Genomic DNA, 288358 nt, shown 5'->3' with positions numbered 1-288358 from the left:
AATAGCATCGTCTGTACATTGCAGCAAGCAACGGCGGTAAGTATTGAAAAGTATGCTACAATACAAAAATGTGTGTAAAATCCTTGAGTAATGAAGTTTTACAGAACACAGAATGGCTCAGATACCTCAATATGTGCATAATTTTGTCAAAAAAAAAAAATAAACTCACATTCTTGCTGACTTTCTTCCCTGAAAAACACATTCTGTGATATGGCATTGAAATCAATAAGTGGATCACATTAAGCTGTTGTGAGTTCGTTTGCAAGGAGTTTTTATGATTGCATTTATCGCTTCACCACTTCTTAATGAAACTTGAAATTACCTTGTAATCTTTGCAGGATTTCAGTCACAGGCACCAGAAGAACCTCAATAAACTCACTCTCATCTGTAGACAAGATATGAATGCAAAGTGAAATACTTTATTTCCAGCCCTAATTATCATGACTCAATGAAGTTGGGATTTCATTGACTGAAGCAAGGCTGGTATAGAATCATGCAAAATCCGTCATAGGAACCCAGTTTATAAGGGATAGCATTTATATTTCACACTGCTACTCGTACAATTAAATATCACAAGTGATACGAGGTGAAAATGTCCAGACAAGTGTAACAGGTCAAGCAGTGAAAGTGCAAGTTCATAATGGTGAAATTGCTTTGGAGGTAAAATGCCGAACAAAAAAGAGACCCAAGGGTTTTACACTGACCTGAGTTCTATCACAAGTTCACCTTCCACACATTCTTGCAGACTATTACCCAACAAAAACATATAGCAAACTTGGGGAACTTCTCAGGGGACAGGTCCTTCAGGAGGGCATGGTGTTGTTACAACCAAAATCACACTGAGAATGATCGCACAAAGAACCAATTCACAAATGTTCAGGTGGGTATTAACAGTGATATTTTGGGTACAGACAGTGATCAATAAACAATCTGCATGCAGCCCCAAAGTCCTCTTCAAGCCACATGCGCATGCACATTTCTAAAACATCTGTCATTTGAAACTATATTAATCTACATGCATATGCAGCCAAATGCTGTAACGAATTCTGCTGCATCCCCATGCCGCTGACTCTGCACTCAGTTTGTTCCACTCATACTTTCTTCTTTTAATCTTTTTCTTGCTGTTATTTTTCCTCTAAATTGCGTGACTCTTCACATAAAAAAATGCAAGAAATTATACAAATGCGATGCAAACATATGTTTTAGTTAAGTGATAAATATGAACAATCATGTCATAAAAAAAAAGAAGATAATTTTGGACACTTAAGTCACTTCACAGAGATGTTAAATTAAACAAAATGTAGCATTGATAGAGCATGGATGCTGCTTCGTTACGATAATTGCACTATTATTTTCTTCTACTTCACTTTGCACAGGGGTCAACTGGTGTGTATGGGAGTGTGTGGGTTACACCCAGACAATGGTCCTGAACAATGGCCAGGGATTGAATGCTCTATTACATATTCATGAGAAATTCCACTATCACACGTAGTCGTCATTCATCCTGAAATGTAGTGTTGATATGCAATCACATGAAAACATGTGCTTACTTTTTTCGTGTGCATGCATTTTACCCTTTACCATGAATTCAGACTAGCAGTGCCCAAGGTAATCCATCATGAATTATTAACAAAGCATTCATGTACCTTGGAGCAAGAGACCTGGGGGGTGTTTCATCAACGTTTGCCAGCGCTGACAACTTGAATCACCATAGTAACAGTCAGTGACCAGAGCATCTCAGCAAATCAAAACCAAGGATTTTGCTGAAATTGTCAGCGCCGACAGTTGTCAGCGCTGACAAACGTTAATGAAACACCTCCCAGAAGCCTAGTCAGAGCTCTGAAAAGGTGGTATTCGTGGTATTCATGTCTATTGTTCATGGTCATTGTAAGCACACACTCACATACACATCATTGGTTCCTGCGTAAAGCTCAATTTAACAGTCTTATCAGATGGATAGTTTTTGACCTATTAAGGATCAAAAATGGGAAATATTTTTTGTAACACCTATATAGTAGTTGCATCAATTTTTTCTTCCTTTTCTTTTTTCTTCAAAACCTTTTTCTTTGCTTATTTTTTTCTTCTAAATAGTGTGAGGCTTGAAATAAAAAAGAAACACAAGACTTTATACGTCACATTTTCAGCGACGCAAAGTACATGTAAATGCAGCTTTGATAGCGGGATGACGCTTCGTTACAGTTGCACCAATGTTTATTTCCTTTTTCTTTTATTCTTCAAATCAGTGCAATCCTTAAAATCAACTAGAAATGTTGCTGTGGTGACTGGTGTAGCAGCGCTGTACTGCGTTACCATGGTGACCACAGTGCACTGCTCTGTCCTGAAAGTGAAAAATGTGCAAAACCTTCTTGCATCTTGTATTTACATTGATTTAGGAAAAGAGAAGGAAAGTCTGTTTAAAACTAGGACGGGTGCCTGACAGTTTCTTATTATGATATAGGCAGTAGAAGTGGGCACTGCAAAATGTCACACTGCAGCACAGCACCACAGCTGACAGTTGACCGCTCTGCCTGACCTTTTGATAAAGTACCCCTTGGCCCAAAGCCTCATTATCACTGACCATAACAAATCACCACCTCTTAGGGAAGAAAACCGCCACTGACCCCTCACTCTTTAGTGTTTCCGGGGTCGTTTTTCTTCCAAGTTCAGGGCAAATAGATCTCATTGTGTGCATGAATAAGATGACAGGGAAATATACCAGTTGCTGTCTGATTGACGCGTCCTAATGCCAGGCAGCTAAAAACAAAATCTGACCTCAGACTGGACGGAGACTTGTGTGCATCTTTGACCCCTGAATGAGGAAGTGAGTTTGACCACGACCCCCACTTCGCTGTCATGATCGAGCCATATAAAAACCCTGAAAACTCGGAATTAGCAAGGACTTTGAAATTGCCATTGACTGCTGATTATGCTGCCCGAGATCAGCTCGTCTAGCTGATTTTTCTCCTCAACTTCATGACTTTTGGCTGAAAACTGTGAGAGGACTTCGTTTCGTCAGGCAGTCCTTGTTTCTCCACAAATATTTGGCTGGAGATTTTGAGAGGACTTTGCTACGCCTGGCAGCCCTTGCTTTTCAGCCTATGCCTCGACAGCCTGGAAATAAGCATCTTTCCCCGGGAGGAGAACAGCACCGCAGCCCACAGTCAGTCTATTACAACCGGCAATTAGAAACTGTTGACTTTGTATACACGTGTATAAGAGGATAATGTCCGCTCAATCTCTGCCGATGACTGTCACAATGCGGCATCTACATCATTTCAGGCAAATCTGACTCTTTGCTCATTGCCTCATTCATGCCGAGCATCCAGTCAACCGTCATCCCGTTCCCGTTTCATCTCGCTCTGGACCCGTCGTGTTCGAGTTTTTTGCCCCGATTTCGTCCTTCACGCTCATCTTCGACGACGCCGTCCTCGCGAAGTGACGCACGCCATTCAATGGATTTTCGCGGAACATTCCGGACTTAACATAAACTGGAGATTTCGCGCCCTGATACACCGTGATAGAGTATTGGTGGTGAATGTTTGTATCAATATTTGGAATTTCCTAATTCGGATAATATCTGTGGATCCACATTATTGAGCTTGATTTTGAACAAGTCAAGAGGGGTAATGTACATCTGTTCAATTTATACTTAGTTGTAGGCATTATTCTGAACGCCAGAATAATATAAAATTTTTGTCTGTCACTACCACGCTATATTAAAATGACAGCGTGTCGATACAGGTATGATCCTGATCGATTGTAAATAAAGTCCGTTCAATTGAGAAGGCCATTGCAAATGTAAACTGAACTGTCTCACATGTGTTTGCTTTAACCTCGTTGTCTCGTAAACAATAAAAAAAATAGGGGAATTGGTTATTGACCCTTGCGCTTGCAATTTAAGCAAAACAATAACAAGCACTCACACAATTACAACAATACCAGTTCTTCCTAAACTGGTATGCCTCTGCCATAATGCATGGTTCACCTAATAGGTGTACATGTACAGTATGTCCCCCAAAAAAATACAATCAGATTTTTGCATTGATAACACCCAATATAATTAAACTGTCTAAATGCTACTTCAGGGTCTTAAAATATAACATCTTAGCTCTACTTTGCAAAAAAAAACCCCATTCTATTTGGTTAAGCAGTCACAGAGAAATGTGGATTGTTGTAAAGCATGTCATGAGTCTGATTCTTCCAAATTAAGCACTTTGATGCTCTTATGTGTGAATACAATAGACAGAACTTGGAGGGAAGAGATTCCTGACATCCTCTTTAAAATTCCTCATTTCTTTTTCACCACTGAAGCAAATCGAATGGGGTTTTCTTTAAGATGTGGGCAATGAGTTATAGTTTCATACCCTGAATTTGTATTCAGATTGTGCAGAGGGTCCCTTTGTAATTTTTTTTTTTTTTTTGCCATATAGTACAATATTTTCACAATGTGTGATAACAGTTTCACCAAGGAGGTTCAAGAGAATGGAGTCACAACTGTCTTATTTCCTTTGAACCCATGTTCGAAGCCACTGCTCAAAAATATTTGAAGCATGTGCCAAACAGGATCTGCCACGCAGATACGAAGACAATTGACTCGTGTCTCATTGCATAATCACCAGCAACTTTCAAAGGAAGATATGTCTTTGTGATGGTAATTACTTTTCACTATCCCTTCTTATAAAAGGTAGGTGGTACAGACACGAGGATGCACGAATAGAAATTGAGCAAAAATGCTGAAATAAAGACGACAATTACTTGACTGGGCATACCTGGGCACTATTCTGATATATCTATCAATAAAGAATTATACATGAAGATTATTCCATATTAGTTTCATTTGTGGAAATTTAGCGGAAGAGTGATAAAACCAGCTTTCCAGGATGGTACAGTTTTACACATTTTCACATGATACAGCTCTAATTTACACTTTTGCACAAATTTCTGGACAAGATTGACTTTTGTTTTACATGCTTTATCATTAAGTGAAATTACATTTCATTTAATAATCAAATAAGCAAAATATGGCCAACATTATGATAACATTCAAAATGAATCTTCAGATTGCTCAGCAAGACGGCGTCGTCAAACATCGTAAGAGCGCGGCGTCTACACGGACAAACACGGCATCTACACAGATCAACACGGCAGCTACACGGCAGCCACACGGACCACCCCGGATTGCTCTGCCAACACGGCATGACCTTGTGGCAGGGAATTTCTATTAGGTAATACATGTATTTATCAAATTTCAAGAAAAATCCTGCAAGCATTGTATATATATATATATATATATATATATGAGGGAAATAGTGATAATTTTGAGGGGTTGACCTTGACTTTTGACCCCTGACCTTTGACCCATGACCCCTAAATTCCCTAGATAAACCATGCCAGTCATTACATGCATATGTACCAATTTCCATGAAGATACCTTAAACAATTTGCGAGATTTCACATTCTATCCTTGCAGGGTCGAAGGGTGTGGACGTGCCGTGGTGCTCCTGCTGGTCTACTTGGACTATTAACCGCATTTTGTATCTATTTTCTGCCTTTCAGCTTTGATTAACCACTGCATGTTCTTCCTGCTCATATATGTGTGAGCTTGTTTTTCATTTATTTGATCATTGTGTGAAACATTTCTGCTGAATCTGTTTTGAATTTTGACTGCGGATCTGAACCCAAAGGACAACGCATATCATCGTAAGTTGTTTGACTCGTGGCAGTCAAGCACTGCTTGCAGTCTGTCGTAGTGCGTGCACGTCCGCTGCTCTTTAGATTCCGTCCTATACAGGTGCGTGATTTATACATTTTGCCACTTACTTTTCTATCTCGTTGTGTTGATGTTATATACCTAGTAAGAATCTTTATCTCTCATTGCAGCAAATAGTATATTGTTTCGTTATTTTTTTTTTGTCTTGATGTGTTGGCCTATTGTACTTGTTTTTCCTTTACCTATCCTTTATTAGTATTATCTATATATCTTAGATTGCTTACCTGTAGTTTAATTGTGAAGTATAAGTATTATCCGTTTATTACAGTGTTATTATATATACACTGTGTATTTACGTCTAGATATCAGAATTACATCTGATTCTGGTATACTTATGTAAGGCTGCTAGTTCATTTGCTGCACGTTGCCATAGTTATAAGTGTGCCCTATGTGTAGCTGTCATTTTGTTTCTCACCTCCTCTATACACACGTTCTCTTTTGTTATTCCCTTTGTCCTGAGTTATCCGATTTTTTCACTATATAACTGAGAGGCCTCAGTCTTTCTTTAGAGTTCCTAATCGCTTGGCCTCTACTGTAATTGCCGGTTTTTGTTTCTCTTTCTTCGTATTCGGTCCAGTGCGCCTTCAGTCCTCTTTCTCTTTTTTATTCATTTCGCTTCGCCCTGCCCCACTTCATTGTTTATCTCCCACTCCATCACCTCCCTACATGGCCGTCACAATGGCGGCCATGTCTGGAATTCAGGACGTCCCTCCCCTCACTGTTCTTAATGACCCCAAAGAAAACCCCGACCTCTCAGAGATAGAACCTGACCCCATTCCGATTCCTAACCGCGACACTGGTTTTACAGAAGTTTCACGAAGGAGACGACGGCTAAATTCCCAACCCTACTCCGATGACGAATCTGAACTGTTTCACACACCCTCCCGTCCTCCTTTCAACCCGTATGTAACTATTATTGGAACCATCAAAAACATTACTCTCATCAACCCCATCCAGGTCGCACGTGAAATCAATAAGTCAGTAGGAAAAGTGTCTCAAGTCCAACGTAAACAAAAATCCTTCACTATCAAATGTTTCAATCCTAAACAGGTTTGTACTCCAATGGAACTGAACGAATTCTGCAAAACCCCAATTCGTGTCACTAATGACAAGTCATTCTCTCCTGTTCTAAAAGGAGTCATCAAACACGTCTCGCCCGAAATGACGGAACAAGACATCAAGGAGGCGCTGGCGGGCCAGGGTGTGACCGAAGTTAAGCGCATCTCAAAACAATCAAACGATGGTCCTACCCCAACCAATGTACTCGTTCTCTCTTTCGACTGCCCCTCACTACCAGAATCGGTGCGCATTGGCTATGAAACTTTCCCAGTAAGTGTATATGTTCCTCCTGTTTCTCGCTGTTTTCACTGCCAACGGTTTGGTCACACAAAGGATACATGTAGATCCAAGTAGCATTGTGTAAGATGTGGAGAAAACCATGATCTCCTCCTGCCCGTCCAAATCCAATCCAAAATGTCTGTGATGCGGGGGCCCCCATAGCGCGGCCTACACAGGTTGCCCAAAGTTCAAACTTGCACGTAAAGTACAAAATTACTCCACTTTGAATCATGTTTCCTATGCGGAAGCTGCCAAAAAACTACAGGTTACCCAATCCAACACCCAAGCTATGAAATCTAACCCAGATCAATCTGACCTGCGACATCTCCCAGGTCCTCATGTGCCCGATTCTCCTCCTCAATCCACCATACCTGCTCCCATTCATAATCCCGAGTCCAACTCTACCACCTCCTCCATCACCACTTCTCGCTCCCATCCTTCCACTGTGAGTGTGACCCATGCACCTGCTCAACCCAAACAGGCTACTGACAGGGCACAGGGTCACAGAATCCTCCCTGTCCCTATAGATACAACTACGGCCTCCACACAAACAAACAAATGGCAACTCCCTCCTGCAACATCCATTCTCCTAGTGGAAAAACTAGTCTCTTTCGTGAGCACAGTTATAAACAATCTTGATGCCGCTGATTCTGATCACAAGAGAATCATGCTGGTTGTTCAATCTGCAAACACTTGCTTTGATGTGGTCATTTCCCAGGAAAAGATATACGAACTCCTACATCAGAATCAATAATGGATCTGAACCTCATTATTTGGCAGTGGAACGCCAGATGACTCCCCTCTAATGGTGCGGAGCTGATTCAGCACATCTACTCTCCCCTTCACTCCCACATGCTATCCTCGTGCAAGAGACCTGGTGTCACGATGACACAAATATTTCCATTCCTATGTATACTGCTCTGTGGCGCAATCGCGTCTCCTCATGTGGAGGTGGCTGTGCAATTTTTATTCACCAAGACGTAAATTTCAGCAATTTTCATTATCTCCCGCACCTAGAGGGATTGAAAGTCAATATTTTGTATAGAAATGTTTCTGTTACTGTGGTAAATTTTTACAATCCCATAAAAAGATTGTCCACACAAGATTTACTTTCTCTTACAGTCGACTGCCTACCATACTATGTCATTGGAGGAGATTTTAACGCCCACCATCCTGCATGGGGAGGAACCACCGTGGACCTCAATGGAAAAGTAATCTTTGAGTTTTGCAACGATCATGATACTGTTATACTTAACGATTCCTCAGCAACACGCTTTGACATTGCCAGAGGATCTTCCACGTCAATTGACCTCACTCTTGTTCCTCCGTCACTAGCCCCCCACTGTAACTGGTCAGTATCCCCTTTTTCCCTCGGGAGTGATCACTACCTTATATCCTGTAATGTTCATTTTACTTTGCCGTCAAGCGGCTTTCCATACCTAACGCTTCCTCTCAAAATAATGACAATCTCCCACCCCGTTGGGCTTTTCGAAGAGCCAATTGGGAATTATTTCAGCGTGAATTAGAATTGTCACATCATTCACACAGCTCCCGTCCAGCTAATATCTATGATTTGTATGATCTTTTTCTACAATGTATTACTCAAGCTGCTAATGCCTCTATTCCCCTAACGCCCACCTCTTCCCTGGTGGTCGGCAGCTTGTTCAAGAGCTGTCCCTGACCGTCATCGTGCCAAACGTAAGCTTGATAAGTCATATCATTACGATGACTTAATCACTTATCTACAATTTAATGCTATAGCCAGGTGCACCATTAAATCAGCCAAACGTTCTCATTTCACTACTTTTTGCAACTCTTTGAACCATTTCTCCCCACTCTCAGATGTACATGGTGCAAAGTAAAGCTATTGTCTAACAATCACACCAGGAGTACCTTCCCACCCATACTTATGAATAACACTTATACTCATGACGCCCACTGTATCGCCAATGCTATGGCAGTTGCTTTCTCTCAAAAGCCTTCTTTAACTCCCACTCTCCCTCTCCCTACTTCCCAACACCCATCATATATACATGACAATGATTCTCCTCTCAAAGCTCCTTTCACTCCCAAAGAGCTCGAAATGGCGATCAAGGCTTCTAAGAACTCAGCCCCTGGGGTCGATGGAATCAACAAACAGTTGTTAAGCCATTTAACTGACAATATGTTTTGCTCTCTGTTAGAGATTATTAACATGAGTTGGGAAACGTCTGTAATCCCACCCCAATGGAAACACTCCATTATCAAGCCCATACTAAAGCCTGGCAAGGACAAACACTCCATCAGCTCCTACTGCCCAATATCTCTCATACCTATTGTATATAAACTCATGGAATGTATGATTGTCCGTAGACTCTCGTAGAATATTGATAAATATGATTTAATTTCTTCCCATCAGTCTGCTTTCCTCCGACATCGTAGAATTCTCAATAATCTCTTGTGCTTAGAATCCGAAGTAAGGAAATCCCTATTCAGTAAAGGATATGCGGTCGCTATCTTTCTTGACATTTGTCAAGCCTTCGACTCTATTAATCATCAGGCACTGCTTTCCAGACTTTACTCAGTGGGACTTCGAGGCCGATTTCTAAGCTGGGTACAAATTTAAGTTTTCTGGACTCGCAAACTTTTCAGGTACAGATAAACTCCACACTTTCAGACATTCGTACATGCCAAGCTGGCCTCCCACAAGGTAGCGTCATTAGTCCTCTATTATTCAATCTGTTTATTGATGAAATCATACATTATTGTGCATCAAACGTGTCTATGTATGCTGACAACATCGCTATATGGCATTCTTCCACCAGTCTTCGTCACATCAATACAAAACTCCAATCCGATGTGAATAGCATCTCTGATTGGATGACAGAGTATGGACTCTCTCTGTCTACTAACAAGTTTAAAGTGGTTATTTTTCACTCTCGACCAGTCTCTCCCACAGGTTTCTGCATTCGTCTCCAGAACACTCCGCTTGAAGTCGTCCCTTCTCATAAATACCTAGGGGTTACCCTTGATTACTCCTCGTCATGGTCCCCTCATGTTCAATACATCTTAATGAAATGCAACAAACAGCTAAACCTCCTTCGTTCGCTAACCGGCTCAAACTGGGGCGCCGATACACAAACCCTTCTCTTACTCTACCGGTCTCTAGTCCGCCCTCATCTCGACTGCGCCTGTGAAATCTATGGTTCTTTATCCCCGCTCCTTTCAAACAAACTAGACACCGTACAGGGCCATGCCCTTCGAATATGCACCGGCGCATTACCATCCACTGCCCTGCATGCACTTCAGGTAGAATGTAACGAACCACCACTCCATATATGCCGCGAAAGGGCCACCTTTAATTACTGCGCCTATATATACACACTGTCCCCACTTCACCCCGTCCGAAAAGCAATTGCTAACTGCTGGCAATTCTCTACGAATAAATGGCCACAAAACAAACTTCCTTTTGCTCTCCGAATCACGCCGCTTACGGACACTTTTCTAAAGCTGCAACCGATGCATGTTTATCCCAGTCCCCCTTGGTCCATTGAACATCCCAGTATTGACCTCTCCCTTCACAGCTCATGTCCCAAGACCGCCCTCCCTTCAGTGCAACATCAAACTGCTCTTCAAGCCATAAATACCAAATATTCAAATCACCTGACAATTTACACTGACGGTTCCCATGATCCCTCCACTAACTGTTCTGGCATTGGAATTTACGTACCTCACTATCGTCATGACATAAGTGGAAGGGTTTCACCCATCTCAATTTGTCGTACAGAACTGGTAGCGATTCTTCTTGCCCTATCATGGCTGGAATCTTTCCCAATGAAGTCCTTCTTAAATGCTCAAATCTTATAATGAATGGGTGTGACATCACTTTAGCATGGGTACCAGCTCACTGTGGTCTAGCGGGCAACGAAAAAGCCGATTATCTTGCCAAACAAAGTTTACATAAGAATATTACAATCAGTGTTCCTCTAAATGTTGATGATATACGACATGTACATGTGTAATTAAACATAGGTGTCTTGACGCTTGGAACGCGTTATGGCGCTCGTCTAATAAAGGACGCCATCTTTTCAACATCCAACCCTGTGCCTCAAACACCTTCACCTTTGAAAGTCTGAATAGACGTGATGAAATAATAACTCACCGACTCCGCATGGGCAGAGCCAGATTAGCAACTTTTTATCATATTATCCGTAAGCATCCCACTGGTCTTTGCTCAATATGCAATGCATTGGAAACCCTGGAACATTATTTATTACACTGTAAACAACACACAAATCAACGTACGAATCTCATACGTGCTATCAATAAGCAATCACCAAACATCTCTGATTTACTCGAAAACCAAAAAGCTCCGGACGCAGTTATTACCTATGTCAAGGAAACCAACAAATATCTGTATTCAAGACTGCATAACTTTGCTGTAGCATGGACTTTGCGAAGTCTTGCAGAATGTATGTACTATCATTTTGCAAACGTAGATTTCACAATATTTTATGAGTCATCGGTATTATATGTTATTATGCATTATTATTATTATACATCAATTGTTTATTAATGTCTACCACGTTGCAGTGGCATGCATTTGGGGAAGCTTGTATAATGTATGCATTATCAATTGCAGTGGGGGATTTTGAAGATGTATGTATCATCATCTGCAAACGTAGATTTTCAAAATAATTGCGAGTTGCCTATACACGTCATGTTGGCATATATTTGCTTATCAATAATATGTTTGTTTGTTGTTTTTTTTTTTCATTTATGCTTGATTGTGATTAATCTCACTTATGTTTTATTTAGTCTCGTTTTCCCCTTCCCAGTACACAGGGGAAGGACTTTCACTCTCTCCTATCCTCAGCGTAATAGACCTTCGCGACATTCGCAGCGGACATCGCTCTCTGGTTCCCTCCGTCATCAAGCCGACCTTGGTCAGCCGTCACGTCGAGGCCCCCACCGTCAGCTCGCCCAGGTGCCGGAATCTGCAGCAAGCGGGTTTTGGGAGTCACTCGCTGCTGCAGATCCCGACATCTCCCTCAATGGGTCTCTATTATATAAAACATATACATGTATATATATATATATATATATATATATATATATATATATATATATATATATATAATATATTGTCTTACGTTCCTTGTGTGCGTTTCCTTAGCAAGAACAGGGGATCTCTTCGTCCATATACGTAATTATAGTTATTTATAAATGATACACTTTTCATCCTTTTTGTAGTGAGAACAACTCAAATTTTTTGTAAATCCCCTCTGGCATGAGTCGCCTGCAACTATTTAATACTTATAAATTTGTGGTTTAAATTTACTTTGAAGATTATTATGACTCCCACTTTCTGGCACTAAATTTTACTTTCTTTTTTTGGCTTGATGCCCGCAGGTATACTCATACGTCATTCAAACCACGATTATATTTAAACAAGGAAAAGTAGAAATTACGCGGTGCGTAAAATATGTCCCCGCCGGAAGTAGCATTTAGTAGCAAAATGTACAATATAGGTAAAAAGATCAAGGTCAAAGGTGAAAGAAGTCAAGGGTCAAAATTCTATGTAGAAGTTTTGAAGCCCTCACCTAGTGCCATCACATAAAGCAAACGGAATCGAAATCGGGTTAGAAATGACGAAGGAGTAGCATTTTGTAGCCAATGTACAATATAGGTAAAAAAAATCAAGGTCAAAGGTCAAAGAAGTCAAAGGTCAAAATTCTGTGTAGAAGTTTTGAAGCCCTCACCTAGTGCCATCACATAAAGCAAACGGAATCGAAATCGGGTTAGAAATGGCGAAGGAGTAGCATTTGGTAGCAAAATGTACAATACAGGTCAAAAATCAAGGTCAAAGGTCAAAGAAGTCAAAGGTCAAAATTCTGTGTAGAAGTTTTGAAGCCCTCACCTAGTGCCATCACTTAAAGCAAACGGAATCGAAATCGGGTTACAAATGGCAAAGGGGTAGCATTTGGTAGCAAAAAAGTACAATATAGGTAAAAAATCAAGGTCAAAGGTCAAAGAAGTCAAAGGTCAAAATTCCGTGTAGAAGTTTTGAAGCCCTCACCTAGTGCCATCACATGAAGCAAACGGAATTGAAATCGGGTTACAAATGGCGAAGGAGTAGCATTTTGTAGCAAAAAAGTACAATATAGGTCAAAAATCAAGGTCAAAGGTCAAAGAAGTCAAAGGTCAAAATTCTGTGTAGAAGTTTTGAAGTCCTCACCTAGTGCCATCATATAAAGCAAACGGAATCGAAATCGGGTTACAAATGGCGAAGGAGTAGCATTTTGAAGCAAAATGTACAATATAGGTCAAAGGTCAAGGTCAAAGGTCACAACTGAAATTCTGTATAGAAGTTTCAAAGCTCCTATGTAGTGCTATCATATAAAGCAAACAGAATCAAAATCGGGTTAGAAATGGCGAAGGAGTAGCATTTTGAACATTTTGATCACACACGGACGCACGGACACACGGACGCACGGACGGACACACGGACGGACACACGGACACACACACGTACGGAGCCCGTTTCATAGTCCCCTGCTCGAACTCGTTCGGCGGGGACAATAACATTTCTCCATTGTTTTTCATGCTGCAAAAATATTTTCCTGTATCAATGCCTCTAAATTTTTTTCCTGAATCATTGCTGTGACGCTCCGAGCTCCTTGATATAAACACTGTATTTTTTTTTCTTCTTTCTCTCGAAATAATGATACAGCTATAGTAATCTTATCTATTTTGTAAAACATATCATTGTGTGTCTGCTTTATTTAAATACTGTATATTACTTTGGGTTGAACCATGATATTGGTATGTGTGTGCGCAGTTGGAGGTGTATGTATATGTGTTTGAGTGTGTGCACATGGATGAGTTAGTGTGCGGTACACGCACGTGTGTATTGTGTAGTTATTGAGTTTGTTTGAAGAATATGAGGTATTCATCAATATCATATGAGCTCCCTCGTGGAGACGTAATGAGCTCCTTTATGGAGACAATATGAGCTCCTTTGTGGAGACAATATGAGCTCCCTCGTGGAGACTTGGTATATATTCAATATTCTTGTTTATATCTCTCTAAGATTTATAATGTTTGTTTATGTTAAGTGCTGTCTGGGGCAAATTATTTGTATAGGGCCCCATTTTTCTCTCTCTCTTCTTTCATTCTTTAAAGATAATAAATGAAGCTCTGGTACCTCAAAAGTTTCCCTGAATTTGCTTGTCTTAGTTTGTGTTTCAGGTTAAAGTACCTTTCATATAACTAACACTGTGAGACTTACTCGCCCCAAAGTGCTCTCTTGTCTTTCAGTAATCATGCAATTAACTGCGACCAGCAGCCCCATACGCATAGCATAATCGGGCTTCACATTGTAGCATTCAGGATCATGACAGATTTAGTATCGCGGGTACATGTCAAGTTAAAATCCCAAAATTTCTTCAATTTGAAGACTTACCAATTAAGTTGAAGTATTGAAAACAGGCTTAGGGCAACGTTTGGTTCTGCCAATAGTCCCTTTCTGTTCGAATTGATGACTGAATGTGACTCGGTCGAGAGGACCTTGGGAGAACTACGTACACTGAATACTACAGCCAGTGCATGAGAACACATCACATGCATGCACACAGATTTCAAATCCATGAACGGATAAGATGTTTGTGTGCGCATGTGCTGGCCGTAGTATTCAGTGTATGTCGCTCTCCCAAGGTCCTCTCGACCAAGTCACATTCAGTCATCAATTCGAACAGAAAGGGACTATTGGCAGAACCAAACGTTGTCCGAAGCCTGTTTTCAATACTTCAACTTAGTTGGTAAGTCTTCAAATTGAAGAAATTTTTGGATTTTAAACTGACTGTTACCCGCGATACTAATTCTTTCATGATCCTGAGCCGAACCTTGTCAGCTTGGCAGGTTCGTCAAAAGCCGAACCTTGCCAGCTCGGCAGGTTCGTCAAAAGCCGAACCTTGCCAGCTCGGCAGGTTCGTCAAAAGCCGAACCTTGCCAGCTCGGCAGGTTCGTCAAAAGCCGAACCTTGCCAGCTCGGCAGGTTCGTCAAAAGCCGAAACCTGGGCAGCTCGACAGGTTCGTCAAAAGCCGAACCTGGGCAGCTTGGCAGGTTCGTCTAGAGCCGAACCTTGCCAGCTCGGCAGGTTCGTCAAAAGCCGAACCTTGACAGCTCAGCAGGTTTGGCAGAAGACCAACATTGACATATCTAGCTATGATTGATGCAATTCTGAAAGAAATGAAGGATAGATTTGTTAATTCCATTTTATTTATGCCGAACCTTGCACCACAATTTCAGATTAAGATTTAAAATTTCGATCATTTGTAGACTGATTTTCCCATTTTTTGAGCACCTATTTTTAGCAAAATCAGTCTTAATTATAGACTAATGTAGAAAGTCTATTTCTTAAATAGAACGGGTTAATGCGAAGCCCCATTACGCTGTGCGTATGGGGCTGCTGGTCGCTGTTAGCTATGCGTATGGGGCTGCACGGTGCTGGTCGCAGTCAGTGGTTTCGTACAATACACATACATTGTACTATAATTTTCACCGCAGTACCACGACGGCTCTGGTACGAAAACATTATTGCATGATTACTAAGACATGAGAGCTCTTTGGGGCGAGTAATTCTCACAGACAACGTACTTTAACCTGAAACACACACCAAGACAAGGAAATTCAGGGAAACTTTTGAGGTACCAAAACTTTTTATTATCTTTAAAGCAACATCATATGGAAAAAAAAAGTAACATTTTAACATTTTCACCTGACCCTTGACCTATGACCTCATGACTCTCTGGTGAATCTTTATTCAGAAGTACATGTCTAAATTAAGTTTCAAGAAATACCTTCAGGCATTGCATAGATATGGGGGAAATAGCATTTTTTTTTTGCATTTGACCTTGACCTTGACCTTTGACTTCTTGCTGATTTCACTCAAAAACTACTTACTTAATTGCCCTATCATACATCATCCTTGGTACAAGTTTGGTGAAATTTGCTTGATCCAGTCTTCAGTTATCGCGTAAACATAAATTTTAGGATTTGACCTTGATCTTTGACCTTTGGCTGATTTCACTCAAAAACTAATTAAGTAATTGCCCAATCATACCTCATCCTCCGACAAAGTTTGGTGAAATTTGCTTGATCCAGTCTTCAGTTATCGCGTAAACATAAATTTTAGGATTTGACCTTGATCTTTGACCTTTGGCTGATTTCACTCAAAAACTAATTAAGTAATTGCCCCATCATACCTCATCCTCCGACAAAGTTTGGTGAAATTTGCTTGATCCAGTCTTGATTTATCGCGTAAATATAAATATTAGGATTTGACCTTGATCTTTGACCTTTGGCTGATTTCACTCAAAAACTTATCAAGTAATTGCCCCATCATACCTCATCCTCGGACAAAGTTTGGTGAAATTTGCTTGATCCAGTCTTGAGTTATCGCGTAAAAGGATACAATTTCATGATTTGACCTTGACCTTTGGTCAATTACACCCAAAATCTATTCAAGTAATTGCCCCATGATGCCCCACTCGATATTACTCAGGTTATCGCGTACACGAATGGGGACAGACAGACAGACAGACGGACAACCTGAAAACATAATGCCTCTGGCACCACTTTGAGGCAGAGGCATAAAAAGAAATGCAAAAGAAAGTGTGAAAAGTGATGCAAACTAACACTTTATTAAGCAGGGCTCAACACTAAAGGCGCATTTACACCGGATCCGTCACGGCAGCACGGCACAGCATTCCGATACGTCACACTGCGCGGCACGCCGTTTTCCCGTTTCCACTGCATACGGCACGGCAAAAAATAACATGTAAATTCCCTTAGACAATCAGCGCTCGGTCACCGCTTGATTTTTAGCAGCTAGCTCTCGAGAAGTCTTGTAGAGTGACGTAATATCTCTGGACTCTGATTGGCCAAAGTGATAAATGCCGTGTGCCGTGCTCCAAAAATGGCTCTCAGATCGATTCACCAATCCGGCAAAAAATGCCATATCCGACAAATGGAACGGTACCGTTGCAGTGTAAACGGCTTCATAGGATTTACTGGGGAGCGATTTTTTGGGTTGCCGTGGCCCAGGGCCACCAAAAACGCACGTCGGGCCACCAAAATTTAAGAAATGAAGATTTTGGTGACCCGATCGGGCCACCAAAAAAAAAAGTCAGATGTTTGCCTTTACTTTTGGAAATGAACAGCAGAAACAATCGGCTCTAAAAAAAAAAAATGTCAGATGTTTGCTTTTAATTTTGGAAATGAATAACGGTAATATTCGACTCTGTATGATACTAAAATAAACGTCAAATGTTTGCTTATACTTTTGGAAATGAATAATGGTAAGATTCAGCTGTGTACGGTGCTAAAATTAATGTCAGATTTTTGCTTTGACGTCCGGAAATGGATAATAATAATATTCAACTCTGTACAATGATAAAATAAATGCCGGATGTTTGCTTTTACGTTCAAAAGTAAATAGCAATAACATTAATCTCCAGAAGAAGCTATTCCCGCTGGTGCCCAGCGGGAATGCAATGATTTCATGAATCATTTCGGCTGTAATTTTATACAATGTATGATTGTTGCCCCCGAAGGGATTAAAAATGTGTTGTTTATTTTCTTCCGGAAATCTCTTCGCATTTTGTACATCCGGTTCTTGAAAAATATGCGACAGGATTGAATTTAGAAGGTTGTGATCCTTTTTACGCAAATATGTACCTCGTAGACCATTCTGAAAGAAAGAAAAATCTTCATTGTGAAATGCGTTGTTAAAATTGTGATAATGAACAAACCCAAATCTATTCAAATTGTTATCCCATGCGTTTGCTTCAACTATTTTTACGTTACTGTCACCCGGCGAGATCGCGATAATTTCAAAGTAACATACATGCGTCGTTTACTGTAAACTGCGAGGTATTTTTACGCTGTTGGTGCCCAGCGAGAATGCAATGATTTCATGAATCATCTCGGCTGTAACTTTATACAATGAATTATCGTTGCGCCCGAAGGGATTAAGATGCATTCTTTATTATCTTCCGAAAATCTCTTCGCGTTTTGTACATCAGTTCATAAAATATAAGCAACAGTATTGTGTTTTTCAACTATTTTACGCTACTGTCACCCAGCGAGATCGCGATTTCATTTCGGCTTTAACCATACATTCATATTTGCTAACCAGCAAAAGAACTGGAAATCGAGAATACAAACGGAAAGGATATAATGATGAGTTGCACACGCATTCCAATTTCCTTCTTTTTTTTTTTGCCACGAGTGTCGCTACATAAAAAGTTTTTGAGTGCGTTATCTTTTTTTCCCTCGTTGCGCTGTGGTTTGACCTATAACATCACGCACGCGAATCGAATGATTATGTTTAATAATTTAATAGGAACATCGGAAAGTATTAATGTGTCTTATCGTGTGGATTGGAAGAAAACATGGAAGGAACCGTTCTCTGTAAAATGGGAAAAGACATGATGGATAGCGTGAATTCGGTTTTCAATGTTTCGTTTGTCGCGTGTTTGAAAGCGGCAAGTCAAGAAATGGAACCTCGTTATATCCGATCAAATTTCTTACGTTTTTCTTTATCATAATGCACCGAAATTGTCCTCGTTATAACCGAACTCGTTATAACCAATTCGTTCTGCCATAGGCTTACAACGCAAAGGAAAACGGGACCGATTCGATCACCTCGTTATAACTGAACTCATTATAACGGGGTTTCACTGTATTTGCTTTCACGTTCGGAAATGAATAAGGATAACATTCAGCTCCGTAAGATGCTAAAATGAATGTCGGTTGTTTGCTTTTACATTTGAAAATGATTAACGGTAACATTCGGCTCTGTAAGGTGTTAAAATACTAGTAAATGTTGGACGAGTGCTTTTACAATCAGAAATGAATAAGTGTCACTTTCAGCTCTTTACAATGGTGAAACAAATGTTGGATGTTTACAAATGTCTGCAAATGTTCCCACTTTTTCATTTCAAACGTATAAGTTTTGACCACCTAAATAGGCATCAACTTTTATAATAATCTATAAGCCTATTTGCTAAATCTTAGAACTCAGAATAATGGTAAGATGATTGAATTTTCTATTCATTTATTTTACACATGGGTACCTGTATCACTTCAGTAATACTTAATATTTATTTTTCTATGTTTAGTAGGACCGATTTAGTATTTCTTATGTTTTTCTTGATTTTTTTCTTTGGGCCACCAAAAATAAAAGTTAGTGTGGTGATAGGTATCCACTACATTGTCATAAAAGAAAGATAATTTCACAGACTATATGTGACCCTGCATCACAAAATAAACAAAAAGTCGCCAGATATGGGTTTTTAGTTGAGGGCAGATTATTAAAGAGCAGACTCTAAGCTTTAAAATGATGTATAACTCAATTCAAATGGACTTCCCTAACCTATCTAAATACTAGGAAGAAATCAAACACTCTGAAAAAGTGTGAACTGAGAAAAGAGGCTCTTAAGTACAGGGTCTATTCAAGTGTTACTTTTTTTTTTCTTTTTTTTTTTGGTATTCAAGTGTTACTTATATAGTAATCTTTACCAAGCCATGCAAGCTGTGCAATGAAAGGGACAAAACACAGGAAGTAAACCACTGGAGCAACAACAATGAAGGGATTATCGGATTAAGCTGATACAGTGCTCAACGCTTAATCGTAAGGGGTCCAGAGACAAGTTTTTCTCCCGTTTAAGCGGTTCTCCCACTTAAGCGATGGCTGGTATTGGCCCGTGCAAACCACACAACATGAAGCCAAGTATGTGGTCATTACATTAAACCATGCACATTTGTCAAACCCTACGATAACCACAGCATCAAATAACCTCACGCTATGACACGCAGACCCAAAACGGCGATAACAAAGGAAACGGCACGGTACTCCCACAATTTTGTTAAATGGATTATCAGAACAAACCTCCATTCATTTGATCCACAAAATAACCCTCTTGTAGAGTTGAAAATACATACTGTTAAGTTCCGTGTTTAGATGCACCCATGTATAAGACGTACGCAACCGGACTTTGGGACTTAAAAGAAAAAAAAAAATGATCAGCAATCATGACAATTTGATGGTATGGTGCAAGAGACAACTTGGCCTGAGCAGACTTCCTCTTTTGATATCCCTTGCCCTGGCCCGATCCCATGAATGACAGAGACCCCGTTTACAGTGCAGGGCTGGGCCGAGCCGCGGCCAAGCCGCGGCCGAGCCCAGCCTCAATTGCGAGGCCGAGCCCCGCAATTTTGTCCGTTTACACTGTGGCTCGGCCGCGCTTTTAATTCAAACCTTTCAATATTTTGTCGTAGTGGCGCTCTGCTTGTAAACAAACGCAATTTGGTATAGTCTGGTTTTCAGACCCTTTGCCAACTGAATTCTGTGGCGACGAAGTCGCCGTTCGGGCAAAGGCCTTTGCCCGAAGGAAAAATCCTTTGCAGGACAAAACCACCTTAAACTATACTAGTTTTTGACATTGAGGGGGTAATATCGTAAACAGCAAAATAGTACGGGCAGAGGGTTTGGAAGCCAGACTAAAATTGGCCGCGCATTTGGCCCAGTTTGCTTTTACACTGAGAAAAAGCGGGGCTCGGCCGACCTCCAGAGCAAGGCCAAATGCGAGGCCAATTTTGGCCCCGCATTTGGCCTTTTGCACGTTTACACTGAAGCGGGGCCGCGACCAAGCCTCGCACTGTAAACGGGGTCAGAGAAAAAGAGAAGCACTGTACTGATTAAAGGTACATGGTCCCGGTGTTTTAGTCAAATGCGTACCCGGGCGCAAGGCGCAAGTTTCCTATAGAGACTCCTCTTTAGCGCTCACGCTTTGGCCCACTTCCCCGAGTCCGAAGAAGTCCGATTCACTGTACCTAGGTAGTCAGTGGTCGGATCACAGTTCGGCTCATGATTCGGCTGAGGGGGATGACAGCTTTAGCAAGCTTTTTTTGTGATGTCATAATAACAAGCACATATGCACACACCCTGGCATTACTACAGACTGCGCAATGCGCAGAGAAGACAACAAAGGCAACGTTACTTAGCAACACCTACGCACTTTACTCTTGATGACAGCTCAATTTTGGTAATCTTCATATCAATGCTAACGGTGATCGGCAGTATCATCAACAGCACCCTCTACACTACCGGGACTATGCCCCTTTAAACAACAAACCACGTGCTAGCAGCCATGTAGGTGTCTCATGTAAGGTAAAGAATAAGAAAAAACAAAAAACAAAATGATGGTAGATACACCCAACAAATATGCCAGCCACCTGGTCAGGCTGGTGCAGTGGTAGAAAGGAATTTGCGTACACATGCTTGTAGATTGCAAGAATGGGATCTGGGAAAGGGGCGATTAGAAGGAGACCTGGGGGGGTGTTTCATCAACTTAGCGCCGACAAGTTGTCAGTCTCTGACAATAACCATAGTAACAGTCAGTGACAAGAGCATCTCAGCCAATCAAAACCAAGGATTTTACTGAAATTGTCAGAGACTGACAACTTGTCAGCATGGACTAAGTTGATGAACCCCCCCCCCCCCATACAGTGGACGCCTGTGTGTGTAATCTCAAACCTGAAATTTCACACAGTGCACTGCATGTGTTGGCACGCACACACAGTGTGTGTGTTTGTGGCATGTGTTGGTGTGGCACACACACAATCACACATGAGTTGGTGAGAGCATGATATGCAGCATGCAGGAGGGCTAAGCACGGAGAGAGCTCAGTCTCTCTGCTATGTGTGTAGCTGGCTGGCTGGTGAGATCAGTGGACTCGATTTCAGTGTAAGTGCACGAGTAGAAGCCGACGACGCACCGTAAGACGACGCTCAATATGACCGCCTCTACTGTGCAGTCGGCATAATCTATCGGGAACTAGTAAGACAATAATCCTTCTGATAAGGGAATTAAATCCCTGCAATTTTTCCTAAGGATTTACTTATTATTTTTAGACATTAATACACTGACAATGGAAGTGTTTCCGCCAGATTTGTCCCAATAAAGCGGTTCATGGTTACGATAAAGCTGTGGAAATAACACATGAAAATTTTGTTGCATCAAGATTTGCTGCACATAAGCAGGGTTCCCGCTAAAGCGGTTCCCTATTAACGGGTGAGCACTGTATTGAGCATGTTCCATTAACACATTCTGTCCATGATGCATGCTTACTTTCAAAGCAGCAGAGTTATCCATTCAAATGTTATTAAACTTGAAAGTGAAGAGTGTGTAAAGGATTTCAAGAAATGAAAAGGGGACTCTTAGGCATACCTGATCGTTCTATTCTCCCCCCAAAATGGGTTGCAGAAAAACTGCTGAAAATACACTTTCCCATTCATGTTGTGATCCCAAACTTAAGAATAATGTAGAAGGATGTAGCTCTTTCAGAAAATATGAAAAACTCAAGATTGACTTGGCTGACCCATTTCACCCTTTTTGAGTCCTCACATATAAAATCAAGGTGTGTGACTTTTTGTTCCGTTTTGTGATGCACGGTACATATATATAGTCAAGGCGCTAATTCCTGTAAGAGGCTTAATTAAGGAGTTCGTTCAACCCACCCCGCAGAAAAGGTTTGACCAGACAAGGTGGTAGATGGGACCTCTATGAACATCCCCAGGTAGTATGTGGTTCCATATTGTGGTGTCAGTAGAATTTTACCGGCCACTTTTCATCATGATTTGTTGGAACAAACGTAAAAGAGTCTGCGCACGCCAAGACTATTACAAGCACCACTAGCACCGCTACAGGCGCCAGTGCCAATGCTGCGTGTAGTAGTCTTAGCGTGCATATACTTTTTCTTCGATAAACAAGGGTTTTGCCTGCAAACTAACTTTTCACGCCAAGCTGGGTTCGGTGTAGTGTAGTTTCTAGCCGTTTTTATTTCGTCTTTATTTCAAGAGTTGAAGCACGCCGAATGAGAGCGCATACCCGGTGATTGTGACGACCGAATCACAATCACTGGGTGTGTGCTTTCACTCCACTTAGCGCAGTATATACAGCGGGCTTCTGCATAATACACAAGCTGCAACTCAGAGAAATAAAGACGAAAAAATGGCTAGAAATTAAGACTAGGGTCGGTAAACGCTTGTCGCTATTTGGGGCACTGAAAACGACAAACTCACACAGTTTTTGCATTTTATTTCATGAAGAATTCATCAAAACTGCATAAAACTATGTATGTATATGTTGCTAGAGATGTCATCCATACAGTGGGATTCATTGTAAGTTATAATATTGTGTATGGTTACCATGGTAACCGGATGCCTAAAGGTGACTGGTAACCCCCAAAATGCCTCCTGCTGCTGCAAACATTGTTTTTTTTTTTTATCTTATAGATGCAATAAAAAAACACACACACAATTTTTTATTGATTTTCGTTAAAAAAGTTTTCCCTGTTGCCATGGCAACCAGTATTATCCAATCAGAATTTAGTTGTCAATAACTCGAAAACTAAAGCCCATAATTTCAAAAAGCTCAATAAGCATGTCCTTCATTCTGCATAAAGTGTACGACATCAGGTATATGTGAAGAATATTTTGAAGCATTCTCAAGTTACAGCAAAATTTGTAAGCAAAAGAAAGATATCATTTTCGAATAGTAAAATGCATGAAAAAGTTGCATCCGTCGTACTTCCAACACAAACTTGACTTCAAAGCATAGGCAAATGTACATAGTTTTCAATAATGTATGGACACAAATTTCCCTTAAAAATAAGATGAATACAGAAAGCAAAGCCAATATTCTATAGCAGCTCTTTCGAGTATTTACAGAGCGATGGTTATTCAAAACAATCCTGGAAAAGAACAGAGGGAAGCAATTGATTGTTTATGTTCTTAAAGGAAGTTTATTCAAGAATACCGGTAAATTCCTTTCTAAAGAAGGAATATACACGTGCGCTGGATTATCCATCAAAGAATTAAGCGTACTTTTGTGTTCGTTAACTATTGTATTAAAATATATATATATATATATATATATAGAATAAAATGAAATATCATGATAATTTTATGTAAATTTTATTCAAAACGTGCAGTAATGAATTAATGCTGAGGAGAGAATGAGGGAAAAATCTTGGGTGTCTTTTCCCTTTTTATCCAGACTAATTTTACAGTGTAGAGCTCATCTACAATGGGTGATGTGCACGAAAGGCAAAAGAAACAAACCTGTCTAAATTCCAGATATTTTTGGGAGTTACCAATCACCTGTAGGCATCCGGTTACCATGGTAACCATGCACAATATTATACCTTACAATGTATCCCATTGTATTGCTGACATCTCTAGCAACATGCACATATATAATTTTAAGGCGTTTCGATGAATCCTTCGTGAAATAAATGCAAAAACTGTGATAATTTTGTCATTTTCAGTGCCCCAATAGCGACAAGCGTTACCGACCCTAGTCTTAATTTCTAGCTGTTTTTATTTCGCCTTTATTTCTTTGAGTTACAGCTTGTGTATTGTGCAGAAGCCCGCTGTATTGCGCTAAGCCGAGTGAGGGTGCATGCGCAATGATTGCCACAAAAAACGGTTCGGGCGTCACAATCGCTGGGTATGCACTCTCACTTGGCTTGCTTCAACTCGGAGAAATAAAGACGAAATAAAAACGTCTGGAAACTACACTACACCGACCCCAGCTTAGCGTGAAAAGTTAGTTTGCAGGCAAAAACCGATGTTTGTCGCGGAAAAAGTCTTTGTACGCTAAGACTAAAACACGCACCACTGGCATTGGCGCCTGTAGCAGTGCTAGTGGTACGTGTAGTAGTCTTAGTGTGCGCAGACGCTTCCTCGAAGAATATGGTCATGTCGCAACTAAAATGGCCTGTAAAATTTCATTGGTACCACAATTTGATATCACATACTACCTAGGGGTGTTCCAGAGGGTCCAACAGACCACCCCATGCAGTCAAACCTTTTCTGCGGGGTGGGTTGAACGAAGTCATTTTTTCTGGGTCGCTGCGCCTGAACTAATAAGTCACATTTGCAGAAATGCAAACCAAGCTAAACGCAGCTTTGTAGTGCAATGCCACTTTGCTATTTGTACCAATTATTCTTTTTTTCTTTGCTTATTTTTTCTAAATAATGTGATCCTTAAAATAAAAAAGAAACACAAAAAAGTATAAAAAGTAATGCAGCCCATCGCTTTATTAAAAGTATTCACTATACCGTTACAAAAGAAAATATAATTTTGGAGACTTCAAGTCACACTTTCAGCGCCGCTAAGTTAAGTTAAACGCAGCGTTGATAGTGCGATGTCGCTCTCATTAGTTCCACTGGTATATTTTCTTTTATTTTAAAATCTTTTTCTTGCTGTTTTCTCTTGTAAATTGCGTGATTCTTGAAATTAAAACAAACGTAATAAATATCGAAAATCATGTCATAAAAAGAAAAGATAATTCCTGACACCTTAAGTCATTTCAGAAAAACAGCGTTGACAGTGCAATGCTGCTTTGCGAGTTTCATTATTTTTCTTCCTCTTCTTCAATTTCTTCCTGTTATGTCATCAAAATGGCGTGATTTGGAAACAAAAAAAGAAGAAATAAATGAAAGGATAAAATGCGATACAACCATACAGCACTTTAGTTACGTGATAAGTATCAACAATGGCTGCATATGACGTAATGAACGGAGGAATGATTTCGGACACTGTTAGTAACATTTTTTTAGCTACGAAGGTGTAATGCTATAACGCAGCGTTGACAGCGATGTGGCACCAATTTTGTCCATATCTCCTTTTTTGCACGCTTCTTGCGCATGGGCATGTCGGTGTGTGAGCGCCGTTTCTTTCCCCGACGACCCGACCATGCATTCAATTTGAGCCGCCATGCGTAAATACTTCAAGCTACCTGGCGGCACTTTTCACATTTCCAGATTTCGATTTATTCAACACTTTCAGTAAAAACAGAGGGAAAAGACAGAAAATTGACAGCACCATAGTATAACAAAGAAAAGAATGATCACAATAAGCATCAGTATAACATTACGAATACACAATACATTTGAAAGTGTTCGGAGACAGGCAGAAAGGCTATGCCTTATATAAAAGTCCTGTCCCCATACTATTTCATTCATAAAATATCAAGATATTGATTGAAAACATTTCTTCAAGAATTAATAAACACATATACATGCACACACACACACTCACACCGACACATTTCATAAGAGAACAATTTATTACACAATTTCAGCATACTGATTTAAAACATGCAATCTTAATTTTCTTTAAAACACATTCAGCGATGAACTCTGTCTTATTTCAACTGGAATAACATTCCAAATTTTGGGTCCATTAAAAATATATAATTATATGATGGCATGGTTTTGGCATAAGACAGTGTAAATTTATCTTTGATTCTCATATCATATCTTCTGTTATCACTCATTTGAAAATAGTTAATCAAACATTTTGGAAGCATCTTCCTAAAACAGAAGTACATAAAAATTGCACTTTGAAAATAAAACATATCATTAGCTTTTAAAATCTTCAGATTAAAAAATACAGGCGATGTATGGGCAAGCCACACATACTTTCTTTGGCGAGGACGCTGACTGATAGTCACATGTGCCATATATTTCAAGTACTCATAAAGTGAGTAAGATAAATAAACTGGCAATTTCCACGATTTTCATTAAAAAAATGCTATTACCATGGCAACACAATGTTTGACATTAAAAAAGTTTGCACAACTTTATATCATAGCTGTCACATGTGCCAAATTTCAAGCTAAATGCTTAAAAGCTGAGGAAGTTGGCTGAATTCACATTACAGAATGATTTTCATTCAAAATATGCTGTTACTATGGCAACACATTTTTCAACAATGACAAAAGATAAATTTTGCACATCTAGGTAATATAGTGGTAACATGTGCCAAAATTGAAGACAAATGTTCAAACACTGAGTTAGGTGAATCCAAATTTTTGTATGATTTTCATTCAAAATATACTGTTACCATGACAACACATTGTTCAACAATGACAAAAGATGAAGTTTGCACATTTTTGTAGTGTAGCGGTCACATATGCCAAATTTCCAACCAACTGCTCAAAGACTGAGGGAGCTACAATGTGTAGCTGAATCCACTGTATATTTGTATGATTTTCATTCAAAATGTAGTTACCATGGCAACACATTGTTTAACAATGATGAATGAGTAAATTTGCACATGTATGTACTATGGCAGTCACATGTGCCAAATTTCAAGCCAAATGCTCATAGACTGAGGGAATTAGCTGAATCCACAGTATTTTTGAATGATTTTTCATTCAAAATGTGTTACCGTGGCAATGCATTGTTCAACAATGGCAAAAGATTACGTTTTCACACCTTTGTACCATAGCGGTAACATGTGCCAAATTTCAAGCTAAATGCTCAAAGACTGAGGGAGTAAGCTGAATCCACAATATTTTTGTATGCTGTTTAGTGAAAAACATGCTGTTACCATGGCAACGCATTGTTCAATAATGACAAAAGATGAAGTTTGCACACCTACGAACTATAGCAGTCACATGAGCCAAATTTCAAAATAAATGTTCAAAGACTGAGGGAGTTAGCTGAATCAATAATAATTTCGTATGTTTTTCAGTGAAAAATGCTGTTACCATGACAACACATTGTTCAACATCGAAAGAAGATGTGTTCTGCACATTACATACTGTAGTAGTCACATGTGCCAAATTCAAGTCAAATGCTAAAAAAAAAATCAGGGAGTTTGGTCAGTCTCCATATTTTTGTATGATTGGATAAAAACTGCTGCTGCCATGGCAACAGATTTATTCTCACAAAAAAAAAAAGTGTCTTGCACAACTACACATTACATTGATCATATATGCTAAATTTCAACTGAATTGCTATAAAACTTAAGAGTAGTTTGATCCACAACATTTTGTAAGATTTTTATGAAAATTTGTTGTTGCCATGGCAATGCATTATGCTGCAATACTTATGAAAAAGGTGTCTTGATAGCAGTAACATGTCGAATTTGGGGTTAATCGCTCAAAAAATTGATAGTTCAATCCACAAACTTTTATGAAAATTTGCCGTTGACCATGGCAACACATTATGTGATATACAGTAGACCTCGCCTAAGTCGACATCGCATAAGTCGACAACTCGCTTATAAGTCGACACGATGAAAAAGTCCCGATTTTTGCCTTTGTTATTCCTTGAAAATTTCCTCGTCTTAGTCGACATTTATAAGTCGACAACTCGCGTAAGTCGACCTGATTTTTCAGTGCCAACTGAGCTGAAATACGTGTTAATTCCCTCGTCTAAGTCGACATAATTTTTCGCTCAAAATCTTATCACCATTCTCTGAAAAAGAATTGTTTTCCCACTCCGATTCGCTGCGTTTCTACTCGGTAATTCGCTAGTGTACCGCGCGGTAACGTTCGCGCCACATGCGTCCATTGTCTTGTATGCCAGAATATAGAAAGGACATACACTCATTTACACTGGAGCATTACATGTAGTACCCAAGACAGTTCACTTTACCCCTTTTCTCCCTCTCGTTTTTCTCAAAACGAACAAATTTTGTACACTTATATGTCCCAGTAGGTATTCATTATCCGAACATAAAATAAGTGTTTTTGTAAATCCGAATATTCTAACGTTGATTATTCCGAAGCTGTATTAAAACCAGGGCCCTTTCTAAAAAGATTTATTACAATGCAACTAATAATGCAACTCAAAAAATCAAATGCAGGTGTATCAAATCACACGCAACTTTTGCATTTAAACGCAAGTGCATTGCTGAAAAGACTTGCGTTTGATAATCATATGAAACTAGAAAATAATTGTTACGAACCTGAAACTCAATTGCATTTAAACGCAACTCTAAAAATCAAATGCAAGTCCATCAAATCACACGCAACGATGTATTTAAACGCAAGAGCGTTGCAGAGAAGACTTGCGGTTTTAGTACGAAACTAGAAACTGTGTTTAAATAAATCTCTATACATCTACGGAAGTGCATTATTGTTGAAAAGACTTGCATTACTTTTTTCATTTCGTAAGCAAAATTAAAAATTAAACGCAACTCTGAAAATCAAATGCAAGTCCATCAAATCACATGGCACGCTGAAAAGACTTGCGTTTGATAATCACACGAAACTAGAAAATTGTAGGAAACTTAAACTCAATTGCGCTTAAACGCAACATTAAAAATCAAATGCAAGTCCATCAAATCGCACGGAACGCTGAAAGACTTGCCTTTCATAATCATACGAAACTAGAAAATTGTAGGAAACTTTTTTTTAACTCAATTGCATTTAAACGCAACTCTAAAAATCAAATGCAAGTCCATCATATCACACGTAACGCTGTATTTAAATGCAAGTGCGTTGCAGAGAAGACTTGCGGTTTTTGTACGAAACTATAAGAAACTGTGTTTAAACGCATCTCTAAACATCTACGGAAGTGTTTTATTGTTTAAAAGACTTATCGTAAGCAAAATTAAAAATTGAACGCAATTCTGAAAATCAAGTACAAGTCCATCAAAGCACACGGAACGCTGAAAAGACTTGCGTTTGATAATAACACAAAACTAGAAAATTGTATGAAATTTAAACTCAACTGCGTTTAAACGCAACTCTAAAAATCAAATGCAAGTCCGTCAAATCACAAGCAACGCTGTTTTTAAAACGCAAGAGCGTTGCAGAAAAGACTTGCGGTTCTTGTCCGAAACTAGAAACTGCGTTTAAATGCATAAAAATGTATGGAAGTGCATGATTGTTGAAAAGACTCGTATTATTTTTTATTTCGTAACGGAACTTTCGCCGTGACCGAACTTAGTCTGCACTTGCAGGGGAAAGACATCGCAACATTTACACGTTTCAAACTACCGAAACGCATGCTGCTTCACAAAATGTCAATGAAAAAAATGATAACGAATTATTGTTAAAGTTCGCTATGCCGAAGTTTTAAATCTCAGTCCAAAGTGAAATTAGTCCGACAATGGTAAGAGGTTTGTTTTTACGAAGGTTATAGTAGTCCGAAAGATGTCGTTTTCGGATGAACAAACTTTTCTTCTTCTTTTTATTTCAGACAGGCCCGCGCCGTACAGAGCGGTAATGTTGCGAATCGGAGCGCGAGAACAATTCATTTTCAGAGTATGGCTACACAAATTTAAGCAGAACAAATATGGCGACTTAGGGAAGGAAAATCACACATATTTCAACTCAGTCGGCACTGAAAAATAATCTCGACAGAATCATGCGAAATCACACGCATATCTTCCTAGCAACGCACTTGAATTTAAATCGCAAAGTTTAATGCAATTTTTTGGGAATCTGCCTTTGATATTTCAAATCAAGTTTAAAACGTTAAGTGTCTAGAAACGGGCCTAGGTTTCCGATCCCGCTCTCTCAAAATCTCTCTAGAGATTTGGGAATTGTGCGTTGTCGTTATTAACCCGCGCAAGATTTATGCATGAACTAAAACATTATTGTTGCTCGTGCATCGTGATCCAAATCTTACTCTGTACAGGGGAAATTAATTTTCATTTATAAGTCGACAAAATGTCGACAAAATGTCGACTTACACGTAAGTCGACATTCGCGTAAGTCGACGTGTTTTGCTCAGTCCCGATTATGTCAACTTACGCGAGGTTGACTGTACTTAACATCGTGTACATCACACATGCTAAATTTGGGATCAATCGCTCAAAAAATGAGAGAGTAGTTAGATCCACAAGATTTTGCCACAGACCGACAGCCCGACTGCCCAACCGATTGATTAACCGACCACCCGACCTCACTATATGCCTATATACACCCATACACACTATGTGTGGGTGGGGGTATAATAAAGTGAACGCTTGCTGGGACTTAGTCCCCTCATCCCCGTGAAGCAAGTTGGGTCTGGGGACAAGATTTGGAGGGGAGAGTGACCTTGAGGCATATTGATATAGCGTCCAGCTTTGCTCATCAAATGTGCGCATGCTCGATGTCTGGTTACAATTGGCAGAGCTCGCCCCAAGCCCCAATTGCCCCCGCATTATGAAGATAGTCAAAATAGCAGTGTGGACGGTCAGTGGAAAAAAAAAATGTTGGGTCTAATGTGAATGTGGGGACTGACTGAGCTGTTCATCTTTGTCTTTGACCTTTTTTCATAGCTGTCATGTGTTCCAAATTCATCCTCACTGGTCTTCCCATCAGTGCTCTGTATGTTGGTGTTTCCGTAGCTGGATGGTGTGTTGCTCTATATCCCATGAGCATATCTTGCATTGCCCTTGTAGATCTTGTTTTTTGCAGATGTGCAAATCTCTTCAGTAGCCGCATTTACACCTACTAACAGCGCGATTTTTAAAATCACGATATTTTGGTTCCACCGTCTACACTTGCGCAAAAGCATGCTAAGTTTGAGCTTCACGAAATATCGTGATTTTTTGGCTGGTAGTGCACATGTGTAATTTACCTCTCTTCAACACGGTAGACGAGTGGAGGCGCGGGCTATTCGTATTCACTGCAGTGCAGTCTATTTTTGCTCACAGCTAGCTAGCTGCTTGGAACGTTGAGCCAGGGCTTTTTATCAGTCCAACGCACACATAAATTTGTGTTTCTCTCGAGTGTAAACTTACAGTAAAACTATATACAACTGTAGCTTGCTATAGATCACATACGTAGCAGGTGTGTAAATCTTCAGCTTAGTATGGGAAAGTTGATGAAAGTACAAAGTAGCATTCAGGAGGATCATGAAATTTCGCCGATATGACGAAAGTGAGAAGTAGTCTCGTTTTTTAGGACTGGTATTTCATCAGACAACAGCAAGAACTCACCATTGTTTACCGACACTTGTTATACGTACGGTACTCCTGTATTCCACAAAGTCAACGTATACAGTATGGGCACTCCAAAATCAACACATTTCTGGGATAACATTATTTTGTTAAGGCATTATGGGGTGATGATACGTGGTTGGAGAACTTCAGGTTTGTTACTAGTTTTCATATACAATATAGTTTCATCAGGAAGGTGAGAGACCACAAGCCAAGGATCGGCCGTTTACCTGTACAGCATGTACCCTGTACTCTGGCCAGCGGCCGAGGTACTCTCTACATGTTCCAAAGAGGGATCAGGAGCGCACGTAAACTCCCGGTGCAATCCGATACCGAAAGTCACATGATGAAATATCGCGACATTTCTGCAGCTTGGGTTAACACTCGCTAAACTTCGCCTCAAACATCGCGATGTTTCAAAAAAAACACTCTCTGGCTGGCGATTTTTCTGGCGATGTTTCGAGGGCGTTTGGGTGTAGTTGTCGCGATTTTAGAATAATTGCGATTTTAGAATAATCGTGATTTTTTTCCAAGCAAGTGCAAATGGGCCTAGTGTTGTTGAAGACTTTAATGAAATTGCCTGCTTCACAATTGGCTCTTGGGTGGTCTGGTGTGACCTTGTGTGAGATGAATCCTCCTCTCTTGCAACATTTTCAAACTTGGAGTTGAATTGTGGTCTGTTGTCACTTTCGACTCTGTATGGTGTTTTTTGTGACTTGACACTCACAGCACTGACCAATCAATTCCACCATCATCCTGTTCATCTCTGGGCACCAATACTTCTCTCAAAGTACTGGGTATTACGATGCATTCCAGTCTGAAGATGATATCCTCTGCAATTAACAGCTGCTGTTGTATGGGAAAGACCAATATGACATCATTGTCTTTCCTAAATTCTTCCCAGTCATTTTTCATGATTCTGTGTTTCACTTCATTAAGCTGTGGGTCTCGTTTTTTCTTGATCCTCCCAGATCTTGTCAATGATGACTGCATGTTAATTTTCTATGATCTGCTTGATCCTTACTTCAGTTTCCTATGATTCTGTCTCAGGGAGTGGATGTCTAGAAAGGAAGTCAAATGGGTCAACTTCATCTTTTCCCTGGTTCACAGACTCACTCGTAGTCAACATTCTGCATGTCCATAACCCACTTCTCGAACTGTGGTGAAAGTTTTGCTGTAGGTTTGTTAAACATTGGCATGAGAGGCTTGTTGGCTGTGATGATCTTAAATCATGGTGCTCCTAAGAGGTGCATTCTGATTCTGTTCTTGGCACATTGGATTGCTAGAACATCCTTCTCCATCTGACTGTAGCTTTACCCGGCCTTTGTCATTGAGTGGCTGATGAAGTGCACAGGTTGTGTTTCTCTTTCTCTGCACTGGAATAGGCCCGCTCGGAGTCCCTCTTGTGGATGACATTTTGCCTTAGTTTGTGGGACAATCTCCTTAGATGGGTTGAAGTATCTACCACATCCTTGACTGTGATGCTTTTCCATAACTTATTGAGGGCGTTTCATTCTTCTGTTCCCCATCTGGATTTGGCATCCTGTGTCAGTGCTCTCAGTGGTGCTGTGATGCTTGCATACCCAGGTATAAATTTGGATAAGTATTTGTGACCCACCACATCAAAGGGATCTGGAAGTTGCTGACAACTGAGGCAAGAAAATTGAGTTTGAAGTCAGATCATCAAAATAGATCAGAACCATCGATTTTCTGTTTTTGACATAATTTTGTAGTCTAATGTTTCGTTTATCATTTGCCGAAAATTTAGAACTACCGGTATTCAAAGGAAAGGAATTTAGTGTTTTTCTGGGCCATGATTTCTCCGAGTTTAAACGGAGCAGAAACATGTCTGAAGATCTGGATTTAGCGCTGCAGACAGACTCCACTCCTAGCAACGAGTTAGCGATCTTATTGGTGAGTGTGTGGCATCCTAGTTACTGATTGGTCATGCGTAGACCGCAGGCACTCAGCTTAAATGAACACCGCGGAGGTTAATAGGGGCATACCTTCTATCATCAACAGGAAAACTTTGAAGGCAGTTTTCTCGAAATGCTGATTTCCTAGATCACTCGACATGCTCTCTTAAAATCAACGACACCTCCACAACCGAGTACTTTTATGAGTTGTGTTACATATTGAACAAGGAAAAGTAGAAATTACGTGCGTAATATGTCCCCGCCAGAAGTAGCATTTAGTAGCAAAATGTACAATATAGGTAAAAACTCAAGGTCAAAGGTCAAAGAAGTCAAAGGTCAAAATTCTGTGTAGAAGTTTTGAAGCCCTCACCTAGTGCCATCACTTAAAGCAAACGGAATCGAAATCGGGTTAGAAATGGCAAAGGAGTAGATTTTGAAGCAAAATGTACAATATAGGTCAAAGGTCAAGGTCAAAGGTCACAACTGAAATTCTGTGTAGAAGTTTCAAAGCTCCCATGTAGTGCTATCATATAAAGCAAACAGAATCAAAATTGGCTAATAAATGACAGAGAAGTAGCAAATTGAACATTTTGATCACACACGGACGCACACACAGACAGACAGACGGATGCACACACGGACACACACACTCATTCGGCGGGGACAATTAAAGTGGAGGAGTATGGGAATAATGTCATGATATTTACAGAATGTTGACCTCCCCCGACTTTGAATCCTTTTGTGCAGCGGGTCACACATTATGATCATCCCCAGAAAGCTTCTACTTCCTCTTTGGATTTGGGTGGCTTGCTTTCATCGATTACTTTGACGTTTTCTTCTGCCGGTCCCAATCCGCCCTTTGTGTAGAGAGAGCCAGAGAATTCCATCTCTTCAACAGCAAATTGCCACTTGTCTTCATTGAATGATATGTTGAAGTATGCTGCCCTCTTGTGAACTTTACAGAGCATATTGTTGTGGTCTTCCAGTGTCTTTTTCTCCTATGAGGATGTCATCTCTTTGGTGGAGGGAGTGTGGGGTAACACCAACAATCCTAGATGGTCTCATTGAACAAGTGTTATGACCATTTCACACTGAATGCCAGTTTTTGGGGATGTGTGTTTCCTCAGGGCCTGCTGAATGTGGCTACATTTCTTGATTCTTGATGCAAGAATTGCTGATTGTAGAATTGCTTCACGTCCAACTTGGAGAACAGGTTGCAATCATGGAAGTTGTATGTGAAATCTTCCACCAACAGGCTTTGTGCGATTCCTTGAGAGGCTTCTGTAGGCAGTCTGATAGTGGTCTCAGTTACTGAGCAACTGGTGCTGCATCTGGTCTCATGTGGAATCTGGCATGGACTTTTCTGCCATTTCTTTTGTCATGACTATTTCCAATCCCCTTGCATAATTCTTTGTGTTCTTGAAGTACTTCCTGCACAGTCATTGGCTTTGTGGGGGCTGTTTGTACTATGTCTGCTTTCAATTCATTTTCAGCTTTGAGGGTACCATCTAAGTTCAGTTACATCATGCCCAGTGCGATGGATGTTTTCCGACTGAGAAGTGGTGCAGAGTACATATGTGACCCGCTACAACAAAAGGATCCAAAAGTCGGGGAGGACAATTTTCTGAAAATGGCATGACATAATTCCCTTACCCATCTACTTTAATGTCATATATAACACAACTCATAAAAGTACTTGGTTGCGGAGATATCGATGATTTTATTAACGCATGTCAAGTGGCTGAGGAAATCAGAGTTTAGAGAAAAACACCTTCCAAGTTTTCCTTCCGACACTATCATGATCAAGGGGAGTCCAGACAGTTTTCACATGACAATAGAAGGTATGCTCCTAGCGACCTCCGCGATGTTCATTCAAGCTTAGCGCTAGCGATTAGATTGATGTGGTTAGATTGCTGTCCTCGGGGTCGTCTATACGATCTTCCACCCCGCTCTCTGCCCTCAGGCCTGCCAGAGTCGGATGATGGTTTGTAAGACTGACTGTACGGATGTCTGCGATAGGGGGAACCTTGAGATGATCATCCCTCACGGAAGAACCCTGATTGAGGGGGCATATGGTCCCTAGAGGATCGAAAGGAGCGGTTGGGTTTGCTCAGTTTGTAGGCGGTCTTGTCTGCAGTGCTAGACGCTGCGATGGTGTCCTCCAGTACCTGCTGAAACTTTCCCGCAAACAGGTCTGGGCCCGTAAGGGGCAATTTTGCAAGTATGGAGTCAGCCTCTTTCTCGAGTTTGAGCTGTTCCATCACCTGAGATCTGCGAAACTTTGAACACAGTAACGCTGTTCGGGCAGCCTGTTCGAACTGGAGATCTGAAATTCGCAAGAGCAAATCAGAGATCTTTTTCAGGTCCTCCCCGTCTATGGCCAAACGGCTTGCTTCTCGTTGCGCCGTAATTAGATAGCTTTGATAAGCTGCGAGCCTCATCGAGCTACGGGCTGTCTTCTCAATGTGAGCAATCTGCGAATCTATTCTACGGAAAGATCGAGATCTCATGCCGTTGAAGTTGGATTTGCGAGCGCGCGCATCGCCCACACGGAACGCTGCCTCTGGGACTGCAGGTGTATTGAACACCGCGTTGAAATCATTACTACCAAACTGAAAACCGGACACAGTGTCATAACGGCTAGCTCGGGATTTCAGGGACGAATGGGCTAGTTTAGTATAACACGTAGCAAAGGGAGTATCAAGTTTCACCGCACTGGGTCCTTGGCTACGAGCAGACAATTCAGATTCCAAGCAAAATATGGGCTTGGCCTCTTCTTTTTCCTCAGTAGCAGTTGATTCTGCCTTTAACTGGGGACAGTATTTTATCAGTAGTTCGGCAGCTATCTGGCCATCCCTTCTACTTGTCTGATTCGTTGATTCTTTATCAGAAGGGGGAAGCTCGTCAGTAAATATGCTATCCCGACCATCTGAGCTGATAGAGTGTGCTGAGTGAGACGATGGGAAACTAACACCAGTATCATCGTCTGCCCAGTTTCTCGCACGAGATGCTATTTTGGGAGGGCGATATCCAAACTCATCATCGGAATAGCCACCCAAACTGATCGTCGGAACGCGAGAGCGGAAGCGAGACCCGATATCTTCCCCCTCTCTCCGGCGGGGGGAAGCCCTATCACGGGTTCGGCAACGGGATTGTCGAAGTACTGGGGCCAAGTCGGAACGGGCCGCGTTATCACGTGTAGGCAGGCCGACAGACCCGGGGAGGACGGAGCTCGCGATACGGTCGCTGGGGCGAGATTCTGGGGGCCTGTCGCATCGCCCGCTCATGCGGGAAGGGACTCCGGGAGATAACTGACAGATTGCGTAGGGATCGGAAAAACTGAGGGACCTGTCGGATCACCCGCCCGTGCGGGAAGGGTTCCCTGGTTATGTGAAATAAGAACCGATTGTAGGGCCTGCATGAAGAAATTGCAGGCTGCTGTTGTATCAAACGAGCTGCTGTTATCAACGCTAGCAGGCTGGTTGACGTTCAGTACGCTGGAGTCTACCGACTTGGTTGGCGGAGCCAGGTTAGTCTCGTTGACATTGGTTCTAACGGCAGGAGAAACCGCTACATTGGAGCCTGGTTTCTCGGCCGGACCGGGAAGAGAATGCTTTTTCCGGGCACTCTTCTTTCCCTTCTTAGATGGAGGAGAAGAAGTAGGGAGCACAGGATTACTACATGGTCTCTTTTTTGTGCTCTGCTCTGTTTTTGCAGTGTTGGATCCCGCCTTCGTTGGAACGTTCGGTACAGCCTCCGCCGTAGGGTTCGAGCGGGGCGGCGAAGAGCGAGACGAATTAGGCATCTTAAATGCCCCAAGTCGTCACTAGAAACAAGAAACAATAACTAGGCTAAACAGCCGAGAGAACAAGGAATGTAACTCAAATAAATACGAATCAAACACGATAAGGTAACAAAGGGAACGATCTTATCTGTTTAGCGTAAGCTAAACCGTGGAGGAACTCGTCGTGAGTAGCGGCGGCAGAAGAAAGAGGATGAGATCGCCCGCACTCGGGCTTATATAGGGGAGTGTGTGAGGAGTTTCCCTTCCGTTGCCGGGGCAACGAGGGGGTTCAAAGATATTTTTAGCTACCGGGGGCAATTCTCATCGGCATTAGAATGGCAATTGTTATATTGATAGGTAAGTAAAGCGAAATGAAGTAGATCTGAACTCACACTCGGGTTGCCCTTCCTTGCAATCTAGCAGCATATGCTACAGTGACTAATCTGCATTAATATGTGTGCATATGAATAACTCTATGGCATGTTGCTTATTTCCCTTTGGAGTGAAGTAATTGTTTAGTTTTGCTTTTAGCTTCTGATAGCTGTTTTCAAGCATGTCTCTCTTGCCCTGACTGCATCTGGTAGTGTTTTGGTTGGGTGAGCAATCTCTTTGCCTCCATAGATTATTAATGGATCAGTTTTGTCTTGGGAGTCTCTTACCTTTAAATAGCAAAATTCTTGTTCTAGACCCTCTAGCCAATTCTCCCATGCCTTTCCAGTACTAATCTGGTCGTCTCATGGAGCAAATAGACCTGTTTGTAGGTTCCTCAATTTCATGACATTGCTGGATGCCACCACATTGACAGGTAAAATCTTATCCTCAACTGCCACTCACAGCATAGTGGGTCTTGGGTACTCCCGGACAGTGCTGTCTGGCCTAGCTACATGTGTTCAGTATGGTTTGCATATGACATGCACGAAAATTCACTCAAATGTGATGATGGGTACAACTTTGTAACTTCGAAGTTTTATATCATTGGAATACTCTTGATTTGGGGTGTTTGGGCTACATGGGGAGGTACTGTACATGTATAGGCCTATGTAGCAATATGATTCACAAGTATAACACTAACTTGTGAATTACGACTTGTTAAGACAATATCACGAGTGGCTGAATTTGTGACAAAGGACTACATTAATGGACTGAGAAAGAAGCATTTTGCACTTGTATTATCTTTTCAAGAGAAAAGATAGCACTTTGTTACCTTGGAAAAAAATACAACACAATTGTGTTACGGGAGGCAAATATTTTCAGGAGTAATTAGTTTTACAATATAGTCAGCATATTTGTATGTTAGTTCATCTGGAACTAAAGACCTGGTATCATGGGGATACCATGGAGTTTGGAAGGCTGGTCCTGCTTGGATATTTCAAGATTCCTGGAATGAATTGTGTTATAGCTTTATCAATAGTTTGAAGTACACAAACAGCCGAAGAATCATGACCGGAGTCAACTGTTATTGATGAGCATATGCCTAGATGCACTTATTTGTGACTGGTGCTATTTGACTTTTATTAGTGTTTTTTTATTGTACCCCGGTGGCCAAGAAATGAATCAGGTTACCCATAAATCCCTATGTTACCAAATATTCAAAAGTCAGTGTAATATTATAACCATGTTCAGACGTATTTCTAGTCGGCGTAAAGTTTTATGGCGCAGCAATTAGAATTCAAATTTATGCTTATCTTACCATTACCCTGTGTCCACACGCTGGTCATGGGAAGAAACTCCAACCAATTTACCACGGTCTTCATGGGGATAACCTTGGAGGGTCGGTGTAACTTTTGGAAGTGGTAGCGCCGCGCACGTCGACCATACCATTGTTTTTTACCAGTGCCATTTATCTTCTCCATTCTTGTTGATGAGAATTTCTGAGCGCTAGTTTCTCTGTCGCGATCGACTAGCATGAGGTTAGAATTGTACTGCACGCGCACGTGTACTCGCATTTGACTCCGGAACCGGAAGTTTTACCTAGGTCGTATGGATTGTGAGGTCATAGATACTCCGAGGGCTTGTCCGCACGGGCAATTTCCTCCGACCGGCTAGTCGTGGTATCAAGATACTCCTGAAAAAACTCGGGAGTATCTAGGTTGGAGGAAGAGGTTGTGGTAAGTTCCCCCGACCGGAGGAAGTTACCATGACAGGCAGACGGGCACTACTCCAACATTTCCTCCGACCTTCCTCTGACCCTTCCTCCAAAGATACTCCGACCAAAACTGCCTCAGTCTGAACACAGCTATCGTCACTGATACAGATTATGTTAAATGGCCAGATAATGTAATTTCAGAGTATCAATGCTTTTCAAAGAGAAGGCATTATTTTTGTCTGCCACTTTTCCTAGCATCTTTTCCTCAAAGTTGCTGGAAAATTTTATATTGTTGCTGTGAGAGGACAATGTTGTCAACAACTTCTCATCCCTCACCCAGTCAATTTGTTTTACTGGGTAATCTTGATTATTGATTAAGCATGTACATGTGTATCTATTTCTATGTTGAATTCACACATTGCACAAATTACTGTGTTTTTCTGCAGAGTTGTATACTGTACCTTAAACCACAGCAAACTTATATACACTGTAATATACTGGGACACAGGCAGGAAGCAATAAAAGAGTCAAGGCAGGTAGGGGAACAATAAACCCCCATCACACAGGATTGACTTGTGTATCTATGGCATTAGGCCTGGACCTTCATTGGTGAAACAAAGAGCATGTTTCTACTGAGTGATAAAAATTTGAGGTGATGCGAGGTGATTCGCGGTGATGCCCAGTGACACCTCAGTAGAAACACATTGGGTAGTGGCCGATGCATGGCGATGCAAGGTGCTCTGTTGTCCACCTTTCGAGGTGGTCGATGCGAGGGACGATTTTCAGTAGAAACACAGCGGGTTATGAAATTCATGGTGTACCGGAAGTTTCAAATTATTGGGAGATTTCGCCCAACATTATTCAAATGGTCACACACATGCTTTGCATTCATAGCACTGGTGCATCTTCCATGTTGTAGTATCCTATACAATACATGCACTAAACAGTCTACACTTGTATTGCTTACTTCTCGTCTCACGGCTCACATGTTGTTGGGGTGTAATATTTCCTGAACAGATATACAAGTACACTTTTTTTTGTTTGAATAAATCATATTGGAGAATATCAACTGGACACTGGATCTGCAAATGTTTGATTTTCAATTAGCGACAGATCACAGAAGTAGTGAAGGGTATTTCATTTTTGGACAGCAAAATAATGCAGAATGCCAGTGGAATGCCGTTATGTGACTACATGGTTCTTCTAATTTGAGTCGTTGCATCTCCCGAAACATTTGGCCACTTTCTCCTTCCCAACGCTCAGTGACATGTATGCAATGGTGCTATGCTGGTTTTCTTTGTCTGATGTTCATTTGTTGGTGGAATCATTGTGAACATTTGAATAAACAAGTCCACCCTTTTCCCTATAAATTGAAATGAAACTCATTGCTTTGTTTCTTCCTTTACACCTTCTCTTCAAGTCTTTGAGCCAGTTATAAGGCAAATCTTATGCATGTTTGGAATTATACCGGTAAGCTATTGAGTGGACACATTTTTGGTCTGTCATATTGCATTCAAGGTATTGCTTACCATTGAGAGCAGTGATGTAGAAAATGCTGAAGTTATCACATTTAATGCAAATGTGTAGGTCAGTTGTATCACAAAACATCCCATATTAGATTTTGCCGCAAAGCCTAAAGATATAAGGAGATAACACAATATTTCTCATTGAACCATAACTGTAAATGGTTTGTTCTAGCCACAATTTCATTATAACTATTGTCCACATTTTGTACATTTGACAATACCTAACACTGATTACAGGCCTCCTGATTAACATTTTTACAATGGCTATTTATATCCCTAACTCACATTTTAGAACTATTTTGAAGCACTAAAGCTAGAATTTTGTTTCATCTGCAAATGGTAAATAATGCCTTTGATAAATCTTTGTTCATCATCAACATCTGATTCACAATGAGCCCTCAAAATTAAATCATAGAACATTTTTAGGAATCCTTTTAAGATCCTCAAAGTTGCATGCAAATGATAAGAGTTATGTTGTACGAGCCCCTATTAAAATCCAATATCTGATGGATCCACATGTTTGTGTTGATTCTTAAAGTTTTATATACTTATGACTTGTTTCCCAGGTCAAGTAGAAAAAAACATATTTTCACATGACTGTAAAGATATCAATATCATATACTTACCCATGTTGCTCTGAGGGTTTAAATTAGCTGGATCATTCCCATCAATCTACAAAGGAGGTGCCAGAAAATACATTTGGTCAAGGATTCACAAGAAGCATGTACAAGACGTTATGATGTTAATATAATATATGCTTCTTTTTTCAGTCACATATTCTGAAACTTCAGTAACATAAGTCTATCATTGTACCACAGAAAACATGAATGGGAACCACTAGAAAGCTACAAAGAAGACTTTGTATGCAGGTAATGCCTTAACACTGAACCCATCCAGCTGCGCAGACTGACACTATATCTTCATACTCCTTTTTTCTTTTCTTTCTTTCTTTTTTTTTTTTTTTTGTTGTTGTGTGTACCAACAGCAATAAACATGGACAAAGCATGCATGCTCAGTTTATCATACAATCATTCAAACATCATTCAAACTTGTAACTCAGGTGCCCAGTTGGGTGACAAAGAACTACATGCAGTATGACTGCTGTTTTGCAAATGTATTCACTTTGTTGAATTGGAAATATAATGCTTCTAAATGCACTGATTTCCCAAAGCAAAGTAAATTCTACTTATTTGATGTACCACTCACTTGTATGTAAACAAAGTTGACAGTAGATGCTGATATGCCAGAATCTAATGCTGTGGCTAAAAATATCAATGGAAAAATAAAACCAATAAATATGACAATAACATCTAGAACATAAAAGTTATAGCCACAAGATATGATAAGACCAAGAAATGTCGCTATGGAGACTGGTATGCCCCCACCATAATGCATGGTTCTCCTAATAGGCCTATATAGTCTAGACAATGTGTGATGACAGTTTTACATAACTGGCAAAATATTAAAATGACAGGTTTGTCACAAATGTGTTGAATGTTCACTTTTCCTTAAACTAGGTTTAATTAGATGAATGGTTATATTGACTAAGATAGCAGGTATTTGGAGATTTAAGGATTTTTACTTGACTTTTGACCCTTTTATAAGTCTATGCATTGAGGAATTTTCAAGGTATGGGGAAAAGTGTAATTTTAGTATTAAATAGTAAAATTTTAGCATTTTAACCTGGCCTTTGACCATGGAGCTTTGATCCTATGACCCTAAAATTCCCAAGAGAATCACTGTAAGATAGAACATGCATAAGTTTTTCAATGATACCTCGAGTCACTTTCGAGGTATGGAGGAAGAAGTGAAATTTAGCACTTTCACTTGACCTTGGACCTTTTGACTTTTGACCTTTGGCAAGAAATTTTCCAGAATCTCTTTTGGGCAATACATGTACATGTATTTAAGAAAAATCCTGCAGGTATTGCATAAATATGAGGGAAATTGTGAAATTTCGAGGAGTTGACCTTGACCTTTGCCCCATGACACCCACATTCCTACATAATCACTACCAATCAGTACATGAATATGAATTAAGTTCCATAAAGATACCTTGAACCATTTCCAAGATATGGAGAAAAAAGAGATATTTTAACAATTTCACTTGACCTTTGACCTCATGCCCCAAAACTCTCTCTGAGGAATCTTTATTTGGTAGTACATGTATACATCAAGTTTCAAGAAAAAGCCTTCAGGCATTGCATAGATATGGGGTAAGTAGTGAAATTTTGAGCATTTGACCTTGACCTTTTGACCTTTGGACTTGAGCATGTGCACCCAAAAGTTGATAGGCACAACTTCGCCCACTCATACGTATATACATGCCAAGTTCCATTAGGATACCTCAAATGTGTTTTTTTTTTTAGTTACGCTGTCCACAAAATTGATTGCGAACGGAAAGATGGAAGGATGGCAGAGGCATAAAAATAATACAACAAATGGATGAAATAAACTACAGGTGTTATAGTGTCATTTCACATGGCAGTAATTATAATAAGGCAGTAATTCTGGAGTTGTTTCACTTTTTATACCTCCGCCACAAAGCTTGTAACAACTGATTGACTGCACATCGCTGGTGTAGACATTGTGACATCCACGATTGAGCAGTTATGCTTTCTCTGTAATGTCCCATTGGATAACACGCCGTACTGTTATGCTTTTTCATTGCATACTTTTTTGCACAGCCGTGCATATCAGTAAGAAAATTGAGAGCGCACATGTGACTCATTTCAGCACTTCTAATTGGCTAAATTCTTGAACCCATTTTATAAATCAAAATGTAAGCCTAATAAGCTCTCTATCTCCTCTCATACACTTAACAGTTTGTTGTTGTTTATTTCAAAATTTATATTCACACTCATTTGTCCGCTTGTGTGAAGACTACTGTACTATCATATAAAAAAGGAAGCAGGCATTATGCAGGACTTGCTCATGTTATCACAAAAGCAGTCACTATGGCAAAAAACAAACTAGGCTGTGCAAATGCCGGTATTTTAACCAAGCAGCTACACTCAAGTGTAAATATTGTGACTCTATTAAAACACAAACACACAACTCCAAGTTTAACTTACTAGGTGAGACTGCTAGGACAGATCCTACATAGCCAGTCTCCTCCTTGAGTTCCCGCAGAGCTGCCTCTTCAATGTTGTCCGTGGGATCTATCAAACCTGATACATTACAAAGAACACACACATACAGTATGCTAGAATGATCTAAGGTAACTCCATGCAATACAAGATGTAACAATCACATACACACACATAAAATCTGCAATTTCATCTTCATTCCCCATCAAATACCCTGTACTATACAGAAGGCAATAAAAAGCACCTCCTTCCATTCCCTGTATTTAGTCATATTTTATACTTTAAAGGGGCATTCCAGATGATTTTCATAATTTCACATCATATAGGACATAAATCGACAGCTCCATGTATAGATTTGTGGAATTTATTGTGGTCCGTGAGACCAGGCATCCACTAGGGCAGGGACAAGATGCAGAAAGCAAATTTAATAATTCCGCACTCATTCAGCAACCTCTCCGCACGTACTTGAAAGAGTCCGTTCACTGTCCTAAACATGTCCGGGCGTGTCCACACCTTCGGGGGAGAGAAAAATTTCTGCGTCCAAATTTTGATCGAGACCAAGATTTGGATGTGGACATGAATCTTCTGACACCTTCTGTAACTCTCGTGAGGATATCATCAGGGCATCCTGTCTTTCTGTAACACTTCCGCCCCTTCCATAAATGCTCCTAAAAGGACCCTGCAGTGCTGGCAGCTTCGCAAATGAAAACGGAAGACACCCGGCATGTTTTAGAACAGTGCAGTGCTGATGCGGATTGAGTGCTTTATTGACCTGGTTTTTGTTTCAAAGTTGTACCATTGTGAAGAACTAATCTCAGAGATTCTACAGGATGATATCTGCATTTAGTGGAAGAGAACTCTGAAGAGACTTTATTTGTGGACTGCCTCGGTTTCTTTGAGTTTGTGCCGGAGCCATGTTTAGCTGCAGAAACTGCAACAGCTACCAGGTCATGCATTGTTTGGACCTACAACCCCCCAGCACCTGTGGAATAAAAGCATTAGTCTAGTCTTTGTGACAATGAGTCCTCTTCATCCTGTTGTTGTTGCTGCCCTTGACATTTTAGCCTGCCTGAATGTGGGAGGGGAATATGCTAATCTCCCATCCTTACATCACATTGTGCAGCAGCCATTCATAAGGAAACAGTTTCTTCAAAGAAAAATTGCCTACTGTGCGAATGGGTCCGCAACTGCGCAATGTCAGCTGCTGAGAGATGGTGATGTACACCCTAACCCAGGTCCTGATGAGCATGAATTCAACGGGAAATCAACATTCAAATCATTATGTCAATCAAAATATACTTCGCAAGATTTACTGGAGCTGCAGCATGGAAGTAATTACCTCCTGCCCAAACATGTGTATGCTATCTTCCAGCAGTAGCACTAACATTAGTTACGTTCAGATGGCAGGCCCTAACCTCGAGGTTAGGAAACCTCGAGGTTTAGCTCTTGCTCTCTAACTACGACATGTGTCGACACGACGAATCTTAACCTCGAGGTTACGAAACCTCGAGGTTAAGCTTCTGCTCCCCGTAACTACGAGTGGGTCCCACTCGATGTTAAACCCACAAAACCGGAAGTTTCAGCCCACACTGCTAACAAGGCATCTATTTCTTCTTTAGTCCAACTCTGTCGGACTCGCTTACCGGTACTCTTTTTCCCACCAGCGGCACCAGCTTCCTCTGTCATGGTATGCAGAGATAGCACTGCACTGATGACTTCATGCTTTATGAAGATATTCGTCGAAAACAATGTTTTAGCGTCGGAGAAGAATATAGAATACAGTAGCGAGTTCAACGTGTTCAGTTTCAGAGATCAAGCGCACGAGAAGAAAAGATGATGTTGTGATGTGCGTCATACCGGTTTTTCACCTCGGGCGCACGTGTAGTGTATTTGTGCTGTATGTGTGGGAGGTTGACCCGGGGGCTGGAGTTCACGGCGAGGTCACTCTTAACTTCGAGTTTGTTGTTTTTTGTGTCCACACGGTGCTTATCCCTAAAAAGACTGGGGGGGGGACCTAAAAGGCCCCCCCCCTCGACATTTCGCGCGATTACTCAGCAACACGCAATGCTCTCACCGCGATTCTCTGTGACTTTTTTCTTTCGAGTTTCCCGCACATTTTGACACCAAATTTGTGACGCCCGGGGGTACGGTGCTGAAGTTACATAACTTTTTGTACATGCACGTGAGACCGAAAATGGCTCAAAAATGCAATTTTGTGTACAAAGTCAATACAAATTGAGTTTTATCACATGGTTCATATAAATATGCTTATTTTTACTCTCAATGGCTAAAATCAATTTGTTTCAGTAGTATTATGCTTCAAAAAGGGTCTGCCACAAATTTTGCTGAAAAAACAACAAAAACAAAAGGTTGAAAAAACAAAGAAATACATAAGAAATTCATAAAACAATAAAATAAATAAGAAATTGATTTTGATACCGAATTTTTTTTCAAGTACATTTGCTAAGAATGCTACAAAGAATATCTAGACCAAAAATGAGCACTTTTGGAGCTTTATTTACTGATTTAGATAAAAAAGTCTGATTTCTCGCATAAATTAGCATAATTAATCAAAATAAAATAAAAGAAGACTATTTTGGAAAATTTAAATATACGATCTTGTAGATTACATCGCACACTACCATTGTGCAAATTTCCGCGGCGATCACGCGATCCACGGCCGAGATCTTAAGGGGGGGCCCTTTAGGCCCCCCCCCCCCCCAGTCTTTCGAGCTACCAAAATAGCCCAGTCTTTTTAGGGTTAACTACAAGTGGGGACCCCCCGCGGCTCATGGTTAGAGCAGTAACCATAAGATTTCTCGTGGCTCCAAACATCGAGCAAGCCTCGAGGTTTGCTAACTACGAGTGCGTCTTCACGGTCCCTAACTACAAGCTCTAACCTCGAAGTTTCCTAACCTCGAGGTTAAGGGCTCCCGTCTGAACGTAACTATTGCATATCCTGCTGCTCAACATATGTGGGATCCTCCAAAAGATACTCCAATCTCTGTTATCACTTCACCGAGGCGTTGTGTAAAACATCATAGAAGAAATAGGCAGTTCAGCAATCTCAATTATCCCTCAGTCTTCTCCTGCAAATTTTTTCAAGCTATGTTTTCTCAATGTGCTTTCACAGAAACTTGGCTCACTGATAAAGGTGATTTCAATGTACATGTTGATGTGATCAATAATTTGGATGCAATAGCTCTCCGAGAATTGCTTGAGTCTCTTGTCGTACGCAGCATGTAGATGTCAGAACTCATACTCATGGTAATCCAAGAGCATTACGGTCGTGATTTGGCAAAAAGGTGTATGTCTGCCGTTTTACAGCGACTACAAAGCTGAGAAAATCGACTTTAAAGTTTTGGCAGTTTCCTTGACCGTAGAAGCCACCTAAACTGTGCAACGCTCAGGGATTCAATTCCATGATTTAGTATACACTTCAAATTTCATTTCCTGATAATGTTCTTGCATCTAACTTTAAAGAATACTTCAGAATTAGCACTTTTAGCATGTTTAGAGACATACACCTTTTTGCCAAATCACGTTTACAGGGACTGCGACCCACGCTATTTTGGCAAAAAGGTGTATCTTCACATACACCGTAAGAAATCATGCATTTAACTTGGCAAAAAGGTGTATGTATAGAGATACACCTTTTTGCCAAATCACGTTTACAGGGACTGCGACCCACGCTATTTTGGCAAAAAGGTGTATCTTCACATACACCGTAAGAAATCATGCATTTAACTTGGCAAAAAGGTGTATGTATAGAGATACACCTTTTTGCCAAATCACGTTTACAGGGACTGCAACCCACGCTATTTTGGCAAAAAGGTGTATCTTATCATGCACCGTGATAAATCGTGCATTTAAGTTGGCAAAAAGGTGTATTTATAGAGATACACCTTTTTTGCCAAATTAAACGATAACAAAATATACCAGAGATTTTGTAGGGAGAAGGGTGTATGTGAGACCATTTCTAATCAAATGTTAACTCTTGACAATCTTTACTTCATTTTTACAAAAAGATTTAAAAAATAACAATAAAGAAAAATATCAGGATGCACAACTTGTTCATCAAACATAGAAAAATGTGCGCAAATTACAACTCACCCTAGAGTCTAAATATTAACAAAACATGGTCTCATGGATATGCATGGTTAAGGATTACAGCTGAAGAATTTTTCTTCTTCCTTCTCCTTCCTTTTTTCCAAAAACTTCTACTTCCAATGAGATGATTCATCATATTTTTAGCTTTGTGCCCCTTTTTTTTTCGACAAAAGGTTCGTTTGTTTTCTCTACTGAATGCTTTAGCAAACAAAGAGGCAGTTGTTTGCACATCATGTATCTGTTCTTAAAAACGCAGTTATCATGCTGCTCCCAATTTTCGCAATAAATTCAATAAATGTGAAAATTCAGGTAGGATCATTTAACTGTTTGCATCCACTGAGCACTTTGAGCAGTACATCCAAGTATCATTTCCAAAGACAGGGACACATCTTTCTCTAGACCTTTGTGTGTAACTGCCACTAAATGTCTGTTAGGTAACAGCTCCATACGCATAGCGTAATAGGTAGCCGATCTTACAGTCACACAGCACACCATTACACTATGTACTAACTATACACAGCCCAGTCGCTGTACATGGTACGTCGCGACAGGGCTGTACGCGCGCGACCACCAACCACTAGGAGAGCGACGGATTCGTATTACGATAGCTTTGAATTTTGATACTTAACATCATTTTTGTCACCTCAAACTCAACGAGTATACTTTTCAATATTTACTCTACATCTGATGCTATCAGTATTCAAATGTACGCAATGAAACTTACCGAAATTGATCATCATATCCAGCATGTCCACACGGTACACAATCTTTCACGCCAGGCCTAACTATACACAGCCCAGTCGCTGTATGGTACGTCGCGACGTACATTACCATGTACAGCGACTGGGCTGTGTATAGTCAGGCCTGGCGTGAAAGATTGTGTACGGTGTGGACATGCTGGATATGATGATCAATTCCGGTAAGTTTCATTGCGTACATTTGAATACTGATAGCATCAGATGTAGAGTAAATATTGAAAAGTATACTCGTTGAGTTTGAGGTGACAAAAATGATGTTAAGTATCAAAATTCAAAGCTATCGTAATACGATTACGTCGCTCTCCTAGTGGTTGGTGGTCGCGCGCGTACAGCCCTGTCGCGACGTACCATGTACAGCGACTGGGCTGTGTATAGTTAACTATGTACAGGCTTCTACATGAAGTGCACAGCACGGACAGTGCAGGGATCACTGTCATTTTGAAGCGTAGAGAACTCTCATCCCACAGCCACACTTGCCGGAAAAGCTGTCATTTCAACAGAAATGCTAGATTTTACGAATCTGCGCATCTAATGGCATAGAAGTGGCCATAGAAGTCTAGGACAAACGTTAGATCTGAACTTCTAGATATTAGGTTCTATCTACTCACCGACTAGCAACAAGGAGAAACTTCTGCAGTGCAACGGGCTGCCAGTTTTAAGTCAGGAGCATGGCCCGCCACCGCACCGACCGGTGAAACGGTACACATACATGCCAGCAGCACGTATAAACAACAGAGTATATATACACAGAGTATAAAAGATACACCTTTCTGCCTTATCATACTTCGCAACTATAATTCATGATTCATTCGGCAGATGGATGTATCTAAAGATACACCTATCTGCCAAATCTTTAAGCGCTCCCCAGCGTGCACGGTTAGAGGTGTATCTAGAGATACACCCTTTTGCCAAATCATGTAGTTCTCTATCCTGGTACGTCATTGTACGTCAAGGGTGTATGTAAAGATACACCCTTTTGCCTAATCAAAAGCAGGAAAATTGATAAAATAATACAGAGATAGCCCCAAGTATCTCGGAAACAAATGATCGATGACTTACGAAAGTTGGTCACATGAAAATTTCGGCATCGAAAACCCCCCAAATGGCAAAAACCAAAAACATGATATTTTTCAGACATACACCTTTTTGCCAAATCACGACCGATTAGCTCAAAATAGGCTTAAACCTGGCTCAAAATAGGCTTAAACCTGGACATTTTTGGTAACAAGCTGATTTTTTCAGGATAGTTCCAGAAATATGTCTAGAATAACATACTAAAAGTCCTCATAAATCCTCGAGTGTTTTCCGCAATCCAAGATGGTGTCCAAAATGGCCGCCATTTCCAGAAATTCTTATAACTTTTCAACCAAAGAACCCAAATACAAAAAGTAAATGTCTAAATATATGTTTTGAAGCATGAAGAACTCAATAAAATACATAGTAAGAGATGTTGACGCACACAAGTCCTGTAATCCAAGACGGCATCCAAAATGGCCACCATTTTCTGAAATTCTTAATGATGTGTCAACCAGGTAAAAGTAACCCAAATACGAAAAGTAAACACCTAAATATATGTTTTTTAAGGATGAAGAACTCAATAAAATACATAAGAGATGTTGACGCAGGTAAGAACCGTAATCCAAGCTGCCGTCCAAAATGGCTGCCATTTCCTGAAATTTTTTATAACCTTTTAACTAGGCTACCCAATACAAAATTTAAGTGTCTATGTTTCGAAACATGAAGAACTTGATGGAATACATATTAAGAGATGATTACACACTCAAGTACCGATTAAACCGCTCGAGCTCTTCCTAAAATGCAAAATGGCGAGCAAAATGGCCGGCAGTAACAATTTTATCTCACAATTATATAAATAAAGGTCGGTATAGTTTATAAGAAACCTTTTATTGAAAAAATAGTTCTTATGTGTAAAGTAAACAAATAAAAACATTTGGATGTTAAAATCAAAGAGTGTGTCCTTGTTACGAGAGAGACATTTCACCATCACATTTGTTGCTAACCAGAGAGTCTACTAGAAGGCTATATATATATATATATATATATATATATATTTCTTTTTTTTTAAACCACATGGTCTCTTTTTGTCACCTCAAGCACATGAGATGAAAATTTAGTGCTAGCCTTTTTTTTTTATCACCCGTTACCAACGCATTTGATGTCTACCACGAGGACACCACTAGTGAGTTCCATTTGAAACTGTCAGTTATCACTTAGGAAGGAAAAACAATTCCCTTTGGTGTCGGTGCTACATACATGCTCAAACTTAGTGTCTAGATGTGCTACAAAATAATGTGCAATTTATCACGTGGCAGTGAATTTCTTTGGTGCAGTATATTCTTCCACCTAAAAAAACAATGTCTAAATTATCTTATTCATTTCATGTAGATAAGGTATATAATAGATAGAAATCAGAGAATATGACACTTATAGCTATTGGTACATGGAGGAGGCATACTTCCCTCCCACACGAGGGATTTTTTTTTTTAATTAAAGTGAAATATATAGTGCAAACGTTTGGTAAGATTTTGAATTGCTTCCATCAAACAGTACGAAAAATACAAAGTAGTACTCAGGGAAACGGGCAATGGGAGGATGTGAAAGGAGGATCCCCCCCCCCCCCCCAACTTGAGGGAGAGACTTGATAGTCAGACATCTGATGCACCCTTTATTGGTGAAATATTACATGTTTGTTTTCATCAAAAAAGAAACAAAAAATATATAATCATGGAAGTGTGTGGTCATAGGGTTGCCCGCTCCCACACGAGGGAAAATTTTCAGACTTGAAATTCACAAATCTGTTGCACACATTTGGTAAAATATCCAATATTTGATTTCTATTCAACAACGTTTGGAAAAATATATATTCAGGAAAGTGTCGGGGAGGGGAGTGTGGGTAGAGAATACTTCTTCCAAAATGATGGAGATTTTGGCATTTTCCAATTCGAAATTCAGAGATTTAGTGCACTCTTTTGGTGAAATATTAGATATTTGTTTTGGTCATAGAAATAAGAAAATATATATTTATTGAAATATGCGGGGGACGTGAATGAAGTGATGCACCCTCCCACAAAATAGAGATTTTTTTTTTTTTTTTTTCAGGTTACGGATTTTATGGTGCGCACCTCAAAGAGTAGATAATTCATAGTTTCAGTTTCCCCAACCCCTCCAACATGAGGGGCTTTTACACTTGAATTGAAATGAAAATAACTATATCATTTTAATACTCATATAATTTTATGATGGAATATTTGGGAATGGTTAATCAATTGTTATTTAATATAAAGCGAGGAAGTGCGCGGTGGAAGGGTTGGGAAGGGCAAATCACCCTCCAATATGAGGGAACTAACTTTGCATTTTGTAAGTGAAAGATCTAGTGCACACTTTTTAATGACATATTCAGAAATTTGTAAATCTCAAAAGTGTACAAAGTCCATGGAAAGGGGCCGAGAGAGGGACGTTTAGCATTTTTATGATTGCAATTCAATGACAAAGTGCATATACTTCAGAATGAATATTTGGAAAATGATGCACCCCCCCCCCCCTTCCCAAGGGGTGGGGGGGGGGGGGGGAATGCATCCAACCAACCTATACCCATGTTGTGCACATTCCAGCGAAATATTCCTCTGGACCTTCTTAGTTATAGAACATTATGTTGAACTTCTTTGTCTCTTAAAACAGGCTAAAAACAGCAATGTTTTGATAAACAAAATGGCATCCATGAATTGGGGCAACATTTGGTTTTTGCGAAGGCTTTATTGGTACTTGTACTTACGTGCTTCACAATCTCTGAATAAGTATTTCATCGGGTTCCTTATGCCTCAAAATATATATTTAGACATTTAAGTACGTATCACGGTTACCTAGTTGCAGGGTTATGAGAAAAACAGGAAATGGCAGCCATTTTGGACACTATTTTGGATTTCTGAAAGTGCTTAAGTGCCATATGTGTGTTTCAAAATCTCTTAAGTATTTTATTTGGTTCCTTTTGACACAAAACATATATTTCAACATTCAAAGTGTGTACAGGTGAATTCTACTTGCAAAATTGTGAGAAAAAAAATCAGGAAATGGCAGCCATTTTGGACACCATCTTGGATTACCGTACTTGCATGCTTCAACAACTCTTAAAATGTATCTAATCGAGTTTTTCATGCGTCAAAACATATATTTAGACATTTAAATTTTGTATTTGTGCTACCTGCTTGAAAAGTTGTAAGAATTTCAGAAAATGGCGGCCATTTTGGACGCCAACTTGGATTACGGTACTTGCGTGCGTCAACATCTCTTAATATGTATTTTATTGAGTTCTTCATGCTTGAAAATATATATTTAGACATTTAGATTTTGTATTTGGGATACCTGGTTGAAAAGTTATAAGAATTTCAGGAAATGGCGACCATTTTGGACACCATCTTGGATTGCCGAAATGCTCAAAGAGGATTTATGAGGACTTTTAGTATGTTATTCTAGATATATTTCTGGACCTATCCTGAAAAAATCAGCTTGTTACCAAAAATGGCCAGGTTAAAGCTAATACTCTTGGACTATGGTCATACTATATCTTATCATCAGTAGAAGTTCAGATGACATGGTTGTTGGAGAGCCTTGGGCTGATTCATTGGTTGCCTATCGTATGTCAATAATGTATTATTTGAGAACACAAAAACCACCAGTAGAAGTAAAGAAAGTGGTGTGTCGTAAAATTGCATCACTTGATTATGATACTTTTCAGAATGATTTGAGAGCAAGCGATCTCAGTACAGTATTCATCGCATAATCGGGCATCTGATAATCAGGAACCTCGCTTAAATGACATACGCTTCCCAGAAACATTTCTAATGCATGTTATTTTCACTGGATAATCGGGCGGGGACCTCTGATAAACGGGACAATTTTTCTTCAAGCCATCTTTGATTTTGTTGATATTTTACACAAAAAATCTACCAAAATACCACAACAATATTTCAAAGATTCCCTATCAGTTGTCGTTTACATCAAACTTTACAAAGCAAGCTTCGGTCTGGTTTGTTTTGACCTCCGTCCATCCAGTACACATACATTTCAGCTCGCTGCCCGCCTTCGCTTTTCTGTACATGTGTATATATGGCGAGCTAGATCGCTACATATTGACAACACATGTACAGTGCAGTGATCGCGGCAAGTAAACAATCAAGCCGTGATGATTGAATGATTGAAGGACTTTTCATTGACGTTCCCACATCAGTTTTGGGTAATCATTTCCCATGGTTGTGGATATGAATTTATACGGAACGCCCTACATGTCCAAGAATTCTACGAATGTTTAAGAAAGTGCTAGCTTTTAATCCACATATTTTGTGTTCGAAGAGAGGTGACAGAAGAAGAACCTGGTTGCGATTACTCTACATCATTGCGAGAATGGGAGAGCTAGAGGGTCGCGCCGAGGGGTAGCGTGGTTGTGTATTCATGTACATGTACAGTACGTCAGTATGCATGTGTGCGTGTGTGTGTGTGTGTGTGTGTGTGTGCACTACATGTACATGTCGTATGCCGTTAGTGTATGGTAAGTGCTCATCGCGAAATCGGGCACCCGCTTAAAGGGGCCGTGTTTGCTACTCCCAACCTGTCCCGATTATGCGATGAATACTGTACTTACATATGCGATGACTTAGAGGAATTGGTCACATTATATGAAAACTCTTTGTCATCTGTTCTTGACAAACATGCACCACTTGTAACATAATATGTGAGTGCGAGGCCCAAAACACCTTGGTATAAGGAAGACATTGGGCAAATGAAACAAAAGAGATGGAAAGCAGAAAGGAAGTGGATGAAGAGCCACAACAACAAATGTGATAGTGATGATTATAGGAGTATACGGAATAAGACTTTGGCCGTGTTTATGCTTCCCCTTTTCGGGACAGAATCAGCGCTTTCATACATGTTAAGTTCAAAACGCAGTTGCGTCCTTGCTCATTTTGATATAAACGCCGTTTCAAAACATCGTTTCAAAACGCACAAAAAAAGTGTGCTTACGATCCGTGTTTCTGACTAATCACGTTTGACGGGGAACCATAAACGCAACTCACATCACATATATGCATTTAAATGACGTCATCTCCATCGCCTTTCCGGTTCACATAAAATTGCGCACGCCAGGCCAGCCAACCTTTCGGTTACTGTACGAGCTGAAATTTTCACGATTTTCGCGAATCACCTTTAAACCGCGAAAATAACAACACGCAAAAATAACAACACGCGAATAACAAGTTCAGTTAGACCCTCGCAGCCGCGAAATTAACAACACGCGAAAATGTCCTCCAAGTAGCAATTCGCAAAAATATCTGTACGCGAAAATTTCAGCTCGTACAGTACTGTGCTGCGAAACGCAATTTGCAGGTGCTGATCCCTCGAGCTCCCTCTTGGTACATTACTGTACATGGTGACAGCCATATTAGTGCATGAAGAGCTCATTACATATCATACATTCCGATTTTGTCAACAATTTGTCGATGAAATAAATACTTGTATTTCCTATCATTGTCTTCAGTTCATGTACGTGTGCATTAGTAAAGCAAACGAAATTACATCAGACATGCTACGGAACATGAACAATACACACACTCAGGCCAAAACTTCCACAAAAGTGTGCGCCCCAATTTGACCTGCCTCTGCTGAGGTCAGTGAAGTAGTCGCAAACGCTCTTTTCAAGGTCGAAGAAAGCGAGCATAAAAAGTGCTCCCGTGAACAGCGTTTTGAATCAGCATTTCAAAACGCTGATTCTGCCTTCGCAAATTGAGTATAAACACACCCTTTGTCTGTAATGAATCACGCCCAACAAGATTATTATAATGAATGTATAACTGAGAATGCTGTTGATCAGAAAAAAGTTGTTTCATATAGCAAAATCTTTGTTAAATATGAAGAAGTCTATATTTGATTTACCACCACACATCAATACTGAAAACTTTGTAAGAGTTGTGTATTTTGAGCAGAAAGTAGTGAAAATGTGCGACGACATTCACTTGAAAAGAGCAGCTGGTATCCCAAACCAATCTTCTCATACAGAAGTTCAAAATAAGTTGTCACAGAGTTCCCCGTTACGTGCATATGATGTGCAAAAGTTGGTCAGGAAGTTAAACAAGAAGACACGTACATTGGATCCAATACCCACAAAGCTGGTTGTAAGGACCACTGACATTCTATTGCCAGTTTTTGCGATAATTGTCAATATGTCTCTGACAAGTGGACACTTTCAGAGGAATTGGAAGTTGGCTATAGTTAGACCATTATTGAAAAAGCCCAGAGCCGATTTACAGTTTACAAATTGTAGACCCGTTAGTAATTTGCAACATGTGTCCAAATTGGTTAAAGCAGCAGTAGCAGGTCAAATTCAGCAACATCTTGGAAATAATGATTTACTACCATCAGTGCAGTCAGCACATAGCCAAAACCACAGCACAGAAACAACCCTGTTAAAGGTGAAAAATTATTTGCTGTTTGCCATGAATAAGCAACAGGTGGTATTTTTGGTTCTACGTAATGGACATGAGTGCAGCTTTCGATTTAATAAGACACGACATCCTTGTGAACATTCTCCAAACACATTTTGGAATAACTGACAAGGCACTGTTGCGGCTTAAGTCTTATTTGAATGATAGGAGACAGAGGGTTCAGGTCGATTCCAGTATGTCCAAGGAGTTTGATGTACCCTGGGGTGTACTCCAAGGCTCCCCTCTGGGTCCCCTTCTCTTTACTTTGTATGCTGGTAGGTTGTTCCATGAAATCCAACACAATTTCCCAGAAGTAATGTGTCATACCTATGTGGATGATACACAGCTGTACATATCCTTTTCACCTAATTCAAAATGTGAGATTAAAATCACAAAATCAAACATTGAGAATGGACTGTATATTTCAATATCAGTTGCTTCTGAGCCCACCAAAATCATACATCATCCGAAGCTAAATTTATCTAGCTTTTCAAAAATACCACTATTTTTTAACCATCCCTTGTAGAAGGGTCAGGATCCAGCAAAATAGCATTCATGTTCACATAAAAAATGTGCCAAAACTTGGTGAAGTCGCAGATGACCTTAATGAGCCAATCACAACCCCGCGCTGTGACGTCATTGGCATGGCGATTCTGCTGAATGAACGAGGGCAACTCAAGGCACTCCAAAAATGCTAGAATCGCTTCAACTTCTGTTCATTGTTACTTTTTTGTGTAACAATTATCATAATGATATTTTCTCTGTCTTTTTTTTTTTTCTATATTACTGTCGTCAATAATCGAGAAAATGACTCACGTCCACAAAAACTTACATCAGCCCTACACACTGAAAATTGTGTTGTTCAGTTGCACTACTAGGAGGACATAGCTATAGCTCAGCCTTGGTCGTGTGATCGTGTCCATCATGACTTGTAGACAAGACACAGTTGTTGTGCTACCATGTAATTGTTCTAGTATGTTTAATTAAAATAAGCAAATGATTCTACACAAAACTTAACAGTGGGCAAGATAAAACCTGCCAAGTTATAAACCCTGTCAGACTATACTTGTGTGAATGAATCGTTTGGTACGAGTTGTATGCAGTAAAAAACGCAAACATCAGAGTCGATGGGGGGATGGTACGTGTCTTCAGGGAATTTATCGACACATCTGCACAGGAAACATACAACATATATCATATTTCAGTAGAAACATGCACATCACACACACACACACACACACGCACACACAAACACACACAAGTGTAACTTGTCCTCCTGTAATTGAGTCTGTGACGACTAGTTGAGAAAATACAGTTGCAGTATGGCTGTGCTATTCAATGTTTTGATTAGACAAATTTTCTTCAAATTACATAATTATGTATACAGGAACTGCATTCTGGTTATCATTATTTGTTTGTCTTGAATTTTGACAAGCTTTTGTTTTTTGATAGTTCTGTGATTCTTTGTTATACTGTATTGTTATTTATCAATAGGCTCCTAAATTTCAACAGCTGATTAAAAAAAAAAAAAATCCTTTCAGATTATTCTATTAAGATTATAAGAATTAAAAAGAATATGTGATTGTATGCACAGTTTTAAAATGGGCAAAATAGAATCACATCCACGTCAGACTTTATACATTTGTGAACAGTAACATTTGATGGTATGCAGGGATAAGCCTATAGTGCTGGCGGTGGAGGCAGTCACAGTTTTCAGGGAATTTATCATCAAACAAACTCATATCCGCACTCTGCATTGGAAACAGGCGACACACTTTTTTCCCCAAAAGAAACATGCTCACATACAAACACTAGAAGCAAATCCTTCCAATCATCACAAAATAACATGGAGACAGCACACATGAATTCCAACATAACTTTTATATTTAATATGTGAAAACAAAAGCACATGCATTGTGCCAAAAACTACTTCTCTTTCAGAAAAAAAAAAAATTCAAATGCAAATACAATGTACCAAAAATACATGTACTTATCACTTTGCGTAATTATGCAACACTAACAAGACTAACAGTTTTTAAATATCTGTAAACTTTTGTAATGAAAGCTTGATAATGTTTTGCATTTGCAGGAAGCTCAATGTACATTGTACATGTATATTTAACTTTATAGAAACAAACTTCAGGCTAATATTTTGTACATTATACAGGTATACCTGTATAGAATTTTCTAGAACATGTCAAATAATTGACAGCAAGAATTTTTATTTTTACAATGACTTTAACAGGAAAGGTATAACAAACACATATTTTCTTTCACTGTCTGTTCCGTTCCTGTGTCAGCATCCATCTTTGCTTCTTCCCTTCCTCACACACTGTATCCTCCTTGTCACATACATAATGTACATTGAGGTTCTTAGTATAAAGGTGTCCCAACAATTTGGCTGCCTTTGCTGCAGGTTGTCCTTCCAGATGAAATATACAGTTGTACTCCTACAGGATGTAAACCCCTTGAAGGGGTTGGGTGGCTGTAAGTTGAAAATCTGGAGGCTTTGGAAGAGGGGCCATCCTTCTTGGGGTGACAACTTCACTGATCACTCTTATGTTTTTTCCATTTTTGTTTGTTTGTGTGTGTTTTTTTTTTTGGGGGGGGTTTGTTTGTTTCTTCTTTTACACTTCCTAAAGGCTGCCTTTTCATGAACAGCCTTTGTATTTGTCGTTACGAACAAAGTAATTACACAAGTTGATGCAAGAGCAGTTGAACAATTTGGTTGCAACAATGTAAAGATGAATATCATAATTGTGCAAACAATCACAGCCCAACCTGGCAAGAATTCCACTTATAAGGATTTTTGCTGTTGGGTATTTTTCACATGCTGAGTTATATAACTTCTGAGAAGAATGTCTATCAATGTTCCGCACATTTGACGAAAGGTTGTTTGTACCTACATGTACATATACATGTATGTGTAAAAGTACTGCATCACCTTCACTAGTGACAATGTCACACAGTTCAGTCTTTTCCCTGGAGCAAAAAGATTTTTGCTCCAGGGTAACAAATACTTGTGCATCACTCCTGTCCAGTTCCAGATTCTGTACCATCGAAACACCATAGAAGTGAACCTTCATTCATCTATAAAAGAAAAGCAGAAAAGGAAAGAAAATAAAACATCATGACTGCACTGTTTCAAAGAAACTTATGAAAGATATTTTTTTAAAAAAATGAATCTATAAGTGCTATACAAGCAAAGATCAGGAACAAATTTTATATTTTTGGAAAAGACTTTAAAGGGGGAGTCTTTTAATTCGAACATTAGGACCATATATAAGGTATTTTAGCTCACTAACAAGATTCTGGTGTTTTTATCAACCAAAAATTGCCCAGTATCAAGAAATCGCTCAAAATGTTCACTGATTTGGGAACGCCCCCAAAAACTGGCAGCTGATTGGCTGATGCGATTTGACGTATCAACAGGAAGACCCCGCGAAGCCACAGAGTTTGACTAATGCATTGGCAATGTAAAATGAATGAAACTTTATCTATTTTGAAGTCAAGATTTAACCATACTTTGCGTCCCAAAAGTGATTTGAATATGTTGTTTAGACATTTCAGTAGAGGCCCAGTGACGCCACTGACATTTTTTGAACACTCTACCCATGATAATTTTTTTTTTTTGATCCGGTTTACGTTCGGAAAAAACTAAATATTTTCTGCGAGAGAAAAAGACAAGTAGACGTGCAGACAGCCGCTTTACTGCAGACCATACATTGCGACTCTGTGTGTGTGCGTGGATGATAACAACAAATTGCAACTGGAGACTGGATGGCACTCTAATTTTACGATAACAGCGTACTTTGTAACTAGCTCCGCTATCGCGTTAGCTTTATATACAGTAACAAGCTGGTAGCAATACCGAACGTACCGAGCAGTAACAAAGGTCCTATAGACGTCTATCTATTGTGGTAGCAATCCATACACGCTCACTATGCTAGCGATCGAGTAGCGATCATCGGTACTAGAGCGCCAAAAAGCAAATTTGTGTAGCTATTGTGGTCAGCAAGTGTTCTCAATATGGATTCAGACCTGGATTCGCCTGTCTGGCTGCGACCCCCACCGAGATGATGAAGGCGAAGGTAAAGCAGCCCTTCGTCAGCTCCAGCTCTAGCCCCACGCAGCCCTAATCTGAATTGGGTTCACTCCCGTAGCCATACCTACTGGAGCATATGAACCCGACTCTTCACCTCCCGCCCCCGGAGCAGTGGCCCGTGAGGATGCTGAGGGACAGGGTGATGGCGACGAGCCCGCGACGAGGTTGGGAAATAACAACTGGTAATTATCAAGTACACTGACAGTCCAGATAGTTCACTCTAATGTTAATTTTTACAGAATGCAGGTTGATCGGGGTCAGACAAACTAAAACAGAATTTTGTTAACAATACAACATAAACGTGAAACTAGAGTGGAAGTGGGACATCCTTATACAAAGCTCTCATATTTCTCGATCTCAATCATAATGTCACAAGGACAAACTGATTTTTCAGATCCCGATTTTTTTTTTTTTTTTTGTATTTGCAGCATGAGTCCTGATATATAAGTTTTGATGTAATTCATAGTACCTGGTATCTGTATACTATGTACAGGGAGGTGTTACAGCGAGTGGCAACTCTTCGTAATTCATGCAAACACATGTTTGGGTTCAAGGCGTTACAATGGAATGTCTAGCATTCCACTACGCTTTTAAGTCATGCTCGGCACCGCTCTAGTTGCAAGACAAAGTTCGGAGACGAAGAACGCATTTCACCTTTCGTTGAATTACAAGCTTTATTTCACCGTAAAATTTTAACCCTATTTTAACTGGGCTATTTGAGACCAAGTTTTACTGGGGGGGGGGGTCAATTTGACCCCCCCATCAGATCTTGGCTGCCGATCGCGCGATTGCCGCAAAATTTTGCCTGAACATAGAGCGTGTTTCTACTGAGAGCACTTCACATCCCTGGCATCGCCACGAATTTTGTCCAACGCAGCACCTCGTATTTTACGACCACTCGAGCTGTTTCTACTGAGCGATAAAATACGAGGTGATGCAAAGGTGACGTGCAAATGCGGCGATTCCGGAAGTCAGGTATTTTTAAGTCACAGATTGGGTCACGCGCGCTACGATCCGAACCCTGCCTGCTTTGCTACTGCGTCGGCTATTTTTTGATAAGCCATTTCTCTTCGTCTCCCCATCCAATATACCCCGATCTAACATACTGGTATCCTGCCACTGACTGATGAGAAATCTTTGGAGATCGAGGGTCCAGTTGAGATTTTCTCAAGGCTGCGACATACTAATGTGGTACTCTCGCGATTCGAGACAATATAAAATGAAATTACGCGGACTGGTGTAAAATCAAAGTAAGTGATGAGGGCTTAGTAATGCAATAAGTTAGGCTGTTAATCACGCGAACAATAGACGATGAATGCCACAATTCACATGTAACGTAACGTATAGGGCCTATAACACGTACACAAGCGAGTTGGTACAAGCAAAGCATGATGCGAACACGGTCGCTGTGTGTACACACGTATTTTGTACACGTGTCGAAGGAGTGTGTGCGATGAACCGATTGAAAAGCGCGGGGAGAAATTCTAGATGTCCGATACACCACGAATTTCGCTACCCGGTGTGTTTCTACTGAGAATCGTCCTTCGCGTCACCACGCATCGACCACCTCAATAGGTGGACGACGGAGCACCTCGCATCACCCGGCATCGGCCACTACCCGATCTGTTTCTACTGAGGAAAAATTTGAGGTGTCACCACGCATCGGCCGGCATTGGCCGGTATCACCACACATCGGCTGGCATCACCTCGAATTTTCGTCGCTCAGTAGAAACACGCTCATAGAGCCGGATGTCAACTAAAAGATTACATGGTCATACAATAGAAAAATGTTGATTTTATATTTTTTTATAAATTAATTATGCAAATTTATGCATGAAATCATATTTTCACCTATAACTCCTTCAAAAAGAATTAAGGATTGCTAAATCTTAGTGTCGAGTTCCTCAAGACACATCAAACAATTTTCTTGTAAAAAAAAAAGCGCAATCAAAATCAGTTTCTTCTGTTTTTTATTGCTTTGTTAATTTCTTATGTATTTTATTGTTTTTTCGACCTTTTGTTTTCTATCGGGTTTTTTTTTTTTTGCCAAAATTTGTTGCAGGCACTTTTTCAAGCTTATCAACATTAGAATTGATTACTTTCAATGTTCAGAAGTTGAAATAATCTAATTTATATCAATTAAATAAAAAAACACAATTTGCATTGGATTTGCACATGAAATCATAACTTCAGAATGGTGTACCCGGACGTCGCAAATTAAAATAGGGTTAAATAAAATACTCAATTGATTTAGAATAGTTTAGGAAAGAATTCAATATTATAAACCTATATTTCTACTTTCTTCATAATGTGCAAATCGAAATGAAATGAAAATTAGGCCTGTTGTGTCCTTAAGCTAAATACGTGACATTTACACCACAGAATGACTCGGTGGACGTAGTGTAATCTTTCATAGTTGCTCCTCACTCTTTATTAACACAGGTGGCGCTATACCACATCTCCTCTCCTTCCTCACAAAAATGTTGTTGTTGTTGTTATTGGTTTTTTTTTTCTTTTTCTTTTTTTTTTTTTTACAATGAATACACTGATCATTTACATTATATTATTCCAAACGTCATACAAACTTATAACAACTGTGTTATCCTAATGTGCTTTAACAAGACCTATGTTTGGTTATACTGCAAACAATTCTAAACAAAAATGCTGACATGTCTATATAACACTATCAATCATTCAGTTGAAAAACACTGAATATATGACAACTTAACAGATGACACAATAAGACATGTTAACCTGTACAAATAACTGGTTAACTTTAAATAATGTCTTTAGTATCTCATCAAATCCCTAACAAATGTCTTTGACCTATAAGGTCTGTATACACATGTGATGAATTTGCATAAACGTACACTGTCTTTGTCCTATGCTCATTACATAAAACATTTTGCAAAGTTATGATGGTTTTGATACGGTATAGTCACAATATGAAGCCAGAAATAAACAACCACCAAATAGGAATGTGTTCCTGTAGACTTTTACATATACATATCATCCTATCTAACAATTCCAATACCACTGTCAGCTGAAAACAACATATATAACATGAAATAAAAGAAATATCAAAACATCATCAGTCTTATGTATGTGTTTGTTTCCATAAAATCTTTAGTCCTGCTTACAGAAACATACATAATTTGTAATTTTTTCCAACAATGTGACATGCCTGTTTATCACAATAAACAAGGAAAAGTAGAAATTACGCGGTGCGTAACATATGTCCCCGCCGGAAGTAGCATTTTGTAACAAAATGTGCAATATAGGTCAAAAAATCAAGGTCAAAGGTCAAAGAAGTCAAAGGTCAAAATTCTGTGTAGAAGTTTTGAAGCCCTCACCTAGTGCCATCACATAAAGCAAACGGAATCGAAATCGGGTTAGAAATGGCGAAGGAGTAGCATTTTGTAGCCAATGTACAATATGGGTCAAAAATCAAGGTCAAAGGTCAAAGAAGACAAAGGTCAAAATTCTGTGTAGAAGTTTTGAAGCCCTCACCTAGTGCTATCACATAAAGCAAACGGAATCGAAATCGGGTTAGAAATGGCGAAGGAGTAGCATTCTGTAGCAAAATGCACAATATAGGTCAAAAATCAAGGTCAAAGGTCATAGAAGTCAAAGGTCAAAATTCTGTGTAGAAGTTTTGAAGCCCTCAACTAGTGCCATCATATAAAGCAAACAGAATTGAAATCGGGTTAAAAATGGCGAAGGAGTAGCATTTCGTAGCAAAATGTGCAATATAGGTCAAAAATCAAGGTCAAAGGTCAAAGAAGTCAAAGGTCAAAATTCTGTGTAGAAGTTTTGAAGCCCTCACCTAGTGCCATCACATAAAGCAAACGGAATCGAAATCGGGTTAGAAATGGCGAAGGAGTAGCATTTTGTAGCAAAAATGTACAATATAGGTAAAAAAATCAAGGTCAAAGGTCAAAGAAGTCAAAGGTCAAAATTCTGCGTAGAAGTTTTGAAGCCCTCACCTAGTGCCATCACATAAAGCAAACGGAATCGAAATCGGGTTAGAAATGGCGAAGGAGTAGCATTTTGTAGCAAAATGTACAATATAGGTCAAAGGTCAAGGTCAAAGGTCACGACTGAAATTCTGTGTAGAAGTTTCAAAGCTCCCATGTAGTGCTATCATATAAAGCAAACAGAATCAAAATTGGCTCATAAATGACAGAGAAGTAGCAAATTGAAGATTTTGATCACACACGGACGCACACACGGACACACACGGACGGACGGACGGACACACGGACGGACGGACGGACGGACGGACGGACGGACGGACACACGGACACACACACGTACGGAGCCCGTTTCATAGTCCCCTGCTCGAACTCGTTCGGCGGGGACAATTATCCTTCTTTATCATCATAAACTCATACTTGGGTTAACACACATTTGTTAATATGTGTGACAACAAATGGGTTTGGCATGCAAATATACTCTTGTCTTATTCTCATTTCTAAATAGAAAATGTTGACATGTAGCAACAGTTATAAGCATACCAACATCTTGTTTCTACATACATGCATATTTGTTATTGATTCATTTACAAACTTAACCTGTCTGGTTTTTTGATATGTCGTTTTGACCTACGGAGTGCAGGTTGAACTGGTTTGTTTTCTGAGGTGTTTGTGGAGTGTTGCTCGGAATTTTTTTCTGTCTCTGGTGACTGAGATGTAGGTATATCTGGATTGGTATTTGTAGTGATTGTGAGGTGTTCAGGTATCTGTCTGGTGAGCACATTTTGTTCCAGTAACGTGTTTGGACTTGTTTGCTTTGGTGCCTCTTCATTAACATCTTCGAACTGCGACATAGCCCGGATCTGATCTACATGCAGGAGTTTCCTGAGTCACCACATGAGGAGTTGTCCGATAGCTCAAAAGGAACTTGGCCAACTTGTGATGTATATCACCCACTTCTGACTTAGCCTTCTTCATGGCCTTTTTGAAGGTCTGAAGCTGGGTGTTTGACTGCTGATTTGATGTGCCTGATGCCATTCTTTTTCAGGAATTCAGCAAACTCCTCTGCCACAAATTGCGGTCCGTTGTCCGATACCACTTCATGGGGTAGACCATACTTGGAGAAAAGACTGCGCAACACTCGTATGGTGTTTGATGCTGTGGTTGTCTTCATCGGGATGACCTCTGGCCATTTACTGTGGGCATCAACAACCAGCAGGAACATCTGATCATGAAACGGTCCGGCAAAATCGACATGAATGCGATACCAAGGTTGAGATGGCCATGCCCACGGATTCACTGGGGCTTGGGTTGGCAGTGGCTGAACAACCTGGCATGATGAACACTCCTGAACTACCTGCTCAATGTGTTGGTCTAGACCTGGCCAGTATACATGAATCCTAGCCAGACTTTTCATTCTGACAATCCCTGGGTGTCCACAATGAAGCTCGTCCAGGATTCTCTGTTGCAGTTTCTCTGGGATGACTACACGGATACCCCATAACAGACAACCACTCTCCACTGTCAACTCATCCTTTCGCTTTACCCATGGACGGAACTCGCTGGAGACCTCATGGTTTCCTGGCCACCCATTCTGTACCCAGAACCGGACTTTGGACAATACTTTGTCCTTGTCTGTTGCCTGTTTTACCATCATTGCATCAACTGGGAGAGAGTTCAGCTGTACATGATTCAACTCTGTAGCCTCACTGGTCCACATTACTACAAACTCATCCTGACTGTCCTCCACTGTATCCGAACCTGGCAGACGTGACAAAAAGTCAGCATTTGCATTCTGTTTGGAGGTACGGTACTGAATGTCGTACACATAGCCAGAAAGTAGAATGGCCCAGCGTTGAAGTCTGGATGCTGCTAGGACTGGAATCCCTCTCTTTGGTCCTAAGAGGTAGGTCAAAGGCTTGTGGTCCGTAAGAAGTGTGAACTTCTTTCCACATAGGTACTGATGGAATATGCGTACCCCATACACAATAGCAAGTGCCTCTTTTTCTAGCTGGGAGTAGTTGCTCTCTGTCTTGGTCAATTTCCGTGATGCATAAGCAATGGGTTTGTCTCCTTCAGGTGTGACGTGGGATATGACTGCACCAATGCCATATGGTGAAGCATCTACGGCTAGCGTAATGTCCTTTTGGGGGTCAAAATACACCGACACTGCACCTGAACTGAGAATTGTTTTGACCTCTTGGAATGCCCTTTGGCATTGTGGTGTCCACGTGAAGTCATCTGTCTTCTTGAGTGCATCAATGGGTTCCAAGATGGTAGCCAGGTTAGGAATGAACTTCCTGTAATAGTTGATTAGCCCTATGAAGGACTGAACCTCAGATGCATCCTGGGGGGCACGTGCTGACGCGATAGCTTCTACCCTCGATGGGGATGGGTGTAATCCCTCTGCATCTACTTTGTACCCCAAGTACTCAACTGAACTCTGCATGAACACACATTTGGACTTCTTCAAGCGGAGTCCAAACTGGCTCAACCTAGTCAACACTCGTTCAAGGTTAGCAAGATGCTCATCGTCACTAGATCCCGTCACAATGATATCGTCGAGATAGCATCCCACACCATCTAAGCCATGGAGAATCTCATCCATACACTCCTGAAAGATAGCCGGGGCAGAGCTAACTCCGAAGGGTAATCTGGTATATGTGTAGAGACCTAGGTGGGTATTAATTGTGACATATTTCCGAGAGTTCTCATCGAGCTCTACCTGCTGGTAGGCATTTCTCAAGTCTAGTTTTGTGAACTTTTTTCCTCCTTGCAAACTGGCAAAGAGCTCTTCTGGTCTAGGTAGTGGATACTCCTTAACCTCCAGCTGGGGGTTCACTGTGACTTTATAATCCCCACATAATCTGATTGAGCCATCAGGCTTTCGTACGGGGACTACTGGAGCAGCCCAGTCTGAATATTCAACAGGCTCAAGAACCCCTTCCTTTACTAACCTGTTTATCTCCTCACCAACTTTGTCTTTCATAGCAAAGGGTATTGCCCTAGGCTTGAAGAACTTTGGTTGTGCATCACCTTTTACTTTCAACTGTGCCTGCACTCCTTTCACTTTACCTGCACTGGTTTCAAACACTTCACTGTCTGCTATCAACTTCTCAAGCCTATCTGTCAGCATTTCACATGATGCAACCTGTTTGACTTTGATCTCTTCCCATCTCAGGGGAATTTTCATCAACCAATCTCTGCCAAACAGAGCCGGCCCCTATTTTTCACAATGATCAAAGGTAACCTCTCTGTTTTACCTTGGTATGTCACATTCACCTGACATTTCCCTACGACTGGTATTACCTCTCCTGTAAATGTCTTGAGTCTAATTTCAGTTCTTTCTGCCTTTACCTTGCTCTTTAACTCCCTGTCAAAGAATGATTTGCTTACAATTGAGACTCCACAACCAGTATCTACTTCCATCTGAAGTGATGTATCTTCTATCTCTACATCAGCCATGATAGGTTTCACCCCTTTACCTACTCTATGTACACCAATATAGTACATTTGTTCATCCGTCTCAGACCCCGAGTCTGACTCTGAACTATCTGCACAACTTGAATGAGATTCACCCTCAACATGACTCACACCTACCCTAGACTTTCTTCTACTCTTGTGTCTTTGTTCCTGACCTCTACTACTTTTCTTGTGACTTCTACCTTTTTCTGTTCTGTGTTTACTACTCGCAAAACTACTATGGCTACTTTGCCTCTCATTGTTTCTACACACCTGTTTCAAGTGTCCCTTACGATGACATAGGTCACAACTATAGTCTTTATAGCGACATTGTCTTTTGGAATGGCCTTTTTTGCCACAGCAGAAGCATTCGATTGTCCCAGAGGCATAGTGAATGTTTGTGCTTGTACTGTGTCTCTGGGTGCTTGTTTTCAGTGTTTCTGCATTTTGGCTGGCAGCTTCCATGCTTAGGGCTAACCTGATCGCTTTGTCAATCGTCAGGCTGTCCTCCGACAGAAGACGCTTCTGGATATTCTTGTCCAGGAGTCCGCAAACTAGGCGATCCCGCAGGGCCTCACTCCTGAATGTGTCGAAATCACACGACTCCGCCATTTTCTTCAGTTCAGCAAAATATGTTGAAATTGTCTCATCTGATCGCTGATTTCATTGATAGAACTTGAACCTTTCCAGCATCACTGGGGGCTTTGGGTTGTAGTGCTGTTTTAACACTTCATCAATTTCGGAAAGTTTCAGTTCCGACACCTTTTTTGGAGCTACCAGGCTTTTCAACAATCCATACTCCCTTGCGCCCATCACTGATAAAATCACTGCAACTTTCTTTCTATCATCAGTTATGTCATTTGCAATGAAATATTGATCCATTCGTTCTCTGTATGACTCATATTGTTCCATTCGTTCTCTGTATGACTCATATTGTTCCACTTCCGGATCAAAGTGTCCGCTTTACCTGTTGTTGACGCCATTTTCACTTTTCTACAGCCCGTTTACAGTCACTGATACTGACGACATGAAGATCACTACATGGGACCACACTTTATAACACTGTCACTGTCCACGTATTTGACTGCCGATTTTAACCGTTATCTGCAGTCTGGGAGCACTTTCACAAATATTCACTTCACTACTCACATTTTCGGTATGTAGTGCACGGATATCCCATTTCTCGTCGGCACTTGTTGTGTCCTTAAGCTAAATACGTGACATTTACACCACAGAATGACTCGGTGGACGTAGTGTAATCTTTCATAGTTGCTCCTCACTCTTTATTAACACAGGTGGCGCTATACCACAAGGCCCTCTTAAAAACCCAATATTTTTCTATAATGCTCTCTCTTTTGTCAAAGCACATGGGTAACACCTGTAGCTGAACGCATAACTTCTCGGCGGTACCGCGCATGATTTCAAAGGAGAGCAGTAGTTGTCTCTCCTTCTCTAGCACCTCCCTGCTATGTATAAGGAGGTCATTTCTCTGGCCCCAAGGACCTTCCTATAATGAGGTATTCGACTGGTAAATTCCAACCAAGTTTGTTTGTTTCCACTAGGCCCTCTACTACAGTTCCACATGTAAATTGCAGAGACAAATTATGAATGGTGAAGTGGAAAACTGCTGTTTGCAATGTAAAGGTACAAGTGTTTGCCATACAGTAACTGCAATTTCAATTATGTGGCTGGGCTCAGCTGTGGTTTGAAGAGTCTGGTATTAGTGGTAACCTCTCTGGCAGTATAGGCCTAGTCATGAACGATATTTTGTTCACACTTGGCTAGAACTCACACAATGATTTCACTAACATAGTCTCAATCTCATTGTGTGACAGTGCAGTACTACAGTGAAACCCCGTTATAACGAGATCCGTGGGACCGGCGATATTACCTCGTTATTACCGGTACCTCGTTATAACCATACGCATCAAAAACAAAGAAAAATTTAAGCACGACGTCATATACCCATCAATGAAACTTGAGAACATCCTTTGCGTTGTTATTACACAATTATGGATCATTATTATCGAGAGAATAAAGGGAAATTATTTGTGAATTAGAGACCATACCTTCGTAGACCATTCTGAAAGAAAGACAAATCTTCATTGTGAAATGCAGTGTTAAAATTGTGATAATGAACAAACCCAGATCTATTCAAGCTGTTAAGTGCGTTTGTTTCTTTTTCGGAACACCGTTTAAAGTAGGTTAACATGCATTATTTAACTATTTTTACGCTACTGTCACCGGCGAGATCGCGATGATTTCATTAATCATTTTGAATAAATCATACACACTCATATTTACCATAAGTATCCACAAACCCAGTACTATTCAAACTGTTAAATGCGTTTTTTTCTGAACACCGACTCAATTAAGTAGATTAACATGCGTTATTCAACTATTTTTACGCTACTGTCACCCGGCGGGATCGCGAAGATTTCATTAATTATTTCGGCTTTAATCATACACCCTCATATTTGCTAACCAGCAAAAGAACTGGAAGTCGGAACTAAAAATGGAAAGGATATAATGATGAGTTGCACGCGCATTCTGGCCACGAGTGTAGATAGGCCTACATGAAAAGTTTTTGAATGTGTTATCTTTTTTTTTTTTTCTCGTTGCGCTGTGGTCTGACCTAATATCACGTACGCGTATCTCGCGAAAAAGAAAATCGAATGATTATGTTCAATAATATAGTAGGAACATCAGAAGGTATTCCCGTGTCTTATCGCGTGGTTTAGAAGAAAACTTGGAAGGAACGGTTCTCTGCAAAATGGGAAAAAAGACATGGATAGCGTGAATTCGGTTTTCAATGTTTCGTTTGTCGCGTGTTTGAAAGCGGCAAGTCAAGAAATGGAACCTTGTTATATCCGATCAAATTGCTTATGTTTTTCTTTATCATGATGCATCGAAATTGTCGTTATAACCGGAATCTCGTTATAACCAAACTCTTTGTAACCAATTCGTTCTGCCATAGGTTAACACGCAAAGGAAAACGGGACCGACGCGATCACCTCGTTATAAGCGGTTCCTCATTATAACCGAACTCGTTATAACGGGGTTTCACTGTACTTCAAAACAACATCTAATAAACACAAAGAAGGAAATCTGAACATGTACATTATGGTTTTTTTTTCAGGTGCCTATGTCGCAGCTGTGTTCCCACATGACCACTGCCAGGGAATCCATATGCTGCAAAGAGACAGAGTACATAATGGACAAGATTGAGAATTACGGTACAACAAAAGACATTTTGATGCTCCAATACGCTGTATTACAGCACATCCAGGTTTCTCAACTGTGTGCCTTGATGAATGGGTGAAAGAAAGTGGAAACTACCAGTACACCCAACAGTATGAAGAAGGTGCCTGAATAAATGCTGCAGATAATGAGTGAGTTTGTTAGGCACATTTAATTCCCTATTTTATTTTCCAAATGTTGCCATGAAAATTAGCCTTTTTTCATATCCCTGACAATTTCCTAATGAATTTTATGGTGTCATTATACGATTCTACCTAAAGTAATGATTACCTGGTACCACACCCAATGGGTCCATTCACATTGTGTAATTTTATTCCTGTTCTCACAATTTCTAAATTAACACTTATGTAATATATTATTGAATTTCAGTCCCTTTGCATTCCATTTCATTTCACTTTTGTTTCAATTTCAGGCAATCAAGACATGTTTCTATAAATGTATTTTATGCTGCCATTATACAGTTGTACCCAAAATAATGACTACCATGGGTCTCATTCAAATTGTCTAATTTAAATCCTATTCTCAAGATAAATTTCCAGATGAACACATGATGTCATATAACAGGATTATAAAATTTTACTCCTTTTGCATTCCATTTCGTTTCACCTTTGTTTCAATATCAGGCGATCTAGACATGTTGCATACCGGCAACTGGTGAGATGATGCTGGAAATTTCTGGGCCAAAATGTGAGAGTCCTACTGCCATCTTCTGCTGTGAGGAAAATCTGATAAACTTATCCATCAGAAATAGTGACAGGTTTTCATTTTGCATAGGCTGTAATAAGACTGTATATGCAGCAGCAATGATATTGGGTGTAGAATGTGACAACTTGTCACATTGCGATCTGCTTAACGGGAACGTGGTTGTAGAAATGCATCAGATAAGTTTGTAAATTGCGAAATGTCACATGTATACTTTGTCAGACACCTTGTCCATTATGTTGGGCATACTGATGATACGCAGCGTCCAACACTCACTCATCAAGGCACACAGCTGAGAAACATGCTGCTGGACTTCAGCCTCTCTGTACAAATGATCATGTATTATTTTGTTGCAATTTATTGATGCATGTTCAGTGGAACCTCAATATAAGCACTGATGTAACAAGATCTTGGTATATAGGGGTGATATCTCTGGTCCCATGGACCTCATTAGAACAAGGTTCGACTGTATGTCAAATGCACTCTTGTCTCAATTCTTACTCTTGCTATGCTCTCCCTCTCTCTTTTGTAATGTAGGCCTACTGCATGTTTTAGCAATTGGAAAATGACACTTTCACAACCATACAACTGAAGGTAATTTTGATTGTGTAGAATTGACACGTTGAACAGCTATGTTGTCAATCATGGTCAGAAAAAATAAATAATGATCTAATACAATGCTGTGGCCTTTCTGGCAATAGCTTCACAGTCTCTTTTTAGAGAACAGGATCAAGTCTAGTTACGAATTCATTGAACTCAAATTTAACTGGCTCATATAGTACAGTGCCGTATAGAAAGAGAGTCTGGCCAACTCATGAATTGGATGCCATGTCATTACCCAGCATACAGTGCGCTCAAGGTTTTAGCGTGTGCGCTTGGGGGTAAGCGTACTAGTACGCACAGGCGTCCCAAAGGCGCAAGGCACTGTGTTACTTGACTTTTTTTTTCATAGAGAGAGAGGGAGAGACGGAGAGAGAGAGAGGGTGTAGGTTGGGGGAGGGACCGACCGCCCGCCCGACCGACCGACCGACCGCCTGACCGACCGCCCGACCGCCCGACCGTCCGCTGATTCCTATATACCCCCTTCAAACTTCGTTTGGCGGGGGTATAATTAGTCACAGGGAGTGAAGAAAAGATGGGGGAGGGGTAGTGTAATTACAGGAATGAGATTGTAAAACCCTACCAGTGTGTTATCTCCACATCCTATTGGTGGAACAAAATGGGATTTACTCCACTGGAACAATGGCAGCTGGTCAGTCAAGCATGCATGAGTGACATCCACATTTGACATCAAATCAGTCCAGAAGAGTTATCTTTTCCACATACATACTGTATATTTCAAATCATTATTATGAGACATTCTCATGTGACATTAAATCAAAAGCTTTGTGATTTCTTCTTCACTATACAGAAATCTATCAGTGAAATTACAGAACTCAAATTTAGGATAACATAATACAAGTATTACAAGTGTACATATACAAAACAATACAGGTGAGTGATGTTATTCAATCTTTCACACAACATTTAAAAATGTGTACAAATGTGTGAATGTATGTGAGCGTATGTGCATGTATGTGTTTGCTTGTGTGCACGTTTTCAGAAGTACCTCTGCATGCAGATGTGATATGAATAATTATAGATGTCTGAGTCCCGGTCATAGCCAGATCAACTCATACCAAATTTTCTTAAACTGAGTGACCTAGCAACTGTTTTTTCATAAGAGACCTGACACTATATTCATAAAAACAATGCTTAACTTTTAATGCTTGACTTCAATGATTATGTATGGAGAACCATTATAGAAATCAACAGAATAATTCCCCAACTAGACTTAGCATTGCATTATGAATTTGGATCCTCCCTGTGGAGGCATTCCAGGTCTCAGAACTTGAGTAACTGGGCCTCAGTCTGCTTCACACAGATGAAGATTATATAAAATGCTAATGCTTAGACACACACCTTGTTCTCCTTTTTCATAAATCTGTGAATCATATACTAAGAGTAAATTGTTGCATTCCTTCCAAAAACTATATACATTTTTTTTCTCAATCTCTTTTGAGTGTGTTGTGTTTTATAATGCATGCACATTTTATTCTAAATTACCTTGTCAAAAATATTAATATTTGATCCTAAGAGTGAGCTCTAATCTTAACAACAAACATTCAATGATAAAATCATAGTAAGGGACAGCATTCATGTAGAAATCTTTTAAACATTACAACACTGAATATCTCTGCAGAATAGTGTAAGCATGCAAGCTCATCTGTCCATAAACATGGCCATGTATGCTTCAAACATCAACAAAATTTTTCCTTTTGTATCCACATGACTGCTGTATTGTATAGGAATTATGATTTTGCTATTAAAATGGAAGATTAAACGAGAACTTACCGTTTGAAGTTTAATATTAATTTTATGAGTAATTGGAGGGTGAGATTACGTCATATATGAGATCCCGCTAGTGCGCGCGCCACTCAATATTAGAAGCAAGAATGTGACCACTGATGTAGGAAGATAACAAGAGATTAAGTTACCGTTTGAAATTGAGGGAGGGTGAGGTGGGACGTAATCTCACCCTCCAATTACTCATAAAATTAATATTAAACTTCAAACGGTAAGTTCTCGTTTAATCTTCCATTTTATATCGTAATTTCGTGAGAGATTACGTCATATATGAGATTTCGAAGCCAGTGGTTACATTCTCGAGGCAACCCCCCCCCCCCCCGAAAAGGGGTAGGGAGCATACCTTAGATAGAGGTTCCATTGCCATTCTCATTCAGGCTGAATGCTGCATAGATATTGTGTCTCCAAGAGTTCACAAGTTCAGGCAGTTCAAGACATGTCTGCTCAAATCTTAGGGCTTCACAGTCTATTTTTTGATAATTGTTTCTACAAAATTTTTCTCAGCAGGACAGGGCTTGTTGTAGTATTTGCGAAAGGTTCTTTCGTTGGCCCAACCGGCTTGCGCAAGTATCTTAGATACTGGGAAATTTCCTTTATTGGCTGCGGAGGTAGACGCTGCCCGAGTAGAATGCGCCTTGTAGATCCCTGTATCAATACCCGCAGCCTCCAAAACCTTCTTAATCCAGCGAGCGATTGTTTGAGAGGATACCCTGTGATACGGTTTCTTGTAGCTAACAAAAAGGTACCGCTCACTAGCTCTGATCCTGTGGGTCCTTCTGATGTATTCCTGCAAATACCTGACCACACAAAGTCTCCTGTCTGGTGGGTATGCCTGGAGCTTGACACTGTGTGAGTAATTTCCAGGCTTGCTCTGTTTTAGGAGATCATGAAGGTGAAAGGTGGCTGCATTCTCTCTTAACACCATATCATCCAAGCTTAGGTAGTGTAATGATTGAATCCTTTGTGCTGAGATTAATGCAATAATCACACACAATTTAAGCGTCAATTTTTTCAGGTCCAATACGTGCGCTGGGGACCAAGAACGAAGAAAATTGAAAACAAGGTTAACGTCCCACGTTTCCATGTATCTAGGCTTGGGTGGGCGTAGCTGAAAAACTCCCTTCATAAACCTCTGGATAAAGGGATGGTTTCCAACTGTAAACATAGTATCTCGAAGTATCACAAATGAAGATAGAGCACTCCGTGCTAAGTTTATGACACTGTAACCTGCCCCTTTTTCGAAGAAAATGTCACTCAGGAATTCCAGGACAGCTTGAACATCTGAATACAAGTAGTTGCTGCATTTCTTGTCACAAAATGCTTTCCATTTGTTTATGTACACTGCATACTGTTTTTTGGTCCCTTTTCTCCAAGAAGAGGCCATTACAGCAATTATCCGTGCATTCAATCCCGCATCTCTGAAGGGGTTGCACAGAACCTGCAAGCAAGAAGATCAATCTGAATGTGAAGTGGGTGAGGAGTGTTAGAAACTGGCAATGTTAGTAAGGATTCACTCCTATGAATAACAAGTGGTTCCTCATTCATCATCCTGTTTAGGAGAGGAAACCATGGCTGGCTTGGCCATTTTGGGACTACTAGTATCCCAGCTGCATTATCAGATTTGATTTTTTGAATGCACTTAGCAACTAAGCAGAAAGGAGGAAATGCATAAAAGTACCACTTTCCCCAATCGAGAGTAAAGGCATCAACAGCCTTGGCATGTGGGTCGGGCAGCCATGTGACATAGTTCTCTACCTGCTTGTTAAGTCTGGAGGCAAATAGGTCTATTTCTGGTGTCCCAAAACGTGAGGTTATTTCTTGGAAAACTGTGCGGTCAAGCATCCATTCTGTGCGGTCATTGAATTTTCTAGACATGCGGTCTGCCTCCACATTCAGCTTTCCTGGCAAGTGTGCTGCTGTGACCCAAATTTTATGAGTTTCGCACCACTGCCAAATCTCTCGGGCTGCCCGATCACAGTCAAGGGATTTAATGCCTCCCATGTTATTAATGTACGCAACAGCAGTACTGTTATCTAGCCGTAACAAGACATGAATGTTTTGTGAATTAGAACAGAAGGACTTGAGTCCCATGCCAGCAGCCAGGGTCTCCAGATAATTAATCTTATTCTCCCTGGCTTTTTGCAGCTCGTCTTCATTCCATCTACCCCCTGTATGGGTGGTATGATCAGATGCCGCCCAGCCTTTGCCACTGGCATCCGTGCACAATTCGAGCATAGGTTTAGGGTGTCGTAAGGGTGAGAAAGCAGACTGCACATTGTCTATCCACCATTGCAGCTCTTCTTTTGCTTCCAAAGATAGGCTCATTTTTCTGTCAAAATGCCCCTTATTCATTTTGAGTGCTTTGATTTTGTCCCTTTCTAAAGCCCTGTAATAGAGCTGTCCATACTGGACTGCGGGAAATGATGCTACCATTTTCCCGATAATTCTAGCCACCTGCCTGACACTGGGGTTTGCTATTTGCATAAGTTCAGTGCACAAGGACTGTATTTCCTCTGATTTGTTATCAGGCAGTCGAATTGTCATGGTCTGAGTGTTGAGAATGAAACCAAGAAATTGTATTTCTTGAGTGGGGCATAGTACTGATTTATCTGGGTGCACCAAGAACCCAAGTTGTGCAAGGATGCTAGTGGTTTCCAAAACCGTTTGCAAAGTTTGATTCTCACTTTCTCCAATAATGAGGATATCGTCAAGGTATCCAATTACTACATGCCCTTGCTCTCTCAGTAATGTGAATGCAGGTTTCAGTAGTTTAGTGAACAACCTTGGCGCCGTGCTCAGGCCATTAGGCAGTACTTTGAATTGCCAAAGTTGATTTTTCCAGGAGAACTTTAAGAACTTCCTGTGTGCTGGGTGCACAGGTACTGTATAGTACGCGTCCCGAAGGTCGACTGAAGCTAAGAAACTATTTTCTGAAATGAGTTCAATAGCAGTATGGATATTTTCCATCTTAAAATGCTGGTACTGGAGATATTTGTTGAGATCAGACAGGTCTAGGATAACGCGTGTACCCCCATCTTTTTTAGGCCGTGTAAAAATATTAGACACGTATTCTCCAGTTTCCCTCTGGCACTGTTCAATTACTCCCTTGTCACGGAGTTTAGAAATTTCAAGATCAATATCAGCCTCTTCGGCTTTATCACATCGAAAAATGTAAGGGGGTTTAGTTCTAGATGGTGCACCCATCTCTTTACTGAATTCAAGCCTGTAACCACTTACAGCATTTAGCACATGTGGGTCTGAAGTAATTTTGCGCCACTTTGGGAAGAATTGCTTCAGTCGACCTCCTACCACAGGTTCTACATTATCATGATGACATAGCTTTGCATGATCACTAGAAAAGGATGTTATATTTACCTCGTCAGTTGAACTGGAGGTTATCGTGCTCTCTTCATCCCTGAGCCTTGCTTGCTGCCGCAGTGCGGTTGGTGCTGGCTGGGATGTGTGAAGGTGTGGGGAGCTGGCGGCTTCCCCCTCCCCTTGGGGCGCTGGCCCAAAAAAGCATGGCTGGTAGCTCCAGTCCACGGTCCTTTTGCACCTGTAGGCCTAGTCACATCACTTGTGCTTGCACGAGATGTAGTCCAGCCCGCGTCGCGGTACTGTTGGGGCAAATTCGAGCTTCCTGATGTAATCTTGCTCCTGCCCTTGCCATATGCACTCCTGCCATAGTCATATGGGCTGAAACGCTGCTTTTTGTACTGTCTGCTATGCTCACTCCTGAGGACACCCTCAGTTGCTTTTTGTTCATCTCTAATGTCTTTCATTTGCTTTCCCAGGTCGTCACCGAAAAGGAATTTGGAGACCGGTGTAGGGGGCTTGCAGAGATGTTGGAATTGATAACCAATGTCTGGTTTCATGAATTCCTTACGTAAGGAATTTAGCTCAAAGTTCGCACTGCACAGAAGTGCTAGTGCATCTTGCTGCTGTTCAGTAATATTCTGTGCCGACACTGTATGTATGTAGGCATTGATGCCTCTCGTGAGATTCTTTTGGAGTCTCTGAAATTTGAGGTCTCGTGTCTTTGAAAAGGCAGGGAGCCCATTCCAGATTCTTTGGTTGACTTTCGGCACATCCACCAGCTCACAGTTGCTGGGAATGGGGTATTTAGTGATCGTATCATCTACCACTTTGAGCTCAAGCTGGTGGGTCAGAAGGTAGGCTGTAGACTTAGCAATTTCTGGGTCAATGGGGGGACCAACTTCCTCAGCCACAGCAAATTTGGCTGCAATGTTTGGAACTTTTTCCACTACAGGAGGGGGAACTTCGCCTTCTTCAATATCAAATTTGTCATCCTGACAACGATCCCCTTGACCTGGTTGGATAATCACTGAGTTTTCATCCATATCTCGGCCCAAAAATGGTGCCGCATATTCATCATCATAATGGCAGTTAGTATCTGCCGAGTCTGAAGGGGAGTATTCAGAACGAGTCCTGATACTCTTTCCATTGCCACCGCCTTCACGGGCTGGTGTCTGCTTTGCCGACTGTGCCTCCACAAATTGAACAACCACAGCTAACTGGCCTTCAAGCTTGCCGAGTCTATCTTCCAAAGTTGAAACTTTAGAAGCCAGTTTGGCAGGTGGTTTCACTGTTTTGTTTGCACCGGTACTACCACTAGGGTTAGCACTGCTTGTAGTTGCAGTTAGTACTATTACTAGTACCTACCTTGCCGGCTCTAGTAGGCGTTTTACCTTTGGCTGTCGCAGTTTTCTGCTTGCACTCTTGTGCGTGTTGGTCTCCGCGACCCCCGCCGGTGGCTGCCGGGGACGCAACTGCTGTCAGCAGCGGTGGTGCGGCTGCGCCGCCCACGTTTGGAACGTTGGTTGAAGACATAAATACCGTTGTTGTTCGGCTGAAGAATGATCGTTAAAACCATAAAAAACCTGGCAAAACCTCCCGTTGAGGTAACTTTAGCTATTATGTCAATCCAACTCGAACGAAACTTGAATTTTCAAGTGCAATTCCGGCGAATTTTCCGATGCACAGAAATTCGCGTGTAAGCAAGATGGCGGCGACTAACGAATTGAGTGGCGCGCGCACTAGCGGGATCTCATATATGACGTAATCTCTCACGAAATTACGATATAAAAGGACAACATTCACTTGGCAAATAAATGATCTTTGAAACACTATATCAAGTTGGCACCATATTGTTTGTGATGAAATGCTACATACATGTTATACAGACAGAATATAACAGTAACCATGGTGATCTTATCTTGTCTTTAAATGATCACTCGTGAATAGAAGGTATAAGAATGCAGGGTATGTATAACAAAATTTTGAGTGTTTGTATCCAACTCTGACAGAAGAACATATGAAAATAGTCTTCTGAAACATCATTCTGCAACAATTAAACACAATTCGCAAAGTATCATGATGTACATGTACCGGTATTGAATATGAACGTCAATCTCGATTGCAAGGATTCCTGACCCATCAGATCATTTGTCAGGTGCAAATTGTCTCCTGTGATGTTCAATAACTTCCTCCCTTGGATGATACTCAAAGGTACTCACAAGGGGAGGCGTCGAAGGCTGGCAGGGTGCAAGAGTTTTGTCATTGTACTCCACAACAGCAGAAAGGACATCATCAACATGTGCTGTATAAAATTCAACAGAAAGAAACAAAGGGACACACAAAATAGATAGAATTAAGATGTTTGCATTGGTTTTTAGCAACAAAGTCCTTGAGACACGTGTCATGAACTGACACCACCACTTTGATAATGACATCAAAAATCTTTGCAAATTCATATCAAAATTGGGATTTGCCCTCCTCAATGCAAAGACTTGACTTGAGAATGCCAAAATAGCCATTGGTCCATGGAATGTGGAGTGTTGGTCTTCGAGAGACTGATAATGCAGTTCCTTTACCCATCAGTGTCCCATCTTCTTGACAAACTTCAGTTTGCATATCAACCTAAAAAGTCTGTGAATGACGCTGTTCTCACACTCGTACACGAGCTCACTCAGCACACCGATAAACCATGACGCTATGCACATGCTTTATTTGTAGACTTTTCCTCGGCGTTCAATACTATGCAGACGCACATTCTTCTTCAGAAGCTGCACCACATGAATGTACCATCGTATCTGATCTTGTGGATAAAAGATTTCTTATGTAATCGGTCTCAAACTGTGCAGATCCAAAATTGCTTTTCAGACCCTGTTGTTTTGAACACAGGTGCTCCACAAGGTTGTGTTTTGTCGGCGTTACTGTTCATTCTGTAAAACTCTCTATGCACATGCTTTATTTGTAGACTTTTCCTCGGCGTTCAATGCTATGCAGACGCACATTCTTCTTCAGAAGCTGCACCACATGAATGTACCATCGTATCTGATCTTATGGATAAAAGATTTTTTATGTAATCGGTCTCAAACTGTGAAGATCCAAAATTGCTTTTCAGACCCTGTTGTTTTGAACACAGGTGCTCCACAAGGTTGTGTTTTGTCGGCGTTACTGTTCATTCTGTACACGAACGATTGTAAATCAGCAAGGGAAAATGTATTCATTTTGAAATATGCAGATGACACTGTCATTTTAGGACTTATTGATGAGGATGAATCTAGTTACCAGGCCGAGGTTGAACGTTTTACCTCTTGGTGTGACAAGAATTGTCTGCAGTTAAATCTCACCAAAACTAAGGAGATTGTGTTTGATTTTCGGAAAATGCCCCCACAGCCAAAATTCATAAATATTGGTGGTACAGATATTGAGATAGTCAAGAGTTACAAATACCTAGGGACAACAGTGGACAGTAAACTTTCTTGGACCAAAGAGTGCAGGGCCCCGTTTTATCAAGATAGAGTTAGCGTTGATTGTGAAATCAACGCTAACTTTATCCAACTTGAAGTCCACTAACTTTAAATCAACTGTAAGTTTCCGTTTTACAAAGAGACTTAATAGTCGATTATAGTTATAGCTCATCACCATGACTTAATTATTGATTTAGTCAAAACTAGAAATGTCGCTTTGGCGACTGGTATGCCTCCGCCATAATGCATGATTTTCCAAATAGGTCTAGATAGTACATGTGGACAATGTGTAATTACATTTTCACAAAATTGGCAAAATATTGAAATAACAAATTTGTCACAAATGTGTTGAATGTTCACCTTCCTTGACCTAGGTTTAATTGGATGAATAGGAGAGCATGTATCTAGGGATTTAAGGACTTTAACTTGACTTTGACCCATTCATACATTTAGGCATTGAGTAATTTTCAAGGTACAGGTGTGGAGAATTGGTGTGAATTTCTGAATTGAATAGTAAATTGTTACCATTTTCATCTGGCCCTTGACCCTAAAATTCATAAGATAATCACTTTCAGGTAGAACATGCATAATATGTACTAAGTTTCAAGATAACTTGAGCCACTCCCGAGATATGGAGGAAAAAGTTAGTTCAGCACTTTCACTTGATCTTTGACCCTTTGACCTTTGAGGCAAAAAAGAAAAAAAAAACTTTCCAGAGAATTTCTATTAGGTTACACATGCATACACCAAGTGTAAAAAAAAATAACCCTGCTGGCATTGCATAAATATGAGGGAAATAGTAAAATTTTGAAGTGTTGCACTTGACCTTTGACCCCTGACCTTTGACCCCATGAACTCTACATTCTCTAGATAATCAAATCCAGTCAGTACATTGTATGTATGTTCCATGAAGATACCTTGAACAATTTTCCAAGGTACGGAGAAAAAAAAGAAGTTTTAATATTTTTACTTGACCTTTGACCTTTGACCTTTGACCCCATGACCCAAACTTTCACCAGAGAATCTTAATTGGGTAATACATGTATACACTAAGTTTCAAGAAAATATCTTCAGGCATTCAATAGATATGGTGGAAATAGTGAAATTTTATGTATTTGACCCTGACCTTTTGACCTTTGACCTTTGACCACATGACCCAAACTTTCACCAGAGAATCTTAATTGGTTAATACATGTATACACTAAGTTTCAAGAAAATATCTTCAGGCATTCAATAGATATGGTGGAAATAGTGAAATTTTATGTATTTGACCCTGACCTTTTGACCTTTGACCTTTAACCTCATGACCCAAACTTTCACCAGAGAATCTTAATTGGGTAATACATGTATACACTAAGTTTCAAGAAAATATCTTCAGGCATTCAATAGATATGGTGGAAATAGTGACATTTTATGTATTTGACCTTGACCTTTTGACCTTTGACCTAGAGCATGTGCACCCAAAAGTTGATAGGCACAACTTCACCCCCTAATACACATACATGCCAAGTTTCATTAGGATACCTCAACAGGTTTTGATAGTTACCTTGTCCACAAAATTCATTACGGACAGACGGAAGGACGGACGGACGGACGGACGGACGGAAGGACGCTACGACGGACGGACGGACGGACGGACGGAAGGACGGACGGACGGACAACCCGAAAACATAATGCCTCCGGCACCACTTCGTGGCGGAGGCATAACAAAAAACACAGGACGAGGCTGGTTCCTGTTACTGTCTGCTTAAAGACAATACAATACATAAAGCAAACCAAACAACAAAAACACGATGTACATGATTGTTTGCCACGGCCACGGAAGGGTAGTCTGCTAGTGTGCCGCAGTATGATTAGCGCTACAGCCGCTGAAATATGCAGTTGTTTTGCGTTGTATTGACGAAAGTAGGTCGACAGATGTAGCACATCTCGAGTCAACGAAAATCTGCGTTCACGCGTACCGTAAAGATCCCGCACACTGCACTACGTAGGATCTCAGTATTAAAATCTAACATTATAACAGTATTCATTGACATGGATATAGAAACAGTACAGTAACCAACTGAAGGTGAAGGTCGTATACATGAATTGTTTCAAGTCTTGTGTAATTACGTGTAGGATTATGGAAACTTGTGAGAGTGTGGTGACTACAGTGGCTTGTTTTTACCTCTACGGCGCAGATCGATCGGCGTTATAAATAGATCGCGGGTCTACATGTCGAAATTCTAGACCTAGTAGACGCCGCTAGTCATGCAGTGTTACGGTAAGTACAAACGACTCGCTGTAACGTTACTTAGGCCTAACATTGCGTTAGGCCTATTCACTGGTTAGATCTCATTATAGAATGGGTAGCGAGAATCCTGCGATCTGATTGGTCGAGAGCTATGTGTTGATTTTTACTGGCCACACGCTACGTACGCCGAGTCACAGTGGTAAACATGTTATCGCGCACTTGTAGCAAGAGTACGCGTACTTGTAACAAAGGTTTGCGCACTAAGCAAGCGTTCGCGCACTCAGGTTGGCCATGCGTCCAGTAAATACTGATGCATGGCTGGCCGTGCGTCCAGTAAAAACTGATGCATGCTCGTTTACGGCAAGCCAAAAGGAAATGCATCCAGTAATTTTGTCATCGGGTAACACCATAGAAAAATGGGTTTTTGACAAGAAAATTACCCATTCTATAAATCAGATGACGCACATGTCTTTTCGTGCGTCATTCGGAATATAGTGTGCATGCGGTAACTATGGAATTTAGCCTAAACCCACTCGGCTTCGCCTCGTGGGTTAAGCATTCCATAGTTACCTTATGCACACAATTCCGACTGACGCACTCAGACCCGTGCGTCATTTGTATACTGTCGTATTCGGTGCTATAGAATTAAACTCTTTATTTTCTGTATAGGCCTACTAAACTCTTAATTAGTATATATTGACGAACTTGCTCTAAGTAGGCCTACGCACGTCAGAAATCACTGGTTTCCTCGCATATGGGTTCTTTGGCAAGATATGCATTGCACATAGACGCGGTTCCAGTTACTCGGTTACTTGCCCTTGCTGGCGATGGCTTGATTGACGGGCGGGCGGGCCGAGGTGCTGGGCGCGCAGGCTGGGATTGAGATTGCTGTCTAGGGGGTTTGCGTGCAGCAGTCGCGAAAGCAATGCGTGCCGATCATGAATTTCATGCAAGGAGAAGACCATAATCACATGAAAGAAACACAACTAAATGCTAGAAAAAGTGAGCAGTTAACAGACGAACATTTGTGGCAAGACCCCAGCTAGACTAGGAAAGTGTGACAGTCATCTTTCTTCTGTAAATTGCCTTACAATGGAGTCTACCTAGACTGTCTCTACTTAGAGTTAATATTTTATCAACTGTACAGTTATCATGGATTTGGAGAGGTTGAGAAAACTTTTATGTTGATTTTGGAGGAAGTTGGAGTTGATCTCAACTCTGGGTCTCTTGATAAAACAGACTTGAAGTTTATTTGGAAGTTAATCATAGATTAAGTGCACTTAGAGTTGATTTGAGAGGTTAATCATAGATTATCTTGACTTAACGTTAAATTTATCTTTTGATAAAACGGGGTCCAGATCTGTTATCTCAAAAGCCCAGACTCGTATGCACTTTCTGAGAAAACTGAGATCACTACACATTGATAAAACTATTCTCAATCTTTTCTACAAATCAGTTGTTGAAAGTATTGTATTGTTTAACTGTGTCATCTGGTTTAAGGTCTGCAGGAAACAAGACTTTAAGAGAATGGAAGCTATAGTGAGACAGGCTAGCAAAATGACTGGGGAAAGTTACGACCTTATAAAGGAATGTACAGATCGGATCGCCAATATGGCAGATGGTTTTATGTAAAACGAGAATCACCCTCTACATGATTATTTCGAATTCCTACGATCAGGCAGAAGACTACGGTCTCTGAAATGTTGTACAAATCATTATGCAGACTCTTTTGTTCCATACGCAATCAGGATGTGCAATAACAACCGCTGATTTTTGCATAAAGTGAAGGGAGAGCTGTAGCTGGTTTTGTGTATGAAGGCAGGTGGGTGGGGGGGTACTTTTGTGCATTATTATAAAAAAAAAAAACGAGAATTTTATGGTTTGTGACTTTTTGAATGAAATAATTTCTAAGTGAAATAAGATTATGAAATTTGTTTTGGGGGGAAATATTTTTTGTTTGTTTTTTAAGTTTTTGTTTTGTACATAGTTTTGTTATGAAATTACCCAATGAGTTCATCTTGTGCCTCTGTGTTTAAGTTCAAAAACAAACTAGAAATGTCACTATGGCGACTGGTATGCCTCCGCCATAATGCATGATTCTCCTAATAGGTCTAGATAGTACATGTGGACAATGTGTGATTACATTTTCACAAAATTGGCAAAATATTAAAATGACAAGTTTGTTCACAAATGTGTTGAATGTTCACCTTCCTTGACCTAGGTTTAATTGGATGAATAGGAGAGCATGTACTTGGGATTTAAGGACTTTAACTTGACTTTGACCCATTCATACGTTTATGCACTGAGTAATTTACAAGGTATGGAGAAAAAGTGCAATTTCTGTATTGAATAGTAAATTGTTACCATTTTCATCTGGCCTTTGACCTTAAAATCTTAAGATAATCACTGTCAGGCAGAACATGCATAAATATGCATGTAGTACGTTTCAAGATAACTTGAGCCACTTCCGAGATATGGAAGAAAAAATTAGTTCAGCACTTTCACTTGATCTTTGACCTTTTGACCTTTGAGGCAAAAACAAAAGAAAAAAAAACCTTTCCAGAGAATCTCTATTAGGTTATACATGCATAAACCAAGTGTTAAAAAAAAATAATCCTGCTGGCATTGCATAAACATGAGGGAAATAATAAAATTTTTAAGTGATGCCCTTGACCTTTGACCCCTGACCTTTGACCCCATGAACCCTAAATTCTCTAGATGATCACTGCCAGTCAGTACATGTATATATACTATGTTTCATGAAGATACCTTGAACAATTTCCAAGGTACAGAGAAAAAAGGTGAAGTTTTAATATTTTTATTTGACCTTTTGACCTTTGACCTTTGACCTCATGACTAAAACTTTCACCAGAGAATCTTAATTGGGTAATACATGTATACACTAAGTTTCAAGAAAATATCTTCAGGCATTGCATAGATATAGTAGAAATAGTGAAATTCTATGTATTTGACCTTGAGCATGTGCACCCAAAAGTTGATAGGCACAACTTCACCCCCTAATACACATACATGCCAAGTTTCATTAGGATACCTCAAAAGGTTTTGATAGTTACCCTGTCCACAAAATTCATTACGGACGGACGGAAGGACGGACGGACGGACGGACGGACGGACAGATGGACAACCCGAAAACATAATGCCTCCGGCACCACTTCGTGGCAGAGGCATAAAAATGGTTTTTATGGTATCTGAAATGAAGTATTAACAGAATTTTTTTTTTTTTTTTTTTTTTTTTTTTGTATTGGAAATATCCCGTGATCCCTCACAGTATATTGGAAAAGACACATTTGATTCATAATGATGTAAATGTATGTAAGGATTTTTTTTTTTTTTTTTTTTTGGATATTAATGTGCAATAGTTGTTTGATTGTGCACATTCGCAGGTGTGTCAGGGCATCAGTGAAAGGAAGCAGATTTTAGCTGTGTGTATGGGGGGTGTAAGGAATATGTGCAATATGTGTTATAATCTATGGATTATGATGTTGGGGTTGTCTGTAAAAAGTAAGGTGTTTCACAATTTGTGGTTATATATACCTTTTGCAGCAACTGACGCTTTCATTTATTTTTCCCCTCTTTGCACGTTCAACACATGATGTTATTGTGTGTTGTGATGTATGTTTAGTTCCCTGTATTTTGGGGGTATTCATTTGATGCTTCATATGTAATGTAATTTGATATTTTTCTGTTGTCAATTATGTGTTTATGAATGTGTGACAAAATCAAATTTCCATGCCATGTTTTTATACATAATTTGGACAATAAAGAAATGAAATGAAATGAAATGAAATGGTCTTCGGAATGGACAACTGACTGTCTCCCTTCTATGACTTCTGATTAGTGGAACAGGCATAATACCTGCCCCTCCCCCACCCCCCCCCCCCCCAAAAAAAAGAAAATGTATATCTAGACCTTTTAAAATTGATCATTTTATGTGTATTCAGTGGTCAAGAAAGCCATGCTTCTACAAAGACAAACAAATAATAAAATGTGTAGTTGACAAATTGTGACATTCTAATATTTCATTGGTCTTGTAACGTGAATTCATTTTCTTCCAGTATTACATAAAATATCTACGCCATTCTGTACAAACCTTCACACTAGAAGAGTCAGGCTTGTATTTCGGCTTCGCAATCTGGTAGAGCAGATCTCCTGTTGCACCTTGAGCTTGCTTCCTGTCAGAATTTGTGTTGTACACTGTAATGCAATGCTGCCAGCTGAACCCTGTAAGTAGTAATGGCACAGAGAGGAATTGAATTTAAAAAAAAAATGTCTATGTAGGCCTGTAAGAATGTGGTTAGCTAGATGCATGTAGGAACTCTTGGGAGAAACAAATACTGGTAATCACAAATAATAACTGCCCACTTCCCCACATAACCAGGGCAAGTGAAATTGCAATGACGACAACTGAAAATAACTGACTGCAGAAAGTTCCTTGTCCGACTGGAAAGTGACTTTATTTCTTCTTTTTTTTTTCCCATTTAAAATATGAAATCGCATTACATTAGTCAACTAATATATGGGCAACATTTTGGGGCAAGAAAAAAAAATGAATATTGAAGATTTCACTTGCCTATTGGGCAAGTGAAAACAAACAATAATGCCCAGTCCTGGATCAATTCAATCTAATAATTTGTTTTGGAACATACCATCCAACCATTCAGCTACAAGTCTTAGAGCTTTATTGGGGAAGCAAGGCTGTCATAGAAATCACAGTCATAGAATTATGTATGATTGATAAGTTTTCTAATGTAGCAGTGATGAAAATATACAGAGCCAGCCAGGCTGGCTGGTACGTGGTCGCAGTTGGTAACTAACCAGCTGACTGGCTGGTATGGTCGCAGTTGGTAACTGTTAGACCCCACATGCCCATACAAGTACTACATTGTACGTGGTAGAATCAATAGCTACATGCAGGTACTGAGATGTAGTCCTTTGTACTTGTAGTGAGTGTTTTACTAATTTTTTAGGTCTAGGGTCTAGTAATGTAACGTTAGTGTTCACTACATAATACATTTAATGAGCACATAACTTGACTACATTAGAATCCCTCGGTGATCTTAATTTTACCGACACTGATAGATGTTCCACTCAAAACGCGAGACGGAGCTTATCAACCTATCGAAACCGTGAAACTATTAGTAGTGATAGCAATAGGCCGACCAGACGCCGTGCAAACCCTGTCGCGATTTATACAGCGACTGGGCTGTGTATAGTTACGATAACTATAGAGTCGTCTACAGTAACATACCCGCTTTCTCTCCAGCTTCACAACTGTTGATCCGCTTTGTTTTTCAGCTCCCTGATGCTGAGTTTGGCTTCCAGTTCCCAGCTTGATGACAGGGATAGCTATGGGCTGCAGGATCCTCTTTTTGGGCGCAAATCCTAGCCGAGTATACAGCCCCTCCTCTACTACTTAGCTCCACTCCAAGCGATCACTGCATACAAGGCTGTACAACCTTGTACGTAATACTAGAAGGGACCATTCCACTGGGCTCGAATCAGGAAATGATTCTCAAAACTCAATTTTTTTGAGTGGCGTCATCTTTAGAGAAGTTGTGCAGACTTACACCCATCTTTTGTGTCTTTGCTGCAGTGACGACACACCTCCTCGGCATTTTCTTGAAATACTTTCTCCAACTTTCCTACAAATACACAAGATTCCCTGCACTGTGAAGTACGGTTTACGGCGAGACAGTCGCACTATGAGTTCCCGTTGCTATGTCAAAGTGTCACCTGACAAGGCACGTGACTGGTCCTTGCTTTTTCTGGGGGCGTTCCCGACTACCCGATAAATGAGCAATTTAGGCAATTTCAACCGAGTTTTTTTGAAGTTCACAGATCTCATTGAAGAAAAGTATGTGATTTCTTATAGTATTGACACAGTATTTTTATATGATCATGCTTTATAAAATTAAAAGACTCCCCCTTAAAATTTTACACAGTTTAAAATTCAAGTGCAAATGATAGGAACCCCCCCCCCCCCCCGAAAAGAGAGAGAGAGAGAGATATTAAGTTTCACAGGATTTTATTCAACAAATGTCAGTATCATTACCCTTTTGTTTAGTGAGGAACATTCAGGAAAAGGATTGAGGGGTTTGACACCCCCCCCCCCCCACCCCACTGTTATGCCAATGGTACTGGCCATCTTCAAGTACTATGGACATTGTTGACATGCAAAAACAAACAAAACCCTGCAAAAGTATAAATATTTTATTTCATTGGATGAACATTCATTTTATCACAATCAGTGGAAATTACCTTTGCTTGATAAGACTTTCGCCTGCTGGATCTGCAAGCTTCTTCAGATCGAGCGCTGTGAGAAGGGCTTCCCACGAGCCGATGTAGCTGGCGCACGCCGATATGAGAGAATGGGATCGAATATTGAGGAAAGTGAATATTGACCCAGGTCTCGGTTGAAGGTTTTCCCTTGTTGTTTGCGAATGTGAATGGCTTCCCTTATCCAGCGTGAGGTTTTTCCTGGGGCAATACTCATTTTCCTCGATATACGATCCCATTCTCTCAGATCGGTGTGCGCCAGCTACATCGGCTCATGGGAAGTCCTTCGATTCTCACAGCGCTTGATCTGAAGAAGCCTGCAGATCCAGCAGGCGAAAGTCTTATCAAGCAAAGGTAATTTCCACTGATTGTGATAAAACGAACATTCATCCAGTTGATTTTCCAATCAGATGAATCTTTTTAGCGATTTTATTTCATTATTTAAGGGCATCTCCTTACAGTACTGTAGGCTTACATTTACATACAGTGTGCATACACAGGACATTAAAGAATGAACAACACTATTTGTGAAGATCAGGGTGAAAACCCCAGGTGTAGTAGTACCAAGGAGGTTCAATAGAATGGAGTCACAACTGTCGTATTTCCTTTGAAGTCACGTTTGATGCCGCCACTCGAAAGTATTTGAAGCATGTGGCAAACTGGATCTGCCGCGCAGATAGGAAGACAATTGACTCATGTCTCATTGCATAATCATCAGCCACTTTCTAACGAAAATATGTCTTTGTGATGGTAATTACTTTTCGCCATCCCTACTTATAAAAGATAGGTGGTATATAATGGTAAAGACACAGGGATGCGCGAATAGAAATTGCAGAAAAAATGATGAAATGAAAATGAAAATTACTCGACTGGCCGTGCCCGGCCACTAATCTGATATATCTATTAATATAGAATTATACTCGAAGATTATTCCATATCAGTTTTATTTGGAGGAATGAAGTGGAAAAGTGATAAAACCGGCTTTCCGGGAGGGTACAGTTTTAAACACTTTCACATGATACAGCTCTGATTTACACTTTTGCACGTATTTCTTGAAGGGATTGACCTTTGTTTGAGCTTTATCATTAAGTGAGATTTCTTTTCATTTAATAGATAAACAAGCAAAATATAGCAAACATTAAGTTCACGTTCAAAATAAATCTTCAGATTGCTCAGCAAGACGGCGGCATCAAACCCCGCCACCAAAGGCACAGATGCACCTGTGGAATTCTTTTGTACATCAATAGAAAAGTGACAACTGTTTGAATAATTACAGCCAGTTGGAACTCCATCTCTTAAACCTCCTTGGTAGTACACTGTACAGCATTATACATGTATATCTTCATCACATGACAACTCAGATTACTGCAAGAATCTTCAGAACTGGAGTCTGAAGGAGGGACTTAAATCTGCAGAAGAAAAAAGAGGAAAAAAAAAATCAGAACATGAATTTACTAACTCAGACATTTTGCTTGAAGGAGCTACCCCACAGTAGAGTTACACTGCATTTCTGGGAACCATCTCGGCAAGTGGAATGTGCTACATGATGCAGTTCAAAGCCAGGAACTTTCCTCGAATGTCCAGTACGTTGACTGCAAAGAATTCAGAAAGAAAAGAGATAAGAAGCCCACAGTGAAGAGACAGATACCATTGGTCTAACTCTACAAAAACATTAAGAACCGTACAGTTTTTATGATTGAACCACATGTATCTACCTGCACTCGGGCAAATTCACGATTAATTACTTTATTTTCCTTGATCATGGATCAGCGGATAACCGCTGATCTCCGAATACCGGAGGAAGAACAACCAAAAAGAAGAAGTATCATTATATCATTGTACGAAATATTAAATGTGGGTAAGTACAGTAGATCTAGATCTAACTTCAAAGAAAGGCATGCTTATAAATAGACAATATACAGACAGACCAAAAAGTTACCCTTTACATTCTTTATCTTAATCCAACTTCCACAAATGTAAACATTTATCTACACAAATTTAGTGGAATTCATTTTGAGTATCGGCTACAAGGTCTACCTATTCAAAAAACCTTCAATATTTCTTGCAAGTTACAAACATGCACAAATTACAGTGTACTGTAATACAGTGTAGTGTTACCTTACTGTATTAGTTTGATCCCCCATGGTTCTATATGTACGGGACTACAGTTGCACTTCAAGCTACATGCAAGTCACAGAATTCACTGCGTCGCACAACTAAAAAATAGCGATAAAGAGACGTGATGCAGACACATACCGTAGAGTTACTGTGGTAGGCAGTTGCGGAGTCCACATCGTTACACAAAATTTCCGTCACTTTGAAGACAAATAGCAAAAATAATTTTTGAGCCCAAACCAGACTGGTAGAAAAATGTTCGCTGGAGTTTTGGCTTTCCAATGCAATTGGTGTTACCGTCCAATTTGTAGAAGGGTCAGGATCCAGCAAAGTTTGACGGCTTACAAAATGCAGAAAAAAATCGAAGCCAGTTTTCTTTCACATATAAATTTTTTTTTGTTAATACACATGATATTCTGAAAGGTATCATCTCAATATTTGTCTAAAAATAATGCAAGCAGTGTACTTCTAGAAGACACCAGCAATTGATCTCGCAAAGCATGTTGCCTTCTCTCATAATCTTGTGCAGGGAAATCTGCACACGAGATTTCGTGAGACGAAAGATAAAATGTTCACGTTTTGCACAGCGCGAGCGAGCACTGCCGGTAGACTGTGATGTTGATATTTTTCCTGTTGTTTCTGCACAAAATCTGGGAGTGTGGTTTGATTCACGCCTAGCATTTGACAGACATATTTCTGAAGTATATAAGAATTCATTTTATCATTTAATATTGCACATACTCAAAAGCATTTGACACAGGTACAGAAAAAAAATCATCCATGCCTTTGTCACAAGTAGATTGGATTATTGTAACAGTTTATTTTTTGGCTTATCTGACAATCAGTTAGATAAACTACAAAGGGTGCGAAATGCATATGCCAGATTAGTTTGCAATTCTCCCTGTTTTTCTCATTGTAGTCTAACACCAATTTCTATCATCAAATACCGATTTGGTCTATCATGAGTTGGTCTAATTCCATTTCGTCTAATCATCAAATGGTCTAAAATAAAACCAAATTTGTCCAATATAAATTTGGTGTACACATCATTAATTTTGGTCCATTGCCCAGTTGGTCTAGCCTCTGTCTATCATCATTTAGTCTACACCCATTTAGTCTAATAACCATTGATCTTATTGTCATTTGGTCTAATAGCCAGCCTCCTGGTCTAATCAGGTACTATTTGGTCCAATCATCGTTTCGTCTATATGACCAACTGGGCTATTCTTTTTTTTTTTTGGGGGGGGGGCCTTTTTATTGATGTGTACACCAAATTTATATTGGACAAATTTGGTTTTATTTCTACACGTAGTACCCAAGGTAGTTCACTTTCTTCCTTTTCTCCCTCTCTCTATCTGAGTGTTTGTGTCTGTGTGTATCGTTTGGTGCAGGGCAGCGTGATGCAATTTACGGTGCAAAACGTGGAGCTACAGCTACATGACGGTCCGTTGAGGGTGGAACGGGAAATTGTTCTTAAACATTTTTTTTTTCTCGCATTTGGTCTCGTTTAAAATTACATGCATTGTACCGTGGGATGTACACTTGCCTTCTAAGCTATTAAAGTCAAAAAGATATTTTGTGTGGTGACAGTCATCACACCTTGAGTCATGCTCATCATTTGTTTACGCATCTTGCAGGATATGTTTGTGGCGGGTGATTTTGTTTATCCGAAAATGCAATGAGGTTCGATCGTTATTCTTAAAACACACAAATTTGTACATCTAGGTCCTAGTAGATATTTGTTATTCGAACATGAAATAGGCCTTTTCGTTAATCCAAATATTCAAACGTTAATTTTCTGTAGATGGATTAGAAACCTGTGCCCGTTTTTTAGAAACTTTAAGCGTCTAAGCGTTTAATTAAATGCAACTAAAAAAATCAAATGCAAATGCATCACATCACACGCAACTTTGCATTCAAACGCAAGTGCGTTGCTGAAAAGACTTGCATTTGATAATCAGAAACTAGAAAATTGTACGAAACTGAAACTCAATTGCATTTCAACGCAACTCTAAAAATCAAATGCAAGTCCATTAAATCACACGCAACGCTGAAAGACTTGCGTTTGATAATCATACGAAAATAGAAAATTGTACGAAACTAAAACTCAACAGCGTTTAATTGCATTTGATAATCATACGAAACTAGAAACTGTACAAAACTAAAACTCAACTGCGTTTAAACGCAACTTTAGAATTCAAATGCAAGTTTATCAAATCACACGCAACTTTGCATTTAAACGAAAGTGCGTTGCTGAAAAGATTTGCATTTGATAATCAGAAACTAGACAATTTTACGAAACTGAAACTCAATTGTGTTTAAATGCAACTGTAAAAATCAAATGCAAGTCGATAAAATCAAACGCAAGTTCATCAAATCACACGCAACTCTGCATTTAACCGCAAGTGCGTTGATGAAAAGATTTGCGTTTGAAAATCAGAAACTAGAAAATTTTACAAAACTGAAACTCATTTGCGTTTAAACGCAACTCTAAAAATCAAATGCAAGTCCATAAAATCACACGCAACACTGAAAGACTTGCGTTTGATAATTATATGAAACTAGAAAATTTTACGAAACTAAAACTCAACAGCGTTTAAACACAACTCTAAAAATCAAACGCAAGTTCATCAAATCACACGCAACTTTGCATTTAAACGCAAGTGCGGTACTGAAAAGACTTGCGTTTGATAATCATATGAAACTAGACAATTGTAAGAAACTGAAACTCAATCTCATTTAAACGCAACTCTAAAAATCAAATGCAAGTTCTTCAAAACACAGGCAATGCTGTATTTAAACGCAAGAGCGTTGAAGAAAAGACTGGCATTTTTTTTTTGTATGAAACTAGAAACTGCGTCTTAACGTTAAACGCACCTCTACAAATCAATGCAAGTGCGTTGTTGAAAAGTCTTGCATTTTTTTTTTCGTACGCAAAATTAAAACATCGAACGGAACTATCGCCGTGACCGAACTTAGTAGTAGGGGAAAGACATCGCAAAATTTACATGTTTCAAACTACCGAAACGCATGCAGCTTCACGAAATATCAGTGAAAAAATGGTAACATGTTACAGTTCGCTATGCCGAAGGTTTGAATCTCAGTCCAAAGTGTAATTAGTCTGACAATGAAAAGAGGTTTGTTTTTACGAAGGTAAGGTAATCCAAAAATACAATTTCGTTTTCAGATTAACAAATTGTCCTTTTTTCAGATGGGTCCGCGCCGTACAGAGCGGTGCTGTTGCAAATCGGAGCCCGAGAACAATTCTTTTTCAGAGTATGGCAATAGAAATTTAAGCGAAACGAATATTGCGACTTAACTTTTTTTTATGGAAGGAAAATCATACATATTTCAACTTAGTCAGCACTGAAAAATCATGTCGACAGAAACATCCAAATCACATGCATATCTTTTTAGCAACGCACTTGAATTTGAACAGCAAAGTTGTATGCAATTAGGGGAAATTGCATTTGATTTTTCAAAGCATAAAGTTTGATTTTTTAAATCATAAAGTTTCTAGAAACGGGCCAAGGTGTGTTCCCGCTCTCTCAAAATCTCTCTAGAGATTGGGCAATTGTAAGGTGTCGTTACCTCACTATCCGGGCGAGATATACATGAACTAAAATAGGATCATTGCTAAGATACAGTAGGCATGTTTCAACGGCAAAAGGAGTGAGATTTGGATTGCGATTGGCATCACGGTCCAAATTTTACTCTGTACAGGGAAAATTAATTTTTATTTAGATGTCGACAAAATGTCGACTTACGCGCAAGTCGACTTTCGCGTAAGTCGACGTGTTTTGCTCAGTCCCGATTATGTCGACTTAGGCAAGGTTGACTGTACATAGCCATCTTAGAGGTCCATTAAAACACTTTACTGTCATGTCTCATTTTGTTCATGTCGAAGTCCTCTTGGTAAATATACAGTTAAAGAGTGATTGCAAGTTCAAATGAGATTTCAAACTGTTTCAGTTTTTCGAAGGATAAACTCTCTCGATCTAGTATGAAACATTTGTCTTCCACTATGTAATCATGAAGAAATAATAGCAGCTTTAGACAGCGCTTCCTCGCAAAATTGGAGTACAGGAAATCTTAAGTACAGGAAACAGCACCGCTGGTCTGCATCGACCAAGCTAAATGTGAATACACTATCTATGCAAATCGCACATGAAAGATGTTACTGGGAGGATTTTTTTTTTTTTTTGCACATTAAGTTATAACTATTTTCAGTTACTAGTACATGTACAACAATCAACGAATTACAGCACGAACAATCGCACATTCTATGGAATGAACTCTTTTCAACGCTGAGCCCGCTATTAGTGTTGTAGTGCTGCAGTATGCCCTGGTAACAGCTTCATGCTCAACTGCAGCTGAGCCTGACGAGGCCCACTCTTCAACAAGAATGTAAGTTCCAGCTTCAGAGGAGCATATACCTCAAAAGAGAAAAAAGCAAGGGTATGTAGGCCTATACAGCGATGGTAGCTGTCTCTTCTCGTTGGGTTTCTAATCTAAGGTTGGAATTGTAGAAACAGGGCCAGCCGAGGATAGTATAGAGACAAATCCTCTAATATCACTTGAGCACTACAATTCTATAGTATGACCCACTACATATGATATCACAGCAGTCCCAGTAAATTTTCAGCTAAAAATGCCCCGAAAAGAGCATTTCAGCCTTACTGAATCAGCTCTAGGGGAAGATCTTGGCCTAATCTATTCCTGCATGATGTTTGGCTTACCAGCTTTATGAATTAATAAAAAAAAAAAAAATGATGACATCATCAAATTGAAAACAATGGCACTGGCTCAAAAGACAATTGTCTATTGGTATAGATCCAAATTTGGGAGAATAGTGAGCAAAAATGACAGAGATACGCGCAAATGAATGCCAGAAACATTACTTCAAGGACAAGTTCACCTTCATTAAGTGTGGCAGAGTTTTAGCACCCGTTATCACAAGAATCATAAATGCTAGCCTGAGATTAGGTGTAGTTCCACAGGTGTGTAAAAAAGCAGTTATTCATCCAACTTTGAAAAAAGCAGGCTTAGATCAGGAGTGTTTAAAAAATTACCGTCCAATTTCAAATTTACCTTATTTAAGTAAATTGCTTGAAAAGGTTGTTTTCTCACAACTGACAATGTATCTGCAAGATAATGAATTGCTCGATTCATTTCAATCTGCATACAAGCCTGGTCATAGCGTAGAAACACTGTTAGTCAACTTATCAGATATTGTGTTCAGAGAATTAGATAGTGGTAACATCACTGCTCTTATCATGCTTGATATGAGCTCAGCTTTTGACACAGTCGATCATCCTATTCTGATTCAACGATTGAAATATTTGGGCATCAAAGGAACTGTTCTTGATTGGTTTATATCCTACTTATGTGATCGATCTCATTATGTCAGAATTGGTGATTCTACCTCTTGTAAAACTATGACAAAGTTTGGTGTACCTCAAGGTTCTGTTGGAGGCCCGCTGCTTTTTTCTCTGTATATTCAACCAATTAGTGAAGTATTTCGCAAGCATTGTATTAGTTATCATTGTTATGCGGATGATATACAACTTTATTTGTCTTTTAAACCCACTCTGTCTTCATTGTCATCCGCCATTGTAAAACTCGAAGCATGTTTGCAAGACCTGAAAATTTGGCTTACATCCAATGGCCTTAAACTAAATGATGATAAATCTGAGTTTCTGTTATTGGGATCAAAGCATATGTTAAGCAAAGTTGATTATCAGTCATGTCATGTCAACATCGGTAGCACTTGCATTACTCCGTCGAAAACAGCCCGTAATTTAGGTGTCATATTTGATCAGGAAATGTCATTTCGAAGTCATGTAACTCATATTCAGCGGAATGTTTGATATCAGTTGCGTAATTTAAGTTTCATAAGGAAATATTTGTCTAAATCTGCAGCTGAGATACTTATTCATGCTTTGATTTCTTCTCGGTTGGATTTTTCGAATTCATTGTTGTGTAATCTTTCAAAAAAAGATGTCACAAAACTTCAACGGTTGCAAAATTCTGCTGCGCGATTGTTAACTTTTACTAATACGTTTGATTCCATGTCACCAGTTCTCCGTTCCTTTCATTGGTTACCTGTAGAAAAAAGGATTATTTTCAAGATTCTGTTATTAGTACATCATTCAGTTCATTCTTTTTCCCCAATATACATAAGTAATTCTGTTCAAAAATACAATCCGACATGAAGGCTACGTTCATCATCAGATGCATTCTTACTCCAAACACCCAGAGTAAAACATGGGTATGGTGATCGTGCTTTTTCCATTATGGGACCAAAATTGTGGAATCAGTTACCTCTTCAGTTAAGGGAACTGTCATCTACAGAGTCATTCAAATCCAAACTTAAAACTTATCTGTTCCTTTCATACTGAGGACTGTAATTGCTGTATGTCATTAATATTGGATCAATATTGTATTTTTAATTGATATATGTTGTATTCTTTATTTGGTATATATTTGCTTTTGTTTACCATTTTCTTCTTTGTTGAAATGTTTGAATATGTATATGCATGTAAATATATGATATTTTTTCATTTTTGAAGCGCCATGAGCACTGAAAAGTGGACCTGTGCGCCGCTATACAAGTAGCCATTATTATTATTATTATCATTATTAACATAAGGATTGAAAGAATGTAGCAATATTAGTAGAACACAACATTGAAAGTTTGAGGAAAATCGGACAATCCGTTCAAAAGTAATGAATTTTTGAAGTTTTTGTGCAGTCACCGCTGGATGAGAAGACTACTGCAGTGTATGATGTCACATGCATACAACAATATAAGGAAAATATAAAGAGAATTTCACAAAATTTCATCTTTTGAAAAAAGTACACATTCCCTTGACTTGTTACTGACATATGTTATGGGTAATATTATTCCCATTGCCTTTAGAAAGAGGCAAGTCAAGTGGTCTTTTATAATGCGAAAAAAGTGAAAATATGTTGAATTTTCTTTACATTTTCTTTATACTGTTGTACATCACGAGCCTTAGTAGTCTCATCCAGCGGTTCCAGCACAAAAATTTTAAAAATTCATAACTTTTGTATCGATTGTCCAATTTTCCTCAAACTTTCACTGATGTGTTCTACTAATATTGCTGCATTCTCTCAATCCTTATGTTAATGAAGGTGAACTTGTCCTTTCATGAAATTACATTCCATTTTATTGATTTCAGATGATATGACATCATGTGACGCTGATTGAAATATAAATACATACTGCTCACTTCTCTAATGGGATATAATATGACACAGTTCAGGCATAGTTTAAATCTAACAACAGAATGTGGTCCACTATCTATTACAGTAAAAGGCAAAGTTGTTGTTGTTGTCGCGGCCTTATGTATTTCCTGTTTTATTCCGGTGTTGCTGGTTTGTCTATCTCCTCCCGAGCCGTCGGCTCCAGGCCCCCGAGACCGGTGCAATCGGCAGCGGGAGGGTCTCTTACATGCCTTTGACCGGGTTTCATCCGCGCTCCGCCTCCGTGTCGACGTCGAGGACGACAAAGAGAAATTAATTAGATAGATGCATAATGCATTTTTGTGTGTGACGACAGAGCCAAGCGTTTTAATATTCACAGATCCTGCGCTGGACTCCTGCTTTCTCGATCGTCCATCTTTAGCTTGCAGAGACAGTGGGGGATACTAAAGATGATGGGGTGCAGCGAAATCTATGTCATCTTCCATCGGACACGCACGCACGCACACAATGTACTCTCGAGTACGGTACGGTATGCCAGTGTGTGGCCTGCACCTGTGTATGTATTGACGATGGTTACACGAAACACTCTGCGTGCGTGCACGTGATATGGACTCTCATATGGTAATACACGGCGCGGTCGTACACGGGCATTTACGTAGAGTGACGTTCGCCATTGGCATGCCCAAATAAAAACAATGAGTGCTCTTAATTAATTATAATGATAATAATAATAATAATAATAATAATAACAATAATGTACAGTCTGAAGCAGATGAACGGATGGTTCTGTGATCTATCAAACCAAGGTTTGGTGATAAAAAAAAAAAAGAAGAGAACGAATGAAGACAAAATATTTTATTTCTCCCAGCACAATGGCAACAAAACCACCAGGGGTCTAATAATGAAGTAGTCCTGCTCAGCACAAGATTACGTATGTCAGTGCAGTGAAGCAGTTTTGGACAGTTTGCTCAGGACTGTCTTCAAAAAAGGTTTTTTATCAAGAGTAGAAAAATGGGGGAAACAGATTTTTACAATTCTTAACAAATTAACATTTCCGCCTCCCTTGGTTGATCATCCCTATATTATAATTCTACTCTCTCCTCTCCCCTAAATTATAATAATGTTAATAATAATAATAATAATAATGACACTAGCAATAACAATAATACACTGAAATAATGGTAACAATACAATAGGCCAATGCAAATGAATGGGGAGGGGTGCTATGATCCAAAACTAAGAGTCGGCAATAGAGACACAAACAGGTACTGGATTGTTGAATGTTTGAAATGAAATATCAATGATAATGAAGCTATTTGAAACATCTATCAGTCGTAGAGTAACCTTGACATGACGGGAAAAAAAAAAGATATTCACTATCCTTGAGCAATAAACTTTTTTCCTTAATTCCCTTGATCATCCCTATGTCAATTAATTATATAAAATAATAATAAAACCGAATGACTATGATCTCCCCTCCCACCAAATGACAATAACAATAATAATCATCATCATCATCATAATAATAATGATAATTATAATGATTACAAAAACAATGAACAGTATCAATGAGATAAACAGGTGGTACTAGATCCATCAAACCAAGTGTTGATTATGAAAACAGACATGAGGAAGCAAATGAAGATGAAAATATTCTCTCTTTTCCCTCATAACGTGGTTGAAGAAATATTAAAGAAAAATATGAAGCCCTGAGACCCATAAATTCCCATGGGTGCCTAATACTTATAAAACCAAAAGACTATGATCCCCCTCACCAAATAACAATAATAACTATAATAACAATATAACAATAGGGGACTAATAAGAATAATAATATGATGATAATAATAATGATGATGTATAGTCTGAAGCAGATAAACGGATGGTTCTATATGATCTATCAAACCAAATTTTGGTGATTAGGTGGTGGTCATGGGTAGAAGAGAGCACACTCGATGAAAGAATGAGAAAACTTTTCTTTTTATTTCATCAATAAGATGTGCAAAATCGTAGGCCTACACGGTGTATATATGAGAAAAAAATAAAACCCCTCAGACCCGTGGATTTCCACGGGTGCTGCTAGTCTAATACAGTAAAAGGCAAAGTTGTTGTTGTTGTCAGGGCCTTATGTATTTCCTGTTTTATTCCGGCGTTGCTGGTTTGTCTACCTCCTCCCGAGCCGTCGGCTCCGGGCCCCCGAGACCGGTGCCGTCAGCAGCGGGATGGTCTCTTACATGCCTTCGACCGGGTTTAATCCGCGCTCCGCCTCCATGTCGACATCGAAGACGACAAAGAGAAATTAATTAGATAGATGCATCATGCATTTTTGTGCGTGACGACAGAGCCGAGCGTTTAAATATTCATCGATCCTGCGCTGGACTCCTGCTTTCTCGATCGTCCATCTTTTAGCTTGCAGAGACAGTGGGGATACTAAAGATGATGGGGTGCAGCGAAATCTCTGTCATATTCCGGCGGACACGCATGCACGCACACAATGTACTCTCGGGTACGGTATGGCAGTGTGTGGCCTGCGCCTGTGTATGTATTGACGATGGTTACACAAAACACTGTCTGCGTGCGTGTGATATGGACTCTCATTATGGTATAATACACGGCGTGGTCATACTAGGGCATTTACGTACAGCGACGTTCGCCACTGGCGTGCCCAAATGAAAACAACGAATGCTGTTATTTTATTGTATTTTGCACAACTGCAGGATACTATGCAGCTCAGGTACATCATTTAGTTTACTCTCAAGTCGGGTATCATTGTACTCGTACTGTTCAGGACGGCTAAATATCCACTTAAAGTTTGTCCTTACCGATCGTACCCTTCCACATCAGAGTACACGCACTTCTGTTCATTCGTTTACTGCATGGCTGCTGTAAACATAAATATTCATAAGACGAGGACGTGGGGGAAACCCTCTCTTTGCCGACCGCCAATTTTTGAAGTTACAAGTGGACATAAAATGTGTGGATCTATGGTCCATCAAACCAAGTTTTGGTGATAAAAATAAAAAAGAGGGAGCAAATGGACAAAAATATTCTTCTTTCTCCCATAACGTGGGAAAAGAAATATTAAACTAGAAATTTCGATATGGCGACTGGTATGCCTCCACCATAATGCATGATTCTCCTAATAGGTCTAGATAGTACATGTGGACAATGTGTGATTACATTTTCACAAAATTGGCAAAATATTAAAATGACAAGTTTGTCACAAATGTGTTGAATGTTCACCTTCCTTGACCTAGGTTTAATTGGATGAATAGGAGAGCATGTATTTGGGGATTTAAGGACTTTAACTTGACTTTGACCCATTCATACATTTATGCATTGAGTAATTTTCAAGGTACCGGTATAGAGAAAAAGTGCAATTTCTGTATTGAATAGTAAATTGTTACCATTTTCATCTGGCCTTTGACCCTAAAATTCATAAGATAATCACTTTCAGGTAGAACATGCATAAATATGTAGTAAATTTCAAGATAACTTGAGCCACTTCCGAGATAAGGAGGAAAGAGTTAGTTCAGCACTTTCCCTTGATCATTGACCTTTTGACCTTTGAGGCAAAAAAAAAAGAAAAAGAAAAAAAAAAACTTTCCAGAGAATGTCTATTAGGTTACACATGCATACACCAAGTGTTAAAAAAAAATAATCCTGCTGGCATTGCATAAACATGAGGGAAATAGTGAAATTTTTAAGTGTTGCAATTGACCTTTGACCCCTGACCTTTGACCCCATGAACCCTACATTCTCTAGATAATCACTGCCAGTCAGTACATGTATACACTATGTTCCATGAAGATACCTTGAACAATTTTCCAAGGTACGGAGAAAAAAAAAGAAGTTTAAATGTTTTTACTTGACCTTCTGACCTTTGACCTCATGACTAAAACTTTCACCAGAGACTCTTAATTGGGTAATATATGTATACACTAAGTTTCAAGAAAATATCTTCAGGCATTTGCATAGATATGGTGGAAATAGTGAAATTTTATGTATTTGACCTTTACCTTTTGACCTTTGACCTCTTGCCAATGTCACTAAAAGCTACTCAACTAATTGTCCCATCATACATCATCCTTGGACCAAGTTTGGTGAAAGCTGCTTCATCCAGTTTTGAGTTATCACGTAAACAGATAAATTTTAGGATTTGACCTTGATCTTTGACCTTTGACCTCTGTCCGATTTCACTGAAAAACTAATCAAGTAATTGTCCCATCATACATCATCCTCCAACAAAGTTTGGTGAAATTTGCTCCATCCAGTCTTGAGTTATCGCGTAAACGGATACAATTTCATGATTTGACCTTGACCTTTGACCTTTGACCTTTAGCCGATTTCACCCAAAATCTAATCAAATAATTGCCCCATCATACTCCATACTTGGACCAAATTTGGTAAAATTCCAGTAAATATTACTCAAGTTATCGCGTAAACGAAAGCGGACGGACGGACGGACAACCCAAAAACATAATGCCTCCGGCACCACTTCGTGGCGGAGGCATAAAAAATATGAAGCCCCGAGACCCGTGGATTCCCACGGGTGCTTATACTTATAAAAAATAATGGCTATGATCTCCCATCCCTAAATAATAATAATAATGATAATAAAAATTAATAATCATAATGATAGTAATAATGATAACAATATGATAATATTAATAATGATGATGTACAGTCTGAAGCAGATAAACGGATGGTTCTATGATCTATCAAACGCAAGTTGGTGATAAAAATTAAAAGGAGGGAGTAAATGAAGAAGAAATTATTCTATTTTTCTCTCATAACGTGGGAAAAGAAATATGAATAAAAAAATACGAGGCCCTGAGACCAGCCATGGATTCCCACGGGTTCCTGCATGGAGGCAAGAGCAGGGGGTAATCAATATCAAAGTCATAGGGTCAAGGGTATCTCCCCGTTTCGATGGGAAGAATCGGTGGGCATAACTTTCGGGGAATCTCATAAGCATTTTTAGTGATTTTTCCCTTAATGTTTGTTTTTGATTTTTTTTTGTTCTGTGGGGGTGGAAATGTGTGTGCGGGGGTGGGTGAAGGACAAGAAGACAATCGTTAGACTTCAACGGGTGCAGATAACCCCTCGACACTCAAGTTCTATAATAGAAGCAAGTGGCGGGAAGATCCCAACCAATGGACCGGATCGCCGGGCACGTACTGCATTTAATGTAATATCAAATTTCTGGGAAGGGGGGGTCATGCTGGGTAGAAGAGAGCACAATTTAACTAAGGAATGAGAAAACTTTTTTTATTTCAATAAAAATGTGCAAAGTTGTATATGAGAAAAAAAAAAGTAAAGGCCCTCAGACCCGTGGGTTTCCACGGGTGTTGCTAGTAAAACAAATAATTATGTCGTTAAGGGTGAAATTTTACCTGCAGGAAATTCAATGGTGTACAGCTTGAGGGGTGGTCTGAACTGCTTGACCAAGACTAGGCAGTCATAGTGTAACAGCCTGTTGAGAATGGCAATCATAGCCACAGCTAAATAAAGACAAGTAAGAAAATACAGTGTTAACAAAATGTCACATTCTTGAGCAATCTACTAGGTTGCATGCAGAAGACAATATTCTAGTGACTTGCAATGAACAGTCACATTTCAGGTGTTCATGCGCCATGTCCACATTTTGCACTTTTGGTAAATAAGATGATTCTAATTCATGAAGTGTTAAGGCCTACATTTCATTGTTTTCCACATGCGTAAAACACAAAAAGTCACATTTATCAACATGTGATGCCATTCTTTAACAAGACTTTAGAAATTACGAGCACTTGGCAACTGAGACTACTCATGACTTCACCACTGCTTCCCATAGCAGCCACTTAAAATGCTGAACAAAGTACTCTATGATGGATGCAAATTTGAATTTTGTCGATTTTGTCCATGATACTGATTTATAGCAATACATGCTATTCAGACTAGTAAATGAATGTCTTTGATGGAACAATGCAGAACTTATGGTTGCATGAATAAAAAATTGCTTGTCATTACTGCTTCCAGCCATGTTACTTTCACTCTGATACAGCATAAGACTATGCTGCTGAATCTCGAGGGGAGTTCAACTGATTGTGGTGGGTGAATATGATGCGACTATCTTATGATCATAAACATATCATCTGAAAGCATAATATATTCTCTATAACATTTGTGAGACCTTTTTTGTGATATAAGAGCATGTTGTGTGAAGAAAATGAGGTGGTAACATGTAGAAGTAAGTCTGCAAAAGATAATTATGTGACATAAGCGGGCATCCTTCTTAATACTTAAGGGTGCCCTCACTCAGATTATTACATTATATGAAAGTTTTGACCATAAGCTTTGAAATGATGTATAACATGAGAAATTAATGTCAATAATAACATTTAAAAATGGTCATCAACAATCTCGTGTCTGCGCACTACAAAATGTCTGAGCAGTCTGGCTTCACCTTGTGTGACAGAAATAGGGTTAACAAACATGTTGGAAAAAGGAACTTCAGGACTCGAACCTGCCATCTACTGCTTTCCAGGCAGTGACACTACCGCCAGTCTATCCCTAGTTGTTGGCAGGCTTTGTCCGCTGTCACCTTCTCAAGTACTTTTGGGATCATGTAAAAGGTGGGAATGCGTACTCCAGTATTCCTCTCCATGGCATAGAGGGTATGTCTTTTGCATGAGCTTGTGGGTTGTGATGCTTCATGCAGTACATGGGGAGTTGTTTGTCTAGAGAAGATGCAAACAGGTTGAGTGCAGATAGAGTACCCGCCGGACAAAAATCTACCACATAGTTCTCCTTTCCCAGTATATGGCATGCTTTTAGTGAAATGTTACGCTTCAGGCACTATTCTAAAGTCTCCCCTGTCATGGAAAGGGGTTAGAGATCTTGTGCCCCCTTGCCTGTTTATGTTAGACACTACCATCATGTTGTCTGACTTTATTAGTATTTGTCTTTGATATTCCCTTTGTGCTTGTTGGACTGCTTTCACATCCAGCATGTTTGCATGCCATTTTGCATCTTCTTGTCCCCAATATCCTAAATCTTCCTGTCTGTGATGTGGGATCCCCGACCCTGCAGGGATGCATTGTCATTGCGGTCAAGGTGGGGGAAGGGTTCCTTGTTGGTTTCCCCTTGCATGAAAACGTCTGTGGGATTAATTTGTCGGGGGGGGGGGGGGGGGGTGTGATTTCTTGGTTGGTGAATTCTTGGCCGGTGAAGTAGGCGTAGCTTTGAAATTTGGAACCCCCCGACTGTTTTGGGGCAATTAGTCATGAGAGAGGTTTTCCTCTGAACCATTTTAGTTCCCTCAGACTGGTATTTGACTGGAATTCTGGAGTAGATCCAAATCTAAATAGTCAGAATTGTGGCCTAGGATCTCGCATGCCCCTCCCATCCTTGTGAAGGGTCTGTGAGAACAGGGGACGAGATCGTGTGTCACCAGTGATTCCTCACCATGGGTTAGCCCTTTGACCACGAAAATTCTAACAAGTGCTAGTGGTAGGTGTACTCTGTCTGCCTGTGAATGGGACATCATACTGATACTGATAGCGGTAAGGATGAGCTGTATCTTGGCTCGGAGAGTGGACCTGTTGCCTATCACTGAAGGATCTAGGCTTGCACACTGTATGTAGATCTAGACAGTTTGTAGATTGTCTTATCAGCTGTAGTGCTTGTGCTCTTCTACACCACATCTTTCTGCTTCCAAAAGGCAGTAATGAGGTAGCCTTGACATACAGTGAACAGTAGATGGCTATATGGGACTTTCTAGTACTTGCAGAGGTAGTTCCTTATCTTGTTCTAGTACTTGCATAGGTAGTTCCTTATCTTGTCTATCTCTAACTACTGGCATACATTAAGCCCCACCAGACCTGCAGAGGGAGATAACAACAAAGAACCTTATTAATAAAGCTAATCCTAACACACTCCCCCTTGTTTCTTCTTTTGATTAAAACCAAGGTCTGGGGAGGTATAACATACATGAATAGAAGAACACTCACATCCAAAACTATAACAATACAAAAAAGAGTATAACACACAAAGGTCTATTCAGGTGACCCTGAAAACACATGTCCACGCTTCACAATCCAGGTAGAGTCCTTTCAAATACTGTCAAATGTTCTCAGTCATTTATTCAGGTAACCCTGAAAACACATGTCCATCACAATCCAGGTAGAGTCCTTTCAAATACTGCCCAATGTTCTCAGTCATTTACATCTGGCAGTTTTCTTTTACAAAACGTAGTCTTGTTAATGTCACATATTCAAAACCATGTACAAGACATTTTAGGTCCTTTTCCTATAATTCCTTGGGAATCTCAAATGTCAATAAAGCTAATCCTAACATACAGCGAGTCACATTGAGGCTCTAGTTGAGGCATTGATGGCTGATAAGTGCCATTTGCTGTTTTGGAAGTTTCACGAATACAGGTTGTTTGATTGCCCTGCTTTTTCATGCTCATGTTGCCAATGCGTAAAGCTATGTCTGGGACTGACAGAGTGGTAAGATACTTGTTCACAGTCTTCTTCAGCGATTCAAAAGTTTTGGTTTATTTCTTTAGCGCATGTTTTCATTTGTGCACGTTGTTGGTCTAAATTTTTCGAAGTCCTTAGCAGTCCTTAGAAGGCACGACCATCATGACCATGCTTTTCTTCACATTTTGTGGACATCCGAGCGTGAAGTATATGCCAAAGATTGACTTCCCAGTTTCTCTCGCCTATTCGTTGGTGTAGTGTAGTGTGCTGTATTGTCATTTCTCATGGATCCGGAGAGTTAACTTACAGAAGTCCTTCCAGTTTTTTGAAGCAGCTTGTGACGTGTGGACGATGGCAAGAGACCCGGGGTCTTGTGCTCACCCGAGTATTGCAAGTTCACCTTCCCAGTATTCTTGCAGACTCTTACCTGAGAACATTGAAAACTTGTGGGGCAGGGTGCAGCTTTGAGAGCTGGGGGCATGATGTCCATTTGCATATTTCCTTACCCTGGTAAAAATACCAGCCAGGTACACTATACTTAGAAAGTTTGACTAAATATGCAGTTTGAAAAGAAAAAACAAAGACTTAAAAGGACTGTACAGTACTGGTTGAGGTGAGGATTCAGGTTTATAACATTAATTCTAAGAAGGTTTCAACATTTATTTCATGAAACTTGGTTTTTAAATGGCTGAGATATCCAAAGAAGTGATAATAATAAAAGGTGACAGGCCACAACATGATCTCTTTGTTTCACCTTGGTTTTGGATATCTCGGCCATTTCAACACCAATATTCATCAAATGAACTTTTGATTCCCCTCGGAATTGCATGCTCTTTGACATCTCATAGAGTGGTTTCTGAATATCTCGCAAAAAGTTAAAAGCTAAATCCTCACCTCAACCAGAACTGTACAGTCTCTTTAAAGCTCGATCAATTCTGATTATGCAAAGAATAATTTTAAATATTCCTTAATTTGGGAGGTTCAGGCTCCCTAGGGGCCCCCAAGGGGAGCACGGTGCCCATTCCAACAAATTGAGATCCTATCCCCCTAGGTATGCTACCTGCCAAGTTTGGTGAAAATGCATTAAGTTGTTTTCAAGAAGAAGATGAAAATGTAGAATTTAGGTCCACATTTGGACCCCCCCCCCCCCCCCAGCGCCAAGAGGGGCACCCTCTAATATTCTGCCATGAACAAACTGTAAATTACAGTTATCAATGTACTAACTCATAGTATTAACTTAGCTCTATCACTTCTGGTTCTAGAGAAGAAAATTTGTAAAAAAATTCCTTAATTTGATATTTGTGACCCTGCATCACAAAACAAACAGAAAGTCGCCAGACATGAAATTTAAGTTAAGAGCATATTCTGAAAGAGCAGACTTTAAGCTTTAAAATGATGTATAACTCAAATCACATGGACTCTCCTAACCTATCTAAATATTGGAAAGAAAGCACACACTCATGAAAAGTGTGAACTGAGAAAAGAGGTTCTGAAGTACAGTGTCTATTCAAGCGCTTTATCTTTACCAAGCCATGCTGGCTGTGTGATGAATGGGACAAAAAAAAAAACAGGATGTAAACCACGGGAGTAACAACAATTAAGGAATTATCAAATTAAACTGAAATTGAGCATGCCTTATCAACACATTCTGTCCATAATCAAAGGTACTGTACAGTACTGGTTGAGGTGGGGATTCATGTTTTGAACATTCCTTAGTGAGATAATGAAAAGCCTCTTATGAAATATGAAAAAGCATGTAATTTTAAGAAGGATTCAACGTTTATTTGATGAAAATTGGTTTTCAAATGGCTGAGATATCCCCAAAAGTCCTAATAATAAAAGGCAACATGCCACAACTTTATTAGGATCTCTGTTTCACCTTGTTTTTGGATATCTCAGCCATTTCAAAACCGATTTTCATTGAATAAACTTTTGATACCCCTTAGAACTGCATGCTCTTTGACATCTCATAGAGTGGTTTCTGAATATCTCGCAAAACGTTAAAAGCTAAATCCTCACCTCGACCAGAACTGTACACACCCTTTAATGCCAACTTTCAAAGCAGTAGCATCATCCTTTCAAAAGTTATTAGAGTTGAAAATGAAGTGTACAAGGTTCTTAAGAAATGAAAAGGGGACTCTAAAGACACACCTAATCACACTATTATACACAAAAAAAAGAATGTTCGAGATAAACTGCTAAAAATACACATTTTCCTGCCCGTTTTATGATCCCAAATTTTACCATAATGTAGAAGAAGACTTGCTCTTTCAGAAAATATGAAAAAGTCAGGATGGGCTAGGTTGACGATTTCACCTATTTTCAGTCCCCACACAAAATCAGTGTGTGCGACTTTTTGTTCGTTTTGTGATGCACGGTCACATTTTGAACAAATTTATATCCTAACCCCCTAGGCATGCAACTTGCCAAGTTTGGTGAAAATCCATCTGGTGGTTTTCAAGAAGAAGATGAACATGTACAATTTAGGTCCCTAAGTGGACCCCTCCCCCACATTCCCCCCTCCCCTCCGGAGATGGGGGGGGGGGGAGGGGGGGAGGGGGGGGCAACCCTGATTCTGCCATGAACAAACTTGAAACTACAGTCATCAGGGGCCCCAAGTGGGGCATGGTGCCCATTCGAACAAACTGAGATCCTTTCCCCCTAAACATGCTACTTGCAAAGTTTGGTGAAAAATCCATCAAGTGGTTTTCAAGAAGATGAAAATTTAAAAATTTAGCACAACGCACGATGCATAATGCATGATGGACACTGGACAAAGAGTGATTGCAATCATTTGCTCAATCTAAGTCTAATCTAAGTCGAAGTCGAAGTCTCCAGCAAAAGATATCTCTTCATCTCTGTCCCTTTCTCGATCTAGACCAGGGCTCTGTAAATGAGAGACACGACAATGTGACTGTGTGTTATGCTGTGTATGGTGGCGAGGTTTAGAGGGTCTTGTTTGGTTTGTACTCTCTCACAGGTCTGAAAATTCAAAATCTCCCTCGTGTGGGAGAGGGATATCCCCTCCCACACAATCCTCCTTTAGATCCCCTTCCATGGACTTATACAAAGTGAAGACCCACACACACTTCTCTGATACAAATTTAGGGATATTCCACCAAGAGTGTGCATCAGATCATTGTATTTTAATTCTAACTAGAAATGTCGCTATGGCGACTGATGCCTCCGCCATAATGCATGATTCTCCCAATAGGCGTATAGTACAATGTCTTCACAATGTGTGATCCATGACAGTTTCACATAACTGGCAAAATATTGAAATGACAGGTTTGTCAGAAATGTCTTGAACTGGATTTGCTATAATTTTCTAAGAGTGCAGGTACACATATTTGGGGAATTTTGGGGAAGTTTATGCATTAATTTCCAAGGTATGAAGAAAGAGTGTGATAATGGTACAAAATATATATATTTTTTTTTTTTTTGGGGGGGGGAGCATTGAAACCTGACCCTTAACCTTTGACCTTCTGGCTGGAAATTTCCCAGAGAATCTCCATTAGGTAATGCATGTATTAAGTTTTGAAACTAATAATGCAAGCACTGCATATACTAGTACATGAGGGAAATAGTACAATTTTGAGGAGTTGACCTTGACCTTTGACCCTGACTATTGACCCATGACCCCTAAATTCCCTAGATAATCCCTGCCAGACAGTACAAGCATATGTACCAAGTTCCACAAAGATACATTGAACCATTTGCGAGAAAAGTGATATTGCAACATTTTCACCTAACCATTGACCTTTTGACCTTTGACCTTATGACATGAAACTCTCTCTGGGGAATCTTTACGCAGTAGTACATGTCCACACCAAGTTTCAAGAAAATACCTTCGGGCATTGCATAGATATGGGGGAAATTGCAACATTTGTAGCATTTAACCTTGGTCTTTTGACCTTTGACCTCTTGCCAATGTCACTAAAATCTAATCAACTAATTGTCCCATCATTCATCATCCTTGGACCAAGTTTGGTGAAAGCTGCTTCATCCAGTTTTGAGTTATCACGTAAACAGATAAATTTTAGGATTTGACCTTGATCTTTGACCTTTGACCTCTGTCCGATTTCACTGAAAAACTAATCAAGTAATTGTCACATCATACATCATCCTCCAACAAAGTTTGGTGAAATTTGCTCCATCCAGTCTTGAGTTATCGCGTAAACAGATACAATTTCATGATTTGACCTTGACCTTTGACCTTTGACCTTTAGCCGATTTCAGACAGATTTCAGACATGCGGGCTTGGTCACACTGCCCAAAAGTTGCGTAATCGCATAAATCACGTCTGAAATTTGGTTTTGCTTGCTTGTCCATTGAGAATTTGACCATTTTCGTTGATTTACGCAATGAAAAATCACCGATGAATTGCCCAAGAACTACGGAAAGATCACGCAAAAATATAGCGCCACAATCATACGTGAGTTGTTAGTGATACATTAGTGATTCATCGATCAGTATTTCGTAAGTATTACATGCGCTTATTTGCGTGTTCTGTTAGAGATACATAGGCCTACGCCAATATTTTTTTTTTCAGTGATTTTCAGTGATACGTAGGTGTTACAAGCGCGAAACATGCGTCATTATTTATGTCTGCTAATCGTCAGTGGAGACTCGTTGGTGAACGCGATAGCGGCAACATTTTCGCGAACAATCGCTGATATTCCACGCATATTTCGCGCATTATTCGCATAAGAACTACGCAAAAATTACGTAAAACAGCGCAATAATGCGTAAACTTTTACGCGAAGCCGAGTTTTAAGCTCCTCAAAACCCAGAACTGCGTAAAGCACCGATCCGGCGCACATCGGCTGACAACTACGAAGGTTCCACGTTGTAGACAAACTCACGAAATGTGCACTGGATCGCGCATGTATCGCGTAAATATTAAAGGCTCGAATTTCTTACGTGATTCATGCGTTTACGCGACTTTTGGGCAGTGTGACAGGTCCTCAAAGGCCAGGTTTTTGAGCAACTCAAAACTCGGCTTCGCGTAAAAGTTTAGCCAGTATTGCGCTGTTTTACGTAATTTTTGCGTAGTTTGCATCATTCTTACGCGAAAAACGCGCGAAATATGCGTGGAATATCAGTGATCGTTTGCGAAAATGTTGCCGCTATCACGTTCATGTGCGAATCGTGGTGCGAATCATGCGCGATTCATACGCAATTCATTGTGATAAAGCGCAGATTATGCGTGATTTTCCGTGGACTTCAGTCGTCGCGCACAACCACGAACTCGCCCTATTTGGGGCCTTTGCGTGCCTATGCGCTGAAAGTGCGTGGTTTAGTAATTTCTATGCCTCCGCCACGAAGTGGTGCCGGAGGCATTATGTTTTCGGGTTGTCCGTCCGTCCGTCCGTCCGTCCGTCCGTCCGTCCATCCGTCCGTAATGAATTTTGTGGACAAGGTAACTATCAAAACCTGTTGAGGTATCCTAATGAAACTTAGCATGTATGTGTATTAGGGGGTGAAGTTGTGCCTATCAACTTTTGGGTGCACATGCTCAAGGTCAAAGGTCAAAAGGTCAAGGTCAAATACATAAAATTTCACTATTTCCACCATATCTATTGAATGCCTGAAGATATTTTCTTGAAACTTAGTGTATACATGTATTACCCAATTAAGATTCTCTGGTGAAAGTTTGGGTCATGAGGTCAAAGGTCAAAGGTCAAAAGGTCAAGTAAAAATATAAAAACTTCTTTTTTTTTCTCCATACCTTGGAAAATTGTTCAAGGTATCTTCATGGAACATAGTATATACATATACTGACTGGAAGTGATTATCTAGAGAATGTAGGGTTCATGGGGTCAAAGGTCAGGGGACAAAGGTCAAGTGCAACACTTCAAAATTTTACTATTTCCCTCCTATCATGCAATGCCAGCAGGGTTATTTTTTTTTTTTTACACTTGGTGTATGCATACATGTGTAACCTAATAGAAATTCTCTGGAATTTTTTTTTTTCTTTTTTTGCCTCAAAGGTCAAAAGGTCAAAGATCAAGTGAAAGTGCTGAACTAACTTTTTTCTCCATATCTCGGAAGTGGCTCAAGTTATCTTGAAACATAGTACATATTATGCATGTTCTACCTGAAAGTGATTATCTTATGAATTTTAGGGTCAAGGGCCAGATGAAAATGGTAACAATTTACTCTTCAATTCAGAAATTGCACTTTTTCTCCACACCTGTACCTTGAAAATTACTCAATGCCTAAATGTATGAATGGGTCAAAGTTGAGTTAAAGTCCTTAAATCCCTAGATACATGCTCTCCTATTCATCCAATTAAACCTAGGTCAAGGCAGGTGAACATTCAACACATTTGTGACAAACTTGTCATTTCAATATTTTGCCAATTTTGTGAAAATGTAATCACACATTGTCCACATGTACTATCTAGACCTATTGGAAAAATCATGCATTATGGCGGAGGCATACCAGTCGCCAAAGCGAAATGTCTAGTTGAGTAATATTTCCGAAGTTCTTGCGCAATTCATCGGTGATTTTCATCGCGTAAATCAGCGAAAATTCTCAACGGACAAGCACGCACAACCAAATTTCTTGCACGATTCATGCAAACTTACGCGACTTTTGGGCAGTGTGACCGGGCCGTGAGGGTCGGGACTTGGCCGAGGATTTCTATGCAAATATGCGCGGCTTGTCGAGGACTTGGCCGGGGATTTCTGCACAAATATTGCCTGGACTGTCGGGGAATTGGCCGGGGATTTCAACTTCAATTTTGCCCGGCCTGCCGGGGACTTAGCGGTGGATTTCCGTGAAAATTTTGCCCGACCTGTCGGAGACTTAGCCGGGACTTGGCCAGGTGGTGTAACATCCCAAAATTGCAAGTGGGATGCAAGTCCCGGCCATCCCCGGGTACCCAGGGGCCAGGACTACAATTGACAAGTGCATTATACAAGTGAAGACCCACACACGGAGAAGAGATTAACAGATACCACTTTCAATAAGATTTCATCCATGAACATATAGTCCATGAGCATTTACTTTCTTTCTGTTTTGATTGAAGAATTTTAAAATTCACCACATAAAAGTGTGCACAAGGTTGTAGAATTTCACTAAAAATGCAGTTTCCTTGTGTGGCAGATGGCTTTCTCACCCTCACTTCAAAGTCCCCATCCCCTCCCTTCACCTCCCTCTGCCCCCCCCCCCCCCCAAAAAAAAAAAAATGTTGACAGTGCTTGTATGGTCTATGCATCCCCCCCCCCCCCCCCCAATACCGAAACGCTGATAATATGGTCCGGCAACCAACCGGGTGGATCAGAGGTTCAGCACCCCTGTGAAAAAAGTTGCTCCTAGGGGCCTGCCTATGCTGGTAGTTGCCTTTTTTTTTTTTTTTTTTGAGTCCCTTCATTTGTTGGACAAATAGGTAGTTTTCTTTTCTTCTCTTTGGCCCGGTAAGAAGCTTGGGATGTCACACTGGCTGTAGTAAGTGGGGTTTCCCACTCTAGGCTGCCAGTAGGAGGTGGATAAGGCAGGGCAGGATCTCCTGTACATGGCCTGTATCGAGCTCTGTACAGTTATTACTCTCCAACGGCTTTACCTTCGTTGTGAGGTTTTGAGTTGTGGTTTCTGTATTGTCATGTTTTTCCTTCAACTTTTCCTTCCTCAGGGATAGTTGTGTTCAGCTTTACTTTTGCCAAATCTTTGTCTGATATCTCTGGTGAGTGGAGAAGTAGCGACTACTTTGATTGTACACTGTATTTCATAACTCGTGTTAAAGAAGAAATTTATAGGAAATAATATCATATGAATTGACTGTTTTCCATCATTTAATGTTATTTTGATTAATTTCTGACATAAATCATGCAATAAAGTTGTCTCTGCTTTGAATATAAGAATCTTTATTTTTACCAATTTTTGAGCACTGGAAAAAGTTATGCGGCTACGAAAAGTGCCAAATCTGTGACGTCACCACATGTGTATGCAACCCAGTGGGATTTACGTATCTATAGGCAAACTGTGTGCTCTTTTCAAGAAATTGGTGTGTAATTTGTTGTCAATCTAGAATAAATCGTCCGCCAAAACTATATATTCACGTCGTAAAATTGTTTGTTTGTGTTCATTGGAATCATATTTTACACCCATAAATTTACGGAAAAACAAAGTTTTAAAAGCACAAAACCTATCGTCGGCTCAAGATTCACGATTGCCGTGATCAGCTGTTCCTTCGTACAGCCACAATTTGCTGTTATTATTGACACAACAAATCGATCATTGTGGGGGAATTGCGTATAGCTGAGGTAATCTTACATACTCATGAAGGATGATAACTAAGTCAAAGAGTTGTAATTGATTGGAAATCATTTTTACACCTATAAATTTACAAAAAAAAAAGCACAAAACCTACCGTAATCAGTTCAAGATTCGCGATTGCCGTGATCAGGTGTACGCACAACAGTACCAGCAGAATCGGCAGTAGGTATTTCTTGATGCCGTGATTTCAGCTTGATTCTTCTTCGAAATGGCATGATGAAGGTTTGTTAGATAAATGTGACCTTCTTTTTCTCTTGTGTGTTAGTTTAAATTCTAATTTCTACCTCACTTTGCTAAAAAAACAGTCTTAACAAAGCGGGAAACTGCAACATTTCCGTGCTGAGCAGCAGTCACGATACACGCGTTGCATGCAAGCATGCACCTCTGCTGCAGTGATCCCCATAGTATAACACGTAGGTTGCTCGTAAACAAGGGGGTCCTCGGCGTAGTTGACCAATCGTGAACATGTATTTCGATCATGTGTCTTGGTAAGCAACAAGGCTGTTTACGCGTCTGGGAGACGATTTGCATAAACTTACGCATGTTTCAGATGAATTTATGAATGAAAGTGAGTAGCATGACATCATGCCATGACCATATTTGGAATAAGCAGAGGTAGAGCTTTCTGTAGGTACCGGTACCAAATGTGTCAGGGTTCAATGCAGAATATCTAAGACACGATCGCCAAAAGAACAATCATTTTCGCCGTAAGCGAAGGCGATTTGGTCTTTAGACATAAGATTTTGGCCAACATTTGAGATTGACATCCCACTTTTCTCTTCAAAATTCCACATTTTGTAGGTTGTATTTCGAAATGTTGTTGATATCAATCAGAAACTAGAAAATTTCCCCTACAACGTGATACCAAAATGTCAATTTGGTCCCTGAGGTAGGTCATTTTTTGACCTTTTTCGGGCTGTAGCGCGAAATCACATTTGCCGAGAAGTTTCAGGTTTTGCCAGAGTGTGTCTCATATAGCCGTACGGCATATCAGCTCATTCACATTAGGTGACGTCGCTCGAATCCGATGTTTCTTGTAGCGAACGGAGCTATGTGGTCATGGAAATTGGGTGTTTTTTCAATCTCAAAAACAGTTTGGGGGCAAAGTTACATCGTCTAAAAGATATCCAGTTTTGTTAACTAGCTTCTTAGCTTTCCGTAGATATCAAACTTGTCATATTTCTAGATTCTCTATAAATTTCTGCTTTAAGATTCACAAGAAGTTTATTTTCTACTGGTGCTCACTTAATGAATGCATAAGGAAAGAGGAAGGAGGCAATGAGAGAGCCACTAACACAGGCTCCTGGCGGGTTTCCCGACTTGTAAGACAGGGGCTTAAAAGAAAAATGTATGATATTTAATGGTGACTGTTGACATTGAGGGTAATGAATAGCAATGTTAAAACTGGGATGGGTAAGTATGGTGAAGCGCCATAAATTATGGTTGAAATTTCTCTTGCCAACAAATTTCACTCACATACACTGGACACTGCCCTGAATGCTTGAACTTAAAAGCATAAATGCTCACCATCCGCAGCACCCTGAACTGGTCGTTTGCCGGTCCGTTCAACCATCTCCCATGTCCGCTCTCTGCCCACAGGATCCCTGTATGTCACACGCTCAAGAGACAACCATTTTTCTCTGTGGATTGTCTTCATTGAAATCAAATTGAGAAAAGAGATAAGAAACATAAGTGGAGTTCTTCTGTTTAGATGTTTTCATTGAAACTGATTGACAAATTGCCCTACATCGAAGTAAATAAGCACTGAATTGATCAGAGTTTTAGAAGTAGCAATGATAAAAAATCATGGGCATACATACTCGAGCAGGATTCGAACCTATGACCTCCTGATCACTGGACAGGCGCCATCTCCACTAGATCACCGAGCTTCCGCCCGAGAACGCGTGTTGATTCTAATCCTTATAGCATGCAGTGGGTACTGCGTAATTATTCAAATACATGAAATTTTTGGAAACACTGATCCATTCACTGCTTATTTAAGTCGATTTAGGGCAATTTGTCAATCAGTTGCAATGAAAACATCTCAACGGAAGACAGAGCAATGGGGGCAGCAGATCCAAAATCTATAGGCTTGTAGACTATATCCAGTCAGACCGCAGCACCCGATAATTCGCTCGTATCTATTCAACTCATATGCAAGCCCGCTCGAGGCTTGCATACGTAATGAGCTGCGGAAGGGGATTTTGTCCTTGGGCTTTTGGCAACAAAAATACACCTTATATTCACAAATTTGGTACCAAATTCAAGGAAAATATGTAAGCTATCGTCACATGTTACTCAAATTATTGTAAATGAAAAATATCATAGCGTAATTTGAGCTTGAAAAATTATGAAAAAAGTAATTCGTGTAGTACACATTCAAGATGTCAAAAGAATACCAAATTCACCTTGCGTCTCAATGAAAATGCATTATTTGGCAGTCCATCTCTTAATCTTTGTATCCATGTAAATATCTTGACAATTTGTTACTTAATCGGGTCAGGAACCAGTAAAATATATATCGATGTCAGTGCTGGTCAGCTTGAAACCGTGCAATCTCAAGAGTAAGCTCTCTCATTGGACAGCGCTTGCATTACGTCATTACGCTGCTACAGTTTCATGCCACGTGCGTGCGTAGCGCATGCTTGCATACATGCACGCGTGTAGTTCTGTGCTTCGGACTTGTGTGGGACGAGAGCCTGAAAGTGACCAAATTTTCGTGCAACGTGTAGAGCATTAGAGAGTATATATCTGATGATTACCTTAAAAAAATATGTATTTTATAAGTCTGTGTTTATTTTTTGTCAGCTAGCAAACAATTGAACAGTATAATGATATTGTTTGCTTCGTCAAGAGCTGAAGATCCCAGAGCAAAATTGGCAGCTCTCACAGCTTCACACATCACCAAGCGCTTGTCTCCATTCTACATGTGATATATTTTGCACGCAAGATGCTTTCAGCTGTGCTGAAATCTTGCGGGATGGTGCGTTGCCGTCTTAAAGTCGGCGAAGTGATCGTAAAAACACAATGAGGTACTGGTACAGTAGTTGTAGCACATAGGCCCCACTAGTCTTACAAGTAAGTGTGAAATTCAGAAACGACAAACATGCTATTGCTGTACTACATTACTTAGATTGGATTGGATTGATTTATTCAATACTCCATAAAAAAAAAACTATACAAACTTACAATATCCATTACCATATAATCACTATCAAACAAACTTCTGCCTATCCAAATTACATGGACACACTCAATATTCTTTTTTTCCTTACTGTCCTTGTTAATCATTGTTTTCACAGTTTCATAAAGTTATTTGCGCACACTTATGTATGAAGTTGTTGGATCTGTGTGATTTTGTAAACATAAAATAAACCAAAATTACACCAAGGAAGAAGCTGTGTTGCAACACCCTTTGTTTACAACTTTCACAAAGGCAATGCCCTCTCCCCCACACCCACCCACTGCCACCCTACCCCCCCCCCCCCCCAAAAAAAAAAAAAAAAAAAAATCCTTGGCAAATTATGTGTGACCTTCAGAATCTTGCAGCTGCAATACTGGAATTGCTTTGACAAGTCTTAAATTTTTACCTCTTGTTTGAGCACTGAGCATTTGATGTTTGGTGATCCAAGGCTAGTCTCTTTCTGATTTGATGACTCGTCCATTGTCCACCCTTTCACTGCTTTCTCAGAGAAGTAAATAGGACAGCAAACATGAAATCTCCTGTATTAAATAGCAAACACAAATGGAATGGCATGTCACAATGGTGAATACATCTTGCAATAATGCATACAAATCAGGGCCATCATGAGACATGAGACCCGGGAGGTCTCATGCTTACCAGAGTATTGAAAGTTTACCTTCCATGCATACTTGGTGACTACGCAGCTTTGAGGGCTTCTATGGAGGTATGGTGTCGATTTGCATGTTCCATCACACTGGTAAAATACCTCCCAAGTACACTGTATTTAGAAAATTTGACTTGCAGTCAAAAAAAAAAAAGACTTCAATATATTAACTACCCCCCGCCCATTCGATCCCTGCCCAACACCTGGATCAACTATGAATAACCTTGAAAGTGCACTCACTATATTGTATTTCATCACAGAGTATTCCAGTTTTAACAAACATCTCTTTTCTTTCTTTTAAATTGGGAGTTCTGGAATCCTTGTAAAAGGAAACCAAAAGCCAAAGAGAAATGTGGATTGAGTGAAAGCAGCAACATTAGTAGAACACATCAGTGAAAGTTTGAGGAAAATCGCACAATCGATGCAAAAATTATGAATTTTTGAAGTTTTTGGTATTGGAATTAAACCACTGGATGAGGAGACCACTAAAGGTTATGGCATCATGTGTGGACAACAATATACAAAATACAAAGGGAATTCCAAAAAAAAAATCATTTTTCATGAAAATTACATATTCCATCAACTTGATACTGACATATCACCCTATAGGCAAATCCAGCGTTATGGACATTACATTCAGAAAATTTTTGTGACTTTGTGGGCTTATTCCAACAACTCGGCATGTTCATTCTGAATCCATTTGATTTATTCTAACCTGGTCATCCTGAACTGTGAACAGTCCAAGTTTTGAGTAGTTAATATAAACTCTAACACTAGGCCTAAATCATTTGGTATTACACAAAATGCTTGCCGTCATGGACATTACATTTTTTGGACATGTACCTCCATGTGGATAAAAATTTATGAATTGCAGCAATCTTTCAAAAGGGTGAGCAGTATGATCCTTCCAACTGTAGACCTATTTCCTTGAGCAGTGTTTGCTGCAAAGTTTTGGAGCACATCTTGACCAGCACCGTAACGGACCACCTTGAACGCCACCACATCCTGTGTCCTCAGCAGCATGGTTTTAGACGGAAGAGGTCATGTGAGACACAACTCCTTGAGTTCGCCCATGAGCTATTCAACAACATGGCTGGGGGCAAGCAGACCGACATTTTAATATTGGACTTCGCCAAAGCCTTCGATCGTGTCAACCACTCCCTGCTCGTCCATAAGCTTCAATACTATGGGATTCAAGGACCCATTGCTCTCTGGATCTCAGATTTCCTTGAAGGCAGGCGACAGGCAGTCGTGATCAATGGTACAAGATCGGAATATAGATGTTCAATCAGGAGTCCCACAAGGCAGTGTACCCGGTACTGGGTCCATGCCTGTTCTTGGTGTACATTAACGACATGCCCGACTTGCTTACCTCCTCTATCAGACTGTTTGCAGACGACAAAGCAGTGTACGACGTAGTCACCTTGCCCGAGGATCAGACCAAACTACAGCACAACCTAGATCGGCCCCAGAGTACCATCTCCATGGACATAAGCTTGAGGTTACTAAGAGTGTGAAATACCTAGGAGTCACACTCAGCTCTGATCTCAGCTGGACCGAACACATGTATATCCAATGTGTGCGTCAAAGCTAATAAGACCCCTGGCTTTATGAGACGAAACCTGAAAATCTCTTCCCGGAGGATCAAGGAGACGGCATACATGACCTACATAAGACCGACATATCCAATGTGTGCGTCAAAGCTAACAAGACCCCTGGCTTTATGAGACGAAACCTGAAAATCTCTTCCCGGAGGATCAAGGAGACGGCATACATGACCTACATAAGACCGACAGGGTGACAGAGAGTTTGGTCGAGAGTGTCCTGGTATTTAGGGCCTATCGCGGAATCTGTCACCGGCATAAGAACGCCACGCAGTGTGGACATGGGCTGGTGACAAATTCCACGATTAGTTATACTAATCGTGGAATTTGTCACAACCTATGGGATTTGGACGCCAGTTAACACGGGCTGGTGACAAATTCCATGATCAGTATATAGTTTCCTACTGTGATTCGTATATTGGATAGGATAACATTCTGAAAGTGGCAGAGTGGTCTTGAAGAGAAGGGAAAAGTGGGGTTGATGGAATAAACAGGTTAATTACGATAGGTTTAGTAGGAAAGTGGTGGTGACAAATTCCACGATCAGTATAGCGAGTTTCCTACTCTGATTCGTTTATGTTGGATAGGAGACATTATCTGCAAGTTGCAGAGTGGTCTTGAAGAGAAAGGAAAAGTGGGGTTGATGGAATAAACAGGTTAATTACGATTTATTTAGTTCAGAAGTGGCCGAATATATTGACCGATGAATTCAACGACAGAGAGTTTGGTCGAGAGTGTCCTGGTATTTAGGGCCTGTCGCAGAATCTGTCACCGGCATAAGAACGCCACGCAGTGTGGACACGGGCTGGTGACAAATTCCACGAATAGTTATATACTAATCGTGGAATTTGTCTCTGCCTATGGGATTTGGGTGCCAATGTATCATGGGCTGGTGACAAATTCCACGATCAGTATATAGAGTTTCCTACTGTGATTCGTATATGATGGATAGGATAACATTCTGAAAGTGGCAGAGTGGTCTTCAAGAGAAGGGAAAAGTGGGGTTGATGGAATAAACAGGTTAATTACGATAGGTTTAGTAGGAAAAGTGGTGGTGATAAAATCCCTATCAATGCATCCTATATCCAACATGGATAAATCACAACACAATCCACGACTTATTTAGTGTTTGAAGGTCAAGGAATTTCTCCATATAATACTGATAGTGCAATTTGTCATCGCGTATGGGATATTTTGATGCAAGCTAGGAGCACATGGGCTGATTGTGATCTATGAGTCACGTTTATGATGTGCACATGGGATAGCAACATTCTAAAAGTGGCAGAGTGATCTTGAAGACTGAGAAGGGAAAGGTGGGGTTGATGGAATAACTGTTTAATTACGATTTATTCAGTATGAAAAGTGGTGGTGACAGAAATCACGTAACAGTTGACTTGGAATGAGATCGCGCAACAATCGACGACTTTTTACACGCATAATCATGCTTTCTATGAGATCGCGCAACTAACAAGCAATTTGAAAGGTTGCCTATCGTGGATCGCGTGCGATCCGCGACGCGACCCCCACCGTACCGATCAACTGTGGCTGTGCGAGTCGCTTTAATCAGCGCAATACGCGAGCTCTATAGACCGATTCTGCAAGGCGGTTTGTGTATTATCCGCATGGGCAGCGCCATTACTGCGGTGTCCCGGCCGACCCCCCCCCCCACCCCCCTTCCTACATTAGCACGCACACGGAATGAAAAACTGATGGTTGTTTTAGCTAATAGGCGTCTCGTACCGAGTGCTGGAACGCTTGCTTAATGCGCGAACCTTTGTTACAAGTGCGCGTACTCCTGCTACAAGTGCGCGATAAACATGTTGCCCGTGGGGTGGGGGGGGTGGGGTGGGGGGGTAGGCTGGGACACCGCAATTTGAGCTAATGGCTGCGCCCAGTGCCACAAATTGTCTGCTGCCCTCAAAGAACCCGAATCGGTCTATACTAGCTGTCAAAGGCGAAGTTGTCCGGCCGTGGAATTTTGTCACTGGTGACAAATTTCACGATAATGCCGTCAGTTTTTCGAATACGACATATTTGTAAGTCAAGTTTGGCATCAAGTTCTAACGTTAAATGTAGGGTGGCACATCCAATTACTGGACGCTTTCTTTCGTGGCTTTGAATTCCGTACTCAGAGGATGAAATTTGGGCTAAAAATAACATCACTTATTCACAGACTCCTGGAAATTACGAATTCAGCCAACTGATGTCTATTGTTCACTCCAGTTTTTAGAAAATATGCTTCAAACATAGCCCTCTACAAAAGTTGTCTTTTTGCGCGGTGCAAAATCGCATTGTATTACCGGACACGATTTTCGCAATGAAATAATCGACATCTTTCGCACCAAATCCTTGTACAAGAATCACAATCTATCCCACAAATGATCGTACACATTATCAATGAGCGGATGACAAAGAAAAAATTGGCAAATGAGGCTAAAATTTCGTATTTTACGGTAAAGTGTCTGTCTTGAACATTTCGAACAGTTCACAGAATAAAACCTTGTGAAAAAATCGACAACTGGTTAGACTCTACTTCTAGTTTACTAACTATACACAGCCCAGTCGCCGCTGTACATACGTAGCGCGACTCGACTGGTCGGGCTACTAGTTTACATGCTTTGTCTATGGGAGCTGCACGCGCGGGTGACGAGTTACGGGCCCCTTAGCGCACAACTATTCCGCATCGTTCGCGTTTGAGGACGATAGCTACAAATTTCCGATATCGATCAGTGAACTTTTGGTTCTATTGGACTCTTCAGCATTTTTCCTGTATGTGAGTGGGATTTCATAGAATTTCAGTCGCGAAATGTGATTCAAACATGCATAAATATTAGCTATCTTGAGGTGCGGGTCACTCAACTATAAATTTGAGGTAAAATGTGAATTTTTTCGTGTTTGTATTTTTATGTGGCGTTTTTTGTGATTTCGGTGAGGCTAATCTACGAAGTCTCGCGCGTACAGAATGTCATTAGTAGTAGTACACAAAAATGTACGTGTCCGGTAATACCATGAGTCCGGTAATACCATGCTTGCCCCTACTTCAATTGCATCAAAATAGATTTACCACTCATCACTGCTCATTTACTCATTCATTGATCTCTATTGTCAAATGAAAGACTATAAATATGATGAGTTATGTTAGTGTTTTATACTATTAACGTTAAATGTCAATGATAGCCCTAATAGTAATAGGCCTAAGACACTGTAAATTTGTCCCTGTAGGCCTAGCCCATATAAATTAGATCTAACTGCGACCAGCAGCCCCAACGTACAACGCAGAGCGGCGGGTCTCCGGGGCTAATATAGGTCTAGATCTAGTTTAGACCAAACGGTTCGGGCCTACTTTTCAAATTATTGCAGATTTATGATTTTCAGGAAAGGTAACATTTTTCATGGAATTGCCCGTAAAGGGTAGCGATTTTATTCCCGTTCGGGCCACAGCTCAGTACAATAATCAATATATCAATAGGCCTACATAGGTAACCTTTTACCTATGTGATTGTGAGTCTGTGTACAACTAGCCCGACCAGACGCTGTTAGTACATACGCTGTGCGAATCTACAGACTACAGTGCAAAGCGACTGGGCTGTAAAATGTATAGACAGTCTAAGTAACTAACTAACGAACGTTACAAGAACTTGAAGTAAAGTTTTACCCCTATGTTAGAGTCTAAATAAGTTCTAACCTTAACAGTTAGCCCTGCTTTCTAAAAGCGGTAGAAATGGGTAAGTCAAGTGCTCTTTCATTATGCTAGAAAAAGCATCCAACGTTAGATTTAACACTCAGAACTGTAAAACAACAAGTGGTCACCTTGGTGGACGTGATGAACTGCGTGCGCTTCGATTTTTGTGGTACGGTGTGTGACCATGTGGGCCGGTGTCACAGGCGATCCGTTCCGGCCATGCCAGTAGATAAGTTCCGCCAGAACGAACTGGCGGAATTTGGCCAGTATATCGGATCTCCCGGATGCGTATTTTTTATTTACACGCAAGCCTGTGGCTTTTCGCAATCTAATTCAATGAAACCGCTCGTGATGCGTCTATGCTTACTCCACTAGTTGTTGGTTGCGAAGAGTTCTGTTAATCGATGAATTTATAATTGGAATTTTTTTTTTTTTTAATTTTAGACCTCCCTCTACCCCACTGCTGAACCTTCCCTTTAAGTAATTAAGTAATTAATTTTGCTTACTGCCAAGTAGACCTTGATTCACAGATTGAGTGACGGCTGACAACTGTATATCATTGGGCGTAAATCCCGGGGGCGTTTTTTTTAAGACGGCACAGATTGGGGCATGGCGCGTGTTAAACCTATGGGAAAAACGTTGGGTTAGGGTTTTTGGTTATGGTTAGGGTTAGGGTTAGGGTTAGGGTTGGGGTTAGGGTTAGGGTTAGGGTTAGGGTTTGATGGTTAGGGTTAGGATTAGGATTAGGGTTAGGTTTAGGAATAGGGTCCCCGATAGATTTTTAGTTTCCCCAATCTGTGCCGTCTAAAAAAAAACACGCATTCCGGGGGGGATGGGGGGATAAATCCCCCCCTGAAATGGAGGAGGGGGGGATGGCCTGTACAATCATCACCCCCCCCCCCTGAATTTTGAGGGGAAAAAATGGAGGAAGCAGAAATGTGATTGTATCAATATTGCATGACGTTTGTACGCCGGCCTTCAGACAGGTAACAGAGCTGAACAGTATTCTATCTTGTAGGAAAATGTATAATTTTCTCAAGCGCTCGCTCGCTTCGCTCGCTCGCGAAGAAAGTAACATCGACATACACTGTAAGGTATGGCTCAGGCGTTGACAACGTCAAATAGTATAGGTCTACATGTAAACATGCTATGACGCGAGTAACTGGGGACCATCTGCAAAATATGTACGAAAACATACAAACAAACAATAACAACAACTTTATCGCCATAATTGAATCCCCTCCATTTCCTGAATCATTCCTGAGAAACGACAGTGACTGATGACTCAGTCAGGATACATCTATGGGCATACCAAGGGAAGATCAGGGACGTCGAATCTATGGGGGGCAAAGGGGCATTTGCCCCGCCCCAAAGGAAGTGTTTAGACAGACAAATCATTTATCCCCCAAGCAATTCCCGAGATGAGGACAAATCTCGAACTTTCTTAATGGAAAATTGTCCAAATATCGCCAGAACTATGCACCAGATCGTTGTATTGCAATCATGAACATGCAAAAGGTCCGCTATACAGGATAAGGGATAAACTTTGTCAGTGGCGTATCTAGGGGGGGGCAAGGGGGGGCACGTGCCCCGGGCGCTACTCCTTGGGGGCGCAAAAAAAAACGAAAAAAAAAAAACGAAGAAGAAGAAGAAAGAAAAAAAAAACGAAGAAGAAGAAGAAGGAAAAAAAAAATCGCCCGGAAGGGGGGAGGGAGAATGGTGGTGGTGGTGGTAGGGGGGGGGGGCAGAAAACCAAATCAGACAGGATAAAAACAAAACATGATGATGACGCGGACAAAATGACAATGTTTATTGTGTTCACACAAAAATTCCATGTTCTGCGAGCTGAAATACAAAAATTTTCGGCTCGCTCGCTGCGCTCGCTCGCCAAAATTTATATAAAAAAGAAGGTAAGAACAAAACGTGATGATGACAAAATGACAGTGTCTTTTGTGTTCACACATGTCATTTTATATCTAGCAGGCAAAATGTTTCACGGAGCAGCGGCTGCAATTTCTTTCGTTCTGAAGCGATCGCCAAATGGATCAAAAGAAGGCGCCAACAGGGGGGGGGGAGGGGGGGCGCAAAAAAACCCAAATCAAACAAGATAATAACAAAACGTAATGATGACGCGGAAATATACAAATTTCGGCTCACTCGCTCGAACTAATTTAGAGTATTTTTTTCAAGTCCTCAGTTTGTTGGTATAAATCGTTATTTATAAGGCCGTCACTGTATGTTGATTAGATTTGTAAGATTTAATAAGCAAAAAATGACAAGAGTTTCATGATTTGTAAGCTGAAATACAAAAATTTTCGGCTCACTCGCTACGCTCGCTCGCCAAAATTTGTATAAAAAAAGAGAAGAAGATAAGAACAAAACGTGACGATGACGCGGACAAAATGATAATGTCTATTGTTTTCACTCATCGCCAGTGTGTTATACTGCCCTCTTACGGGCAGTGTTTGAGATGTATGTTATATTGTTGTTGTACAACCTTCGCCCCTTTCGGCCGGCAGTTTGTGTTGCGTGAGCATAATAAAGATTGCTTAAACCTTAACTATTGTGACTGGTTATCCATCCCCGAACGATGTTCTTTTAATGGCGTGGTGGCAGCTACATGGGATCAAGTACCCTGCTCTTCCCTCATTACCGATGGATTTTATGCATGATATGGCAGCCAGTCGGTCGGCAAAACGTGTCGTGATAGGTAGTTATGGTTTGCTCGCATCTGCTGTAGTCCCATACATAGCCCTTGAATGGCTGTTCCCCGTCCCCTCTTGAGGCAACGACCTCGCACCCAGGCCCGAGAGAGAGGCCGCCCCTACCAGTACCAGTATTCTAACCAGAAGTACAATGTACCATGTACCTTACAGTGTTTGCGATTCTGAGTCAATTCAAATCAAAAGAAATGAAAGCAATGAATGGATGACTGAGGATGATTATGTCGGTCTTGATTATGATGATTTCTGTGACGATTATGATGATGAAAGTTATGACAGTTGTGATGAGCCCTTCGGGGACCCTAACCAACCATGAGGATCTAGTATTGCATGCTACTCGGTGTGATGGCGTCAATCCAAGTTCATGTAGCATTACTCCTCGTCCTGTCCCTATGTGTATGAGTAGTCTTGGTGTTAGTGAGTCCAGTCGTTCTAATGTTAGACATACAGTTCACAGTTGCCCAATCTGTCTCGTGGCCAATCGCCCGAACCAGCATCACATCAGTGATTGCTCATTCCTACCAGAGCATGAAAGAGATATCATTACATGTGCTCGCCAAGCGGCATCCGTCCTTGGCTACTCTGATTCCCTGTGTCCATATGACAATTATCTGGATGATTATGATGAGCTAGATTCAGAATGTGATTTCTCAGAAGTTGATGAATGTTTTGATGATCTTCATGACAGTTTTTTGTCTACAGATATCGTCTGCTTGTCTGCTAGGGTATGTGTTGCTGATTCAGACTGTACTAGTCTTGGAGATGCAAAGGATATGTCAGATTTAGACAGGTCAATAGGGTTTCAAGACAATTCTTACTGCTATAATCGTGGCTCATCGGAGTCGGATGAGTTCCACTTTCGGGTTGATCAGTCGCCACAGTCTCCAGTAGCTAGTCCCTCAGTGTTGCCTGAAAAGGCCTGTATGTCTCCCTACATTGATCTTGACCATGGCCAACAGAGTGTCCGCGTTACTCTTGTCAGCGGTTCTCCACAGAACTTGATTGGCTATTCAGTGTTTAAGAGTCTTGGAGGTGTTTTAATGGACTCTTCTGAGGCTTATTCAGTTGACCGTTCTTCACCGTATGCAATCATTGGAGGGACGTGCCTTACACTCACAAGAGATGGGAAGGCATTTCTCTTTGAAGGATTAGTTGTTGACTCTCCGGATGTTTTAGTTGAGGCAGGCATTCCGTTCATAGTGTTACACGACATTACCATCCGTCCCGCGAAGCGCCGCATCACAATTGGTGATGGACCTTCGTACACCTATGGTCCTGATCTCACACCAGAGGCAGATATTCGGCTGTCCCGTACGCCTTCAATGTCTCTCAGCCTTCCCCGGTACAACCCACCTTCATCCATCCCTGATGATGTGACCGAACCTTCACCAGCCAGCAACTGTCACCACCAAGGCATAGGCCTACGCCCCTGTTCCCAGGACGCTGAACCTGCACGTCAGTGTCTAGCCCAGTCTGAGCTAGCCATCATTCGCACCCCTGAGATGAATGGCACCATCCCTGATGTCACTGATGATGATTCCTGTGATGCCCTAGCCACACCTCGTCATCTCTGTGGCTGGCCAACATGTCAGCCATCTTCAGATGTCAACCAGTGTTCCTTGGACACCTCACCCCCTGATGAGCTTCCTGTGGATGTTCTAAACATCAGTGTTGGTAGCACTACCACTCCTCATCGACACAGTGGGCCCCCCGACCATCCTCGCATTATCAAGATCAATGACCCTCCTGGGCGCCCCCCAGATGCATCCAGTGAACCCCGTGCCTTCACCAATGCCTCCACTCCTGGAGGTACATCTCGCTTTCCACGGGGCGAGAAGATTACTGCCCGTCGTCTTCATCTTACCACACCTGTGATGTCTCCAACCCCAGACATTGCTCCTCACCCTCAACCAGGTCACTACACGTGCTTGCATGTAGGACCCCCTCCTGGTCGTCCTCCAGACATTGACTGTATATTCAGAAGCTCCCTGATAATTGATAACCCCCATTTTTGACCTCAGCTACCAGATGTTCCTGGACTCTGACTTGTGAATTGAATTGTGTGCCACATGCCTGCTTTATTTTTATAAGTTTGTTAAGCCACTATATTTGTGTAAACAGGTAATAGGATAAATGGATTGTTGTTGATTAAATAATGCAGGATTTTTAAGGTTATCGGTTATTTTTTATCATTATGTATAATGTACATGTGAAATTAGTGTTTAGAAGTGAGACAAAAAAAGTGTGCTGTATAAGTTTGTGATCTGTTATGTTTTATTTGCAAGGTAATATTGTAAACTTTAGTTGATAATTATGTTAGTTATATTGGAATTTTTGTTTATAATGGGTGAAGTTTGTGTGAATTGTGTATAGTTCTGTAACTTTTGATATTTTGGTACTCTGAGATTTAAAACTGGCACTCTGAGATTTAAAATTCAGGTTCATTTTTTGTTTGTTTTGTGATTGTATGAAATCTATGCACAGCATGCATTTTTCCTTTTTGAGCATCTTATATTACAAAGTTGCTAATATTTTTGTTCTGGTCTAAAGTGTTTTGTATTGATTCTGATTCATGTCATGTACGAAGACAGTGCATGTACAGCTGTATATTGTTATTGGATGCAAGTACATGTTGTAGTACATACATCATGTAAGCAGAAAGTTGACTTGCACATAGCAACTTGTGCAAATCTGAATAACGTACTGTATACCGTTTTATGTGTGCAGCATACACATGCTGGTTTTGACAGCAACTCAAGTATAAGTCAGCATTTTTATGTTTGTGTTTTTGCCTTTCAGTTTGCCCAGTGTGTATGATTCTTTGAGTCATTTCCTATGTCTTATGTCAAATACATGTTGCACACATTTAGGAGAGGTGAGATTTTTACATACGTATGTATGATGTTCGTTTGATTTTTGTTGTTGTTGTTGCACATGCAAGGGAAGAATATCAGTAACAGGTTTATTGATAAAGAAAAGATAAATGTATGTATGATGATAATTTGTCATTATATGAAGTTTATATGATATGCATGGTAACACATTGTACATGGCATATACAATGTAGTTTTGATGGACCTTATGTAGCTCATTCTCCCCCTTTTGATATGTAAGAATCATGTGTCAGGTCATATTGTATGGAGTGACGTCAATGTTGGAGTCCGTTTTTGATACACTTGAAGGACAAAATATGTTTCGGAAGTTTGAGTATGTTTTTAAAAGTGTAATACACCGTACAGGTGAATTTGATCTCTGCGTTTTTCTGATACCAATGTATATTGTAATTAGTTTTTATATACATGTACAGTACATCTTTTACTGGATGTATCGTTGTCAGTTGTTTCGTTTGGTATATGCCAAAGGGTTGTAGTAATAACTCACATCATAAGTTAATGATGACATTAAGGTTTTGATATTGCTTCATCAGATGGGTGGCTATTTTCAGCGGCTTTCATTCACATGCGTGTCTTATTCATAACGATTTGAATACATGTATCAGGCATTATTATGAACACACCACATTGTTGTTTTCAATGCCATGTTGCTTTCATTTGATTTATCTAGGGATTTTCGTCTTTACGCTTTTACAGGCTATGTTGATGTTTATTTGGTTCTAATGTAACAACATTGTGTGTGGTGTGTATGTGCTTTAAGACTGTAGAGGAAAGACAGCTATAGTGTAGTGTTTATGTACACTCGTTCCAAATCCCAGCATATGTTAGAAGATAATTGATTACAGCTGTATGTGCTGTGTTTAACAGTGTTGTAACAAAAGAGTGAATGAGAGTGGGGAGACCATGGTACTTACATGGTACGTAGGCCTACAGTAGTAGTGTTTCATATTGTGAGAAAAGGTAGAAAGTGAGGTAGCTACATGTGTTTGTATGATATTTGATAGTTGACATTGTGAAATATTTTCTGTTTCATTTACACCGTAAAGTAGTTTGTTTTATTAAGTGTTGTTTTATGATTGGTAGAAGATGTTTGTACAGGGTATGTATGAGGTTGTGCATGTATAGCATAGGTTATTGGTATTTTTGTATGGGCATGATTCTGATTGTTGATCCAGTGAGTAAGTACTGTATGATAGCAGTGCTTATCATAGTGTAATGTTGGTGTTTCATATTAGTTGGGTGTCAGTCAGTCCATACAAGTTTCTAGAGACCGTGTCTATATGGGGATAATGTTCGTATTAATGTTATCCAATCATTGAGTGTTCGTAATGTGGTCTAGCTATCCACATCATTAGTCAGAAGTTTGATTGGTTTAATTCCACACACATTCTTGGCATATTGAATGTATATGATTATTCCATAGCCAAGGGTTTCCCATTGTGTTATGTAGAAGAAGACAGAAAGAAGAAAGTGATCACGCCAGTGTGTTATACTGCCCTCTTACGGGCAGTGTTTGAGATGTATGTTATATTGTTGTTGTACAACCTTCGCCCCTTTCGGCCGGCAGTTTGTGTTGCGTGAGCATAATAAAGATTGCTTAAACCTTAACTATTGTGACTGGTTATCCATCCCCGAACGATGTTCTTTTAATGGCGCATGTCATTTTATATTTAGCAGGAAAAATGTTACACGGAGCAGCGACTGCAATTTCATTCGTTCTGAAGCTATCGCCGATTGGATCAAAAGAGGATGCCAACGGTTTCGAACATACAGGGGAGGGGGGCGGAAAAAAAATCAAAAAGATAAGAAAAAAAAAAACGTAATGATGACGCAGAAATATACAAATTTCGGCTCACTCGCTCGTACTAATTTAGAGTATTTTTCAAGTCCTCAGTTTGTTGGTATAAATCGTTATCTATAAGGTCGTCACTATAATTGTGAGATTTAATAAGCAAAAAATTACAAGAATTCCATGTTTTGTAAGCTGAAATACAAAAATTTTCGGCTCGCTCGCTGCGCTCGCTCGCCAAAATTCATATAAAAAAAAGATAACAATACGTGATGATGACGAGGACATATACAAATTTCAGCTAACTTGCGCGCACTAATTTAGAGTATTTTTTAAAGTCCTCAGTTTTTTGGTATAAGTCGTTATCTATAAGGCCGTCACTATATCTTGATTAGAATTGTAAGATTTGGTAAGCAAAAAATGACAAGAATTCCATATTTGTAAGCTGCAATACAAACATTTTCGGCTCGCTCGCTGCGCTCGCTCGCCAAAATCTATCAAAATTCATCACATTTAAATCACCCTCAAAAAGATCCCTTTTAAGTGCTTGAAAAAGCATCTTGTGGACTTAAAGTCCCTACCGGGATGGGGATGGGGTTGAACACTTTTTCAGAAATTAGGGGCGCAATTTTCGTGCTTGCCCCGGGCGCCGTTTTCCCCAGATACGCCAACTTTGTACACTTTTGACATAGACGTATATTCCCTAATTTATCAAAGAGTGTGCAGCAGATCTTTCACATAACAAAAGCAACCTAATATGTATAGAGGCGTCGATGGGGGGGGGGGGGATGGTTCTCAAATAAAAGTGGGACAAACAAAAGCGAAAAATATAGCTACAAACGGCAGTTTTTGGAGTGTAAAATTTTAAAATTTTAAAGCTCGCTCGCTCCGCTCGCTCGCATTTAACCGCTATGCCAGTCTCCTGATGTTGCTGCCAGCCTGTGATTGACAGCAGGTGCACCCGGTGCGCCCCCTTAATTTCCAAAGCGAAAATATAGCTACAAACGACAGTTTTTAGGACTGGAAAATGTCAAAATTTTCCAGCTCACTCGCTTCGCTCGCTAGCATTTAATCAGTATGCCATTCTCCTGATGTTGCTGCCAGTAATTGCCGGCACTTGCGCCCGGTGTGCCCCCTTAATTTCCAAAGCGAAAAAATACAGCCACAAACGGCAGTCTTTGGACTGTAAAATGTCAAAATTTTCAAGCTCGCTCGCTCTGCTCGCTCGCATTTAACCGCTATGCCATTCTCCTGATGTTGCTGCCAGTAATTGCCGGCAGTTGTACTCGGTGTGCCCCCTAAATTTCCAAAGCGAAAAAGTATAGCTACAAACGGCAGTTTTTAGACTGTAAAATGTCAAATTTTTCAAGCTCGCTCGCTCGCATTAAATCGCTATGCCATTCTCCTGATGTTGCTGCCAGTGATTGTGAACAGGTGCGCCCCCTTAATTTCCAAAGCGAAAAATATAGCTACAAACGGCAGTTTGGGGACTGTAAAATGTCAAATTTTTGAAGCTCGCTCGCTTCGCTCGTTCGCATTTAATTATTATTCCATTCTCCTGATGTTGCTGCTAGTAATTGCCAGCAGTTTTCGCCCGGTGCGCCCCCTTTATTTCCAAAGCGAAAAATATAGCTACAAACGGCAGTTTTTGGACTGTCAAATGTCAAAATTTTGAAGCTCGCTCGCATTTGATCATTATGCCATTCTCCTGATGTTGCTGCCAGTAATTGCCAACAGTTTTTGCCCGGTGCGCCCCCTTAATTTCCAAAACGAAAAAATACAGCCACAAACGACAGTTTTTGGGACTGGAAAATGTCAAAATTTTCAAGCTCATTCGCTTCGCTCGCTCGCATTTAATCATTATGCCATTCTCCTGATGTTGCTGCCAGTAATTGCCAGCAGTTTTCGCCCGGTGCCCCCCCCCCCCTTAATTTCCAAAGCGAAAAAATACTAGTACAGCCACAAAGGACATGTGGGACTGTAAAATATCAAAATTTTCAAGCTCACTCGCTTCGCTCGCTCGCATTTAATCGTTATGCCATTCTGATGTTGCTGCCCGATTGCCGGCAGTTGCGCCCGGTGTGCCCCCATAATTTCCAAAGCGAAAAAATACAGCCACAAACGGCAGTCTTTGGACTGTAAAATGTCAAAATTTTCAAGCTCGCTCGCCCCGCTCGCTCGCATTTAATCGCTATGCCATTCTCCTGATGTTGCTGCCAGTGATTGACAGCAGTTGCGCCTGGTGTGCCCCCCTTAATTTCCAAAGCGAAAAATATAGCTACAAACTGAAAAATGTCAAAATTTTCAACGCAAAGAGATTTCACCGTAGGAGGGGGAAACCCCCCTACCATACCCTCCCCCCTCGCTTGATTCGTTCCCTCACATATGCCATTCTCCTGATGTTGCTGCCAGTGATTGACAGCAGTTGCGCCTGGTGTGCCCCCCCCCCCTTAATTTCCTAAGCAAAGAATATAGCTACAAACGGCAGTTTTGGGACTGAAAAATGTCAAAATTTTCAACGCAAAGAGATTTCACCGTAGGAGGGGGAAACCCCCCTTCCATACCCTCCCCCCTCGCTTGATTCGTTCCCTCAAACCGCTCCTCCTAAGATCAAATCCTGTCTACGCCGATGATAGGCCCCATTATTTAGTAAGCCTTCACAGTGATGTCGCACAGCAAGAGCTGAAATGCCACGATTTTGTCATTCAATAATATATTGTGAATATTTCATTTTCTTATTTTTTTTTTAAGAAAAGAAAACAAAATTTTCACCACAAGTGAGCACCAGATCGCTGAATTTCAGGTCTGAAAATGCAAAATCTTCCTCGTGTGGGAGAGGGATACCCCCCCCCCCCCCATACACACCCTTCCCCCGTTCGGTCGTTCCGCTCCCTCTCACAGATATTTCAAAAAAAAAAATGTTTTCATACTTTTAAGGTCTGATTTTCCGCCGAAAGTCGTCTGACAAGCAAAAAAAAAAAAGTAACAAGAACAAAAAGTCTTTATGTTGTTGCTGCCACTTTTCTCCCACTTTATATTTCATGCAAAAGAGTGGGGCATCCGATCCCTGTAAAGTGTGTGTGTGGGGGGGGGGAAGGGGGGCACAAAGCTTCTCCCCCCACCCTCCCCACCCCCACCCCCCCCCCCACCCCCGGTTATGGGCTTGTAATCGTGGCGATGGTGACCATCCCCCCCACTCCTCAGTATGGATTTACGCCGTTGCTGTATATACATGTATATTTGTAAATATGTTCTATATCGTTATAGTATTATATTATGTTTATGTTATGTGCGTTTAAGCCTTTATATGCCCCCACGGGGCCAAAAGGTGTTATTCTCAATAAAGTTCAAAGTTCAAGTGAGCACTGAACCCTCCGCTCGCGACAATTCGATTCGTACACGTTCATCAGTGAGTGTGTGTACGCGCTGTGAAAGTTTTGCTCGCCGTGGTAGACTAGTTTGCAGGCACAAACCCTTGTTGGTCGTAAAGGAGTCTGCGCCAAGACTACTACATGCACCACTTTGGCACTGTCCCATATAGGCCCTGTGTTGAAGCTTCTCCCAACAAGCTCTCTCTGCATCCAAGTAGTACATGTACGTATGTAAACGAGTGAGAGTGCGGAAAAGAAAACAATACAAAACAAAAAAATCTGACCAGGAGGAGAGGGGGAGAGAGAGAATCACAAGGAAAGAGATAAAAAAGCAATGAATATTCTGTGATATCTCATCAAACCTGCACAAAAGTGATCAATAATATTGAGGGTACATTCCATGGAAGACCAATTATTGGTGTATGATGGGGGTGTATAATGGGCTACACTGACCGAATATTATACATATATATATATATATATATATATATATATATATATATATATATATTTATTTATTTATTTATTTATTTCATTTATTTATTTATTTATTTATTTATTTATATTCATATATATATATATATACAGGTTGGAGTGATTTTTAAAGGGATGGTAGGGGCGCTGAGCATACTCCCAAAGAATTACGCATATCGACACAATAGGGCTACACATGACGAGTAATCTAACAGAATGTAAGTATATAATGTAACACTTTTTCCATCTCCGTTGATTGGTAATTTAGATATTGACAGGAAAGATTGAAGGGAAAAGGAGTGGAGAAGAAGAGCATGGATGGAAAGCTTCAAGGGAGAGTAGTTGAAAGTTATGGAATAGGCTATAACTGGTATGCATGTACATGTATCAGAGAGTTGTGAAATAACATGATCGCTTAAATCTAATGAAACGTGAATGGAACAAACATCATAATCTTATATACATTGGAAAATGTTTGCCTTTTTTCTCATTTTAAAATTAATACATTATATCAAAAGTACTGTATTTGTCTTTCAGACCCCCCTCACTCTCTTATTTCCAAAACGTCTCTCATTTCCCGTCTCTCCATACATCATAGTATTTGTTCCAAATACAAGCTCTCTCTATCTCTCTTGACTCCCTCTCATATCACATGATTTCTGTTTCTAAGACCCCCTCTATATATACATTGTGTGTACATGTATCAACTTTATTTCTCAGACCCCAACCCACTGTTATATCTGTTGCTATTAAAGGCCCCCTATGATAAATCTATCTTCATACTGATGGTATATTATTTTGTTTCTCAAACCTGTCCCTCTTTTCTCCATACTAGTTTCAAAGACTCACTCTGCATATTCATTTTCCGACCTCTCTCGGACCCCCTCCTTTTTCAAATGCATGACTCGTGTATTCCTTGCTCGATCACTGCTTGAATTAGCCTATATATATCATACAATTTATTTGTTTCTCATACTCTCTCTGTCCCCCCCCCCCTTCTCTCTTTCTGATTCTTAAACTTTACAATGTTTGTTTACAAGACCACTTATTACTCTCTACATTGATCAGTTTGTCTAGAAACATGTACAGTCACATGTATGAAGGAAAATTACACCTGCACTATTGCATGAAGTCATTATGCACTTTATTCACTTCTTTATATTCAAGCAGTTATTCAGGCAGTTAGCTCAACTAGCAATGATTACTTTGTATGCTTTTCCTGGAAAAAAAAATACCATGACAATGTATTGTTCAACATTGAATAAAATTAACAATAATGTGTTATTTTGCTCACTGATAGTCACATGTTCCATATCTCAAGTCAAGTGCTCAAAACTTGAGTGAGTAAAGTCAGTAAATCAGCAATTTCTATGATTTTCATTAAGAATACTGTTACCATGTCAACACAATGTTTGACATTAAGAAAAAATGAAGTTTGCACAATTATATGTCACAGCTGTCACATGTGCCAAATTTGAAGTCAAATGCTCAAAATCCGAGGGAGTTAGGTGAATTCACAATATCATTCATGGGCGTAAATCCCGGGGGGATGGGGGGGATATATCCCCCCCTGAAATGGAGGAGGGTGGGATGGCCTGTACAATCATCCCCCCCCCCCCTGAAATTTGAGAAAAAATGGAGGAAGCAGAAATGTGATCGTATTAATTTTGGCATATTGCATGACGTTCGTACGCCCGCCTTCAGACAGGTAACAGAGCTGAACAGTATTCTTTCTTGTAGGATAATGTATACACAATTTTCTCAAGCGCTCGCTCGCGAAGAAAGTAACATCGACATAATGGTATGGTCCAGACGTTGACAACGTCAAATAGCATAAATAGGCTTACATGTAAACATGCTATGAAGCGAGCAACTCGGGACCATCTGCAAATTATGTATGAACACAAACAAACAATAACAACAACTATACCGCCATAATTGAACCCCCCTCTATTTCCTGAATCATTCCTGAAACGATGATGACTCTGATACATCTACGGGCATACCCAGGGATGATCAGGGGTGTCGAATCTATCGGGGGGGGGGGGGGGGGGCAAAGGGGCATTTGCCCCGCCCCCACGGAAATGTTGGGGGCAGACAAAACATTTTTCCCCCAAGCAATTCCCGAGATGAGGACAAATCTCCAACTTTCTTTATGGAAAATTCTATACCGCCAGAATTATGCACCGGATCGCTGAATTGCAATCATGAATATGCAAAAGCTTCGCTACTGGGTCCCTTTTGATAGACTTTGTACACTTTTGAGATTGACGTTTTATTTCCTTATATCTATCAAAGAGTGTGCAGCAGATCTTTCACTTACAAAACAGTGGCGTATCTAGGGGGGGGGGGCAAGGGGGGCACGTGCCCCGGGCGCCACTCCTTGGGGGCGCAAAAAAAAAGGAAAAAAAACGAAGAAGAAGAAGAAAAAAAGAAAAGAAGAAGAAGAAAAGAAAAGAAGAAGAAGGAAAAAAAAAAAACTCGCCCGGAAGGGGGGAGGGAGAGTGGTGGGGGGGGGGGGGGGCAGAAAACCAAATCAAACAAGATATAATCATGATGATTATTATAATGTTTATTGTGTTCACACAAAAATTCCATGTTCTGTGAGCTGAAATACAAAAATTTTCGGCTCGCTTGCTGCGCTCGCTCGCCAAAATTTATACAAAAAAAGAAGGTAAGAACAAAACATGATGATAACAAAATGACAGTGTCTATTGTGTTCACACATGTACTTTTATATGTAGCATGCAAAATGTTTCACGGAGCAGCGGCTGCAATTTCTTTCGTCCTGAAGCGATCGCCAATTGGATCAAACGAAGGCGCCAACGGTTTCGAACATACTGGGGGGGGGGGGGCGCAAAAACCCCCGAATCAAACAAGATAATAACAAGACGTAATGATGACGCGGAAATATACAAATTTCGACCCACTCGCTCGTACCAGTTTAGAGTATGTTTTCAAGTCCTCGGTTTGTTGGTATAAATCGTTATCTATAAGGCCGTCATTATATCTTGATTAGAATTGTAAAACTTAATAAGCAAAAAATGACAAGAGTTTCATAATTTGTAAGCTGAAATACAAAAATATTCGGCTCGCTCGCTGCGCTCGCTCGCCAAAATTTGTATAAAAAAAAGAGAAGAAGATAAGAACAAAACGTGACGATGACGCGGACAAAATGATAATGTCTATTGTGTTCACTCATGTCATTTTATATTTAGCAGGAAAAATGTTACACGGAGCAGCGACTGCAATTTCATTCGTTCTGAAGCGATCGCCGATTTTATCAAAAGAGGACGCCAACAGTTTCGAACATACGGGGGAGGGGGGCGCAAAAAAAAAAATCAAAAAAGATAAGAAAAAACGTAATGATGACGCAGAAATATACAAATTTCGGCTCACTCGCTCGTACTAATTTAGAGTATTTTTTCAAGTCCTCACTTTGTTGGTATAAATCGTTATCAAAAAGGTCGTCACTATAATTGTGAGATTTAATAAGCAAAATGTGACAAGAATTCCATGTTTTGTACGCTGAAATACAAAAATTTTCGGCTCGCTCGCTGCGTTCACTCGCCAAAATTTATATAAAAAAGATAAGAACAATACGTGATGATGACGAGGACATATACAAATTTCAGCTCACTCGCGCGTACTAATTTAGAGTATTTTTTAAAGTCCTCACTTTTTTGGTATAAATCGTTATCTATAAGGCCGTCACTATATCTTGATTAGAATTGTAAGATTTGGTAAGCAAAAAATGACAAGAATTCCATGTTTTGTAAGCTGAAATACAAAAATTTTCGGCTCGCTCGCTGCGCTCGCTCGCCAAAATCTATCAAAATTCATTACATTTAAATCACCCTCAAAAGATCCCTTATAAGTGCTTGAAAAAGCATCATGTGGACTTTGTTTAAAGTCCCTACCGGAATGGAGTTGGGGTTGAACACTTTTTCAGAAATTAGGGGCGCAATTTTCGTGCTTGCCCCGGGCGCCGTTTTCCCTAGATACGCCACTGCCAACATGGTAATTCAAGGGTTTAGTAATTAAAGAGGTATATACTGTGAAACATTGTTCAAAAAGCCCGGAGCCAACAAAAGATTGTGATTCAGCGTGATTCCTGGTTGGCATTCGGAATATAAGCAGGATATGCACAGTGTACTCAGAACATCCGAACGGCAAAAAAGAGTCGCTGCAATGTTGCGCAATGTGATGTAGAATGTATACACCTTTGTACCTTACGCTTCGTTATATCAAAGCTAGATTATTGATTTTGCAGTGTTGCTTTACATACTTGTCTATATTAAAATGCCTTGCATTGTCAATAATAAGACTTGACCTGGGCTATTTCCTAACTTTTCCATGCATATAAAATACACACACACACAAACACAAACAATAAGGGGATGCTCTAAAGTGCAGATTTTGGACATCCTTCCCCCGCTTGGTCACTTCGACGCCACCTCGCTAGTCATACCTCCCCCAATCATGAACATAAACCGACACCCTTGACTACCAGTGGCAGATCCAGGGGAGGGGGGGGGGCGGAGCTTACCGGGCTCCCCCCTTAATTTCCAAAGCGAAAAGATGTAGCTACAAACGGCAGTTTTAAGACTGTAAAATTTTCAAGCTGGCTCGCTCTCCTGATGTTGCTGCCAGTAATTGCCAGCATTGCCAGCAGTTGCGCCCCGGTGCGCCCCACCCCCTTAATTTCCTAAGCGAAAAAAATATAGCTACAAACGGCCGTTTTTGGACTGTACAATGTCCAAATTTTCAAGCTCGCTTGCTTCGCTCGCTCGCATTTAATCGTTATGTCATTCTCCTGATGTTGCTGCCAGTAATTGCCACCAGTTGCGCCCGGTGCGCCCCCACCCCTCTTAATTTCCAAAGCAAAAAAAAAAAAAAAAAAAAAAAAAAAAATATATATATATATATATATATATATATAGCTACAAACGGCAGTTTTTGGACTGTAAAATGTCAAAATTTTCAAGCTCGCTTGCTTCGCTCGCTCGCATTTAATCATTAATCGTCATGCCATTCTCCTGATGTTGCTGCCAGTAATTGCCAGCAGTTGTGCCCGGTGCGCCTCCCCCTCCCTTAATTTTCAAAGCGAAAAAACATAGCTACAAACGGCAGTTTTTGGACCGTAAAATGTCAACATTTTCAAGCTCGCTCGCTTCGCTCGCTCGCATTTAATCGTTATGTCATTCTCCCGATGTTGCTGCCAGTAATTGCCAGCAGTTGCGCCCGGTGCGCCCCCCTTAATTGCCTAAGCGAAAAAAAATATAGGCCTAGTATACAAACGGCCTTTTGGGGACTGCACATTGTCAAAATTCATGATCGCGTTCATGATTTTCAGTGTAAGAATTAATACAAGAAGTTTATCTAAATGATACCATTTTATAGGCAAAATTGTTCAATAATAATCTACATAAAATGTACTGCTACCTTAAACATGTTGGACTGTTTCGTAAGTCGATAAAACACGCCAAAAAATGCATCAAATTGCACCATTTACAACATAAATATGCAAAAAGTTCTCACCCTCCCCCCTCGCTCGCATCGCTCCCTCGCATCTAACCGCTCCCCCTAAGATCAAATCCTGGCTACGCCGGTGATAGGCCCCACTATTTAGTAGGCCTTCACAGTGATGTCGGACAGGCGGAGCAACAGCTGAAATACCACGAGGTAGTCATTCAATTATCTATAATATTTCTTTTTCTTACTTGTTTTTGATAGGAAAAAAAATCCCAAATTTCACCAAAAGTGTGCACCAGATCGCTGCATTTCAGGTCTGAAAATGCCAAATTTTCCTCGTGTGGGAGGGGGGTATCCCCCTCTCACACCCTCCCCCGGCTAGGCCGCTCCACTCCCTCGCACAGATATTCAAACTCCAAGTCCATCCCCACCCCCCATTATTAAAACGGAACGATGCCCCTGGGATGATTGCTTTATTGACTTAAATCAAGAACATTGAAGAATACAATTAAAAGCTACAGGAAAATACCTACTACGTTATTACATGCAAAGAAATGGATATCTATATTAGCATTTTATTGAATTTATTTGGGCATTATTCATGGCTGCGCTACGTTTTTGAAAGGGGGGGGGGTGTCAAAATCGCCTGTCATTCAAGAAGAAAGAACATCAAAAGACAAGAGAAACAACAACAAAAAAGTCTTCATACTTTTAAGGTCTGATTTTCCGCCGAAAGTCGGCTGACGACCAAAAAACAAACAAACAAACATACAAAAACAAGAACAAAAAGTCTTCATATTTTTGCTGCCACTTCTCTCCCACTTTGCATGGAAAAGAGTGGGACATTGATCCCTGTAAAGTGTGTGTGTGTGTGTTGGGGGGGGGGGGCAAGCTTCTCTCCCCCCCCCCCCCCCCACCCCCCAAGGGCTGCGCCGGTCCGGTTATGGGCTTGTAATCGTGGTGATGGTGACTATCGCCGATCATCCCCCCACTCCTCAGTACGGATTTACGCCGTTGATATCATTGCATAAGATTTTAATCCAAAATATGCTGTCACCATGTGTAGAGCCCACTAATGTCAACAATAATCGACCAGTAGAGTAATAACAACCACTAATGTGACTGCCGTATCTTCAAGCTATATGCTTACTTGACGACAGTCAGAACAAGACAATAGAAACACAACGACATTACATGACTTTACAGTAGGGTATACCATGACAGTATATAATAAAACACAAAAGAATAATGGAAAGGAAGGAGAGAAAGAAAAAGGAAATGAAAGGAAAAGCCAACACGCTGAACATCGGGATCGTAAGAGGGAATTGAGGTGTTTCAGCTCAGTCAGCCGAGCAAAGTGTATACAAATAAGATAATGTAAAAAATACACAATGATGAAATCAATGATTGACGATGAACCCTTAGGCTGTAAAGACCAGCTAAGTAATGAATCGTATATATCTTAATATGAGTTCAACACAAAAAAAAATATTTTAACTTACGCTTAAACGAATTCAAAGATAAATAATTTTTTATATCACAACTTAAAGAATTCCAAAATCTAGGGCCAGTGTATATTATTAATGTATTTTGAGCCAATAATGTTCTCAGAAGGGGTAAATGAAACTCATTTGATCGCCTGGTGGGATAATTATGAAAATATTGATTACGGGGAAACACTGAATCAAAAATGCTGGGAAGTGCATTTGTGTTATAATTAAACATAAACTGACCCAGCTGTAAGAAAAACAAATCTTTGATTTTTTAAATCTTATATCTAACAAATAATGGATCTGCATGGGAACGTGGAGAAACGCCACAAATAATACGAAGTGCCTTTTTTTGTAATAACAATAATCTATCTAATAAAGTTTGATGGGCACTATACCCCATGCTAAGATTCCATAATTTGAATAAGGTAATATTAATGAAAAATACAACGTCAGCAAAGAAGACAACGGAATATGAGATTTAAGTCTATTAATAATACCAATATTACGCGAAATTATTTTGCTAATATTAATGATATGAGGCTTCCACGAAAGTTTATCGTCCACTGTAATACCGAGAAACTTTGTATGAGATACACGCTCTAAGTGAACGTCATCAAAGATGATATCTGTGAGTAAAACTTCTATAGACTTACTGAATAACATATAGTTAGTTTTCTGAAGATTCAGTGATAATTTGTTGGCTCTTATCCATTGAGTCACTTTTTTTAATTCGGAATTAACAGTAGAGTGATTGGATTTTGGTGGGAGAAGAAAATATTTGAATCATCGGCAAAAAGTATAAAAGAAAGTATGTCGGATGATTTACAAAAATCATTTATGTAAATGATGAAAAGTAAAGGTCCTAATATACTACCCTGAGGGACGCCACATTTAATAACTTCAAGACTAGATTCGGATGTACACACTGCATGTTTCATTCTCTTGTAAACAAAAAGAAATGACTGTATTTCATTTTTGTAATATCATGATCGATGCAGAAAATTCTTAATAAATTCATTTGAATTTGGATCGTGTAATGTCATAACAACCACTATATCATCATAACACGTCGACGACAAATGTCATAATGGCCATAACACTAATGTCATAACACGTCGACGACAACTATCAAAATCGGATTAACCACAAATGTCATAACACGTCGACGACAAAATTTAAAATCGAATTAATCACAAAATGTCATAACGCGTCGATCACAAATGTCAAATTTTTCAAATTTACTGCAAATGTCATAACGCGTCATAGGGGAGGATCCAGGAATTCTGTAAAGGCGGCGCGCCGTCTTTACAAAATCAAAGACTGGCGTGACCCCCCCCCCCCTTTTCTTCTTTTTATTTCTGTTGTTTTAACAAAATATAGAGAGGGGGCACAAGAGAGGGAAGCGCCCCCTCCCGATCCGCGATTGCGTCAACCACAAATGTCAAAATCGGATTAACCACAAATGTCATAACACCTCGACCAGAAATATCAAAATTTCCAAATTTACTGCAAATGTCATAGCGTGTCACAGGGGAAGATCCAGGAATTCCATAAAGGGGAGGCGCCTTATACAAAATCAAAAGCTGGCGCAACCAGCTTCATTTTATTTCTTTTTGTTATAACAAAAATATAAGAGACGGAGGGGGGCGCCGCGCCGCCCCTCTACAAAAGACAAGCTGGCGCACCCCCCCCCCCTCCCACGCCCCCATTTTTTTTTTTTGTTTTTTGTTTTTACTTCTGTTGTTTTAACAAGAATAGAAAGGGGCACCAGAGGGGGATGCGCTCCCTCTCGATTCGCGATTGCATGCATCATCTACAAATGTCAAAACTTATTGCTTGCATTTCAGGGGCGGATCCAGGAATTCCGTAAAAGGGAGACACCTTTCAAAATAAAAGGCTGGCGCAACCCTATCTCCCTTATTTTTTTTTTCGTTTTATTTCTTTTGTTTAAAAGAAAAAAAGAAAGAGAAAGAAAATGAAGGAGGGGTTACTTTTGTAAAGGCGCCTCCCCTTTACGGAATTCCTGGATCCTCCCCTGTAACGCGTTATGACATTTGCAGTAAATTTGGAAATTTTGACATTTGTGGTCGACGTGTTATGACATTTGCAGCAAAAATGGGAATTTTGACATTTGTCGTCGACGTGTTATGACATTTGTGGTTAATCCGATTTTGACATTTGTCGTCGACATGTTATGACATTAGTGGTCATTACGACATTTTGTCGTCGACGTGTTATGACATTAGAGGTTGTTATGATATTGCACGATCCAAATTCAAATGAATTTATGAAGAATTTTCTGCACCGATCATGATATTATGAAAATGAAATACAGTCATTTCTTTTTGTTTACGAGACAATGGAACATGCAGTGTGTACATCCGAATATAAAACTGAGATATACGTGTACAGATTAAAGAAAAGACCATAGGGAACACATCGATTGGGAACCACTCGGAATAAAGAAAATCAAATGATCTGACTGAATTATGGCACATGTATTGGGAGTGTAAATTCAGAAGACTGTCGTCAAATAAGCATATAGCTTGAAGATGCGACAACCACATTAGTGGTTGTTATGACATTAGTGGTCGATTATTGTTGACATTAGTGAGCTCTAACATGGTGACAGCATATTTTGAAAGAAAATCATACAATGATATTGTGAATTCACCTAACTCCCTCAGCTTTTGAGCATCTGACTTGAAATTTGGCACATGACGTGACAGTTATAGTTTTGCAAACTTCATTTTTTCTTAATGTCAAACATTGTGTTGCCATGGTAACATTATTTTCATGAAAATCATAGAAATTGCTGATTTATTTACTTTACTCACTCAGGTTTTGAGCACTAGACTTGAGATATGGCACATTATTGTGAGTGAGCAAAATAACACATTACTGTACTGTTAATTTTATTCAATGTTGAACAATACATTGTCATGGTATTTTTTTTCCAGGAAAAGCATACAAAGTAATCATTGCTATAGTTGAGCTAACTGCCTCAGTGTCTAGTTGGGGGTATATATTAATCACATTAGGTGATACTTCTAGTTTGTATTACAGTACTTCTTGGATATTGGAGGATCAGATTACATCTGTACCTTCATGAAAAAAAAGTGCTTGAATATAAAGAAGTGAATAAAGTGCATAGTGACTTCATGCCAATAGTGGTGTAATTTTCCTTCATACAATATGTGACTGTACATGTTTCTAGACAAACTGATCAATGTATATAGAGAGTAGAAAGTGGTCTTGTAAACAAACATTGTAAAGTTTAAGAATCAGAAAGAGAGAAGGGGGGGGGGGGACAGAGAGAGTATGAGAAACAAATAAATTGTATGATATATATAGGCTAATTCAAGCAGTGATCGAGCAAGGAATACACGAGTCATGCATTTGAAAAAGGAAGGGGTCGAGAGAGGTCGGAAAAATGAATATGCAGAGTGAGTCTTTGAAACTAGTATGAAGCAAAGAGCGGAGCAGGTTTGAGAAACAAAATAATATACCATCAGTATGAAGATAGATGTAGGGCCTTTATTATAGCAACAGATATAACAGAGGGGGGTTGGGGTCGATCTGAGAAATAACATTAATACATGTACATACAATGTACACGTGCACGCATCTACACTACTCTAGCTCTCAGCTCAGCTACACAGGGAGGCCAAGAGGTGATACCAGCTCCAGGGAGGTGGCTGGCCTGCTGACACGAGTACAAGCTAAATACATGTAATTAGTTGGCGAGAAAGGCGCACGCGCAGTGCATTTCTTTCATTGTGAGCACTTTCATTACCGGGTACCGGGTAAACATTGTTATACTGTACGAGTATACTGTATGTGTACGTCTGGTTTTATGTACCGTACATATACGTTAGCTGCATCGTTTGCGATTACGTGATGTGTGAAGTGAAGCATTCATAGAAATCAAGAAGATTTAATTCGTGTAACCATACCACGTCACTACGTCTGCAAATTCTGCAGCCCTTTTGTGACACAGCCCAGAGGTACTAGGTACAAAAGCTTTGCGGACAGAACGTCGACGACTGCTTTCGTGGTTGCGTTGGGAATGACCAGTACGTACCCTCGTGGAACTATGGGCATGGCTGACAGTACCAAAGGTGCTGCCGTCGCCGTCGGTATGCGGGATTCTAGCAAAGCTAGGAGTGCGAGTGATGTCGGGAGTGTTCCAGCAGGTTCACAGCAAGCGTCTCTCGGTAGCGCAAAGAAATACTCGAAAATATTTTTAGTCGTCTGTGCCTACTGGTAAGGAAAGTCATCCAAAGTCGAATGTTTTTTCTGAAATCAAAATTCTCGTGCTAAATGCCGAATACGGCAGGTGTGCATTTCTATTGATAAATACCTTATAGATTTACTTGCTGAGTAGGCCCTAACCTAAATTCTGTATAAATTTGACGTTACAATTTCGCCCAATTCCGTGCTACGCAAGTCTCTTCTTTTTTTTTTTTTTCTTCTTTTTTTCTTTTTTACATTAACGTACCTTCTATTGTCTAGTGTCTAGGTCTTGTGGAGACTTATCATGCCATGGATCCTGATCTTTCCCCAACAGTGCGGGGCTCTCCTCGGGGTCCTCAAGATGAGGCTCTTCACTTCTCATCAATCTCACATCTGGCATTTAATTATCACAAGTTTTCATGTTGATTTTGTAACACTACACAGGTGCACTAGAGCTAGATCTAGCATGTCTAGCGCTGTAACACGCAAATGTCTGGCGCTAGTGGAGTTTCACATCGGGTGCCTGATTTCCAGTTATAATACTTGTATGGCATATTAAAAGTCAATCTTCAGCTCAAAACGATATGCGAACACCTTTTCCGGCCTCTCTCTGACTGAGCTTGTTGTCTCTTTGAATCCTCGAAATGATGAATTTTCACAGTAAAATCAACACAGACAATGTTACATGTTCGTGCGATTACAGTCGATGGTTGAATCTGACTGTACACATTTTGTAGCAATCTCAAATTGATCACAGTTTGTATTTCTGTAGTATGGCATCCTTTTTTTTGGCCTGCTGCAGACTCCTGCGACAGACCTGCCACAGACAGTTATCATTTTCACATGCAAATTAGCTTTGACACAGCCTTGCTGCATAGACCTATATTCTTTCAGTGTGACAAAGAGTCTGCGGCAGATCTGCAGCAGACTCTTATATCATAGATATGCTCCCATCTTCAAGAAATGAAATTTGCTGAGGCAAAAGAATTGCCACTAGACAGAAAGATCCGTCTGTCCGGAGGACTCTTTTATATTTTTGCCATTGACGCTGTCCTCCGTAGACGGAGGCGATCCGTGAAGCCAGACCGTCAGACGTAGTCTCCGCGGAACATTCCCCGACGGACAGATACAGACCGATCTTTCGGTCAAAATTGCCATATACTTGTCATAGACTTGCCGCATACTTCAGGAGTGTGATATATTTTTGCTGCCCTCTGTGTTGTACTGAAGTAAACTTGACAAGGGATCTAACAGTTACAGAACCCATATTTGCATAATTTGGGGTCTAATTTATTGACCATTACTCCACAAAGCTCTGCATGCATTTAACCCGTTCCATACGGGAACCTGGTGGCTTGTGTACTAAGTCTATGGAGATTTCAGAATTCAGTATGGAATGGGTTAAGAGACCTATGTCAGATAGAAAAGTCTGTCCGTTTACAGTGCCGGGCTCGGCCCAGGCTTTTAATTCAAACCTTTCAATATTTTGTCATAGTGGCGCTCTGCCTGCAAACAAACGCAATTTGGTATAGTCTGGTTTTCAGACCCTTTGCCAACTGGATTCAGTGGTGACTAAGTCGCCTTTCGGCAAAGGCCTTTGCCGAAGGAAAAATCCTTTGCAGGACAAAACCACCTTAAACTATACTAGTTTTCGACGTTGAGGGGGTTAAAAAAGGGATGGTACAGTATTGGTGGAGATGAGAATTGGGCTTTTAACTTTTTGCGAGATACCAAGAAAACACTTATAGTACAGAGCATACCATTTTAAGGGGAATTCAAAGTTTATTTGATGAAAATTGAGTTTGGAATGACTGAAACATCCAAAAACAAAGTAAAACAAAGCGATCGTAATAAAGTGTGGGTCCCACACTTATTAGAATCGCTCTGTTTTGGATATCTCAGCCATTTCAAAACCAATTTTCATCAAGTAAATGCTGAATTCCTCATGGAATTACATGTTCTTTCATATTTAGAAGAGGTTTCTCATTATCTCGCCCATAAATGTTAGAAACCTGAAATTAGGTCTCAACCAAAACTGTACGATCCCTTTAATATCCTGAATAGCAAAGTAGTACGGGCAGAGGGTCTGGAAGCCAGACTAAATTTGGTACCGCATTTGGCCCAGTTTGCGTTTACAGTGAGAAAAGGCCGGGCTCGGCCGCTGCCGAGCTGCGGCCGAGACCACCTCCAGAGTGTGGCCAAATGCGCATTTGGCCTTTTGCTTACCCACCTTTTACCCATGTTTGCCCGTGTGGACCCCACATGGGCATTTCAGCATGGGCAAATGCGCATTTGGCCTTTTGCGTGCTTACACTGAAATGAAGGCGGGGCTCCACCGCGGCTGAGCCCGGTCTTTTCGCTCACTGTAAACAGGGTGTATGTTCCTGCCAACAACCCCATGTGGGGTCCACATGGGCAAACATGGGTAAAAGGTGGGTAAGCCGGGTTTGAGTTGGGCAAGGGCTACTCGAGGATCATCCTTCAAGGGGCTATTGTGGGCTAGCCAAGGGCAGAGATATAGATTGGAAAAGCTGGTCACATGGGTTTCTATGGGCACAAACCTGGTAAGCAGGGAGCATGATGGGTTTTGTAGGGCTAGCCCTGCCCTTTTTTTTTTTAATGTGTGTGCATGTGCGATTGTGAGTGTGTATGTGTGTGTGTGTGTGTGTATAGGGCCCATGATACAGTTGGTTGCTACTTAAACCAATTGACTTATAGGCTCTATCATTAATCAAACTGGAAAATTTGATACCAGTTACACTTGTTGCGACTTTATACGGTTTCTATACCCATACAGCTCCTACAGGGGTCCCACATAGGACCTAAGGGACATATCCTATGCATATTTATGAATATTCAAATTAGAAATCTAAAATTTGAAAACTAGTGGAAATAGATCAAAAGACATTAAAATCTAAGGTAGGCCTAAATATGCTGGGTTCCAACTTTCTGTGTTAAAAATTGTACTTAGCTTATTGTTCAGATATTCACAATTTCAAATTTGTGTTATGAAGATGTATTTTCATATCTTAATAGGCATGATTAAGGATTTGGGTGATCTAATTTTAGTAACCATGTCTTCATGCATTGTAATTTTTTGCAGGTATCCCTTCACACAGAAAAATTAGTTAGGAATAGGATGTAGTGGGTAGGTGTATAGGGGTAGGACATTAAGATTAGGTTACTAAACTCTCATTTTTTTAGCATTTGGCTTCAATTTTGGCACATGTTACCACTATACTACCTAGCTGTGCAAAATTGATCTTTTGTCATTGTTAGAAAATGTGTTGCCATTGTAACAGCATATTTTGAATGAAAATCATACCATAATATTGTAAATTCACCTATCTCCCTCAGCTTTTGAGCATTTGACTTGAACCCCCTTCATTTTTTTTCTTAGTGTCAAACGTGTTACCATGGTAAGAACATTTTTTTCAAATTAAAATCATAGAAATTGCTGATTTATTTACTTTACTCACTCGGGTTTTTAGCACTTGACTTGAGATGTGGCACATGACTATCAGTGAGCAAAATATACATTTATTGTATCCCCCGAACATACTGTACGAGCTGAAATTTTCGCGGTGGTTTTATTTTCGCGAATTTCACGAATCGCCTTTGAATCGCGAAAATAACAAGGCGCAAATAAGTAAGTTCAGTTAGATCCTCGCAACCGCGAAATTAACAACACGCGAAAATGTCCTCAAAGGACCAATTCGCGAAAATATCTGTACACGAAAATTTCAGCTCGTACAGTAGTTCGGAGGATACTATGAATTTGGCCTTGTTGCGCCACAGTGTCCGCTGCAGAGATTTTCTTGTGAGCGCTCTACTGGCTGCAGTTCTTCTTAGATCATCTTCAAATTTGGCATGAAGGTGTATTATGGTAAAACGAAGACGCCTATTGTTTTTGGTGATTGCGCCCTCGCTTGTTCCGTCTTTGTACATGAAAAGGTAAATTTAACAGGGTCTACTTGTGTGTGCGACGCTGGCCTTGTTTCTTAACCGATTTTTTTCAAATTTGGTATGTAAATATATCATAGTCAAATCTATACACCTATACGATATATTGATAATGCTGCCCTCACTGTTCCGCCTTTTACAGGGTCAAAGGTCACCCTGATCATGTCAAAATTTGCAAAAGTGCTTATTTATGCAATAACTTGATTGTTACTCAACGGATTTTATTCAGACTTGCTAAGGAGGTGTATGGGTGGTCATTCTACGTGAAGGACACAACAGTTTGTGGTGACGGTGCCCTCAGTGTTCCGACTTGGATGCCATGTCACATTTTTTGTGTGCGCTGTATCAGCCACATTTCTTATCAGATTTTCTTCAAATTTGGCAAAAAGGTGCATTATTGTGAATTGAAGATGCCTATTGTTTTTGGTGGTGGCGCCCTCGCTTGTTCCATCTCTATACATGAAGCGGTAAATATTTCAGGGTCTGCTTGTGGGTACCATCCTGGCTGTGTTTCTTGACTGATTTTTTTTTTTTTTTTTGAATTTGGTATGTAAACATATTATAGTCAAATCTAGACACCTTTACATATTGATACTGCTGCTCCCACTGTCCAACCTTTTACAGGGTCAAAGGTCACCCTGATCAGGACAAAATTTGCAAAAATGCTTATTCATGCAATAACTTGATTGTTACTCACTGGATTTTACTCAGACTTGCTAAGGAGGTGTATGAGTGGTCATTCTACATGAAGGACACAACAGTTTGTGGTGACGGCGCCCTCAGTGTTCCGACTTGGAGGCCATGTCACATTTCTTGTATATGCTCTATAAGCCACATTTCTTGTCGGATTTTTATTCAAACTTGCTGTGGAGGTTTGCGGGGGGCGGGGGGGGGGGGGGGTTATTCTAGGTACCAGGTAACAAAAGTTTCCATTGACTTTTATGTGCTGTACTACATGTAACCTCATTTCTCGTGGGATTTTAGTCAGACTTGCTAAGGATCAGTGAATTGATGGTCATTCTACATGTAGTGACATGTATGTAGGACACAACAGTTTGTGGTGGTGGTGCCCTCAGTGCTCCAACTTGGATGCCAGTCACATTCCTTGTGCATGCTCTATCAGCCACGTTTCTTGTCGGATTTTATTCGAACTTGCTATTGAGGTTTATGGGTGTTATTCTAGGTAACTAAAGTTTTCATTGCCAAAGCTCTCATTGTTGAAACTTTATAGGATGACATGTTGTATTCCTTGTATGTGCTATATACCAGCCTCATTTCTCGTCGGATTTTATTGTATCCAGGGTTCGAAATTGGCGATAGTCCGCTGGCCATTGGCCACCCCAAAATCACGTCGGACTAGCTAAAAATCGTAAAATTCTGAAGTTACTAGTCCGTCTGGCTAGCCATAATATTGCTTCAGTGTCAAAATTGATTCTAAGTAGTCCGCCTGGCTAGTTAAAAAAAAAAAGTTAAGTGTTACCCCTGGTATCCTGCAACACTTGCCATATTATACAACATTCTGGCCTAAAAAGTAATCCAGATGGGGTATGGGAGACGGGTTCAGGGGATACATGTGCTCAAACGGGTCTCCTGTGCAAGTGCTCTAGTTCAATGTTGAACAATACATTGTCACGGTAATTTTTTTTTCAATAAAAAACATACAAAGTAATCATTGCTTGTTGAGCTAACTCCCTCAGTGTTAGGTTGGGGTATTAATCACATTGAGTGATAGTTCTAGTTAAACATAGAAATAAGACTATTCAAACTGACAAGTTCATGTAATGGCAAAATATGATAGACAGTAGTTGACTATGGCTACAATATATGGCGTTATTCTGAAGCATTGATTAGGAAAGAAACAGTAGTGAAAATGATTTCTGAATAAAATTTAGATGTCGCCAGACCTATATAGTTTTACCCAAAATTCATAAAAATTGAACTGTAAATCAAAAGTGCTTGAAATTCAATTGAGAATTTAATCTCTGTTGGGTAGTATAAATGAGCAATCAAAAAAAAAAAGCTCACAAGTTCAACACATTAAGCCTGTGATGTAAGGTCAAACTTGGCTGTTTTTGCCCATTTTTGAACTTGTAAGCCTGTTTACACTTAGTGTTGAACTAGTGAGCCTTGTTTGTCTAGTGTTGAACTTGTGGGTCTTGCTTGCGTAGTGTTGAACTCATTGAGCCTAATTTACGTAGTGTCAAACTCATGAGCTGTATGACTCATAGACCTTTTTGCCATGTCGAACTTGTGGGCCATATGACTTGTGGGTGTTGGTCTCGTAGGATGTCCCCTGCCAGATTAAAGGGATGGTACAGTGTTGGTGGAGATGAGAATTTGGCTTTTAACTTTTTGCGAGATACCAAGAAAACACTTATGATATAGTACAAAACATACCATTTTAAGAGGAATTCAAAGTTTATTTGATGAAAATCGGGTTTGGAATGACTGAAACATCCAAAAACAAAGTAAAACAAAGCAATCATAAAGTGTGGGTCCCACACTTTATTAGAATCGCTCTTTTTAGCTCACCTGAGCCAAAGGCTCAAGTGAGCTATTGCGATCGCCCTTCATCCGGCGTGCGTCGTGCGTAAATTTTTACATTTTCATCTTCTTCTTGAAAACCCCAAGACCGATTTTCATTAAACTTGGCAGGTAGCATCCCTAGGGGGTTAGAAACTCAATTTCTTAAAATGGGCACCATGCCCCACCCACGGGGACCCCAGGGGGCCCAAACCCCCCAAAATTAAGGAATCTGTAAAAATCTTCTTCTCTAGAACCAGAAGTGATAGAGCTAAGTTAATGCTATGAGTTAGTACATTGATGACTGTAGTTTCAAGTTTGTTCATGGCAGAATCGGGGGTGCCCCCCTTGGGACCCAGGGGAGGGGGGTGGGGAGGGGTCCTGATGGGGCCTAAATTATACATTTTCATCTTCTTCTTGAGAACCCCATGACCAATTTTCACCAAACTTGGCAGGTAGCATCCCTAGGGGGTTAGGAACTCAATTTGTTAAAATGGGCACCATGCCCCACCCACGGGGACCCCAGGGGGGCCCAAACCCCCCAAAATTAAGGAATCTGTAAAAATCTTCTTCTCTAGAACCAGAAGTGATAGAGCTAAGTTAATGCTATGAGTTAGTACATTGATGACTGTAGTTTCAAGTTTGTTCATGGCAGAATCAGGGGTGCCCCCCTTGGGACCCAGGGGAGGGGGGTGGGGAGGGGTCCTAATGGGGCCTAAATTATACATTTTCATCTTCTTCTTGAGAACCCCATGACCAATTTTCACCAAACTTGGCAGGTAGCATCCCTAGGGGGTTAGGATCTCAATTTGTTAAAATGGGCACCATGCCCCACCCAGGGGCCCCATGGGGGCCCAAACCCCCCAAAATGAAGGAATCTTTAAAAATCATCTCTAGAATCAGAAGTTATAGAGCTACAAATACTATGAGTGAGTACATTAATGACTGTAGTTTCAAGTTTGTTCATAGCAAATCCAGGGGTGCCCCTCTTGGGGGCAGGGGGGGGGGGGGTTGGGAAGGTCCAAATGGGGGCCTGAATTGTACATTTTCATCTTCTTCCTGAAAACCTCATGATGGATTTTCGTCAAACTTGGCAGATAGCATCCCTAGGGGGTCAGGATCTCAATTTATTAAAATGGGCACCATGCCCCACCCAGAGGGCCCCAGGGGGCCCCAATCCCCCCAAATTAAGGAATCTTAAAAAATTTGGGCCCTTATTGTACATTTTCATCTTCTACTTGAGAATGCCTGGTCAAATTTTAGTAGAGCTGTGAATAATTTAGATTAGTGACTGCGTGAAGGGTGAACTTGCGATACTCAGGTGAGCGCTAGACCCGCGGGTCTCTTGTTTGGATATCTCAGCCATTTCAAAACCAATTTTCATCAAATAAATGTTGAATTCCTCATAGAATTACATGCTCTTTCATATTTCATAAGAGGTTTCTCATTATCTGACCAAAAAATGTTAGAAACCTGAAATTAGTTCTCAACCAAAACTATACGATCCCTTTAAGCACTTCAATGTTAAATCTTTCTGATTAAGGTAAAGAAGTACCGGTAAATGTTTTACTTATTTTTGTTCACTCGTACTGATCTCTGCACACTGAATAATTGCTGCCAACATATTGAAAGGGACAGCGAACAGTTGCTCGCAAGGTTTGTTGTGATTGAAGAGCGATGCATACTTAAAACAGAAGTGCTGTTTTTTGTCAAAGCAATTTACCAATACCTGTGATAGAGAGCATTAACACTTGTGCATAGCACAGAGCAAGGGTACAAAGGAGAGTTTCTTGTGTCTTCTCCTTCTGTAACATCTCCCTGTTGAGACACTTAGGAGACACAGATAACAAAGTTAAAGATGATATAAAGTTAAGGTCGAGAGGACCTTGGGAGAGCTACATACACTGAATACTACGGCCAGCGCATGCGCACACAAACATCTTATCCGTTCATGGATTTGAAATTTGGGCGCATGTGATATGTGGGCATGCGCTGGCCGTAGTGTTCAGTGTAGCTCTCCCAAGGTCCTCTCGACCGAGTCACATTCAGTCATCAATTCGAACAGAAAGGGACTATTTGCAGAAGCAAACGTTGTCCGAAGCCTGTTTTCAATACTTCAACATAATTGGTAAGTCTTCAAATTGAAGAAATTTTCGGATTTTAAGTTGATATTTACCCGCAATACTAAATCTGTCATGATCCTGAATGCTACAATGCGAAGCCCCATTACGCTATGCGTATGGGGCTGCTGGTCGCAGTTAATTGCATGATTACTAAGACGTGAGAGCACTTTGGGGCGAGTAAGTCTCACAGTGTTAGTTATATGAAAGGTACTTTAACCTGAAACACAAACTAAGACAAGGAAATTCAGGGAAACTTTGAGGTACCAAAACTTTATATTATCTTTAACATTTCTCTCTAAGAATGTTCTGTGTCATCAGATTTTTGCCATATTTGATGGGAATCATTCTTAGGGGTAGGGATACAGGGTTGTGCAAAGACATGGCCCCCATGGGTGATCTTGGGGAGGGTCCAAGAGGCTGAAAAGGGTGAAGATTTCAAAGAACTGCTTCTGCAGAACAGGAAGAGTACAGCTAAGTCTTTAGATACTCTTTAAGCATAAAATGTAAGGTGTTTGAGACAGTGCCCCAAAGGATAAAACTTATGAATTTTGCTTACCATTGTGAAATTTGTGCCAGTATTGATTGAAGTTGCTTATAATGTCAATGTAATTTGACAAAACTGGTAATGTGGACATGTTTCGTATCATTCTGCAGGTTCATTTCCATCTCCTTGGTGTTCATCAATAAGTATCTGCTAAGCAGCCCCAAACTTAAGGTGAGATTAATGTGTTTACAAGTATGTAAATGTAAATGAAGACACTTCCTGCTCAGCTACTATCCCATCATTATGGTATTTATGATGAAGTGGGCAAGAGGGATAGAGTAGCTCATCCGGATGCTTAAGCTTTATGTTTGATTGGTGCAGTTCAGCGAATAAAAACTTTCTACATGATCTTGTTAAATGATAAACTTCTTGGTGCATGATTGTCAGCTGGATGCTAGGTGATTTTTAGCTCACCTGAGCCAAAGGCTCAAGTGAGCTATTGCGTTTGCTCTTCGTCCGACATCCGCCGTGTGTAAAGTTTTTACATTTTCATCTTCTTCTTGAGAACCCCATGACCGATTTTCACCAAACTTGGCAAGTAACATCCCTAGGGGGATAGGATCTCAATTTGTTCTAATGGGCACCATGCCCCACCGGGGGGATGGGGCCAAACACCCTAAAATTAAGGAATCTTAAAAAATCTTCCTCTCTAGAACCAGAAGTGATAGAGCTCAGTTGATATTATGAGTTAGTACATTGATGACTGTAGTTTCAAGTTTGTTCATGGCGCAATCAGGGGTGCCCCCCTTGGCACCCAGAGGAGGGGGTGGGGAGGGGTCCTAATGGGGCCTAAATTGTACATTTTCATCTTCTGCTTGAGAACGCCGTGACTGATTTTCACCAAATTTGGCAGGTAGCATCCCTAGGGGGGATAGGATCTCAGTATGTTCAAATGGGCACCATGCCCCACCTTGGGGGGGGGGGGGGGGGGGCAGGGGGCCAAAAAACCCTAAAACTAAGGAATCTTTAAAAAAAAAATCTTCCTCTCTACAACCAGAAGTGATAGAGCTCAGTTGATATTATGAGTTAGTACATTGATAACTGTAGTTTCAAGTTTGTTCATGGCGCAATCAGGGGTGCCCCCCTTTGGACCCAGGGGAGGGGGTCCTAATGGGGCCTAAATCATGCATTTTCATCTCCTGCTTGAGAACGCCTTCCCTGGGGGGAATAGGATCTCAGTATGTTCAAATGGGCGCCATGACCCACCTGGGGGGGGGGGGGAGCAGGGGGCGAAAAACCCCGTAAGGAATCTTTAAAAATCTTCTCTAGAACCAGAAGTGAAATGGCTAAGTTAATACTATGAGTTAGTACATTGATGACAGTAGTTTCAAGTTTGTTTATGACGGAATCAGGGGTGCTCCCCTTGGGATCCAGTAATGGGGATGGGGAGGGGTCGTAATGGCGCCTAAATTGTACATTTTCATCTTCTGCTTGAGAACCCCATGACTGATTTTCACCAAAATTGGCAGGTAGCATCCCTGGGGGATAGCATCTCAATATATTCAAATGGGCACCATGCCCCACTTGGGGGGCCCCCCAGCGGGGCCCAACCCACCCCCCCCCCCCCAGTAAAGGATCTTTAAAGATTTTCTCTAGAACCAGATGTGATTCAACTAAGTTAATACAGTGAGTCAGTATATTGATGACTGTTGTTTTCAAGTGTGTTCATGGCAGACTTAAGGGTGCCCCCCTTGGGACTTAGAGGAGTGGAGTGGGATGGTTCCAAATGGGGACTTAAATTTTACATGTTCATATTCTTCTGGAAAACACATTTATGAATGTTCACCAATCTTGGCAGGTGGCTTGCCAGGGGGTTAACATCTCAATTTGTTCAACTGGGCACCATGCACCCCTTGGGGGCCACAAGGGGGCCCAATTCCCCAACATTCAAGAATATTTACAAATCTTCTCTAGAACAAAAAGTGATTAAGCAAAGTTAATACCATAAGTTTGTACATTGATGACTTTAGTTCCAAGTTTTTCATTGCACATCCAGCCCCCCCCCCCCCAAGTCCAAGGGGGGGGGGGGATTCATATGCAGACCTAAATTGTCCTGAATTAAGGAATATGAAATACTACTCTTCTATAGAATCAGAAGTGATAGAGCTTTAAGTCTTCTTTTTTTCTTCTAAACTGCATAGTCCAACCTTCTAGTACAATGTACTTGACAGGTGTTTTTACCAGTGTGATGGGATATGCAAATGGACACCATCTCCCCAGCTCTCAAAGCTGCCCTCGCTTCAAGTTTCCAAAGTTCTCAGGTAAGAGTCTGCAAGAATGCATGGGGGATCCATATGCAGACCCTAAATTGTCCTAAATTGAGATATATTCAAATATTCTCTAGAATCAGAAGTAATAGATCTTTGAGTCTTTTTTTTTTTTTCAAAACTGTGTAGTCCAACCTTCTATAAAGCACAGTTTACTTGGCAGGTATTTTTACCAGTGTGATAGAATATGCAAATGGACACCATTCCCCCAGCTCTCATAGCTGCCCCCGCCCCAAGTTTCCAGTGTTCTCAGGTAAGAGTCTGCAAGAATGCATGGAAGATGAACTTGGGATACTCAGGTGAGCGTGAGACCCTGGGTCTCTTGATTTTTGTCAAGGAGGAAAATCATAAATGCTGCTCTTTTTCAAACTTGATAAATCAAGAAATTATCCTTAAATGGATTGGGAATGTCTGACAAAAAGAGCTGGATTGATTTATTTCCATGTCTTTGAGAAGAGTGGAGGGGTATTCCCGTTTGTGAGCAGTTAGAAATTTCATGCAAGCCTATGTAATTTGTAAAAAGGTTGTTCGCAGCAGCCAGACAGCTTCAAATTCATTGAATTCTTCTGTGTTGGAGATGTTTTTATGCAACTGAATGACAAATTGCCCTACATTGATGTAAATAAGCAGTAAATTCTCCCCACCGCATATAGCTCTCCGAATCTGAATGTCTGCAACCAGTACTCTCTAATTTTTTTATCTTTAATTCTTGGGATATAAACTTCCAGTTATGAACACACGATGTGTAAACATACACTTTTATGCATATTAAACAGCGAAGTACTAGCTAGTATTCATAGATCGTATCAAATTCTGTCTTATAATTTCATGAATAATAGAGTTACAAGGGAATCCCGTGATAACGAGATCGGATACAATGAGAATCCACTTATAATGAAATAAGTCATCCGTTCCCAAATTAAATTTGTGTGTTAGCCTATACAGATGCAGAGTTCCAGTTATTGCGAGATAATTTTCGGGCCTAAAAACAAAGAAAAACAAAGCAAATTTGTGCGGATATAACGATAACTTTTTTTTTTTTTTTTGAAGGGCAATTCCATGGGAATGTGGACATGACACTAAAATTTCAAGTTTATCATATTGCAAAAGAATTACTCATTATGTATTACCCTTATATTGAAGTTAAAGAAACTCACAAAATTATATCAATCGGTCAAATATTTCCTGAGAAACAGCTACAAATGTTGAATACAATTTTTCAGTCATCCAAATGGCTAAAATGCATGTTTAACTTAATATACATTTTTTTTAATAGAAAAATTCTGCTAGCACTTCAATTAATTTATTTTAAAGAAGCAAATTGGTTCTACTTCAGTCTCCCATGAGGAAATTTCTATGCCACCTTCAAAAAATTTTAATCACCACATGAAAGTTCAGCCCTTGAGCCATGTAACGCGAGTTACCAAAACAAGACATATTTTTCATTCTGAAGGAAGCAGTGGAGGTAATTTGTTGGGAATCGTAATTTTCTAAATTCATCACACCCTGATACTGTACACAGGATGTTGACTTGAATAAACACTGTCATCACTTTAAAAAATGTCAATGGCAAGTGTAACGTCAGTTACCGACTATAAGCACAAGTTTCCACCAACATAAGCAAATTTTAACACTTAGTTGAGCTAGATTGTGGTGAAAACAATCAAATGCAGTGTTATACACACTATGCTGGACTGAAACAAAAGAGGGCAGCCTAATAAACTGTGATTGTATAATACTAGCATCAAGGCCACTGATCACATGCCACATTGAAGAGTCTAGCCAGGCTTTCACTGCATGTGTACATGTACATCCAGCAGTGAATGAGAACATAAAATTTATCTTCTGAATTTCCTGCGTCAGTATTACAAAATTTTTATTACAGAATGCTATAAAGCAGCAAGTGTTGGTTTGAATCCGTATTTGGTGGTCTAGTGAAGATTACGCCTGTCCGGAGATCAGGAGGTTGTGGGTTCGAAATCTGCTTGAGTATGTATGCCCATGATTTTTTATCATGGCTACTACTAAAACACTGATCAATTCAGTGCTCATTGACGTTGATGTAGGGCAATTTGTCAATCAGTTGTAATGAAAACATCTCAACGGAAGAATTTCATGAATTTGAATAATTACGCAGTACCCGCTGCATGATATAGATTAGAACCAACACTTCCTGTCGGGTGGAAGTTCGGTGTTCTAGTGGAGATGATGCCCATCTGGAGATCAGGAGGTCTTAGGTTCGAATCCCGCTCAAGTATGTACGCCCATGACTTTTTTTATCATGGCTACAAAAATTTAACACTACTAAAACACTGATCAATTCAGTGCTTATTTACGTCGATGTAGGGTAATAAGCCAGTTGGTAAATACACTGTAGCTCATGTACATTGTACACGTTGGTACAAATGACCTTTCTTTTTTCTCAGTTGGTTCGGCATTTCATTCGTTTTCAAAGCGGCATAATGCATTTAAGCTTGCCCGACATAACAATTTATGGAATTCATGTTCAAAAAAGAATGAACTTGTGTTTAGATCAGGGGATCAGAATACTCCATCAGTTTATAGTTTAGCAGGCATCCATTTCATTGTTTTGTATTGAATGCAGTATTCAGCCCATTTCCTTTTATATTGCAAAATACCATTCTTGCTGTCAGGAGGATGTGCTGGCATGCACCATTTAGATAAGGATCAAATGAATAATCATTGCATCACAGATGCTTATCTCAGTGAATTTACAAACCAAAATGCCTGTTGGTACAAATGACCTTTTTCTGCTCATGCGCAAAGTGGAATTACGAACTGGTCTATTTGTCAATCAGTTGCCAAGAAATGTACTAGTTTTCACTCCTCACAAAGATAGGATTTTAATTTTTGAATGATTGTAAGCTTTTTTGTTAACTTGTAGATAGGGTTTGATACTTTTATTTTTTGTTTTAAAAAGACTTCCAACATTTTTCATCTTTACACTCTGAAAATTACAATGTACTTATACACGTAAGGTCTATATGAGGAGTGAAGCTCTTATTAGACCCTGTTTACAGTGCAGGGCCGGGCTCGGCCGCGGCTCGGCCGCGGCCGAGCCCGGCCTCAATTGCGCGGCCGAGCCTTGCAATTTTGTCCGTTTACACTGCTGGGCTCGGCCGCGCTTTCGATTCAAACCTTTCATTATTTGGTCGTAGTGGCGCTCTGCTTGTAAACTAACGCAATTTGGTATTGTCTGGTTTTCAGACCCTTTGCCAACTGAATTCCGTGGCGACAAAGTCGCCGTTCGGGCAAAGGCCTTTGCCGAAGGAAAAAATCCTTTGCAGGACAAAACCACCTTAAACTATACTAGTTTTCGACGTTGAGGGGGTTAATGTCCTGAACAGCGAAAGATACAGGCAGAGGGTTTGGAAGCCAGACTAAAACTGGCCGCGCAATTGGCCTCGCATTTGGCCCAGTTTGCGTTTACACCAAGAAAAGGCCGGGCTCGGCCGCGGCCGAGACCACCTCCAGAGCGAAAAAATTGGCCTCGCATTTGGCCTTTTGCGCGTTTACACTGAAGCGGGGCTGGACTCGGCCGCGGCCAAGCCGCGGCCGAGCCTCGCACTGTAAACGGGGTCTTAGTCTTAACCCTATCTCTGTCACGGGCCGATTAAATCGGCCCAAAAACTGCAATAGAAATGCTTCGGCCGATATTATCGGCACTATTTTGATTGACAGATTACTTCAAAGGCAATGACACTACCACTCTATAAACTCATTTGTGATTGGCTGACAGTGTAAGGAAACGATTTCCAGCCTGAAAAAAGCTTCCCCACCTTTAACCAATCAGGAAAGCTTTCTCAAAGTCCAAGAAATTGTGGTGGCCCCGCCCATGTTCATTTGCATTCAGACTGCAATGTATTGTGTACAGTTTTGCCATGTGTGGAGAACTTACACGAATCTGTATATGTGGGACTGTAATAGAGATTGCCGCGAGCGATGAAAAGATCGTACACGTGGGTCAATTTTCATCTATTTTATCTAAGTCAAAATAGTAAAACATGAAGTGAAAACATTCAGATTAGGGATTTCAACATCTCTGAATTCTGTGAAGGGGTATAGTTTCAGTAATATCGGCCTCATAAATGATCTGAAGAATAGTTGAACACTGCACATTCGGTGCAGCAGTTGCAACTGTTTACTCAGCACTAACAGCAGTGCAATGGGTCTCTAGTTAGCCGGGGCCAACGGGGCAGGTGTAAGGAGCAATAGGGTTACAGTAGCTTCCTGCTGGCGGCCTGAAGCTGTACAGTCTTGATGTTGGGGTATGTTTGACTGTTTATTATTATTACATGATGAAACCGTCACTATGCGAAACTTCAGTTCAATGCAGGTTTGTCATAAAGAAAATGACTGCTGTGATAGTTCATTCTGTTTCAATAAGGAAAGTGCAGAAAGTCGTAGACTAGCATATGATGATCAACTGGAATGCATGGACACTCCAATGTCGATATTTTCAATAACATTTTTTATCCTTAGATTATCTTATCGTTATGGCATTATCATAGGACAAGATTAATATAAATTTGAAAGAAAAAAGCACAATTCAATTTATATTTTCAGCTTGACAAGATACAAAACGCTTTGTCTACTTTCAGGCCAACATCACTTACAAAATCAGAAATTACCACAGTACACAAAATGTGTGAAATCTAGGTTGTAATTGCCACAGACTTTTGTTCATAAAATGAAAAGTACTGATGCTATTGATGAAAAAATCATACCATCTGAAAGCTGAATAAATTCTCTACAACATCTATGAGACCTTTTTGTGATGCAAGCTCATGTTGTGTGGAAAAATGAGGTGGTAACATGTGGAAATAAGTCTGCATTGATAATTATGTGACATAAGAGGGCGTCCTACTTAAAACTGAAGTGCGCCCTCACTCAGATTATTATGGAAAATGAAAGCTTAGACCATAAGCTTTCAAATGATGTATAACATGACACATTAATATCAATAATAATAATCAGAAATGGCCATCAACAATCTTGTGTCTGTGCACTGCAAAATGTCTGAGCAGTCTGACTACGGCGTATGTGACAGATATAGGGTTAAGTTATTCAACATTTCATGTTTCGCTGTCTCGGAAAACTACCCTCCGAAAACTACCCTCCGATTATTTCCAGACACGTCTGGTCGCACCACTACATATTCATGAAACTTAACATACATATTCATAAGACATGGGCGGACGTTAGCAGAGTGCTGTTCGCTTTGCCGAAGACCTATCTTTTAAGTTACAAGTGAAAATAAATGAGGTATCTTGTCAGAAATCTCAAATTGTGCGGGAGCAGCAAACGAGAATGACGTCGTATTCTAAGAAAAACTGATTTGCGCTTGCGCAATGAATGGACTTTCCCCATGCTGCTTCGATCCAGTGAGCTGACTGGTTGATGCGTGCTGTTACTGTACGATACGAGGTGGCTGATGCGAATGCCTAGTACACTGGACATGCATGATGAGAGTGGGCCGTTGATTGATCAGTCGGTTGTAAAACTTGTGGCTCAAACTTCTCTCTCATTTTTTGAGCGATTGACCTAAAATTTGGCATGTGTGACAGCTATCAAATGTAGATGTGCAAGACACCTTTTTCGTTAGTATCTCATGATGCATTGTCATCTCAACAGCAAATTTTCATAAAAATCTTGTGGATGGAAATACTTTCTCCTTTTTTGAGCAGTTAACCCCTAGTTTGGCTTGTGTGACCACTATCAAAGGTAGATGTGTAAGACACCTTTTTCGTTAGCATTGCATAATGATTTGCCATGATGGCAATGGCAAATTTTCATAAAAACCTTACATAATGTTGTGGATCAAACTACTCACTCAGTTTTAACCTGTTGAGGACGAGTCCCAAGTATACTCGGGCGGGTGTCTATGGGAAATGCATGTTGTAGCAAAATTAAACCGTCTTCACCGGGTTAAAGGAATTCAGATGAAATTTGGCATACATGATCAATGTAATCTGTAGTTGTGCAAGATGCCTTTGTGTATGTGTGTGTGTGTGAATAAATCTGTTGCCATGACAACACCATTTTTTTTATACCAATTATACAAAAATATGTGGATTGACCTAACTCCCTGAGTTTTTGAGTGCTGTAAAACGAGGAATGCTTGCATGCATTTTAATTTCGCAGTTTTCGGGAGAGCTAAGATTCACGAAATTAAAATGCACATGAAGGCTCTTCTTGTCTACACTCTAAATGCATTGATTGCCACAGGCACTTCGCGAAAATTTTCATGCCGTGAAAAAGGCCATCGGCTCCAATTCGCAAAACTTTCATGCTGATAAAATATTGTGTTTTGTAGTATTTGACTTGAATTTCGGCACATGTGACTGTTACAGAATGTAGAAGTATAGGACACATCTTCTGTCAGTGTTGAACAATGCATTGCCATGGTACATTGTAACAGCATTTTTTTTCACTTAACTCGTTAAAGACAGACTGATTTTGCTACAACTCGCATTTCCCATAGACACTTGCCTTAGTATACTTGGGACTTGTCCTCAACAAGTTAAAAGCATACAGAAATATTGTGGATTCTGCTAACTCCCTCAGTCTGAGCATTTAGCTTGAAAATTGGCACATGCAATGGCTGTAGATACAAGTATGTGTGCAAACTTCATCTTTCATCATTGTTGAACAATACACTGCCATGGTAACAGCACTTTTTCCTCTAAAAAGCATATATATATGAAAATCTTGTGGATTCAGCTGACTCCCTCAGTCTGAGCATTTAGCTTCAAATTTGGCTCATGTGACCGCTATGGCACATAGATGTGCAAACTTAGTTTTTCGTCATTGTTGAACAATGCGTTACCACGGTAAGGGCATATTTTGAATGAAAATCATACAAAAATACAAAGGATTCATTTTACTCCCTCAGTCTTTGAGCATTTAACTTGAAATTTGGCACATGTGACCGCTTTAGTACAGAGATGTGCAAACTTTATCTTTTGTCATTATTGAATAATGTGTTGCCATGGTAACAGCATACAGTAAACCTCGCCTAAGTCGACATCGCATAAGTTGACAACTCGCTTAAGTCGACACGATAGAAAAGTCCCGATTTTTGCCTTTGTTATTCCTTGAAAATTTCCTCATCTTAGTCGACATTTGTAAGTCGACAACTTGCGTAAGTTGACCTGATTTTCAGTGCCAACTGAGCTGAAATGCATGTTAATTCCCTTGCCTAAGTCGACATAATTTTTTGCTCAAAATCTTATCCGCATTCTCTAAAAAAGAATTGTTTTCCCGCTCCGATTCGCAGCATTTCTACTCGGTAATTCGCTAGTGTACGGCGTGGTAGCGTTCGCGTCTATGCGTCCATGCGTCCATTGTCTTGTACGCCAGAATAGAAAGGGCGTACATTAATTTACACTGAAGTATTACACGTAGTACTCAAGGCAGTTCACTCTCCCCCTTTTCTCCCGCTCGTTATTCTCAAAACGCACAAATTTTGTACACTTATAGGTCTAGTAGAGATTCATTATCCGAACATGAAATAGGTGTTTTCGTTAATCTGAATATTCTGACGTTAATTATTCCGCAGCGGTATTAGAAACCTTGGCCCATTTCTAGAAAATTCGTTAAAATGCAACTACAATATGTATATGGTAATTAAATGCAATTAAAACAATCAAATGCAGGTGTATCAAATCACAGCAACGTTTAAATGCAAGTTCTTTGCTGAAAAGACTTGCGTTTGATAATCATATGAAACTAGAAAATAATTGTATGAACCTGAAACTCAATTGCGTTTTAACGCATCTCTAAAAATCAAATGCAAGTCCATCAAATCACACGCAATGCTGTATTTAAACGCAGGAGCATTGCAGAGAAGACTTGCGATTTCCGTACGAAACTAGAAACTGTGTTTAAACTGTGTTTATTTCGTACGCAAAATTAGAAATTAAACGCTACTCTGAAAATCAAATGCAAGTCCATCAAATCACACGGAACGCTGAAGACTTGTGTTTGATAATCATACGAAACTGGAAAATTGTAGGGAACTTTCTTTTTTTAAATTCAATTGAGTTTAAACGCAACTCTAGAATTCCAATGCAAGTCCATCAAATTATACGCAATGCTGTATTCAAACGCAAGAGCGTTCCAGAGAAGACTCGCGGTTTTTGTACGAAACTATACGAAACTGCATTTAAACGCATTTCTAAACATAATGGAAGTGCATTGTTGTTGAAAAGACTTGCATTAATTTTTATTTCGTACGCAAAAATTGAAAATTAAACGCAACTCTGAGTATCAAATGCAAGTCTATCAAATCACACGGAACGCTGAAAAGACTTGCGTTTGATAATCATACGAAACTAGAAAATTGTAGGAAACTCAATTGCGTTAAAACGTAACTCTAAAATGAAATGCAAGTCCATCAAATCACACTTAAGCAACGTGGTCTAAAAAAAGAGAGTTGCAGAAAAGACTTGCAGTTTTTGTACGAAACTAGAAACTGCGTTTGAACGTATAGAAATCTATACGGAAGTGTGTTATTGTTGAAAAGACTTGTATCATTTTGTATTTTGTAACAAATTTTGGCGTGACCGAACTTAGTCTGCACTATTATCGCAACATTACACGTTTAAAACTACAGAAACACATGCTGCTTCACGAAATGTCAATGAAAATTGATAGCAAATTATTGTTACAGTTCGCTATACCAAAAGTTAAATTAGTCTGACAATGGAAAGAGGTTTGTTTTTACGAAGGTTAGTAATCCGAAAGATGTCGTTTTCGGATTAACAAACTTTTCTTCTTCTTTTTATTTCAGACGGGCCCGCGCCATACAGAGCGGTAACGTTGCGAATCGGAGCACAAGAACAATTTATTTTCAGAGTATGGCAATAGAAATTTAAGCAAAACAAATATGGCGATGTAGGGAAGGAAAATCACACACATTTCAACTCAGTCATCATTTAACAATTATCTTGACAGAATCATACAAATTCACACACAAAGCACTTGAATTTAAACCGCAAAGTTGCATGTAATTTTGGGAATTTGCATTTGATTTTTCAAATCGAGTTTAAAACATAAAGTGTCTAGAAGCGGGCCCAGGTTTCCAATTTCGCTCTCTCAAAATCTCTCTAGAGATTTGGGAATTGTGCGTTGTCGTTACTAATCCGCGCGAGATTTATGCATGAACTAAAACATTATTGTTGCTAATGTCAGTAGGCATGTTTTGGCGGAAAAAGGAGTAAGATTTGGATAGCGATCCGCATCGTGATCCAAATCTTACTCTGTACACGGGAAATTAGTTTTCATTTATAAGTCGACAAAATGTCGACTTACGCGTAAGTCGACTTTCGCATAAGTCGATGTGTTTTGCTCAGTCCTGATTATGTCGACTCATGGAGGTTGACTGTACTTTGACTCTCATACACAAATAATGTGGATTCAGCTAACTCCTTCAGTTTTTGATTTTTTTACTTGAAATCTAGGCCCTGTTTTATCAAAAGATAAATTTAACGTTAAGTCAAAATAATCTATGATTAACCTCTCAAATCAACTCTAAGTCCACTTAATCTATGATTAACTTCCAAGTCCACTTGAAGTCCGTCTTATCAAGACACCCAGAGTTGACATCAACTCCAACTTCCTAAAAAATCAACACATAAGTTTTCTCCACCGCTCCAAATCTATGATTAACTTAACAGGTGATAACTATCAACTGTAAGTAGAAACAGTCTAGGTAGACTCAATTGTAAGGCAATTTACAGAAGAAAGATGACTGTCACACTTTCCTAGTCTAGCTGGGGTCTTGTCACAAATGTTTGTCTGTTAAATGCTAACCTTTCTCTGACATTTTGTTGTGTTTCTTTCATGTAATTATGGTCTTTTCCTTGCACGAAATTCATGATCGGCACGCATTGCTTACGCGACTGCTGCATGCAAACACCCTCGATGGCAGTCGCAATCCCAGCCTGCGTGCCCGGCGCCTCGGAACGCCGTCCGCCCGCCAATCAAGCTATCGCCAGCAAGCAAGTAACCGAGTACAGTACTAGAACTGGAACCGCGTCTGTGTGTAATGCATATCTTGCCAAAGTAAAGAACCCATATGCGAGGAAACCAGTGATTTCTGACGAGCGTAAGCCTACGTAGAGCTTGTTTGGCAATAGATACTAATTAAGAGTTTAGTAGGCATATGATTCGGCACGCCGTACACCGGGGTACCGTTGTAACCCGGGTAACCGCGTTGTATAGCGCCATCTCATGCCCATTATTTATAATGCGTATCCGAATTAAGATACGCCGATTCTGAATTCGGATACGGCCAAGTCGTCGCAATGAACTAGCACCATAGGTGTTTTTCGAAGTACACTTGCATGCATTAATTGATGCATAATCACAAATAAGAAAACATTTTTGTGCATAATAATGCTAAAAAATATTTTGACACATTTTTTGGTAAGCCAGGGTACAGCGCTGAAAAAAAAATAATTAATTCAACAAAATGGCGAATTTTCATTTGGTACCCCAGGGTACCAAATATTGCATCATATACAGAAAATAAAGAGTTTAATTCTATATAGCACCGAATACGACAGTAACTTGACAGTACTGTCACAGCTGATTATAGAAGAACGAGCAGTGTGACCAGCGTATGATTAATAAGTTGAAATGGCCCAGCCTTACTGTCACAGCTGATTATAGAAGAACGAGCAGTGTGACCAGCGTATGATTAATAAGTTGAAATGGCCCAGCCTATCTTCACGACGTACTGTGAGCAGATTAACTATGGTGTACAGAATCATGAACGACTCTGTTGCAATTCATCCAGATACATTCTTCACAATCAACTCGTCCAAAACCAGGAAAAATCACGACATGTGCTTCCAAACATACCGCCCCAGGGGCAACATCGACAAATTTGCATTTGCCCAGAGATCCATACCTGAGTGGAACAAACTTCCAAGCTCTGTAGTTTGTGCAGTCTCACCTGAGCAGTTCAAGGAGCTCTTAATGACCCACCTCAAAATCACATCCTGTGATTAAGCCCACACCCCTCCTCTCATCGTGCACACAAGTTGTATTCATCTTCGTGATAGGCTGCATTTTATAGCCCTTTGAAGATTATAGAAGAAGAAGAAGAAGAGATCCAGCTTAAAGGGTGTGTACAGTTCTGGTCGAGGTGAGGATTTAGCTTTTAACGTTTTGCGAGATATTCAGAAACCACTCTATGAGATGTCAAAGAGCATGCAGTTCTAAGGGGTATCAAAAGTTTATTCGATGAAAATCGGTTTTGAAATGGCTGAGATATCCAAAAACAAGGTGAAACAAAGAGATCCTAATAAAGTTGTGGCATGTCGCCTTTTATTATTAGCACTTTTTTTGGATATCTCAGCAATTTGAAAACCAATTTTCATCAAATAAATGTTGAATCCTTCTTAAAATTACATGCTCTTTCATATTTCATAAGAGGCTTTTCATTATCTCGCTTGGGAATGTTCAAAACATGAATTCCCACCTCAACCAGTACTGTACAGTCCCTTTAACGTTAGGCCCAACTGGTTTTGTAGATAACGTTCAGCGAGTTGTTTGTACTTACCGTAACACGTAGTGGCGTACTGCTGATTAGAGCGTCTAAGTCATTCTAGAATTTCGGCATGTTGATGTAGACTTGCGATCTATTCTTTACAAAGCCGATCTGCGCCGTAGAGGTAAAAACAAAGCTACTGTAATCATCACACTCTCACAAGTTTCCACAATCCTACACATAAACACACAGGACTTCAGCCTATTGAATTAAGACTTGAAGTAATCCTACGTATGTGCGGAATCTTTACGGTACACGCGTACGCAGATTTTCATTGAGCTCGGGATGTGCTAGATCTATCGACCTACTTTTTTCAATACAACGCAAAACGGCGTATTTTGCGGTTTTGTTGCAAACTTAATGCTTCTAATTCAGCGGCTGTATAGCGCTAATAATACTGCGTCGCACTAGCAGACTACAAATCCGTGGCCATGGCAAACAATCATGTTTTTGTTGTTTGTTTTGCTTAATGTATCGTTTTGTTTTTAAGCAGACAGTACCGGAAACCAGCCTCGTCCCGTGTTTTTAGTTTTGACTAAATCAATAATTAAGTCATGGTGATGAGCTATAACTATAATCGACTATTAAGTCTCTTCGTAAAACGGAAACTTGCAGTTGATTTAAAGTTATAGCAGACTTCAAGTTGGATAAAGTTAGCGTTGATTTCACAATCAACGCTAACTTTATCTTGATAAAACAGGGCCCTGGTATATATGTGACTGCTATTGTACAAGGATGGGCAAACTCATCTTACATCATTGTTGAACACTGTGTGGCCATGTAGTAACAGTATATTTTGAATGAAACTCATATAAAAATATTGTGAATTTACCTAACTCCCTCAGCTTTTGAGCATTTGGCTTGAAATTTCGCGCATGTGAACACTTTGATAAGGAGTTGTGCAAACTTCATTATTTGTTAATAATGCAAACATTCTGCTGCCATGGTAACAGCATTTGTTTAGCTCACCTTAGCCTTTGCAAGTGAGCTGTTGTGATTGCTCTTTGGCATCCATTGTGCATCGTCTGTCGTGTGTAATTTTTTTTTTTTTTACATTTTCATCTTCTTCTTGAAAACTCCACGTCCAATTTTCACCAAACTTTGCAGTAGCATCCCTAGAGGGATAAGATCTCGATTTATTTAAATGGGCATCATACCCTACCAAGGGGGCCCAAATCCCCCAAGATTAAGGAATCTTAAAAATCTTCTTCTCTAGATGCAGGAGAGATAGAGCTAAGTAAGTACTCTGAGTTGGTACATTGATGACTGTAGTTTCAAGTTTGTTCATGGCTGAATCAGCGGTGCCCCCCTTGGGACCCAGGGGACGGGGTTGGAGGAGTCTTACTGGGGGCCTAAATTGTACATTTTCATTTTCTTCTTGAAAACCCCGATGATGAATTTTCACCGAACTTGACAGGTAGCATACCTTGGGGGATAGGATCTCCAATCCTTCAAATGGGCACCCTTTCCCACCTGGGGGTCCCAAGGGGGTCCAAACCCCCAAAATTAAGGAATCTTAAAAAAAATCTTCCTCTCCAGAACCAGAAGTGATAGAATTAAAGGGGAAATCCAGTTCAAATATAAGTTAGTCTCATCAGAAAGAGTAAGATATTATGAGTTTAACAGTATAATTTTGATCGAAATCGGAAGAAAAATAAGGAAGTTATGATATTTTGAAGTTTCGCCATTTTGGGGGGAAACAGTTCTTGAACAGTCAATATCATATGCAGATGGCAAAGTGAGCATGTTATCCCCTCGCAACTTACCATATTATAGTTTGTACATTAAATTTTGAAATTTCCAGTTTTTCATTCAAACGCAATTATGCCCGAGGTTCAAATCCTCTTATATCTAACTGATCACTATTCTGAAGTTATTCAACCAAGAATAAGATCATGTTTTCAACTTCAATGACAAAAACATTGCATTTTCCTCATTTTTTTTTTTTGTACACATTATGGAAAATTGTAAGGGTATCACATGGTTAGCTCACTCATTTGCATATTGATATCCACTGTACAAGAACTGTTTTGCAGAAATTAGCGAAACTTCAAAATGTCATAACTTCCTTATTTTTCATACGACTCTACAGTCAAATTTTTACCATTGAACAAGTAAGATTTTACTGTTTTATCAGACTAACTTATATTTTGACTGGATTTCCCCTTTAAGTTAATACTATTATTACTCTGAGTTAGTACATTGATGACTGTTGTTTCAAGTTTGTTCATGGTGGAATCAGGGATGCCCCCTTGGGACCCAGGCGAGGAGGTGGGATGGGTCCAAATAGGGACCTAGACCCTGTTTACAGTGCGGGGCTGGGCCACAGCTGGGCCGCGGCCGAGCCCGCCTTCATTTCAGTGTAAACGTGAAAAAGGCCAAATGCGGGGCCAAAATTGGCCGCGCATTTGGCCACGCTCTGGAGGTGGTCTCGCCCTTTTCTCAGTGTAAACGCAAATTGGGCCAAATGGGCGGCCAATTTTCGTCTGGCTTCCAGACCCTCTGCCCGTACTATTTTGCTATTCTCAACGTTGAAAACTAATATAGTTTAAGGTGGTTTTGTCCTGCAAAGGATTTTTCCTTCGGCAAAGGCCTTTGCCCGAACGGCGACTTCGTTGCCACGGAATCCATTTGGCAAAGGGTCTGAAAACCAGACTATACCAAATTGCGTTTGTTTACAAGCAGAGCGCCACTACAACAAAATATTGAAAGGTTTGAATTAAAAGCGCGGCCGAGCCCAGCAGTGTAACCGGACAAAATTGCGGGGCTCAGCCCAGCAATTGAGGCTGGACTCGGCCGCAGCTCGGCCCAGCCCCGCACTGTAAACGGAATACATTGTACATGTTCATATTCTTCTTGAAAACCCTGTGATGAATTTTCATGAAACTTGGTAGGTAGCATGCCTAGAGGGTTAGGATCTCAATTTTTTTCACCTGGGCACCACGCTCCCCTTGGGGCCCCTAGGAGGCCCAAACCACTTCCCCCCCCCCCCATTAAAGAATATTTACAAATCTTCTTCTCTAAAACCAGAAGTGATGAAGCAAAGTTCATACCATGAGTTAGTACACTGATTACTGTCGTTCCAAGTTTGTTCATTGCAGACCCAAATGTGGGGCTTAGTTGAACATTTTCACCTTCTTCTTAAAAACGACGTAATTGATTTTCACCAAACTTGGGAAGTAGCATTCCTAAGGGGATAGGATCTCAATGTGATCGAATGGGCACCATACTCCCCTTGGGGGCCCCCAGGGGGCCCAAACCTTCTGAATTAAGGAATATTCAATTATTCTATAGAATCAGAAGTGATAGAGCTTTAAGCCTTTTTAGCTCACCTGAGCCAAAGGCTCAAGTGAGCTATTGCGATCGCCCTTCGTCCGGCGTCCGTCGTGCGTAAACTTTTTACATTTTCATCTTCTTCTTGAAAACCCCAAGACCGATTTTCATCAAACTTGGCAGGTAGCATCCCTAGGGGGTTAGGAACTCAATTTGTTAAAATGGGCACCATGCCCGACCCAGGGGGCCCCCAGGGGGGCCCAAACCCCCCAAAATTAAGGAATCTGTAAAAAATCTTCTTCTCTAGAACCAGAAGTGATAGAGCTAAGTTAATACTATGAGTTAGTACATTGATGACTGTAGTTTCAAGTTTGTTCATGGCAGAATCAGGGGTGCCCCCCTTGGGACCCAGGGGAGGGGGTGGGGAGGGGTTCTAATGGGGCTTAAATTGTACATTTTCATCTTCTTCTTGAGAACCCCATGACCCATTTTCACCAAACTTGGCAGGTAGCATCCCTAGGGGGTTAGGAACTCAAGTTGTTAAAATGGGCACCATGCCCCACCCAGGGGGCCCCCAGGGGGGCAAAACCCCCCAAAATTAAGGAATCTTTAAAAATGTTCTTCTCTAGAACCAGAAGTGATGGAGCTAAGTTAATACTATGAGTTAGTACATTGATGACTGTAGTTTCAAGTTTGTTCATGGCAGAATCAGGGGTGCCCCCCTTGGGACCCAGGGGAGTGGGTGGGGAGGGGTTCTAATGGGGCCTAAATTGTACATTTTCATCTTCTTCTTGAGAACCCCATGACCCATTTTCACCAAACTTGGCAGGTAGCATCCCTAGGGGGTTAGGAACTCAATTTGTTAAAATGGGCACCATGCCCCACCCAGGGGGTCCCCAGGGGGGCAAAAAACCCCAAAATTAAGGAATCTTTAAAAATGTTCTTCTCTAGAACCAGAAGTGATGGAGCTAAGTTAATACTATGAGTTAGTACATTGATGACTGTAGTTTCAAGTTTGTTCATGGTAGGATCACGGGTGCCCCCCCCCTTGGGACCCAGGGGAGGGGGTGGGGAGGGGTTCTAATGGGGCCTAAATTGTACATTTTCATCTTCTTCTTGAGAACCCCATGACCCATTTTCACCAAACTTGGTAGGTAGCATCCCTAGGGGGTTAGGAACTCAATTTGTTATATTGGGCACCATGCCCCACCCAGGGGGCCCCCAGGGGGCAAAACCCCCCAAAATTAAGGAATCTTTAAAAATGTTCTTCTCTAGAACCAGAAGTGATGGCGCTAAGTTGATACTATGAGTTAGTACATTGATCACTGTAGTTTCAAGTTTGTTCATGGCAGAATCAGGTGTGCCCCCCTTGGGACCCAGGGAAGGGGGGTGAGGAGGGGTCCTAATGGAGCCTAAATTGTACATTTTTATCTTCTTCTTTAGAACCCCATGACCCATTTTCACCAAACTTGGCAGGTAGCATCCCTAAGGGGTTAGGATCTCAATTTGTTAAAATGGGCACCATGCCCCACCCAGGGGTCCCCCAGGGGGCCCAAACCCCAAAAATGAAGGAATCTTTACAAATCTTCTCTAAAATCAGAAGTTATAAAGCTAAGATAATACTATGAGTGAGTACATTAATGACTGTAGTTTTGAGTTTGTTCATAGGAGATCCAGGGGTGCCCCTCTTGGGGGCAGGGGTGGGTGGGGGGGGGGGGTGGTTGGGAAGGTCCAAATGGGGGCCTGAATTGTACATTTTCATCTTCTTCCTGAAAACCTCATGATGGATTTTCGTCAAACTTGGGAGGTAGCATCCCTAGGGGGTCAGGATCTAAATTTATCAAAATGGGCACCATGCCCCACCCAGATTGCCCCAGGGGGCCCCTATCCCCAATAATTAAGGAATCTTAAAAAAATTGGGCCCTTATTGTACATTTTCATCTTCTACTTGAGAATGCCTGGTCAAATTTTGGTAGAGCTGTGAATAATTTAGATTAGTGACTGCGTGAAAGGTGAACTTGCAATACTCAGGTGAGCGCTAGACCCGCGGGTCTCTTCTTTTTTTTTTTTTTCCGAACTGCAGTGTACAGTGTACTTGGCAAGTGTTTTTACCAGTGTGATGGAATATGCAAATGGACACCATGCCCTTCGCTCTCAAAGCTGCCCCCCCCCCCCCTTGTTATACTCCCGCCACACATAGTGTGAAGGGGGTATATAGGAATCACCGTGATGTTGGTCGGGCGGGCGGGCGGTTCGGTCTGTTGCAAAATCTTGCGTCGCGAACCCTCCTACAGTTTTGAAGCGATTTAAATGAAACTTAGGGTAAATGATGATATTGAGGTTTAGATGTGCAAGACATGTTTTTTGTGTTTGTCGGACAATGCGTTGTCATGGTAACCATAATTTTACCAAAACCTTGTGGATTGAATAACTTCCATAGTATGTAAGCAATCAATTTCAAAATTGGTATCTGTGATGATCTATAGGTGTAGTTATGCAAGACACTCTTTGTGTTTGTACTTGACAAAGCGCTGCCATGGTAACCGCATGTTTTCGTCGAAATCTTGTAGAGTGAGCAACTTCCACAGTTTTAAAGCAATTGAAATCAAATTTGGTAGGCATTATGGCCTTGAAGCATAGATGTGGAACACATAATTTTTGTGTTTGTCAGACAAAGCGTTGCCATGGTAACCATAATTTTACCAAAACCTTGTGGATTGAATAACTTCCAAATCATTTAGGCAATTAAGGTCAAATTTAGTGTGTATGATGATCGGGAGGTGTAGTTATGCAAGACACCAATGTGTTAATATAAGAAAAATGTATTGCCATGGTAACCACTCATTCTTTTATCAAATTGAACCATTTAATCTATGAAGGTGAAATTTGGTGTATATGATGCTCTTTAAGTGTAGTTTTGCAAAATGTCCTTTGTATTTGTATCGGACAATGCATTGCCATGGTAACCGCATTTTTTTTTTAATCCTGTGGAGTGAACTTCTTCCACAGTTTTCAAGCAATTGAAACCAAATTTGGTAGGCATTATGGCCCTGAGGTATAGATGTGGAACACATAATTTTTGTGTTTGTCACACAAACCGTTGCCATGGTAACCACAATTTTACCAAAACCTTGCAGATCGAATAACTTTTCCGTCATTCAAGCAATTAAAGTCAAATTTAGTATGTATCACGATCTAGAAGTGTAGATTTGCAAGACACCAATGTGTTAGTTTAAGGAAAATGTGTTGCCATGGTGACCACTCATTTTTGTATCAAAATAACCATTCAAGCTATGAAGGTCAAATTTGGTGTGTATGATGGTCTTTAAGTGTAGTGATGCTGGGAGAAAGCATGTTTCCATTTGCTGTAAGTTTTATACTCATCGTCAACTCTAATTATACAGTAAACTAAAATTATTCTGTTTCCAATTCAACAAGTGCACAAACTTGGTATCAGCGTCATTGCCCTCATGACATCACATACTACATAGCAACACAAGGGGCGGGGGTATTAATCACCTTCAGTGATAATTCTAGTTTCCTATGTTCTCAGGTAAGAGTCTGCAAGAATGCATAGAAGGTGAAATTGAGATACCCCCCAGGTTGCATATGTAATGAAAATCATAGAAATTACCAGTTTATTTATCTAACTCACTCAGTTGTTGAGCACTTGACTTGAAATATAGCACATGTGACTAACAGTGAGCAAAACACATGAATGTCCAACAATGCATTGCTATGGTAACAATATTGTTTCAAGAAAAAGCATACAAAATTATTGCTGCTTGAGCTAACTCCTTCAGTTGGGGGTATTTAATCACATTGAGCGATAGTTCTAGTTTGTACATAAACTTGGCATTTACCAATGGTTCACACTGCTTGCGCTGTTTTTCTGATCTAAAGCTTTGATGTCATGTGAATAGTTATTTTCTGCAGCTTATCACCATTTGTTCATTTTCAATGATTTCCTTGTTTCCGAATAGCTGGATGCTCCCTTATTTGTCACTTTCTACCAGTGTGTCGTCACTGTCATCCTCTGTGTGCTGCTCAGCTATCTTGGCAAGGTTATCCCAAGCTTTGTCAGCTTCCCACTCATTAAATTTGATTACAAAGTCACACGTGAGGTAAGTGTACAGAAAAGAGACTGTTGTTTAATTGGTCTACATGAAGATTTCCAATGTTAAACTTGCAACAAGCTATCTTGCATAACAGGTGAGTTGTTTTTTGTTTTTTGTTATTGTTTTTTGGTGGTTTTTTTTTTTTTGCTAGCCAAGAGTGTACTGGGATGAATGTCCGAGGCTTAAAGGACAAGTCTACCTTCATATACATAAGGATTGAGTGAGTGCAGCATTATCAGTAGAAGTTTGAGGAAAATTAGACAATTCATTTAAAAGTTGAGAATTTTCAAAGTTTTTGTACTGCTGGATGAGAAGACTACTACAGTGTATGATATCACACGTGTAGAACAGTATAAGGAATTATGTAGAGAATTCCACAAAATTTCATTTTTTGAAGAAAAAAAAAGAGTACACATTCCCTCGACTCACTACTGGCAAATGATATGGATGATCTTTGTTTCTGTTATATTCCTGGAACTAGGGAGTTTGTACGTATACATATCTTCAAAGGCAGTAATGGCCAGATCAATTCTAAATTCATTTGAATAGTAGTATTTTAGATGAGATTATTGTAGACATGTTCCTGTAACAACCATTTTGTGATGTGTAACATGTTATTTAAAGTGACAAATAACCAGTTTGTGTTCAAGGATGAATAGCAAGTTCAATTATCATTATACCCCACCCACACATACTGTGTAAGGTGGTAAATAGGAATTACTGTGAGGTCTGGTGGCCGTATGGTTGGTTAGGCAGGTAGGTGGTCGATCTGTTACAAACTTTTGTGATATAGACTTTAGACAAGGTTCCCTTAGTCATGGAAAACATGGAAAAGTCATGGAATTAGAAACATTGTATTAAGATACATTAGAAACATTGTATTAAGCGCATTACAAATGTAATGTATTGTTATTATTATTATTTGGGATTTGTTTTTCCAGGCCTGGAAAAGTCATGGCAAATGAAAAATTTGAAGTATGTCATGGAAAAGTTATGAGAATTTATAAATTTGTATTATTTCGACCGTTTGACTTGAAAATTTTGAATTTTGTAGGGTGTTTATTTGAATCGAATTTTATCTAAAGAGTTGTATCAGACAGGACGGAGAATATCGGCTCCAAATCACCATTTTAGATCTTAGAGATTGCATGTTGTACACCGTTGGCATCTCAATTCCATGTTTTATGGGCTGCATCTACATGAAAACTAGGACACCCCAATACGTAAGAGTCCACCTGCACATACGTGGAGAAATAATGTGGCCAATCACGGAGTCTCTTACTGAGACTTAGCAATTTTTTTATTCAAATTACCTATTTTACAATGTTTCTAATTGATCATTTCACCTCCCAGGGGTTGGAGCCTAATGCTAAACTAATCCATACTTGCCAACTAGTAAGATTTTATCAGATTCAGTAAGATTTTTTTTTAATGTTAAAAATAGCAAAATCAGATTTTCTGTCAGAGAAATCAGATTTAAAAAAAATATTTAGATATACCTTTCATGTGTATTTTCTGAAGATTTGACCGAAAGTAAGATTTTTAACTTCAGTTTGCATATAAAATAAGATTTTTGCAATCCACGAGTAAGATATTTCATCTTGAAATGTTGGCAGGTATGCTAATCTGGTTGTCAGAGTTACGAACACTCTTTTGCATGTATTGCGCATTGATTGCACTGATTGGGATGGTTGCGTTGCGCGTGTACGTGTGTGCACATTGTAAATTGCTCATGCTGCATGCATTGGTGGGCTGTGTATGTATACACACACACACACACACAAGTTAAAGGAGAAGTCCGGACGATTTTGATTAAATTTCACCATAATCTACATAAATCAAAGACCAAAATGACTAAGTTTCATTAAAAAATACCCTCCCAACTCGTCACAATCGATTTTTTCGCATCACTAATTTTGAATCGTAACTGTTCAATTTCTGTACACCGGCTAGAAAGATCATGTGACGGCGTGACGTATTAGCCCCACATTGCTCTGTGTTTGGAGCGTCACCTGGCTAGGGGAGCCCTGCATGAGCAACAGCGATACGGGTCGAGCAAGCGGTAGCGTACGCGTGGTTCCGGCCATGCAGCGGATCCGCGGATGCACGCGGCATGATCTGCATGTGTATGTTCTTGCTTCACTTCGCACGCAAAAATGCTGATGTGTCAAGCGTTTGGCCGGAAGAAGAGTTTCTTTGCCATTCCGAACCCAGAAAATGAGCGGGAAAGGTGCGCCAGATGGCTCTTCAATATTAGAATTGACAACTTTGATGTCAAAACTTACAAATACTACTCGATTCAGCCTTGTCATACTCCCCACCGGCGGCGGCACTGGCGCGTGCGTTTCTTCTGCCGTTCAAAGTTATACGGTCATAATTTACCACCGTCAGACATACTCAACAGTCTCGGACAACAAGAGAGGCAATAATTCTAAAATTGACAGATTAAACTCAGATTGTTCACACTCAGAAGTCGAGAAAAAAAAATGATCGTGGATTGTGATAGCATTAGGCAGCAGCAGACGTGCTTCTGTAAACGTATGCCTGATCACTGTGATGGCAACAATACAGTAGCCGATGAATGTACATGTAAATGATTGAATGGACACAAATAAGTACGGCAGTATTACAATACATATAATATTTCAGTAAAATGAAAATGTCATAAAATTACGACCATTTTATATTAATCTTTGACGGATTTTAGATATATATATATCGAAGATGATTTGAATAAAGGAATACAGCGCTTGGCAACATTACTCCTAAACGGTGTACGGACTCTTGCGGTAGCGCCAACTAGGCAGCCCTTGGCAGGCATGCAGATACCGCGCCGCAGTCAGCAGTGCAATGGGAGATCGATGCGTAGCTGGGCCGCGCTCGCAGTGCTCTCAGCTGAGGAAACTGAGCCTGATATGTCACGCGCAATGCATCCTGGGACAGATAGTACGAAGGGCTGCTCGCGACGGATTCGAACACGAAGAATTACCTTATTTTTTCAAAAAATCATAGTAAATGTATCTGATGGTCTTTTCTCATCGGGAAAAAGGTAACAGGTTCATGAAATATTGTTCTTTACACGGGAAACGGCTGATAATCGTCCAGACTTCCCCTTGAGTCAGTATAGTCATAACTGTTGTTTCAAGTTTGTTCATGGCAAAATCAGGGGTGCCCCCCCCCCCCCTTGGAACCCAGGGGAGTGGGGTGTGATGGGGTCCAAATGGGGATTTAAATTGTACATGTTCATATTTTTCTTGAAAATCCCTTGATGAATATTCACCAAACTTGGCTGGTAGCATGCCAGAGGGTTAAGATCTCAATTTGTTCAACAGGGCACCATGCTCCCCTTGGGGACCCGTAGGGGGCCCAATCCACCCCCCCCCCCCACATTAAGAAATATTTACAATTCTTCTCTAGAACCAGAAGAGATAAAGCAAAGTTACTACGAGTTTGTCAATTGATGACTGTAGTTCCAAGTTCCAGATCCAGGACTGCCCCCCCCCCCCATTATTTCCTTCATTTCCTCCAAAGGGTATACATCTAGGAATATTTACAAATCTTCTTCTCTAGAACCAGAAGTGATAAAGCAAAGTTAATACAATGAGTTTGTACATTGATGACTTTAGTTCCAAGTGTGTTCATTGCTGATCCAGGGCTGCCCCCCCCCCCCCCCTCGAGTCGGGGCGGGGGGATCCAAATACAGACCTAAATTGTACATTTTCATCTTCTTGCTGAAAACAACATAATAGATTTTCACCAAACTTGGCAAGTAGCATTCCTAGAGGGATTGGAGGAGGGCCAAGGGGGCCCAGACCTCCTAAATTAAGGAATATTCAATATAATTCTTTTTCTAGAATCAGAAGTGGTGGAGCTTTAAGTCTTTTTTTTTTCTAAACTGCATAGTCCAACCTGTTGAACTAAATTGTACATTTTCATCCTCTTGCTGAAAACAACATAATAGATTTTCACCAAACTTGGCAAGTAGCATTCCTAGAGGGATTGGAGGAGGGCCTAGGGGGCCCAGACCTCCTAATTTATAAAGGAATATTCAATATTATTCTTTTCTAGAATCAGAAGTGGTGGAGCTTTAAGTCTTTTTTTTTTCTAAACTGCATAGTCCAACCTTCTATAGAGTACAATATATGGCAGGTATTTTCACCAGTGTGATGGAAGAGTTAAAATATTCTACAAAGAGAACAAGAGCTAAAGATTGGCATTAATTATTGTTTGTCTTCCGACTTCTCTGCCTGCTGACTCAGCCCAACCCATTCTAGGAAAACAGGACAATAAGTCTTTGAACCAGGAAAATTACACAACATTTGGTGAATTAGTGAATTCATTATTACACGAATTATCGTCTTTACGAAAATGGAAATAAACAACTTTCTATATTCTTGTGAAGATGTTGACCATCGCGGTGAATACTATGATGACAGGGAAACAATTATTCACTTGTCTCGCGAAGAAGATCGTTTCCCTGTCAACTTTCTATATCTTCAAACATGAACTTTGAACACCCTGTGCCAGGGAACAGTGATGATCATTATTTGAATGAATTTATTAGGCCACAAACCGTTATAAAAGTTCACTTATGGGGAGGCTACAAGTTTGATACATCATGTATTAGCTAATTTGTAAATTATCACAAACTTGCAGCGTGATCGTGCGTTGTATCTAAACTTTTTAAGCGTCATCTGTGCATCACATCATTCACCACTTCCTGAAAGAGTTTGAATACCTATGTGATGCAGACACCATGCCCTAGATTTTTGCATCACATAGGTAAATCTTGTTCATGTTCATCATTGATCACTTAAAACAAACTATAGAAAACTGACAACTGATTTGTAGCCCATTCCTAATGTTTTCCGTAAAACAGTAAAAAAATGTTGTTTCAGCACAAGAAAATACACACAAACCTCTTTTAGTCCAGAAATATGTACCTACAATGTATGTGATGCGGACACGAAAATTTGGTGTCCGCATCACATAGGTACATTCGCATGTCAGCCATGGCATTGTTACTTCAGATATTGTATTGAGTGTTTCGCAACTGATTGTTTACAGCAGTTGCTTTATGCATAATGCATTTTATGATCAAAATAGGCATATTTATGCCTCCTTTGACCTCATTTTAGCTCAGAATAGTACCTATGTGATGTAGACACCATTGTGTTTTTGGTGACCCCATCATCCTGACAGCCTTGCATTGCAGTTCTATTCATGACTCTTTGCACTTTGTGACTTCTATTCCAAGCCTTCGAGAATCAATTGCTACTGGAACAGAAGGACTTGGTTAACTGTGAATTTCTTCAAGAATATCTAACTGTACCTATGTGATGTGGACACCATGCCAGGATCACATAGGTAAACATCATTTCATATCCACTAATACAAAAAGGACTAATGGAACAAAATTCATCTTTCTCAAAAACTTGCATAATTACATTTTGTTCATTCTGGTCCATGCAAAATGTTTGTAGAGTAAATTTATGACTTTTTATGCCTCCGCCACGAAGTAGTGCCAGAGGCATTATGTTTTCGGATTGTCCTTCCGTCCGTCCTTCCGTCCGTCCGTAATGAATTTTTTAGACAGGGTAACTATCAAAATCTTTTGAGGTATCCTAATGAAACTTGGCATGTATGTGTATTAGGGGGTGAAGTTGTGCCTATCAACTTTTGGGTGCACATGCTCAAGGTCAAAGGTCAAGGTCAAATACATAAAATTTTACTATTTCCACCATATCTATGCAATGCCTGGAGATATTTTCTTGAAACTAAGTGTATACATGTATTACCCAATTAAGATTCTCTGGTGAAAGTTTTAGTCATGAGGTCAAAGGTCAAAAGGTCAAGTAAAAATATTAAAACTTCACCTTTTTTTCTGTACCTTGGAAATTGTTCAAGGTATCTTCATGGAACATAGTATACAGTAAACCTCGCTTAAGTCGACATCGCATAAGTCGACAACTCGCTTAAGTCGACACGATAAAGAAGACCCGATATTTGCCTTTGTTATACCTTGAAAATTTCCTCGTCTTAGTCGACATGTATAAGTCGACAACTCGCGTAAGTCGACCTGATTTTTCAGTGCCAACTCAGCTGAAATACGTGTTAATTCCCTCGTCTAAGTCGACACAATTTTTCGCTCAAAATCTTATTGTCGTTCTCTGAAAAAGAATTGTTTTCCCGCTCCGATTCGCTGCATTTCTACTCGCTAATTCGCTAGTGTACGGTGCGGTAGCGTTCGCGCCATGCGTCCATTGTCTTGTATGCCAGAATAGAAAGGGCATACACTCATTTACACTGGAGTATTACATGTAGTACCCAAGGCAGTTCACTTTACTCCTTTTCTCCCTCTCGTTATTCTCAAAACGCACAAATTTTGTACACCTATGTCCCAGTAGGTATTCATTATCCGAACATGAAATTTTTGTTAATCCGAATATTCTAATGTTAATTATTCCGAAGCGGTATAAGAAACCTGGGGCCTTTTTAGAAAATTTATTAAAATGCAACTAATAATGCAACTCAAAAGATCAAATGCAGGTGCATCAGATCACACGCAACTTTTGCATTTAAAAGCAAGTGCGTTGCTGAAAAGACTTGCGTTTGATAATCATATTGTTACGGTCAAGTTCACACAAATGAATGCAAGGCGGTCACAGTGAATTGAAATGAACAAATCTTCCGGAGCTTTATTAGGAATTAACTTAACAATCAGTTTCCCACCGGAATAATGATAATTGTTCAAAACATTACAGCGAAATTAACCATAACAATTGAATGTTAGATCGGATCGTTTCAACAACAAAAAAATAACTCAAAGACAGATTATGTGATACCTGGCCAGGGTTTACCCTAACAGAACCAACGTCGGGGCCCAACTCATCTGCGACGTGACGGGGAGGCGACGCAAGACACTGTCACGTCGAGAGCGCGTCGATGCACGGGGACGTCGTCGAATGCTATCTCAGCTTGCAGCTCCGCGACCACGCCGGGCAGAAGGGCGTTGGCCGCCAGGTCCGCGTTGCCACTCACACAGTCTCGACGCCCTGGATCGACCTCGGCGTGGCTCCCCCTAGTTGCCGTGTAGCAATCACAGGAATCACAGGTGGGCGTTGGCTCCAGACCGCCTGGTGGTTCGCCTGGCCAAGTCAACGAGAACGTATCGACGCTGTCGTCGTCGAAGGGAAACGGGCTAGAAGCAGGTTGGCATCTCCTGGATTATCCTGCTGTTTAACACTTTAACTCAGTCCGCAGGATACTTGTCTCAGGTAGAGCAATTTCTCCCAAGACCATGGACGGGACGTTGAGAAAGTTATAACGGTCCTCTCTAACCGGAGTCTGATTGTCGACTGACACGACCAATGTATTTTAACATGAACATTATTACATACATGGAAAATTCCGTCAGGCACGCCCAGCTTAATATATTCATAACATTAAACTCAACCTGGGCGAAGTGTGTAAGGCTGCGGTTCAAAACGAATGACTCGAAAGGAGATTACGTAACTGGTGGTGTTTACAAACATTCGCGATCGTGCACGTGTGATCGCATACACATGATCATAAGACATGAAGACCACATTGTTAAGTGATTACATGGGCAAATTCGTAACACCCCCACCCCTAAGAGAGAAAATATTGCTCTGAAGTAATATTTTCGTTGCTATGAAATAATATTTTCGTTATATCAAAACACGTTACAAATTTCAACTTCATCGTCCTGCATAATTCGTAACAAATAACAAACATCGGCTACTTCTGAACTTCTTAGGGTATCCACTCACTATATAAGGCAACTGCTCACAAAGTGGCTCAAATGCACACAAAATACACATTATTTAATCAGTTCAGATTATGATAACACGGGAACATTATCGCATGTGTTTCACAACATCATCTCTTCGCTTTGCTATAAGTTTGGCATTCTGTCTGTATTGTGACAGACCTGTATTATAATCTTCTTTCATGTTTGCACATAATGTTTTCATACAAATACCGGTAACAGTTTGGGGAGTAGTTACTGTAAACGTTTCCTGTTAAGGGGAAACACCATAATATTTAAAAAGGAGCCATTTTATTTCTCCTTTACAAAATACTCTCGTTGATATCGTGTCCTGTCGCAAAAGAAAAAACAAACTTTGAACATTGTCTTTCTATTCTTCCAGATTCATTTCAACCCCTCCAGCTATAGAAATATAACACAGCCTAATATCTCTTATGATTTCAACTGTCGTATGCAATCTTACAAGAGAGAGACTTAATGGAATGAAGCTAACATCTCGTCTTAAGACGTTATACAAAATCTAGAAAGAACACTCCCTACTTACTTTTCGGGTAAACAAAACTATACCCTCGACAGTGCATCTGAAATAATGTTAGCTCTGCCAGAGATGTGGGCTATTTTGAGTGAGAAAGGTTGCAAAAGGAGACTCCACCGAAAGCCTGCCTCTTTTTCCCCTTTTTTTTTTCGCTCTAGAACTTCTCCAGAAAGGAGAGGGGTTTGTGATCTTTTGGCCGCGCTGTAATCAGCGAAGAACGACAAAACAGTCATGACTGAGCAGAAACATCATCCAAGTTAGCAAAAACGTTTCTGCCAACCGAACAGAGTCATCTACAGACCCAAACTCATCTGCCTCGTCTTGCTTCGCCTGACCTGACTGTGACCTTGTCACCACACAAACAGGAAATACATCCGGGAATTCCTCAAGCAACTTCACAGTTTCATGTTCAACTACCGGATCACTTGACACAATTGGTGAGACTGAGACCTTTCTCCCAGCCAAATCGTTCCCCATCAACAAATCAACCCCATCCATGGGCAGACCGGGAACCACACCAACCATAACAACTCCAGTGACTAAGTCACTCTTCAAGTGTATCCTATACAAAGGTACAGAAACGTAGGTTCCATCAATACCCTGTATCAGTGCACTAGCACAAGATGAGCCATCAGCAGGCAATTTATTCACATCACCTACAAGGAGAGACTGTGCTGCTCCGGTGTCCCGCAGGATTCTCACCGACTGCACTGAACCGTCACCAGACTGCCAAGAAACCTCACCCTTTGACATGAAGCTGCGGTAACACTCAGACATGTTATCTACATTTCCAGGGTTATTGCTTCTATACACTTTTTCAAGACGGTCATGCCCAAAAACAGCAGCACTAGTTCGTTCTCCTAAAACTGCAAGTACGGGTTTGGCACCCTGCTTTTTACTATCCCGTTGTAGCTTCCAACATTGAGTCTTAACATGCCCCTTCTTGGAACAATAGTGACATGTCACCTCGCGCTTGCCGCCAACACTATCCGGATTATCATCCGTCCTAGAATCCGGCCTATCCGACTCCATATCCGAGCTATCCGATCTACTCGAACTATCCGGTTTGTTCATTGGCTGGGACTGTATGCCTTTCCCAAAATTCCTATTGGGCTTTGCTGGATACGCACCCCCATCAGCGCGTTTCCACTTTGGAGCAAAACCACCATTAGCACCTTTCTGTGACCTCTGTAGCAAGTCAAATTCGTCAGCTACTATTGCAGCGTTACGCAAGTCAAGACCCTTCTGTTCTTCAATGTGAGCCCTAACATGACTCGGGAGAGAGTCCTTAAACGACTCGAGTGTCATGACCTCTCTAAGAGAATCATACGTGCGTGGGACTTTAAGAGAAGAAATCCATCGATCAAAATTTGCACTCTTTTCGCGCACTAACTCTACATACGTTTGACCGGGTTTCTTTTTCGCTTCACGGAAGCGCTGGCGATACGCCTCCGGTACCAACTCATACGCAGAAATGATGACAGCTTTTACTACGTCATAATCCTCAGAGTCAAGTTCTGATAGGGACGAAAACACCTCTTGTGCTTTGCCCGTGAGTGCTGTCTGAACAAGAACAGTCCAATACTCAGTGGGCCAGTCAAGTCGCTTGGCCATCTTCTCAAACGCACTGAAGAACGAGTCTACTTCGTCTTCATGAAATTTCGGCACAAGTCTAGTATTCTTAGCTACATCAAAATAATATGTCTGACGCTGCCTAGATTCTAGATCAATTTCGGCTTTGCGCAGCTCCAGCTGTTTGGATTGCGTTTCCAACCTCAGCTTCTCTAACTCAATGCGTGCTAATTCTAGACTAACATCAGCCTTTGAGTGAGCTTCGTCAACAGGAACAAGCTTGAAATGCTTTGCTAAAGCATCAATCAACTCATCTTTACGAAATCTTGGGTCTAGTTCAACACCTACGTGGGTTGCTACTTCTTTCAATTCGGCCTTTCTCAACTGTTTAATCTTTGGCAGAGAAACATCACCGTCCACAAAATCCTGCACTGAAAATTCCCTAGACATTGTTCAGTCTACTCAACAATTAACACAGCAATGAAAGCTTGACTGTAAACTTTGCAACAGTAGAACAACAGGAGCACAAAACAAGCTTATTTAGACCTAACTGGACAATATAATATACTGTATAAGGCTTGCGAAATTCGGCTTCCCGGACAAGCCCCCACTTTGTTACGGTCAAGTTCACACAAATGAATGCAAGGCGGTCACAGTGAATTGAAATGAACAAATCTTCCGGAGCTTTATTAGGAATTAACTTAACAATCAGTTTCCCACCGGAATAATGATAATTGTTCAAAACATTACAGCGAAATTAACCATAACAATTGAATGTTAGATCGGATCGTTTCAACAACAACAAAAATAACTCAAAGACAGATTATGTGATACCTGGCCAGGGTTTACCCTAACAGAACCAACGTCGGGGCCCAACTCATCTGCGACGTGACGGGGAGGCGACGCAAGACACTATCACGTCGAGAGCGCGTCGATGCACGGGGACGTCGTCGAATGCTATCTCAGCTTGCAGCTCCGCGACCACGCCGGGCAGAAGGGCGTTGGCCGCCAGGTCCGCGTTGCCACTCACACAGTCTCGACGCCCTGGATCGACCTCGGCGTGGCTCCCCCTAGTTGCCGTGTAGCAATCACAGGAATCACAGGTGGGCGTTGGCTCCAGACCGCCTGGTGGTTCGCCTGGCCAAGTCAACGAGAACGTATCGACGCTGTCGTCGTCGAAGGGAAACGGGCTAGAAGCAGGTTGGCATCTCCAAATCTACATAATCATACAACCAAATACCCAAGTCGAAGCACTCTGCAAACTTAGTAGATGCGTTGATGATATCAAGCAATGGTCTCACGATAATTATTTGAAATTGAATTGTGTTAAATCGGAATTTTTGTATGTTCATTCTCAGTTCAGGCGGGGTAGCTCTCTAACAGAATTTTCCTTTGAAGATAGTACTATCCCCATCTCTCAGTCCGTCAGAGATCTCGCAGTTATTGTAGATAAGCATCTGAACTTTCAACAACATATTAAGAGTTCATGTCGTTCTGCTGCTTGGGGTATTTGTAAAATTGGTAAAATACGTAAATTATTGGATCAGTCTTCCACAGAACGTCTCATTCACGCATTTGTTTCCTCTCATCTTGACTACTGCAATTCCCTTCTTGTTGGTCTCCCTGCTTCAAGTACTGCACCACTTCAAAGAATTCAAAATACAGCTGCTAGGCTTGTGACTCTTACAAAAAGATCTGACCACATTACTCCAGTTCTCCAATCCCTCCACTGGCTCCCCATCCATCAACGTATCACTCTTAAAATCCTCCTTATTGTTTACAAGATATGTAATAATCTTGCCCCATCTTATCTTAAAGATCTAATTTCCTTCCGCTCCTCCACTTCAACCCGTTCTCTTCGTTCTTCCTCTGCTCTCCAATTATCACGTGGTCCCCGCACCTGTACACGTTATGGTGATAGGGCCTTTTCAGTTATTTCCCCACTTCTTTGGAATGAACTCCCTTTTTATATTCGTAACGCTGAAAATGTTGATAGGTTTAAGTCATTGTTGAAAACTCATCTGTTTACACAACCTTAATCTTGCTGTTGTTGTTGTTGCTGTCGTTATCATAATATGTACATAATGCTGTATTTTGTTTTTACGTTATATATATTATTTTCCCCGATTTGATGCGCTTAGAAACATCAGTATTAAGCGCTATATAAATGTTATTCATTATCATTATCATTATCCTGCTGTTTAACACTTTAACTCAGTCCGCAGGATACTTGTCTCAGGTAGAGCAATTTCTCCCAAGACCATGGACGGGACGTTGAGAAAGTTATAACGGTCCTCTCTAACCGGAGTCTGATTGTCGACTGACACGACCAATGTATTTTAACATGAACATTATTACATACATGGAAAATTCCGTCAGGCACGCCCAGCTTAATATATTCATAACATTAAACTCAACCTGGGCGAAGTGTGTAAGGCTGCGGTTCAAAACGAATGACTCGAAAGGAGATTACGTAACTGGTGGTGTTTACAAACATTCGCGATCGTGCACGTGTGATCGCATACACATGATCATAAGACATGAAGACCACATTGTTAAGTGATTACATGGGCAAATTCGTAACAATATGAAACTAGAAAATAATTGTACGAACCTGAAACTCAATTGCGTTTAAACGCAACTCTAAAAATCAAATGCAAGTACATCAAATCACACGGAACGCTGAAAAGACTTGCGTTTGATAATCATGCGAAACTAGAAAATTGTAGGGAACTTTTTTTAACTCAATTGCATTTAAACGCAACTCTAAAAATCAAATGTAAGTACATCAAATCACACGTAACGCTGTATTTAAACGCAAGAGCGTTGCAGAGAAGACTTGCGGTTTTTGTACGAAACTATAAGAAACTGCGTTTAAACGCATCTCAAACATCTACGGAAGTGCGTTATTGTGAAAAGACTTGCCTTACTTTTTTATTTCGTAAGCAAAATCAAAAATTAAACGCAACTCTAAAAATCAAATGCAAGTCCATCAAATCACAAGCAACGCTGTATTTAAAACGCAAGAGCGTTGCAGAAAAGACTTGCGGTTTTTGTCCGAAACTAGAAACTGCGTTTAAATGTATAAAGATTTACGGAAGTGCGTTATTGTTGAAAAGACTCGCATTATTTTTTCATTTCGTAACGGAACCTTCGCGTGACCGAACTTAGTTTGCACTTGCAGGGGAAAGACATCGCAACATTTACACGTTTCAAACTACCGAAACACATACTGCTTCACGAAATGTCAATGACAGAGTGATAACAAAATAATTATTGTTAAAGTTCGCTATGCCAAAGGTTTAAATCTCAGTCCAAAGTTAAATTAGTCCGACAATGGAAAGATGTTTGTTTTTACGAAGGTTAGTAGTCCGAAAGATGTCGTTTTAGGATGAACAAACTTTTCTTCTTCGTTGTTTTATTTCAGACTGCCCGCGCCGTACAGAGCGGTAATGTTGCGAATTGGAGCGCGAGAACAATTCATTTTCAGAGTATGGCAATAGGAATTTAAGCAAAACAAATATGGTGATATAGGGAAGGAAAATCACACATATTTCAACTCAGTCGGCACTGAAAAATTGTCTCGACAGAATCATGCGAAATCATACGCATATCTTCGCAGCAACGCACTTGAATTTAAATCGCAAAGTTTAATGTAATTTGGGGAATTTGCATTTGATATTTCAAATCAAGTTAAAAACGTGAAGTGTCCAGAAATGGGCCCAGGTTTCCGATCCCGCTCTCTCAAAATCTCTCTAGAGATTTGGGAATTGTGCGTTGTCGTTACTAACCCGCGCGGGATTTATGCATCAACTAAAATATTATTGTTGCTGATGTCAGTAGGCATGTTTTGGTGGCAAAAGGAGTAAGATTTGGGTAGCGATCCGGATCGTGGTCCAAATCTTACTCTGTACAGCGTAAGTCGACATTCGCGTAAGTCGACATGTTTTTCTCAGTCCCGATTATGTCGACTTACGTGAGGTTGACTGTATATACATGTACTGACTGGCAGTGATTATCTAGAGAATTTAGGGTTCATGGGGTCAAAGGTCAAGGGCAACACTTCAAAATTTTCCTATTTCCCTCATGTTTATGCAATGCCAGCAGGATTATTTTTTTTTACACTTGGTGTATGCATGTATAACCTAATAGAGATTCTCTGGAAAGTTTTTTTTTTCTTTTGTTTTTGCCTCAAAGGTCAAAAGGTCAAAGATCCAGTGAAAGTGCTGAACTAATTTTTTTCCTCCATATCTTGGAAGTGGCTCAAGTTATCTTGAAACATAATCTATCCATGTTCTGCCTGACGGTGATTATCTTATGAATTTTAGGGTCAAAGGCCAGATGAAAATGGTAACAATTTACTATTCAATACAGAAATTGCACTTTTTCTCCATACATGTACCTTGAAAATTACTCAATGCATAAACGTATGAATGGGTCAAAGTCAAGTTAAAGTCCTTAAATCCCAAATACATGCTCTCATATTCATCCAATTAAACCGAGGTCAAGGAAGGTGAACATTCAACACATTTGTGACAAACTTGTCATTTTAATCTTTTGCCAATTTCGTGAGAATGTAATCACACATTGTCCACATGTACTATCTAGACCTATTAGGAGAATCATGCATTATGGCGGAGGCATACCAGTCGCCATAGCGACATTTCTAGTTTTATTCTCACTCATGTTTGACCCCAAATGAACAAAAAGAGCACTAGTTCTACTACCATAACTGGTTAACTTCAATATTTTGTGAAAAATAATGCTGTAACTTGGGAAATCCGCATCTAATGAGGATAGTACATTTATGAACTTGTATCGCTGAAATGGTGCGATGATCTTAACCCTTTTAATTAGAATTCTCACGCAAAAATCCCACAAGAGCTCAAATTTGGTGTCCACATCACATAGGTATTCATGATTTTGAACATTTTGCCATAAAATTCTAAAGTGACCTTTGTTGTCTAAAATTTGTTTTTAATTAATTGTTATGACTACTAGTTTCAAAGAACTTCATTTAATCTGAAGAAGTGATGATGAAATTTTGACCAATATGTTACATTTCATGCCCCAACCCCATGGAAAGACCCATTTACGAAATGCAAAGAGATTATCAGGAGAAAAATATAAGACACATTTTCAACCCCTTTTGGCACGTGCATCATAAAGATTACAGCCAAAAAGTAAATCACAAAATCATCGCAATCCCGTTGAAGTTTGAGGAAACAGTAGGAGCAAAAAGAATCATGAACTAAGCCGTGTCTTATATTTTTTAAGAACGCATTACGAAATGCAAAGAGTTTATCGGGAAAAAGTAAAGGACACATTTTCAACCCCTTTTGGTGTTTGCATCAATAAAAGATTACAGCCGAATAACAAGTCATTGAATCAAAGCAATCCTGTTGAAATTTGAGGAAAAAATAGGCGCAAAAAGGGACTCGAATTCGGCCCTGCATGCCGTATTGGTTATCAAAAACGAATGCACAAATGCGAAGAGATTATCGTGAGATAAATAAAGAATGCATTTTCAACCCTTCTGGTGCATGCATCACAAAAGATTACAGCCGAAATAATTCAAGAAATCGTCACAATCCCACTGATCTTTGAGGCAGAAATAGGTGCAAAAAGAATTGTGAATCCGGCCATGTCGTATATCTTTTAAGAGGGCATACACATGAAATTCGAGTTTATCAGGAAAAAATAAAGGACACATTTTCAACCCCTTTTGGCGCGTGCATCATAAAAGATTACAGCCAAAGAAATTCATGAAATTGTCACAATCCCGCTGATATTTGAGGTGGAAATAGGCGCAAAAAGGAATGCGAATTTGGTCCAGCCGTGTACCTTTCAAAAATGCATGCACAAATGCGAGGAGAGATTATCGGGACAAAAATAGCCCCTTCTGGCGCGTGCATCAGAAAATATTTCAGCTGAAATAATTCATGAGATCATGGCAATCCAGCTGTGCACTAAAGTGTGTAATACATGTACGCAGCAAGTTAAGTAACGCATGTTTACTCTACATGCACCGATGTTTAGAAAAAGTCACAGACGCATTTGATACAATCTGATTTTGTTAATTATCATTTTACACTGTAATTCACAAACAAACATTTAATTCTTGTAAAATGGTTCTATGCACGAAGACACGATAGGAGTACAAAGCATCACAAATTCGACCCTGCAGTGTACTTTCAAGAACGCATATGCAAAGAGATTTTCTTAAGAAAATTAAAGACCGCATTTCAATCCCTTCTTCTTTTTTTTCTTCTTCAACAAATCAATTTACAAATGATTCCTTTTTGTTCCTTCTCAATGCAATGATCCGTAAAGGCTTTCTTGTGCAATAAACAATGCAAGTTTACAAAATAATCTGTAAAATAAGGGGGGGTAATTAGTCGACAAAAAAACAATAGAAAATAAATTTGCAAGTGATTTAATGCTTTTTGGGTTGATGTTGTTGACCAGTAAATTTTCTGTTCGGACCAGTAAAAAATGGTAAAACGGGGTATTTACTGGTCTGACAGAGACAGGTCGGACCGGCAGAAAAAAAAAATGGGTTAGTGTGCAGCCCTGACTAAACCCCATGGCTGTTTCATTCGTCCACCCCCCCCCCCCCCCCCCCGAACACTTGGAAGTACTGTGGTCACAAATTCAGCCCTGCCATCTACCGCGAGAAATATCTTCCATATTTGTCGCCATCATCTACTACCCGCAACCAGACAAATAGCTGCCCAGTTGATCGATCATATGCAAATCACAGTGGATCAAATACTGACCAAACATCCAGATGCAGCTATTGTCATACTTGGGGATTTTAATCAACTGGATTTGAACCCATTTCTCTTCGACGCGAACTTTCGACAAGTTGTTGATAAACCAACAAGGGTTGAGCTCATTCTTGACAAGATCGTCACAAATATTCACGCCAGGTACAATGACCCGCACATTCTCGCACCCCTTGGACGAAGCGATCACTCGAGCGTTCAGTGGACCTCCGTGAGCCAACCCCTCCCTCAAACAGCTCACAAACACGGATGACGCGTCCAGTGAAAGACAGCAGGATCAGAGCTTTCGGTCAGTGGATTTCTAACCATGACTGGGAGGAGATAAACACTCATGACAGCATATCTGACCAATGCGCCAATTTCTACGGTACACTGCACACTGCCATAAAGAAATGCTTCCCCATACACAGAGTGAAGTTGCACCCAACAGACAAAGACTGGATGACACCTAAGATCAAAGCGGTGATTAAGTTCAGACAAAGAGCTTTCAGCTGTGGGAACACTGCTGTCTACAAACACTACAGAAATAAAGTATCCCGAGAAATAGCCACTGCAAAACGCTCATTCTACTCGACAAAAATTCAGAACTTGAAAACTAGCAGCCCAGCTGCGTAGTATCGTGGTATAGGTTCGATGACGTCAGGTAAAATCCAGCCAACACGAATCGCCGTACCTAATGTCGACCCAGAACACTACATCAAGATCTCTCAACGCATTAATGACCGCTTTGCCTCGTATTCTGCAGACCTCATACCAATTAATCACAGCCGACTCCCAGCGTTTCTACCATCTCATCACCCCGTGCCACTCATACAACCATGGGAGGTGTATCGCGAACTCAAATTGATGAAACAATAACGATCCAGTGGACCAGATGGTATTTCGGCTCATCTCATCAAAGAATTTGCTTACAAACTGAGTTATCTCTTGACCAAGATTCTCAATGGCTCTTTTAGCAAAGGCATATTTTCTGACGTCTGGAAGAGAGCAATCATTACCCCTGTGCCGAAAACATCGCCAGCAACAATCTACGGTATTAGACCGATCTCTCTCACAGACCACTTTGCCAAACTAGCAGAAGGCTTCGTCGCAAAATGGACCCTAGAGGACATGAAATCATCCCTTGACCGCCATCAGTTTGGTAATTGGCGAGGCATGTCGACATCTCATTGCTTGGTAAGTCTCCTACATGAGCTCTACCTCAACGCTGACAAGCCTAAATCTCTATCTACGATAGTCCTCACCGACTAAAGCCCTTAAACAAAGGCGTTCGATCACATTGATCATGGTATCGGGATACAAAAGCTTCTGGCAATGAATGTTCGCCCATGTGTGGTGCAATTGATTGCTAATTTTCTATGTGACCAGAAGCAGTGTGTCCGATACTTCCAGCAGCTATCGGAGTGGATTTCACCACATGGAGGCGTGCCTCAGGGGACCAAGCTTGGTCCCATTATCTTCTTGGCCATGATTAGCGATGCTTGTCTTGACTACCTTGAATCCAGTCCTGCCCCGAGTATCTACAAATATGTCGATGACCTAACGCTCGTCGAATGTCACCAAATGTCTACATGCTACAGCTACTCAAAAAGTTCGCGCTCCCACTGTGTGACCTGTTAACTATGTACACGTGCTACGTCAGACCAGTGATAGAGTATGCTACCCCCGTTCGGAATGCGTCATCGGACAAAGACTTACCATCCAAGAAGGTGAATGGTCTCGCAAGAATAACATGAATCTGAATCCAAAGATATGTGTCACAATGGAGTTTTGTTTTTTGCGGAACCAGCCCAACCCCCCACTCGTTTATATCAACAACAAAGTTCTTCGCCAAGTGGATTGTGTGAAACTGCTCGGTGTCCATATCCAAAAAGATCTCAGCTGGCATACACCCATTCTGGAAATGTTGAAAAATGCCACTTGCAAACTCTACATGCTACAGCTACTCAAAAAGTTCGCGCTCCCACTGTGTGACCTGTTAACTATGTACACGTGCTACGTCAGACCAGTGATAGAGTATGCTACCCCCGTTCGGAATGCGGGCATCACAAAGGAGCAAGCTACCAAGCTAGAGTCCGTGCAGAAGCGAGCCTTTCAAATCCTACTTCGTACGCGGTATACGTCCTATGACGAGGCTCTCCTCGTAAACCTACCTACCCTAGCTCAACGCTGTACTACATTGTCCAGCAACTTTGCCGTGAACTTTCTGCTCCTACCTCAGGGGGGTGTTTCATGAAACTTTTTGTCGGTGATTTACACCGACAACTGTTAAAAGCTACTGAAATCCTTGCGTCTGATTGGCTGATAGCAAATTTGTCGGTGAAAACCTCTGACGAACTCGTTGATGAAACGCCCCCCTGGTCTTCGCCGTCTACTCAAAACTCGAAATACTGACATACGGACAACGAGACACACCCAGGCTATTCCCCAACTTAGATTTCGAACAAATAGACTTAGAGATTCCACAATACCATATTTTGTTACTCTCATCAACCAGTCATAATTATGTCTTTATCTAATTGTTACCCAACTCTGAAACACATTGTATCAAAGTTTTGCAGTACATGTATATATTGCTTTATATTTTATCTCCCCATTTTCGGTCATGATACATGTATTACGTTGTTCGTCAGATCGGCAACCAACTGCGATATATTGCATCGCGTATTTTTGCCATTTGTTTTAGATACTGCCTGTGGATTTCATTTTATTTACTGAATTCTTGTATGCATTAGTAACACAATGTTATGCTAAATAATATTCATTTATATTGTATCTATAGTCATTTGTGTTAATGATCACATGATAATAGTTGTTTTGTTTTTTTACAGAATAGTTTGTTTTTGTAACCAGCATATGCTCACTCAAGGTGTGTAGGCCTTCTCTGTGTATTAGTATTATTATTTTACACACATGCGGATGCAAATTAGCATGCGGATCCAAATGCACTGATAATTATCATGCATATGTTACACCTCTGTGCACATGCTCAGGGCACAAGCAAGCTATCATGTAGCATGTAGTTATGTGGGTGTACGTGTGTGTCTGTTTGTATGTTTAAATTAGTGGTGTAACTGATCATCCGATCCGATGCCGATCCGATACCGATCATGCATGATCGGCGGTTTTTTACCAATCGCCGATCTCCAAAAAAAATTGGTGGATCAGTGACCCATAAAGCGCAAAAAAAAAAAAAAAGACCGCGTGTCACAACACACCGCTCATAAACGTGACTCTCACAAATACGAACATATCACTATATTACAACTTGCGATGAAAAATTTTCCTTTTTAGTAGTACAAAATTTTATTATTAGGTGTCCAAAATTATCCTTCCATTTATGACATAGCTGAACTATTGATACTTTTCACGTAACCAATGTGTGGATACTTGCATCGGCTTTTATCATTTTGGGGATTTTGTTTTTCAAGGAGCATGCAGGCGATTTAGAAGAAAAAAAAACGAAAAATCGGAGAAAGGAGAAGAATATATTGGTGCAACTAACGGAGCGGCATCGCACTGTCAAAGCCGCATTTTTTTCTTAATATTGCGGCTCTGAAATTAATGTAAGGTCCAGTGTCCGAAATTATCTTTACTTCTTTGACATGATTATTGAGTATTGTTGGTTATTATCACGTACTGTAATTACAATGTTATTGTACAGTGTATTTATGCATCGCATTTTATCCTTTCGTTTTTTTTTATTTTTCATTTCTAGAATCACGCGATTTAGAACAAAAAACAAAACTGGAAGAAGAAAAGAAGAAAATATCGGTGCAACTATAATGAAGCGGTATCGCCCTTTTCTTCAGTGCGATTGCGTATAACCTTGCATCGCTGAAATGTGACTAAAATTGTCTTTTCTTTTATGACATAACTGTTGTTACTTATTACGTTACTTACGTGTATGTTTGCATCGTGTTTTATCCGTCCTTTTATTTTTTTTTCGTACTTCAAAATCACGCTAAAGCGATAATTTATTGAAGAAATAACACGTGAAGAAAATGAAGATGTAGAAGAAAAACAGAGCAACTATATGAAGTGGCATCGCTTAGGCCTATATATCCTTTCATATTTTGCTTTTTTTTTTTACTTCAAGGTTTACGCAAATTAGAAGGAAAAAAACTGAAAGAAAAAAGGGAAGAAGAAAATATTGGGGCAGCTATAAACGAAGCGGCATCGCTTCATTTTGCTTAACTTTGCGTAGCTGAAAATGTGACTTAAAGTGTCTAAAATTATCTTATCTTTTATGATATAACTGTTGAAACTCATCACATATGTGTATGTTTCCATCGAATTTTATCCTCTGAGTTTTTACAGATTTTGTTTCGCTGATATTCTGAAGTTTCATTATTCTGAATCATAAATATTCCATACAGACACTACTTGTTAATCGGAAAAAGAAATAGGATTCGTGAGTTTAATCCGAACATTATTGTGTGGCGTTGTTCTTAAGGTTCTTTATTCCGCAGATTTGTTAACTCGAAAAAGAATGACGTTTGTTTTTCCGAGAAGTAAATACAATTCATTAATTGAATTTCATTTTAGCGGGAAAAAATGAATGCGCAGTAAGGAACCTTCGAAATTGCGAATTTATTTCATTTCCGGATTAGCGGACTTGGAAAGATTTTGTTTTTAATTTACGGATTTAACGAGCCTTCACACTATTACATCACATATTTCATTTCATTTTAGATGAACAAATCTAACAAATCTTATTATGGAAAAGTGATCGGACGATCTGTTTAAAAAAAGAAAAGAAAAAAAAAAGGACCAGGTATTTCTGAGAGTGCAAAGCATAAACGAACCTTTGAAATAACAATGTTTTGGGGGATTTTTTCCAGATAAACGAACCTTTGGCAATACTAACAAATTACAATCTTTATTTTGTTTTCGGAATCTTCAAACTACCAATTTTTTTAATGCATTTTCGGAATAAAGGACCTCCAACATACCTAACTTTATTTCACTTTGGACTCTAAAAGAAACTTTGAAATACAGGACGTCAAATGTTTCGTTTTCAAATGGAGCGAGCCTTCAAAATTACGAACTTTCATTCATTTTTGGACCAACGAATCTTTGGAATATACCTTGTTTCATGTTCGGATTACACGAACCTTCGGAACTGCGAACCATATTTCATTAGACCTATCTGATTGACGGACATTCGAAATATAGTGAATAGGTAAGTGATCGTTTATTTCCACTTTTTCATCCGCAGTAATAATTTCTTTAAGTTACATTGCGATACATGTTGCGGTGACCGCTATGAATGGTCTATCAATTATACAGCCATTTCGTGCAGGGAATTTTTCAGTGGCCGCTAAGACAGGTTTGACTGTTGTGTGATCACCTTTTTAAAGAAAATAACGCAAAAGGAGGGATAAAAAACAATGCAAACCTACACTTTATTACGTAATAAGTGTCGACAATTCATGTCATAAAAAAAGATGCTTTAGATCTATGATACTTTTAAGTCACATTGCAGCATTGATAGTGTGATGCCTCTTCCATTGCTAGTTCCACCTGTGTTTTCTTCAGTAACGCAATCCTTTAAAAAAATGCAAAGAAAGAATAAAATGCGGCGCAACCATATACTTTAGTTACTGTAACGTGAAAAATACCAACGATCATGCATTAAAAAAATATTTCACAGCGACGTTGATGGTGCAGTGCCGCTGTATCTTCCTTTTTTCTTGACATTCTTTTTCTTCTAATTCGCGTAATCCTTGAAGTAAAAAAATAGGCAAACAAAATTATACAATGCGATGCAAACATACCTTTACGATTGTAGTTCCGTGATAAGTATATGTCACAGAAGAAAAGATAATTTTGGACATTGGAAATCATCGGGACGCAAAGTTACTAGCAGTTAGTAAGCTATAGCCAACGTTGAAAGTGCGAAGGCATTACGCAGGGCTGCACACTGGCGCCGGTCCGACAGTCAAAGACCGGTAAAAGTCACTGTCGGACCGGTAACTTTTCAGGAAATCCACAAGTTACCGGTCCGACATGACCAGTAAGAAAAAAGCATTGGTGGGGTCAGTAGAAAGAAAAAGAGCAGCCCCGATCAGGAAGAAACAGAAGGCAAGATATCGCACTGTTCAACAAGTTTTACGCAAGTTTTCGTTTATGTCTACCGGTGCAATTTGTACAGTAAACATATTAGATTTGAGCACTAGCAGTCGACCAGTTATTCGCGCTCGCTTGCGCATTTGGCGCTGTTCACGCACTGCCATGCAATGCAATACATGTAAAGCATGTATAGAACAGTGTAACTGCTTTTCGTTTACTTGCGATCGGCGGTCATGCCAGACAAGAAGCATTGATAGAAGCGCACGCATTTCTGAGTCATTTTGCTCATGATTTTTTAACGCAAGATCAATCCGATCCCGGCTTCGCAGCAGCGTGGCAGTTATGTTGGAACTAATTTACTTGTGTTGATTTTTAGAAAAAGTAAAAAGACATTCGATATTCAACGATACAGTAAATGGATCTGATTGCGTTTATTTTCATTTTACACAGTCATTAATTCACAGATGAATATTTTCATTCGTTCAGAATGGTCTCATAATGAAGATAGGCGCAAAAAGGATCACGAAATCGGCCCTTACGTGTACTTTTTAAGAACTCATGCACAAAATGTGAAGAGATAATACTAGGGAGAAAAAAATCATAAAATCATCGCAGTCCCGCTTACATATTTGAGGAAGAAATCGTCCCAAAAAGGATCATGAATTCGACCGGCCGCGTCGTATCTTTCAAAAGCTTATGTACGAAATGCGAAGAGATTATAGAGGAGAGAAAACAAAAATAAAGGACACATTTGGTGGGTACATCATAAAAGATTACAGCCGAATAACAATTCATGAAATCAACGCAATCCCATTGAAATTTGAGGAAATAACGGGCGCAAAAAGGATCTTGAATTCAGTCCTGCATGCCGTGTTGGTTATCAAACACGCATGCACAAATGCGACAAGATTATCGGGAGAAAAATAAAAAACACATTTTTACCCTTCTGGTGCGTGCATTAAAAAAGATTACATCTGAAGTAATTCATGAAATCGCCACAATCCCGCTGATATTTGAGGTAGAAATAGGCACAAAAAGGATCGTGAATTCGGCCGTGACGTATACCTTTTAAGAACGCACGTACGAAATGGGAAAAGATTAGCGGGACACATTTTCACCCCTTTTGGCCTTTGCATCATATAGATTACAGCCGAATAGTAATTCATGAAAATTCGCAATCCCCTTGGAATTTGAGATAACAATAATAGGCGCAAAAAGAATCTCAAATTCGGCCCTGCATGCAGGGTATAATTTTGAAAACGCATGCACAGATGCGAAGAAATTATGGGGAGAAAAATAAAGAACGCATTTTCAACCCTTCTAGTGCATGTATCACAGAAGATTACAGGTGAAATAATAAATGACATATCGCAATCCCGCTGATATTTGATGTAGAAATAGGCGCTAAAAGGATCATGAATTCGGCCATGACGTAGGTAGGCATGTACGCAATGCGAAGTGATTATTGGGTGAAAAATACAGGGCACATTTTCAACCCCGTTTGGCCCGTGCATCATAAAGATTACAGCCGAATAATAATTCATAAAATCATCGCAATCCTGTTGAAGTTTGAGGAAACGATAGGCGCAAAAGGATCATGATTTTTGGCCGTGTCGTGTATCTTTTAAGAACGCATTTACGAAATGCGAAGAGTTTATCGGGGAAAAATAAAGGACACATTTTCAACCCCTTTTGGCGCGTGTATCATAAAAGATTACATCCGAAGTCATACATGAAATCATCGCAATCCCGCTGATAGTTGAGGTAGAAATAGGCGCCAAAAGGATCGTGAATTCGGCCGTGTCGTATACCTTTAAAGAACGCATGTACGGAATGCGAAGAGATTATTGGGAGAAAAATACAGAACACATTTTCAACCCCTTTTGGCCCGTGCATCATAAAGATTACAGCCGAATGATAATTCATGAAATCATCGCAATCCCGTTGAAGTTTGAGGAAACAATAGGCGCAAAAAGAATCATGATTTTTGGCCGTGTCGTATATCTTTTAAGAACTTATTTACGAAATGCGAAGAGTTTATCGGGGAAAAATAAAGGACACATTTTCAACCCCTTTTGGCGCGTGTATCATAAAAGATTACAGCCGAAGTAATTCATAAAATCATCGCAATCCTGCTGATAGTTGAGGTAGAAATAGGCGCAAAAAGGATCGTGAGTTCGGCCGTGTCGTATACCTTTAAAGAACGCATGAACGGAATGCGAAGAGATTATGGGGAGAAAAATAAAGGACGCATTATCAACCATTCTAGCCGGTGCGAGCATCACAAAAAGTTACATCCGAAGTAATTCATGAAATCGCCACAATGCCGCTGATATTTGAGGTAGAAATAGGCGCAAAAAGTATCATGAATTCGGCCGAATGAAACATCTTTTAAGAACGCACTTATGAAATTCGAAGAGTTTATCGGGAAAAAATAAAGGACACATTTTCAACCCCTTTTGGCGCGTGCATCATAAAAGATTACAGCCGAAGTAATTTATGAAATCGTTACAATCCCGCTGATATTTGGGGTAGAAATAGGCGCAAAACGTGTCATGAATTCGGCCATGTGGTGCATCTTTTCAGAACGCACTTACGAAATTCGAAGAGTTTATCGGGAAAAATAAAGGACGCATTTTCAACCCCTTTTGGCGCGTGCATCAGAAAATATTACAGCCGAAGTAATTTATGAAATTATCACAAACCCGCTAATATTTGAGGTGGAAATGGGCGCAGAAAAGGATTGCGAATTCGGCCCTGCATGTCGTGTACCTTTCAAGAACGCATGCACAAATGTGAATAGATTATCGGGAGAAAAATAAAGAACCCCTCGTAGCGCGTGCATCAGAAAATATCACAGCTAAAATAATTCATTAAATCGTCGCAATCCAACTGACCACCAAGAGCAGGTTACGCAGCAAGTTCGTGCGCCGATGTTTAGAAAAAGTCACAAACGCATTTGACACAATCTGAATTTGTTCATTATCATTTTACACTGTAATTCACAAACAAACATTCTATTTTTTCCTATTTTTTTTTTATTTCTTGTGCAATATAAAAATAATGCAAGTTTTCCAAAAAATATTAATCTGTAGAATGTACTTGGATGGGGGGGGGGGGGACGTCCATAAAAAAAAACAAGAAAATGAGTTTGCAAGTCATTTAATGTTTTTTCAGGTTGTCGTTGTTGACCGGTATATTTTCTGTTCGGACCAGTAAAAAATGGTAAAACGGGGCATTTACCGGTCCGACAGAGACAGGTTGGACCGGCAGAAAAAATGGGTTAGTGTGCAGCCCTGCATTACGTTAGTTGCACCAATATTTTCTTCTTCTTCCTCCAATTTTTCTGGGGTTTTTTTTTCTCTTCTAAATTACCTGCACGTCCTTGAAAAACAAAATCGCCAAAAAGATAAAAATCCGATGCAAGCACACACATTAGTTACATAAGTTAGTATGTACACTAATTCTGTCACAAATTGATAAAATAATTTTGTATACTTTTAGTAACATTTTTCGTCAACGCAAGTTGTAAAACAGTACGATCGCTGGTATATTCGTATCTGTGAGAGTCATGGTAAAAAGGAGAATACCAAAACGAACATCTTTTTAATAAATAAGTTATATTTCCTTGGGTTAAAAACAAAATCATATCACGGAAGCGCGCCCGGGAAGGGGGGGGGGTAGGGGCGGTAAAAGACAAACAAACAAAAACCGCAAAACACGCGAAAATACGTTGCCGATCATTTTGCCGATTTCCGATCCGATTTGTGAGAGTCATGGTAAAAAGGGGAATACCAAAACGAACATTTTTTTAGATAAATAATTTATATTTCCTGAGGGTAAAAAAAAAAAATCATACCACGGAAGCGCACGCGGGAAGGGGGGGTAGGGGCGGTAAGAAACAAACAAACAAACAAAACACGCAAAAATATGTTGCCGATCATTTTGCCGATTTCCAATCCGATTTTCCGATCCGATTTTCATAGCTTCAGGTTACACCACTAGTTTAAATGTACATCCGATATACATGTAGGTATCTTACGCGTGTACTTATATGTTCGGATAAGTATAATATGCGTATGTGTATATGCCTTTGTGTGTACAGAGTATTATGTATGTACGGTGGGTATGCGTGTTTGTGTGCATGTATTACTGTATGTGACTGTTTGTGTGTATGTATCAGAACGAACCCATGTATACATGCATTACAAGTATTATAGATGAGTGTGTGCGAGTACAAATTTGCATAATAAATTGAAATACTCACGGCCTACGTGGCTCTGTTTGGTTGTTATTACAGTATATACCAAAAGAAACTTTGCGTTAAATTTACGTGTAACGCAAGCGCCGATCGGTACTGCGTTAATCTTTCTGCGTTACAAAATTAACGATCACCGTGCGTGAATGATCGTTACAGATCGTTACTGTGCGTTACAGATCGTTACTGTGCGTTAATTTTTAGATCTTGCGTTAGCGGACTTGTCATGTGGACTGGCAAGAAATCTCGTAAATTGCAAGACTCGGAGATGCCTCAGTTAAGTAACTGTCGATTTACTACGGACAATTTCCTGCCAGCGGAGGGTATTATAATAGCGATATCAAATACCGAAAAGATTTTGTAGTTGAGTAGAACTCCCCTGGCAATGTCGTATTGTCATGGTCGTCAAATTTGTACTCAGGGGCGCAGTCATGGAATCGGGCAAGCAAAAATTTCGAAGCCACCTTTTTCCCCCACAGCCAACATTTTCCCTCGAACATTGAACCCATGAAATCACGCATACGCAAGCCTAAAACTAACGCCGACTGTCTAACGTTAGCGATGTCACGATTTTAACAACTGTCAGACACTTACTCAATTCAGGAAGGTGGGAAGAGAATTGCAACACCAACACAAAAGTCCATTTATATTCCAATACACAACGTGTGTCTCGCCGAATAACTGGTGGTAGTGTGTGGTGACAAAGCCGAGCATTTCGGCAGTAAAGGTAGCGGCAGCAGAAGAAAATGTCTACCATTTTCTGCTCGCATTATTACACTGCCAGCAGGTGAGTCAAGTGGTGACTTGATAGGCACGCTTCATGTTATGAAAGTTTACCCAGAAACAAGAAAGATTCCACGATGCCAAGGTGCCAGACTGGCAGGGGAATGGGGAGGGGTGGAGAGAGAGAGAGTGAGACCAATCAACAGAAGAAACCGCGCGTACTGGCGCATTCTCTGAGGTCATGAACAGTCTGGGGTCTTGGAGATGAACAGAGAAGGAATGTTTAATTAAAGATAGCTCGAGTCGAAGACCCAGGATTACAAACGTTGATTCTTTTTTCCCCCCTTTCATTTAACATGCCTTCACGTTTAGAAATGGTTGAACTCCTTAAAAAAACTCTCCTGCGATGAACGTCAAACTTATCATGAAAGTGTTACTACGTGTAATACAATAGTTAATACTGTATTGCTTTAATCATATCTGTAAAACACAAATTTGACTACCAATGACAATAAAAAAATACTTGTATTTGTTTTGTGCGGAGATTTTTTGTCTTTATCCTCACTAGTTCATATGAAATTTCTAATGTTTTTGCGGCAGCATCAACAGCCTAAAATAAATTACTGAGAGATTTATAGATTATGAAATTTTTGGCAACCATCCATTTGAACTTCAGGCATGAAAAGCTCCTGATATTCAGCAAAACAACTCAACAGATCAGAGACAAAGTTCCTTAAAATTTTGAGAAGTTACACGCAGATTTGCTGGCCGTGGTAGGGTCCATGCTTTGAGATCGTCACAATCGTGTTGTCACCAGGGAGGTGGAGTATCTGTCTTCCACCTCCCTGGTTGTCACTGAGTATCGGGAAGTTCTCACAAACTCCAGGATCACCCCTCCCTGCCAATGCCATGTTGCTCCCAGGGAGGCGGGAAGAGTCTCTTCCCACCTCCCTGTTGCTCCCCAACGCGCATCGTGAATGCATGGCGTCTCATTGTCACCGTCAGTACCCGAGGCTGCTTTGTATTTGTCTTGGAATATTGATTCATTTCTTGTCATGACATGAGTGTAGTAATCTTTTTGCATGGCTATGTAAAAAATTGTGATACAACGTGCACTCAACTCGTCTTTGTGATTTTTTTTTCTTTCAGTCCAAAAGGAAGACAAAATACAATGTAGTATCATGAGGTTTGCAATTGTTCGAAAGGTCTGCTTTTGATAAGTCACAGACTAATCACCCTTGTTTTTCCCCGCTCCCAGGCCCTCCAGTCGAGCAATTCACACGCGCGCGCAAATTCCTTTGCCATGTGGTTTTGCCAGCCAGCTGTCGGAATGTGCTTTGAAGTTACATTTCAACCTGGCCTGGCTGGCATGAATGGGTGTCGAGTTTCAATCAATATCTACTGTTGTTTTATTCTTGTATTTGAACATGTCGTTTCACCTGACAAAACACGGAGATCGGGAAGGTGTAGGGCTAGGGAAGAGGTTTTTGTTGTGTGTTGCAACCTAATCCGGGCAATTAACCCCAGAGGGCAATTAACCCCCCCCCCCCCCCCCCCGCTAAATACTGGTTAATGGTAAGGTTAGAGTAAAGATTAGGGTTAGAGTTTAGGTTATGGTTAGGATTAGGGCCAGGGGAAGGGTCCGAGGTAATTGCCCAGGAAGAAAAGAGGGACGCGCTTTTGTTCTTGGTCAAATCGATTTTCCTAGGTGATGCTTTGGAGCTAGAAAGGAACAAAAAAAGCAATTATGTCTGGCGTACTTCCGGGACGTCTTATTTTTCTTGCACTCTGAAATTTCCTATTGTTTGGCGATATCAATGTCATTAATTGTTGTATAGTTACCCTCTTTCGCATTATAAACCTAAAGTCCATAGAACATTCATACGCATTAAGATCACACTCGAAAAGCTATATTGGTGTATAGTTTGAACACAGCAAAATGAAATAACGAATATCCCGCAGATTTTCCAAAATTATGCTTCATGTGGGTCCATTCATTTTCTTTCTTTTTTTTGTCATTTGTCTTCTTGTCGATGTGGTGGTAGATTCAGGATATACTTTTCCCTTTCCCCTTTCGGCGCGGTACGATTACTCCTGGTGCTGACATTGTTTCTGCTCGTCTTCTGATTACACTGTACTAGTATACTGTTGTTGTAAATAAATGCGCATGAAGCCCCAGCTGTATCGCATAAGTAAAATCTGAATCAATTAGCCGTGGTACGGGTTCGCGGTTTCAATCCCCTCGAAGCCCGATATTTGCCCTTCAGCAAGACACTTTATCCACAAAATGCCAGGGCTCCACACTAACTTTTATTTTGGTGGCCCGATCGGGCCATCAAAATGATTGATTTTTATTTTTTGGTGGCCCGAAAAAAAAAAAAAACAAGCAAAACTATCGGTCCTACTAAACATAGAAAAATAAATATCAAGTACTACTGAAGTGATACAGGTACCCACGTCTAAAATATATGAATAGAAAATTTAATCATCTTATACTGTTATTCTGAGTTCTATATTCAAACGCAACTGAATGTTATTGTTATTCATTTCAAAATGTTAAATAGCAAATGTCTAATATTTATTTTAACATCTTAATTATGGAGCAGAATGTTACTGCTATTCACTTCCGAACGTTCAAGCAATCATCTGACATTCATTTTGGCATCTTCCGAAGTCGAATGTTATTGAGCACTATTTACTTTCGAACGTAAAAGCGAACATTCGGCATCTATTTCATCATCGTACGGAGATGAATATCATTGTTATTCATTTCCAAACGTCAAAGGGATCATTCGACATATATTTTAGCATCTTCCGGAGCTGAATGTTATTGCCATTTACTTTCGAACGTAAAAGCGAACATCCAGCAATTATTTCATCATCGTACTGAGTTGAATACTATTGTTATTCATTTCCGAACGCCAGAGCAAACATTCAACATTTATTTTAGCATCTTCCGGAGCTGAATGTTATTGCTATTTACTTTCGAACATAAAAGCAAACACCAGACATTTATTTATCATCGGACGGAGTTGATCTGTTGTTATTCATTTCCGAACGTCAAAGCAAACATTAACTTTACCATCAAACGCAGTTAAATGTTACTGTTACGTGTATTCATTTCGAAATTTAAAAGCAAACATCCGACAGTTATTTAGCATCGTATATAGAGCAAAATATTACTGTTATTCACTTCCGAACGTAAAAACAATCATCTGACATTTATTTTAGCATCTTCTGGAGCCGAATGTTATTGCTATTTACTTTCGAAAGTAAAAGCAAACATCCGTCATTTATCTCATCGTTGTACGAAGTTGATTATTATTGTTATTCATTTCCGAACGCCAAAGGGATAATTCGACATATATTTTAGCATCTTCCGGAGCTGAATATTATAATTATTTACTTTCGAACGTAAAAGTAAACTTCCGGCATTTATTTTATCATCATACGGAGTTGAATATCATTATTATTTATATCCGACCGTCAAGGCAAACACTCGACATTTATTTCAGCATCTTCCGGAGCCGTATTTTATCCTTATTCATTTCCGAACGCAAAATCAAATATCTGACATTAATTTCAGCACCGTACGGAGCTGAATCTTACCGTTATTCATTTCCAAAAGTCTAAGCAAACATCTGACATTTATTTTGTATTATACGGAGTCGAATATTACCGTTATTCATTTCCAAAATTAAGAGCAAACATCTGACATTTATTCTAGCAGCTTACGGAGCCGATTGTTACCGCTGTTCATTTTCAAAAGTAAAGGCAAACATCCGGCTTTTTTGGTGGCCCGGCGTGCGTTTTTGGTGACGCCAGTCGCAAATTAACCATTCGCGAAATTGTGATTCGATTCGCGAAAAGACTCTGCTAAATCGCTACACTCGGCAGGAGCTACGTCGTCCTTTCAGCAGGTCTCGTTACAAAACCAAAATCTTGCGTGAGTTCTTGCGTTACCTATCGTTAATGTTAACGAAACATCGTTAATTTGCGCGAGGGATCGTTACGCATCGTTACTCATCGTTACTATAAACGTTAATTTTTCCGATCGTTAGTTTGCGTTACTAACGATTCAAGTGAAGCCGCTTGCGTTAATGAAACGTTAATTTTAATTAACGCAAAGTTTCTTTTGGTATATACTGTATTACGGCAACACGAAGTGAATGGATTTATTATTACGGTAATTCACCGTGACCTTTTATGTGCTTGTATTTTTTTCCCTTAGGGGTGATTGCAAGTGATTAAAGCTTCTGATGTAATGTAACATGTGTTATTTGAAGTTAATATATTGAAGATATGAATCTGAAATATTTTTTGAAGATAAGATTTTACAGCTTTATTAATAGATTCAACAAACTGGATTTTTTGCTGCTTTCATGTACCTCAGTCTGTATTGTATATCCCACATCCGAAAGTCATTTACCTTTCATTTATGCACATTTGTGTGTGTGTATGTGTGTGTGTGTGTGTTGTGAGTGTGTTGTGAGTGTGTGCATCTTAGTGTTTCGCTTGTCACCTGATTGGTTTATGTCATAATTCAAAGCACATACACGGTATACAGTATATTAACAAAAGGGCGCTGATGTGCCACTTGGTTCAGGTTATATTAGTGCATCATGTAATAGCAAACATGCAAGAGATGCTATGATTTTTAGCAGTATAAACGGGGGGCTAGAGAACTTACGCAACACTCATTAACGTAATTCGACACAGGTAAACAGATCGTCACGCACTCTCTGAGGAGATCGATATCACGATACTGCGCATAAGAAATCACTGCAGTTGCTGGGGCAACAAAGATACATGCGCGCTGTAAATAAAGCACTCCACAAAATTTGTGGGTTTTGGCGGGGATGGGTTGCCCATTCATAACAATGCGTGTTGTGAGTGGAGCATTCATCGTTTGTGCACACACGCTTGCCGCGCTGTGCCGTATGTTGAATAGCACTATTGTGTTCATTGTGTTCATTGTGGGAGTCGAGTCATGTGTAGACAGGTTCGTGACAAGTCATTGTCATTGATTGACAAACACTCATAATTTTGCATTACGCTTTGAGCTTTAGTTTTATTATACCCCCGCCAAACGAAGTTTGAAGGGGGTATATAGGAATCAGCGGACGGTCGGGCGGTCAGTCGGGTGGGCGGTCCGTTGCAAATCTTGCGTCGCGAACTACTTCCTCAGTTTTCAACCGATTCCCATAAAACTTGGCACAGATGTGTGCCTTGGGTTGTAGATGTGCAAGACGTATTTTTTGACAGTATCCAAAAGTACGTTGCCATGGTAACGGCATATTATGGGCAAAAATGGGTACAAATCTTGCGTCGCGAACTCCTCCCACAGTTTTTGATCAATTTTTATGAAATTGGGTACAGATGTTCATCTGAATATGTTAATGTGCAAGACACATATTTCCGCAGTGGCAAAAAGTGCGTTGCCATGGTAACGGCATGTTATTGGTAAAATATAGGGCAAAATGCTTCATGGCAAAACTGCTTCATCAGTGTTCTTCCAATTCTCATGGAATTCATATTGAATGTTTGTCTTAGGATATAGGTCAGCATGACACATTTCTTGACAGTGACAAAAAGTATGTTGCCATGGTAACAGCTCACATATTATGAGCCAGAATGATGGAAAATTTTGTGTTGCAAACTACTTCCTCAGTTTTTGCCCAATTTCCATGAAACTTGGTACAGATGTGTGCCTTTGGTTGTAGATGTGCAAGACGCATTTTTCGACAGTACCCGAAAGTATGTTGCCATGGTAACGGCATATTAATGGCAGAAGATCAAGGAAAGATCTTGCGGATTTAACTACTTCCTCAGTTTTTTGACCAAAGCTTATGAAATGTTGTTTGGCGGGGGTATAACCAGTCGCTGTAGCGACATTTCTAGTTTTGCTTCATTAAAATTTCATAGGAACGACAAAGAGGACGTACTGATGAGGAAAGTCAAGTTGTAAAACAAACACGGAATGTAGCTTTGCTTGTAAGATTTGTATATTCATCGGAGGATGGTTGCCTCCTTAGTTGCCTATTGTGTAGTCCCATACATGCATAAATGTGTTAGTTTTTACTCCTGATTTGCCGGGTTGCAGAGACCAATATTGGTTTTGCCACCGGAAAGGCCGCATCCCAACTTTTCATTTTGATTTTTCTGAAAGATACTGCGGCGTATACGCCAGCGAATATGGTCAGTAAATCCTTGGAAATAATTGCAGGGATTTCATTCCCTTACCAAAAGGATTATTTTCTAACCAGTTCCAATAGATTATGCCGACTGCAATCTAAACATTTGCCATTAATAGGTAGTGAGACGTAGCGCAGAGGCAGTCATCTTAATATCGCGTGTCATCAGCTTCTATTCATGCTCTTACACTGTACCACCCCTTCAGTGCGATACGGAGAGTCACCTTCCCCGCGTGCGGCTCATACTCGCCCTTTTCGTTCGTGCATAGTATTATATGCATGCAGTGCGCGTGTTTGTGTGCGACAGCATAACAAGGGGGCATGTATATTGTATGAGAAAAATGTGTTCACACGATCGTCACTATCAGTGTAGTCGTAATGTGCATGTTGTTAACATGTTATAAAACAACATGTGGAAGTTGGCCTAGCTTCCTCTTTCTAAGCACTGATAGGGTATGCATCGTGACTTTATGTACTTTGACTCTCAAATTTGTGGATCAAATGAAAAAAGGTTTGTTCCGATGAGGCATTTGCCAAAATGATGAGATTGCTGTATCTTTTCTTTTCGCCGTTATGTGTCTGCGTGTCTTATAGCGCGTGTGTACTTGTTGCTGTGGTTATCAGCGGGTTTAATTGTGCATGCATGGTTTAGTGTAATGCCCACATATTGGGCTTCATGTTGTGTGGTTTCCATGGGCCAATATCAGCCACTGCTTTAGCGGGAGCACAGCTTACACGGGAGAAAAACTTGTCTCCCGACCCCTCCTGAATAAGCGATGAGCACTGTATAAACATTCATTACTGTTAAATGATTTTGAAGCACAGTATCCATAATGTATCATGTCAAAGAAAAGATAATTTCTGACACTTTTAGTCACATTTCTTGGTGATGCGAAGTTAAGCTGAACCAGGGGAATTGACATTGTGATGCCACTCCATTATAGTTGTACCAATTTTTTCTTTTCCTCTTCTTTTTCTCTAGACTGAGTTATATCTTCCAATAGCATGATCCTTGAAGTAAAAACAAAGCAAACAAAAACGAATGGATAAAATATGATGCAAACATACATTACAGTTAATAAAGTGATCAGTTTCTTCCATATATCATAGAAGGAAAGAACAAGATCCAAAATTTATTTGAATTAAAAAAAAACTGGAAGTAAACTCACTTATTGCTACGCTTTACCAATTATCAATTTGCTTCTTCGGGTGAGTGATGCTCCCGTTGATGGAACAGCCCTTATATGTGACCCTACATCACAAAACGAACAGAAAGACCTTAAAGGTAGGGAATTCCATTTGCATGCCTTAAATGAATAGTTGTATAAATACAGTGGTATGTTGAAGAGAGTATCATTTTAGAAACTCCCATAAAGTATTGAAAGTGGAAGGTAACATTTAGTACATTTTTATTGACCGTTGGATTTTGAATTGAATTTTTTTTCGGGGCTCAACGTAAATTCCAGTGCATTACTAGGCTACCTTTGCAGACCCATGCACTGCATGTGTGTCCATCATGTATATTTTGTGAAGAAAGTTCATCAAAACTTACAAACATTTCTATATACATTCTTGCCACACACTCTATATGTTATTACATCACCTCTTATACTTTTAGATTTGTGTTTATAGATAAAGAATACAGAAGACTGCAACAAAAAGGCTTAGTGTGGCTGACACACAGAACTACTGAGTAGTTGAGTTTTGTGCATTATTCAAATTGTAGATAACTGTTGACTTCCAAATTTCTCAGCAGTGGCCTAAACAAGTCCCCTGAGGTTCATATTTAATGTTTTTCTGCATTTTGGGAGGTCTGTAAAAGGTATCCCCTACCTTTAAGCTTTAAAATGATGAATAACTCAAATCAAATGGACTCTCCTAACCTATTTAACCCATCCACGTATGGGCCTCTGTGTAATCTGTAATTACGTGCCTGCCTTGTAAGTTGGCCGTGAACTTGGGCGCGATCTCCCCTACGGCACGATCTACACGCAAAGAGCATTTATACGTCATTGAAAAACTTACTGTGTCATTCCCACTATAGGCAGGAGGGTTGATGCGTGTACACTCTTGCAAATGTGCACTTAGTTACCTCAATACAGCACTAGTTTATGAGAATTTTATGAAAGGAAATACTAAACTGTGAATGAATTATGAAAAAAATTATGTTTATGTGTATTTTATTCATAAATCCTCTTCATTTCAACCCATTTGTAATCACATCTTACCCACTTGCAAATCGACGTGTCCATAACGTCCTCGAGCCCCCGAGATGGCTCTGGGACATTCCATTCAATGACGGGGTTTTCATATTGCAATGTTATCAAATAACTCTCATGTAAGCAAGTTCTTGCTATGGCTAATCTATTTTATAATGTATCAAAATCTATTTATGCTTAGATAACCTAATTCAAATTTGCAGAGACATAGAAAAAGATTTGTTTTACAATCGAGATACCTTCAACTACTCATTTACCCTACGTGCTGAAATCCGCATGTCTGCTCCGCACGTGTTATCGCTATCGCGATGGCTTGTGTGTAGTACGTGTGTGGGGAAGCATGGGGCTGAAAAAAACATGCAGCACGTGGCACGGTACAAACGAATCGGACGTAAGAAGTCGTACATTCTAGAGCTAAAACAGACAAATAGCGAAATCAAAGTCCACTAAAAAGGTCTTGACACTGTAATGTATGTTCCAAAATCATGTTTGGCTTAGTTTTGAGCGGATTTTCTACACTTGAAGTTTTTCCTCGCACGAGATCAGGAATGAGATCGGTGCACTAGCTCCTCATACAACGTGTACTGTATGTATAGAACATGTACTGCATGCACTAAGTGGATGTGAGAGTGCGGCAAGAACGCTAGGAATGCACCAGATACGGTGTGCTGCAAATTCTTGGGGCGAAATTAGCCTTCATTGTTCAGCCCGTCTATTATTAATATTTGTATAATAATTCTAATTCTTCATAAAATCATAATAAAAATACTTCATATATTCATTATATATTTTAGAAGTGTAATTTGGAATATTTCGGCTTTTTTTTTTCAGTCCAAGAAAAAAAAATATTTTGAATAAAAAAGTTATAATAAATAACAGTTCTTGACTCAAGTCTAAATTCCATGCGCCTTCTTGCAGTTACCCCACAGTTACCCATGGATACGAAGCATAAGTAATCAGCTGTTTACAGTCATACCTACCCAACTGCTCCTGTTAGATTGTAATTGAGAGCGATTGTGATTTTATCGGTGGCGTTTATAGTTTTATAACCCTATCCAATAAGGACAAATTTAAACATCAAATGGTGTGAGAGTTTTTGTCAGAATTCCCTATCAATATCACTTCTTGCCACGATAGTTTTCAGATTTCACTTGCTTCATTATCGAAGTTGTTGGACATTTGAAAGAACTGCTTCATAAGAAATCACCTTTGATTTATGATTTATTTTTACAAACAAGAATTTTCATCGCTAACATATTCGTATATTAGTTTAATGTCATAATATTTCATGATGGTATGTGTTCTGTCTTTATATGGAAAGATGGGATTTTTTTTTTCCATCAAGGGTCAAAGAAGAAAGTGACAGGAAGAAAACAAAAAGGATAGGGAGGAAATGAAAAGGATAGAATGAAACACCTGCTCAGCAGGCTCTTTTTTATTGATTTAACACAGTGGTGAACACAATACATCAGAATTTAAGTACAGTTCTAAATAATTTATCAGTGGAAAAATGAGTGAAGAAAATGGGATTTCATCGAGTTCTAAATGAAAACTAAATTAGCATCGCCATTTAGATCTAATATGTACTACAGAATAGACCTGATGCAAACTTATTGTCAAGCTTTTGGTTTAGTTTCTTCAGAGACACGAATTTTGGTAGCACTAAACCCAAGCGAACAAGGAAAAGGAAAAAAAAATGATAAAATGCAGGTCTCTAGACCACTCCTGTGCATGAGCGAGCATCGGCCCCCGTTTCAGTGTCACACTCGACATCGGCCTAGGCTACTTGTGTCATACTCGCCATCGTCAACTTCATGGTCACACGAAATGAATTGCATCATCATAAGGGTTCGTAAATCAACATCACCAGAATCACTATCATCATCACTGTCATCTCAACCACAGCAAAACCCTGAATATCACTTCCATCATAGTCACTCTCACAAAACACATCAGCAAACGATACAGACATCGCAGACCTAACTAGACATTAGTTGTACACAAAAATGAAATGGAGGTGGAAAACTAGTAATAAATACACAAAGACTATCCACGATGGCATTTTACCGTAGAAAAAAATACACAGAACATCTTGCACCGGAAAAAAAATTGAGGTGGAAAACCACGATGAGGAAAACTAGGGTGAAAACCCGATGCTTGAAGACGAACGATGAAGACACTTTACGGTAAAATGCTTACACAGAAACAAACGAGTGGGTACCATACAAAGTACGATGTTCTCGCACACACGTAGATAATCTACATCATGTTCAATCTAAAAACTCAACAAACACTCGAACAAAAACTCACCTCTAAATTGTTGCAAACGAGATAATCACTTTAAAAGAATGAACAAACACTCTCAGAAGTACGATTGTACTCTGAGAATAAAAGAGATAGAATGATACGAAAGTAAAAGAGAAAAAAGAGAGAAATGGACAGGGAACCTAGAGAAGTTAGCCACACTCACTAACGTAATTCGACACAGGTAAACAGATATCGTCTCGCACACTTCTGGGGAGATCGATATCACGATACCGCGCGAAAGAAATCACTGCAGTTGCTGGGGCAACAAAGATACATGCGTGCTGTAAACATGAATATTGATTAGTTTCTCAGCAGGCTCGAATCCCTAATAGGTGTGACGGGAAATGGAAATTGAGAAAGTGATGAAAATACTTTATTGAAGACTACTAGCCTATTGTGAGTTTATTACAGCTCATTAGACAGATGTTGTGAAACAGGAGTTGTTTACAAAGTGCTCTTTGTTGAACGTGCTTGGTAATCACAGCCAGGAATTCGAAATGTTTTAGGTATTCAAGATGACCATGTCACCGATGTATCAGAAATTAGTGTCTGGAATTAATGAAGTCCTTATTTGTGATACGTAATTTGGTATATGTAGTTGGAAAATGGAAGGTTGGATTGGTGTGTTTAGAAATAGGAGTGAGAAGAATGATTGTTATAATTTTGGGAAATTTTGTTGTAAACAGAAATAGAGAGTAGGCGGATGAATATTAGTCATTTTCCAGGGATCTGAGTTGCACATGAACGCGCCCTTTGTGCTGGTCGTATGTACCGCGGGAAATTTGGACACTTGCACTGCACACTGCACGACACACACATCACTTCGCACTCTCGCACCGTAGGACAAGCAACCTGCCGCAATGGGTTGAGTCTGGCTGTTTTCCGCCTGTTATGATGTCTTTTGGTTTTTTGGCAGTTTCTTTTGGACAAGAAAAACTTGTTCATGGGTGAGATGTTCAGCCCTCCGGTACTGGTGTTCTCATGTCTGAGGATGAGGGTTCATACTTCCAAAGAGCGAGTCGCTACCTGACTTAGGGTTTTTTTTTTTGTGTGTTGATTTACTGACACCAATACAGTCAAGTGAACTACAATCCTGCGTCCACTCATTCATTTGAGTCCTGGGATCTATCACCACATCATCACAGCCCCTAACCACCTATCCACGACAGGTGTTCTAGCCAATAAGAGACATTCTAAAGTAGATTTCTTTGCATAAATTATTTTTCAGACTCTCAGGATCTCTGTGATTGGCTAAAATCATTCTACAGCTACTGGCCAAGTCTGAGGTCGTAGGACGCCCTCTTTTGGTCATAAATAATGCACCCCACAACTTTCGTGGGGTATTACGGGAATGTGTTAAATATTGGAAAAAAAGCACACACTCAGGAAAAGTGTGAACGGAGAAAAGAGGCTCTGAAGTACAGTGTCTATTCAAGCGCTAGAGATTGCATTGTAAAGAGATTTAGTGCACTTACGGGACTCCGGCACTTCCAGCGTGGGGCATATTTTGCACAGCGCTATCATGCGCGTACATGTACCTTACCTAGCTCCACGCCGGCCACGGATAGGCGGCTGTACCCGAGCCAGCCAGGCCTGTGATACATACTGTAGCTATATAACCCCCGCATTGCCCTAGGCCTTGCATATAGCATGCACCACACGCATACAAGCTAGACATACCGGTACTGCTTGTAGATCATTGCGATCGACTTGCACATCAGTCATCTCTGCATACGCTGAAGATAATAATGGAAACTGATATTCACTCACCTGGATATCGTCATGGAATGCCCATCTTTTTTTTATTTGTTCTCTGTCGAAGTGCCGCGAACACAATCAGGAACGAACCGTGATCTCAAACTTATCCTGTCTCCGAAGCAATACAAGCAAGTCGCATGTGCTGTGGAATCATCCAGAAACTTCACCCACATCACGTCTCACATGCCAGGGATATTTCTGTAGATTTGTTCGTTTATTGTCATACGACCAACACATGGCAGCTTCGTAGTAACAACCCATATAGTCGTATTTACAGCAATTTCTCTAGAATGGAGAAATTTCAAATCATATAAAAGCTAAAATTCAAGTCGAGGAAACAGTACACGTAAGAATACTGTCGGTTGTATGTACGGAGCATTAGTCGCATATCACGCGCGAACGAACGAAAGTGACGTGGCTCCCTAACTATCCCATAATGCATCGTAAATGACGCTTAAATCAACATGCGGATATTTTTTGCATCATTGGCGATAACAAGAATTCTTGCTTTACAGTATGCAACCAGAGACACACAACCTCCAAGAGGAAAAAGTGAAGTGTTTTTGACAACATATTTTTTGCCCATGAAAATGAGATTACAGGCAACTCTCAGGGTCTCCATCACATTCTTTGAAAGCCACATGTTAAAGTTTAGCAGTCTCAGCAAGAGCCTTGTGAAAAAGAATTTTACTATCATTTCTCTTGTAACAAAACTTGGGTCAGAGATAGGGGATCTTCATGTCATAGATGGAGTCAGATATAATAGAAGGTCACATGTTCCAAGTATATTTGCAGGCCCATTTTTTGATGTATTCCAAGTGTCAATAAGTGAGCAAGATTGTGTGTTGATATTCAACTGATGTCAAGACATGGTAATATTTAGGGTTGAACATTAGCAGTGGCTCAGGGCCACCAGCAATAGATGCCAGGCTACCATTTTAATGGATATTTTATATTGTTGTCCCGATAAGGCCACTAGATTTCATTGTTGGGCCACCAAAAGAAAAAGTTTGTGTTGAGCCTTGTATAAATTATGTGGATTACCAGATTTTGCTGATTGTAGATAGTTTTTTAGGTACTCTTAACTGTTCTGTGTGTGTGTATGCCTGTTACTGAAGATTTTTTTTTTCCAGTTACTTGTAATGTAAGCATTTTCCTGTCTCATTTGTTCTCTTTTTGTTGGTAGCAATCACACATAGTATCACTTGGTAAATACATTTATGTCTTCATTCTCTTGACAAAGGTATTGCCACTGTCATTAGTCTTTGTTGGTATGATCACCTTCAACAACCTGTGTCTGAAGAATGTGGGAGTCGCATTCTACAATGTTGGCCGGTCATTAACAACTGTCTTCAACGTGGTAAGTGTACTGGATTTGTTTTCATTCCCTTTAAGATTAGTGCCATTTGAAATGCTGTCAGTTAAATGTAATTTATATTAATCACAAGTCAGCTTCATGTGTCCATTCAGAATTCTTTCATGTTTGGTTTATTCCTCTGCACTGAGAGGATGCCTGCAGCAGTATGTTGTCCATCTGTCTATATGCCTCAGACCTTATTAACAGACTTTAGGACAAATATTTAGTAAATTGATACTTAGCCAAGGTAAGCTATATGAGGTGCACATTTATGCACTGATCAGATCAGTTGGTCCACATGGGTCTGAGGGGCAGGGTGCGAAAGGGTGAAAAGAGTTAATTTTTGATATCTCCTTTCCACATTCAGAAGGTGTTTTGCAGTTAGATACTCTCAGAAGTAAGGAACATGGGTGGTACTCTGTAAGGATCCTAGGATAGCTCTTGCTCGTAAGTTAGCAAGTGGTATACTGTAATACTGCAAACAGGAGGAGAACTAGGATAATGATCCAGAGATCCTTATTTCTCTCGTCTCTTTAATCGGATAGGGGTGAAAATGATGTCTTCATTACATACAAATGAGATCCTAAGATAAGTGGTATTGTGTAAGCATAAGTAGTATCAACTTTTGGTGCAAAATTAAGGATAGCCTCTACGCATTCTTTCTTGGGTGCATTATGCCAGGCAATTGCATAGGTACGATATGGACTGGCCTTGAGGGGAATAGGACATTTATTGCCTGAACGAGAATTGTATTGCACAAGTCAAAGACAAGGGGGCAATTAATGTTGTATCCCCCAAAAGTATCCAGTCCATATCATTATCACCCATTTTAGGCATCTTGAGCAGTACTATAAATTGGCATTACAATGTAACTTAAAACTCTTTGAGGTGTCCTAATGAAGCTTGGCATGTGTATATAGCAGTGGAAAAAGTAATGCCAGTCAACTTTGGGTGCACATGCTCAAGGCCAAAAGGTCAAAGTCAAACTCTCAAAATTTCATTATTTACCCTGTGTTTATGCAATGCCTGAAGGTATTTTTTTTAACTTACTGTATAGATATTACCAGAACAGATATCATTACATACTGCATTGTTAGCAAATGATGTAGTGTTATTTAGACAAATTGATTCTACAGAAGATGAAGACCATGTTCAGGAGGACTTGGAGGCCTTGCTCTGTTGATCTCATCTGAATGGAATGTCCTTCAATCCTACCTAAAGTAAAGTCATGCACATTACCAGAAAATGCAAGTTTCACTCTCCGATTTATCACCTAGGTGATGTACCACTCAGCTCAGTATCTATGTTTCAGTATCTGGGATTAGTGATCTTTCTTCAGTTGTCTCTCGTGCCAATCATATTCTGGGGTTCGTTAGAACTATAGCCCAAGGGGTATCTACTAATGTTTTTTTTTTTTTTTTCACTGTATAAAGCCCTGGCGTTGCCAGTGCTCAAGTATGGCATCCCAGCTTGGTTTCCCATTATGTCATCTCAGTCACTGATAATCGAACGTGTCCAACGGATTGCTACCCAAATAGCACTCAAACAAGTGCGAGGTGAAGTGTCTAATGCAGAACATCTTGGGGTCCTTCATTGGTTTACCAGGGATCTCGCCAGCGTATATCACCCTTGTCGGTGCCGACAAGCGTGCGCTTTGAAGAGGCAATTGCCGACAAGCGTAAAACTTGCCGACAAGGGTGATACCACGCATGAACTTGCTCGGGCAAGCTAAGTTCAGACCAAGTTCTTGCCTTTTCTTCTTTGATTATCTAGCTTGAGAAGAAGCTAGAAGTTGAAATGAGCAGCAGTTTACAAGCGCAGAAAGTTATCCACACATATTGCAACAACGCGGCTCTACATAGCACACCACACACTCGCTCACATATCTGATTCGGGATCCACACACAAGTACACAGCAGTTTGTGTGAATTTTCACCTAGCCACAGACAGCAGCCTGCATGTCTTGGCCCGCCACCCACCCCGCCAACTCGAGTCTGTGTGTACGTCATGCATGTGAGAGGAGAGAGATGGAAAGAGAGGGTCGGAGGCCGAGGGAGGCCGAGGAAGGCTGACACGTGCTCGCTTGTTGTCATGCTTGTTGTCGGGTTATGCAAAAATAAACGATATGAAATGCAAGCCCACCTCCGCCAAAGAAGGTTGTATTTTTTGCTGCTTTGGTTTGCTTACAAGTTCATTTGTCTGCCTGTCTTTCTCTCTATTTGCAAAATAAGTCAAAATTTGGGAACATATTAGGATGAAATTTTCACGAACAGTTGGTTAAACAGATGATTAAATTTTGGTAGTGATCAGGATTACCGCCGGGGATCGACCGCCAGGATGCAGGATTTTTTTTTTTTTTATTTATTTTGTTTTGTATCTTTGAAAGGATTCATGTCATTTCTACTACGTTTAGTAAGCTGGCCATCGGCAATGACATGAAAATAGATGCGTTCAAAGAATTGCCGCAGAGGGAAAACTATTTTCATCTTCCGTAAAAAAAAAAGAAAAAAAAAGGTGCTCTGGAGTACCGTAAAGTTCCGTGTATAAGATGCACCCTTATATAAGATGCACCCCTACTTTCGGACCTAAAATAAAAAAATTTAAAAAAACAAGAAAATTTCCACGCAAATATTGCGTGTGTCATGTATATTATTTCAGCTTAAAATTTCCCTAGAATGCAGCATGTATTTGCTTTATTTTTCATTTCCTTTTATACTTTCTTTTAACGGTATTCATCGGACATCGGCAAAACGTGAAAGACGTAAAATGCAAGACTTATCTCAGTACTCACTTGCTATTATTTCGCCTTTCCATCGTGGTAGGCCTACATGTATCATCATACTCATGAGTGTACAGTACGATCTTTGCTATCATACATAGGGCCTTGGTGTCTCGCATTTGAGGCATGTCAGACTGGAAGGTTCATTACGAAAAATAAGAAAAACATCAACAAGTGCAGCAGAGGGATCGTATGGCGAGACGTACTGTGCGTACGGTAATTACACTCACTGTTGTTTCGCCCGGAGGGATTACCAGTAACATGCGTGTTTCTTGTACCATGCACAGTGCGAGCCCTTTGCAAGAGGCAGCTCGCTATAATTTCAGCACACGCACACAGAGAGCAATGGACTTGCACACACAGCGCGCAACGGGCAAGCGCGCTCCTATCCGATGGCTGTGTGCACCCGAGTCCATTGCAAGAGCCTCTCTGCAGCTGCTGCCTTTGCAAAAGGCTTGCTAGCTAGCTAGCTACAGTGTAGCTCTGCTACTATTGTATCTTGCCTCGTGAAGAGCTAACGAACGCCATGGATATGCATGCATGCTTCACACATCGTTCACATTACGGTGACATAGTGTCGATCCTACTCCGTATTTATACCCCCGCCAAACGAAGTTTGAAGGGGGTATATAGGAATCAGCGGACGGTCGGGCGGTCGGGCAGTCGGTCCGTTGCAAATCTTGCGTCTCGAACTACTTCCTCAGTTTTCAACCGATTCCCATAAAACTTGGCACAGATGTGTGCCTTGAGTTGTAGATGTGCAAGACGTATTTTTTGACAGTACCCAAAAGTACGTTGCCATGGTAACGGCATATTATGGGCAAAAATGGGTACAAATCTTGCGTCGCTAACTCCTCCCACAGTTTTTGATCAATTTTTATGAAATTAGGTACAGATGTTCAGCTGAATATGTTAATGTGCAAGACACATATTTCCGCAGTGGCAAAAAGTGCGTTGCCATGGTAACGGCATGTTATTGGTAAAATATAGGGCAAAATGCTTCATGGCAAAACTGCTTCATCAGTGTTCTTCCAATTCTCATGGAATTCATATTGAATGTTTGTCTTAGGATATAGGTCAGCATGACACATTTCTTGACAGTGACAAAAAGTATGTTGCTATGGTAACAGCTCACATATTATGAGCCAAAATGATGGAAAATTTTGTGTTGCAAACTACTTCCTCGGTTTTTGCCCAATTTCCATGAAACTTGGTACAGATGTGTGCCTTTGGTTGTAGATGTGCAAGACGCATTTTTCGACAGTACCCGAAAGTACGTTGCCATGGTAACGGCATATTAATGGCAGAAGATCAAGGAAAGATCTTGCGGATTTAACTACTTCCTCAGTTTTTTGACCAAAGCTTATGAAATGTTGTTTTGACCAAAGCTTATGAAATGTTGTTTGGCGGGGGTATAACCAGTCGCTGTAGCGACATTTCTAGTTTGATAATGCTGAGGAACTGTATTCCCACAGTTACCCCCTTCTCATCTGGACTGACCACTGGACAAGGGAAACATTATACCAGACGTGATAAGTGGTAATCTTACTATCTTAATTGTGGCTACTCTGGATAAACTGTTGGTGGCCGTATTCAGGGCTACTCGGTATACATTAAGACAGGTGGTTGGGCACTTGTAAACAGTCTGGGTGTCTATCAAAATGTCACATGTCCAAAACTGAAGGATTTTAGTGACCTACTCATGTTGTTTGGGAAAAAGGGATACTTGATACTTTATTGAAAACAGGCTTCGGACAACGTTTGGTTCTGCCAATAGTCCCTTTCTGTTCGAATTGATGACTGAATGTGACTCGGTCGAGAGGACCTTGGGAGAGCTACATGCACTGAATACTACGGCCAGCGCATGCGCACACAAACATCTTATCCGTTCATGGATTTGAAATCTGTGTGCATGCATGTGATGTGTTCTCATGCACTGGCTGTAGTATTCAGTGTACGTAGTTCTCCGAAGGTCCTCTCAACCGAGTCACATTCAGTCATCAATTCGAACAGAAAGGGACTATTGGCAGAACCAAACGTTGCCCTAAGCCTGTTTTCAATACTTCAACTTAATTGGTAAGTCTTCAAATTGAAGAAATTTTGGGATTTTAACTTGACATGTACCCGCGATACTAAATCTGTCATGATCCTGAATGCTACAATGCGAAGCCCGATTACGCTATGCGTATAGGGCTGCTGGTCGCTATGCGTATGGGGCTGCTGGTCGCAGTTAATTGCATAATTACTAGACAAAAGAGCACTTTGGGGCGAGTAAGTCTCACAGTGTTAGTTATATGAAAGGTACTTTAACCTGAAACACAAACTAAGACAAGGAAATTCAGGGAAACTTTTGAGGTACCATAACTTTTTATTATCTTTAAGAGTACAATCTTAATATTCTGCGAACACATGCACACATCCCTTAAGATATTTCATTACGATTATAAAGTGAATCAGATTGTTACAAGCTATGTTAAATGGTATTCAAATGTATGTACAGTATTATTCCTCACGGACGTTCGCTGCTCTGGACATGGTAAACTTCCGTGGTGAATAAAAACTTGTTCCTCTGTGAAGATCCTGGTATAATTGGGTTCATATGAAAGCTTGAATTATACTCTTTCAGGTAAGATAAATGATTTTGAGTAATTCCTATTTTTAAAATTTGGTGTTGATTTGGCTCAATTGTACATCGTTCAAAATTCTGACCCATATATCACATTATTACTTCAATAATACAGAATTGCAAATAACTTTAAAAAGTGAACAAAGCAACTATAAAACAAAGTAAATAAGAATGAAATACAATTGACGAAAAGAAAAACAGAAAAATGTACAGAAATATACAATATATACACAATATATGGTTAAAAAAAGGAAGGAAATTATGACGAGAAAGAGAGAAAGAGAGAAGGAGAGAAAAGGGAAATGGAGGTGAGGAGGGAAATGTGAGGAGGACACAAAACTGGTGTCAGAGTACCTATACAAATTAACAAAAGAAATACGAGTGACATACAGTTCAGAAAAAAAAACATTAAAAAAAAAGAAACAGAAAATTGAAAAACAAAAACAAAAAGAAAAAAAAAATAAAGGTGATCCGATGTATCCAGAAATAAATGTTTTAAGCTCCGACCCCGATGACCCATCCGTTACATCTGTGCCTGGGGGAGAATGGCCGTGTGATTTTGTGATTCTCTTGAAAAAGAAAGGGAATCAAACCTGTCATCTTGCTTACAGAATTTAAGATTTAATAGGGCATTAAATACTAACAAAGATGCAAAATGAAAATTTTGTACCTTTGACCCTCATTTGCACATCCAAGATGGCATCTAAGAAAAAAGTTGTAATTTTATGAAAAGATTCTTGCAACATAGTTTTTATGTGTGTGAAATATGGGAAAGATAAGACTCGTATTCAGCAAGATACAGGATAAAACATGTATGACCTTTGACCCTAATTTACACAGCCAAGATAGTGTCTGATGAAGTAGTTGTTATGTTATGTGACATGGACTAAAAATGTGCAAGATATGTGGGTGATAGTGCCTGTTTTTGTCGAGCCCCCCCGGAGGTGAGGGGAGACTAAGGGATCGCCTGCGGCGTCTGTATGTTAATCGTCCGTCCGTCTGTAGTGCTACAAAAACTTGAATAACTCTCTACTAAGGACTCCAATTTCAATCAAATTTGGAGGGAAGAGTGGTTATGCAAAGTTACACGTTTTACCAAACATGAAGGTCACAGGCAGGGGTCAATGAACTTTAGGGCCAAATGTTAAGTTTTTACGGCATGTTTTGATTATGCCTCATAACTTTTTATGTATATGTCTGTTTGTGACCGAACTTGGGTGGTAGATGTCTCTTGGAGAGATGAAGGTCACCAAAAGGTCAAAGGTCACAGACAGGACAAACTTTTCGGGCCCAATGTTAGTTTTGACATCGTGTTTTGATTATGGCTCATAACTTTTTATGTATATGTCTGTTTGTGACCAAACTTGGATTGTAGATGTCCCTTGAAGAGTTCAAGGTCACCACAAGGTTAAAGGTCACAGACAGGGGTGAAAAAACTCTTAGGGCCCAATGTTAAGTTTTTACGGCGTGTTTCGATATGGCTCATAACTTTTGATCCCTATGTCTGTTTGTGACCAAACTGGAATGGTAGATGTCCCTTGGAGAGTTGAAGTTCATCACAAGGTCAAAGCTACACGGGTAAAAAAATTTTTAGGGCCCAACGTTAAGTTTTTACAGCGTGTTTCGATTATGGCTCATAACTTTTGATCCATACGTCCATTTGTGACCAAACTTGGCTGGTAAATGTCCCATGGGGAGTTGGAGGTCACCACAAGGTCAAAGGTCAGAGGCGGCGTCAATGAATTTCCGGGAGTTAGAAAAACGTTAATTTCTTCTACACAAATGGGCGAGACATATTTCTGCACTTGCCTTGTGATTAATCCCTTATTTAGCTCACCTGAGTTGAAGGCTCAGGCGAGCTATTAGCGATCGCTCTTCATCCGGCGTTCATCATGCGTAAAATCTTCTTCTTGAAAACCCCATGACAGATTTCCATCAAACTTAGCAGGCAGCATCCCTTCGGGGATAGGATCTCAATTTATTCAAAAGGGCACCATGCCCCACCTGGGGGCCCCAGGGGACCTGTAGAGCCCACTAATGTCAAAATCGACCACTAATGTCATAACACGTCGACGACAAATGTCATAACCACTAGTGTCATAACACGTCGACAACAAATGTCATAACAACCACTGATGTCATAACACGTCGACGACAAATGTCATAATGACCACAAATGTTATAACACGTTGACGACAAATGTCAAAATTTCCATTTTTACTGCAAATGTCATAACACGTCGACGACAGATGTCAAAATCGGATTAACTACAAATGTCATAACACATCGACCACAAGTGTCAAAATTTCCAAATTTACTGCAAATGTCATAATGCATCACAGGGGCGGATCGAGGTATTCCGCAAAGGGGAGGTGCCTTTACAAAATCAAAGGTTGGTGCAACCCCTTCCCCTTTTTGTCATTTTGTTTCTTTTGTTTTAACAGAAATAGAGACGAGATAGATCCGCGACTGCGTCAACCACAAGTTAATGTCAGAACTCATTGCTTGCCTTACAGGGGTGGATCCAGGAGTTCCGTAAAGGGGAGGCACCTTCAAAGCTGCCACACCCTACCCCACTTTTTTATTTTTGTTGTTTTAACAAAAAAAATATAGAGGGGCACCAGAGGGAGGTGCGCCCCCTCCTCTCGATCTGCGATTGCGTCAACCACAAGTGTCAAAACTCATTGCTTGCATTAAAGGGGCGGATCCAGGAATTCAGTAAAGGGGAGGCATCTTAACAAAATTAAAGCTGCTGCACCCCCTCCCATTGTTATTCTTTTTATTTCTGTTGTTTTAACAAGAGAGAGAGAGAGAGAGGGCACCAATGAGGGGGAGATGCGCCCCCTCTCGATCGGCGATTGCGTTAACCACAAATGTCAAAACTCATTGCTTGCCTTACAGGGGCGGATCCAGTAAATCCATAAGGGGGAGGCACCTTTTCAAAATTACAAGGTGGCGCAACCCACATATTTTCTTTTTATTTCTGTTGTTTTAACAAAAATAGAAAGAGAGGCAACAGAGGGGAATGCGCCTCCCTCTCGAACCGCAGTTGCGTCAACCACAAATGTTAAAACTCATTGCTTGCATTACAGGGGCGGATCCAGACATTCTGTAAAGGGGAGGAACCTTCACAAAATTAAAAGCTGCCACACCCCCCCCCCCATTTTTCCTATTTCTGTCATTTTAACTAAAAAACAAAAATGAAAGGGGGGCACCAGAAAGGGATGCGCCCCCTTACGATGCATGATTACGTAAACCACAAATGCCAAAACTCATTGCTTGCAAAAACTTATTCCCTCAGTAAAGGGGAGGCCCCTTCAAAAAATAAAAGCTGCCGCAACCCCCCCCCCCCATTTTTTTTTATGCCTCCGCCACAAAGTGGTGCCGGAGGCATTATGTTTTCGGGTTGTCCGTCCATCCGTCCTTCCATCCTTCCGTCCGTCCCTAATGAATTTTGTGGACAGCGTAACTAAAAAAACCTTTTGAGGTATCCTAATGAAGCTTTGCAGGTATGTGTATTAGGGGGTGAATTTGTGCCTATCAACTTTTGGGTGCACATGCTCAAGGTCAAAGGTTAACCACAAATGTCAAAACTCATTGCTTGCCTTACAGGGGCGGATCTAGTAAATCCATAATTGGGAGGCGCCTTTTCAAAATTACAAGGTGGCGCAACCCCCCCCCCCCCCCATATTTTTTTTTTTTTTCTGTTTTAACAAAAACAGAAAGGGGGCAACAGGGGGGACTGCACCTCCCTCTCGCACCGCGGTTGCATCAACCACAAATGTCAAAACTCATTGCTTGCATTACAGGGGCGGATACAGGCATTCCGTAGCGGGGAGGCACCTTCACAAAATTAACAGCTGCTGCACCCCCCCCCCCCCCATTTTTTTCTATTTCTGTCATGTTAACAAAAAAGAAAAAAAGAAAAAAGAAAGGGGGGCACCAGAGAGGGATGCGCCCCTTACGATCCATGATTGTGTAAACCACAAATGCCAAAACTCATTGCTTGCATTACAGGGGCGGATCCAGGAATTCTGTAAAGGGGAAGGCCCCCTTCAAAAAATTCAGGCTGGCGCAACCCCCCCCCCCATTTTTTTTATGTATATTTTTTGTTTTAACAAGGGAAAAAAACAGAAGGGTTGGGGGCACCGGAGAGGGATGCGCCCCCTCTCGATCCATGATTGCGTCAACCACAAATGTCAAAACTCATTGCTTGCCTTACAGGGGCAGATCTAGGAATTCAGTAAAGGGGAGGTGCCTTTACAAAAATAAAGCTGCCGCAACCCTACCCCATTTTTTTCTTTTTATTTCTGTTGTTTTAACAAAAAATAGAGAGCTTGCATTACAGGGGCGGATTCAGGAATTCCGTAAAGGTGAGGCACCTTTACAAATTAAAGCTACCGCACCCCCCATTTTGTTATTTTATTTCTGTTGTTTTACCAAAAAAAAAGGGGGGCACCAGAGGGGGATGCGCCCCCCTCTCGATCCGCGATTGCATCAACCATGAATGCCAAAATCGAATTAACCACAGATGTCATAACACATCGACCACAAATGTTAATTTCCAAATTTACTGCCAATGTCATAACGAGTCACAGGGGCGGATCCTGGAATTCCGTAAAGAGGAGGCGCATCCGTCTCTGGTGCCCCCTTTTTTTTAACAAAAAATGTAAGGAAAAATTGGGGAAGGGGGGAGTTGGTGCGCCAGCCTTTAATTTTGTGAAAAGGCCTCCCCTTTATGGAATTCCTGGATCCGCCCCTGTAATGGAAGCAATGAGTTTTGACATTTGTGGTTGACGCAGTCACGGATCCATAGGAGGCCCACTCCCCTCCTGTGCCCCCCTCTCTATATTTTGCTTAAACAAAAGATATAAAAAGAAAAAATGGGGATGCACCGGGCTTTAATTTTGTTAAGATGCCCCCCCCCCCCTTTACAAAATTCTGGATCCGCCCCTGCAATACAAGAAATGAGTTTTGACATTAATGTTGTGGTTGATGCAAAGGAGGCGCATCCCCCTCTGGTGCTTTTCTTTTTTTTTTTAGATTGAGAAATAAAAAGAAAAAATGGGGGGGGGTGCAGCAGCCTTGAATTTTGTAAAAGCGCCTCCCTTTTACGGAATTCCATGATCCACCCCTGTAATGCAAGCAATGAGTTCTGACACTTGTGTTGATGCACTCGTGGATCGAGAGGGGGGGCGCACCCCGCTCTGGTGCCCTCTCTCTATTTTTTGTTAAAACAACAGAAATAAAAAGAAAAAATGGGGTAGGGTGCAGCAGCTTAATTTTTTTTGAAGGCACCTCCCCTTTACGGATCCACCCCTCTAAGGCAAGCAACGAGTTTTGACATTTGTGGTTGACGCAATCGCATATCATTTTTGTTTGTTAAAACAACAGAAATAAAATGAAAACAAATGGGGGGGTCCAGCAGCTTTAATTTTGTGAAGGCGCCTCCCCTTTACGGAATTCCTGGATCCGCCCCTGTAATGCAAGCAATGAGTTTTGACATTTGTGGTTGACGTAAGCGCAGATCGAGAAGAGGGCGCATCCCCATCTAGTGCCCCCATTTTTTTTTTTAGTTGAAACAACAGAAATGAAATGAAAAAAAAAAAATGGGGGGTGCGGCAGCTTTAATTTTGTAAGGCGCCTCCCTTTCACGGAATTCCTGGATCTGCCCTGTAATGCAAACAATGGGTTTTGACATTAACTTGTGGTTGACGCAGTCGCGGATGTAGAGGGGGGCTGCGCCAGCCTTTGATTTTGTAACGGCGCCTCCCCTGTATGGAATTCCTGGATCCGCCCTTGTAATGCAAGCAATGAGTTTTGACACTTGTGGTTGAAGCAATCTCGGATCGAGGGGGGGGCACACCCCCCCCCCCCCTGTAGTGCCCGCAATCTATTTTGTTAAAACAACAGAAATAAAAGGAAAAAATGGGAAAAGGTTGCGGCAGCTTTAATTTTGTAAAGTCGCCTCCCCTTTACGGAATTCCTGGATCTGCCGCTGTAATGCTAGCAATAAGTTTTGACATTTGTGGTTGACGCAATCATGGATGGAGAGAGGGGACGCATCCCTCTCTGGTGCCCCCCTCCCCTTTCTTTTTTTTTTTTAACAAAAGGAATAAAAAGGAAAAATGGGGGGTGTGGAAGCCTTTGATTTTGTAAAGGCGCCTCCCTTTCACGGAATTCCTGGATTCGCCCCTGTAGTGCAATCAATGGGTTTTGACATTAACATTTTTTTGACGCAATCGTGGATCTAGAGGGGGGCGCGCGCCCCTCCCCGTCTCTATATTTCTTAAAACAAATGAAAGAAAATGGAATTCCTGGATCTGCCCCTGTGACGCGTTATGACATTTGCAGTAAACATTGAAATCTTGACATTTGTTGTCGATGTGTTATGACATTTGTGGTCAATCTAATTTTGACATTTGTCAGTCGACGTGTTATGACATTAGTGGTTGTTATGACATTTGTCGTCGATGTGTTACGACGTAAGTGGTTGTTTTGACATTAGTGGGCTCTACAGCCCCCCCCCCAAAAAAAAGAAATGAAATAAAAATAAAAAAATTAAAAATAGGGATTTTATAAAATCTTCTTCTGTAGAACCAGAAGAGATAGAGCCAAGTTAATACTATGGGTGAGTACATTGATGACTGTAGTTTCAAGTTTGTTCATGGCGGAATCAGGGGTGCCCCCTTGGGACCCAAGGGAGGGGGTTTGGAGGTATCCTAATGGGGGCTTAAATGTACATTTTCATTTTCTTGAAAACCCCATGACCGATTTTCACCGAACTTGGCAGGTAGCATCCCTAGGGAAAGAGGATCTCAATTCCTTCAAATGGACGCCATACCCCACCTGGGGGCCCCAGGGGGGCCCAACCCACCCCCATTAAGGAATCTTCAAAGATTTTTTCTAGAACCAGAAGTGATAGGGCTAAGTGAATACAGTGAGTTTATTCATGACTGTTGTTTAAGTTTGTTTATGGCGGAATCTGGGGTCCCTCCCTTGGGACCTAGGGGAAAGGGGGTGAGATGGGTCCAAATGGGGACTTAAATTTTACATGTTCATATTCTTATTGAAACCTCATAGATGAATTTTCACCAAACTTAGCAGGTAGCATGCCTAGGTGGTTAGGATCGCAATTTGTTCAAGTGGGCAACATGCTCTCCTTGGGGGCCCATAGGGCCCTCTCCCCCCCCCCCCCCCCAAAAAAAAAAAAGAAATATTTCCAAATCTTCTTCTCTATAACCAGAAGTGATAAAGTGAAGTTAATACCATACCATGAGTTAGTACATTGATGACTGTAGTTTGTTCATTGCAGATCCAGGGGTGCCCCAACCCCCCCCCCCCCCCCCACCGGCTCCATGCCAAATGCTGGCCTAAATTTTACACTTTCCCACCTTTCCTTTTTCATGCTCTATGATATATAACTGTTAAAATTTGATGATCCTGACCCATTCAAGAAGTGCTTAAAGTTGGAATAAGAGAGAGGTAGAGAGAGAAAAGACAATTTGAAGATTTGGGACACTCAAACATGCTGTGTACAAGTGTGTATTTTAAAGTGAAGCAGCACCTGTCCCAAAAAAGATATTGTCCAGAAAAACTGCCAATATCTCAATTTCAATTTTTAGCTCAAGGCCATGTCACACCTTTCCGAGCAAGCCTTGCGTATGACTTGCGAAGCAATTTGTACTACCCGGAGGTCCCCGCAGATGACCCCCACATGACAGTACCTAGCACGTATCTCACCCGTAGTCGCCCAGAGGTGTGCACGTAAATCTTTTTACCCGCAACCATGTTTAGGCCCTGTCACACCTTTCCGGGCAAGTTACGCGGGATTGTTGAGTGTAGGGATTTTCCAGCATACTGGACAATTCCTGAGGGCGGACGAGGATTTGGGCGGACAAGAATTTGGGCGAGTCAGTGCATGTGTCTTACTTGCTGGACGCGTTCTACTTAAATTCTACTTGCGGGTATACTGTGTGACGTTTGTACCAGTCACGTGGGGGCTGACAACTCAATTCCTGTGAAGGAATGGCAGAAGTCCCACAGAATGTCATTATCTTGGCTGCATATGGGGACTGCGAAGTGCCTGCGTGGGAGTTGCCTGCAAGGTGCTGCCACTAAGGGCCTCCTACTAGCGTTTTTGTGGACCTGTCCGGGCATCCCCGCAGCTCACCCGGAAAAAGTTTTGGTCATGCTCAAAACTTGGCTGCGGTTAAATCGGACTTGCGTGCTCACCTCCAGGCAACTACAAGCGAAATACGCGCTAGGTACTGTCAGGTGCGGACCAACTGCAGAGAGCTCTAGGTAGCAAATTTGTTTCCCCGCAAGTCAAGCCGCAAAACTTGCAGAGGTACATGCAGAACACCAGTATGAGACCCTTACCGGCAGCACCGTGCAGGCAACTCCAACGCAGGTACTTTTCAGTACCTGTAAGTCGCTCGTAACAGAAAAGGGATCAGTTTCAAAGCTCTCACACAGGTCACACGGAATACACGCAAGTAGAATGTAAGTAGTACGTGTCTAGTAGGTAAGAAAAAAGTGTGAAACTCGCAAACATACTTGTTCACCCACAGAAAATTCTCCTGTGTGCGGAAAATCCCTCCTCACATCAAGCCCGGGTAGCTTGCCTGGAAAGGTGTGACACGGCCTTCACCTGAGCGAACGGCTCAAGTGAGCTATTGCGATTGCTCGTCTGGCGTCCTGCATTCGTCTTCCATCGTTTGTTGTGTGTAAACTTTTTACATTTTCATCTTCTTGAGAACTCCGTAACCGATTTTCACCAAACCTGGCAGGTAGCATCCCTAGGGGGATAGGATCTCAATTTGTTCAAATGGGTACCATTCCCCACCTGGGGGCTCCCAGGGGGCCCAACCCCCCCCCCCCCCAAAAAAAAAAGACAATGAAAAATATACAAAAATGAGGAATCTTTAAAAATCTGCTTCCCTAGAACCAGAATGGATAGAGCTGCAGTGTAAGTTACCATTCCCCACCTGGGGGCTCCCAGGGGGCCCACCCCCCCCCCCCCACCCCCCCAAAAAAAAAAAATGAAAAATATACAAAAATGAAGAATCTTTAAAAATCTGCTTCCCTAGAACCAGAAGGGATAGAGCTAAGTTAGTACTATGAGTAAGTACATTGAGCAAGTACGACTGTAGCTTCAAGTTTGTTCATGGCGGAATCAGGGGTCCCCCCCCCCCCCCCCCGACCCAGGGAGTGGGTGGGGAGGGGTCTTAATAGGGCCTTAATTGTACATTTTCATCTTCTTGAAAATGCCATAATGAATTTTCACTAACCCACCCCTCCCCCAGTAAGGAATCTTAAGATTTTCTCTAGAACCAAAAGTAAATGAGCTGAGTTCATACAATGAGTCAGTTGATGACTGCTGTTTCAAGTTTGTTCATGGCAGACTCGGGGTATTTCCACCCCCACCCTCCCCCCCCCCCTCCCCTTGGGACCCAGGGGAATGGGGTGGGATGGGTCCAATTGGGGACATAAATTGTACATGTTCATATTCTTCTTGAAAACCCCTTGATGAATGTTTACCAAACTTGGCAGGTAACATGCCAGGGGGTTAACATCTTAATTTGTTCAACTGGGCACCATTCTCCACTTGGGGCCCCAAGGGGGCCCAGTCCCCCCCCCCCCCCCCCATTAAGGAATATTTACAAATCCTCTTCTCTGGAACCAGAAGTAATAAAGGAAAAGTTAAAGGGATGGTACAGTATTGGTGGAGATGAGAAGATGAGATGAGAAGATACCAAGAAAACACTGAATTCGAAATAGTACTGCACATACTATTTTAGCAGGAATTCAAAGTTTATTTGATGAAAATCGGGTTTGGAATGACTGAAACATCCAAAAACAAAGTAAAACAAAGTGTGGGTCCCTCACTTTACTAGAATCGTTCTGTTTTGGATATCTCAGCCATTTCAAAACAAATTTTCATGAAATAAACATTGAATTCCTCATAGAATTACACGTTCTTTCATATTTCACAGAGGTTTCTCATTAAAAAAAAAAGAATAAAGGTTTCTCATTATCTCACAAAAAATGTTAGAAACCTGAAATTAGGTCTCAACCAAAACTATATGATCCCTTTAATACCACTAATTTGTACATTGATGACTTTAGTTCCAAGTTTGTTCATTGCAGATCCAGGGCTGCCCCCACCCCCTGCCCCATGGAGTTGGGGGAAGGGGGAGGGATCCAAATGCAGACCTAAATTGTACATTTTCTTGCTGAAAAAAAAAAACAATGGATTTTCACCAAACTTGGCAAGCAGCATTCCTAGGGGGATAGGATCTCAAAGTGTTTGAATTGGCATCTTGCTTTCCTTGGGGGCCCCAGGGGGCCCAAACCTCCTAAATTAAGGAATATTCAATAATATTCTTCTCTAGAATCAGAAGTGATAGAGCTGTATGAGGTTTTTTGTTTTGTTTTGTTTTGTTTTTTTCCCAAACTGCATAGTCCAACCTTCTATAAAGTACAGTGTACTTGACAGGTATTTTTGCCAGTGTGATGGAAAATATGCAAATGAACTCTACGCCCCCAGCTCTCAAAGCTGCCCCTGCCCCCAAGTTTCCAATGTTCTCAGGTAAGAGTTTGCAAGAATGCATGAAAGGTGAACTTGTGATACTCGGGTGAGCACGAGACCCCCAGGTCTCTTGTTTTTTTAAGCCGCCAAATTTTGGCAGAAGGTGGAGAAAAGATTGCCCTCCGTGGTAAAACAAACTTTAAGAATTTGAGTCATTCAACCCAATTGACATATTTTGGTGTATTACAGAGATCCAAGTTTGTTACTTTTTGTGGGTTTTTAGCTGGGCAGTCACATTTCTCCTTGCAAAACTGTTCATCATTATCATCACAATCATGTAGCTGTCTCAGCTCGCCCCTGTACGTGTAACTGCAGCCGGCTCTCCAGCCACAACAATGGCATCAGCAGCGGAGTCTTGGTTGTTTCATGGTCTAAAATCACCTAAATATCCATCATCACTGTTTGAATTTGAGGATCATGACTCAGTATCATCTCCTCTTTCCTCCTCTTCATGGGTTTCCACTTCTGAACTCAGATTAAGAATATTGTCTTCCATTTCCCATCAAGCAATAGTTCGAACTGTGTAGGGAGCAAGGTGCCTGTGGTTGGTTGGCAGAGAAGAGAGCGTATTAGGCTACTTGTGACATCGTCAAAAACAGGCCAATATTTTGATGAAAGTAGGTCATTCAGTGACCCACATTTTTGCCTATCTTAGTCCTAATTTCTCACTCAGGATCCCCATTAGTAAGTAGCTGGACATGGGAATATCTGCATCAAGTCTGAAATTTCTTGTGTGCATATGTTAAATCTGGCACATCTGAAATAGAAAGATGGTGACATCTGAAAGTTTATGAAGAGTTTTAACTCTGATATTCAACCCTTTTCTACCATTTTGTTGATGTACTATTGCCTCTTGTTATCATACTTTTCCCTTTTAGAGCCTGTCGTACTTCATGTTAAAGCAGACAACCTCATTCCGTGCCATTCTGTGCTGTGTCATCATCATAGCAGGATTCCTTGTGGGTGTTAGTGAGGAAGGATCCCTAGGTAAGCCAAACCCAATGTACAACTTGTATCTACTTCATATCGCTTTACTTGCCTATCATTTAACATTTGCCATTCTTATGCCGATCATAACTAACCCCAGTGACCAGGCAACTGCCCAGGGAGCCCTGTTCCTGCACTGTATATAAGACCATGCACATACACATGCTTCGTCTTTTTCTCTTTTTTTTTTTCTGCAAGGGCTATACATTTTGTATTTCCCCAGCAGATCTTCAACAGTTGAGACGAAATATCCTTATTTGACTCAAATGCACTGTTGCTTTTGCAATTATATATGTGACCCGCTACAACAAAATGATCCTAAAGTCGGGTGAGGTCGATTATTTGAAAATTGCATGACAAAATTCCCTAATCTTTCTGCTTTAAATTGATATATAACACATCTTATGTAAATAATCGGGTGCGGAGATATCGATGTTTAAAAGAGAGCATGTCGAGACGTATAAGAAATCCCTGTTTCGAGAAAAGCGCCCTAAAAGTTTTCCTTGCGCAATCGCGATCAAGGGGCACGTAGTCAGTTTTCACCTCCGGAAGGTAAACCCTAGCAACCCCCGAAATGCTCATTCAAGCACAGCGTCGGCGGTCTCCTCACCGACCAATCAGTGACCAGGATGCCAGGAGAAGCGGCTAGGCATAGCGCACCCCGCCCGCACGCACCAGTCGACTTAGCAGTGTGCGAGCTTCACGCTTCGGTTAGCGGCAAGCAGCAAACTGACCAATGAGATCACTCCGGTCGTTGTTAGGGGCAGAGCCTGTATGTGGCGCTCAATCCAAATTTTCGAACCGGTTTCTGCTTGGTTGAAACGCCAAAAACATGGCCCAGAAAAACGCTATTTTTTGGTCTTTCCTTTCATCATTTTGCTTCAAAATTTCGACAGATGATAGAAAACATGTCAGACTCCAATAATATGTCAAAATCAGAAAATCGTACATTTTGACCAATTATGATGCTCTGACTTCAAACTCGATTTTCACGGCTTCGACCGTGCGCGACTTTAGGACCTTTTTGTTGTAGCGGGTCACATATTATACCCCCACCCACACATAGTGTGTATGGAGGAAAATAAGAATTACTCTGAGGTCAGGTGGCCAGGTGGTCGGTTGGTCGGTTGCAAAACTTGTGGCTCAAACTGCTTTCTCATTTTTTGAGCAAAGTGATATTTTTTTTTTTCAATCAATAAAAAGCATACAAAAAAAATGAGGAATGAGCTAACTCCCTCAGGTCTAGGTGGAGGTATTAATCACATTCAGTAATAGTTCTGATTAAGCCTATTCATACCCTTGAAATTCCTGTTGTCTGTATTCTTTCTCTAATTTGCTGACTAGGAATTACAGTGCACTCGCGTTATAACGAACACGGGTATAACTAAGTAAAAATTCGGGCCGTAACGTTATCCACTTTATGTATTTTTATTGTTTATTTTCAGTTATAACGAAATTTCGATATAACGAGAGAAAACTGCCAGTCCCCAGGACTTCGTTATAATGGGAGTCCACTATATAAAGGCTCCATGATCGATAGTCGTGCCACCTAAACAAGATAGCAAATCAAACAAGTCTCACCCATCCATTCCGTTCTGGTGCATGGAGTGGGAGATAAGTACTAGCACTAAAGAGGATGGAAAAAAAAGACTGAATAAGTCCGAAATATCCAAATGTCTTCCCAACAAAATGGCGAAAACATGCCCCAAAAGAGTGCGAAGAGCAGTAAAGCTCCTGCCGACACTTCAAAATCCATAATGACCAAGTCCAAAGAGAATGCCACTGTGCATGAGGCAGCAGGCAAAACTCCCACCTACGCAGTCATAGTCAGAGACGAGGCCACAGTCCCTGCTGGATAATTTTTCATTCCATCACTTTAAACTCTTTTGTCTGTAGAGTATGGCAAATCATGGTGTCCAGTAAGATTTCTAAAATGGTACATACACAAATCTGAGGCTTTATTCAGCTCTGACCAATTATCACTCGGTGTCAACTCTCCTTATGGGGCAACTTTCCCAGATACTATCTTATGATGGATAGTTCAGGCTAGTAAATCTAGCAGAGAAATTGCCATACCTCTCACCCTCAGTCCATGCCCATGATATTACAGGTATCAGACTCGACAGTAGGGTGCAATTACTCTGCAATGAGCACCGTCCTCGCCAGGCGTTTTACGAGTGGCGGGGCGTAAATTGTAGCAGCCAATTTTGCGCCACACATAATTTCCAGTGTTGCCATGCTTTATATCGTGCCATGCCTCAGTTTTTTGTTTCTTCCCCCTTAAAAAAATATTTTTGGGCTTCCTTCAAACGCATTCTCGACAGTCGCTTGCTGGACGCTCGAGGTATGCGGTTTTTTGAGGGCAACTGTATTTTGGCTAGATCGTCAATCGCGTGCAACATACCCGCATCGCACGCGGGCTATTACCGATTCCACTTTACTTGCCAGCACTTGCGTGTGCACAGTGATTTGCCGTATTATACCACTTTCACCGAGATTCCGCTGCGCAAAATTTACATGCACTTCTCTCCAATCACTGAGAGTTGCCACTGTTACTATACGCGCCTAATCCCCTGAGCAGCAGATCGCAAAGTGAGCCATGTGCAAGTGATCCAGTAGGCAAAGCTGCCTACCCAACCAAATGTCGTTAACATCATTCAGAAACTTGAGGCTTGCATCCATGATATCAAAAAGTGGATGAGCTCGCATTCATTGAAGTTAAATCAGGAAAAGTCAGAGTTGTTATTTATTGGTTCCAAGGTTCTACTTGACAAGGTTAGTCTTCCTTCTTTGACGGTTGACAATGATGTGGTTATTGCTCCATCTAAATCATGTAGAAATCTTGGAATATTATTTGATTCTACAATGTCCATGTCTGTTCAGATCTCTGCTGTCTGTAAATCTGTGAGATATCAGTTGTGCAATTTGGGCATTATTCGCAAGTATTTAAAGGGGAAGGCTAGTAACTGATCAGTGGGAATCAGTGGAAATGCTGGGAGTTGATTGTTCCAATCCTTATGGGATTCATTCAAGAGTTCATTGTATATCTATTGTTGTGTGAAAATGATTTGCTTCAGAATGGTCTCATATTCAAGTAATGTGCAGTTTAATGCTTCCAGGTTAGCGTCCCTGGTCAGTGACGGAGCATTAATCTGCACATTACTTGAATATGAGACCGTTTTGAAGCAAATCATTTTCACACAACAATAGATATACAATGAACTCTTGAATGAATCCCATAAGGATTGGAACAATCATCTCCCAGCATTTCCACTGATTCCCACTGATCAGTTACTAGCCTTCCCCTTTAACTCGTTCAGCCACAGAAAAAATAGTTCATGCTCTTATATCATCACGACTTGACTTTGGTAATGCACTCCTATTTCAGCTACCACAATCTCAACTTTCATGGTTACAAAAATTGCAAAATTCAGCAGCCCGCGTTGTTACCCTTACCAGGAGAAATACTCACATCACCCCTGTTTTGTCCTCATTGCATTGGTTACCTGTTGAATCTCGCATTGTATTTAAACTATTGCTATTTGTTTTTCATTGCATACATGGATCTGCCCCAGAGTACAATGTTAATTTACTGACATTTTATAATCCTTCCAGATGTTTAAGGTCATCCAATTGTAGATTGCTTGTTGTTCCAAAAACGAAGAAATCGTGGGGGGATCGGTCGTTTGCACATGCTGGACCTTACCTGTGGAATCAGTTGCCTCAAGCTATCCGTCACATTTCGAATGTTGACTCCTTTAAAGTTGCCCTCAAGACTCATTTGTTCATGACCATTTTCCAGTAGAATTGTATATTATGATGTATATTTTTTCATTATCATTATTGTGTCATTCATCTTCATGTGCATGTTTGTGTAAGGATTTTTGTATTTCATAACTTACTTCTTGTACTGCGCCTTGAGCACGTTAACTATGTGGAACTGGCGCATTATAAGTACCCTGTATTATTATTATTATTATTACAATGATGAACATTGGGGTATTTTCGAACTGTGCAAAATGGAACATAAGTCTGAATAATATATAATTACACAATCCAGACTTATATCCAGAATATTTACTGCAAAAAAAAAAACATGAAATTGACATTTGTTTTGTCCGCGCAGCCAGGGCTCGACACTATAACGTCGGGCCACCCCCCAAAAAGTTCATGTAGTCAGAAATCTGAAGCAGTAGGAATAGGATGTAGCAGGCACATCATAACATGGTCATTGGAGATTGTAAAAAATTTTTTGCCTGCAGTTTTCCTTCTAAACTTGTGTATTTTTGTATTTCTTACAGTCTGTAGAGAGTGTAATTCTGGTGTCATTTTAAGCCACTAATTAATGGCCCTCCAGAATGCTATTTTCCTTTCAGCTTCAAGGGGGCGCTGCCCCCTTGACTCCCCGTCGGGGCGCTGCCCCTGAACCCCGCCCAATTTGGTAATCGCCTGTGAATGACTAATTACCTGCTGTCAAAAAAAAAAAATAACAAGAACCCTGTTTCAGGCCAACATTTCATTCATAAAATCAGAAAGTATGCGAAAAGTGTGAAATGTAGGTTGTAATTGCCACACACTTTTGTTCATAAAATGAAAAGTACTAATGCTACTTACGAAAAAAATCACATCATATGAAAGCTGAATAAATTCTCTATAACATTTGTGTAGACCTTTTGGGGATGCAAGAGCATGTTGTGTGAGAAAATGAGGTGGTAACATGTAGAAGTAAGTCTGCAAAAATAATTGTGACATAAGACGGCGTTCTTCTTAAAATTTGAGGGTGCCCTCACTCAGATTATTATGCAATATGAAAGATTAGACCATAAGCTTTCAAATGATGTATAACATGACACATTAATGTCAATCATAACAATCAAAATTGGCCGTCAACAATCCCATGTCTGCACTCTGCAAAATGTCTGAGCACTCTGGCTTTGTCTATGTGACAGAGATAGGGTTAAATAAATGATATTTAATACTATTTCGAGTGTTATAACCATGAATTTGATCATTAGATTTAAACATCAGAAAACATCTCGGGTAACAAATTCATTTTATGTTTGAGTATATACATAAGAATATTAAACTTATTCAATTGATATATTTTCAAAACATTCATTTTCAGAAACAAAGGCATTGACTACGCTTTATAATGCGAGTTTGTACAGAATCGAATTGCTCTTTTTTAAAGGATAAATGTGTCGTGTAAATTTGATTGGTGAGTATTTGCCCATACAGCATTACAACAATTCAAACTATACTTGGAATTTGTCAACACTGACAAATTAGGTGATCCAATATATTCGGAAATAAATGTTATGACCTTTGACCCTAATTTACCTAGAAAATACAGTGTCTGATGAAGTAGTTGTTATTTTATGAAAAAGATGTACTTGATATGGACTAAACGTGCAAAATGCGGGGGTGAAAGGACGTGTTTATCTTGAGCTATTGCAAAGAAAGTTACCGAAAGAAAGACATATCTCCCGACATTGAAGCTAAGCGTCAATTTCAACCAGGTCTTTGGACGTAATCCCGACTGCCAATTACAATATGGATCACAAGAACGATAGCCCAAAGTTTCATCTACAACATAGTAAAATCTGGGAGAAATTCACTGAAGGATAAATTAGCTAGTGCTCGATAAAGACAGTCATGTCATTTTTCATTTCCAGAAAAAATATACTCCTGAAGCAATAATAGCTCATTTGCACAGCCAAAATGGCGTCCGACCAAAGCGTCATTATTTTAGAAAATGATCCGTCTATCGAGGTCCATATGTGTGCAAAATATGACGGTGATACCATATACACTAATGAGATTACAGAAGGAAGTATATTTGACCTTTGACCCCACTTTACACAGCCAAGATTGCTTCTGAGCAAAAAGTTGTTATTTTGTGAAATGATTCTTGCAACATGTTCCTTACATGTGCAAAATGTGGGAAAGATAGGATGTGTATTTACTAAGATACAGGATTAGACTCTTTTGACCTTTGACCCTAATTTACCTACGAGTAGTTGTTATTTTATGAAATGATGTTCTTGACATGAACTAAGCATGTGCAAAATATGGGGTTGATAGCCATGGTTGTGTTGATCTATTGCACAGAAAGTGGAAGAAAGAAAGAAAAATAAAGAAAAAATTAAGGTATTGTATAGAAATTCCAAGGAGAAGCATAAAAGAATCAGAAAAAGATAAAGTTTGGAAGGGAGAATAAGAATAAATAAAGAAAAAGAAGAAAAAAGTGTTTTTTAAAAAAAAGCAAAAACCAGGGGTGAGGCTCGAACCCGGGACCTTTAGATTACAAGTCCGATGCGCTATGCAATGACCTATTTCATCCCCCATAGGCTCTGTGTATTAAGCAAAATGACGATACATCGAAGCCAAGTGCCAGTTTCAACCAAGTTTTTCGATGTGATCTCGACGTCGTATGAAAAAATGAAGGGCACACTTACGATGGCCAAAGTCTCAGCTACAACATATTAAAATCTGGGAGAAATTCACCGAAGGATAAGTGAGCTAGAGCTTGATAAAAATAGTCATGTCAATTTTCATTTCCGGAAAAAGTGCACTCCCATAGAGATAACACGTAAACTGGTCAAATTTGACATGGTTACTTTCAATTCATTTTTACGAGGTGATGCCGTCATCTAATCAAAATTTTGATGTTACATTGTGAAAGAGCATTTAATAACCTACAACTTGCTGAAATCTGGGTGAAAATCGGCAAAGGATAAGTGAGATACGCTCCAGTGAACTTGAAATTTGATGACGTCATTTTGAAAATTTACTTTTTTTATTTCATTAAGAAATTTGATATCTTATAATCATTTTTACAGCATCGCCAACCCATGAAATGACATGTTCAACTCATCAGCTTTCAGAATATGTAAAGAAAATGGGGGGTCACCGTCCATCCTGACGAGTAAAATTGGATTTAATATTGGCAGTTTTTTTTTGCATAGTTCCACTGTATATCGCCATTGACGTGCGCGCGGAATTTCAACTTTGACGGGCCCATAGGACGTCATATTGAGTCGCATTGACTTGAAACTTGGTAGAATTATTCCTTGACATGTAAGACATCTGATCCATGTGAAAAAATGGGGAATTTATATTGCATACGAGCTGCCCGTGCGTATATGTGCGCGTACTCGTCCGTCGATTTTTTTTTGAAATGCTCTAAATGACCTGAAATGTGTCCCAAACAATTTTTAGCTCGATTGGAGCATGCTAAAATTTCAACGCGCGTATACGTGCTCGTTCACGATGAACGTGATTAAATCTTATGAAATATATAAATAGAGCTTGACTTGAACTATATGAGATGTAAATTTCATTGAAAAATTCCATTCCGTTAATGAGATATGAATGTAAACGTGATTTCAGATAATGACATCATAATGACGTCACGATTGACTGATCACACTGATACACTAGATCTTAGGACGCCTTAGGACGTGATACATATATGGTATAAGTTTGAAAGTGATAGGTGGAAGTTAACCTCTGCACAAGATTTGAGGAGAAAGAAATAAAGAAGAAGAAAGAATCAGTACAAATACAATAGGTGATCCGAGAGGATACTCGGATCACCTAATGAGATAAGATTAAACTGTTATATGACAAAATCAAAACCTTAATTGGTAAAATACCTTTTAGCCTATTGATTACTCCAATATTTCTCAAAATTCTTTTGTTCATCATGGCTACATGCTTTTTCCAGTTCAAATTGCAGTCAGTATAAACCCCATAAAAATTGTGTATATTCTACTCAAGATAATTTTACATCATTTATTTTTACACCACAAAATTCCAAATCCGGAAACTCTTTTTCTTACCTTAAAGGTAGGGAATCCCATTTGCATGCCTTAAATGAAGAGTTGTGTAAACACAGTGGTATGTTGAAGAGAGTATCATTTTAGAAACTCCCATAAAGTATTGAAAGTGGAAGGTAACATTTAGTACATTTTTATTGACCGTTAGATTTTGAATGGAATTTTTTTCGGGGCTCACCGTAAATTCCAGTACATTACTAGGCTACCTTTGCAGACCCATGCACTGCATGTGTGTCCATCATGTATATTTTGTGAATAAAGTTCATCAAAACTTACAAACATTTCTATATACATTTTTGCCACACACTCTATATGTTATTACATCAGCTCTTATACTTTAAGATTTGTGTTTATAGATAAAAAATACAGAAGACTGCAACAAAAAGGCTTAAGTGTGGCTGACACACAGAACTACTGAGTAGTTGAGTTTTGTGCATTATTCAAATTGTAGATAACTGTTGACTTCCAAATTTCTAAGCAGTGGCCTAAACAAGTCCCCTGAGGTTCATATTTAATGTTTTGCTGCATTTTGGAAGTTCTGTAAAAGGTATCCCCTACCTTTAAACAAATATACTTTGATTTTTCAATATTTACAGTTAATCTGTTATCACAAAACCTGTTTGACAATTTAAGTAACTCATTATTCAAATTATTTATCAACACATTCAAATCAGGATAAGAAATCAATAAAGTAAAATCAGCACATAAAATGAATTTTAAACTGTAAATTGACATGTAATGTGGGAAAATTATCTATTACAGTATTTGTCTTAAGAATTTATCTTATCTGTAATCTACTCAAGCTCTATAGCATTGTCATTGGAAGCCTTTTCTGATCCACATTTTCAACAGAACTAAGACAAATTTTCACACACTGGAAAAATTTGCATTCAGAACTAATGAACTTTGCCCTTGAATGTACCTTTTTATAACCTGATGATTGCGATGTAGCAAGAAAGGCAAAGCTTGTCATTGTAGTTGCCAAGCGTTTACTGAGTGCCAGGATTTTGATTAGGAGGGACAAACTGGGGGCAGGACAAGTTAAATGGGGGTGGGGGAGAAGGGTTCTGATCAATCAACTTCATAGACTGTGATGTGCAAAATATGTTAACAACATACAATTGCCCCCTACACTAGGATAGGCATCCATTCACACTACTGTTACCAAGCAAAGTCTGTGATAACATGCAGCTGTATGCAGATTTCAAAATTGTCTTTATTGTATAAATCACCTCTTCAAATTTCATCACCTGATTGCTTTAAGCAGTGCCACTAGATTTGACATATTGCACTAGGCAGTGCCATATTCAACTGATGGCAACAGGCCTCTGGGAAATTCCAGCATTACGGACATTACATTGAGATAATTCTTTTGTGACTTTGTGGGCTTAATTCAACAACTCACCATAATCATTCTTAATCCATTCATGGTTTATTCTAATCAAGTCATCCTGAATGTTAACAGTCCGAGTTTTGATCAGATAGACCCCGTTTACAGTGCGGGGCCGGGCTCGGCCGCGGCTCGGCCGCGGCCGAGTCCGGCCTCAATTGCGCGGCCGAGGCTCGCAATTTTGTCCGTTTACACTGCTGGGCTCGGCCGCGCTTTTGATTCAAACCTTTCAATATTTTGTCGTAGTGGCGCTCTGCTTGTAAACAAACGCAATTTGGTATAGCCTGGTTTTCAGACCCTTTGCCAAATGAATTTCGTGGCGATGAAGTCGCCGTTCGGGCAAAGGCCTTTGCCGAAGGAAAAAATCCTTTGCAGGACAAAACCACCTTAAACTATACTAGTTTTCGACGTTGAGGGGGTTAATATCCTGAACAGCGAAAGATACAGGCAGAGGGTTTGGAAGCCAGACTAAAACTGGCCGCGCAATTGGCCGCGCATTTGGCCCAGTTTGCGTTTACACCAAGAAAAGGCCAGGCTCGGCCGCGGCTCGGCCGCGGCCGAGACCACCTCCAGAGCGAGGCCAAATGCGAGGCCAATTTTGGCCTCGCATTTGGCCTTTTGCGCGTTTACACTGAAGCGGGGCTGGACTCGGCCGCGGCCGAGCCGCGGCCGAGCCTCGCACTGTAAACGGGGTCTTACTGTAAATCATTTGGTAGATATTACACAAAATGCTTGCCATTACGAACATTACATTTTTTGGACACGATAATCTACCTCCATTTAGATGTGTTGAGATATTTATGAATCAGAGCATCAAGTACAAGCAATTTTCTTCTGAAATTAATGCTCAGGTCCTGTTTAAGTTGTAGGTTGATAATATTATTGTGTACAACACATCCAGCATTTACTCTACAGGTTCACAAATGTAGCGTTACGGACATTACATTTTAAGCATTACAGACATTACAACTTTGTCCACTTTTTAAAGTCCCAATATTCATATTTTAACACAGTTCATATCTCAGACATGGCTAATATTAGTGTTTTTTTGGTTTAGGCATCAAGTAAAAGCATTTTTTTTCCTGAAATGAATGCTCAGATCCTGTTTAAGTTGTAGATTGATTATTGTGTACAACATATTCAGCATTTACTCTACAGGTTCACAAATGTAGCATTACAGACATTACATTTTTAGCGTTATGGACATTACAACTTTGTCCACTTTTTAAAGTCCCAATATTCATATCTTAACACAGTTCATATCTCAGATAAGGCTAAAATTAGTGCATGTTTGTTTGGTGTTTTTTTTTTGTTTTTGTTTTTTTTGGGGGGGGGGGTTCATTCGTAACCCCAAACCACTTAAATGCTGAAGTGTTGCTGATTACGGAATGAGAGTCAAAGATTGTGTGTTTTTACAAAAATTATCAAAATTTTTGCCTCAATATGGGGCTTTTTAAGAAAAGAATGCTTAAATGCACTTTAATTGTATCAAAATACCACTCAAATGAAAGGACTTGACAAATTTTAGCATTTGATACTAAATTTGTCCCTGTAGCTCATATATTTTTTAAATTACAGCAGATTTAGGATTTTTAGGGAAAGTAACATATTTTGCGGAATTGCCCCTCTGCAAAATAGACGTACAAACCCATGATACAGATAAATGCTCCCACAGAAAATGAGACAATCCAATGTAAAACTACATAGAATTATTTTTGATTCACTCCAGTTTCAATCATATCTACAAGTAATTATTTCAAGAATTACCAAATCAATCTATTGACAAAGGAGGAGATTCTGCAAAGAAAGAGGATGTTTGCATGATGCTCTGATGATACGAAGTGGGCACAGCTACAAAATTGAAAAATAGGTTTGTGGGAAATGGGGTCCCATTACAATGTCATATTTTACTTCTCATGTTAGAGGCCTTATGTGGTTGTGGAAATGAGATATTTTGGTGACATCATTGTGTTCTGAGAACTGGGAGCTTTCCAACTGTGACCTTGCATCACAATGCCCTCAAAAAGGTAGGATTCTTAGTTCACATCAAATTCTGAAATAGCAGATTTGTGGCTTTAATTGATGTTCCTTATCTACTAAGATAATGACAGAAAATAAACATACTACTAGGCTACTTTTGAAAAATGCAAGGTTCTTCATTCTGCTCCAGGGTCTGTTCAAGTGCACTGAGTCACCCTATATTTTGTGTGAAACAAAATGGGAATTTTAAACACCATTGCAACCTCTGTGAGGGGATGATCAGAGAAGTTGAGGTGTAATTAGTATCACACTTACTAGTGACTGCCTGTAAACTTTATGTAGGGTTTTCATGGACACTTTCACATTTCTCGTGGGTATAAATCAGAGAAAAAGCAGCCTTGGGAGTGGGGAAGAGGTTTACAAAAACAGTATAACACTGCCCATAGTGGATTTTGTGCTTCTAATCTTGAAATATAGATGTGAAGGGGTAATTCTGTCAGAACACAATTAAAGGTGCACAGTCCCGGTAGTGTAGAGGGTGCTGTTGATGATACTGCTGATCACCGTTAGCATTGATATGAAGATTACCGAAGTTGAGCTGTCATCAAGAGTAAAGTGCGTAGGTGTTGCTAAGTAACGTTGCCTTCATTGTCTTCGCGCATCGCGCAGTCTGTAGTAATGCCAAGGTGCGTGCATATGTGCTTGTTATTATGACATCACAAAAGAAGTTTGCTAAAGCTGTCATCCCCCTCAGCCGAATCATGAGCCGAACTGTGATCGGACCACTGACTACAGTGAATCGGACTTCTTCAGACTCGGGGAAGTCGGGGAAGTGGGCCAAAGAGTAAGCGCTAAAGAGGAGTTGATAGCGTAGGTCTCTATAGGAAACTTGCGCAGTGCGCCCGCGTACGCATTTGACTAAAACACCGGGACCATGCACCTTTAAAACCCCCAATTAGCTGAATTGTCTCAAAATGCTTTTTTCAGGCTAGTGGCAAATCAGATTATGTGAGTTCTCTTTTTTCTTTCTTTCTTTCTTTCTTTCTTTTCTTAGGTCACCTGAGCCAAAGGTTCAAGTGAGCTATAAAGTTTTCACATTTTCATCTTCTTCTTGAAAACACATGACAGGTTTTCACTGATTCCTTAGTGATAAGTGACTGTACTTTCAAGTTTGTTTGTGTTAGATTAGGGGATAGGCTGAAGGGGGAACCAAAATGGGGCCAATTTTTACATTTTTATCTTGAAAAGGTATGGTCAGATTTTCACCCAAGTTGGCAGGGATAATTGCTAGGGTGGTCGAATATAATATATCTGTGCGAATGGCACCATTCCCCACTGTAATAGAATTAGAGCTTACCTACATGTCTGTAAGAACTGGGGCCCTTCGGGACAGAATTAACCAGGCAGTCCATGTGTCAACGGAATAACCAATCATTTACTGGTATCAAACTCAAAAAGAACAGGAAAAAAAGCGAATTTGCGTAGATTCACAGATTATAAGAGAAAAAACATCTCTTATAGCAACCTCTTAAATGCCTACGACTTATATATTAACCTTAGAGCTCCAATCCTATAACTGATGTGTGTACATACTATCTACAACAACTTAAGGACGTTCCTCAGTTATGTTTGTGCGCATCGTAACTGAAGAAATTGGTCAGTGATGTCACAATAAACAAGCATTTGCCGCGCGCACTTAAAGGGAAAGGCTAGTAACTGATCAGTGGGAATCAGTGGAAATGCTGGGAGATGATTGTTCCAATCCTTATGGGATTCATTCAAGAGTTCATTGTATATCTATTGTGTGAAAATCTTTTTGCTTCAGAACGGTCTCATATTCAAGTAATGTGCAGCTTAATGCCCCGTCACTGACCAGGGACGCTAACCTGGAAGCATTAAACTGCACATTACTTGAATATGAGACCATTCTGAGGTACCAACAACAACAACATATTTTTTTTAAATTCGTGAGGACTGCCTCACTTTGATAAAGGAGCTTAAAGGTAGGGGATACCTTTTACAGACCTCCCAAAATACAGTGGCGAAAGCTCTATCATCGTTCTCGGACACACACACACGCACACGATGTATACAGGTTATATACAGCTTGCGCAGGCTCGGGTCGCACACACAGAACTCTATACAATCTGTGGTAGCACAGTGGGCATTCTCGCTCGCCCAGCTGATCATTCGCGGAGACATGATACACGCACTATGGGTACCGAGTACGGGCAATATATCGCAGAGAGATATGTGTATGCATTGAGCCTGTCGCTGTGTTGCATTGCGTATCATGATGCGGGAAGCTACGAATGCAGTATTTTATTTCCAAAACTGCAGGATCCTCTGCAGCTCAGCTACGTCATTCAGTTTACTCTCAAGTCGCGTATCATTGTACTCGGACTGTTTAGCAGTGATGTCGACAGCTAAATATCCACTTAAATGTTGTCCTTGCCGATCGTGCCTTTCCATATCAGATTACAGGCTTGCGCCTAAAGGTGTATGTATTGACGATGGTTACATGAAACACACTATCTGCGTGTACGTGATATGGGCTCTCATATGGTAATACACGGCTCGGTCATACAAGGGCATTTACGTACAGTTTGCCATTGGCGTGCCCAAATGAAAACAGTGAATGCTGTTATTTTATTGTATTTTGCACAACTACAGGATGCTATATATGCAGCTCAGGTACGTCATTTAGTTTGCTCTCACGTCGGGTATCATTGTAGTCAGACTGTTTAGGACGGCTAAATATCCACTTAAATTTTTATCCTTGCCGATCATGCCTTTATCAGATTACACGCGCCGCTGTCCATTCGTATATATTGCATAGCTGTTATAAACATGAATATTCATAAGACACGTGCGGACGTAGGGGAAAACCTCGCTTTGCCGACCGCCTATTTTTGAAGTTACAAGTGGAAATTAAATGGGTGATTCTATAGTCCGTCACACCAAGTTTTGGTGATAAAAATAAAAAAGATGGAGCAAATGAAGACAAAAATCTTCTTTTTCCCATAACGTGGGAAAAGAAATATTAAAGAAAAAATATGAGTCCCTGAGACCCATGGATACCCACGGATGGCTACTTATTAAACCTATAATGACTATATATCATCTCCCCTCCCAAAATAATATTTATTAAATGATGATACAATAATAGTATTCATATAATAATGATAATAATGATAATGTACAGTCTGAAGCAGATAAACGGGCAAGGATATGTAAACATATTGTTGTTGTGTGGGGTTTTTTTTAAATGACGTGGTAAAATGAATATTATTCATGACATACGCCACTTTTCAGCTTTTTCATGAAGAGAAAAGATGTGTGTGCGTTCGGGCCAGATAGGGCTCATGTATTTTTTTTTTCAACGGGCGTCGAGACTGAGGGCGAATGGCATGGGGAAGGGGGAGATATGCAGGGCAAAATGTCAATGGCACCCCCCCCCCCCCGTGCTTCTTTGCCCCCGAAGAATCTATGGGCAAAGAAGACAATCCTCGAATTTCCACGGGTGCTGCTAAGTTGATCTGTGATAACAGCAAGCGGGGCGATTTTAAAGTCCCATTCCATGGACCGGCTCCTCAGCTCAGGTGTTAGGAGGGGATGGCCATGGGTAGAAGAGGGTGCAAAAGAAGAAAGGAGAAAATAGTAAAGTTCTTTCTTTTTAACTACTAAAAACGCGGCGAAAATAATATTAATAAATTTTTTTTTAAATATGAGGCCCTCAGACCCGTGGATTTCCACGGGTGCTGCTAGTTTAATAATAAATATGTGCAAGGTATCATGACTGAGAAACCACTGAACATGTTTAGTGTTACGGTATACTTAGTATACATGGAGTCATGTGTGAACATGTGTGTGTGTGCGTGTGTGTGTGTGTGTGTGCATGGTAAATTTCTTGATGCAAACTACCCTGGGTCCCAGGGTTTAACAGGTAGTTTGCAGGCACAAACCCTTGTTGAGCGTAAAGGAGTCTGCGCCAAGACTACTACATGCACTAACTGCCACTGTCCCTCAGACTGTTGGGAGACGCTACAGTACAGGGCCTATGGGACAGTGTAGTCTTGGCGCAGACTCCTTGACCAAAAACGAGGTTTTGAACCTGCAAACAAGCGGTCTGGCAACCCCTTTCCCGACCAGATATTTTGTCAGTTTTTATATTTGATTATGTACGCCCATAGGACATTCATTTAGGCCAAGTTTGGTCCATGGGCTCCATGGGGTAAATTACACCCGCCCGAGGGCCTTTTCGGGGGTTCCTGGGGGCCGAACCCACCCTCAGGGACCAGGCTGACGCACATTTTGTTAATGAGGAGGGTGGCCCCAACAACTCTGAGGGGTCAAACCTTTTGGGCTTGGTTGGGTAAATTGACCAGCAGCCAGCTCCTGGTCTATGAATGCTGGTGTAAGAAGGATGGCTCGCTGTGAATGATGGATGGCTCGCTGTGAAGGATGGTTTGCTGTGCCTACGTGTCCTTCATTTTATTTCATTTCTCCCTCTTTTACTCTTCTTTTTTCTCCCAAGAATTATTTTAAAAAAAGAAAATACATACACCTCACAACAAAAAGAACCACATGCTAGCAACCTTCATAAATGTTCATTACCAGCAAAGAATAAAGAGAAAAAATGCAATAGCATACAGAGGCGAAGAAATTGTATGCGGTCTCTTCGGTTTGAAGAAACTTGACACCCCGTCACACCCCTCTCCCCTTGTAAAAATTTCCACAAAACCAGGTGCCAGACCCAGGTGCCAGACGAAAGAATATGCGCACTGTAATTCTGTTAATAAACAGCGTGTAAATAACCTGGAAATATCGATCAAAGAACTAGCTCAGGAGTTGATTTAAAGGAATCATTGCATAGATATCATGATTCTACAACTTATCTTTTGGCCCATTTAGTAGGAAACATCGAACAGTCGATTATAGTGTGCTTGATTGAATATTTTATATGTTCCCTACACAATAAAAAGAAATTGATTAATCACTCGATTAAAGGTCCAGTTTACCTTTGGGAGCAGTGATTTCAAAAATGTTCAAGATATCACATTTGATGCATATGTGTAGGTGTGTTGTATCACAAAACATCCTACCATATAAGATTTTTGCAATAAAGAAAAGAAATTGAAATACGTAGGAAAATGATGTTTAAAATCCACTAAAATGAAATTGCCTAAAAAACGTATGACTGTGTTTTATTGTAAACAATAATTGGAAACACCCTACAAAGTTTCGCATCTGCTCACACAAAAGCTCTCATGAAAAGATGACAGTATTCCCCCTCCCCTCCTGCTGGGTAGTGGAAGTGTCCATAACCAGCACAGCAAGTTTTTGGAGGTACATACATGCACTAGCTACACATTCATTGGAGAGATCTAGCTATCAATCAACGCTGAACATTGCATAGTTTGGAATCTTTATCGTGCTGGTGACCAGCTTGGTACTTCGGCATGTGTCGTAATGTTATGTTTAGAGCCTCTAGGTCTCATACATGGGCGAGTTTATTTCAAAATTATATAGCTAAAAGAGTGGCGGATCCAGGAATTCTATAAAGGGGGGGGGAGCGCAACTAATATTTCTGGTGCTACTTCCAGGTTCCATTTCATTTTCTTCTTTTTATTTCTTTTGTTTTTAACAAAAAATAAAGGGGGGTGTGCACCAGTTGCGCCCCCTCTTGATCCGCCATTGACAACATTACTGTTTTTTACTTCAAATTACTGCTTTTTAGCTTTAGCATTAGCGATTTGAGGTCAGAGAGGTTGGCATCTCTGCGATATCTATAGCACAGGGACCCACTCTTGACATCCTATTCTCAAAATTCCTTACTATAGCTAATCAAGGAATTTTTGCAAACAATATGAAGTTCATTCATTGGATACTAGACACAACATACGTAAAGCCATGACGCCTGGCTTGTCCCTACTTGTATTAGATTTTTAAAGCTCGCGTGCCTGTAACAGAAACATGTGGCTTTATCTCCCTTTCTTTGTCATGCCTATCTTTTATTTTCTGTCTGTTCCATCCCTGCTTTCGTTCTTGTCCTTGTCGTAGTCGTTGTCATAATCCTTTTTTTTTTTTTTTGATTATTTCGCCTGACATCAGAATATCAAAATTTTTCATACATGGAGTCCGTGACAGATCTTGACATGCCCTCACTTTCTAGAGTAATTCACATATTGTACAAGCTATGCTTTTCTAGTGAATTCCTCTTTTCCATGTAGGGTTACAAATTAAGATTGTATTGCTTACTTGTTTATTTATCCAAACCAAAGTTGATATCATTATAATATTGTACTTATGTTTTGTTGAAACTTACGTGTTTCAAAGTTCCTTTAAAGGGACTGTACAGTACTGGTTGAGGTGGGGATTCATGTTTTGAACATTCCTAAGTTAGATAATGAAAAGCCTCTTATGAAATATGAAAGAGCATGTAATTTTAAGAAGGATTCAACGTTTATTTGATGAAAATTGGTTTTCAAATGGCTGAGATATCAAAACTAGAAATGTCGCTATGGCGACTGATGCCTCCGCCATAATGCATGATTGTCCCAATAGGCGTATAGTACAATGTCTTCACAATGTGTGATCCATGACAGTTTCACATATCTGGCAAAATATTGAAATGACAGGTTTGTCAGAAATGTCTTGAACTGGGTTTGCTATAATTTTCTAAGAGTGCAGGTACACATATTTGGGGAATTTTGGGAAAGTTTATGCAATGAGTAATTTCCAAGGTACGAAGAAAGAGTGTGATGACCTTACAAAATAGATTTTTTTTTTGGGGGGGGGGGGGGGCATTGAAACCTGGCCTTTGACCCTTAACCTTTGACCTTCTGGCTGGAAATTTCACGGAGAATCTCCATTAGGTAATGCATGTATTAAGTTTTGAAACTAATAATGCAAGCATTGCATATACTAGTATATGAGGGAAGTAGTAAAATTATGAGGAGTTGACTTTGACCTTTGACCCCTGACTATTGACCCATGACCCCTAAATTCCCTAGATAATCCCTGCCAGACAGTACATGCATATGTACCAAGTTCCACGAAGATACATTGAAGCATTTGAGAGAAAAGTAATATTGCAACATTTTCACCTAACCTTTGACCTTTTGACCTTTGGCCTTATGACATGAAACTCTCTCTGGAGAATCTTTATGCAGTAGTACAAGTCCACACCAAGTTTCAAGAAAATACCTTCGGGCATTGCATAGATATGGGGGAAATTGCAACATTTGTAGCATTTGACCTTGACCTTTTGACCTTTGACCTCTTGCCAATGTCACTAAAATCTACTCAACTAATTGTCCCATCATACATCATCCTTGGACCAAGTTTGGTGAAAGCTGCTTCATCCAGTTTTGAGTTATCACGTAAACAGATAAATTTTAGGATTTGACCTTGATCTTTGACCTTTGACCTCTGTCTGATTTCACTGAAAAACTAATTAAGTAATTGTCCCATCATACATCATCCTCCAACAAAGTTTGGTGAAATTTGCTCCATCCAGTCTTGAGTTATCGCGTAAACGGATACAATTTCATGATTTGACCTTGACCTTTGACCTTTGACCTTCAGCCGATTTCACCCAAAATCTAATCAAATAATTGCCCCATCATACTTCATACTTGGACCAAGTTTGGTAAAATTCCAGTAAATATTACTCAAGTTATCGCGTAAACGAAAGCGGACGGACGTACGTACGGACGTACAGACGGACGGACGGACGGACGGACAACCCGAAAACATAATGCCTCCGGCACCACTTCGTGGCGGAGGCATAAAAAGTGCTAATAATAAAATGCGACATGCTACAACTTTATTAGGATCTCTTTGTTTCACCTTGTTTTTTGATATCTCAGCCATTTCAAAACCGAATTTCATCAAATAAACTTTTGATACCCCTTAGAACTGCATGCTCTTTGACATCTCATAGAGTGGTTTCTGAATATCTCGCAAAACGTTAAAAGCTAAATCCTCACCTCGACCAGAACTGTACACACCCTTTAAATGTTTTGTACTCATGTAAGCATTATGTATATTAATTTTTATGCCTCCACCACGTAGTGTCGCTGGAGGCATTATGTTTTTGGATTGTCCGTCCATCCGTCCTTCCGTCTGTAATCAATTTTGTGGACAGCGTATCTAAAAAACGGTCATAGGTATCCTAATGAAACTTGGCATGTATATGTATGAGTGGGTGAAGTTATGCCTATCAACTTTTGGGTGCACATGTTCAAGGTCAAATGCTCAAAATTTCACTATTTCCCCTATATCTATCAATGTCTGAAGGTATTATCTTGAAACTTGGTGTATACATGAACTACCAAATAAAGACTCCCCAGAGAGAGCTTTGGGTCATGAGGTCAAAGGTCAAGTGAAAATGTTAAAAGTTCACTTTTTTCTCCATATCTCACAAATATTTCAAGGTATTTTAATGGAACCTAGTATATGCATGTACTGACTGGAAGTGATCATGTAGGGAATTTAGGGGTCAGGGATCATAGGTCAAGGTCAAAGGGCAACTCATCAAAATGTCATTGTTTCTTATCTATGCAATGCCTGCAGGATTTTTTATTGAAACTTAATGTATACATGTATTACCCAATAGAGTCTCTTGGAAGTTTCTTGCCAAAAGGTCAAAGGTCAAAAGTCAAGTGAAAGTGCTAAATTTCACTTCTTCTTTATATTATTAAAGGGTCAAAAGTTGGGTACAAATCCTCAAATCCCCAAATCCTCAAATACCTACACTCTTAGACAGTACAGTCATTCATCCAAATAAACCTAGTTCAAGGAAAGTGAACACTCAATGCATTTTTGACAAACCTGTCATTTTAATATTTTGCCAGTTATGTGAAACTGTCATCACACATTGTCAAGACATTGTGCTGTAGACCTATTCGGAGAACCATGCATTATGGCGGAGGCATACCAGTCGCCATAGCAACATTTCTAGTTATTACTGTATATGGAAATAAAATCATTTTGAATTGAATTGAATTGAATCGATCCTTCCCAGACCCAAGGGGGGCGGGGTACATTGTGCCCCCTATATAACTTTGTTATTGGTTGATGTATCATATTTGGCACATAGGTAGAGCAACTCATACTCATACATGACCACTCATTTGACATTTTTCAAGGTCACCCATAGAGGGCACTATTTACCAAAATATAAAGAAATACATAGGAAATATGCTAAAAACATGATTTTTCTGTATAGTTTCTTTATCCCCAGTATACATGTACATGCCTTATTAAAGATCAATCATTTTCATATTTGCCACAAATGATGTTCAAGTCAAATCTCATTATTTGCTATAGTTGAAATATATGTTAATCTAATTGTGCAATGGTTAAGATGAATAGGATTGACCCTTTGTTGTTTTATATATTTTTTTTCATTGCCACACTGTAATTTGTGAGTATTTTTAATGTATACATGGCCATTTGTTAACAATGTCTGTAATTCAGCCTCCGGGCTGCGAAAGATATTGATCAATAAAACACCTTTTCAATTCAATGCAATTCAATTCAATTTTCAAGGTCCCCACATGGCGCTATTCATAACAACATTAAGAAATATATTATGAGACCTGTGATGCATTGTTTAAGATAGGTACAACAAAACAAATGATATTACAGGCATAATTTGGGTGGAGGAATCAAAATGATACAAAACAGAGGGCAATCTTTGGAAAATACTGTTGTTTTCTGTTATCTCTATTATATATATTGTTTCATGTCTTTGTCACATAAAAACAAAGGAAATAATAGGAAAAACGTTTCAGGGCCATAATTAATTCACATTTTGCTTCTTCAGCAAATTTCAGCTAAGAAATGCCCATTTCATACTCTTAATATTGATTGAAATCGGAACAGAAAAATGTGCAAAATCTGACTGACATGGTTGTCAGTTTATGGTTGCCATGGCAATCAACAATATCAAATATAGCTAAATTATATATCAAAATGTTCGCAATAAGATTTTAGGAATAGTCACCAAATTTGGTTGAAATTGGATAAAGGTCAAAGGAGTGGCAAATGAAAATCTGGTACCCCCCCTGCCTGACTTGATAGGGTTTTTTTTTTTTTTTTTTTACTTTTTTTAATATTGTTTTCCCATTGAAACATATTTTCAATCTTTTGTTTATTACAGGAACTTTTCCAGATGCCATGAAAATTGCTAATTCCTATATTTAAAAAGGATAACCCTGCTGAAGTAAAAAAAAAAAAAATTATCTCCCCATTTCCTTCCCGTTTTAGCCAAAATTCTTGAAATATTAGTTTATGATCGTTTATATACATTTTTTATTGATAATCTTATTCCGAATCAATTTGGTTCTAGGAAGGCATACTCAAGCGAGTATGCTTTATACAATCATGTGATGAGATTATTAACAATTTGTGTAATAAAGAACATATAATTAGAGGTGTTTTTTTTTATTTAAGTGAAGCTTTTGATACAATTGATCATCAAATTTTTAATTTTAAAATCATCCAAATTAGGTGTAAGAGGTATAGTTCTTTCCTGATCTAAAAGTTATCTTTTTAATCAGAAGCCATTTGTTTTGTTTCAGTCTAAAACTTCTTATTCCCATATTATTTGCTCTGCCCCGGGGATCAATCCTCGGACCTATTCTCTCTCTCTCTCTATATATATATATATATGATATTAATTCATCACATCTTCTTCATTTCATATTATTTGCAGACGACACAAATATATTTTATTCAAACAAATGTATTAATACTCTTATCAACACTCTGAATACCGAATTGTCCAAGGTATATCTGTGGTACAAGTGCAATAAGTTGTCATTGAATGTAGATAAGACCTGTTTTATGCACTTTGAGAGCCCTCAAGACCTGTTTTATGCACTTTGAGATCCCTCAATCCCGTATCAATCACAAAATAGATATCTTTATTGACAGTGTACTTATTAGTGAAAAGAAATACACCAAGTTCTTAGGTTTCATTCTGGATTCAACTTTGACTTGGAATGAACATATTCAAAAAGTATGTACTTCGATTTCGAAAGTGATTGCCAAACTCTATGGGTTGAAACCAATTTTTGACAAAGAACGTTCTTTTAATTTTGTACATTTTTTTTCTACTGCATATCAGTTATTGTGATATTGTATGGGGCAACTGTAATAAATCCAAAATTGATTTATTTTTCATTTGCAGAAAAAAGGCCGTCCGAATTTGTACACATTCACTTTATTTAGCCCACCTGATCCTCTTTTTAAACGACTGAAAATATAAAAAGTAAATGATTTTCATATCTATCAATTCGCTATCTTTGTGTTTAAATACAGCAACAATTTACTACCTTTCTTCTATGATACTTTCATCTCAGATAGCAAAGAATACTCCTATTTCCATTCGTCATTGCAATGGCATTCATCTGAATAACCCAAAGCTAATTGTTGCTCATAGATCTATTCGACACCACAGACCGCATATTTAGAATTCTCTGCCGGAACAAATTAAAGTATGCACATCACTTTTTTTTTTTAAGCTAACATGAAAAAGCACATTATATCAAATTATGGGAATTAGCTGATATCTGACCATTGGAACCAAAAACAAAATAAATCAATTTTTTACGTTTTGATCCCCCCCCCCTCCGCCCCAGTCTCCTTACATCAAACTATTCAACAAACATATTTAAGTTTCCTTATTTTAAAGGTACTAGCCCACATTTGCAAACCCACGAAAATCAAAACTGCATAAAACAGGTCCAATATGACTTCAAGTACAAGTTATAACAGTACCATACCTCACCTTTCGCTCTTTGTCTATACCATTCGATAAAAGAGAGAAAATCATCGTTTTAAAATCAATTTTCAAACCGGGTCAACCCGACCCAAAATCGAATTACGAGCGCGGGCTATAGCTACGTACACTGTACATGTAACACGTACGTGGACCGGAGCTAGCGAGCGTTATACGCATGCATACGGATTACGGTGCATTTTCATTTATTTTTATGAAAGTAATGGACTAATTGGAACGAAATTTTGCACAGGTGTTACTGCAATCATACCCAAACTCCATGCTAACTATGAGACCAATTGCTGCAGGTTTACAAATGTGGGCTAATACCTTAAAAAGGCTTCTAGTACCGGGCACAAGCAGAGGTCAATGAAATTTAACGCCCAGTGTTTAGTTTTTATGTCGCGTTTTGATAATGGCTCGTAACTTTTTATGCCTCCGCCACGAAGTGTCACCAGAGGCATTACGTTTTCGGGTTGTCTGTCCGTCCGTCCGTCCGTCCGTCGGTAATAAATTTTGTGGACAGTGTATCTAAAAAAAAAGTTAGAGGTCTCCTACTGAAACTTGGCATGTATATGTATGAGTGGGCGAAGTTGTGCCTATCAATTTTTGGGTGCACATGCTCAAGGTCAAAAGGTCAAGGTCAAATGCTCCAAATTTCACTATTCCCCCTATATCTCTGCAATGCCTGGAGGTATTTTCTTGAAACTTGGTGTATACATGAACTACCAAATAAAGATTCCTCAGAGAGAGTTTGGATCATGAGGTCAAAGGTCAAGTGAAAATGTTAAAATTTCACTTTTTTCTCCATATCTCACAAATATTTCAATGTATCTTCATGGAACTTAGTAGCATGTACTGACTGGCAGTGATCATGTAGGGAATTTAGGGGTCATGGGTCACAGGTCAGGGGTCAAAGGTCAAGGTCAACTCATCAAAATGTGCTATAGACCTATTCGGAGAACCATGCATTATGGAGGAGGCATACCAGTCGCCATAGCGACATTTCTAGTTTTGTGTATGTCTGTTTGTGACCAAACTTGGAAACTAGATGTCCCTTGAGAAGTTGAAGGTCACCACAAAGTCAAAGGTCACAGACAGGGGTCAACGAACTTTAAGGGCCCGATGTTAAGTTTTCACGGTGCATTTTGATTATGGCTCAAAACTTTTGATCCCTATGTCCGTTTGTGAGCAAACTTGCATGGTAGATGTCCCTTGGGTGTCCAAGATCACCACAAGGTCAAAGGTCACAGACAGGGGTCAGCGAATTTTTAGGGCCCTATGTTAAGTTTTACGGCGCGTTTCAATTATGGCTCATAATTTTTTATCCCTCTGTCCATTTGTGGCCAAACTTGGAATGTAGATGTCCCTTGGGGAGATGAAGTTCATTACAAGGTCAAAGGTCACAGACGGTCAATGGACTTTTAGGGCCCAATGTTAAGTTTTTACGGTGCGTTTTTATTACGGTTCATTAATTTTGATCCATATGTCCGTTTGTAACCAAACTTGGCTGGTAAATGTCCCTAGGGGAGTTGAAGGTCACTGCAAGATTAAAGGTCATAGGCGGGGTCAATGACCTTCCAGGATTTAGAAAAACATGAATTTTTTCTACGCAAAGGGTTGAGACATTTTGGCACTTGTCTTGTATTTTTACACTGTGTATTACCATTCACACATGCTTGAAATTTCAATTTTAACAGGCCCTTATGTTATATCAACTGGAATAGAATTGAAATTTGGTAGAAACATTATCTATGAAATTAAAAGCTGTTTCCATGCAACATTTTAATTTTTGCCTTACCAACTTGCATATATGCACCAATGACTGCACAAAATTTGAAGATGCTCAAAAAGGTTTGAAAGGTATGCAAAATGATTTGTAAGTTGATTGGAGCATTTTCAAATTTTGCGCAAACATATATACATGGGAATAAGTGCAGTTTTTATGCCTCTGCCATGAAGTGGTGCCGGAGGCATTATGTTTTCGGGTTGTCCGTCGGTCCATCCATCCTTCCGTAATCAATTTTGTGGACAGCGTAACTAAAAACCTTTTAAGGCATCCTAATGAAACTTGGCATGTATGTGTATAAGGGGGTGAAGTTGTGCCTATCAACTTTAGGGTGCACATGCTTAAAGGGAACGCAAACCCAAAGAGCAATGTGGGTTGAGTGAAAGCAGCAACATTTGTAGAACACATCAGTGAAAGTTTGAGGAAAATCGGGCAATCGATGCAAAAGTTATGAATTTTTAAAGTTTTGGTGTTGGAACTGCTGGGTAAGGAGGCTACTAGAGGTTATGACGTATGAGTGGACTACAATACAAAGAAAATATAATGGGAATTCAATAAAAATTCATTTTTCATGAAAATTACACATTCCATCAACTTGATACTGACATATGTTAGTGGTAGCAATTATTCCCCTTGCTTTCTAAAAGTGGTTAGGCCAAAAAAAAAAAATTGTTGCATTGGCGTAACATGAGATTTTCAAATAGGGTCGGTCGGGCGGATTTTTTTTTTTTTTTTTTTTTTTTTTTGCTACCTGCATTTTACGTGTATAACTGGTGCTCAGCTCAGTAAACAGTTACAACTGCTGAACCGAATGTGCTGTGTTCATCTATTGTACAAATCATTTATGAGGCCGATATTACTGGAGTTATACCCCTTCACAGAATTTAAAGATGTTGAAATCCCTATCCTGAATGTTTTCACTTCATATTTTATTATTTTGACTTAGATAAGATAGATGCAAATTGACCCATATGTACGATCTTTTCATCGCACACGGCGATCTCTATTACAGTCCCACATATACAGATTCGTGTAAGTTCTTCACACAAGAAACCTATGGCAAAACTGTGTACAATACTTCGCAGTCTGAATGCTAGATCTCTCCCTCGTACATCCGATATCCCCAGAGCCGTTTCCACTTCCGGGTTTGTGCGATCGCGATCGCAATCAACAAGATATTTGATATCGATAGCAAAAAAAATAATAAAAAAACATGGGGTCGGCGGAATTTTTAGGGTCGGGCGGGTTACGCCAATGCAACAGTTTTTTTTCTTTGGCCTTAGTCAAGTACTCTTTCATTTTGCTAGAAAAGTAATTTTTTTTTTGGAATTCCTATTATATTTTCTTATGTTGTCCACTCATACGTCATAACCTCTAGTAGTCTCCTCATCCAGCGGTTCCAACACCAAAACTTTAAAAATTCATAACTTTTGCATCGATTGTCCGATTTTCCTCAGAATTTCACTGATGTGTTCTACTGATGTTAATGCTTTTACTCAATCCACATTGCTCTTTGGGTTTGCGTTCCCTTTAAGGTCAAAATTTCACTATTTGATGCATCACGCGTTACCCCGGTGTATCTGGTAACCATGTTGTGTAGCGCCACCTCACGTCCACTCGAGGACAGCCAGAGAAAAATGCATGCACTGTGTGTGCGTGTACATTGCATTCCCATGCCACTGCATGTTATACTATGCGTGCATGGAAGCTGCGATACCACTAGCGTGTGCTTTAGTGCAGTGCAGTGGCTAGCGCGCACTATCTCCAGCACCAAAATAATTTCCTCTTTTTGGCACCCAGGGTACAACCTTTTTAAAAAAATTAAAAATTCAACAAAATGGCTGATTTTTATTTGGTAGCCCCGGGATACCATTTATGTCATCATTTCCCCCATATCTATGCAATGCCTGAAGATATTGTCTTGAACTTTAGTGTAGTGTATACATGTACTACTCATTTAAGATTCTCTGGTCAGAGTTTCAGATCATGAGGTCAAAGGTCAAGTGAAAATGTTAAAATTTTACTTTTTTTCTCCATATCTTAGAAATGGTTCAAGGTATCTTCATAGAACATAGTATATGCATGTATTGACTGGCAGTGATTATCTAGGGAATTTGGGGGTCAAAGGTCAAGGTCAACTCTTCAAAATTTGACTATTTCCCTCATAGTTATGCAATGCCTGCAGGATTTTTTTTTTTCATTTAACTTGGTGTATATATATATATATATATATTACCCAATAGAGATTCTCTGGGAAGTCTCTTTGCCAAAGAGGTCAAATGTCAGAGGGTCAAAGATCAAGTGAAAGTGCTGAACTTTACTTCTTCCTCCATATTGGAAGTGGCTCAAGTTGTCTTGAAACTTCGTACTTATTTATGCATGTTCTGCCTGACAGTGATTCTCTTAGGAACTTTAGGGTCTTAGAGTCAAATGTCAAGAGCCAAAGGCCATGAGAAAATGGTAACAATTTACTGTTCAATACAGAAATTGCACTTTTTCTCCATACCTTGAAAAATAATGTATAAACTTATAAAAAGGGGTCAATGTCAAGTAAAAGTCCTCAAATTCCCAAATACATGCTCTCCCATTCATCCAGTTAAACCTACATTGCAGGTCAAGGAAGGTGAACAGTCAACACATTTGTGACAAACATGTCATTTTAATATTTTGCCAATTATGTGAAACTGTCATCACACATTGTCCACATGTACTATAGACCTACTGGGAGAATTATGCATTATGGCGGAGGCATACCAGTCGCCATAGTGACATTTCTAGTTCAAACTAAGATATAGAGAATTACATGAAATATGTATTTGCCAGTTTTCATTGTAAAATTATGTTTACATAGAAGAGAGAATTATTTGTTTGCTTGTTCATTTCCATCTGAGAAGATGGCTGGATTGCCCATATTCAGCTACACTAAGCTGGTCTTCCATGGGGTCCAGTTGGTTGTGAGGTGTGACCACTTCACTGGGTTAATCACCCTGCTCTTTGTGATGAATGAATGAGATGGGATCTTTTATGTGCATGAGTTGTGACTCTCTCATACACGGGACCTCCATTATATGTCCTTTCCAAGGGACAGAGTGTTTTGCCTCTTGCTAGAGGGGACGGTATGATTACACACAACATTGCTCAGTCCAGATTCGGGTTTGAACCCGGGTCCTTAGGATTGTGAGGAAGATGTGCTCCTGACTGAACCAACACACCGCCCTTAATGTGATTCAGAAAATGTCAAAATTATGTCAAGGTTGAGTGATCGCATAGATAACAAAGTTATGGCATCTGAATTCATGAGACCTTTGTGCTACAAGTTTCAAGAGCTTGTGCTGGTAGAGATAAGCTGTTAACAAGTTTTTGTACCAAAAGAAGGAAATAAAGAAAGAATTTGTACAGAAACAAGGTAATTTGTGAGCTTTCACAGATCACCTATTAATTTCATTTTCAGCAAATTCACTGGCCAGAAATGGCAAGGTATAGCATGTTTTTGTTTGCTGGGGGTTGTACATATGTTCATGCATCTGAAAATCTTGTTGTAACGTTTAGTTTTGTGTCCCTTTCATAACAGGAACCCTGTCATATGTAGGAGTCCTGTTTGGTGTTCTGGCCAGCCTCTGTGTCTCCCTCAACTCCATCTACACCAAGAAGATGCTCAATGTAGTTGAGAACAACATCTGGCGCCTTATGTTCTACAACAATCTCAATGCCGTTGTTCTCTTCATTCCACTCATGCTTCTTAATGGTGAGTTCACCATTGTACACCACTTCGAACATCTGGGCAGCCTCCACTTCTGGATCATGATGTCAATAAGTGGTCTCTTTGGCTTTGCCATAGGTTATGTTACTGGACTGCAGATCAAAGTGACCAGCCCACTCACACACAATATCAGTGGGACAGCCAAAGCTTGTGCACAGACAATCCTAGCAGTGTCTTACTTCCATCAAATCAAGACATCACTGTGGTGGGGCAGCAACATCATGGTTCTGGGCGGTTCTGCTGTTTATACTTATGTGCGTAAACAGGACATGGACAAGGCAGCAGCAGACTTGATATCCAAGGCTGAAGAAGAACAGGGAAAGTCTGTTATCAAGATGTAGTGCCATTCTCCAAAAACCCATTTCTTCTTTCATACAATCTCATCATTTGATATGAATCTAGTTATCTTCAGTTTAGAGTTAAATGCAAGCAAGATGCCTGTATACATCAATTGACCACATGTTTGACACACTGGGATAGTAATATGTTGATCACATTGTCAGGATTTCTTTGTTCAGAGAATTTTGTAAGATTTCCATTGTATAAATACACTGATTCACCATTTTCTTTTTATTGGAGGACAGCTGTTGCAGGATATTGGTGGCACTTCTCAAATACTTTGCTTGTGTTTATGCATGTCTTTGACAGTGATGGCATTATTGAAGAAATTTTAACCAATATTATTAAGTTCCTCTATAAGATTTCAATATGTGTTTTATCCCATCTATTTTTTCACTGTATTCTAAAATCAAGCAGTGTAGCTGAATAGTAGGTGTTTTTCAAATTCATGAAATTCTTCCGTCGAGATGTTTTCATTGCAACTGATTGACAAATTGCCCTACATCGACGTGTTTGTTTTTGGTTTTCTTTTATCTTAGTGCATCATAAAGCTTACAAATTGAACAGAATGTTAGTTGCTCATATTCTTGTCTCCTTAGTCTTTGCCTTGAAAAAAAAAACTACACAGAATGGTTCCTGATTTAATCGAACATTTGAAGTGTTCATTTCTGATCAATTTTCATTTTGTGCAAACTTTGTAGCTTTTCAGACCTCTGCACTAGTTTCATTGTTTAGCTGAGATATACTTCATTTGGGAGGGGGGGGGGATCAATACTTTTACTGCTTGTTGTGCACTCTCAATTTGTGCAGAGAAAAGGAACTTGTGTTATGCCAGCACTTTGGCTAAGCCCATGATACTTTTTCAAGTGCCTACTAAATGCATGCACTACACTGGCTCTGCAGTACGGTACCACTGTTGGGATTGGACTAGGTTCACGAGGGAGTAGTTACTGTATAAGCTGTTATTTTCACATACAGATATTTTTGCGAATTAAAAGGTGACAGACATTTTCGCGAGATGTTGATTTCGTGAATTGACACCGGCGCTATCTTGCATGTATTGTTAGTCTAGAGTATGGCAACATTTTTGCGTGTTGTTAAATTCGCGATCCAACTGTGATTCGCGAAAATTAAACCCTCGCAAAAATAACCACTTATACGTATTATCTCTCTAAGTTTTACATAGATTGCAAAATTATTAGATGTTGTCAACATCTACCATCATCATGCCAGGTACAAGTAAGAATTGTTGTTTATTGGCTCTATAGTTCTCCTAGACAAGGTCAGTCTTCCTTCTCTAAAGGTTGACAATGATGTGGTTATTATTCCATCATAATCATGTAGAAGTCTTGGAGTATTATTTGATTACTGAACTACAATGTCTATGTCTGTTCAGGGGCATTTCATGAGAAATGTTCACTTTAGTGAAAAAAATGAAGTTTCAAGTTTCACTTCAGTTCACAAATATTCTCAAAAAGTAACAATTATTTTCCAGTAGTCACATATTTGTCATGACAAAATTTGGTATTCATTTCAGTCAGGGAAAATATTATATGATGTATTGCAATGACACAAAAATTTGGTTATTTTTTTAAGAGTTTATTCTCTAAAGAAGGCCATATATGTTCTAGAGGTCTTGTTCAGCTTTTAAATTGTAGTCCATTGTATATCAATGGAAATCACAACCAATTTTCATAGCATTCATCAGTTTCTGTCCCATTGATCCTCAAACTAGTGTGATTTCTATAACATTAGAAGTGTCATATCCATTACATTTTTTACTACTTTATGAGTTTTCATAGCCAACAGGAAATTTGTGTGAAGTTCTGCAAATTCATTTTCTATGTTAGGATTGAATCCCCTTGCATATGTAGGAACCATTTTTCTATACCACGTCTAGTTTTCCTGTAAATGGCGTAACGGACATGACACCTCAGATTAGACAAGTGGCAAATACAGTTGTATAACACTGTGGCCCAGTGAAACAGGGTAGTGATCAGTTTCAATTGCTTGAGGATGATACGGCATTTCAATATTTGAGTTTGTAACTAATTAAGTGTGGACATTATTTAATGTCCACACTTAATTAAATATCTGCCATACCTTGTTATAAAAAATTAAAAAAATCTGTTAGCTTACAAAAAGTGGACAAAACTGTCATGTCCGTTGCACTGAAAGTGTCATGTCCGTTATGCACTATTTTAAACTATTAACCCGTTGAGGACGGTTTGATTTTGCTAGAACATGCATTTCCCATAGGCACCTGCCCAAGTATACTTGGCACTCATCGTCAACGGGTTTAAAAAGAATGAACAGTTAAAAACTGAACATGCTAAAATATGACTTTATGCATAAAGTGTCACCTTAAGGTTTAATCAAAACCAAAACTAGGTGCATTTTATCCCAAACTTCACAGGAATTTTCATAATCATAAGTCGGTTAAAATGCCTTTTCCATTTAGTGTCCTGTCTGTTACGCTCGCAAAAAAATGCAATTTCTCAACAACCACTTGATAGATTCCAATAAAATTTTATGTGTACATTACTGATACTTAAGTGTGTCTGATAAACTCAATTAAGATCTTTTGGAGACTGCCAATTCCACTGTGTGATGGTTTGAATTATAAAACTAAAATATCTGAATGTCATGTCGTGGAATTGACCAAAGATCTCTGCCGTTTCTAAATCCATGTGGTGTCAGTTATGTGATTTAGGCATTATTGGCAAGTATTTAACTCATTCAGCAACAAAAAAATAATAATAATGCCCTCATATCCCATAGACTTGACTGGTAATGCACTTCTGTTTCACCTGCCACAATCTCAACTTTCACAGTTGAAAAAATTGCAAAATACATCAGCCCGTAATGTTACCCTTACCAGAAGAAATACATTACCCCTGTTCTGTCCTCACTGCATTGGTTACCTGATCAGTATTACATAGTATTGAAATCATCATTGTTTGCTCTTAATTACATACACAGATTTGCCAGTGAGGATGTTTATTTGGTGACACTTTATAATCCTCCCAGATGTTAAGATCATCCGATTCTAGATTGCTTGTTGTTCCAAAATCTGAGGAAACCATGGGGGGGGGGATTGGTCATTTGAACATGCTGGTCCTTACCTGTGGAATCAGTTGCATCAAGCTATCCATTACATTTTTATTGTTGACTGTGTTACAGTTGGCCTGTAGACTCATTCGTTTAAAACTGCTTTCCAGTAGATTTATATGTATATTATGTATTTTCTTATTATTCCATTCTTTTACTTACTTTCATACTTGTGCCTATAATGATTTTTGTATTTCATCATTCATTCTTTATCACTGTACCTTGAGCACATCAGTCATGTCTATGTGTATTGTTTTTATTAAGTGTCATTGCACATCTAAGAAATATCCACGTTACAAGTATTTTTTTTCCAGTTTTCCTGAAGCTAAAGATATCTGTCATGAATGGGTTCAGTTGACAGAATACCGAGGCTTGTATTTGATTCAATACCTAAAATAAGTAGGCTAATAATTTCACTTAGTATATGACTTAGCTAAGTATTCGCTTATTCTGTTTTCAAGAGAGTACTTGGATCTTTACTGAAAGGAAACTGAAAGTATGGAATTTCAACAGTAAATATGTATTTTGTCCCCCTGGATCTTTAGTTGATACATAGATGGCCAAAATTGGCCCACTAAGTAGCCCTGTAGAACTTGCAAAGTGTCTGTATTTAACAGAAATTGGTGGCACTGTTTGCAAACATTGGAGATGCTTGTTTACTCTATATGGTGTAGCCCCCTGCAAATGTGTGACATATTTTTGTTGAGCCCACCGGAGGTGTGGGGAGACTAAGGGATTGCCTGCAGCGTCTGTCCGTCTGTCATCCATCTGTCTGTCGTCCGTCCGTGATGCTACAAAAACTTGAATAACTCTCTACTGAGGACTTCAATTTCAATCAAACTTGGAGGGAAGAGTGGTTATACAAAGTTACACATTTTACCAAACATGAAGGGCACCTCAAGGTCAAAGGTCACAGGCAGAGGTCAATGATCTTACAGCCCCAATGTTAAGTTTTTATGGCGCATTTCAATTATGGCTCATCACTTTTTATCCCTTTGTCCGTTTGTGACCAAACTTAGATGGTAGATGTCCCTTGGGGAGTTGAAGGTCATCGCAAGGTCAAAGGTCACAGACAGGGGTCAACAAACTTTTAGGGTCCAATGTTAAGTTTTTACGGCGTGTTTCGATTATGGCTCAAAACTTTTGATCCCTTTATCCGTTTGTGACCAAACTTGGATGGTAAATGTCCCTTGGGGAGTTGAAGGTCAGCACAAGGTCAAAGGTCATAGGCGGGTCAATGAACTTCCGGGAGTTAGAAAAACAATTTCTTCTACACGAATGGGCGAGACACAATTTGGCACTTGCCTTGTTGGACATTAACAAGCTCTTGTTCGGCTTGCCCATGCCTTCATCATGGTGCTGTACATAGTGTTGTGGAAGTGGAATAGCATTGAAAAATCTTGGGAGAAAGGTTTTCAGCCCATAACACAGCCAGAAAGGCAATGAGCATTATGCACAAAGTGTTTAGTTGCTATCCAAGAGTAATGAAATAGCAGCCATATTCAACAGAAATGACGTAATTTGCAGGAACCACTTTGTTGCAAGTGACTTTGAAGAAGACGTCTGTGTCTGGCTGTTGGGCATGAATCCCAGGAAAATACTGAAAAATTGCATCATTCCAAAAATATTCACACACAAACTGGCGTCAAAAGTGAGGATAACCTCACAGAAAAGATCAGCCACAGCTTCAGTGAGACAGATTAGTTAATTATTTTGCAGGATTTAGAAGATTGTACCAACTAGAGACTTGAGAAGATGTCAGGGAAAGTCCATGAATGTACATTAATAAGTGTACGTGCATTATGGTAGGTACATGTACAAGTACTACACATGTTCACATACTTGTACTGCTGGTGCTGTGCTCTGCCATTTGTTACTGCAGTTATCTGCAGCTAAATTGTAAGAATGTAAAAATGTATTTGGATCAAAATTTATTTGTACAATCATGAAGAAATCTAAAATAGGTCTAAAATATTAATGATAAAATGCATTTCCAAAGATTAAAATCGTGAATGAAGAGTTAAATAAATTATGTAATCATTCAGATTAATTAGAAATGCACTTGTTCATCCTCTCTGTTGTATAGCTTGGTTAAAACTTTTATGTATAGAGAACTTGGGACCCCATTCAAGCGTTCATTTTATATCTCATCTGAGCACACCTTAATTCCTCATCTCCTCATCAACATCAATTCAAGAAGCACCAGCGATCACCATGGATCTTACAGATAAGTGAAAATTCGCTGTGTATTCCAACAATAGTGCTGTATTAGAACACAATTACGATCTCAAGCTTTGTATACACCAATAAATGCCTGTACTACAAAACAAATGTGCACTAATCCCCTACCTAGGAGTATATGATGTTGTGTTCCTGCAGTCATGATTGGCGCCACAATTGAAATCATAGTCTTTAATAATTGAGGAGTGATTCTCGCCACCGACAATAGGCGATATCAAGTGATATCGTACAATACCTCCGATATCGAACCTCTAGGGCTGGGGTAGTGACTTCCGCTTATTGATTTGTGTGTGTGCGTTTTGATTCGCGAACTTGCCAGCTTTGTTTTGGATCCAAAGAAATATATTTGTTTAGATTTTAGTTTGTTTATTTCCCGAATATAACTGTCCATTACACCATGGGGTTTTTCTGTGAAGCAGCAGAGTGTACTTCTGATGATGCTAAAAGGAAAAAACTGGACAAAAATCGACATGGACGAGCCGAGCGGCGCTCAACAGCATTCCTTCCTGTGACTACTGCGGACGCTGCTTCTGGTACTACTGGGAGTGGAACTATTGTTGCTGGGACGCACTCGTCTCCGACGTGGCCAAGCACAGATTCTGCCATCACCTCAGCCTTGGATGTTGGCAGCTAAGTTACTGTTTTCCCCAATGCAAAGCAGAAGAGGACCAATGATACAATAGGGAGTAAGTAATCCTTGATTCATTTAAAAAAATTGTGATCATTATATCAGATCATAACAAAGCACAACAGACTGCAGGTAGTTGTGTTTAATGGTGGTAATCACAATCATCCTTGGAATGGATAAATATCACACTCTGTTGAGATGAGCTGCGATTTCCAGCGATCTACCATGATCTATAACACTATGTCAAATGCCACTGCCCACGGCCAGATACGAATGGCTAACAAGAAGATACAACTTGATAAAGTAGATACTGTACGAGCTGAAGTTTTATTTTCGCAAATTTCGCGAATTGCCTTTGAACCGCAAAAATAACAACACGCAAAAGTAACAATGCGCAAATAAGTAAGTTCAGTTAGACCCTTGCAACTGCGAAATTAACAACACGCGAAAATGTCCTCCAAGTAGCAATTCGCGTAAATATCTGTACACAAAAATTTCAGCTCGTACAGTAAGAGTTGCCACAATTTTTCATGGACACTCGCAATCTGTTGCAAGTTTTGGCCCCCTTATAGACACCAGACAAGATATAATGCTTCTCATTGGGCATTCTGCACTTGTAGAGAGCACACATTTCATTTCAACTTACTTTAGCTATATTCAATATTATTTGAAGAATCTTCCACATGCCACCAAAGGGCATCAGAGGCAAGAAGGGCAAGGGTAGGAGGGCCCTGCCACACCCTGATCCTGAATCAATCCAGCTAGAGCTGGCACACGAGGAGGTAGGGGAAAATGTAGAAACATTAACCCCTACCCAGAAAGCTAAGAGGAAGTAGATAGCAACTTCATTTAGTGAAGAACAAAAAGAGGAAATTACCAAGTCCCTCTTGTGCAATGACATGCTCTACAGTAAACACCTTGAAGGATTAAAAAATGTCAGCCAGAAAGATGATCTCTGGGCTGCACAGACAACCAAGATGACACTTCTGTGGGGTGCCTTAAAGAGTTGTACATAAGCATGCAGACCACATTTGGCAGACTTAAGAAATGCACCGAAGAGAGTGGGTCGGAAGGAGATGTCATTACTGACCTGAGCGTCACAAGAAGTGGGCTTGGGAGAAGCTTTCTTTTTTGATCCCCCATCTGAAACAGTGGAAGCCAGAAATGTGGCATCCTTTCCAACAGCAGCAACTGCAGCAGCAATTTCCAGTACAGAACCCACCCCCTCCATGAGCTAAGCCTCACTACGAGCAAGGAGGTTGAAGACAATGCAGTCACAACCATCTTAATTCCTTTGCTACATGTTCGATGCCACCACTCGAAAATATTTGAAGCATGATTCAAGTGAGATAGGTAAACATCGTGCAGGAGCTGCACAGGGCTCAATGAGCAGCAGAGAACAGGCAGATGCATCCACCACCAAGCCAAGACCAGCAAGCGCCCTTCCAGTTCCAGCAGCAGTGCCAGGGGCAGCTACCTTGGGCAGCCTCATCCCTCCCAGTGGTCACCTTTCCCTGTTGGGTTGCGATCCAGTGTCTGGGTTAGTCAGGACCGCAACTATATATAAAGACAAGTTCCTGATTGTCCTGATGCTAGCCCATTACCACCAACTAACGAACCACAGCCAGAACCCTCAATGGCCGGGGTCAGTACCACCACCACCACATCTGGACTCCCTTCCTCACACGACTCATTGGTTGGCCTATTGGGGTCCAGTTTACCAGCTTCCAGCAGTTACAGCTTCCCCTCCCAGCTCAACACCCCTGATCCACCTACTGAAGACATTCATCACACAGACACGTCCAAGACACAGGCAGACCCCCCCCCCCCCATGACCAGTAGAGAGTACTTGTGGCAGAAATCCCTTCAAAGATGAAAATGGCTTAAAGTCAAAACATGGTTCTCGTATACCAGTTGAACTGTCAATTATAAGCCAGCTTACAGTTAGCACTAGTCTGCAGTGACCCCTCCAACAACAGACTTTGCAAAACATGGAATAGTTGAGCAGTGGAAAACAGCCATGCAGGAAGTGGTAATTTACATGTCAGTACTGCACGACTGGCTTTTGTTAATGTTGGTGAAGAGAATGCACATTCACCTGTAAATACCATAATCTGCACCTGGTTCATTTATAATGCAGTTGTCCTGAAGCCCTATCTAGGTTTTAAATAACTCAGTTGCAAATCCATTTCTAGAGAAGGTCTGCAATGACCTTTATTTGCACATGCTCGAACTGGAACTGTAAACTGGCTTATTGCTCTAAAATGTACCCATATGCGTAAGAAATGTGTAAAATAACTCTGTAATAACACAATACCAGTTGGGTAAGGTTGAAAATGTGAACCATTAGCCGAAAAGGCTGGCCAGAAGTCCATAGGTTGCTATGTAATTTTTTCATAATCGATTATTGGTAGTCAACAAATCAGGCCATAGCAATATGTGTCGATCTTCTTCGCTAGAATAAATCGAATGCAGCTTGTTGGAAAATACAATTGCAAGGGCACAATCGATCATCGCATTATGTTCTCCCTTTCCACAATGCTGAACGTGGGGGCAACATGGGGTTAACAAGGAGGGCTCTTCTGGAACAAAAGTTGTACTATGATCTCATCATCCTGGCAAATCGTGTCAGCAAGGTACGGTTCTCGGTAGACCCTTTTGATGTATTGGACGTAAATTCCAAGCGATAGAAGATTAATTTTGAGCCTTTGCAAAAGCTATGCTTTGGCGTTAATGGTTCTTACAAGGTCTACCCAATTTGGTCAAAGGGAGAATATGTGAAAAAAGAAAATACAAAAAAAGTGTGAAGGCTTTGTATTCTTTTTGTGGTATCTAGCTCTTTGGCTGAATGCGTTTTGAGTGTTTGTTTGTTTGTGTGTATGTGTGTGATTATTGTTCAGTCTTTGAAGAAAAAGAGTGGTAAGATTCCAATTCACCTTAAGGGACATTTATTGTTATTGTCATGATTGTTTTAACTGGAGAAATAAAACAAACAACCTGCAACTGAGTGAGGGTGGAGGATGTCAGTTTGTAATTTGCGCTGGTCATCATCATCATCATAATAAAACATGCCAAGATTTTTTACAATTAACAAAGGGTATACAAGGGACATTATAACCCACTGCAAATATTTGTATGAATATACATGTAGTTTCATTGGCCAAGTTTGATTTGGTTTATTATTTAAATTCTGCATTGCCCAAATGTAAACAAACCTATAACAATAATTGCTAAATCATGCACCAAGGTTTCTTTCCTGTAAAGCTACTATGAAATTAATCTCTTTGTGAATGTAGGTTTGATTTTTAATGACATACAGTCAAACCTGTCTTAGCGGCCACCTGCCTATAGCGGCCACTGAAAAATCCCCCGCACGAAATTGCTGTATTATGGACCCTTTATATAGTGGCCACCTGCCTAACGCGGCCAGCGGCCAGTCATTTTTTATCCCTTGGTGAATATCTACCTGTGTATAACAGCCACAAAAATTTAGCTGAATCCTTAAATCAGCCATGAATATGATGTCTTTTACGTTCATTACGTGAATTCTACTGAGTCCTAGCTCAGTCACAATCACACAAACCGACTGACAAAATTAATGCACCTCTTTACCACAAAAAGCCGTCTTACCAGTAATTTGACTAGATTAGATCTAGGTTTCAGTAATGCCGGCCTGAATAGATGCTAGGGCAAAGGCAAAGACAACTCCTAATAATAACATCTTGGAATTTTACTGAAATGCTGACTAATTAGTGTTTAAGTCCCTTTGAATAAGGACAATATAGTATTGTTTGTTGTTTACGTAAGCTTCACACATTATCAGTCTCCATTGAACTCGGCACTCGTGAACCCCGCTCATGCAAACTGGTATGAACAAGAGCAGTTCCTCGGGCCCGAAATGTTGTTTTTAAAATCAAAACAGAAGCAGGCAAAGAAAAAAAAATAAAATGAAGTGAGTTGTACAACAAAAATCCCCATGATAGATGCACATGCAAATTAATATGCTGGTTATTTTTTTAAGAATAACGTGTGGTATTTTCTATTATAAAATGCAAGTATTGAAATTCAAAATGACCACCAACCTGTCTATAGTAGCCACTTTTGTTGTTTCCCTTGGGTGGCAGCTACAGACAGGTTTGGCTGTACTAGCATTTTAAGTGTTTCTATAGATTAGGTATGATATGAATAAAACTTGTTAGCTTACCGTACTTCAAAAGTTCAAGGTATAGTTTGTGTACAATTACTGATTTAGTTTTGTTTTTTTTGTTATGCCGTCCGTCCGTACGTCCGCCCGTACGTCCGTCCTGTTTTGTTTTTGTCGATATCTCAAGAACCGTGTGGTGGTTTTACATCAAACTTGGTATGAGGGTATATCCTGGGGGATAATACTTTGTTTGGATTTTAGGGTCACGGGGTCAAAGGTCAAAGGTCAGGTTATTTTGCGAAAAATTGTGGTACAGTATTTTACATACTATGAGACATGGAACATAGTATTTATGCATGTACTGACTGGCAGTGATCATGTAGGGAATTTTAGGGGTCAAAGGTCAAGGGGTGAAAGGTCAAGATCAACTCAACAAAATGTCATCATTTCTCTCTTATCTAGGCAATGCCTGCAGGATTTTTTCTTGAAACTTTAGTGTATGTATATATTACCCAATACAGATTCTCTTGGAAGTTTCTTGCCTAAAGGTCAAAGGTCAAAATGTCAAGTGAAAGTGCTAAATTTCACTTCCTCTTTAAACATATAAAAGGGTCAAAAGTTGGGTACAAAAATCCTCAAATCCCCAAATACCTGCACTCTTAGACAGTACTGTATAGCCATTCATCCAAATAAACCTAGTTCAAGGATAGTGAACACTCAATGCATTTGTGACAAACCTGTCATTTTAATATTTTGCCAGTTATGTGAAGCTGTTATCATACATTGTCAAGACATTGTGCTGTAGACCTATTCGGAGAACAATGCGTTATGGAGGAGGCATACCAGTTGCCATAGCAACATTTCTAGTTCCACATGCACTCTTATTGAGTATTACTTTCTCTTTGAATTGCATACCAACACTGCAGGCAAACACATAACATGATACACAAATACTAGGTGTTACAAAAAACATTTCCCACTTTTGATCCTTAACCCGTTGAGGACAGTTTAATTTTGCTACAACGCGCTTTTCCCATCTTCAACGGATTAATAGTTCAAAAACTAAACATCAGATAACACTCATTGAAAAGAGTATTAATTGAATAGTGTAAAATTAAGTTGGAGGTGATTTGAATTTGAAAGCATTAAGCCTTTTCAATAAATCCATGATTAATTTTAAAGTTAGGTTCCAGATTTTGGTACTCTGTACAAAATTGAACTTTATACACAGGAACCAATGACGTGTATGTGAGTGTGTGCTTACAATGGCTCAGAACAATTTCTCATGAATATGTAATACTGTGGAATCCCGTTATAACAAAGTCTTTGGAACCAGCTGTTTTCTTTCATTATATCAAATTTTCATTATTACCAAACAAATAAAACAGTAAAAATACATAGAGTGGATAATGTTGAAGCCTGAATTTTTATTTCGTTGTAACTGGAATTTCGTTATAACAGTGTTCATTATAACGGGAGTGCACTGCAGAGCATTCAAACCCTAACCCATGGCTCGACACTAACTTTTTTGTTTGATGGCCCGATGGGGCCACCAAAATCCTAAATTTCAAATTTTTGGTGGCCCGAGAGAAAAATTTGGTGTCCCGAAAAAAAAACCCAATAAAAAACATTAAAAGTCCTTTTTTTTAATGAGTCAAATATCTAAGATTTATGATAGTAAGAATTAGAAGTTGGACATATCTTCTTATAAATAAACTTCAACAAACTTGCAACACTCACTCTCAGGCATTCATTCAGTCCTTTTCATCCATCCTTTGAACAAATTTAACTGCTAATTTCCGGCGCAAAAAGTTACAAATTTATTGACATACTTTTCAAAATATTTTGGTGGCCCGAGGCGGGCCACCAAATTTGCCCTTTTTTGAAATTTGGTGGCCCGACTTTCATTTTTGGTGGCCCTGGGCCACCGGGCCACCGTTAGTGTCGAGCCCTGCCTAACCATTGTTCAGGACCATAGTTTGGGTGTTAAAGGAAACCAAAACCAAATTGATTGAAAGCAGCAACATTAGTAGAACACATCAGTGAAAGTTTGAAGAAAATCGGACAATCGATGCAACAGTTGTGAATTTTTAAAGTTTTGGTGTTGGAACCGCTGGATGAGGAGACTACATGAGTTATGACATCATGGCGTAAATAGGTCCCTACTCAATTCTGAGTGATACACGCCATTCAAACCAAAACAACATTATGTGTGGACAACAGTTACAAAGAAATTATAAAGAAAATTCAACATTCTTTCACTTTTCTAGCAAAATGAAAGAGCACACGACTAACCGCTTTCAGGAAGCAGGGGGAATAATTAATTCCCTTAACATATGTTAGTATTAAATTGATGGAATGTGTAATATTCATGAAAAATGAACTTTTGTGGAATTCCCTTTATATTTTCTTCTTATTGATGTCCACACATGACATCATAATCTCTAGTAGTCTCCTCATCCAGTGGTTTCAACAACAAAAGATAAAAATTCATAACTTTTGCATCGATTGTCCGATTTTCCTCAAACTTTTACGCATGTGTTCTATTGATGTTGCTGCTTTCAATCAATTCTCTTTTCTCTTTGGGTTGTGGGGTGCGACATAAAGACTATTCTCCTGAAATCCTCTGGAACTGAAATAGAATCTGGCCATCATTCAGGAAGGACCTCAAGTACCACAGTGTCATCCTCTGCAACTGGGCCTTGAAGAGAGTCACTGTGGGGGGGGGGTCCATTCAGCAGCACCACTATCATTATTATCACCAACTCCATTTCCTTTATTTTCTCCATCTTCCACATCATGTAACCTGGCCATCCTCTGCCATGGGATCACACCTTGAGGCAAGTTGGAGGCCTTTGGAGATCCCTCTGACGCTTTGTGTCTGCTGTAACCGAGTTGTGATGTGCAGGAGGTTGATACACATATAGTCAGTTCACTTGGCCCCTTCATGCCCCTTGGATGATATTGTTGCTTTCATCCAAATGGTCTTCCTTCTTAAGCTACATTGCCTGGATACCTCTGCCTCAGGAGGTTGTGCAAAACCACTGCTGCCTCCACCATATCCCTCAGTGTTGCACCTCTGCTCTAGAGTCCTAAGGACTACATTTGATGGCTAGGATCCCAAAGACATTTTACACAACTCTCCTCCCCTCTAGAGCCTGTTTATTGAAGATCCTTTCATCCCTAGACATCCCTATTAACCCAGACTGAAGAAGGGCTTGTCCCAGAGATCATCACTGCTTGTAGTTAGAGGGCAGTGTTGGGGAGTGTAGTGCTAGGACTTCTCCTTCCAAGCCATTGAACAACACAGGAGTCTCCAAATAACTGAGCATATGGCATGTGTCCTTTTCTACCAGGTTTGATCCATACAAACTCATAATCTGCACTTACCAGAGCCAACAATATTATCGAATGGCAATGTGTTTGCCATCCAGAGTCCCAACTGTGTTGGGGTTAATCCATCTCTGCTCAAACTGGCTAGCTGTGGCTCTCCAAGCTTCAGGGGTCACAGGTTGGCTAAACGTGTCATGTTTGTATGCTTGCACAATAACTCTGCTTCTGGAATCATCTCTTAAGATGCTTGACACTCCACACCTGAAGGCATACACAAGAGGCTGATAGCTGTCCCCTGTCGCAAGGTCCCGCAGTGTCACTGCTAGTTTCAGTCCAGGTGAAAGGGATGACATGAAAGTGGTGAGTCCCCTCTCCATTGCTGGGGCCACCCTGTGCAAGACTTCACTGAAGAGCTGGGGTGTCAGTCTTGTGCAGTTTTGGAAAGCCTAAACTGGGTGTCTAGAAGGCTGGCAATTTGACCAAACTGTTGACTCATTCCCTCTGTCAGCCATGGTTGCACCCAAAACTGCCTGTCTGCAGCTCTTCTAACCTTTTATGGCTGGAGTTGTGGCTGGTCTGGCTGCTTGCCTTCTTCTCTGGCGATGATGTAAGCAAAAAGGAACACTGCAAGTGTTACATTGTTCATCTTCAATCCCGATTGTCAAAGACATATCCTATCACAGCACAGCACATTGGTTCATGATGATCGCACTGGAACATATCCCAATGTGTCTGCACGTACCACATTGGGAGACACTGATCGTGTGAGATCAGGACCCAATAATGGAGTCAGTCAGGATAATCATATTGGATCGTATCTGAACAAAAGACGAGATCATGACAGATTGTATTGCTTGAAATAGACTTGAACAAAACTTTTATGATCGGATACAATGGCCAATCCTAGTGTTCATAATGGAACGGATGATAGTGGGAATGCAGCATAAGGTGCAGTAATTAAGATTGATTTGTTTACCATTTGCAGACCACATAGCTCACTATCACAGGCATAGCCAAAAGGGGGGCAAAGGGTCCCCCCCCCCCCCCCAAGATTTGGACCGGGATTTGGAAGATGGGGGGGGGGGGGGAATGACAAATTGTGTGTATACTGTATGCATATGCATGAAGTTGCTCCCTTTCAACCTTTTATCAATTAAGATTATAATTTTTTTTTTATATTTCACTCAAAGTCTTCACTGGATCATTGAATTTCAATTCTGAAATTGCAAAATCTCTCTCACTTTGGAGGGGGATACCCCATCCCAAACCTTCCCCTTCTATGCCCCTTTCCTTTAGCCTTACTACACTTTTCAGATTGAAAAAATATTCTGAGTAATTCTCAGTGCACAAGACTTATCACTAAATTTTTAAAAAAACTCAAAGGCTCCCTCATGTAAAAGGGGAATATCCCCTTTGCATCAACCCTTTCCTCGCTCAGGTCCCCTATATCAGATTTAGTACATTTTTGACATTTTCCCCTAATCAAATATGCAAATTGGATTATACGAGATATCTCAATTTCTCAATAACTCAATTTCAACTTCAATAAAAGGCAAAAGCTCCCCCATACAGGAAGGATGGGGATAGCACTCTCTCATGCCTTCTCCCTGCTCGCCCCCCCCCCCCATGCATACTAGTAGACTGTGACAACACTTTAAACATAGACAGTTTTCCAAATATGTCACAAAATGTGCACACTAGAATGTTTAATTGCGATCATAAAATACAGAATCTCTCTCGTGTAGGTGGGGGTATAGGGCTTATCCCCTACCGCATCTTTCAACTTCAAAAAAGGCAAAAGCTCCCTCATACAGGAAGATGGGGATAGCACTCTCTCATGCCTTCTCCCTGCTCTCCCCCCCCCCCCACCTCCATGTATACTAGTAGACTGTGACTACACTTTGAACATAGACAGTTTTCCAAATATGTCACAAAATGTGCGCACCAGAATGTTTGTGATTATAAAATACAGAATCTCCCTCCTGTAGGAGGGGGTATAGGGCTTATCCCCTCCCGCATCTTCGTGCTTTTTCTCCTTCCACAGACTTGCTACACTTTTCTGATTGACAAATTTCCAGATATTCCAACAAAAGTGTATGCCAGATTGGTGAATTTGAGTTCTAAAAATTAAAAAACTCCCTGGAACATGGGAGAAGTATCTTGCCACCCTCCCATAGCTTGGTCCCCTCTATAGACTTAGTACACTTCGGGGAATGACAATTTCTGAATTTTCCACTAAATGTGTGCTTTACATCGCTTTATTTCAATTCTTAAAATGCAAAAGCTCCGTCGAGCAGGAGGAGGCATCCCCCTCCCATACCCTTTCCCTTTACCTTACTTTGCTTTGCTTCGCTTCCTCGCATTCTAACTTCCCCCTCCGGGCCCCCAGAGCATATCCTGGCTACACCGGTGCTCACAATGTCCTACAATGTTATTTTTGACAGTTATCAGGACAGTCTGTCCTGCTACCAAGGTATGAGACACTAGTTACTTTCAGACTTGCCCCCTAACTTTGACGTGCGTCCACACGACGAAGCTTAACCTCGAGGTTGGGAAACCCCGAGGTTAAATTCCTGCCCCATTGAGTTCATTGATTTTTGTGTCCACACGGTGCTTAACTAACAGTGGAGACCCCCCCGTGGCTCGTGGTTAGGGCGCAAACCCTAAGATATCTCGTGGCTCTTAACATCAAGCTAACCTCAAGGTTAGCTAACTAGAGTGCATCTACACAGTCCCTAACTACAAGCCTAACCTTGAGGTTTCCTAACCTCAAGATTAAGGCTTGTCCTCTGAATGTAACTACTGTTAAACTATTATCACTCCAGTTTGCATGAGATATCAATCTCACACTAAAGAGTACATCATGTGATCAAGGCAATAATTCTCTAGATTGTCTCAATGTTAACTGCAAAAGTGACAGTTTAATCACAGACCTTTTGGCAATAAAAATGTCTGGGATTGTATAGCTCCAGGACAATTTTACATTTGAATGACACAGTGTGCCTGCTAATGTGCCTGCTAATCCTCCACTGGACTATACAACACAGAATCCCCCCTATTGCCTTGCGATGATACTTCGTCCTACTAATAACATTTTGACATAAAGTATGTGGTTGACTGCCTTCTACTGTATTTAGTTCTTACAAGTGTTATTGAGTTGTGTTGTTTAAAGGCTAATCATGTTTGTATTCCCATCCAGCCTATAAAACAGCATAACACTCCTTAATCTTACACAAGCATTAGACAACCCAGAGACACTGCCCACAGCAAAAGCAACCAGCTCTTTGATAGCTCCACCAATTTCATTGAAGGACATGTCCGCTTTTGTAAGCATGTTAATTTAGTGAATGCAGCAATAGGGAGCTTTAGATTTTAGACGCGCGGACGTTCAAAGAGAAAAAAACATGATCTGAGCGTGCGCAGTAGCGCGGATCAAGTTACTGCGCACGCTCAGATCATGTTTTTTTCTCTTTGAACGTCCGCGCGTCTAAAATCTAAAGCTCCCTATTATTAGGAGAGCACACCTGTGAGAGTTTGAGGAAAATCAGACAATCCATTTCAAATTTATGATTTTTTTAAGTTTCTGCTCAGTCACTGCTGGATGAGAAATCTACTACAGCTTGTGATGTCACATGTGTAGAATGGTATACAGTAAAGGAAATATAAAGAAAATTCAACATATGTTCACTTTTCACGCATGATAAACGAATGCCTCACTGGCCTCTTACAAAAGACAGGTGGAATAATACATCAGTGACAAATCAAGGAAATGTGCACTTTTTTTGTCCCCGCCTAACGAGTTCGAGCAGGGGACTATGAAACGGGCTCCGTACGTGTGTGTGTCCGTGTGTGCGTGCATACGTGTGTGATCAAAATGTTCAATTTGCTACTTCTCTGTCATTTATGAGCCAATTTTGATTCTGTTTGCTTTATATGATAGCGCTACATGGGAGCTTTGAAACTTCTACGCAGAATTTCAGTTGTGACCTTTGACCTTGACCTTTGACCTATATTGTACATTTTGCTACAAAAGACTACTCCGCCATTTCTAACCCGATTTCGATTCCGTTTGCTTTATGTGATGGCACTAGGTGAGGGCTTCAAAACATCTACACAGAATTTTGACCTTTGACCTTGATTTTTTACCTGTATTGTACATTTTGCTACAAAATGCTACTCCTTCACCATTTCTAACCCGATTTCGATTCCGTTTGCTTTTTGTGATGGCACTAGGTGAGGGCTTCCAAACTTATACACAGAATTTTGACCCTTGACTTCTTTGACCTTTGACCTTGATTTTTTACCTATTTTGTACATTTTGCTACAAAATGCTACTCCTTCGCCATTTCTAACCCGATATCAATTCCGTTTGCTTTTTGTGATGGCACTAGGTGAGGGCTTCAAAACTTCTTCACAGCATTTTTACCTTTGACTTCTTTGACCTTGATTTTTTTACCTATATTGAACATTTTGCTACAAAATACTACTCCGCCATTTCTAACCCGATTTCGATTCCATTTGCTTTATGGAATGGCACTAGGTGAGGGCTTCAAAACTTCTACACAGAATTTTGACCTTTGATTTCTTTGACCTTTGACCTTGATTTTTTACCTGTATTGTACATTTTGCTACAAAATGCTACTCCACCATTTCTAACCCTATTTCGATTCCATTTGCTTTTTGCGATGGCACTAGGTGAGGGCTTCAAAACTTCTTCACAGAATTTTGACCTTTGACTTCTTTGACCTTTGACCTTGATTTTTGACCTATATTGTACATTTTGCTACAAAATGCTACTCCTTCGCCATTTCTAACCCAATTTCACTTCCGTTTGCTTTATGTGATGGCACTAGGTGAGGGCTTCAAAACTTCTACACAGAATTTGTGCACACGGGTTAGAAATGTGCTACTCCGCCATTTCTAACCCGATTTCGATTCCATTTGCTTTTTGTGATGGCACTAGGTGAGGGCTTCAAAACTTCTTCACAGAATTTTGACCTTTGACTTCTTTGACCTTTGACCTTGATTTTTGACCTATATTGCACATTTTGCTATAAAATGCTACTCCTTCGCCATTTCTAACCCGATTTCACTTCCGTTTGCTTTATGTGATGGCACTAGGTGAGGGCTTCAAAACTTCTACACAGAATTTTGACCTTTGACCTTGATTTTTGACCTTATTGTACATTTTGCTACAAAATGCTATCTTTAGCTACAACAAACTCATTGATGCCAGTCCAAAGATTTAAACTTCCGGCGAGGTCATATATTACGCACCACGTAATTTCTACTTTTCCTTGTTTAAATAACATTTTGTGAAATTCTCTTTATATTTTCCTTATATTGTTCTATGCATATGACATCATACACTGTAGTAGTCTTCTCGCCCAGCAGTGACTGCGCAGATACTTTAAAAATTCATAACTTTTGAATGGATTGTTGGACTTTCCCCAAGCTTTTACTGATGTGTTCTACTCATGTTGCTGCAGTCACTCAATCCACATTAATATGAAGGTGGACTTGTCCTTTAATGCATCAGCTTCCCAGTCACCTCACTGGGATTTTTAGCTCCCCTGAGGCAAAGGCTCAAGTGAGAGCTGTTGTGATCACTCACTATCCGGCATCTGCCGTCTGTCATTCGTTGTGCATAAACTTTTTGCAGTTTCATCTTTTTCTTCTTTTTTTGAAAACCCTGCGACAAATTCTCACCAAACTTAGCAGGCAGCATCCCTAGGGGGATAGAATCTCATTTTCTTTTCAAATGAAAAAAAAAAAACATAGAGCAGATGACGTTGCGGCCTGAATTTTTACCTCGTTGTAACCGAAATTTTGTTATAACTGTTTTTCGTTATAACGAGAGTGCATTGTATTAAGATATTAAGTGACCTCATCCCTGATATGACATACTGTACCTCACCAATCATCCATGATCTATCAATATGTAGTTTTTTCATAACATATTCAAATTTTATGCATACCTCTGAAACAGAGGTTGCTCTTGATGACAAAGCTTGTCGGAGGCTTGTCCAAAGAGCAACAAGCAATATCTGCAAATGGGATTCCAGCAAATAAATTTCATGTAAGAAGAGCAGAGTAATGAAATAGCTCATCTTTATTTTCCTTAGGAATAAAACATCCATAAATTTGAATACCTAACAAAAAGGGCTTATTCAGCAAATTACCTTAGTTATGATCTCTACAGGCAGTTTCCAACAATTCATTGGATATGTCACTTCTATTATGTACAAAATAGTAACAGAAGTCAGAAAACTTGTGTAATAGACGTTTCACACATTATATTGTAATAGCTGTCATAGTTACTGCTAAAATGCTGATCAGATCAATGCTTATTTATGTTGATGGCTATCAAACGGAAGTTCAGTGGTCTATGGATAGGACGCCCATCTGGTGATGAGGAGATCATAAGTTTGAATTCTGCACAAGTATGTATGTCCGTGATTTTTTTTTTGTCATGGCTGCTACTAAAATATTGATCAATTCAGTGCTTATTTATATCAATTGATAAAGGGCAATTTGTCGATCAGTTGCCATAAAAAAAACCTTGAGACAAGAGTGATTAATCAGTTTGTATGATTACACAATACTTGCTGCATGCTATGATTAGAACTGCACTGGCTGTCAGGCAGAAGCTCGTTAGTGTAGTGATAAGATGCTTGTCCAGTGACCAGGAGGTTGTAGGTTCGAATCCTGCTTGAATATGTATGCCCATGATTTCTTTTGTCTTTTGCTTCTACTAAAACACTGATCAATTTGTTGCTTATTTACGTCAATGTAAGGCCAGTTGTCAATCAGTTGCACATTCAGTCTGCCTGGAAAACATCTTTTTTTTCACAATGTAAGTCCCAAATGCAGTTATATATTGTATAATACTTCCTTTCTAAAGCGCATAGGAACAATACACTGTGTTACGTGCTATATAAGCAGTTAATTATTATTACTAACTAGTATAAAAATCATGCAGTCTAATCTTCAAGCTATCGCTATTAAGCACAGTTTTCTTGATGAAAAGTAGAATATAACACAAGTTAAAATATACTATAATGATTATAATATGTATCAATGTATCATTAAAAGAAAGGTGACTTAAATAGTTCTAGCATAGTGTAAGAAGACTTGACTTGCCTCATTCAGAAGGCAGGTGGAATGATGTTTCCATTAGTATGGTCAGTAACAAGTCGAGGAAATGTACACTTTACATTAAAATTTTATGGGATTTTCTTTATATTTCTAGCTCACCTGAGCCAAAGGCTCAAGTGAGCTATTGCGATCGCCCTTCGTCCAGCGTCCGTCGTCCGTCGTGCGTAAACTTTTTACATTTTCATCTTCTTCTTGAAAACCCCAAGACCGATTTTCATCAAACTTGGCAGGTAGAATCCCTAGGGGGTTAGGAACTCAGTTTGTAAAATGGGCACCATGCCACACCCAGGGGGGCCCCAGGGGGGCCCATACTCCCAAAAATTAAAGAATCTGTAAAAATCTTCTTCTCTAGAACCAGAAGTGATAGAGCTAAGTTAATACTATGAGTTAGTACATTGATGACTGTAGTTTCAAGTTTGTTCATGGCAGAATCAGGGGTACCCCCCCCCCCCTTGGGATCCAGGGGAGGGGGGTGGGGAGGGGTCCTAATGGAGCCTAAATTGTACATTTTCATCTTCTTCTTGAGAACCCCATGACCCATTTTCACCAAACTTGGCAGGTAGCATCCCTAGGGGGTTAGGAACTCAGTTTGTTAAAATGGGCACCATGCCCCACCCAGGGGGCCCACAGGGGGCCTCAAACCCCCCAAAATTAAGGAATCTATAAAAATCTTCTTCTCTAGAACCAGAAGTGATAGAGCTAAGTTAATACTATGAGTTAGTACATTGATGACTGTAGTTTCAAGTTTGTTCTTGGCAGAATCAGGGGTGCCCCCCCCCCCTTGGGACCCTGGGGAAGGGGGTGGGGAGGGGTCCTAATGGGGCCTAAATTGTACATTTTCATCTTCTTCTTGAGAACCCCATGACCCGTTTTCACCAAACTTGGCAGGTAGCATCCCAATTTGTAGGATCTCAATTTGTTAAAATGGGCACCATGCCCCACCCAGGGGACCCCCAGGGGGGCCCAAACCCCCCAATATTAAGGAATCTTTAAAAATCTTCTCTAGAATCAGAAGTTATAGAGCTAAGATAATACAAGACTTGTACTATGAGTGAGTACATTAATTACTGTAGTTTCAAGTTTGTTCATAGCAGATCCAGGGGTGCCCCTCTTGGGGGCAGGGGGGGGGGGGGGGGATGGGAAGGTCCAAATAGGGGCCTGAATTGTACATTTTCATCTTCTTCCTGAAAACTTCACAATGGATTTTCGTCAAACTTGGCAGGTAGCATCCCTAGGGGGTCAGGATCTCAATTTATCAAAATGGGCACCATGCCCCACCCAGAGGTCCCAAGGGGGCCCCCAATCCCCCCCAAATTAAGGAATCTTTTAAAATTTGGGCTTTTATTGTACATTTTCATCTTCTACTTGAGAATGCCTGGTCAAATTTTGGTAGAGCTGTGAATAATTTAGATTAGTGACTGCGTGAAAAGTGAACTTGCGAAACTCAGGTGAGCGCTAGGCCCGTGGGTCTCTTGTTTTGTATATCATTGTACCATCATAGCATCACATATTGTATATTGTGGGTTTCCCATCTGAGCAGAGAGTACTGTTAGTCACTAAGCCTTCACAGACTCACTTTGAATTCATTATGATAACCACTGTTTTCCCCTCAATTTCTCTACCAAAATAACATTTTTTTAAAAATCTCTACCAAAATCACAGCAGGCAATAAGCTGGTTCATGATTAGCTCATATGCACATATGGACAAATAACTTTTCATTTTTCTCTGTTGGAAAGGCACTTCATTCATCAAAGTGACATAATGCATAACCCTGCCAATTATAATTCATGGAATTCATGTTCAAACAAAGAATGGGGTCTAGGGCAATTACCCCACGGACCCCTTCCCCTGACCTTATCCCTAATCTGACCCTAACCCACAGCAAAGAATGAACCTGTGTAGACCGGGTGACTAGAATGGCCTGTCAATTTACACTTTGGTAAGCACTCATTTCATTGTTGTGCATGGAATGCTTTAACAAACTTTTTTTTTTATTAGTAATATTGCCAAGTACTGTACTAAGCTGTAATAAACACTTTGTTTCTGTCAGGTGGATATGCTGGCAAGCACCATGCTACAACACACTCCCATTATAATGAAAATTCTCATTACAACAAAGAAACAACAAAGAAGTCACAAATTCAAAAGAAAACTGCCAGTCCCAATGAATTTGTTTTAACAGGAGTATAAGATTGCATGAATGATCATTACATCACAGATGTTTATCTCAATGAATTTAAAGAGCAACATGCCTCTAATATTCAATAACTTTTTTTTTTTTGCTAATGTGCATAGTGGAACTACAAACTGACTTATTAGCAAGCTTATCAGTCAAA

The 288358-nt window shown here is 40.1% G+C and overlaps 3 protein-coding genes and 1 long non-coding RNA gene across 6 annotated transcripts in view; 1 reads left to right on the top strand and 3 right to left on the bottom strand.

Moving 5' to 3' along the window:
• Nucleotides 1–125190, bottom strand: part of LOC140246221 (ADP-sugar pyrophosphatase-like) — a 157295-nt gene extending 32105 nt beyond the window's left edge. Inside the window, exons 1-8 of one of the 3 annotated variants that reach the window (XM_072325673.1) lie at nt 125105–125190; nt 119558–119649; nt 117495–117618; nt 104613–104720; nt 44280–44375; nt 42412–42467; nt 41832–41877; nt 323–385 (exon numbers count right to left, since the gene is read on the bottom strand). In XM_072325673.1, the coding sequence (XP_072181774.1) occupies nt 323–385; nt 41832–41877; nt 42412–42467; nt 44280–44375; nt 104613–104720; nt 117495–117618; nt 119558–119632 (568 nt within the window). In that variant the 5' untranslated portion in view covers nt 119633–119649; nt 125105–125190. Of the gene's footprint in view, nt 1–322; nt 386–41831; nt 41878–42411; nt 42468–44279; nt 44376–104612; nt 104721–117494; nt 117619–119557; nt 119685–120658; nt 120686–125104 lie in introns of those variants that run through there. The other 2 variants (XM_072325674.1, XM_072325672.1) reach the window with 2 other exon arrangements.
• On the bottom strand, nt 77885–78926 carry LOC140246112 (uncharacterized). Its single transcript, XM_072325555.1, has one exon. It carries the CDS (start codon nt 78924–78926, stop codon nt 77961–77963), a length of 966 nt encoding a protein of 321 aa, XP_072181656.1. The 3' UTR covers nt 77885–77960.
• LOC140246222 (uncharacterized) lies at nt 80050–93098 on the bottom strand. The gene is made up of 4 exons (XR_011902450.1): nt 91331–93098; nt 88844–89237; nt 87686–87816; nt 80050–80185 (listed from the first exon to the last, which is right to left on the bottom strand). It is a non-coding gene; the product is annotated as an uncharacterized lncRNA (long non-coding RNA).
• Nucleotides 125191–147225: 22035 nt separating the features above from the next.
• On the top strand, nt 147226–265843 carry LOC140240605 (GDP-fucose transporter 1-like). The gene is made up of 6 exons (XM_072320366.1): nt 147226–147586; nt 156820–156880; nt 177814–177954; nt 219413–219529; nt 236404–236512; nt 264878–265843. The coding sequence occupies exons 1-6, from the start codon at nt 147390–147392 to the stop codon at nt 265405–265407; spliced, it is 1155 nt and encodes a 384-aa protein (XP_072176467.1). The 5' UTR covers nt 147226–147389; the 3' UTR covers nt 265408–265843.
• Nucleotides 265844–288358: the final 22515 nt, after the last annotated feature.

This window comes from Diadema setosum, chromosome 2 (assembly GCF_964275005.1).
Source record: "Diadema setosum chromosome 2, eeDiaSeto1, whole genome shotgun sequence".
Classification (NCBI taxonomy): Eukaryota; Metazoa; Echinodermata; class Echinoidea; order Diadematoida; family Diadematidae; genus Diadema; species Diadema setosum.
This window is presented reverse-complemented; position numbering and strand designations above follow the sequence as displayed.

Bases quoted from the DNA above. Each gene is read 5' to 3' on its own strand.
- LOC140246112 (XM_072325555.1), bottom strand. From the start codon at position 78,926: ATGGATGAAAACTCAGTGATTATCCAACCAGGTCAAGGGGATCGTTGT.
- LOC140240605 (XM_072320366.1), top strand. From the start codon at position 147,390: ATGACCAGTACGTACCCTCGTGGAACTATGGGCATGGCTGACAGTACC. The intron at 156,881-177,813 runs GTGAGATTAATG...GTTTCCGAATAG, and splicing joins TAAGCAGCCCCAAACTTAAG to CTGGATGCTCCCTTATTTGT. The intron at 177,955-219,412 runs GTAAGTGTACAG...CTCTTGACAAAG, and splicing joins ATTACAAAGTCACACGTGAG to GTATTGCCACTGTCATTAGT.